The sequence below is a fragment of the Xenopus tropicalis genome, chromosome 4 (assembly GCF_000004195.4).
Source record: "Xenopus tropicalis strain Nigerian chromosome 4, UCB_Xtro_10.0, whole genome shotgun sequence".
Classification (NCBI taxonomy): Eukaryota; Metazoa; Chordata; class Amphibia; order Anura; family Pipidae; genus Xenopus; species Xenopus tropicalis.
The window spans coordinates 108,478,079-108,717,124 of record NC_030680.2 but is presented as its reverse complement, the minus strand read 5'-3'; the positions used below and the strand labels follow the sequence as shown (position 1 = coordinate 108,717,124).

General features: G+C 38.8%; 6 protein-coding genes across 12 annotated transcripts; all 6 read right to left on the bottom strand.

The window, feature by feature from the left end:
• Positions 1-7,775: 7,775 nt before the first annotated feature.
• Positions 7,776-25,292, bottom strand: slc35a3.1 (solute carrier family 35 (UDP-N-acetylglucosamine (UDP-GlcNAc) transporter), member A3, gene 1). The gene is made up of 8 exons (XM_002934160.4): positions 24,781-25,292; positions 22,131-22,335; positions 21,059-21,213; positions 18,523-18,645; positions 16,019-16,190; positions 15,541-15,659; positions 8,887-9,020; positions 7,776-8,337 (listed from the first exon to the last, which is right to left on the bottom strand). Exons 1-8 carry the CDS (start codon positions 24,862-24,864, stop codon positions 8,247-8,249), a joined length of 1,083 nt encoding a protein of 360 aa, XP_002934206.1. The 5' UTR covers positions 24,865-25,292; the 3' UTR covers positions 7,776-8,246.
• Positions 25,293-34,776: 9,484 nt separating this feature from the next.
• On the bottom strand, positions 34,777-57,658 carry LOC100491943 (putative ferric-chelate reductase 1). 2 transcript variants are annotated; one of them, XM_031901019.1, is made up of 17 exons: positions 57,558-57,658; positions 57,379-57,449; positions 50,720-50,915; positions 47,498-47,634; positions 47,140-47,231; positions 44,989-45,049; positions 43,104-43,394; positions 42,781-42,882; positions 41,904-42,057; positions 41,425-41,544; positions 40,363-40,475; positions 38,207-38,293; positions 37,429-37,526; positions 37,271-37,329; positions 36,831-36,965; positions 35,798-35,847; positions 34,777-35,114 (listed from the first exon to the last, which is right to left on the bottom strand). In XM_031901019.1, the coding sequence occupies exons 3-17, from the start codon at positions 50,913-50,915 to the stop codon at positions 35,025-35,027; spliced, it is 1,785 nt and encodes a 594-aa protein (XP_031756879.1). In that variant the 5' UTR covers positions 57,379-57,449; positions 57,558-57,658; the 3' UTR covers positions 34,777-35,024. The 2 variants fall into 2 exon arrangements, with proteins under 2 accessions (XP_031756879.1, XP_031756880.1); XM_031901020.1 differs by having other exon boundaries at positions 35,798-35,844.
• Positions 57,659-80,539: 22,881 nt separating this feature from the next.
• Positions 80,540-113,117, bottom strand: LOC116410437 (putative ferric-chelate reductase 1). Its single transcript, XM_031901018.1, has 16 exons — positions 113,001-113,117; positions 106,682-106,877; positions 102,926-103,062; positions 99,154-99,245; positions 94,358-94,421; positions 93,143-93,328; positions 92,551-92,652; positions 91,151-91,298; positions 89,954-90,070; positions 88,296-88,408; positions 85,200-85,286; positions 84,541-84,638; positions 84,156-84,214; positions 82,447-82,584; positions 81,537-81,562; positions 80,540-81,018 (listed from the first exon to the last, which is right to left on the bottom strand). Exons 2-16 carry the CDS (start codon positions 106,869-106,871, stop codon positions 80,926-80,928), a joined length of 1,650 nt encoding a protein of 549 aa, XP_031756878.1. The 5' UTR covers positions 106,872-106,877; positions 113,001-113,117; the 3' UTR covers positions 80,540-80,925.
• A 15,061-nt stretch (positions 113,118-128,178) lies between these two features.
• On the bottom strand, positions 128,179-134,766 carry LOC116410218 (putative ferric-chelate reductase 1). Its single transcript, XM_031900300.1, has 5 exons — positions 134,571-134,766; positions 130,547-130,683; positions 129,587-129,678; positions 129,311-129,491; positions 128,179-128,609 (listed from the first exon to the last, which is right to left on the bottom strand). Exons 1-5 carry the CDS (start codon positions 134,665-134,667, stop codon positions 128,544-128,546), a joined length of 573 nt encoding a protein of 190 aa, XP_031756160.1. The 5' UTR covers positions 134,668-134,766; the 3' UTR covers positions 128,179-128,543.
• Positions 134,767-146,176: 11,410 nt separating this feature from the next.
• On the bottom strand, positions 146,177-158,983 carry LOC105947222 (putative ferric-chelate reductase 1). 2 transcript variants are annotated; one of them, XM_012962204.3, is made up of 6 exons: positions 158,897-158,983; positions 157,062-157,257; positions 155,295-155,434; positions 154,664-154,752; positions 152,483-152,567; positions 146,177-148,682 (listed from the first exon to the last, which is right to left on the bottom strand). In XM_012962204.3, the coding sequence occupies exons 2-6, from the start codon at positions 157,255-157,257 to the stop codon at positions 148,617-148,619; spliced, it is 576 nt and encodes a 191-aa protein (XP_012817658.1). In that variant the 5' UTR covers positions 158,897-158,983; the 3' UTR covers positions 146,177-148,616. The 2 variants fall into 2 exon arrangements, with proteins under 2 accessions (XP_012817658.1, XP_012817659.1); XM_012962205.3 differs by having other exon boundaries at positions 147,580-148,682; positions 157,062-157,239; positions 158,897-158,915.
• An 18,664-nt stretch (positions 158,984-177,647) lies between these two features.
• Positions 177,648-231,032, bottom strand: agl (amylo-alpha-1, 6-glucosidase, 4-alpha-glucanotransferase). 5 transcript variants are annotated; one of them, XM_031901015.1, is made up of 34 exons: positions 230,586-231,032; positions 219,000-219,149; positions 213,672-213,882; positions 211,832-211,998; positions 211,345-211,548; positions 207,341-207,522; positions 205,868-205,979; positions 205,608-205,731; positions 204,793-204,895; positions 204,521-204,618; positions 204,245-204,384; positions 201,780-201,967; positions 197,864-197,987; positions 197,023-197,186; positions 196,503-196,604; positions 195,902-196,057; positions 195,031-195,181; positions 194,085-194,209; positions 193,885-193,997; positions 193,114-193,248; positions 192,564-192,694; positions 191,786-191,922; positions 189,236-189,369; positions 188,753-188,928; positions 187,230-187,332; positions 186,186-186,411; positions 185,808-185,919; positions 185,166-185,301; positions 183,919-184,031; positions 182,995-183,206; positions 181,313-181,410; positions 179,152-179,239; positions 178,936-179,069; positions 177,648-178,566 (listed from the first exon to the last, which is right to left on the bottom strand). In XM_031901015.1, the coding sequence occupies exons 2-34, from the start codon at positions 219,079-219,081 to the stop codon at positions 178,449-178,451; spliced, it is 4,599 nt and encodes a 1,532-aa protein (XP_031756875.1). In that variant the 5' UTR covers positions 219,082-219,149; positions 230,586-231,032; the 3' UTR covers positions 177,648-178,448. The 5 variants fall into 5 exon arrangements, with proteins under 5 accessions (XP_031756875.1, XP_031756876.1, XP_031756877.1 ...); XM_031901016.1 differs by having other exon boundaries at positions 230,350-230,589; XM_031901017.1 differs by lacking the exons at positions 197,864-197,987; positions 230,586-231,032 and adding exons at positions 198,343-198,466; positions 219,391-219,495.
• Between the last annotated feature and the right edge of the window lie 8,014 nt (positions 231,033-239,046).

The window sequence follows — 239,046 nt, the reverse complement described above, 5'->3', positions numbered from 1 at the left end:
TTTATCAAATTTAGCAATATGTGAGGTTAGAGCTCACCACAAAAAAAATCACCTATTCGTATTTTCCAGTGGGTGAAAGAGTTCACGATTCGATAACTACACTTCTAAAAACCCCATGGGGCAGATTCACTGTAACTCAAAGGGAATTACTGTAGGATTCCTAGTAGTTTTTTTTCATATGGACAAGTATGGGATCCATTATCCAGAAAGCTGTTACCCAGAAAGCTCAGAATTATGGGAAGGCCATCTCCCATAAACTCAATAGACAGCAAATAATTCAAATTTTTTTCTCTGTAGTAATAAAACAGTACCTTGTAGACTTAAGGTATGGACACATTTGTCGTCAAAGAAGATGAAGGTGTCAGTTTCTCAAAATGTGTTAAACTCTTTTGTGTACTTAAAAACTATGCTGTGCTATGGGGTGTCAGAACGCTGAAGCTGTGCTGAACTCTAATGCCCCGAATGACTCATTAATCCAGACTGCAAACTGTAAGGGAGAAATAGGATTAGGGAATCCCTTGTATAATCTGTATTTTTTCGTTACTGATTGGTAAAAATTACAGATGCTTTTGTAAATCATGACCTTTTGCTTGATGCTGTTAAACCAGGCCTTAAACCGAAAGTGCACCTTTAATGTGGCATAGTGACACTATTCTAATACAACTGGTTATTGTTTGTTAGATTTATTTATTATTTAACTTTTTCTTTACTTTCTCCCTTTCTACATTTTGAGTAACTCAAGGTTATGTTCTTTGCTTTTTTTATGCTTTCTACACCAGTTCTCTTGGAAAACTAATTAATTATGAGTTACAAAGCAACCTGTATGTTGCTTATACAGTTGCATGTCAATATCTCACTTCATTTTTGTCCCACATCTTTATTGGCATTCTGGTTTTCATTAATGTTTCAACTGACCCAAGTATTCAAACCAAAGACTGGGAAAATAAGAATAGGTATAATAACAATTGGCAGGGACCTGTCACCTTAAAGGGGACATATTGGATAAATGGTAAAAACCCTAATTCTGTAGGCAATTATGAATAATATATGGTGCTGGTTTCACTTTGTGCTAAAAATTAATCCTATCTGTAAAAATGGCCCCTTTATTGGAGCTCCCTATAGATCCTATCAGTTCTCTGTCCGAGTTTGAAATGGAGAGTGGGCGTGTCCTAACGGTCCCTGCCAGAAGCACAGTAGGAGGGGGAGAGCCAATCACAGCCCTGCACTCCCACAAGCAAAGACAGGCTTCAGTTCCCTATCAGGTCAGCCAAGCTGCTGATTGGTTCCTATCTTATAGTGCAGGGTACTGAGGGCCGCCGGCTCCCCAGCTCATCCAGAGAATTCAGCTAGCAGGAAGTGGAACAGATGGGCGGGACTAGTGGAGTTTTGGTAGAATTTCCCAATAAATCAGTCTGAAATACAACTTTTTTAAGTACATTCCATCTATATCTAGAGGAGTATAATTCTCTGGTACATTCTTAAAGGAGACATATCCTATAAAAATTAAGAATGTACCAGTGAATTATACTCTTCTAGATATAGAAGGATTGTGCTTAAAAAGTTGTATTTCAGTCTGATTTATTGAGAAATTCCACAAAAACCCCACTAGCCCCGCCCATCTGTTCCACTTCCTGCTGGCTGAATTCTCTGTATGAGCTGGGGAGCGGGCGGCCCTCCGTACACTGCACTGTAGGATAGGAACCAATCAGCAGCTAGGCTAACCTTATAGGGAACTGAAGCCTGTCTGTGCTTGTGTGAGTGCAGGGCTGTGATTGGCTCTCCCCCTCCTACTGTGCTTCTGGCAGGGCCTGTTAGGACATGCCCACTTTCCATTTCAAACTCAGACAGAGAAGTGATAGGATCTATAGGGTGCTCCAATAAAGGGGCCATTTTTACAGATAGGATTAATGTTTAGCCCAAAGGGAAACCAGCACCATATATTATTCATAATTGCCTACAGAATTACGTTTTTTTCCATTTATCCAATATGTCTCCTTTAATTTTTATAGGATATGTCTCCTTTGAGAAATAATTCCAAATCCATTTCGGTCCTGTTAGTTGAGCAAAATAAACTTTACTTACACTACATACATTTTTTACATGTTGTTTCCTTTAGTTTTGAAATTCAGTTTTGAAATTGTTTTGAAAATCAGCAAGCAGGCAGGCGCTATTTTGTACACACCCCAAAATCGTGTGTATGTGCCAGCATGGGGGACCTGATGGCCATGCACAGGCTACACAGATATGGACCATGGGGGGAATTTAAGGAGTGCAGTGGCTCAGGGCATAAAGGCGGGCAGGCAATATATGATTTACAGCTCAGATTTTTAAACAAGAATTTGTGTTTCATGTTTTATTTGCAATTATTTTAATTACGTTGGGTTGAAAACCCCAATATACTGTTCTTCGACTTTGGCTTATTCTTCCGCTTTTTCTTTTTCTTCATTTTCTTAGCGCCCCCCATTTTCTAAACACTACTCCTTCTACAGTTTTAGGGGTACAACACCCAAACTCTCCACACTTCTTCGCCCTACAGCGGAGCAGGTTGCTTGTGCTTTTCTAAGCGATTGCGCCCCCCGTCTTTTTGTGGCGCCCCTCCGAACACCCCAATTTTCCCATTGACTTTGACAGGGAAGATTTTCAAACTGCTGCCACACTTACAGCTTAGAAGCTACACCCCTCAAACTTGAAAAAACACAATCATGGGGTCACCCTGAATGAAACAGCAAAATTTGTTGGATGACCTCAAAGTGGGAGGGGCCAACAACAGCCAATCAAATTTTACCCATTGACTTTTATGGGGAGATTGAAGCTGCTGCCAATCTTACAGCTTTGAGGCTACACTCCCCAAACTTGAATCACATAGTCATGGGGTCAGTCTGAATGAAAATATTATGATTGTTGCATGCCCCAAAAGTGGGCGGAGCTGTGACCAGCCAATCAGATTTTAACTATTGACTTGGCAGAAATCCAACCTGCTGCACTTTTCACAGTAATAACGCCGGGGTCCCCAAACTTTTCAGAGTTAGGCACCAGGTAACTGCAGTTCAAGGTTAGAAAAAGTAGGCGGAGCCACCACCAGCCAATCAGATTTTACCTATTGACTTTCAATGGGGAAATTCATCCTGTTTCCATTCTCACAGTATTAACACCAGGGTAAGTAGGGGACTGCATTTTTAGGTTTGAAAAAGTGGGCAGAGCCACCAACAGCCAATCAGATTTCACCTATTGAATTTTATTGGTTTGATGCCAGAGTTCCCAAACTTTGCACAGTCAGTAACTGGATGACTACGTACTCAAGGTTAGAAAAAGTGGGCAGGGCAACCAAAAGCCAATCATATTTCTTTCATTGTTTTCAGTGGGGAAATTTTAACTGCTGCCATTCTCACATGTTTAATGTCAGGGTCCCCAAATTTTGCACAGTTTGTCACTGGGTGACTATGTTCAAAGTTTAGAAGTGGGCAGGGCCAAAATAGCCAATCAGATTTCACCTATAGACTGTTGATTTTATTTTTTGGTTTAAATTTAAAATGCTGCCTTTCTCACACTATTTATTCAGTCACTGGCTGACTACATATTCGGGGTTAGAACAAGGGCAGAGCCACCAACAGCCAATCCATTTCCACCCATTAAATTTAATTGGTTTATATTTAAACTGATGCCATTATTTAAGTATTAATTCCAGGGTTGTTAAACTTTCCAGAGTTAGAAAATCACATTTCACCTATTTACTTTCAATGGTGTAGTGTAAAATGCTGTCAGACAGTCCTCTAACACTGCAAACTTGGTCACTGCAGGACTGCAGTTCAAAAATAGGAAAAATGGGTTGGGCCACTAACAGCCAATCAAATTTCATCCATTGAATTTTATTGGTTTAAATTTAAGTTGCTTCCGTTCTTTAACTATTAATCCAAGGGTCTCTAAACTTTGCAGAGTTAGTCACTGGGTAACTGCAGTTCCAGGTTAGAAAAAGGGGGCAGAGCCACCAACCGCCAATCAGATATCACTCGTTGACTTTCAGTGGGGAAATTTAAATTGCTGCCATTCAGACAATATTAAAACCTGGGTCCCCAAACTGTGCACAGTGGATTTTACTATATAACTGTGGTCCAAGGCTAGAAAAGTGGGAAGAGCCAACAATAGGTCATGTTTTATTCAGTGACTTCACGGTTTTCAACCCAACGTGAAGTTTGTTCTCAAACTTCCCTTTCTGGGTTCAGTTTGTTTTACAACTTTTATTGTGTGGGTGATAGGTCCCTTTTAATTGCACAGTGCTGTAGAAAATGTCAGCTCCTCATCAATAGATTCAGTCATTTTTAGCTCTTTAATAATACATTAGAATTATATCCTTCTTTAATGGGCAAGCTTCTGTCACAATTCCAACAGCAACACAGGAGTATCCATTTACACTTAACATATACTTTTACAGCAGGCTTTCAGTAACCCCAGGGAAAAGGCTGCAGCTGACATGAACTTTTATTACCTTCAATGCTAACAGTTTCTACTGCATCAGCATTACTTAATTGCTAATACTTTTTTGCGGAAAAAACTTGAGCACAAGCTAGATTTACATTGTTCTATGCATTTTCAATAAGGCTCTCAAAATTATCAAAATAAGTCTTTCCCCAAACCATTTAAGGCAAATATAACAAGTCAGCCTGCAATCTGACAGTATGTATGTATATATTTTATTTTTGTAGCGCAACTCATGTACGCAGCACTGTACAATCAACAACAGAGTCCAAAAACAAAAGTTTTCACAGGTATATACTGCTTTACTTAGTTTAACCTTTCTGTGTAACTAAGTTTTAGTCTTGTGAGATATGAGTTTATTACAAGAACAGTAATGCAGAAATTGTAAGTGACTGGGTGGTTCAATTGTGATCAAGATGTGTAGCAAAGCATTTGGATTTTCATGCACTTGGCAAAGGAATACTGAGTATTATGGGTACAGAAGTAGAGGAAACTGTTTTCATATCACTGTTTGGGCCTGCTGGAAGGTGTGATGATGAAATGATGCCAATGTAATAAATCAAAATTTTTATAGCAGGAAAAAGACCCTTTTAATTATAAAAGAAGCCCAAGAAACAAGGCTTTCTGGCTCAACCTAATTCTGTTTCTCAGCCATCACATACAGGAACAATACAGAGAATACTCTGATCAGAAATCCTTTGTGCCAATATTTCAGCCTGCACTAATTGCCACCCTGTTCCTAGGACACGTTTGTGCTTGAATGAAGAGAGCAGATATTGCTTGCATTGCTGACTATAAGTGATGTTATCATAATAATGTTGCCATCTAGGTTATACTCACAACAGAAAACTTCAGCACAACATTTTCAGTGTGCAAGGGAGCATCCTCACTAAAATGTTTTCATGGTGCACTCTTACTTAGTGCAGAATGGTGAGACTTTGTGGTCAGTTCTTTGACCCCTTTCTTGAGCATTCTTATAATGCATTTTTGTTAGACAATCAAGGTCGAATTTTAAGCATGCAGTAATGGCCTTTTGCACCCACTCTGGGGCATAATCTATATACAAGCCCTACGTTTTAAAGACCTCCAAATTAGTTGTTTTTTTGTTTTTTAAAATAATCCTAAAATTCTTTTTCTCACCAGACAGGATCCAAATTCCTCCTTATCCACTATAGGGATTCCTCTGAGCCTGAGCGCCCACTTGCAGTCCTGCTATGTGGTAGACACCTCTATTAGAACAGATGGCATACCGATGATAGTCTTCTGAGCTGGATGTTTTAATAGGTTGGAATTATGTTTTGAAGAACTTTAGCAAATAGCAAATTTACAGCAGAAATATCCTGCACCACCCCGAAGGTCTCTACATTTGGGCCAGATTGTTGTGCATTTTAATGAGAAATGTGCCCTAGGCAGAATAACTGACTAAACCAGCACTCATCTCAAAAATATTATTGATTCATGGACATTCAATGACCACAAGTTTTAGTTTTTCTGCAAACTTATACATTCAAAAACATTTTTCTACCCAAAAGATAATGATACAAAAGCTAACTCATGTCAAGGTTATTACCAAATATTGGTCTTTATATACTTCTGTTTATATTTTTCATGGTACCTATATGTCTGCCTGCTTTTTCTTGAAAATAATTGTCTCCTTACCAGTGCGCTGACACTTTCCTCATTTATATTTCACAATATGAAAGTATCTTCCTGTTAATTGCAATGTGTCTTGTCAATCCAACAATACAAATAATTTGTGAATCTGCAGTCTTCAAAAGACAAAAATGAAAAGCCTAAGGGGGTGCCCAAACACAGGCAGATAAGCTGCCAAATTGTTCTGAAAGACCCGAATCAGCAGCTGAAATCTGTCCTTGTATAGCCACCCCCGACAGGCCTTAAATCTCCAGATCTTGATCGGGCAGGTTTGATTTTCCATTGGATTAGGGACCACATTGGCTCATTGATGCCCGCTACTGTAATTTGATAATTTGGCCCTAGAGTACATGTAAAATGAGGCAGACCCCACAGCCTGTGCCCCCTGTGGCCGGGGAGTCTGCTTCCTCTATTGTTACACCACTTTAGTGGTATTTTCTGGGCTGTACTTTGTACTGCTGAAGGCAGGCTGCAATGGGTTACATTGAGTTGTTATAATAAATTATTAACTAAGCTATTGTGAATGTCTGAAAAAATCTGATCTGATTTGAAAAAATCTGATATGATCATATTTAATGAATAATCAGTCGTGCTTGTAATGTGTAGACTATTTTAGTTTCAAAAGCTATATGAAGAAATCACCTATTGGTTTAGAGAGCCTAGAGCTGAGATTGTCCAAAAGACAACCAGGGGGTTAATACAAAACTAATAGGGATGGCATAGCTAGATAAACAAAGAAAAAGAACAGGGGAGTGGAGGAGAAAGACACTGGGGAGAAACAATGTATACAACAGAAAGGTAAGTTGAGGGCATAAAAGAGAAGTACCCAACTGTCTTTTGGCCCATCATAATCCCACCATCAATCTATCTGGCCCCTTTCTCTTACTGGGCCTCATACTCCCACTCTCACTCTGCCTGCCCCCACCATTCTCACTCTGCCCCTCATACTCCCACCTCCAGTCTCTGACCCCCACTCGTTTTTGCCACTATGCCTTCATGCAACAGTCACTGCCACTTCCAGAGTCTCTCCTTTCCAGGAGCCCTTCTCTGCACCGACCATTCTTTTCAAGTTCCAGGAAGTCACTCGGTTCCCAGCAGTCTTTCTCAGTCACACTTTACAGTAATCTGTCATCCCTGATTCCTAGCACCCCTGTGTCTCTGACTGTGCCTGATCTCTTGACACTACTTACCAACCCCCACACTGACATTAGCCATGACCCCTGTCTCCTGCACAAATGTGACTAAGCATTCGTTTAACAAGTTACAATGTTTACCATGCCTTTTTGGTTTCTTGTAATTCTTGCTGGTGCCAAGCACCTTCTGGGATTGCACTACTTTGTACAAGTGGAAAAGGGGGTGTTGGGTGTCACCAGGGAGTGGCACTATGGTCTTCTCTAGGTCAAACATTTTGCAAGTATGGCTTGCACTTTAAGAACAAGAGCAAGGCAAGTTTGTTTCCTGGTCACACCTTTAGGGAAATATGGAATTACCAGCTATAAAGTTGGTTCTATTGACTCTGCTTAGCATCCAACAACTACATTTTAATGTCCATATCTTCAGAGACACGGATATGGAGACCCCATGTATCTATATACAGTATCTTACCTAAATGCAGGTGGAAAAAAAGAGAAAACTGAAGGACCACAATATTGGTAAAAAAAAATGTTTATTTTCCCAAATAACAATCCCACAAGGGCAGTAAGGTGCTTTATCTCTCATATCATATAAACACATACGAAAGATTTCCTGAATTTGTGCAAAAAGACAAAGTTCTTAATATCATTTCCAGCTGCCCTTAAAAATATCCAAAATCAGATGCAGGTGGGTATCCCAGGCCTGAGCACCATAAAAAAAATAAATAGATTTTAAAGATGAAATAAAAAATGACCTAATACAAAAAGTTGTGCAGCCATCATTAAAACCCAATGCATTCATGTTCAAGTATTTAAAAAAAAAAATGTTAGCGTCCATCTCGTGAAAGGGCAGCTGCTTCACATCCTTGGGTCTTTACTCAGTGTGCAGCACAGCAAGCTTTCTGTGTCCTGCTTACCAGGCGCACTCCTGCCAGAACACACAGCAGCTGGGCAGAGTAATGCCATTGTTATGCCACTTGCTAATCCTCAGGCTTTGATAGGGTTTGCTGATGCTTTTGGAACATAGCCGTAAAGAAATGTAGCTGCAATCACTAACAATGCTCCAACAAAAAATACACTATGGAAAAGAAAAGACAATTTTAGTTTTGACTATATTTCTGTATAAATCAGCAGTAGGTAATTTTTATGGGTGATGGCACACCCCACGGGCGACAAAGAATCTTTATATTGTGTAATAGAAATCCACACTGAAAACATTTGAATTGTGTAACCACGGGAAAATGCCTTTGCGTTTTTGTGTAATTCCGCTTGGTGAAGGATAAAAACTTATTTTTGGATGCTTTGTCCATCTGTGTGGAGTGCCATTTCCTGACAGTTTATCTGCCCATATATATGTGGTACTGTGACGGGCCTACACAACTGACATCTGGCCGAAAATCAGCCAGATATCAATTGAGCAGGTTTAAAAATCTCATCGGGGCAAGGACCACAACAGGTTATTAATGTGGTGTCTGCCAATGTTGTGATTGGCCCTATGGCCAACCAATCGCATCAGCCTGATTTTGTGGATCTGTCAATCATTTGGTGACCTGGCCAAACGAGCAGATCTTTCAATGTATAGCCAGCTTTACATTTCAAACTTGTAAGAGTGATCAAGTAACTGTACCTTGTGGGGACAAAATCCTTCAACCAGAAGTAGGAGATCAGTGTGGACAAAATGATCGAGATAGATGCTGCAAAGCTTTTTAAAATGTTATCAGCATATTTAATAACAGTGGCGACCACCAATCCACCCAGAGCCTGCAGAAATTTAAAGGAAAAAATTACAAAGTCAAAATTCAGGCTGACATTTCATAGAAGTTTTAAAATTATGCTATACAACAGTCTGTAGGCAGCAAAACTATTGGGATGAATGGCACTTGAGGCAACAGTACTTTCTTTACTTAAAAGCAGAATGTCAAAAATGGCAATTCAACTCTTAAAGTTGCCAGGGGAAGCTTTTTGTTGCTCTTGCTTTGTTCAAAATCTCCTATCAGCATCATCCCTCGAGTTGGCCAACTTTGTTTTACATAATGAAGTTATAACAGTAATAAAAGTATGTAATGTAAGGTAAACATGTACTGGGGATTCCAGTCCTGTCAATGGAAATAAAGGTGGACTATCAGTGGGGCTTAATGGGTTTCCTCCACCCGGCTTTTTTGTAGCTTGTAGAGAAAAGGGGGGTTATTAGGGGGTTGATAAATACCTATTGTTATAATAAATAAAAAAGCACTAGCTATAATGTTTTATTTTGCAAGGAAATCTATTATTTTCACAACAATAAAAGGAGCATGTAACAGGTATTGCTAAATCTAACTAAAAGCGACCTCCTACCATGGCATTCATCTCCCGTTCAGTTGAAACAGAACTTACTGTGCTTTAGTACAGCTTAATACAGAACTATGTTAGTGCTTTTCCCAGAATGTTACTCATTTACAGTCAGTTAGAAACTCTACCAATCCATCTTGCTTAATTTATACAACAGAATATCCTTCCTGCTATATAGACTTGTATCTCTTTCCATTAATGCCTAACAGTCTTTACCACCATCCCCTAGAGATTTTATACTTAGCAACAGCATATGCCATTATACTGTATGTGTTCCTAATCAGTTCCTAATTTGACAATGCGCCTTGTACTTGGCAATGAGATGCATCAGAAGAATCTTTATGCTGCATCTCTATTTAAACATATTTAACCTAAACTAAAAATTTTAAATGTAAATTTGAAAGTTGCAATTTCTTTCATAATGCAAAAACAGATTTTGGGTGGACTGCCTTTAAATGTTGTTTTCTGATTCCCCACTAGAGGGTAGCAGTTTGTTCTGTCTCAGCCACAGCTCCATTCTGCAATGAAGAACAGAACTGCTGCACTGTGCTGCGAATTATGTAGGCCAGTGCTGTCCAACTTCTGTGGTACCGAGGGCCGGAATTTTTCCGACCTACGTGGTAGAGGGCCGATAATGGAAGCCAGTTTTGACCACTCCCCTTTTTAAACTGCACCCACTTGAAACCACACCCATGTTATCACATGACCATACCCATATTAATGGTTGTAGTACAGCAAATACCTGCCATACTCTGCCTTCCCTACCCTGCCTATGTGTGCCATACTCTGCCTTCCCTACCCTGCCTGTGTATGCCATACTTTGCCTTCCCTACCCTGCCTGTGTGTGCCATACTCTGCCTGCCCTACCCTGCCTGCGTGTGCCATACTCTGCCTGCCCTACCCTGCCTGCGTGTGCCATACTCTGCCTTCCCTACCCTGCCTGTGTGTGCCATACTCTGCCTTCCCTACCCTGCCTGCGTGTGCCATACTCTGCCTGCCCTACCCTGCCTGCGTGTGCCATACTCTGCCTTCCCTACCCTGCCTGTGTGTGCCATACTCTGCCTTCCCTACCCTGCCTGCGTGTGCCATACTCTGCCTGCCCTACCCTGCCTGTGTGTGCCATACATACTCTGCCTTCCCTACCCTGCCTGCGTGTGCCATACTCTGCTTTCCCTACCCTGCCTGTGTGTGCCATACTCTGCCTTCCCTACCCTGCCTGTGTGTGCCATACTCTGCCTTCCCTACCCTGCCTGTGTGTGCCATACTCTGCCTTCTCTGCCTGTGTGTGCCATACTCTCTCTGCCCTGTATGGCACACACAGGCAGCATACAGTGACACAATGTTGGCACTGCTCCTACAGTCTGCACAATAACTATATATTAAAAAAAAAAAAACTTTTTAATTGCAGTACCACCTCAGTATATGGGGGTGGATTTCATTTTTAAACAATACAGAGGGTTTACAGCCTGAATCTGAGGTGTGAGCCATGCAGGGGGCCAGTTAATCACAGTACTGATACCATTTAAAGCTTACACAAGAGTAAGCCATCAAAGCAGCCAGACTGGTGGAGGGCCACACAGAGGGGGGTCATGCGGCCAGTTGGACAGCACTGATGTAGGCAGTCACATGAGTAACAGATAAATACAACATTATCAGAACGATATATATATTTCCCCCTATAACTATGCTATCTTTCACAGCATTACATATAATCCTGAGATATACAGTTTTTCTGCAGGCTGATACTTCATTAAGTGTCCAAGGCATGCTGCAAATCAGTTTTTTTTTTAATGTGTTCTTTTTATATACATTCATATAACAGAAATAATACAAGGTGAAAGTAGAAGGGAAAAGAGTACAGAGCATAAAAGAGTACAGACAGCAGTGTAGGGAAAGGAGAAAAATATTGGAGATAAGGGGAGGAATAAAAGAAAGTAAGAAGTGCTCACTGCCAGTCCCCAAAGGACTGATTACTTATACAGAAGTGCTTCAGGCAAACATAAACCTATATTAGATACTCAGAGTAGAATAACCCCATGTTAATTAACACCATGTCAGGTCTAGATTGGGAGAAGTATAGGCAGCATATTTACATATTTGAATAGGTTTTCCAGATAGTTCATTTAACACAGAAGAGTGGAAGGCATTGTGGGAACTACTCTGGAAGAAACCTAGTTTCAGTGGTATATGTAGTCAGAACAGGGAATAAAACTGCACACAGATACTACTTTTCATAACTAAAATTTTGTATATATGTATATATATATATATATATATGTGTGTATTGGAAAGCTACTTAGAATTATTTTTGCTTATATATATTTTCACAGCGTTGGCATGTGTGCAGACAAATGGACTGGATTTTTGACTCAAAAAATCAGAAGTATGCTTTTTCCAAACTAAAAATCCTTTCCATGTAGATGATGGTGTGCCTGTCACTGCAGATACATAAAGCAGGGGTTGAGAACAGATCATTTTTTTTCTCCCCGCCTTAGCAGAGGCATATTTATATGTGCCTAGGCCAACAGCTTTTTGCGGGATGGCCCTAGGGGCTGCCTATAAAATAGATTTGGTTTTTTAAAAAAAATCCCCCCAGCCACTGTTGGTGAGTTCCTGTGAAAACCTGGAAATTTAGCTGGGGGATGAGGGTACGTGGGTTTGGTGTGTGGAAGTTACATAGTTGGATTGAAAATAAAAGTTCAACCCTTCCAAATGAACCTCAGTGCACACACATAGACCCATACCGACCAGTCTATACACTCACATAAACTATATATACCAATATCCATACTAATTGTAGATTACACAATAGCCTTGGATATTAAGCTTGTTCAATAAATCTTCCAAGCCCCTCTTAAAGACATTAACAGAATTTACCATCACAACATAACTTTGCACTTTTCAGCATTGAACCTCATTTTCTATTTTTCTGCCCAGTTTTCAAATTTTGTTAAATTGCTCTGAAAAGTGGCAGCATCCTACATCGATCTTATAGTTTTGCACAATTTAGTATCTTCAGCAAAAATAGAAACAGTACTTTCTATGCCCACCTCCAGGTCATTAATAAACAAGTCAAAAAGCTAAGGACCAAGGACTGACCCCTGTGGTACTGAGGCACAATAAAAGTGGAGATAGATTTGTCGGATTTTCCACCTAATTCACAAACCTCTATCTCCACTTTTGTGAATTTGTCTTTTAAACAGACAGTTTTCAGATTTTGTCATTTTCCAAACATTTTTTTTTATGAATTTGCATTTAGCATCTGTTGGTGCCATCAAACCCAGTCCCACATCTACATGAACCTTGGAATAAGGATTTTACCTGCAGGATTTTGCATTTCATTTGCCATTTGTCATTTCACTTTGGGGGCATTCCCTGAGGGGTAATTTTAGTTTGCCCAGAGAAAGTATACATCATTTTTTTCAGGACAATCTGGGCTATTTAATGTTTTCTATATTTCTGTGTAATTCCACTTCTGTAATGAGATTTAAGGGTCTAAATACCTTCTTCTCTAGCCCCTACTCATTACTGGTCAGCAGCAATCCGGCCCACACACCAACATGCCCGGTGTATAGAGCTCCAACAGGACTAGGGCACACTGGGTCTTTATCCAGTGCCCTGTTGGGCCAGTCCGACCCTGTACCCCAATATCCCAGTTTGGGTGCCAGTGTGTATGTGCTGTTTGCTGATCACCAAGATGGCTGGTGGGAACAGGTGGGGGATCAATGCTGTCAGGCAGCTCTGTAGTTCTGGGCAGGCTATGGGGGCACAGCTAAGTTGGGGCAAATGTCAGTGAAGTGATTAAAGAGGGGGCACTGCTGCTAAAACTAAAAATTTGCCTGGGAGGCTTTACTTTTTCTTTTAATTAAAATGTTTACAATATATTCACACAAAATGTTATTATTGCCTCATTGATTAAGCTAAAACTAGCATAATCATGCAAATGTGAGGTAAAAACTTTTTATACATAAGATATAAATTAAACTTTTTTTAATCAGTGTTTTACTTGTTTATAAAATGTTAATGAGGCTTTTTGCACCTATTGTTCTAGGGTTAGACAAAAACTTGTCCCCTAACAATAGGCTGCTAATCCCATTAATATGTTAACCATCCCCCAATGGGGCTCCTACCTTAGGTGTGAAATGGAGACTGGGTGAAACAAAACAAAACAGAAGATCTTAGAATTGGTCTGACAGTTACACTGAGCTTTACTCCATTTTGAAAATGTCGTTAAAACGTCGTATAAATGTCGTTTAAACGACAAATTCACAAAAGTGTCTGTAAACTGTCTTTCTTTCACCAAAAATGGAAAAGTGGCGGTTGAGTCGGAATTTAGGCGGATTTCTGTTTGTGAATCTGGAGAAAGTGTTTTTAACCAGTTTTTCCACCAATTTTACTCTAAAAAAGGGCTATCTCCACTTTTGTGAATTCCCCCCCATAGTATTGTGATTTGCAATATATTCAAGTATCCCATTCTTCATTACACCTTCCAGAAGCTTTGCTACCACCAATGTCAGACTAACAGGCCTATAGTTTTTGAATAGCAATTCGCCAGTCTCTCGGCACCATGCCAGACCTCAAGGAATCCTGAAAAATTAAGTGAAGAGGTTTGGCAATCACAAAGCTAAGCTCATTTAATACCCTGGAATGAATACTATCTGGTCTCAGACCTTTGTTTACCTTTACATGTTCAAGTCTCTTGAATTTCCTCCTGAGTGACCCACGCGTCAGTAGTTATATTACTAGAATTGGAAGCTTTCATAGGCTGGATCCTCGGTTGCGTAGACAGATGAAAAATAACAGTTTCAAATTTCTGCTTTTTTTTAGCTGTTGAACCAGTTGAATCCCCTGTGATACAGGTGTCACCCCTTCTTGGTTCTTTTTTTTACTATTTACATATTTTAACAAACTTCTGCTGATTCACTGCACATGCTCTGTGCTGCTGTCAGTTACTGAGCCTAGGGACCGATGCACAATATACAGTATATACAGAATATAAATCTCACAATACAAGGTTGATTAGTGGTCAGTACAGATAATTGCTACATCGTCGCTCTGAAACCAGTGCAACTTGCATCAGAAATTAATTAGTAGCCCTGTAGCATCAGCTTATATGACAAATCAGCCTCATTTTCTGCTTGGTAATTTGTGATGATCCCTAAGTTTAGCCTCTCAACAGCTGCTCAGAGCACACTGATGTGCACTGTCCCGGACGTTTCTGGCAGAATCCAGGATGGGAAGCTCCTGTGACAATCATAAAGACCTATATCATTACTACTGTAGATATGCTGGAACTTTAATTCAGTGCGGTCAGTTAGTATATAAAACATGGCGTTAATAGCCATATTCATCATAAGGTTTAGTTCTCCTTTAAGCAACATTTTAAAGATATTCTGATGTTGCTTCCACCGGCTGGGGGCCACATTTATATTTAGTGCCTAGGGTGACATTTCTTCTACAGTAGGGATACCAAATTAGAGGCCTTAACAGTATCTAAAAAAAGATTCATGGCTGACAGTGGTGTAACTAAATGTCACTGGGCCCTCACAGCAAACGTAATTTAGGGCCATCAAAATATTGGTAAGTTGACCTATTCTACCAAGATATATTGAAATTGGTCATTAATTTCGCCCCCCCCCCCTATCCAGAACCACAGGGTCTGCCTCCTCTGTATTTGCAACATGCATTCCCCAAAAAACTTCTTTGGCATAATGGAAGAAAATGTAATTCTAAGATGCCCTTTACTATGATTACAAGAAAGATTATTTTGGAATGTGACAGCAATAATATCACATCACCTACATGGGATGGGTGTTCCAGTTTCAGCAGCAAGTTCTTCCAGTTCTGTATTGAAAGCATCTACCCTCCCTTATGCCATGCTTTACTATGGGGATAATTATGCAGCTGTTATCATGCTCTAAAACTGGTGGAAATGCTTCCTCTGGAAGGTTACCTGCAGAGCCACAACAATCCATGTCAGATTATTGTATCCTTGGAAGAATCCCCCCTTAGAGACACGCTGTCCATCATAAATTAAAACTCCCATTAGACCAAATAACCATCCAAAGAGCCCTGCAAAAAAGATAGGAATATCAGCATACCTAGTGAGAGCAAACACAGAAGTTTTAGGGTTACAGGAGAATGTTGTTTGATTTTACAAGATGTGAATTTGTATCAGTTCCATAAGAAGGCAACCAATCAGTAGTTAGCACAAATATAAACATACATATTATTTTAGTAATAGCACTAAGTCTAACGTGTCATGTTATTATACAAGCTAGACTGTTTTCAGTCTAGCATATTTTGTGGAAGAAGGACCTTTGCTTGCCCTCTTTGCCCCTTATTTCTAACTTGATTTAATACTACTGCACAGTGCTGTGCAATGTGCTGTTAAACATATACAAGATTTGGTAATTGCATTACTAACTTACCCAGCTGTATATTCCTTATCCACAGGGACTGCTTTGTTTCCTTTAGAATCTTTTCAAAGTAGACCCCAGCAAAGCCACTGGAAAAACAAGCAGTGATCACAGCCACGAGGCCCACAAAGCCAGAGCCCGTAGGTAGCGCTTTGTTAGGAGTTTTTGAAGAATCGGCAGGCCACTAAAAAGGGATCAGAATACATTATAATGAGCTCTGGAATAAAGGTAACTCAGCCCAAGTCACACGTATCAGATATAAGTTTGCTAAAGCAAAATATGCTGAAGATTTGCTAAAGCACCATAATATATGACCATAATTCCAGTTGCAAGACAGATGATGTCTGGCAGCAGTAACATCCCAATCATATTTATATTTTTTGCCAATAAAGTATTTGTCCAGTGCTTTTACATTACCTATCTCATGCCACATGTTCCTCTATGAGGGGGCTGCCAGGAGTCCGTTAGCATTAGAAGCTATAACTGGCAGAAGGCTGAGATGGGACAGTCAGGTTGGCAAAACAGGCAAGTGTAGGAACTTCAAGTAACATTTACTTATAAAAGCAGCCCTATAATTGAAACATGATCAACATGACCTATAGGGAACTTTTAATGCACATTTATATTTTGAAGAGACAAGAGTTAGTTGTCATTGGAACTGGGGAAAATGATCTTACATATACATAAACAAAAGCCCAGTCCTCCGATCAGGATTGCAGTTATTATTATTATATTTGTAAACTGCACTCTATAGTGCAGGGTTTAGGAAGAAATTCATCTATGCTAAAAAAAAAACCAAGGCATTTATAATTCCCTTGTCCATCTGTATGGTGATCTTTTATCTGGAACCAGTAATCCAGACAGCTCAGAATTATAGGAAGGCCATCTCCCATAGAGTTCATTCCAAGTGAAACATGCAATAAATATAAATGTACATAAAAATCTGTAAGTAAAATATCAGTAAAAGATTTTCTAAAAAAAATAAAAGTTGAAAAGACACTCTATTTTAGTAAAAGACTTTATTTGCATGTATATTTGAAAGGACAAACCAGCGTCCGTCCATAAGTAGGAAAAGATGAACACCATATATCATTATCTGATGATCAGATTTTTAATCATAGTAATAAAAAATAATATCAAACTCAGAATACCTAAGGGGGTTCAGTATTCAAATTAAAGATCCTAAAGGCCTCAAAAGTGTGTAAACGTTATATATACAGATATCGAACCCTTTATCCAGAAACCCATTATCCAGAAAGTTCTGAATTATGGAAAGCCCATCTCCCATAGACTCCATTTTAATCAAATAATTCACATTTTTAAAAATGGTTTCCTTTTTCTCAGTTATAATAAAACAGTACCTTTTACTTGATCCTAACTAAGATATAATTAACAGTCAATTGTTACAGTCAAAACAATACTGTTGGGTTTAAATACTGTTTAAATAATTTTCTTTAGTAGACTTAAGGTAGGAGATCCGAATTACGGAAAGACCCCTTATCCGGAAAACCCCAGGTCCCGAGCAATCTGGATAATGGGTCCCATACCTGTATACACATATAAAAAAGGTGATGTCTCTTTAAGAAAGTGTTCAGCTTTGTGGCAAGCCTTTTTTCAAACATCCTTCTAATTGTTTTTTATATATAAATAGCTTTTTCTTGTTGATCTCATTTGGCCTATAATTAAATGCCCTTGGATCACAAAACGCATAAGGTGATAGAGATGTTGTTTAAATAAAGTCATGTGTTTTTAACTTTTTTTTCATGGTGACCTTTGTGGTTTCTGGAGTTGCCTTTTTTACAATGTTTTGATTTTGATTTATATGGTTTTTCCACACCCCTAGCTGAGGCCCTGGTGCACCTTGACCACATTCTTCATTTTGTGAGTTGATATACAAGTTTTTCTGAGCTGGAAGTGGTTATGTTTGATTTGGGTTATAAATAATAAAACAGTACCTTGCACTTGTTCCTGCCTATGCTGCATGAATCCATATTGGTGGCAAACCAAAACTGTTGGGTTAATTGAATGTTTACATGATTTTCTGCAGACTTAGGATATGGTGATCCATATTACAGAAAAATCCCTTATCTGTAAACCCTAGGTCCTAAGCATTCCAGATACTAGTTCCTATACCTGTACTAACATCTATGGCAATTCCTGCCCTTCTGGCAAACCTGGTGAGAAAAATGCCACTACAGGTGGCAGAGCTGATAAAACAATATTAACTTTTTCATAAAGTTCCTCTCAGAAATTACAGGCTTCTCATTTTATTTAGGAAGAGGAGCTCCACCATAACTTCTACCAAAAGCAATACTTCCACATTTGAGAAAAATTAACCACATATTAGCATATTGGTTCTTACTATAGTGGTCAAATCGAACACCCAGAAGTACTACATGGGTGTTCTCTCACTCAAAGGTAGATATTAATTGGTAGTACTCTTGAAAAAATATAACTGTCCAATCCTAAGAAAGCATTTAATGAAAAGAAGGTTCTCTTGTATACCTGGGATTTACCTGAACTAATGCTACACCAGCCATCAGTATGAGCAATGAGACCCACTGATGTTTTGTTAGTTTCCTCTGAAGCATGGACACAGTGAACAAGGCTGTTGTGAGGATTTTTAGCTGATATGTCACCTGAAAAACAAAAATATTACTACTCAGATCACAAGTGACCTCTTAATGGCACTACTGTCATTCTTGAATATATATTAATTGAAAAATCATTTATTTGAGCTCAGTCTACAGAAATCAATCTGCAGAAGTTGTACTGCAAACTGAAAGTCCAAACTGTTCTTGAAATAATCAAAGAAAGCCCTGTATCTTGCCGTAGATTCAGGGCCAGGTTTAAAGTCTTTGCACCCCTCGCTGCTCACCCACCACCATCACCACTGTGACCAGTTCAGGAGCAGTGTCTCCTCTTCTTTGAGGACCCGCCCCCCAAACCTGACCTGCACATTGTGCTATTAACAGAAAAAAAGGAGCTGTGTGAGCATAGGAGATTTGAAAGGTAGCAATGTTACCAGCAGCACTCTAGCAATATGGCAATCAGGATGCCTCGCCCCTAAAAATTTTCTGTCCTAGGCCTTCCTATAAATAAGGACTTGCCTAGATGTGCCATAAGGTAATGATTTCCAAGAAAACGCACATTGTTGCCCAGTGTCATAAAGGGATTTTATTTTCCCTTTAAATAGTTTGTATATTATGTGCCATGGCATATTTCATGAAAGGGGAAAGCCATAGGGCAGTGATCCCCAACCAGAAGATTGTGAGCAAAATGTTGCTCACCACCCCCTTTGATGTTGCTCCCAGTGGCCTCAAAGTAGACCTCAAATTTCTGGCTTTGAGGCAAGTTTTGGAAGCACAGAGCCTTCTGCAGGCCACAAGTGCTAGCTCACAAGTTAAAAGGGTTGGGGATCCCTGCCAATGAAACAGCACCCCAGACACAGATTTATCAAAGTATGAATTTGAAGTTCACCACAGAAAAATTCACCCACTCTATATTTATTCTGATGGAATTTTTAGAAGCATAATTTTGGTGTAAAAAATGGTGAAATCTAACTTTCACCCAGTAATAAATACACTTCTAAAAATCCCATAGAAATGAATAAAAAGTTGGTGAGTTTCAATGTGGTGAGCTCTAAACTCGTACTTTGATAAATCTGCCCCATAGAGTGCAGTTTTTTGTAGTTATTCAAGTGCATGTAGTAATGTAATAATAAACTATATTACCAGTGCACTGAAAAGCATTCTGTACACTGAGCTGCTTGCTTTTACAGTGGACAGGTAATTTGTTTTGATTATCTTATTAGAACTATATCTTTTATTTATTTATGTTTATTGTAATACTTTGTATTTATCTGTTATCTTAATAACCCCCTGTTAGTATTAATGTATTTTACTGTACAGCGCTGCGTACATAAGTAGCGCTCTTATAAATAAAGATAAACATACATACATACAAGAAGTTGAATGTCACTTTCCTTTCAGTTTCAGATTTTATCCTAGCCCAAGAGATGACAGAAAACTATATATATATCTTAAAATATATATCTTAAATAAAACAAGTGTATGTTCAGCACAAGCCTTATTAATTGAACCAGTGTTCACAAAAAGAGAGTATGCTGCTCCCTTAACAAAGCAAAGGCTTTAGCCTGGCAGAATGAATGAGCTGTTTCAGATGGATCCATGTTTGCACTGTGACCACAGCTAAACAGGAATAACTGGTAAAGCAGCTACGGACAGCATTTAAGCAAGAAGGCTCAAATAAACTGAACCAGGACTGAAAAATGATATACCTCTCTAGTCTATACTATACTGAATGCTGAAGATTCAAAAGATCAGAAGGCAACAGGCACTGCTTAATACTAGTAAAGCAAAAACAGGCATTAGTTCCCTATGACAGGGCTGTCCAACTTCTGTAGTACTGAGGGCTGGAATTTTTCTGGCTTACATGGTGGAGGGCTGATAATGGAAGCCAGTTTTGACCACAGCAACCCCCAGCACATAATTACACACCTAAGGGACCATATATTTCCAAATTCTAACAAACTCTGTGAACAAATGCCAGCTTCACCTCCCACAGGCTGCATAGAGGAGTCTGCCCTATGCTGCCCGTGTGTGCCATACTCTGCCTGCGCTATACTGCCTGTGCGTGCCATGCTCTGCCTGCCCTATGCTGACTGTGTGTGCCATACTCTGCCTGCCCTACCCTGCCTGTGTGTGCCATACTCTGCCTGCCCTACCCTGCCTGTGTGTGCCATACTCTGCATGCCCTATGCTGCCTGTGTGTGCCATACTCTGCCTGCCCTATGCTGCCTGTGTGTGCCATACTCTGCCTGACCTACCCTGCTTGTGTGTCTCATACTATGCCTGCCCTTATACTGCCTGTGTGTCATACTCTCCCTATCCTATACTGCCTGTGTGTGCCATACTCTCTCTGGGGTTGGGGTTTGGAGTGACAAGATTTTTACAGAATGATGTAAATCAATCTGAATATTCAGTCAGAGGTTACAGAAAGGTATAGTCGCAAACCCAAGGCCCCCAGTACCTGATATGTGGCTGCGTCAAGGTTGGACAGTGCAATGTAAAGAACATTATTCTGCAGGGTGTAAATCCCAGAAGGAATCGCTAGCTTCAGAGTGTCCTTCGGTTTGTTAATTATTTCATCATGCAACACTCTTTTTAGAGATCTGAGATTATATTCTAAAAAGCAATGGTGAAGCAACATAAAGAGCATGATTATTATTATTTGGTATTTATATAGCTACAACACATTTACCCAGTGCAGCCAGTGGAGCTTACTACATTCACACACAGTACAGTTAGTTTTATCATACTGCACCCTACAAACTATATACAGTATCTCCCAACCCAAGATCAGCTCGGATCGTAAATGATACATGGCATAACTGCTACATTTTGTCTCCCAAATGATTTCTCTCTTAACTAGAAATTGCCTCCCCCCATTCTGTGGCAATGCAAATCTAGGGACGTGGCTGTGACAGGCTCATATTGCCCAAAAACACAGGCATTAGTGTGTGATGCAACCTATCAAATGCAGGACCTAGCACATACCACTGACACAAAATGGTGGGGGGCAATTTCTTGTGTTTTGTCCCCATGGACAAAGCAGTACCCTTTATATTTTGTAATCTGGTGGATCTGACTTTTGAAACTTTTTTAACAAGTAATGGAAGCCAGCTGAAGTAATGTTGCTCTTACAGATTTTTATTTGCCACTTTTCACTGAGCACTGTTCCATCTATTATACCCACCAGTCATCATATCTTCCAAGTTTTTTAATGTTCTAGCATTCATTCCCTATGTGTTTGTATAGTGTAAATATATAGATATTTGTTTATTGCACCCAAACATCTGTGAAGGTATTTATTGGATCTGCCTCTTGTTTGAACAACTGCAGTCTTTTGAGTAGGCTGACCAGAAGTCCCAAAATCTATCTATTCCTAATGGAACAAGATAAGGTAATTGTATTACATTCTGAGCCAAAGGTATGTTGGGAAATGTTTTTTTCAGAGTAATATGTTTTCAATTTAATGTTTAAAAAAATAAATGGTGGTATATCTTTCCTTTAAACCCAAGAAAAATACATTTTATACTTACTGTTGTCTTTATAAACCAGCAGAATACAGGCCACAATCTTCAACACCTCTGCTGAAACCACAGCTGTGGATGATAGGTATCGTGGTCCTTCTTCCTGCTGCGTGCGGGAATAGCGCATCGTTAACACTAAACTGGTGGTCTGGAGTACCAACACCCCCAAAGATATATATTTTATGTGGGATGCCATGGTGGAAGTTAGCTCATTCTGAAAGCAAAAAAAAAGCAAAAAGATTTGAAAGCACTAAGACAAAAGAATATATAATATATGAATTAGAACAAAGAATATATAACATTTTAAAATAAGGGACTAAAGGTTAGTTACCCTTTGTTAGGCAGTCCCCTAGAGTTTTGGAAACATAAAGGGATTGTGTCATGTTTTTTATAGTATACTTTTTATTTCTAAATTACACTGTTTACATAGCAAATAATTCACTCCACCATATAACATTTATTCTTGAACAAACAAATGTATTTTTTTTAGCTGTAATATTGGTGTGTAGGCAGCCATCTCCGTGCATTGTGCCTGAGTCTGAGCTTTGAGAAGGAGCCAGCGCTACACATTAGAACTGCTTTCTGGTAGCCTGTTGTTTCTCCTACTCCAATGTAACTGGAGGAGTCATGAGATTTAAATGCAAGATGCTCCATTTTTTAGAAAAAAAGCATGTTTTCCCATGACCGCATTCCTTAAGTATAGATGGGAAGCTGTTTCCTTATCTAGAATTTTTCTGGCAGTTTAGTAACTGGCCTGTAGGGAGAGCAAAGAGTTTTGTGAAGCAGAGAGCACTCTATTTAACTATAGGCTTACAGAAACAAAGGTCACTGTATGTATATATTATCACATGAAAAAGCAAAAGGAAATATGTTTCATTGCAAAAATGACAATGCATGTGTACATCCTACACATTTACAGTGTTAAGTATCCAGTTCAGAGCCGAAGCTAGAGGTCCATGGGCCTTAGTGCAGATTTTGGACAAGACAATTCTGTTGCAGGTGTCCAGCTGACATGGCTAAATAAATGTATGCAGCTTTTGGCAGCAAGCCGGCAATTGTTTACCCGGCTTGCCACCTCCTTCTTTGCCTGATGTGCACACACACACACACAGGTGCTCTTTTGGAAGAACTAATAACGGGCTGGGCCCACCGGAAAATAGCTCTACATGAAGAAACTGGAGCTGCACCAGAACAGATTTTAAACCAGTCGCAGTCCTGGCGCAGCTCCCCATTTTTGTGGAAAGTGAGTAGCATGCTGCCCATGCCTTTGTGGCCTTTCCACAAATCCAAGCCTGCTTCTCATTACTTAATTTTGTGGTGACACCCTAATTGCACCGCCTAATGGTTTAACATTGTTTAGTGCTAAACACTTTCCCTTTTCACTTTGGCTACATTGTTGACAACACACTTAAAGACAGCCCTTTGCAAAAGTTGGAGTCTTATGTTTGTTAACCAGTGTGTGGCAAATATAATCAAAATGGGCAACATAGGATGTCATCATGTTTTGAAATGGAATAGGCAAATACAGTGGGGCAAAAGAATCCATAGCCATGTATTAACAGTAGCAAGTTACACACAATATCTCTGGGTACTTGTACACATACTAAGTAGCTCCAGGGCACACAGACTGGTTTTCACTTTTCTTTTCAGTTTTAACTTTTAAGAAACTAAGGGAAAGCAATTGGGTACCACCCCTAGTCCTCAGGAGAGTTATTGACTGCTTAGTAAATGATAGGAAACTCTTTGTATTTTGCCAAATGCTAAATCTTTCAGGAAAGATTACAGTTATGTCAAATAATTTGTTATGTCAAAAGAATCATGTGCTCATCACTACTGTTGAAAAAAAAAGTCCCAGTTAGCTTTCTCTTGCTTTAAAGTCACATCATAAAAGGTTTTGGTTCAGCTTGGGATACATAGAAATTCAGTCAAATAAGCTATAGGGAGCGAAGATGCTCATAAATGCTGCAGTGAATGTTTCCACAACAAACACTGTGTAGTTGCTGAGGAAATGCTGAGGGACCAGTCTTCATTCCACAGACCAGCACAAGCCATTGCCTATAGCAGTCATAGTATGTCACCATGCCAGCTCAGAAGTCATGATCCCAATCTCCTGAACATTCTTACACTGCAGCCTGCATCTCATCAGTATATTGTTCTATTAACTGTGATCACTTCAGCTATTTCACCAAAGCTGGAAATTAGCCTATAACCTAATTGTCTGTTATGATCATGATATACAGCATCTAGTATTGTCTAAAGCAGCTGGACGTGCTGAGTGTTAAGATGGTAATAAAATAAAACTGGCACAGGACAAGATCTTTTGCACTTAACCACCTAAAACAGAAAAACCAGGGTTGTTAATGCATGTGTATAATCTGTGATCAGTGATGTTATTTGGGGGTCCTGCCCCCCCCACAAAGAAAACTTTACATCCCTTTCCGAGGAAGTCACGGTTGCCCTGTAACATGTTAAAATCACTAGTCACCCATGATTTCTGCAGGTCACCAATTACCTTCTCCCCTTACGGTCCCACTTTTTCCCCAGTCCCGCACGGGATCTGCCCCCTCTATAGTGCCACTGTTCATAATACAATATACAAAATGACAAGTACTTTCTAACTGCTCTACAACAGAAAGAAAATAAATGGTTTTATACATACAGATTCTGTGTTTACAGGCTCATTGCTCGTAGCTTCTGCAGTCTCAGGCTCTTTTGCTTCACTCACTTTTTCCATGACAGACATTATAAGTATTTCACAGCTAAATGCAGTCCAAAATGTTTGCTGTATCTGGAGAAAGTCAGCTAATCCTTGGCTAATATTACTTTCTTTATATTGTTGCACAGTAAAATTGTCCACTAAATGCAGGTATAACAGAACACCGACAAATCAGACTCCTCTGAAGCAAATATATAGGTGTACTGTCCTGAATGGAAACAAAATCCTCAGCCAACAGTGAATCCATTCACAGGGCACATCACCCCCCAGCTCTGTGTCGAGAACTATGAATCTGAAGTTTCATGCAATTGAGGACACGCTGTTCCAGGATGCTTAAAGATTTATCCGTGTGTGCCAGTGAGGCCAGTGCAAACAGTGGCTTTCATTGTATGCAGTTGCACCAAGTCAACAGCAGAAGGGAAAGACTCCAAAGCATTGTGCGGGGAGAGTGTACCTTTACATACAGGGCTATTCAGAAATCACACCTTGTTCCGGATATTCTCATTTAAATACACTCCCATAAAGCAGGAGCAGGATTATTTTTATACATTATTCACAAAACCTGAAAGGGCACATGCTTGTCACAGGCGTGTGCTAGACATTGTAGGAGTGTTCTAATAGGTTAAAGTAGAACTAAACTAAATATGAATATATGTAGAAATTTCATATTTAATATACTGATCTTATTGCACCAGCCTAAAAGTTCAGCATTTCTACGGTAGTAATGATTCAGGCCTTTAAAGTTGACAATGGAGCTCCCCATCTTGGATTTTGTTAGAGTGTCAGTGGCACTTACATGCTCAGTGGGCTCCCAGGGCTGATACTAATTGCACTGGTTTCGGAGCTGCCATGTAATGTTAATCTGAATACATTACTAATCAGCTTTATATCATGACATTTATATTTTATATACTTTTTATTTTTATATGGTCCCTAAGCTTAGGTAAGTGACAGCAGCACAGAGCATGTGCAGGGAATCAGCAGAAAACAAAAAAATTGTTACTAGGACAGCCAAGCTCCAGTCATTTTGGAAAAAGCTTGCATCTCATGTTGCAGATCTTACATGCTTAAAGCAAATAAAGATTAAAGGAGCCATAAACAAAGCACAGGTCAACAAAAGAAGTGCAAATTTGTAAGAAATTGCTCATCTTGGGTGCCATTATTTGTGTTTTATACATATGTGTTTGTGTTTTTATACATATTTATGTGTTATACACACTGTATGGGGGAGTTTATTGATTACTAAAAATCAGTTGTTCAAGTCACACCCGAAGCCAAATCTCCATCTCAAAGGGTTTTTCTGTGAATGGTGGTGGGACAGTACGTCTACTTACAGGAGCCAAAAAAACTCTTTACTGTAGGCGAGAAGCCTTCTCAACAGTTACTGAACAAAGGCTAGGTGTGGTTTTTATCAACCCCATCTGATCAGTTGGTATGTGGGGCAGTGGCTGAAAAGGTGTATAAATGTGGACTGGACAGTAGTCAAGGAGGAGCACCTGGGGGAGCACCCGGAGGGAGCACCTGGGAGGAGCACCCAGGAAAAGCACCTGGGGGAGCACCGGGTATGAGCACCTGGGGGGAGCACCTGGGAGGAGCACCTGGGGGAGCACCCAGGGAGAGCACCTGGGGCAGCACCTGGGAGGAGCACCTGGGGGAGCACCTGGGAGGAGCAACTGGGGCAGCACCTGGGGAGAGAACCTGGGGGAGCACCTGGGAGGAGCACCCGGGGGAAGCACCTGGGAGGAGCAACCGGGGAGAGCACCTGGGAGGAGCGCCTGGGGGGAGCACCCGTGTAGAGCATCTGGGGGGATTACCTGGGAAGAGCATCTGGGAACTGCATCTGAAGTGAACGGGGAGCATGTGAAGGCTGTAGACCAGATGGAAGCCATGATCAGCTGGCTAGAGTAAAAGAACCAGACCACTATGTTTTATAATGATGAAGACTTTGTTATTAATCTGTAAATGTAAATATATTGTTTTGTTTTTAATTTTAAATAATCCTTTAATTGTAACTATCGACTGATTTGCTATTCAATATATTCATTTTAATATACACTTGGTGTGGATTATTTGTCTGCTTCTCAAAAGAACCGGAACCCTAGTAAGAGGGGTAATTCATATAATATTATTATTAATATCTATATATATCAAAATCTTACAAATTGCATGCTGCCTTGCACTTTGCACCATGGACATAGGTCTTTGAGCTCTAGAACTTTTCCCATGAACTCACCACTACTGACTTTTGGCAGTACAAAGGGGATGGGCTGTGGGAGGCATGTAGGTCCCCCCCATTCTCTAATTCCACAGACCAGCACAAGCCATTGCCTAGAGCAGCCATAGAATGTACCTTGAGGCTTTATGGCATCGTTATGCCATGCTAGCTCAGAAGTCATTCTTCCAATCTCCTCAACACCCCTACACTGCCTGCATCTCATCAGTATATTGTTCCATTAACTTTTGATATACAGTATCTAGTATTGCTAAGTCTAATGCAACTGGACTTGCTGAGTGTTAAGATGGTAATAAAATAAAATTGGCACAGGACAAGATCTTTTACAATTAACCACCTAAAACAGGAAATCCAGGGTTGTTAATGCATGTGTATAATTTGTGATCAGTGGGGTAATTTGGGGGTCCTGCCCCACAAAAAAAACTTTACATCCATTTCCCAGGAAGTCACGGTTGCCCTGTAACATGTGTAAATCACTAGTCACCCATGATTTCACGTGCACTGCAGGTCACCAATTACCTTCCCTTATAGTCCCACTTTTTCCCCAGCAGCTTTTTTCAGCCCATTCATACCCACCCTAAGGAATAACATTTTTGGCGGACATGTGAAACGACCCACGACAACTGAAAGAGCACACTGATTACTGAATGAAGATGAAAGGAATTGATTAATTTGAACAAATAATGTAACTACATTATGTTACCGATTTTTTTTAGAGCAATGCTGCACACAAAGAAGATACAGAAAAACAACCCACTAATACATTATAGGCTACCCGTTCTCTATTCATCACACTAGTTAGCCCCTCCAAAAAAAAATGTTACAGGCACTACCAAGCAAATCAAGTTTAATACAGTTAATCATATTCCCTGCCATATTGTTTCGCCGTCAGAAACTTTAAATACCAGGGCCTATTTTGAATCCCAGTCTAGACCTGCTTTGAACCCTGATAAACAGTTGAATAGTATAACTATATGTAATGAATAATGAACCCTATGTATTGAAAGGATAAAAGAAGTCCCTTAAGAATTCTGAGAAAGTAGGTGTGCAGTCAATGTAGGCGTCAAAGGGGGGATGTGGCATAAGTTGTCTAACTGCTTCATGAAATTATGATTATGAATTATTAAGATTATGCAGACACCAGGCCGCATCCCTGTTGTAGCTTGTAGTAAGAGGGCATGGAAGAGTCAAAAGAAGTTATGAATGGATAATGTTAAATATTGGGCATAGGGATTCAAAAGCAGGTAAAAGGGATTACTGGAGAGAATGACACTTGCAAAGTGAAAACGGTCAGAAGAGAATTGCACATGGGGAGGGAACCAGAGGGATCACCTTTAACAATTATAAGATAAAAGACGTCTATTTAAGAAACCATAACGAGAATAACTAGATAAAGCTGGTAACATCCTTTTCATTTAACCCAGAAGAAATGATCCAGTGTGTTTCTCTCCAATTTAGTGTTAGGGGCTGATTTACTAATCCACGAATCCGAATGAGAAAAATTCGGATTGGAAAACGAACATTTTGCAACTTTTTCGTATTTTTTGCGTTTTTTTCGTCGCCGTTACGACTTTTTTGTAAATTGTTGCAACTTTTTCGTAACCGTTACGACTTGTGCAAATTGTCGCGACTTTTTCATAGCCATTACATATTTCGTGAATTGTCGCGACTTTTTCATAGCCATTACATATTTCGTGAATTGTCGCGACTTTTTCATAGCCATTACATATTTCGTGAATTGTCGCGACTTTTTCATAGCCATTACATATTTCGTGAATTGTCGTGATTTTTTCATAGCCATTATGTCTTTCGTGAATTGTTGCGACTTTTTCATAGCCATTATGACTTTCGTGAATTGTCGCGACGTTTGCATAGCCATTACGACTTTCGCGAATTGTCGCAACTTTTTCGTATTGAGCGCTCGAAAAATTTACGACAATTCGCGAAAAAGTCGCAAAATACCGATCATTACGAAAAAAGGCATTCGGATGCTTTTCGGACGTTCGTGGATTAGTAAATGTGCCCCTTAGTGTAAGATCATTCTTGATCAGATACTGATCCTACTCTTCTAGTCCCATGATGGTTATACTCTTTGCTTGGGGACTCAATTTTTTTTTTAATATTTTGACTTTTGTGCTAATGTGCTTTGCAAATCTAATTGTATCCGCAGTTTTTCCCAGCATGAGCATAAATTAAAAAAAAAACACATAATAACATTTAAACTGACACATAATTTTTATATTAACCTTTCTCTCTCTCTTTTGGATTTCCCATTTATATTGTTTCCCCTGCATCACACACGGCACATTAATTATTATTAATTATAAAATTATGTTTCTCACACCTCTAATTACATGTTATGTTTCTGATAAAATTAATTTTATTTTCTATGTATTTATATATATTTTCTATATTTTGATTTCTTTTTTTTTTTAACTCCAGCTGCCTTCACAATATGAGCCCCTAACCAGGGATCTGCTTTTAATATGTTCCAATGTTTGTTGTATATTTTTTGTATATGCTGTTGTCTGAGGTTATACAGTGTGATAAATGCCCCTTTGTTCTTCTTACCCTTTTTCTACCTTTTTTAAAGAGGCTGTTGTTATACTGCATTTAGGAATTTAGGTTTGAGAGCTATGATTTGTAGTTGATTGTGAAATGAAGGTAGCCAGTCATACGCATACCCATTACAATACAATTTTTCAGCTCCATGTAAGGTTTAATCAAGGTGATCAGGTTTCTTGAATCATTATGACTGAAACTTGTTCTCTCTCATTACAATTAAGGGATCAAAGTGTTTAGCAAAGATTTCTCTGTCTCATCCTGTATAAAAAGGAGGTCATGTATGTAACACCCATAGAGGACCAGGTTTTGCTCCAGTTCCCAAAGGAGCCACAATTATTGCCCCTCCCAACAACTCTTGAAAAGAAACTTGCCCTATGGCTGTAATAAATACCACACATTATAATGTATAAGTTCTTTTGTACTGTGGGTATATGTTTTTCTAGGTACAGGTAATTATCTAGAATGGGAAATTCCTTGTCATGTATATAGACATAAACCTTATATAATATGATTTCCTTTTTACATATTCTCATAATAAATGTTGGGATTCTTTGATGTGTACACATCACAAGATAAATTAAATACAGTACCAAGGAGGAAGAGGAGAGACAGGTTTAAGGCTCCTTTCATCAGAAATAGAAGAGGGGGGCAGTAGCACATCCTAATGCATTAGAAGAAGAGATTACAATTCTATTTAGATCAAGTGGATTGATTTTTAATAAAGATTTCCATATTCTTCCAAATCAAGGACATCATTTTACATTCATATATCAATCAAGGGTCTATAAAAAGTTGGAAAATAAATTCCTTTCTTTGGATGTTTTATCACCAGTGAAAAAATATTCAACTTGTCAGGAAATTTCCCCAAATGTATCATTCTTTCCTGGAATGAAAAGATGTGTAAAACATTTGAGTTAGGAGTTAGGAATTGCTAGTTTGTAAGGAGCCAATTGCTGAATAATCATTTGCAAATAGCTGAGGTTTAGAAACATTAATAGGGTGCACATTTGAGGCAGTCTCAATCTGGCCATTAAAGGAGAACTAAAACCTAACTAAAGAAGTAGGGCAGAATTGTTGTACATTATGTTTGGGCTTCTGTACCAGCCCAAGGCACCCACAGCCCTTTAGCAGGGAAGATCTGTGCCCCCAAAGATGCCCCAGTAGCTCCCCATCTTCTTTTCTGCTGATTCCCTGCACATGCTCTGTGCTGCTGTCACCTACTGAGCTTATGGACTGACACTTGCTTCTGTGACAAATTTGAAGTCCTGGATTATTGCTTCTAATGAGATGCTGGGGCTTAGTTCATCACCTTAGATTACAGCATCTACTCGTTATCACAGGATAATGGAGGGGCCACTCTTCAAATGCTGCTTATATTGTTTTAATAGAATAGGGATGTTTTTTATTTTTTTGTGTTGCCCTTCTGATTAAAATGTATGCACTGTTATTGTATTACTTTGGAGTGAAAGCTTTAAGTCTCAACTGTGTGGTATATAATCTTGATATTTGTGCGCTTTCAGGATTTCATGTAAAACGCAAAAAACCTCAGCATATGGAGCAGACAATAACCAAGCTCAAGATCAGGCAGAGGCAGGTCAAGCAGCAATCCTTGAGAACAGGCTGAAAGTCAGGGTGGGACGGAAACAAGCAGAGTCAAATATCAGGCCAAGGGTCAAACTGGGAAACCAGAATATGGAGAGCAAAGATGTGCCAGGAGCATGGCTTATTATAGGATTTAGAAGACAGGAACTGGAGCAAGAACACAAAACAGGACAATGCAATAAACTGAATGATCCTTCACAGATTACTGGCGGTTGCAGCCTTAAATAGTCCTTACATTTGCCTATTGCCTGCAGCATCCCTGTAGAGCAGGGGTCCCCAACCTTTTATACTCGTGAGCCACATTTAAATGGAAAAAGTGTTGGGGGCAACACAAGCGTAAAAAAGTTCCTGGGGGTGCCAATAATGCCTCACTCCTGCACAGACACCCAGACCAAGTGTACATGCTCAGTTAGTTAGACTATGGGGTCTATTCATCAAGGTACAAGGTTGAATCCCAAATTTGGAAAAATTCTGATTAAATACAATCATTTCTGATGATCGCAAATATCACGAAAATGCTTACGAAAAAATTGTATTAGTCATGATAATATCGTATTGGCGACCCGAAAGTCACAAAATTTTCGTATCCGAACGATCATAAACAGCAGAAAAACCTTTCCGACTTTAATCCATCTGTGCGTGATTTTAGAATATGGATGTGCCAGGAACAAGCCTTATTACAGGATTTAGAAGACAGGAACTGGAGCAAGAACACGAAACAGGACAATGCAATAAACTGAATGATCCAGCTCAGGTTACTGGCAGTTGCAGCCTTAAATAGCCCTTAGATTTGCCTACTGCCTGCAGCATCCCTGTAGAGCAGGGGTCCCCAACCTTTTATACTCGTGAGGCACATTTAAATGGAAAAAGTTTTGGGGGAAACACAAGCGTAAAAAAGTTCCTGGGGGTGCCAATTAGAGCTATAATTGGCTACCTAATAGCCCCTATGTGGACTGGCAGCCTAAAGAAGGCTCTGTTTGAAATTATACTTTTATGCAACTAAAGCTTGCCTGCTTGCCTCCTTGCCAGAAATTAAAAAAATAAGCACCTGCTTTGGGGCCATTGGGAGCAACATCCAAGGGGTTGGTGAGCAACATGTTGCTCCTGAGCCACTTGTTGGGGATCACTGCTGTAGAGATTGGGCTGCTGGTGATTAACCCAATATCCCTGAGATATTTGTGTGTCCTACAGGCCAGTCAATTTATGTAAAGGTTTGCTTTAGTTTGATAAAAGAGGTCAAGTATTTATAACAAATTAAATAATGGTTTAGGTTTTCTATTTCGATGTAATACATACAGCAAAGGGCCATTTTAGTGCACTGCAGAGGGGGAATTAGCCGTGGATCTCTGTCCTCCATTCCCAGAGGAGGCACTTTTACCTTGTGCTTGAAGATGTCTTTTGTTATTTCTACCAGTTTTTCCTGATAAGTTATTTCTGCTTTGCAGGCTCTTCTGTTCCAGCCTTCTTTCTGTGTCTAAGTGTGAAATTGCATAATGTACAGAAAACAGTGTAGTTTAAAGAAGAAAGCAAGATAAAAACTAAGTAAGCTTTATCAGAAAGGTCTATGTGAATTCAGCCATAAGCACTCACAGAAATGCTGCACTAAATTCCCTGTTAAAAGATTTCTTGTGTCTGTTTTCCTCTGCCAGCTCTCTGCTCTCTCCCCTCTCCTTCTCCCCTCCCTAAAGAATGCTAAGAACTCATTTCCCCCCCTTAGGAATGTAGATCTGAGCCAATCAGCAGGAAGCTGATTGGTAGCGGTCTATTTATTAAAGTACAACAGGTACGAATTACAAAAAATTCGTATTTGATCATACTATGCATATTTTCTGCGTCTTTTTCGAATTTTGTGCAACTTTTTCGTACTTTGCGACAAAATTTGTGTGACGATATCGTATTGGCGCGCCGAGTACGAAAGTTTCGGATTCATTCAAGGTTCGGTATCGTGACTTTCCTTGGGCCAGGTTGGAGCTGCAGAGTGCCATTGAGTCCTATGGGAGACTTTCCTTGGGCCAGGTTGGAGCTGCAGAGTGCCATTGAGCCCTATGGGAGACTTTCCTTGGGCCAGGTTGGAGCTGCAGAGTGCCATTGAGCCCTATGGGAGGCTTTCCTTGGGCCAGGTTGGAGCTGCAGAGTGCCATTGAGCCCTATGGGAGACTTTCCTTGGGCCAGGTTGGAGCTGCAGAGTGCCATTGAGTCCTATGGGAGACTTTCCTTGGGCCGGGTTGGAGCTGCAGAGTGCCATTGAGCCCTATGGGAGACTTTCCTTGGGCCAGGTTGGAGCTGCAGAGTGCCATTGAGCCCTATGGGAGACTTTCCTTGGGCCAGGTTGGAGCTGCAGAGTGCCATTGAGCCCTATGGGAGACTTTCCTTGGGCCGGGTTGGAGCTGCAGAGTGCCATTGAGCCCTATGGGAGACTTTCCTTGGGCCAGGTTGGAGCTGCAGAGTGCCATTGAGTCCTATGGGAGACTTTCCCATTTCTGAACGGGAGAAATATGGGGAGACTTAAGGGCACTATTGAGACCACTGAAGGTATGCCTGCAGCCTGAGATTAACTCTTTATTAGCCTTTCCTTCCCTGGAGGAGACTGAAGGGAACATAGTGTTACTTTATGTGAGTGATATGCACGTCTCAGTTTCTTGGCACCTGCCCCATCTGTTTCAGTGGTTCCCAGACTGTTTGGCTGCACCTGGAGCAGAGCCTGGGTGGCTAAGGCTAAAGACCAGGCAGGTGAGATGTGGGGAGATTGCCTAGATAAAAATGAATTTTGTTGAAATAAATATAATGTCCTAGATACAGTGTCAGACTAGGGAAGCAGGGCCCACTGGAAAGGACCCACCTCTTTGTCCTCACATCCACCACTCCCCATGAATACCTCCTAGTGCTCCACCATGAAGCCTACCAGTGTGCTTGGGCCGGTGGGACCCAACAGGTTTCTCCTGGTACACCAGCGGGCCAGTTCATCCCTGCCTAGATGTTAGTTTAACAATGGCCAAATGTCTGATGCAGCAATGTTTTCCTATGTTTGTAACCTTGTTATAAACCAGGGGTCCCCAAACTTTTTTTACTGTGAGCCACCTTCAAATGTAAAATAGTTGGGGGAGCAACACAAACATGAAAAATGTACCTGGGGGTACCAAATAAGGGCTGTGATTGGTTATTTGGTAGCCCCTTTGTGGACTGGAAACCTACAGGAGGCTCTGTTTGGCAGCACACCTGATTTTTATGGAACTAAAATGTGTCTCTAAGCCAGGGATTCAAAAATAAGCACCTGCTTTGAGGCCATAGGAAGCAAAACCCAAGGGGTTGGTGGGCAACATGTTGCTCCTGAGCCACTAGTTGGAGACCACTGTTATTAGCTAACATGGGCATTGACCAAAGGTTGAACAAGAAAGTTGGGATTCAACTGAAAATGTCTGACAAAAACTAATCTAAAGTAAAGTAACTCAGAAGGGTCTAAATTCTATCTACCAACATTGGCAAGTCAGTATTCTGTAGTCAGTTCATCATCACAGAAGAAAATTAAAGAACAGAATGGGTTAACTTCATATATAAATGTATAAATAAAATATATGTACTGAGAGAAATAAGTTGCATGACATACACAGTAGCTAATTTTAGCATACCTATCATAAAATATACTACAAACAGAAGAACAGTCTCTTGAGACTGACACAACAGGTGGATCCCGCTCCATATCTTCTATAAAATGTCTAGGAAGGATCCACACAAAGAAGACAGACAATATAAAGTATATTTGTTCTTTGAGGTCCATATTATTCTGTTTCTACGACCTGCCAATTGCTACAAGGAGCGTTATGAGGAATGCCAGATTCCCACAGAGGTAGATTAACAGCAGGAAAACATCAGTCTTTGCCTAAAATTAGAGAAGTAAAAATAAATAATCACATACAACTTCTGTCATAGTATCTGACACTTTTACATTTTTTTACTGATACAGTCCTTACTGATGCCAAAATATTATCATGTACATGGCAAACCAAAGGGAAAAAATAAAGTACAAAAGTGCCCACAAGATGTCGCTAAAGACATAAAATGGAACTGTGTGACTATACTGAGAATATGTAACTAAGCACTACAAGGTGAGAAAAATTGTGAACCTATACGTGCATGAAAAATTAAGTTATGAGTTGAAATAAGAGTGGCCCATTTATCTATCTTAGATTGTAAGCTTTACCCTTTGTGTCTCTTACCACTTATTTATATTTGTTTATTAAAATATTTGTCTTCTCTGTGTTATTTTCTATCATTTAAAATTGTAAAGTGCTACATGTCCGTATTGTTAAATAAATTAACTTAAATCTATCTATCTATATATCTATCTATCATCAGATTTATATCTATCTATCAAATATCTATCTATCTATCTATCTATCTATCAAATCTCTATCTATCTATCTATCTATCTATCAAATCTCTATCTATCATCTATCTATCTCTATCTGACAAATTCCTACTCTCCCTACATACACATTCACATAAACATACATATATATTCACTTTTGCATTACTAGAAGAGCTGCATTAATGCCTTCTTACCGGGCTTTTTGATTTGGGGTCGTCATTAACATCATAGCGGCCAGTTTCTGCTATTAAGAAAAGCAATAAATTAGTGTAAAACCATTTATCATCTTCTATTGCAAGCTTTTCAGAATATGAGCAATAACCCTAGATAGCCAGACACATGGGCCCATGGGCTGAGGAGACTGAGTATTGGCAGCCATCTCTATCTAGCTAACATACAGTGTCCTGGCTGATAAGGATGTGACAGTCTCCACTGATATCACATTTGCACAGGTCTAAAACTAAGTATATGCAGCTATAAAAGGCACTGGATTCCAGTCTGAGGACAAATTCAGAGGAGCCCCAAATTTTTTGTCTGACTTAACCCTTGATTACAGTATGTCACAGGCACAAGTATATTTATGGTGCACTGGGTTATTCATGATAATATTTGATATCATTTTGACTCATCTAGGTATATACTGATATATTTGCTAAATGGTAAATATAAAACATGCTAATTTAGTGGTTCCAAAATGTAAAGGCTGAAGGAGTGTAGATTTGAGGAGAATGCTTATTTGCTGTTCTAAATGCTGAAGTTCAGATTGAGTGGGATTGGGGAGTGAACCCGATTTGCTGTTCTGTGTATTGTAGAAAGTAGGCCTGAGTTACTGATTTCACCAAAGCTTCTAACACCAAGGGGGGACTGAACCAAAAATGTCTGACAACTATTATGCTATTGCTTACATTATATTGCAATATACAAAAGTCACATCCTTATTTTTTCTATGCAGAAAATAGGAGAAAGACCTGTACAAAGAGGTTAATCTGAACATTTCCATTGGTGAATGCAACATTATTAATTGCATTTGATGGGTAAATTGGTAAGGGCAAATTAGGGCTTAATAGTGATCCAATGACAAAAAATTACTGATAGTTGGTGTGCTTACTTGTCCTGGGGGCTTTACATTAACTTAGTATAGAGGCCACCCTCTAGTCTTTGGGCTAAAAGTGACATATCCCTGAGTAAAGGCAACCTTTGTGAATGACTTAGGCTTATGATAAATACCTTTCTCTGCCATCTGAGCATTTATTTCAAGTGATATAAAGGCGAGAGCTTCCCAGGCGAAAAATCCTCCCATTACTTCAGGCATCCAGGCATATGTGTGGGATACAACCTGCAGTCCAAGGAACAGGTTAGCGACTGCAAGAGATTTGGAGAGATAAAATCAGTTATTTGGCAACTAAGAAGTTTTACTCAACAAGAAAAGCTGCTTGAGATGTTTATTGTGTTCTAAACCAGGGCTTCCCAACCTTTTCAGCAGCACGGCCCGGTAGGAGGCAAATTTTTTTTCCCACGGACCGTAATACATGCGACGCGCTGGGGGGGGGGGGGGGTTTGCGCTGCGGCCCACTGCCCTGCTGTCCACGGCCCGGAACTGGTCCGCGGCCCGGCGGTTGGGGACCCCTGTTCTAAACCATGATTATTCAATATTAAGTCTCTTTTACCTGCTAGAACTTTAATAACCAGCGCATTGATAACATGAAACCAGTTGAAAATGAATCTCCTGTGAACAAAGACATAAATTAGGTGAAATACAGTAAGCTGATCAACATAAGCTATAATAATCCAGTACCCCCTGACCCCAGTACCCCAGGCCACTGACCTGCTGCTCTGTGGTGAGGGTCGAAACAAGGCAATCAGAGGTTGAAAAAAGGCCAGGCACATGACAATGCAGCCAATGATAGCATGTGTGCTTAGATTCTGAGTAGGATGACAACACTGTGTTATAGCCCATATAAAGCCCTTTATATAAAATAAGCTTGACAAGTAAACCTAAGTGTACCGATGATCAGTACCTGTTAATGTTTATAGCTATGGATTACTGGACTGGAGAAAATTTTGAAATATACTGCTGGAAGGCAGTATCCCACTGACACTGACAATGGAGCATTTATTTTTAACCCACTATTGCTGAGATAGTACAATTTGTGGTATGGAATCGTGTGTTGTAACTAGATTCTAGCTGCTTTTCTGCAAACAGAGAACCAGAAAGAACATAGATATTTCTCAATTAAAACAAAAGACAAAATGTATGTTCAGCAAAACCCCTATTCATTGAGTTCATGTTAAAAAGGGGATATACTGAAAGGGGATAAACATCCCTTGGAAAATGTTTGGAAGGAGATGACAGATTTGGCTGCTGTTGCTAGTTCTGCTGTCTTCTCAAGGATCACAGCCAAGAGCAGCCGTGTGGAAACTTGGATTATGTCAGAAAGCAAAAGAGTTTAAATAAATTTGATTGCCATGATGCCTTAGAAAATGTCAGTGATGCACTATATTTAATACTCCTGTATGATACATTACATAAACAGGACACCTCTTGAAAGTTACACAGAGGCAGATACCAGCATGTATCTATTACTGTATGATTCATAACTTACATAGTTCCACCCTTGCTCCTTCACAAAGGCCAACACAAAGGATGCTATTGTTGCACACACTGTCAGTGCCATGAGAAAAAAGTGAGCCTGAGTGAGACAGAAGCAAAGACCGTGATTACCTAATACATATGTTGCTTTCCCACCATGTATTTGTCCAATTATCCAATTTACTACAAGTCCCAAGAGCCTAAATATACTGTAATTTAATAGTCACTTTACTAGTTGTTGCTACATACATCAACATTAAGGCAGGCATTTACTAATGATTGTTTTGTTTTTGGTTCAGGTTTATCGCCTTCAAAAACTCAATTTTGTTGCAGAAAAAAATGCGAATTTGTCTCAATTTATACGACAAAACCACGATAGTTCCAAATGTAAAAGTACAGTAAGCCAGCAAAATCTGTCATAATCATGTAGAAGTCAATGGCAGATGTCCCTACTACAATTGGAAAATCATTCTTTGTTTTGTGGTTTTAAAGGTTTTTGGGGTTTTTACGAAAAAGTTGCAGTTGTAATGCGACAAGTCAAAAAAGTCACAGTTGTTGCATTTTCCTATGACTTTTTTCCAGCGGTGCTTTTTCAATTTGGAATTTATTTAGTAGATGAATGACATTCATGAAAATGTGTTTCCACACATAAAACCAAGGAAATCCGGATGTTAATTACCACCCCCTATTTTCAAAGATTTGAACCCCCCCTTAAGATATCTCTGTACTTGTAGATTCCATTATCACAAATAATATTTTTTATTATTTCTTACAGTTTTTCAGACATATATGGTGTGTTTCTTCAGCCAAACATGTTTCCTACTATAAACAATGTTAGAGCAGGTGAAATCAACTCAAGAAATGTTGTTTTCAGCCTAAAAAAATGTCTTGTTAAGAAACTTACAAATAAATCATTAAAAAAAAGTATATACTTTGTATATTTTTTTATATATTTTTTATATTTTTGTATATATTTGTTGAACAGATTTTTTTCAAACAATTATCAGAGTTTAGTGGACTTTAACTAGTGATCATTCCCTTTTAAATTATACTCATTGTGTACTCATGGAGTGCAAGGAGCTCAGGACCATTAATCAGTTGAAGGGCTGAATATAGCCCCTGGGCCTTTAGGTGCACAGTACTGACATACTATTTGCCAACAGTTTCTAATACAGGACAAACCAACTAGAGGAATGCATGTTGACTCATTTTTGTATGATATCATCAGTTTTTAGCAACACGTATAATCAGTTTAATACAATCCATTGCACAATTGCTGTTTTCTTTGAAAAAGTCAGATTGAACTGTTTTAATAAAATATAAAAAGATAAATGAAATGAAGCTTAATAAACATATTAGGTAATTTGAGTAAGTCTTGTGAGAACTGTGTTAGCATTATAAAGCCATTGACTTGAATGCTGGAAATGAAATGATGAAAGGCTGCTTTTCTTGACATTATTATGACCATTTTCTACTGCAAAATACTTGAGGTCCCTTGTTCTCCACAAGATGATATCCCTTAGTGTCTCTGGATGTCTACATGGACATTTCTGTAACCTATGGCTTTCTTAATGCTAACTACAGTAATTCCGCTGCTGCTCATCTGCAGTTTTATGTTTTTTTGTATGATATGTTGTAATTTGTGTTTCATCCTCCTAGTTCACATTCTCTACCAATAGCCAAAACTACATTTTATTTGCATTGTTTGTAGCAGGCAATGCAATTTGAAGCAGTTAAAGGCACTGAAATGGTTAAAAAAGTTTACAGCTGTAGAGCTATTTTGCTTATTGCTGCTCTCTCTGCTTTTTTTAAGACATGTTAAGCCAATCCTCCTTGTAAAACCAGAATATTATCTCTTATACTGCAGGCTGCAGCTTGTTTTTCCCTGCAGGGGTGCTGTGTTTGGCAACCTTCGCACCACACTCATCAGCTGCTTTTGTCTCATAGAGGGCTAGCCAAGTGCTCAGTAAACATAATTGAGAGAATTAGACAGAAGGTCAAGAGCATATCCCTTCTAAAACATTCATATTAATACACAGCGAATCCTACATCCCCAGTGCAATATGGCTATGTCACCCTAATATTCTTAGTGGGAGTGTAGGATGCATTTGATGATCTATAATGTGACTATAAATAATTATTAATTATATGAATGTATTTTGCTCTTACCTGGAACCAAACAGCTTTTCCCAGCACCAGCTGCTTGCCAGTTACCTTAAAGTATCGAGCAAGTATCATCCCCAAACTGCCTGTTGTCATCCAAGCAATGAGCATCAAAGAACCTGCAATTAAAGGATATTCTTAGAATGCAATTCAACTGTGCATTAGCTTAATATTATCATATAATGATAGCCTAAAAGTAATACTGGATCATCTCTGGTGAGGCAGAAATACACATTCTTAAACATCATCACATCAAAAGCATTGTGACCAATGTTATATAATAATATTTGACTGAATGCCGACAAGTAGTGTGTCTGTAGTGGTGCCAGTCATTGCTAATCTTTATAGCGCAAGTAAATTCCCAGCTTTTACATCCTTGCTTAATAATGGGTGCAAAGTTTAATAATGGGTGCACAGTTTTCTAGCGAGGCACAGAGTGACCAAAGGCAGCTCTGTTAATAAAAGGGGCTGAGGAACATTCAAAGTCTTAAAAGACTGCTAATAATCTACATACGGTGCAGAAGTACTAGAAGGTGACAGATCACCCATTCCAAATTGCTTGTTTAACCAGTGACTCTAGCAAAGTTCTCAGCCTCAAAGTGAACTTTTAGTTCGCCGACATACCATACACGCCTTAATACACAAACTTTAACAAAACTTCCAGGCAAATCTATTTCTACCTCATAGTGGCTGCATCTATATCCTTCCAAAAGTGTGGCTAGGTGGCAGATTGCAGTAGCAATAGTGATTGTGCGTCTGTGTGTGTGCTGTGTTTTAGCTTATCACAAAAGATTACAAGGCTTATATTACTGATATATCAACAGTTGGGTGGATATCAAGGTTACCTTTGATGACTTTTCTTTGGAACCTGATTGTATATAGCACTGGTTTAAGGAATGTGTGTGTGTGCCCAGAGCATTTAACCACGCATGTACTGTTAATTTTATGTGTTTGTCATCTTTGTAGTAAAAGAACCGTGCAGCAAATGAAAGGGGTCATAATGTTATATTTCAGGCTCTTCTTTAGGACTGGGAGAGTGCAGGATAGAAGTGGGAGTTGGACACTTACCATGAGCCTTAACTAGGGGGTCAAGTCCATATGGGCCACTTGTTACATTACTAGCTGCTAAAAGGTCAATTCTGGAATTACTAATAAATCTCCCCGAAGGGCCATGATACTGGACTTGTCCTGTAGGAAAATAAGAGGTCACAGATTAGATTAAGAGGGTTAGAGACTATAAATATTAGTGCCCAGGCATATGATACTTTTTTGTCCCTACAACCATCTCAGGGAAAGCAGCAGACTTCACAATGCATGTAACTACTGGCAACAAGGATCAGTTCTGCTGAAAGGGAATTGTGCTGTCTATGGCACACCATAACATGTCATGGAAACATGTCCCTCAGTACTTACTATGTTTTGCCAGATGAAGTGCAATTCCCATATGTTTCGGGTATATAGTCTCAATTCTATGATCATTGAAAATGTCTACACTGAACTGAATCAACAATTAGAATCCTACAGTGCAAGCTGCAGAAAGCACTTACCGTTGCTGGATGAACCGTATGCCAGAAATATATGGTACAAGCTATTGATGGACCTGGAGTTCTGAAGTGGGTTTAAGATTGAGATGCTTCTTGCAATGAAAGTACATTGTATAATGCCATTGTTGTAGGATGCCAGTATAACCTCAATATTACCCTGATAAGGAAATAAGGAAAAATAGACCACTTGTCAGTTGTACATAGTTTTGTCCCACTTAGGTGATTACAATTAAAGGAAAACTATACCCCCAGAATGAATAGTTAACCAACAGATAGTTTATATCATATTAATTGGCCAATTAAAGAATCCTGCCAAACTGGAATATTTATCAGTAAATATTGCCCTTTTATATCTTTTCCCTTGAGCCACCATTTAGTGATGGGCTGTGTGCTCCCTCAGAGATCACATGACCAGAAATAATGCAGCTCTACCTGTAACAGGAAGAAGTGTGGGAGTAAAAGACAGAACTCTGTCCATTAACTGGCTGATGTAAGCTAACATGTATGTGTGCCTTTGGTTTGTTTGTGTGTTCCATACATTAGTACTTGTTGTTGAATTTAAATAACAAAGTTAATATTTTAGTAAATCTGCCATTTAGTAAATTGGACCATTTAAGCAAATAATTCTAATTTTTTTTCCTTTTTCATTTGCAATACTAAAGCTGTGCCTTGTACTTGATCCTAACTATCTGGAATGCACAAAGTTGCATAAATCCAAATTGGTGACAAACAATCCTGATTGATTTATGTATTGATAAATGTATAAATGTTTTTCACAGACTTTTTTAGAGACGGTGAAAAAATGATGGGTATCTTTTATCTCATTAACATTTTATGGGAAAAAACAATATATGCAGAGTTGTAGGTTTTGTCTCGTTACCGGAGTAAGGACACGTGGTTGGGACTTTCCTTCAGAGTAGGCATGTTGAACCTCAATCACTCCAGCTGCATTCATCACACACAGGTACATATCATCATTTCCCTGAAGCAGAGGATATTTAACAGACAATAATTAGCCATAATTATTACTTTTGAGACTCCGTTTCACAGTCTTTATTTATAATGTAAAAAAATGTGGTTTAAGAAAATATTTAAAAAAGCCTTATCAGTGGCAGCTGAATGTAGACTGTAACATTTTAACCGTGTATCACTTATCACTGTATCAGTTATATATGACAGTAGCATGACTACTAAACTGCTTACCATTTGCATGTCATCTGAAAAACCAACAGACACATATCCAGTAGATGGACCACTGATGCCCAACAGGTAGCCTTGTCCACTGGTTTCGATAGGGGAAGAAGACATAAAGTAACAGTTGGTGCTCCTGGATGGGTCACAGTCTGTAGGGACACTGAAACAAACTTTGTCTGTGCCACAAGATTCTCTGGAAATAATGGTAGATCCAACTTTATTGGAAGGAAGGTTTGTGCTTAAGACATATACAGCTGGCACATTTGGCGTGGTTGGACGTTGGTTTGATGGAGTGATAAACTGAAACAAGAAGAACATATATATATATCATGGTACCCTGCATGTTATCTGTTACCCAGACACCAGTGACACAGTATATATATATATATATATATATATCTACATGCTACATTGTGGTTGTAAAATAATGTTAATTCCATTTATTACCATTTTTTTGTAATACAAATGAGTTGGCCGCTTCATAGTAAAACAAATCAAACGATTTTATACATATAAAAAGACAGAAAAATATAATCTGGCGGTGTTGGCAGGTGGGTCTGTCATGTCTCTCCAGAACTTGACTTCAAGTTTACTGCTGTACTTTTCCTTTGATAATGCTTGCTGGCACTGTTGTTTCATTGCAACCCTAACTGCTAGTACTGAGTGAATTTTTTCACCGAGCATGGATTTGCAGCAAAATTCCAAACTTTTTCACAAAACTGCAGCAAAAATGTACTAAAAAAATGAGAAAATAAAACAAAAACACCCATTTACTTCAATTAATTTGGAGTGAGAAGAAACTTGAGAAAAAAGACCCATTAACTTTAATGCATTTGGAGTGAGAGAAAAAGTTGTGTATCTGTGAAAAAACACCTGAGTTTTGCACATTTTTCGCTGTTTCGTGAACTTTTCAGCAGTTTTACGAATCTTTCAGCGAAACGAGACAGATTTGCTCATCACTACTAACTAGATCTAACATCAAGGGTATAATAGATAAACTCCCTACTTGGGCTTTTACCCCAGCTTTTTGTTTGATTTATCCTTTGGTGTCCAAATCCAAATACCAGTTCATTGCAGGCCAAGTCACAGGAGTGATTGGTGTAATGAAGAATTAAAATTATTCAAATCTCAAGTAGTTTACTGTATGATGTTTGTGATGAATAAGAAATAATTGTGTTTTAGTTACAGATCCCCATAGTCTGCTAATATTTCTACTGACTGCCAAAATAGGTAATGCAGATGTAAAATAAATAAATATGCTTTTTCAAAAATTACATTTTGACATATTGGGCCTTAAACATGGAGTTTGTTTATCAATTCCATGTTAAACAACTAGGTGAATCATGATCAGAATGATTTAAAAAAAAGATTAAAGAGGTAGTTCATCTTTAAAGTAACTATTAAGCATGATGGAGACATCCATATTCTAAGACTAAATGATTTAATTTTAGTTAGGCAGTTCTCCAGTTTGGAATTTAAGCAGCTATCTAGTTGCTAGAGTCCACTTTTCCCTAGCAACCAGGCAGTGGTATAAAAGAGAGAGAGGAATATGAACAGGTGAGGACCTGAATAGAAAGGGAAGTAATAAAAAGTAGCATTAACAATAACATTGTAGCCTCACAGAGCAATAGATTTTTGACTGCAGGGTTCAGTGACCCCCGTTTGAAAGCTGGAAAGAGGTAGAAGAAGATGACAAATAATTAGAAAACTATACAAAATAAAGAAATGAAGACAAATTTTAAATAGAACCATATAACATAATAAAAATTAACCTAAAGGTGAACAACCCCTTCAAGTTAATATGGAAGAAGCACTCGAAGGCAGAGAAAGAACGCATGTGGCAGTAATAAGCTGATAATCTGCAATGCCATTTGCTATAATAATCAATACTTACAGTTAGGAGGGGACTTTCAACTCCCACCCAAAATGTTTTGAAGTTCCGAACAAATGTGGCTCTAGATCAGAATGTAATAAAATCACTGTTAGGCATTGTGTTTGCATTGGCTATTTTAAGGGGTCCTCAAAAACCATTTTTCACAGCCAAAAAAAAGCAACTTTCCAACATGCATTAATTACAAATTTTCAGTGGTTTTAAGCAAATACTGTATGTGATTTTGCTTGGGTACCAGATAGTATACCTTTATGAGCCGTACCACTTCATTAAGAGACAGCATCACTATAGTCCACTCTCGCTGTGTGCTTTTTCTCTTTGGGTCTTCAGTAGGATGCTGACATTCTACCCTGACATCGGCTACCAGTCTTTGTGGAACCCTTGGCTGCTCACTGTATATACAACCTCACTTTTCTGCTACATTAGATTTCCTATGGGAAACTGACTTTTTACGTTTTGACGTACCCTGTAATAGATGACTCTGACATATACAGGAGATGTAAAGGTATTGTGTCAAAATTGTCAAATGTATTTCAGCGTGCTGCTTCAAAGACCGGTCCATTTGCAAATCTGAAGACAGATTTTTTATTTATATTTTTTATAGTTTTAGCAAAATAAAGATTGATACAAACAACATGTACAGGGATAAAGAAAAGAATAGTAAGAAGAAAGTTCTAAAAGAATTCTATGTTATTCAAGCTTAACTTGTAAGCATGGCAAGCTGTTTAACTTATACAAGAGAATTTATTTTATGCCTTTGTAAATCAAGAAGTAATCCCACAATTTCTAGGTTTTTGGAGAGATTTTTGTTAAGCTGTTAAACATTATTTCAAGTGATCCATTTTTATTTACTTAGGGGAACATTTACTAAGATACGTTTTTTTCTTGCCTTGAAACAGGATATGGTATAAATTCAAAGTAACCACAATAATTTCTGTAGTTCTAAAGTGTCTCGACAATGCTTTTATCGTTCGTACGAAAATATCGCAATTGTGTTCCGAAAGTCTCTAAATTTTAGGGCCAAAAAGTTCTTAAACGCCACGAAAACCTCAGGACTCAATGGCATTCGACAGATCAAACCTGGTGAAAATATAGTCCTAATGAAAGTGTAACCATAGCGTTAACGAATTCCGTAATGTTCATATTCTTTGCGCAAAATATGTTTTTTTGTGGAAATTTAACGAAAACCACAAAAAGTTGCGGAATTTTAACGAAATTTTAGCATACATTCCAACATTTTCTATAATTTAGAAAAAATATGAATTTATCTGAAAATTGTTTAGTAAATGGGCCCTTAAATGTTGGGAAGATGTTGTTTCCAATACCTTGCCAGTAATATTTACTTGCTAGAAGAATATGCATAGGAATAGTTTTTTGTTCCAAAGGCTTGTATTGGGGTAATAATCCACGTTACGCTAGTTTAGGTGTTTAGGGTATTGGAGATTTTAAGATATCTTCGATTGGAATATTTATGACCCATACGTTTCATGAGACTGGCATTCCCACCTGGAATCAAATTGAATTATGTGGCAGAAGGTTTTAACGTGATGTGCAAGTTAGGGAGCACTAGGGGGATCAGGGTACAATTGAGACTTGATTCTGTCACCTGCTTTGTGGCACCTGACTGTAGGAATTACAATCTGACGCAAAGTGTAATAAACAGAAACGCCCCAGTGCTTGGCAAATGAACACTAAGGGGAGCAGTTTTGCGGTCTCACACTTTCGGCTGAGATATTGTTACTGTAAATGACCCCCACCCTTTGTTTTCTGTACAAGCACTTAATCATAGGCTCCCATAATTTGATGAGTTTGCATTTATTTTTTGTGCCCTGTATTTTGTTGTAAACAAGCGTCTGTCTAGTTTTTTATTATTTGACTAAATTACAGTAAGTGGGGGTCATTTGATGGCTGCAAGCGCAGCACAAATTTAACTGAAGTCAGTTGGGCACAAAAGCCTAATCTATTACAGCTATTCATGATAACGCGTGCTCCCTGCACTTCTGTACCACAATTGTGTCCGGTGCAACTCCCCTGCAATGATGCTGGCATCCTGGGAAAAACCATGGCAGTGTAGGTAAAAAAGACGTCAATTGAGTCTGCACGTGTGCATGTGGTGAGTAAATGTAAAATGTGCTACCTGTAATGGAACCTCACCTGAAATGTACATTATCAGATAAGTCTGGTGCAGTCCACAATGCTGTTATATTGGACTTCTTGGATGTATTTATGTGACTCACTGCCAGTCCCTGCCAAACAATAAGTAAGAAAACTTAGAACAGCATCCTCAGTCAGGTAATTTGGGGTCTATCTTTCTTTATCATAGCCATCAATGACTCAGCAATAATCTCATAATAATCTCAGCAATGTATCCCCAAGTAACACACATACAAATTTATTTTCCCCTTCAAAATGTAATGGTTGTAATGTTATATAATCAACTTATTTACAGTTTATCAAAAAACAAAACAATCCTTTTGTTTAGCCTTATATGCAGTATTGAAAAGATGCTTACCATTACTCCCCCACAATCAAGGATTTGGGAATTCGAATTGAGCACCCTGAAATTTCCAACCAAGCGATTTCCTGTTACAGAACGAGCTTGCAAGAGGAATCCTTCAAAGGTAGTATTGAAGTTTGCCAGCAGAGTCACTGCAGTGGGCAGAGACAAATACAATGAATATACAGTGCTGAGCATAGTCTGACTTGGCTAATAGTGCTGCCCATATTCTGTCTGAAATTATTTTTATACAGTTGCTTTTTTGTTTTTCAAAATAAATATGCAGGAAAAATACAATTTTATTATCAGAAACGTCCAAATGTTTTGTTCTTTAATTTATGCATACCTGTTCCCAAAAGCTACAGTATGCTAACGCCTTGGTGATGGTTTTACTTTTGCCTTTTACAGAAAGTCCTAAACTAAGTTAACAATTTCTCTATAAGAATAGAAAATACAGTACCTATAACATACACTCGCTCTGTCACCCTACAGGGACTACCACATTGCACAGGTCAAATCTTAAGATATCCTGACCTCAGGGCTGATAGGATACATGTAAATAGGCAAATTCACTGATCTGATATAAAACTTGTACAGATGCAGTTTCAGGTCAGCAGATGACCCAATACATACACCATAACAGGTCACTGGTTGCTTTGCGTATTCCTGTTTGATTGGACATATGTTTGTCTCTACGCTACACTGATGCTTTGTTTTTTTTTCATATTTTCTAGCCAAGCAGTATCTTTTGTAAAACAGAAGAACGTTAGCAATAAATGACAACACTGCATGTTGTTTCATAATAACCATCCCCTTCCTGTATGGATATGTTTTTGTCTCTTCTCAGAAACAGCAGATTGACCCAACTTCTTTCCCAACACCCATCCTAAATTGATACAAGGTTTTTCTAAATCAGTATCAAATTCTTGGACACATGGTAATTGCCTTTTTTTATATAACTAATTATTTATGCAGTATAAATTGGATACTGCAACATTTTTAAACTAGTTGCCTTTAAAGGAGAACTAATACCTTAAAATGAGTATGGCTAGATATGCCATATTTATTGCATTAGCCTAAAGCATTAGTTAAGCATTTCTATAGCAGCAATGATCCAGGCCTTTAAAGTTGTCATAGGAGCTTCTCATCTTGGATTCTATTACAAGTGCCAGTGACACTCACATGCTCAGTGGGCTCTGGGCAGCTGTTGAGAAGCTAATCTTAGGGGTCATAACAAATTATCAAGCAGAAAATGAAAAGGGTTGCCTGTCATAGAACTGATGCTACAGGGCTGATTAAATTCTGATGCAAGTTGCACTGGTTTATGAACTGCCATGTAATGAGATTCTGCATTAATTACTAATCAGCCTTGTATTGTGAACTTTATAGTCTGTATATACAGTATATTGTGAGTGGGTCCCTAAGCTCAGTAAGTGACAGCAGCACAGAGCATGTGCAGGGAATCAGCAGAAAAGAAGATGGGGAGCTACTGGGGCATCTTTGGGGCACAGATCTTCCCTGCTAAAGGGCTGTGGGTCCCTTGGGCTGGTACAGAACCCCAAACACAATGTGCAGCATTTCTAGCCTACTTCTTTAGTTAAGCAATAAGATACTGTTACATAGTAACATAGTAAGTTAGGTTGAAAAAAAGACATACGTCCATCACGTTCAACCATAATGCCCCTAATGTAAGTGAGGAGGAGGAGGCATCAGTTGTTGCATCAGTGGTGCTGGGGCATAATCTCTTGGGTTCTGGCTATATATATATAGGATATATATTTCAGATGGACCTTATTTTATACATGTATTACTGTCTAGATATTTACTCCTGCATGCTGTATGCAGCCCTGAACAAAGATGAATGTCTCCATGGAAATAGTATCTACACAGATTTATGTCTTCTAAACCATAAAGTCTGCAATCTACATTTGGTGCCTTAGATTTAGTGACTGGATTAAGTACACATGGAGGTGACACAACAGTTGCCTCCAGAAACTGAACTGACAACAAGACAAAGCTCTGTGACAACAAAATGGAGCAAAGAACAATTCTTTGCAGGGTCTTGCTCTGCACCTTGCACCAGATAAACAATGAGACATGAGATGTATAGCACAGTATAGTGGGTGCAAGGCAGCCTTGTCCTTACCCCCTACCATAGGGCAGACATAATGAAAGGGTCCTGTTTCAGCCTGTGCCCACCCATGCTTCCTACCTTGCACATCTGAATGACACACACATTAGGGGATGGGTATGGTGTGGTAGGAGATGTCTATGTGCCTTACCACAATCTACACCTCATGAAATATTAGACACAGAGGAGACTGCATAACTGTACCAACTCCTGGATGCTTATGTAGCAGTTACTGGATACTTTTGATCAGCAAGGCAGACAGAAATTATGCTTGCAGAATGCTTAGGGGCACATTTACTAAATCTCGAATCTGAATCCCGAATGGGAAAAAAACGGATTGGAAACGAAAATTTAGCGTTTTTTTTGTCGCCGTCGCGATTGTTTCGTATTTTGCGTGCCTTTTTCATCACGGTCATGACTTTATCGTATTTTGTGCAATTTTTTCGTTGCCGTCGCGATTTTTTCGTATTGAGCAATTGTAAACGGCGGAAAAACCAATCCGAATTTTTCGCGACGGTGACAAAAAAGTCGCAGAAAATATACAATAAAGTCGTAACGGCGACGAAAAAGTCGCACAAAATATGAAACAATCGTGACGGCGACGGAAAAATCGCAAAAATACTGATCATTACGAAAAAAACGCATTCGGACGCATTCTGGCGTTCGTGGATTAGTAAATGTGCCCCTTAGTGTATTACTGTTAATGAAAAATGATCATGTTTCTGGAATGATGTTATGAGTCAAAAACCTTATAGTTACACAGAGACTCTTTTAACGGAAGCGTTGTAAATATAGGTAAAATCCCTTCAGGCTTTGTTGTTAATTTGATAGGAAAGATATAGACACAGACATATTTGTACTACACCTGCCAACTTAATTCAGTGGCAAAGGATGCCTATGTATGGCTACCCGTTAAAGCCTTACTTATTCCTATTAGGACAGATGGGAGGGGAAGTGAACAAATGGGACACAGCTAAAAATACTTCCCTGCACCAGCATAAAAACTGGTTCTAGCTCTTTAGGACTTCTCTCATGTCCTTTCTTCTCCAGTTTACAGTGAATCTCAGGAGTATTGTGATCTTGGCTGCCTTTTTTCATGTTCTCACCTGTAATTTCATCTCCAGGGCTGAATGAGTAACTTGAAGCAGCCACTCTGTACGGGGACATGGATTCCTGTGCGGCGTGTGTTCTGTGGTTAGGCATCATGGTATCACATGCTAAGCCAACATTTCCATTACCAAATGGCTGAACAGAGTTAATAAGGAGCCAGAAGACAAGGAGGCCAAACACTTTATATCTCATCTAAGAAAAGAAAGACGATGAGTTATAATTCAAATATGCTTAAATGTAAATGTACAAGGAAAGCAGTCTCATAATTGCCTTAGCTCTAATTCTCCCTTAGCTAATGTAAACATCAGAGGGAGAAGTAATAATCTCCGCTGCATGCTGGCTAATGCGCGTAGCTTGTCGGGTAAATTAGGGGAGCTGCAAGCTATTGCATGTATTGAAAATTATGATTTAATTGGTATCACTGAGACCTGGTGGGATGATAAATGCGACTGGGCTGTGAATTTAAATGGGTATACACTTTTTAGGAGGGACAGAGAGATTAAAAAGGGTGGAGGGGTTTGTCTTTACGTAAAGTCAGACTTAAAGCCATGTAATAAAGACATTACCAATGAAAACGTCGAATCTCTTTGGGTAGAAATTTCAGTAGGGCTGAAGGTCACAAAGAAAATGATCATTGGTGTATGTTATAAACCACCCCGTATAGATGAGGGGGATGAGGCCCAGCTATTGTTGCAAATGGAGGAGGCTTCAAAACTGGGTCAAGTTGTTGTTATGGGGGACTTTAATTATCCGGACATTGACTGGAGTAATGGGGTGGCTAAGTCAGAAAAAGCTAGTAGGTTTGTAAATATGCTAAATGACAACTTTTTATTTCAGGCAGTTCAAGAACCCACTAGGAATGACGCTATTTTGGACCTGGTGATTTCTAATAATAATGAACTTATCTCTAACATTTGTGTGGGTGAGCATTTGGGGAACAGTGATCACAACATGGTCTCCTTTGAGATAATGCTGCAGAGACAGCGCTATAAGGGAGTAACTAAAACACTCAATTTTAGACGTGCAGACTTTGCCAGTATAAGGGCATCTCTGCAATGTGTCAACTGGGAAAGGCTTTTCATGGGGTTAGACACAGAAGGAAAATGGAACATCTTTAAAACATTGCTTTGTAGGTATACGCAACAGTATATCCCCCTAGTAAGCAAGGAGAGGCATCGCAAAGCAAAACCTTTATGGCTGAATAAAAGTGTTATTGTCGAGGTTGGTAAGAAAAAACGTGCTTTTAGGGCATTCAAGTTAGCTGGGACAGCAGAAACTTTCATCAGGTACAAGGAAGCAAATAAAGCATGCAAAAAAGCTATCAGGCAAGCTAAAATAGAAATGGAAAGGGATATTGCTGCTAGGAGTAAAAAGAATCCTAAATTATTTTTTAATTATGTGAATAGTAAAAAAATGAAGCAAGAAGGGGTGGGAACTTTATTATCACGGGGGGGTACGTTGGTTGATGAAAACGGGGAAAAAGCTGAAATTTTGAACTCTTATTTTTCATCTGTCTATACATCTGAGGAGCCAGATAATGAAGGCTTCCCTTGTAATATGCCCAGTGCTAGTAATTTAGCTACTGACGCATGGGTCACTCGGGAGGAAATTCAAAAGAGACTTGAACATGTAAAGGTAAACAAAGGTCCAGGGCCGGATGGGATTCATCCCAGGGTATTAAATGAGCTGAGCGCTGTGATTGCCAAACCTCTTCACTTAATTTTTCAGGATTCATTGAGGTCTGGCATGGTGCCAAGAGACTGGCGGATTGCTAATTTGGTGCCGTTATTTAAAAAGGGATCCCGTTCTCAGCCTGAAAACTATAGGCCTGTTAGTCTGACATCAGTAGTAGGAAAACTTTTGGAAGGGGTAATAAGGGATAGGGTACTTGAATACATTGCAGTTCACAATACTATTAGTTTGTGCCAGCATGGTTTTATGCGTAACAGATCTTGCCAGACTAATTTAGTTGCCTTTTATGAGGAGGTGAGTAGGAACCTTGATGCTGGAATGGCAGTTGATGTCATCTACTTGGACTTTGCTAAAGCGTTTGATACAGTACCTCACAGAAGGTTAATGATCAAATTAAGGAATATTGGCCTAGAACATAATATTTGTAATTGGATAGAGAACTGGCTGAAGGATAGAGTACAAAGAGTGGTTGTAAATGGAACATTTTCTAATTGGACCAGTGTGGTTAGTGGAGTACCGCAGGGGTCAGTCCTTGGGCCTTTGCTGTTTAACTTGTTTATTAATGACCTGGAGGTGGGCATAGACAGTATTGTTTCTATTTTTGCTGATGACACTAAATTGTGCAAAACTATAAGTTCCATGCAGGATGCTGCCGCTTTGCAGAGCGATTTGACAAAATTAGATAACTGGGCAGCAAACTGGAAAATGAGGTTCAATGTTGATAAGTGCAAAGTTATGCACTTTGGTAGAAATAATATAAACGCAAACTATCTACTGAATGGTAGTGTGTTGGGGGTATCCTTAATGGAGAAGGATCTAGGGGTTTTTGTTGATAACAAGTTGTCTAATTCCAGGCAGTGTCATTCTGTGGCTACTAAAGCAAATAAAGTGCTGTCTTGTATAAAAAAGGGCATTGACTCAAGGGATGAGAACATAATTTTGCCCCTTTATAGGTCCCTGGTAAGGCCTCACCTTGAGTATGCAGTGCAGTTTTGGGCTCCAGTCCTTAAGAAGGATATTAATGAGCTGGAGAGAGTGCAGAGACGTGCAACTAAACTGGTTAAGGGGATGGAAGATTTAAACTATGAGGTGAGACTGTCGAGGTTGGGGTTGTTTTCTCTGGAAAAGAGGCGCTTGCGAGGGGACATGATTACTCTGTACAAGTACATTAGAGGGGATTATAGGAAGTTGGGGGATGTTCTTTTTTCCCATAAAAACAATCAACGCACCAGAGGTCACCCCTTTAGATTAGAGGAACGGAGCTTCCATTTGAAGCAGCGTAGGTGGTTTTTCACGGTGAGGGCAGTGAGGTTATGGAATGCCCTTCCTAGTGATGTGGTAATGGCAGATTCTGTTAATGCCTTTAAGAGGGGCCTGGATGAGTTCTTGATCAATCAGAATATCCAAGGCTATTGTGATACTAATATCTACAGTTAGTACTAGTGGTTGTATTTATAGTTTATGTATGTGAGTATAGATTGGTAGGTGTGGGTTAGGTGTGCTGGGTTTACTTGGATGGGTTGAACTTGATGGACACAGGTCTTTTTTCAACCCTATGTAACTATGTAACTATGTAACTATATGTAAGGTACTCTGATGATTTAGGTGATCATTTGTTGACATTTAAAATGGAGGGTTACAGTGAATAGCAAATACAATCAACAGATTTCATCTAGAAAGACTATTCTAAAAAATGAGAATCTAAATAGTCTGTAAATGTTGGTAAGTAGGCAGTTTCTTAAAGGAGAAAGAAAGGTAAAAACTAAGTAAGCTTTATCAGAAAGGTCTATGTAAATACAGCCATAAGCACTCACAGAAATGCTGCACTGACTTCTCTGCCAAAAGTACAGGATTTCTTGTCTTTTTGTTTTGCTGTGCCAGAGACACGCAGCTCTCTCCCCTCTCCTGCTCCCCCCTCCCTCGAGAATGCTAAGAACTCCCTCCCCCCCTTAAGAATGTGGATCTAAGCCAATCAGCAGGAAGCTTCCTCATAGTGTTACTAACTGAGCATGTGCACTGGTCCTGGTCTTGGTGTAGGAGCGAGGCATTATGGGAACTTTCTTTACACAGCTCAGCGTTTTTTCTTCCTGTTTGGCTTCTGATCATCTGAACAGGTGAAGTATAGGGAGACTTATGGGCACTATTGAGACAACTGAAGGTATGCCTGCAGCTTGAGGTTAACTCTTTATTAGCCATTCCTTCTCCTTTCATGCTGGAAGTTCTCCAATACTGTATGTTCCGGCAATACACATGCATCTTAAATGACCTCCAGAGTATCCAGGCAAGGGTATACATTTTTGTAGTACATGACATAAATTATGCAGGGTTGAAAATCATGTAATATTCCACTTTAAATGTGACTAATATTTTGCAGCAAATGTTAATATGTGCTATTAGTGTGCAAACTACACAGCCAGATCTCCAACAACTGCAGTAGTCCTCCTTTCCACCACCCACCCCCACCAATCACAATATAGGACACATCTGTTTTTTTTCACTTTGACATTATTGAATATTTTGGGTAGCTCAGTAACATAAAATCTATTTGTAATTCATGCTGTAAAACAAGAAAACTCCAATGAGCTGAACACGTTAGCAAAGTACTGTTATGTGATGTTCACATGTGAATCTACAGTTTGCAGACACCACAAATAAAAAAGGGCTTGGGTTTCAGGTGAGGAAGATTTTGAAGTGAATCTGCTTAATAGCAGGTTGCTCAGCATTGCTGCTTCACAAGGAAACATTTATTTATTGAGGGAGGGGGATGTAGAAACTGCTATAAAATATATGAGAGGATTTTTTTTAAGTAAAACAGCTAAGATGTGAAACAAATGTAAGTTACATTTAATAGTATATTTGAGTGCCTTTGATTAAAGTTGTGCTGAGATATGAATCCCATACAAGACATTGTGTCTTTGTGTAATCCTGCAATTTTGTTTTATTGCATATGAGTGTGCAGAAGACCGTTTATGAAAATTTAGTTCAATTTTAATATGTAATTGGTGAGTTGCATAACTACTTTGCCCCGGGCCTCTCGGAAGATTTATTTGTGGGCGGGCCCAGCGCAGAGTAGCTAAACCTTTGCAGCCCTCTTCTAGGAAAATAGAAAATAATATAGGAATGGACGCCCCCCTCTTCCCAGGGCCCCTGCACGACCATGGGGTCTGCTTCCTCTATTGCTCTACCACTTTAATTGGTGCTTACTTGGAATAATTGCAGATTTTGCCAAAACTGGAAAGGGAGCGCTTCATTTAAAAAGAGTTCATAAAAGTGAACAAAGTAAAAAACAAATATAAGCCGAGGTACCTAATTTTACCTAAGAAAACTGGAAACACTTATTGACTTGAGTATAAGCCTAGGGTGGGAAATGCAGCAGCTACTGCTAAGTTTCAATAATCAAAATAAATACCAATAAAATTACATTCATTGTGGCATCAGTGGGATATATGTTTTTAAATATTTATTTCAAAGAAAACAGTAAATTAGCTCTGTAAGTGGAGAAGAAGGTCAGCAAAAAACAATATGGTATCAGCAATGATACCTTAAGAGTACTACCCCCCTTAGCTCAATCAGCAACCAAACTAAACCACTAAGAGTTAAAATCCCTCAAAACTATATATAGTTTATATAGAATATAAAGTGCAGTGTCTAGGGCAGAATGGGACAAGTGAGGATGGTAGACGAAGATGAATTTGGAAGCGGGCACTGGAGGGTCTTGTCGCGGTTGGCCTAATTTGCACACAAAGGACAGAGGGTGCTAGTCTTGAGGGACCCATGGCACCCGACTCAAGTATAAGCCGAGGGTGACTTATTCAGCACATTTTGGGTGCTGAAAAACTAAACTTATACTCGATTATATACAGTAAGTGGTTTATTGTTGCAACCTTTCAGTCACATAATGCAGCCTTCCTAAGAGAAAAGCTGCTCCTCTCTCAGAGGAAGGCCACATGTGACTGAAATGTTGTAATAATAAATAAACCACTTATTGCCATGCAGCATATTGATTATTTCATGTATATATTTTCTGCTTGATCATAGCAGGTCTGTTTTGAGTAATTTCATACAGTTCCCCTTTAGAGGGCTAATGTAATAATAAGTAAAGGTGCACAATGTTGTCTCCAGGTTAAGTAGCTATTTGCAGCAAATTAAAAGTTAGAATTTACTGATTGTCTTAATCTTCTGCAATGAACGTTTTATAGTCACTTAGTACAACACTTGTTTTTCTTTATTTTGTTTTGTTTTTGAAAAACTATATGTAAATCCTTTTATAGGTTTGCAGGTACCAAAACAAATTACTTACCAGGCCACTGTACATGGAAATTGTCAGTAGAAAACTATAAAGTTAATTCTAAAAAATCACTTGTATATTTCTTTTTGTCTCAGTTGGAGCACTTATTTACAGTATATTGCTATTTTCTTCTGAATATTTGCATGGAACAGCAGCATTATATAAAAAATCATGTAAAGTTAATGCACAGGACCACAGAAGGTGGCAAATGTTAGATTTTGCAACAGTGGAGCTTTTGCTCAAAAGAAGATTTGGGGGGGCATATACTAATGGTTGATTTTTTTTTTCACAATTTGTAGTTTTTGCACCAAAATAAAATATGTGCTTTTTCAATTCAGATCTTTTATTAAACAACTAGACATGAATTTGGCACAACCTTTTATCCACTAAATAATAGCTAAACCTAAAGCCTTTTGAGAAATCATTCAATGTATAACCCTTCAGGAAAACTGTAGAGATTGGTAAAATATCTGTAGTAAGTGGAGAATGGCCAAGTACAAAGGCAGTTCAGTTATCAGATGCACTATAATGTGCGCTTCTAAGCACACCATTCTGTAGAAATATGTCCCTGTATAACACTATGAGGGAAATTGGTTCTTTCCATAATACAAAAGAGGTATCAGAGTTCAGTTAATTAGTGTTTAGCTGTTTTTTCTATATGGAGATATTACTTACCTTGCTAGTTTTTGTGTATAAGTGGAGCTTGCAGGAGTCACAGTGCCTTCTCCCAGATGGAAGTTACAGTCCTGGCAACACAAGTGAATCACAAAATGAAACTTCTTACAGTTAAGTAGAGAAACCGACGTTGGGCAATGTCTGAGCAGGCAGACGTGCAGAGAGATGAATTAACAAACCTCTATAAAGTTTTCTTAACTGGCCTTGCCTTGGTGCAATTCTTGTAGTAATAAGCTTCTTTCCTCCTACAGTTATCCCTTTTATGAAGAAGGCAGACTGGAAAAATTAAAATTCACCACACCCCAGGGTTCAGCAATTAGATCCTGATGCACCTTACAACGAACTCAAATGCAAATTATTTGAAATTGCCACAGATATAGTCCATGTGGGTTTGTGTAGCACCCAATTACAGGGTTTAGAGAGTGCCAATAAGGGCAGGGCCGGATTTCTATCCTGGGCGCCCCGAGGCCGCCCCTGTGGGTGTCCCCCCGTGCGCATGCGCGAACATGCCCCCCAGTGCGCATGCGCGAACGCGCCCCCCAGTGCGCATGCGCAACGCGCCATCTCCCCATTGTGCATGCGCGAACGCTCCTTTAAACTCCCATACGGAGCAGTGGGGAGAGGTCCCGACTGCTCCGTATGGGAGCCAAATTTAAAAATGTTGTTGCGGCGGGGCGGCATGCTGCCCCTAAACTTCTGCCGCCCTAGGCCCGGGCCTTTGTGGCCTCTCCACAAATCCGGGCCTGAATAAGGGGAAAAAATCAGAAATACAAACCTTTAGAACCAATTTTTAATTAATCATGGAAATATTTATGGGTCATGTCCTATGGTGTCTTGTTTGAACAAACTTTTTTAATTAGACTGTACCTTGGACTTGATGTTAACTAAGCTAGCATAACTTCATGATGCTCAGTCCTGCCAAAACAATCTGTGGGCATTTAAATGTTTATTTAGTTGCCATGACACATGAGGAAGTTGTGCATATTTTGTCAAGGAAGTATTTTCCCACTTGGCGAGTAGGCAACCAATGGCTCCAGATTGGCATGTGGCCCATGTGACTTACTTGTACCAATGCATATGCTCGTGGGTCAGGCAGTAATCATTTAAAAAGAATGAGCAATGCATTTTCAAGTGATAATGCAAGTGCACCTGTGGGTAATTTAAGTCAACATCATGGGCCTGAAAGCCTGTGAAATCTACCTGTGTACGCTAATGCAGCATATTTTTAATAGACCACTGTGTGGGGAACCCCAGGTCCCAAGCACTCTGCATAACACAACTATATATGTATAGTTGGAAATATGTAACTGCTTTTAAAAAATAAAATCATTATTTAAGAGATGTGCTCTGGTGTCCTTTTTCAACAATGTGCTAGCAGGCCCAGATTTGTGGCGAGTTCACAAAGGCCCGGGCCTAGGGCGGCATGCTGCCCTGGCGCAACAACATTTTTCCATTTTGCGCCCATACGGAGCAATGGGGACTTCTCCCCACTCCTCCGTATGGGAGTTTAAATGTTGCGCATGTGCGCTTGCATCAGCACAGGGGTTTTTTTTGCAGAGGGGGTGGGGCAATTTGGGGGGGGGCAGCCTTGGGGCACCTGGATTTAAAAACCGGCGCTGTGTGCTAGTAAATAGTTCTCCCATAATATAGTCCTATAGTCTCCCATATAATATAGTCCTGCTGTTGCTTAGTTCATGTAGTAATGTGCAAGTTGATAAATTCAACCCACACTCAACCCTAACCCCCTGCTTTGTACCTGACCCTAACCCACTGAGCCTCTGTATATATAGTCCTGCGCCCACAGACAGAAATCTATAAATACCAAGCTCTGGAGGCGGTGCATTGAAAGGTCACCACCTCCAGAAGTTGCGTGGATGCCGGCCTGAACGCGCCTGACCTGCTGGTTAGATGGTAAGGCCAGTGATATGGGGGTAGAGAGATGCAGACTGAAGCCAATAGGTACAATGTTGTATCTGATTGAACTTGATAGTGTCCATGTAGATAACAAAATATTCCCTAAGAAGCTTTATTGTATTTTTATTTATACAATGTGCCTAAAGGACAAACAAAGCCACAAATGGACCCCATCCCTGTCCTAGTTTTTTCTCTAGTTCGCTAATATTCTTTTAAAAAAATAAGTCTTCTGGCTGTAGCTTTCCTTTGGTTTGTTTGGTAGACAAGTTTCCAACTCTGAAGGGGCCGAGTCGGCAGCTTAAACCTGCATGTGTAAGGCCATCTTAAGTACTCATCAGTGTCATATCATTCTACCTGTATATGCTTGTTACGTGACAGTACTTCTCTTTCTAGTTTTACCAGGCATGTATAAATAGTATAAATAATTATTGTTTATGAATCCATTAATTCAATGTACAGGTTAAACAAAACCATGAAATGAATTAATTAGCATTTATTTATAATTTTTAATTATAAGGTCCAGGGTTTATGTATTATGATAAAATAGGTTTTTATAAAAAAACGTTTTATGTTTTTTATTTTATTTAATTTTATCACTAAAATAGCCAATATACATATAAGAAGCTAAATACTACTTGAAACAGGGTGTTAGCAGCACCACCGGTCAGGCGGCAAAACTTTCTATTGAAACCTCTTCTTTCCCGATAAAGCCTGTTTCAGTGGGATTTTCTGGTTTTGACATTTGCCTGTTTTCCTGACCACTGTTCTTGCAGCCAGCCATTTACCTTAGCCTGTTTTTGATTATGTTCTTGTTTGATCCTTGCCTATATCTCATATTTGGTAGTCTGAACTCTGAAGTTAGTAGGTTCCCATCTAGAACCACAGCAGAAAGCCATGGGACTCCAAAAGGGCATCGGTGAAGACTGGGACTAGCATGGTTTCCCTGCTCACTAGTACATTACACAGGGTCAGTTATGATAGGGTATAAAGTGACCTTAACACAATTTTGACAAAGTGTCCCAAATAAAGCTGATCTAGACCTTAGTCTCATGTCCCAAAATAAAGCACATCAAATTCAAACTGTTTTTATCAACATACATGCTAAAGCACAAAACAGCCTTAGTCTGAATGGAGCCATGGACCTTAGAATTGAATATTGCACCCCTGAGCTCTAACCCCTATATCAGCATGCCAGAAGATATTGCAGAACATAATAATAATGTCTGCATTTTTTTCAAACCAAAACAAAATCCATGGTAAAAATTTGGTGCAAATTTGAAAGAAAATGCACCACTGCAAAATAATGGGTTTCACTGTGAATATATATTATGCTGGTGGCCCATGGAAGGCCTGACTGATACCTATGCGATAATTATAATTCCTTGTTTAATGCTTGCATTTATATTGATATTAAAGTGGAGATATGCAGAATTAGGAGAAAATCATATGAGGGATTTTTTTTGTGCACAAATTCTTTTGTAAATTAGGAAGTATTGTATGATGTATAACAATTATTTTTTTTACATTGTCTTATGTAATTTAATGAATCAAACTGTGATTCATAGGTATTTACACAAGAATCGCTGGATGGTGCTGTTAGGTAGGGGATTTCCCTGAGGAGGTTTTAGAGGTGGCACTTGAAGGGGATTAACCTAGAGAAGCTATATAGGCTTAGGCTCCAGCGAGGAGTAAGGAAGGGCCGTAACCCAGCAGTACCTCTCCAGATAGGGACCCGGTGAAAAGGGGACTTAGTACTAGATAGGCCTTATGTCCCTGAATGCAAGGCTGACCCATGTAGCTGTAGTCTGTACAGTATGGAACCTTGGCCTGAAGAAGAGAAACAGAAGTGTAGGCATCAGGCAGGCCCAGTGGTTTTAGAACCCTTTTTCTATTTGTTGGTATTTGCTTGGGGATTTCTGTAACTGTAATTATTAAAGAAGATGTACTGATAGCTGTAAATAAAGCTGTTCATGTGTTTGTCTGCAAGTCCATGTGGAACTACAGTTTATTTTCCCCTAAGCAAGTAACTACAAGTCTCCTTTGTGTTGTGACATTGGTGTGTACCCTAAAGGGTTAATACAGCCAGTGATTGCTAAAAGATATTGGGCATTGTGTTACATGGTTGCCATGGGTTTCTTGTAACTGTTCAGTCTAAGAGACATACCTTCAAAAGGAGAACAGAGAAGAGTTCTGATGTTGATCTACTCAGGAAAGAGATGAAAAAGGGCATGTGAGGCTTCTGATCTTTTTACTGAGCGAGCAGAGCAACATCAGAACAGTTTGCTGTTTTCCTTCTGAAGGTAAATCTCTTTAACTGTATAGCTACATGAACTGACTAGCAGGTGGCATTGTAGTTACAAAATGTATTATATTGGCAGTTAATAAAAACTTACATAGTTCTAAACCTGGAAAAAAACATTTATAAATAATGAATGTAAATTGCAAAAGTGCTTAGCAAAACACCCTGAGCAATGTACATTACATTTTATTACATTTTATTTAAGGTTAACTTATCCTTTAAACCTTGTATACAAAATGTAAAGCACTGCCAGAAGATGGCAGTCTAATTATTTTGTATTAAGTAGAAAATACAGTATATCTAGTTTTAATTCAGGGTTTAGTTTTTAACTGGTCTCCTTCAACCAACAGGGGAGTAAGAGTGCAAACCTATGAATACATTGTGTTTCTGCATAATATAGTATCAAGTTGCAATAATATTTGTCTCAGGCATTTACAATGTACTTAAACAGAGCCATCTATTTTATGGTTACCAGATCATTTGAAATTGCAGGGATGCTTCTACTTAATGCATGTTCTAGGCAGCTCTGATTTGCTTTTAAATTAAAGGACTACTGTAATGGGAAAAACACATCAGTTAATAGAGCTTTTTCAGCAGAATCCTGAATTGAAGTCCATTTTTCAAAAACACAAAAAGATTTATTTAATTTCAAAATTCCACATTGAGCTAGCCATATTCTTTATTTCCCAGGGTGCCACTGCCATGTGACCTGTGCTCTGATAAACTTCAGCTGCAAGTTAGAGTGATATCACCCTCCTCCCTTTCCCTCCCAGCAGCCGATCAGCAGAACAATGGGTAAAATAGTAAAGGTGGCCATACAAGTTACAATTAAGATCTTTCCTATGACCATTGGTCACTCATACCCTCCACTAACATTCAGGGCTGAATCTTCAGATATGGAGGTAGAAATAATAGGGATTCTACCCCTATCTGATTCAGCCCTAAACACTTGCCTTTGCTTGGGCGCCTTCAACAGCACCCAATCAAAATTTTCTCTCGATTAGATCGATGATATCTAAGACTTTTGTGATATCGGTCACAACGTCAATCCACCATACACCCACTGAATATCATACGAGATCTCATTTTATACAATAATATGGGTGCCTGTATGGCCAGTTTAAAAAACCCAGGTCCTGCTTGGGACTCCTTCAGTTACAAGAGAGTAGGAGACAATAGGTTACCTGAAAGCAGTTCTGATGTGTAGTGCTGACTCAGGCACAATGCACTGAGATGGCGCCTACACACCAATATTACAGCTAAACAAATACATTTGTTGGTTTAAGAATAAAACTGGAAGGGTAAATTATTTGCTATGTAAACAGTGTAATTTAGAAATAAAAAGTATACCATAAAAATCATGACAGTATCCCTTTAAATTGCAGTTACATTTATTGCAGCACTTTTAACTGGATGTTCCAGATGTGTTCCTAATTCTGTATGCTCACTGTACTCACTGTAAATGTAAGTGAGTTGTTGTTGGGAGTTACAGAATTACTGGCACGTACTTTCTGCACAAGACATTTGGATTTAGGAAACATTTGGATTCAAGAAAAATGCCCAAAGGGAGCACAGTGATAAACATAAGATTTAAAATGGGTTCTCTTATAAATGTTTTACCAGGCCTAGAAACCATGGCAACCTATAAGATCTTTGCTTTCAAAAATCAGTACATGCTGCAAGCTAACTGGTTGCTATAGGTTACTGCTATAGGTTACTAGACCTTTGGAAAGCTTTGAGACTTTTTGTGACAAAAAATAGGCTCAAACTCTTTTTTCTGCATTTTGCACACTTTTCAAGAGAGTAGGAACCAGGGTTGCACTGGCCTACTGGGATACTATGAAAACCTTCCACTTGCCTGCTTCATAGTGGAACACACGGCCATCTTTAATTTTTAACAGCAAAGTAAGTAGTGCAGTAGAGCAGAGTGGTGGATGCTGGGGGTTAATCACACATGTAGGGGCTGATTTACTTACCCACGAACGGGTCGAATGGAGTCCGATTGCGTTTTTTTCGTAATGATCGGTACTTTGCGATTTTACGCGAAAGTTTAAGTTAAGTTTTAACGCTACGAAAAATGCGCAACTTTTCGCGTAAGTTTTAACGCTACACAAAATGCGCAACTTTTTACGCAACTTTCGTAATGGATACGAAAAACTCGCGTTTTTACGCAAAAATCGTATTGGATCCGAAAAATTCGTACAGAATCCGAAAAAATCGCAAAACATACGAAAAAGTCGCAAAATATTCGTTTTCAAGTCGGAACTTTTCCAATTCGGGTCGGATTCGTGGGTTAGTAAATCAGCCCCGTAGCATAACAAACACAGAGATGTGAACTTGCTTGAAATGTTAACTGTTAGCACATATACAACTGTACAAGTTTTAATCTAGAAAAAGAACTTTTAATGATACCAATAAAAAAATGTTTTTTATTTTTATTTCCTCCTTTCTCTCTTTTGTTTTTGCTCACTGCTAAAATGGGATTCAGTTGCCATTATTCTTATACTGTTAATATGAGCTCAGCATCACCTGAGAAAAAAGTCATAGCTGATCACTGGCACTCTGTGTTGTATTCATGTATTAATATAGCACCACAAATATCCACAGTACTTTACAAGGCTTCAACACTAACAGGGGCGAAGATATTATAAATTAAACAGTGAAATTAAATATATAAGTGGTAGGAGTTTCAGCATAAAGTAGAATAATTTACCTTCCTAGAAGATCTCTATGATTTGTTTACCCAGACAACATAGACTGAAACCAGAAAATATAGAGTAGGTGATACCTTTTACTGGCTAACTTAGTAGATTATAAAATGTAAGCTTTCGAGGCTTCTTAAGTCTTGGACCTAAGCTTTCCTGGATGCCACTACCAAAAAAAGGGTAGTAACATATATTAATAAAAAACCTAGAGACAGATGTCCTTACTTCAGAAATATACAGTATAAGGGGGTATTCATATACAGCCAATACTATATTATATAATATCAAATTTGTTCAGACAAACATGACAGAAATGAACATCTAAAGAACTCAGTAGTGATTCAATCAAAGAGATACAACACCAGTACAACAGATCTGCATCAGTGAGAGCTGCACCTAGTGGACATACTTCAAAAGTCTTTCTTAAGTGCTACTTACTGATCTCTTCTGTTGTTCTACCTCCCACATATGATTGAGGGTGATTAGAGGAGCCTAGAAAAAGAGTTTTTAGTTCATGTATTTACAGAACAGATACTAAAGTTAAAAAGGTGTGTATTGCCTAACGCATAAAACTAGTACAGGTATGGGTGTGTTATCCGTGAACCCGTTTTCCAGAAAGCTGAAAATTATGGTAGGCCATCTCCAGGTCCAGACTGGGATTCAAGTACACAGAAGCCCAGATAGTCCCCCAGCAACCCAACAGATAGTGACGTCTATGGCATCTTACAGCAGCATTTGTGAATCCACAGATTGCTAGTTCAGGCCTGGCCATCTCATATTGACTCCATGTTAATCAGATAATCCAAATTTTTAAAAATGATTTTCAATTCTCTCTGTAATAATAAAACAGTACCTTGTACTTGACCCTAACTAAGATATAATGACTCCTTATATAAAAATTCGTTTTTAGAAGACTTATGGGGGAATATAATAAAAGTCGTAAATGAGAAAAAAATGCACCCAAATAAGACTTTTTCATTAAGAAGTTTTATTACATACACTGTGCACTGTTGCAATAAAAAAAAACGTTCTTCTTTCGAAGTGGTCACTAAACAGTTTCCAGGTTCGCAAAGCCCATATTAAATTCAGTCAAAGACAAATTTGTTCGCACAATGGGATACATTTTCAAATTGCTAATAATGTTCCTGTCACTGACGTTTATTACATTCCTCCCTTAAGGTATGGAGATCCAAATTTTGGAAAGAGCCCCTTATCCACACAACTCCAGATCCAAAGCATTTTGGATAGCAGGTCTTATACCTGTACACCGAAATAACTATCAGCAACTCACCACTGGCACATACACAGATACACACACATTATCTAAGGTTTAGCGGTCATATAAATCTGCATATACATACAGTGTACAACTTTAAGCTAGAAGCTTAAATCACTAGAATAAATCCCAAAATGTTGTGTTCATGGCAAAATTAAAACGCTACAGTGGGGCAGCTGTTATATGTTCTGTATAAAAGAGAATAAAAAATTAGAAAATGCATCCTCTCACCTTTAGTACAGATCAGCTAAAGCTTTTGGTTTCTGCTGCTTTTACTTTGCTCTTGATTACAGAGAGAATGCATTAAATGTCTAACCTTCATTTATAGCCCTCAAAGTCACAGAGATAAAGCTGAAGAATAGCTGTTGAACTTGCTATGTGGGTATTACTGGGCAGGCTCCCACTATCTCCATTCTCCAACAGTACCTGCAGGAATGTAGTGATTAGGAGCAAATGCTCTCTGAGTATTATGGCATGTGCAAACAAATGAATTGTACAAGAAAGAACAATGTACATATTTCAGCTTTCAGGAGAGGTAGCAATGACTAAAGCAATGCACTCAATAGGGCTCATTTATGATGGCAGCTATGCACTGACACTATTTATTAGCTGTAGACTATAGTGAAAAATGTAAAACTCTGTGTTTGTAATTTACGTCAGTGGGAGTTACTCCTCAGTAACTTATCTTTATAAATTACAGTAGGGGGATACTTTATCCACTTTATATTTATGGGTGGATCATAAAAATAGAATTATTTCCTAACAAGAACACTTTCAAAGAAATGCAGTATAATTCTTTTGTGCCTTCTAATTTTACGTTAAAGATGACAATATGGATGAATGGAGGGCATACAATTAAAAAAACAACAAAAAATAGAATTAGGTGCAATAAAGCCACAAAATACCCCTATACAAGGTAAATCAGAATATACTTACATCAAAAGATGGGTTTGCACTCAAAGAAAGCAATTCAAACAGGTGGTATTATAAAAAATATATGTATTTATAAAAAGTGTTTAAAAGTATCACAGTACAGCACAATATTACAGACACATTACAAAACATTTTTACGGGGTTAAGGATGAACCAATACTTTCAATACCCAGGCTCTAAAGGGTTATGCTAATTTAGTTAAAATATGAAATACTTTGAAAGGATTACCAAAGTATCATGCAACAGGTGTTAGGCTGGTTAGAGTTGCATGAATGGATGGACAGATGTTCTAACATCTGTACCCCGGCAGTTTCAGAACTCTTCACACATCCATTCATGCAACTCTAACAAGTAACACCTGTTTCGATGAGTTGGTTGCATGATACTTTGGTAATCATTTCAAAGTAACTCCACAGCATTCACACCTCTGTGGGTTTCAGATGTCGCCTCTCTTGAGAGATACAAAGTGCCATTGTGATTGGATTAGTGGAAGAGTATATATGCTGAGGACTTCCCATACCAGTCAATTGAACTGAAGAGGCTGCTCGGATGAGTAGTGAAACGTCTTCAATGATTACTTAACAAGTCCAGTTGCTTTAGATTTATTTATACTAGATATACCATGACCTGGATGAATGAACATCTTCATAATCACGTTGCATACAATTCATAATTTTTTGCTGGAGAGCTAAATATCCAATTGTTTAAGGAAATTAAAGGTATGAAATTAAAAAACGTCTTGGCATTTTTTAAGTATGCAAAAAAAACGTTATTAATAAAATAATGGTTATTTTACAGGTTAAATTTAGGTTAAAGGTTTTCCACAAAAGGCAATAATAATGCTACAGATAAAATGTTTTGTTTGTGCTGTTCTATAGGGATCTATGTCTAGAATAAAGATGGCTCTATGCAGCTAGATACGCAAGGTCGCTAAGCAACCTTTAATGGATTTGGCCACCTATGCGGTGGGCTACATGGGAGGGATTGGGGGCAAGACTGGGGGGTCCGGGACCAACAAACGGATCATATAAGGGTACTAGGTAGGTCAATCAGGCGATCAGTGCCCTGATGTGGTCAATGCCCAACTGGATTTTTTAAACCTGACTAATATCTGGCCAATTTTGTTATCAGAGCTGTCGACTCCCGCAATTTTGTTATGCGTTACCTGATTTTTTACTCCTGTCCCAGATTTCCCATTAGTATATCTAATTCCCCCAGTTTTACAGATTCCCACATGACTACATTATGGCACATGCATTATAACAAGTGTTTTTTTTTTGTCTGAAAATGTGGGCTTTGCCAGCTAGGGAGAATGGATCACAAATAAAAAAGGCAATACATTCCATGCCTGACCATGCCACAGTCTGTGCCACATTCACAATACACAGCCTCATAAATAATTCTTTTTTTCTGTACCGCAGCCTGGGGATCAAATGATGATGCATGGTGTATTTAATCACTGTTTTTTGCATGGATACCTGGATTTCACTTTTAAAATTGCTAAACTATATAATTTAAAAAGAACATGCAAAGCAATCTAGCTAGGGTTGTTGCTGCTGAATGGCAACTATGCCAAACTAAGGTGAAATATTGAGCACACATATCTGTAAGTGCATAAACTTAATGCCCTATAGAGAAAATACCTAAAGTTAATTGAAACTTACTGACAGGATAGTGTACTTTACATTTACTGTTTGTATATGGAGTGCCATGCTTAAAACGAAGATTGGAGCAACAAATGTCAAGCTATGTATAGGTCAGGTTATTGATAGCCAGTTAATAATTACATTCTACATTGTGTAATAGAAAGTGTCAAATCATTATTAGATCTGTGCACAAACCACTCCTCACTTTGTAATGCTTTCCCTCTAAATGTCAGTATTGTTATACTACTGTACAGATGTCATTTCTGTTCTTTATCTCAGGAAAGAGAAATCCCTGCCTTGCCTTGTCAGTGGCTGCTAGTTTTATCATACATGTTCTGGACCTTATAATGAAGCATAATGGCTGACTGTGAATTTGTGCCGAAGTGTGACTGCAGCATGCATCAATGTGCTACTTATCCCCATGGACTATTTAAAGATACCAACTTATAGGAATCTGCTAGGTTGTTGAATCTGCTCTGAGATGCCCAGCATACTACTTGCCTCCCACTCTGTTATCTGTTGTGACTGGGGCCTTTTTCTTATCTGAAAGGTTACAGAATAGAAACAAGTACTTTTACATGTAAAAAAATAAAATACAAGGTGACAAAATCAAGGACACATCTGAAATATATTTTAAAATAAAGAGGCCTCATTTGTTGCAATTTAGGTTAAATGAGAATGCAAGTCAGAATGTAAAAATCATACTGCCCAATAGCCCTCCTATTGTTTAGTAAAAACACCACACTTTTGGCTCACCTAATCAAATATTTACTCAGTCACACTTACTTCACATTTTCTAAAACAGGCAGCCATCTCTAAAAAGGTATTCTCCCTTCCTTTCCCTCCTTGCTTCATACTGCACATGTGTATCATTCCCCCCCCCCCCTCTGCCAGATCCGCTTCTGATTGGCTGGTGGGCATGTGTAGCTCAGAACAGCAGACAGGATCAAGTTACACACATGCTCAGAGAATAGGAAGTCTGCCGCTGGCACCTACAGGAAGGGGAGAGAGATTTCAGTGATGTCACTGTAGGCTTCATACTGCTGTAGGCTGCCAGCACCATATCTCAGGGCAGGGATCTGGGAATTTAGATATGCAGTAAGTACTTAAAAAGAATGCCTTTAGACTTACTTTCATTGTCCTTTAAAGGACCAATAATAATATCAAAAAGTCAAAATATTTGGGACAGTACACTCCATTATTCAAAATGAGTGCAAGGAATAGGGTTTGTTCTGAACATACTTTTTGCCTAATTGTTTCAATCATGAAAATTCTATGGTTTTGTTATTTCTTGAACTAAACAGGGCGAAACTGAAACCATTCCATATTTAGTCCTTGTGAAGCAGATGTTTAGATTACCCATGTACAGGTTTACAGGAGTCCATTATGGGGGGTATTATTTGTGCATGGGTAATTTATTTTTTTAATCTATTTTTTTCCCTGCAAATGGAGTAATTTCAGTCTTCCCGTTTGCCCTGTTTAGTCCAAGAAAATTGATTTTTTTCCAACTGAAACAGCAGACAAAACGTATGTTCAGAACAAGCCCTATTTATTGCATTCATGCTGAACAAGGGGCATAATCCAGTATGTCCAAACAAAATATTTATTGGAAATAAATGTTCTGTTTTATATGAGAAAATGGCATTTGCCTCCTGTTTATCTTCCTGTGTTAGGCTAAAGCCACACGGGGCAGATTCTTAGTCTGCGGATAAAAGCAGGCCTAGAATCTGCCCCTATGCTTTAAAAATCTTATTGTTCTGCCTGTACCCAGAGCCATTGCGTTGGCCCAGGTGCAGGCACAATAAGCGGAATTCGGTGCAAAAGGGCATATATTTACCCATAGGCTGAGAATGCCCTTTGTGGCTTTAGCCTACAAACTAATCCCATTGTATCCAACAAGTTATGTGTAATCTGCTGTGTTCAAAATAAGTTATAAAATCAGATGTTAATGAAGCACATGTGATCTCTTATAATATGTTTGCCATTCCTGAGAAAGTAATTAGGACATGCTCTAGTAAAACATTAACTCTTGGCCTTTAGCATGGACATCCTTTTCTTTGATCTTTTTGCCTTTTGAGAAAAGTGCCCCATAATTATTCTGCTGAGCAGCTGGTGCAAGTACATTAAATGTAAGTTTACATTTAAATTAAATGTAAGTAAGTTTTCACTGTTATTCTGTGGTTTCATAGAAATACCCCGTGTTACTTTGCTCCTGAAAGTATCTTCATCCCGTGAGCCTCTGTCCTGAGCAGAAAGCCAGAAATAGCCCATTTTTTAAAAGTATTGAGATATCTGCGGATAAATATTTTTATTACTGGCTATTTAAACAGAAATTGCCAAATTTCAGTAGAAATGCTAGATTACAGGCAGACAAACAGAATGTCACGTGTGACCATATGTGTGAATATATGTGTGATGTGGTATATACAATACCCAGTTCTCAGCGCTCTTGATGTGATAATGTTCCGTGAAGTGTGAAATCAAGGTATTAAACCGTGTGCTTGTACTCTTGCAGCTCTTCCTCAGATCAACCCCTTTGACTGGGTCCCAAAAGCTTATAGAGATAGATAGCAGGAGCACATATATATGGAGATAAAACAAAAACAACTCATAGTGCAAATCGTTTGGAAATTGTAATTCCTAAGTGATTACAATTTCCAAATGACCATATGTGTGAGACTGGCAAGTAGGAGCCAGTGTTGGGTGCTTAGAGAGGAACCAGGAATATGTAACTGTGCTCACTACTTGGGTTAAAGGGATACTGTCATGATTTTTATGGTGTACTTTTTATTTCTAAATTAAACTGTTTACATAGCAAATAATTGACTCTACCATTTGAATTGTACAGGTATAGGACCCGTTATCCAGAATGTTCGGGACCAAGGGTATGCCAGATATTACTTTCCATAATTTGGATCTCCATACCTTAAGTCTACTAAAAAATCAATAAAACATTAATTAAACCCGATAGTATTGTTTTGCGTCCAATAAGGATGATTTATATCTTAGTTGGGATCAATTACAAGGTACTGTTTTATTTCTACAGAGAAAAAGGAAATCAGTTTATCTCTATGGGAGATGGGCTTTCCGTAATTTGGAGCTTTCTGGATAACGGGTTTCCGGAGAAGGGATCTCATACCTGTATATGGAAAAATGAACTACAGTCACTTATTAGTAAGCTGTATGATGTTACAGTAGAGAAACCTCCTTTTCTGAACAAGGTAACATCATCCTTGCCTCTGGAGAATATAACGAAACACACACCCTTAAAGTAACCAAAAAATAAGAGTGATTAGAATATAATGTACTGTTAACCTGCACTGGTAAAAGTTGTGTGTTTGCTTCAGGAACACTACTATAGTTTATATAAATAAAGCTGCTGTGTAGTCATGGGGGCAGTCATTCAAGCTGGAACAAAAGGAGAAAAGGCACAGGTTACATAGCAGACAACAGATAAAACACCATTGTATTCTATAGAGTTTATCTGTTATCTGCTATGTAACCTGTGCCTTTTCTCCTCTTGAATAGCTGCCCCCATGGCTACACAGCAGGGTATTTATATAAACTATAGTAGTCTTTCTGAAGCAAACACAAAACTTTTACCAATGCAGGGCAACAGTATATTATAGTTTAATTACTTTTATACATTTTATTTTTTATTGTTGCTGTTCCTTTAAGTAACCTGAAGTTGCTTCTCCAAAAGCCTGCTTGTTGGGTATACTGGACAACTTAGTACTTCTCATTGAGGCAAATAATTCCTAAGGAACCACTTTATTTCATGCAATTTCATTACCATGAAACTGATCCACAAAACCACACATTCCAAGTCTTAAATCTCTGGTTTAAAGTCATAGAGAAGAAACTGCAAATTTCAAAATTTATATATAAATCTAGAAAGCATTCTCCAAAGTTGAGGAATATAGTAATTCCTAGAATTGTCATTTCTTCTTCTGATTCAGTCAGACAAATTAACTCCCTTACACTAACTAGTATTACAGGGTGGTACTTACTCATGTAATTATCTCCTATTAACTATGATAGGTATTTTAAATCTCCAGACCCTCTTTTTTACCTTTTACATTTTTACCTATTGCATTAAAAACAAAAAGCAAAAACAAAAATTCCAGAAATGCATCCAGATAAGCCTGTGTTTAACTGTGCCACCCTATCTAATGAGTGAACAAATCTGAAGGGTGTAATGGGGCTCGCAGAATTTAATTAACAACACATAACTTATACTTATACTTATAATAATATGGACTTACAGTGTTATTTATTCAAGTCTGTGTTTCCCCTAGAGTGACACAGGTGCCAGTTTGCAGCGAAATGCTCATTTTTAATACAGTAATTTTCTGCAAGTATTGGCGTGTATGGCTAACATGGCATGCGTTCATTTGCGCGACTATTTATATTTGGCTACAAGTGATGAAATGTTTCGCCAGGCATGGATTCGCAGCAAATTTTTGGACGTGCGTTGAATTTTTTTGCGGCGGATTTTTTCATGCGTTTCGCAAAACAATCCGCCAATGGCAAAACGCATGAAAAAATTTGCCACGCAAAAATTCACCGCACATACAAAAATTTATACAAGCGTCAAAAAATAATAGTCACAGCAACAATTTTTTTGCCCGCACAACATTTTTGCCGTTTCGTGGATCTTTCGAAAGATTTGCTAATTTTTCACTAAAGAAACCAGAACACATTTGCTCATCACTAGTGGCTACTATTTATAAGCATCTACTATTTATATGATACCATTTATATGCTACCATTCATATGCATCTACTATTTATATGATACTATTTATATGCTACCATTCATATACGGTGACTATTCGCGGGCGTAATTTAGCACAGGTACCAGCAAATACCGCATTGAAATAGTCTTCGCGAGTTAAACAACGCATGCAATATCGCGCGTAAAAAAGCGCGAGTATGCTTATAGCGAATCGTACGAAAAATCGCCAAAATTAAGCCGCGGTAAAAATTTTAGCGCACAATAAAAATAGCGCACGTTTTATCGCCCTTTAGTGAATCAGGCCCATTATGTTTGACCAGACGCAATAACCTAAAGTAATAAAAAAAGTGACCAGTAAATGGTACCTGATTGGTTGCTATAGGTGACTATACCAGTAGCAATGTATGTACATTGTATCACATAATTACACTAGAATTCCAATGAAGTTATATTTTACCCTATGTTTTTTTCCTTATATGTTACTTACAGATATTATACAGGCTTTTTTTCTGGGCACTGGTAATGTAATTTCCTACTGGGAGAAAAAACATGGAGCAGCTGCTGTTTCCCTGTTGGCCCTGTTTAGCTAAAGAAATAGAAAAACATAGAAAAAACATAGATTTTTTATAACAATAGGCAAAAAACCCTATTGCTGAACTCATGGTGAAAATGGGATATACTGTCTTTTTAATGTATCAAGTGACAGGTACAGAATTCTTTAAAGATAACAATTCTAATATTGCTTTGTTCCTGGCTCAATGTTTTTGTAATAATTGTCACAGCAAACTTAAATGAAGCAGTTTCATGGCAGTCCACAATATAGATCCCTAGCTGCTAAAACTGAGCATTATAATGAAACAAGATTTAACTAATTCGTATGGGCCACCCCACATATGTAGGTGTGTTCAGCACAAGCCCAATTCATTTAACTAATGTTGAACAAGGTGGTATACTGCCCCTTTAAATAGCAAAGATGCTGGCTGTCGTGACTCCTGTTTCACCAACCTCATCTAAGGCTTATGCCACACACGGCATTTTTTTAAAACCCTTGGAGTAATTACGCCAAAGCATAAACACAAGCTGTTTCAAGCTGATTTTAGGCAGGCAAATTTTTTTAATACACTGCAATAAATGTATGACATCTTCAGTACTGTATATACGTGAGTATAAGCTGAGACTGCATTTTTGAGCACATTTTTTGGTGCTGAAAAACTCGGCTTATACTCGAGTATATACGGTATGTGTAATTAAACAATTAAGTAAATGTAATGATTGTAATAATTATGCCCCCCCTCAGGGCTTTGAGAGAACAGAGGGATAGTGGGTCTTCATAAAATCTCAGCCTTTAGACCCCTTTGAGCCTTGGGGCCTACTCCCCTATTATAATGCCACTGCCCTGTTTGACTGTTTGACTATAGGCTCTTTGGAACAGGGATATCTACCTCATATTTTCTTATATTCATATTTTTCTTTTTTTTATCTGTGTGTTTCAATGATTTTTTGAAAAAAATATTCTTTTCTTAAGCATTTTCAAATGGATGGGGGGGGGGTGTTCAGAAGGCAAAAAGGGAGGGGGGTTGCATTGTCCATGGTATTCTAACATACAACATTGGTCCAAGTCTAGACAACAAGTTATTACCTGTCACCAGTGTTTATTGCTTTTAAACAGTCATTCAGTATTTCAATGATTTACCTTGTACAATATTACTGTCACTATGTACCTGCTGTGCACCTAATGGATATAAGTAGCCATATACATAATTAATGTATAAATAAACACTGTTTGTGCATAGCTGAGCACGTCTTTGTGACGCAGGGTCAATAAAACTCAGGTTAGAGCTTTTCAAATCTCCTGGCCCTTTGTTATATTATAGTGGCACTTTCTAAATACACAGAAGTGCTATAATATTTGCTTTTTTAGCTTACTTTCATGATATCAGTCCTATAATCAAACATTAATTCACTATTAGCTACCTTGTGGAACTGTCCGAATCCAAGCTAATAAAACTAGTATTATTGGCCTTATCATAGATCTCTAACTTGATATTTATTTTTCTAATCAAAAGAACTGTATAATAATAAGGAGCTTTTACAGCTAATTAAAGTGATGGTGATAATGTGAATTCCATTTCTTGAAGGTACTTTGTTCTTGTAACCAGTGAATTGCAGTACCACTTCTCTTCAGTACTAGTTGCTACACTATTCAGAGGGACCCAGTGCACACAGCCATGCCTACCCAGGCCCGCAGGTAGAGGGGTATTTCTATACTATATAGAGGAAGCAGACCCCACAAACAAAGATGTCTGAAATGGTATGACTCTTGAATAAAGCATCTCCCAGAAATGGCAAACTCATTTTTTCACACAACATCAGAAGATCACAGAGTATTTCAAAGGAAAGTACACACAGGAAAAATGATATTAAAATAAATAAATATAAGTATAAATATAAATATACAGATATTTTACTCCTGTGATAGGTGTAAGGAAGGAAGGTAGTCCCTGCCTTGTAGAACCTACATCCCATTATTCTAGATGGGTCCTTACCATTTACAATGGTATGCAAATAAAAAAATGGCCTGGCTAAAACAGAACTAAACCCTCTAAGCCCCTGAGGGTGTATTCCATCATGCCCTGGGCTTGTGTTCACATTAAAGGAGAACTAAAGCTTAACTAAAGAAATAGGGTAGAAATGGTGTATGTTTTGGGCTTCTGTACCAACCCAAGGCAACCACAGCCCCACACAGCAGGGAAGATCTGTGCCCCCAAAGATGCCCCAGTAGCTCCCCATCTTCTTTTCTGCTGATTCCCTGCACATGCTCTGTGCTGCTGTCACCTACTGAGCTTAGGGGCCGACTCACAATATACTGTATATATAGAATATAAATGTAACTGTATAAGGCTGATTAGTAATTCATTTGGATTTACATAACATGGCAGCTCTGAATTTGGCATCAGAAGTAAATATGTAGATTGTAAGCTCTTTTGGGCAGGGCCCTCTTCACCTCTTGTATCGGTTACTGATTGCTTTATATGTTACTCTGTATGTCAAATGTATGTAACCCACATATTGTACAGCGCTGCGGAATATGTTGGCGCTTTATAAATAAATGTTAATGTAATGTAAATAATCAGACCTTTACATCAGCTTATATGACAGGCCAACCTCATTTTCTGCTTCATATTTTGCAATAACCAGTGTCGGACTGGCCCACCAGGATACCAGGAAAAGTCCCGGTAGGCCCAGGTGTCAGTGGGCCCTCTTACTTCTAACTAATTGCTGGAGTTGAACTGGTCCATCGGGATACTAGTAAAACTCCTAGTGACCTGCTTCATGGTCACTCCCTATTCCTGTAGAAGAACAAAGAGGAACTAAGAGACTAGGATAATAAAGAGATTAAATGAGCAAATGTGGAATAAAAGTTTAGCGAGTGGGCCCCTGGCATCTCAGTCTGACACTGGCTATAACCCCTAAGTTTAGCTTCTCAGCAGCTGCTCAGAGCCCACTGAGCATGTAACAGAATCCAAAATAGGGAGCTCCTGTGACAGTTGTAGCAGAGCTGGTCCTGTAACACTAACTCCTCTATTGTGTACATTGAGGAAAAAATTTTGGGGGATTGGTCTTTGCAAGTAAAGCAATGTGTCCATCTTAGGGCTTCAACAAATGCATTTTTTTGGATTTGGCTGAACACTGAGCCCTCTACAATTGAATAGGCCAAAATTAGCTAAACCACAATAGAAAATCATCTTCTGTTGCCCATCTGTATAAATTCACGTGATTTAAAGAGTTTGGATCCTGGCAAAAAAAAAATTTCCCTGGCAATTTTAGGCCAGTAAATTGGACATCTATGGTGGGCAAGTTATTTGAAGATTTGTTAAGGGATCAAATCCTCCCAACAGCAGCCCAGAGCAAACTGAGCACGTGCAAAAGCCAAATCTTATAAAAGATGGTCTAACAGTAGAAGAAGTACTAACAAACATGGCGGCCCCCTTTGGACAAATTTGAAAGCATAAATCATTACTTTAATTAGGCTTCTCAATCACTGGTCTCGTGCAGTAAGTTTATAATGTTTATATCTATGTTCAGTATACAAAATGCAGCATTTCTAATGATTTTCAATTTCAGACTTTAGTTCTCCTTTAAGGCTATCAGCTAAAAATACAGAAATGCATGTGTGCATGTATGCATACATGTATTTATAAAGCGCTACAAGAATAAGCAGTGCTGGACTAGACAAAATCATTAAATAATTCTCTAGTGCTCCAGAATGTAGAATCTGAGTTTTTTCTTAAAGAGACTGAGGTATCATTCCTTACGGAGGAATTCAGGGATGGTTGTCATTAAAATATTTTATATTAATATATATATTTTAAATTATATTAAATAATTCCAAATTGTTTTCCATTGTGTTTGTCAAGCAAAATAAATGTCACGTACACTGTAGAAATTATTTTAATCTTATTTTCTTCAGCCTTGGAATTCACAATTGCAGCAAGCAGGCAGGCAGGCTCCATTTTGCGGACACTGTTATTAAGGCAAGCTGTGTATCCTGCCAAAATCTTGTTTCTGTGCCAGTATGGGGGGACCCTGATACACATATCCATGCACTGGTTACAAAATTAGATGGTGAGGAGGGAGGGGCAATGTGAGGAGTGCAGCAACATCTAATAAGTTCTGAATTGAACGTGAAAGTAACTGTCTGCCCCACCTCTATGCCTAAGGCATAGAGGCGGGTTAAGAAATATATGATTGACAGCTGGGATTTTTAAATGCTTTTATAATGGGTATGGATGTGTTAATGAAAAAATGGCTTTTGGTTTCATATTTAATTTATAAGGGGCTTTTATTATACAGCTTTTTATGCCTGGGTGACATGTCCACGTTAAGAAAGAAAGGACCTACCTAGTCAAGAACCAGGAACTTTGTGTTTATGGGTTGCTGTTTGTCCTGGTTGTGCCACGTGAAGCAGCGTGGAGTCAGGCTGTAACTAATAGTGATGACTGTCCCATTCCTTCCTGGGATCACTCATGCAGGTCATTTCCCAATTAAGGGGCTTGTTGAACCTGCCTGTTCCTTGCTTGTTTGCCACCTGCCTTATGCCTGTCTATGGACAGTGACATAACTATAGAGAAAGCAGACCCCTACTTTCTCTATAGCTGTAAAAGTCCCTCTCCCAAGCTGCTTTCTCACCTGCTGGGCACGAGCGGGGGAGCAGGTGCAGAGAGGGTCAGGAAGGTGCACATTGGGCCCCTGAAGTTCTTTTGCAGAGGGCCTGGTGCGCCATTGTTACACCACTGTCTATGGACTTGCCTTTGATCCCACCATGTTGCTGATCATTTTTGTCATTATTTTTTATAATTTCTTATTAAAGGATTCACTGCATTGTTACTTCATTCTTTGTTTTTTTTAAGCACTTGACATGCTTTTAGAGGGGACAAATGCTTTTATACTAGAACATCTAGTGGGCAGTTCTGAAACTACCAGGAAATTTACTTAACCTGGGAAAAGGAAATGGTGTACAACACAGCATTTAGGACCAAAGAAAACTACCTGAGTAATAAGCACTGAATTTTCGGGGTTGCTACTGAAAGTAACTAAGACACAAAATTTTAGGCATGCTAACTTTTACAGTATAGGAGCATCTCTGTAATATATTAACTGGGAAAGACTTTTCACAGGAAACCCAGAAGGAAAATATAATGTCTTTAAAATACTGCCTAATACATATATGTCAATATATTCCCCTTGTAAGCAAGGAAAGATGTTATAACTAGGGATGCACCAAACCCACCTTTTTGGGTTTGGCCGAAAGCCCAAATCCATCGTAAGGGATTCTGGTTAATACCGAACCGAATCTGAATCCTAATTAGCATATGCTAAGGGTTAAATGTAGCGTGCGGCGACATTTAACCCTTCCAAATCCTAATCCTAAAAAACATACATTTAAGGTATTCAAAATAGCTGGAAGAGCAGAAACTTTTATAGGTACAAAGAGGGGCAAAGGGGGCTATAAAGCCAACAAAACTGCTATCAAACAAGATAAAACAGAGAATGAAAAGGGCACTGCAATGAGGAATACAATGAATCCAAAATTATTTTTTAATATGTAAATAGTAAAAAAAAAATTAATTAAGAAAGCCCCAGTTATAATAATATAACTATTGATAAGGGAATTCAGGGGGTAATAAGGGATAGGGTACTTGAATACATTGCAATCACAGTACAGTGAGTTTGTGCCAGCATGGCTTTATGTGCAACAGATTGTGCCAGGCTAATCAAGTTGCCTTCTGTCTAGAGAAAAGCAAGAACATCTGGGATGGCAGTGGATATGATCTACCTAGATTTTTCTAAAGCATTTGAAACAGTACCCTACAGAAGGTCACTAATTAAGAAGTAATATTGGCCTAGAACATAATATTTGTAATTGGATAGAGAACTGGCTGAAGGATAGATTACAAAGAGTGGTGGAACATTTTCTAATGGACCAGTGTTGTTGTTGGAGTACCGCAGGGGTCAGTCCTTGGTCCTTTTTAACTTGTTACTTAATGACCTTGAGGTAGGTATTGTAATTACTGTTTATATTTTGTTTATTTTTTGCTGATGATACTAAATTATACAAAACTAAGTTCCATGTAGAATGCTGCCAGTTTTACAGAGCAATTTAACTAAATTGGAGAACTGGGCAGCAAACTGAACAATGAGGTTCTTTTGTAGAAATTAGGGATGCCCCAAATCCAGGATTCAGTTTGAGATTCGGCCGAATCCACGCTCTTGGCTGAACTGAATTAGAATCCTTAAAATCATGTGACCTTTTGTCACATAAACACACAGGGTCGGACTGGGGTGTGCAGGGCCCACCAGGGCTGCCGCCCCAGGGGCCCCGCACCCCCCAAGGTGCCTCCTCCTGCCGAGCCCCCCGCACGGGCCCCCGCCGCGCACCCCTAAACCCCCCCCACAGGGGCCCCTGTCCAATGTCCTCCCCTGTCTGATGTCCTCCCCTGAACGCATATGTGAAATGCGTCAGGGGAGGACATCGGAGGCCAGAGGAAGCAGCAATAGGGTTGGGTCTGGGCTGCTGGGGCCGGGGCCCACCGGGTATTTTCGCGGTGTCCCAGTGGCCCAGTCCGACCCTGTAAACACAGAAGTTGAACATATTTTACCGCATGCTGAATGCGAGGATCTCTTTAGCCCCTTTTTTATATGCAAATTAGGATTTAGTTCGGTATTTGGGTGAATCTTTTACGAAGGATTTGGGGTTCAGCCGTGTGCATCTCTAGTAGAAATAACATAAATGAGACTTATATACTAGATGATAACACTAATTTGCCTCCTGTGGAAGGGGGATTTATTATAGCTATAAAGGGAGGAGACCCTGCGGTCTGGATTCCCCTGTCCCCTGGGCCCCCCGGGCCTGCTTCCTTTAGTTATACCACTGATTCCATACCTGTACAGTATGTACATTTGTACATGGAAAACACAAGCACTAGCACTACATATATACTGTATATCTAAAACCAGCAGTAGTCTCACTAAAATGGGGAAAATCTCATGCAGTTGTTCTATCATCTTCGTCATACACCCAGATAAAGGAAAATAACTAAATATTTGCACAGTAAAAGAAAATTTGCTGCTCAATAAATACACAATAATGTTTAAACCCAATATAAAAAGATTTTTTTAATTGTCTGTTGTGTTAAACAGTACATCAAAAAGTTAAAAAAACAAATAAAAAACAGTCTGTAAATTTCTCTGAGGGTCAAAGTAATTCCCAGCTGAAGCAAAGCCTGGTAACAATATAGTGGCACACTTTAAGTCAAATTATATTATGCTTTCAGCATTCAAGAAGCATGGTTTCTGCTGTGCATTCATCACATGGCCATAGAGGCATTCCTTGGAAGCGCATTTCATGCAGTGGAAACCTGTATGGTACATCCGTGTGCAAAGCAGGAATTCAGAAACATGCAGCCCCTATGCTCATCTTCTATTTAGCAAAGGCCCCTTGCTGGCAGAGAGCGTGTTCTGTGGCATGGAGGGTAGCTAGACTGATTGTCCGATGCCTACCAGCAAGGATATGAGAAAAGCCAAATTTCCGAAGATGAAGATCCCTAGTATAACTGACTCATGATGAACCTGAAATGGAATTTTGAAAAAAAAAAAGATTTTTGTAATTTATTTTTCTAAGCTGGAAACGATTACATTTCTGTACATCATTCCTGGGCCTAGATTTTCTATATGCATGTTCAAGCAAATCCTATGTGCCTGCAGCACTTAGGGGCAGATTTATCAAAATGTGAGTTTAACATTAAATACATAAAAACTCACCCACATTCTATTCATTCCATACTCACCATATGTTGAATATGTTTCTGAAAATCCCATAGGAATGAATAGAATGAGGGTGAGTTTTAAGCTCTAAATGCACATTTTGAGAAATCTGCCCCATAATGTCCTGTAATCTTATGTATAAGTAAATGTCGTCAGCTTCTGGCCTCTGTTAATGAAAAAAATGCAAAATACTTAACAGAGACATTTGTTCACATACTGTGTTTCAATACAAACGTATGCTACTGCAACCAGTATGTTATATTGAACGATAATTGCTAAATATTGCAAAATATGCATTACATGTAATACATTGCATATTTTACCTTTTTTTCTGGGTCCTCGTAGGATTCTGCAAAAAGAGAAAACATCTTGATTCACACAACCTATTTTAAATTCTGTTGAAGAAATTAAGCAAATGAATCCAACAACATTTCTGTAGTGAGGTGCCGGGAAGAGGGGCAAATGAGAGAAAGTAAGAGTTTATGCCACTAAACTCCTGTTCCAGTCCCTTGGCAACCTCTCCTAATATCCTTATCCCTGTGCCTCCAAAGTGAGGTTTAATACATATTGGAATGGAACATTGCTGTTGTTCACCACCTTCATATTGATATATTTTGCTCCATGGGGTCCTTCTGATCACAGATGTTACTGGGCAGCAGCCAGAGCCTCCAAGTGTGTGTCCTGACAGGTATCCAGTCCCAGTGGGGGAAGCAGTAAGTCTAAATGGTTCATATTCATGGATTGCAACGTAGAGGGCAGTGTATGGGTGCCAGTAGGGGGTGTTTATGGCCATAATGGTGCATGGCCAGTGCAAAGCTAGACTATTACGATTTTTTTAATTGGGGCTCCACATATTTCACAGGGCACATCCCTGCACCATGTGGTGCTAAATAAGTATTTTACCTCCTTCTAGAGGAATAAGGATAACCTGTCCAATAGTGATGAGAAAATGTAAGGCATAGATTTGCAGTATAATTCTGCATTTTGCCATCAGTGAACTTTTTGGTGAAACTGGCAAAAATTTGCCAAAAGATGCGAGAAAAATGCTGAAAAAAAATGGAAACACCCATTCACTTCAATGTGTTTTGCATAAAAAAGTCATTCGGTAGCCTTCAATGCCGGACAGATTTGCTCATCACTACTGTTCAACAACATTTTTTTTATAAACAACTCAAAAACCATAGTCTGTTGAAATGAGTTTATCAGTTAGGCTTAAAAACAGAGATCACTTACCATTACTTTTCGAACGTGCATTGATTTCAAGAATAATGTAGAATAAAACCTCCCATCCATAAAATCCACCCATCACTTTTGGCATCCACTGAGAAGGGGAAATGTCAACCAACTGCAGGCCAAGGAAGATAGCAGCCACTGAAAAGATAAGTAAAATGGTGGCAACTGCACAAATCAATGTGTCAAGAGCAGGCTTATCACTTTGCAGGTCTATACCTGTCTCTAGCTCTCTTTGTTCAGTGATTAAGTTGCAGTAATGTTCCAGGTTGCACATAGAAGCTGCAATAATATAAGGCTTGACTGTGTTCCCAGATAAGATATTGCATTACCCTAAAGCACTAAAACATGTGGCAGTAATACTTTTCTCCATATTGCCAAAATCTCAAATGATCTAACCTTTTCTGAATTAATAAGAAACGTTCTTACAAGTTTAGGCACCTGTTGTTTTCAGCAAGCAGTAAGCTGTATATAAAAGGAGAATAAATCCTAAAAATGAATACTGTATTTTATATACAACCTTATAACAAAAAAGGTCAGGCCTGTTGTCTAAGCAACTCCTGTTTTTGATTTAGTTGGCTATCTTTTGTGTGCCCCTGACGCTGCACATGCTCAGTGTGCTCAGGGAGGCTGTTGAGAAACTGAGCTTAGAGGTAATTGGAAATCCTCAAGCAGAAAATTAGATTTGTTTGTCGTGCTACAGGACTGACTAGGTAAGTATTGAGTGGGGGGGGGGGTGTTAAAATCTGTGAAAGTGGTGGACCTGGGGTTACTCCCACAGTACAGGAACTGTAAGCCATTGCTGTCCATGATGAGTGTGGAGTGCATCTAGTGAAAATAGGAGAGCGTATGCGTAGGGCCTTAAAACTATAAATAGTCAAAATGTCACAGCCTCCCAAACTAATTTAAAGTTTTTCTGTGTAGTAAAAATAATGGCCCTCCTCAACTACAAATTTGGACAGCTCTGTATTAGACCAGCTTTACAGTAATTGCAAGGTAGAGGGCTTGAAGTCAACAGACACCATCATATAATATAACTGTGCAGCCAGAGACACGCTGATCTTTAAAGGACATGTAAAGCCTACATTTGCCTACAATATATATCAGTTGGGCACGTCTCCCCCACCCAAATGGCATCATTTGTACTGCATATATCCCCTCCGCTTGCCAGCACCATCACATTTTCCTAAAGCAAATAGCAGCTTTCACTCAGTGGCCATTTTTCCTCTGATACATAATCAGTTACATTTAAATCTACAATCTGCACACACACACACAGACCCTTATTCAGCATACATTTCATCAAGAATACAGGCTCACACAGGCACAACTGTCTCTGATAAAAGTTCTGCTTTGTTTGAGCAGAGCTCAGGAGAGGAGGGTAGGAGAAAAAAACTGAAGCAGCCAGCTAGAGCTGAGTTTCTATGGGAACCAGCAATGCCAGCTCTTTACTGGCTGCTAGACTGGGGGCGTGTTTAGTAATCTGAGCATAGCACAACTGAGCATGCCCACAAGCCAGAAGTCAAAGCAAATTCCTGAGGGAGGGGGCTGAGTGGGTTACAGGAGGAGAAGCAAATCTAAGTGATAAAGGTGATGTTGCAGCCTTACTATTAACCTCTGGACAAACAGTGTGGCAGGTATTGAAAGATTTCACCTGATTAAATTTTTGTGTGTGGGGTTTACATGTCCTTTAAGGCTACACAAAATCTTACCTGCTAATACCTTGATCAAAAGTGCATTCAGGCCATGTACCCAGTTGAAGATGAAACGCCTGTAAATGTAGTTGCAGTAGGTAAGTTGCATGTTTTACTCTATATGAGTACTAACAAAATGGCAGCAGAACTTCTCCACCTTGAATCTCAATTGTCATTGCTGTTCCCAAAGTATAAAATCAGTTCAGCATATTATTTAAATTTGAAATATATCAGGAATGCCTTTGCCACAGAAGAATTCAATGATAAATATATGTATCAAATAATTAAAGCTCCAGTGTTATAAAAGCGAGCATTCCCCATAGCCGATCATCAGTAGATTTAATGAGGACAGTGCAAGATGTCAAGTATTATGGGCACAATTTAAAGCCGTGAATTTCTGTACCTTTTATGATTGGGGTCTGGACGTAGCAAAGCTCCAAATGGTTGAAGAAATGAGAGAATCATCACAATACAGCCAAGAACAGGATGGGCCCCAGTATCCTGTGCAGCAGTAGAAGTTTAATTAGATTTATTAGAACACCAGCATCCTCATATACTGTATATACTTATATCCATTGTCTACAACCATCCTATGCTGTTGAGCAATCGTTTTAGAACAAACGCATAACTTATTAACATATTCACATTTCTATATGTAAGTTCAAAGACAGTACCCCAGCTGGTGCACCAGCAGGTTATCAACTAGAGTTACTGGGGTTGCCAACAATTTGGTACCCCCCCCCCCCCCCCCCAGTGATTATTTATTTTAACCTTTCCTCTCCTTTGGTTGCAAAAAACTATGTGTACTACCAAACAGAGCCTCTTGTAGGCTACCAGTCCACATAGGGGCTACCAATTGACCAATCACAGCCCATATTTGGCACACCATGTACTTTTTTTTAATGTTAATGTAATGCTTGTGTTGCTCCCCAGCTCTTTTGACAATTGAATGTTGCTCACAAATATAAAAGGTTGAGGATCCCTGGTATAAGAGATCCCATTCTTGTACTAATTTAAATCAGAATGATTTTTGTATGAATATCAAAAAGTACAGATACTCACAGCACTCCAGCCAGCAACGTTAGCAAAAACCATGATAAATGCAATGATTGTAAAAATGACAGTCAGGCACATTAGGCAAACATGAATCTGAAAGAAAAAAAGTTAAATTTCTACTAAATGGAAAAGCATAGAATCTTTCCGAAAATGCAAGCACAGTGCATCTGTTTAGAAGAACAAAAGAATAGAGAGCATCTGTTTAGAGGAACACAAAAGTAGAGAGCATCTGTTAAGAACACAAGAGTAGAGAGCATCTGTTTAGAACACACGAGTAGAGAGCATCTGTTTAGAAGAACACAAAAGTAGAGAGCATCTGTTTAGAAGAACACAAAAGTAGAGAGCATCTGTTTAGAAGAACACAAAAGTAGAGAGCATCTGTTTAGAAGAACACAAAAGTAGAGAGCATCTGTTTAGAACACAAGAGTAGAGAGCATCTGTTTAGAACACAAGAGTAGAGAGCATCTGTTTAGAACACAAGAGTAGAGAGCATCTGTTTAGAACACAAGAGTAGAGAGCATCTGTTTAGAACACAAGAGTAGAGAGCATCTGTTTAGAACACAAGAATAGAGAGCATCTGTTTAGAACACAAGAGTAGAGAGCATCTGTTTAGAAGAACACCAAGAGTAGAGAGCATCTGTTTAGAACACAAGAGTAGAGAGCATCTGTTTAGAACACATGAGTAGAGAGCATCTGTTTAGAAGAACACCAAGAGTAGAGAGCATCTGTTTAGAACACAAGAGTAGAGAGCATCTGTTTAGAACACACGAGTAGAGAGCATCTGTTTAGAAGAACACCAAGAGTAGAGAGCATCTGTTTAGAACACAAGAGTAGAGAGCATCTGTTTAGAACACACGAGTAGAGAGCATCTGTTTAGAACACAAGAATAGAGAGCATCTGTTTAGAACACAAGAATAGAGAGCATCTGTTTAGAAGAACACCAAGAGTAGAGAGCATCTGTTTAGAACACAAGAGTAGAGAGCATCTGTTTAGAACACAAGAGTAGAGAGCATCTGTTTAGAACACAAGAATAGAGAGCATCTGTTTAGAACACAAGAGTAGAGAGCATCTGTTTAGAAGAACACCAAGAGTAGAGAGCATCTGTTTAGAAGAACACCAAGAGTAGAGAGCATCTGTTTAGAACACACGAGTAGAGAGCATCTGTTTATAAGAACACAAAAGTAGAGAGCATCTGTTTAGAAGAACACAAAAGTAGAGAGCATCTGTTTAGAAGAACACAAGAGTAGAGAGCATCTGTTTAGAACACAAGAGTAGAGAGCATCTGTTTAGAACACAAGAGTAGAGAGCATCTGTTTAGAACACAAGAATAGAGAGCATCTGTTTAGAACACAAGAGTAGAGAGCATCTGTTTAGAAGAACACCAAGAGTAGAGAGCATCTGTTTAGAACACAAGAGTAGAGAGCATCTGTTTCGAAGAACACCAAGGGGCTGATTTACTAATCCACAAATCCAAATCCCTAATGGGAAAAAATCGGATTGGAAACAAACATTTTGCGACTTTTTCGTATTTTTTGCGATTTTTTTGTCACCGTCGCGACTTTTTCGTAGCCGTTACGACTTGCGCGAATTGTCGCAACTTTTTCATAGCCATTATGACTTTCGTGAATTGTCGAAAAAGTCGTAAAATACCGATCATTACGAAAAAAACGCATTCGGACGCTTTTCGGACATTCATGGATTAGTAAATGTGCCCCCAAGAGTAGAGAGCATCTGTTTAGAACACAAGAGTAGAGAGCATCTGTTTAGAACACAAGAGTAGAGAGCATCTGTTTAGAGGAACACCAAGAGTAGAAAGCATCTGTTTAGAGGAACACCAAGAGTAGAGAGCATCTGTTTAGAGGAACACCAAGAGTAGAGAGCATCTGTTTAGAGGAACACCAAGAGTAGAGAGCATCTGTTTAGAACACAAGAGTAGAGAGCATCTGTTTAGAACACAAGAGTAGAGAGCATCTGTTTAGAACACAAGAGTAGAGAGCATCTGTTTAGAACACAAGAGTAGAGAGCATCTGTTTAGAACACAAGAGTAGAGAGCATCTGTTTAGAGGAACACCAAGAGTAGAAAGCATCTGTTTAGAGGAACACCAAGAGTAGAGAGCATCTGTTTAGAGGAACACCAAGAGTAGAGAGCATCTGTTTAGAACACAAGAGTAGAGAGCATCTGTTTAGAACACAAGAGTAGAGAGCATCTGTTTAGAACACAAGAGTAGAGAGCATCTGTTTAGAGGAACACCAAGAGTAGAAAGCATCTGTTTAGAGGAACACCAAGAGTAGAGAGCATCTGTTTAGAGGAACACCAAGAGTAGAGAGCATCTGTTTAGAGGAACACCAAGAGTAGAGAGCATCTGTTTAGAACACAAGAGTAGAGAGCATCTGTTTAGAACACAAGAGTAGAGAGCATCTGTTTAGAACACAAGAGTAGAGAGCATCTGTTTAGAGGAACACCAAGAGTAGAGAGCATCTGTTTAGAGGAACACCAAGAATAGAGAGCATCTGTTTAGAGAAACACCAAGAGTAGAGAGCATCTGTTTAGAGGAACACCAAGAGTAGAGAGCATCTGTTTAGAGGAACACCAAGAGTAGAGAGCATCTGTTTAGAGGAACACCAAGAGTAGAGAGCATCTGTTTAGAGGAACACCAAGAGTAGAGAGCATCTGTTTAGAGGAACACCAAGAGTAGAGAGCATCTGTTTAGAGGAACACCAAGAGTAGAGAGCATCTGTTTAGAGGAACACCAAGAGTAGAGAGCATATGTTAAAAGGAACACAAGTTGGGTACATCTGTTTGGACAAACATCATAATACAGTATATTGTTTGTAAGCACACCAAAGTGCAGTACTAGTACTCTATATCTACCTAGAAGCACATCAGACCATAATTCAGTACATCTCTTTGGAAATACACAAGATGACAGTATATCTGTCTGCAATTTGGAGATTTTAATTGCTCAGTTGAAACATGCATTGGATAGGGGAGTGTGGAAAAAAAACTTTTTAACAGAGAATCTGTGCACCTCCCACTATGGAAAGCAAATGGGGCTTTAATTCCCAGAATCTATCACTTCACAATAGAACAATAGGACTCACCAAAAACCAAAGGGCTTTTCCAATGAATAGCTTATTAGCTGCATGTTTCATATAACGAGCTGTGAGCATTCCAACAGTCCCTGTAGTCATCCAGGCAATAAGCATCAGTGCACCTGTAACAGATTAGTCTCTTCATAGCTATAGTATGACTATTTTGACACACATTCAATAAATTATAACTCATAGCAACCAATCAGCAGGACACATTTATTAGTCATGTATTAAAAACAAGCATCTTATTGGTTACTAGGGGTTACTGTTCCTGGGGAAACAGTGCCTTGTATTGCATATAGGGAATTGATATACTGTATTTTTTCACAGAAAGGGCCTTATTTATTCTTCATTTGTATTAATTTGTGGCCATCACATATTTTTACTGGAAAAGTAAATAGCAGCACCACCTGTGGGCAGTGCAATTATTTTGCAGAAAAATTAAAATTTTCAATATCTCTAACTGGCTAGTGTAATGCCCCTTAAGCATCATTCCATAACTTAGTGAATAATGAATAAAACAGATATTATACAAGGCTAATAAAACACCTCGATAATAAGTAGAGTAGATGTTTGAGGTAAGACTAAAAATATTATTACAGTATCACACTCTAACAAGCTGAAATCATTTTGTTTTAAATAATAGAGCAACATTGTCTCATCTGAACAGATTCCCCTTGTGCATCAAGATCTGCAGGATTAGCGCAATAAATGTCTGCTACCGCAGGCGACTGATCTCTCTGAAATGCCTTTCCAACGGCAACAATAATTTACTGGTGGAGAGAGCTATACATCGCTGCGTCTTTCCAAACTCACTAAGTTGCCTGCAAAGGAAATTTTGTGTGACTTTGGAAAACCGAAGCAATGCGCAGGGAGTTTTATCGCGGCCGAATCTCTCCGTGGGACATTAGCTTTAGGAACTGGATGTGCTAAAGAACAATGGGCCAGATTCAATTGAGAGGAAAAGTTTATCTCCTATTTCAATTCCAGATTTTCCCTTCTGTAAAGTCAGAGCAGGGCTGGAACTAGAAGTAGGCAGAAGAGGCAGCTGCCTAGGGCGCAACGATTAGGGGGCGCCAGGCAGAAGCCTCTCCTGCCTACCCCTAGTACGCGTTCAGTTTTGCGTTGCACCGGTTTGCATCGCACGGCGCCCCGCCGCGCACGAACTGCGCATGCGCGTCAAAACACACAGGGGGTGCACGATGTAGGTGCAGGGGCGAGGTAGCCGACCTGGTTGCCTAGGGTGCCCGGTCGGCTCGGCCCGCCCATGAGTCAGAGACACACAAGGTAGTTGCCGCTACTTTTTAAAAAGCCGAAATTATTCTCCACAATCACAGTCACAGTGATTAATTGCCTTGTGTGTTTTCGCCCATAGCCAGATGAAATTCAATAAGAAAAACGTATCTCACTGTTTATCACAAAGCAACTCTTTTAAAGTCTGTAAGAAAAACAACTGGACCTAAATTAAAAGAAAAGTTTTGTTTTGTAAATCTCGTCTATAAGTTTTCACATGATTATTCCTAAAATAATGTTTTCTTATGGAATGAAATCTAGCCCAAAGTGTTTATTATGATATTCTTAAGACATTAAGCAGTCCTAAAAATTAGATTTAAAATAATAAAAGTGTGGATTGGTGCGCAGTGAGATACTGCTCTGTCTTTACTCACCGTGGCCAAGAATAACAGGAGGCGTCCCAATCTGTGTACTTGTACTTGCAGCAAAACTGGAGAGATCAATTCTACTGGCTGATATGATCGGCTTGGCGGTGTGCTTGAGAATCTGACCTGCATTTAAAAGGATAGATAATGGATCCCATACCTGTACTGTGAATTTAGACAACCCCCTCAATTAATATGTTTGGAAGTCCAGTAAAATGGGCCCATCACCTTGGGGGTGTTTTCTTTGGCAAAACTTCAACGCACCAATTATGTTGGCAGGTTTATTGGCTAAAGAATAAAGTTTTGATGAAGGTGGGGAAACGGTGTTTATATAATATTAAGCAGTTTTTTGTGATATTCATTCATTGCCAATTCCTGAGATTTAAAGGCAGTGATCCCCACTGATTTTTCTCTCAGTGCCCCAAAACCAGGTAGTTATTTTTGAATTCCTGACTTGGTGGCAAGTTTTGTTTTGGATAAAAACAATATTTACTCCCAAATAAAGCCTCCTATAAGCTGATAGTGTGCATAGAGGCCCCTAATAGCCAATCTTAGCCCTTATGAACTCCATGAACCTCCATGAACTTTTATGATGCTTGTGTTGCTCTCCAAGGCTTTTTCCATATATCTGTGGCTCACGAGTAAGAAAGGTTGGGGACCCTGGTTTAAAGAGATAAGATCCCTTGACTGCAAGGCATTTATCTTATGAAGTTGAAGAGAAGATATTTTCAAGTTCTTGGATTATATTAATGAGGTTTATTAAGGAAGTTAATAAGTTGGTCAAAGTGAGGAGCATATTATTTTTGTGTGTTTTACCTATTCTTACTCTTTGCAAATGCTGATAGATAGAGGGTTGGGTTATAGCTTTCACAATCTGATGGGTCACTACCCAGTTTTAGACAACTGTGATTTGCAATTCCAGGTAGAAGACTCTTTTGTAGTATTTAATTGTGAATCCATCCAGATCATTATATATTACTTATTTTTCTCTGCTAACCAAAGTACATTAGGAATGCATGTTACTATGATGTTGAAATGTATCTAAGACTAGTGAGATACAGGTCTTGTTTTCTTGCATATAGTACAGCACATTGAAAATAAAATGTATTCACTTTGAGTGTAAAGATATTTTAGGACATAATAGCTTCACAAGCCACATGTATGGTTTCCCACCAAATATTGAATGCTCTACTTTGCCTTACTTACCATTTGCTTGGGACGGGCCTCCAACAAGGAAAATGTAGTAGCTGGAGGCTGTGCTGGCTCGAGCCTGGGTGGAGATGTTCGTCTGGCTAATGAAGGAGCATTTTAACACACCACCTATGTAAGATGCAACTATAGATCCTGTCGTACTCTAGGGAGAAGAAAACACTTTCTGTGAAGTAGCAATGGCAACATCAATGGGGATCAAAGATCTTTAGTAGAATATTATTTACCTGACTTTTTATCATACACAAGTTTGATTGAAGCTATAATAATTAGGAAAAAGCCCTTAAATTATTAGAATCGCCTCCAAATAATTATAACACAAACACAACATTTTAGAATGTTGTATTTCATTACGCTGATATTTGAAATACAAAATATGCACAGGGCAGCACCAGCATCAAGCTCTTACTTTCAACACAACAATGAATATTTGCAATGCATAAATTAAGCCACTAAAGACCAGATTCAAGTCCATGAAAAAATTTTTATTGTATGGTTATGGGTGAGATTTTATTTGAGAAGAAAATCCCATTACAGCTCTATTGGTAAATCTGGAAATGATTAAGAGATAAGTGTTTCTCGTCAAGTTGAATCCAGCCCATTGTTAAGTTACAGTTTACAAATGACACAAATCTGTGTAGACTAATAAAGTCCACAATAGAGATATCATCTTTGTAGTGCAGAGGAAGTGCAGGAATACACATAGGTTTATTTTAAAAAATGAGCAATCAGAGAGCAATAAGGAGCAATCAGAGATTTGCTTCATTTATTCTAATTATTAATTGGATGCCTTTGTTACTGCTGGGATAAGTTATCCATACAAGTAAATGAGCTCCGGTGAGTTTTTCATTTTTCAGGTCATTGAAGCAATAAGACTTGCAGGGGACTGGAAACTGCATGATTTAATATATGTTTATTGCAGAAGTGGAACATTTCTAGTTCTATGTGTTGGCTCAGTTTACAATGGCAGACAAGCTATATATATAAGGGATATACACGAAAAATAATATCAAGAAATGTCTTGTTTTGACATCATTTCATAAAAGCAAAAAAAAATAAAAATTCCACTCAGAGTTAGAAATGAAATTTTCTTTCACTATTGAGCAAGCTGGAGACTTCTGCTTGGGGTTTTATGATTGGATTTGTTCCACAGAGCCAAAGCATGGGAGAGGACAAAGAATTGAATACGCTCATACAACTTAACTTTTTCAAACATGAATATCAATTTTATATTGAATGCCTGTGTGAGAACTTTAAAGAATTGTCACTAACTATAGGAAAAAAATGACTATTAGGGATGATTTTTCTCAGTTAAATAATAGTTAAGTTAAAGGTAATTGAGATAAAACCAAGCAGAATGTGGCCAAGTATCTTCAATTGAAATTCAATGGACTCACCATGTTCCTAGCTTGGGGAGTGACATGTCCAGTAGAAAAGGCTCGTTGGACCAGGATGTTTCCGCTTGAATTTCTGGTACATATGTAAATATCATCATTTCCCTGCAAATTAGAGAGGTTTTGGTTATATATCCCAATATGTGTTCTGTGATTATACCAGCAAAGCAAAGATAAATGATAACAAGAGTCCCAAAGTGGTTTTAAGGTTTAGAGTTTTCAATGTACTAAAAAGGGCAAACCAATTTAACATACCATAAAGTATGTTGAAATGTGAAGTTATCTAAAATGTTCTATATTTGGTGGTTAGAATCAACAGCAGATTAAAGGAGAAGAAAAGGTACAATCACTGGGGGGTGCCAAATGTTAGGCAGAGGATTGCTCACTTGCAGGTACCCTGGGCCGGTGCAATTCTCTGCTAACAGGAGCATCAACCCGGGGTATCAGGTAAAGCACATCAGAAAAATACTAAAAATCACAAACAGAGATTTGCAACAGACTGAACTTGAGGTATTACACTTTTGAAGAAAATTTACTTCTCTAGCAACTTACAGAAAAGCATTCATTTGATATCAAATATCTGCATTGCTCTTACCATCAGCTGATCATCAGAAAATGCAATGGCTAGATATCCTGTGGTTGAGCCACTCATTTCAAACACAAATCCATTACTGGATGGTACGGAAGACATAAAGAGACAGCTGCCATTGTCTGGACTGCAGTTTGCTGGGTTGCTTAAGCAAAACTTCTGCGTACCACATGTGGTATTAGAAATCTGTAACTAGAACAAGAAGATTGATAAGATTACAGGAGGACAGTAACTATAAAGGGGATAAAGTGTTTAAAATGCCTCAACAAAACCATGCACCCAGCCTGTCTAACTACTTTTAGTTCTATCCTTACTGGCTCCTTCTTGTGTTTTATGTTTGCTCCCTCGCTTGCCTCTGTGGGAGTTGTTTGATTCTCATGCGGTAAGACCTGGCAGCACCAGAAGAGCTGAGGGTGAGTCCCAAAGCCAAAGGTGGCTGATATAAGCAGCAGACCACATCTAGAGCAAAACCCTGTTACATTTACCCAAGGCACACCAGAACAAAAGATAATTCCCCTGCTATAACTTTTGACTTCCCCAGAAACTCCAGACCCATCAATTTAATCATCTTGAAGAGTAGGGATGTAGCGAACATCGCCAAAAATGTTCGCGGACCCGTTCGCGGACTTTCGGCAAAACTCGCGAATATTCGCGAACTTTGCGAACCCCATAGACTTCAATGGGAAGGCGAACTTTAAAACCTAGATAAGCCATTTCTGGCCAGAAAACTGATTTTAAAGTTGTTTAAAGGGTGCCACGACCTGGACAGTGGCATGCAGGAGGGGGATCAAGCAAAAATTTCTCTGAAAAATACTTTGTAAAAAAAACGCCAAAAAAACGCCAAAAAATAACGAAAGAAAAAAAAACGCCAAAAAATAACGCCACAAAAAACCGCGGCGAACCCAAAATGGCGAACATGGCGATCATGACCTGGATGAATGAGAATCTTCATAGACATATCTTCTTCTTGTTTGTTTTCTAGCAATGAGCTCAAGATGAGGAGATCTCTGGGCTGCTTTCCTTTCGCTGATGTAGGAAAATTAGTTGGCTATTTAAATCTAGTAGTGTTTAAACACCTACACTATACAAATATTTTTTATAAAATTGCGTTTTTTTTTATACTAAGATTGTGAAGAATATGGTTTTCCCTCTATCAAAATAAAAAAGAGCATGGGGGTGATAATTGTGACAGAAAATAAAAGAGAACAAATGCAGTCTTACTGCCATAAGTGGTTCGCTCTCCACTCTGCTCCAAAATATGCTGTAACTTTGCAGAACGGTTGCTCTGAAACAAGATAGTAAATGGTTAGTGAATCTCTGCAACATTTAAAAAACGTATAAAGAAAAAATAATTGTATACCCTGGTGCCAAAGTATAGTTTCACTAAAATCTGATTAAATTCAGTTATCTCCCTAATTTTACCCCCTTAAGGTGGTCATACACACGAGATCGCCAAGAGAGCAGATCTTCTCCCGATATCCCCACCTACGGGTGGGCGATATCAGGCTAACGACAGGAGCTGATGCGGTTCCTGATCCGACTAATTTTCAAACCTGCCCAATCGAGATCTGCCCAATTTCAGGCCAGACGTTGGTTGGGCAGGCCCTTCGTTAGTGCCCATACACGGGCCGATAAGCTGCCAAATCTGTCTAAGGGATTGATATCGTCAGCTAGAATCGGCCCGTGTATGGCCACCTTTAGAGTGTACATTGGTTGTACACTGGTATATCTTATTTGGTGAGGTTGGCAAATGAGTGTCTCTCTTTCAAAAGACTGTCTGTCTATTCAGAGTGGTCCTCTGAGCACTAACCTCTGAGATATAAGCATTGTTGTATATTATGTAATAGAATTAAGTCTAAAACATCTGGACTTTTCTGAGTTTTCTTGAAAACATTTTGCCTCTCATCCGAGTGGCTTCTTCAGTTCAACTGAGTGGTAGGAAATCCCCTGACATTTGAGGGCATATTTATTATGCTGTGTAAAAAACGGCGAGAAAATTCACCACATATTGGCAGGCTTCGCCGTGTAAAAACGGCGTAAAATTGGTGTAAGTTTTTTACGTGTTTTTTCTTCCACCGGAACTTATGGAAAATAACGGCGTAATATCCAGCTTTCAGACGGTGATCTTTTCCATTTATTTTACACAGCTTTTTACTCTGTTTTTTCGGTAAATTAGTTTTACACAGCATAATAAAAACGCCCCTTAATGTGTTAAGGCTAGCACAGTCCCAGACATCCGATCACAAGGCTATTGTGATACTAAAATCTACAGTTAGTATTGATGTTGGTATATATAGTTTATGTATGTGAGTGAATAAGTAGGTCAGTATAGGTTTGTGTGTGCTGGGTTTACTTGGAAGGGTTGAACTTGATGGACTTTTTTCAACCCTATGTAACTATGTAAACTATGTAAATATGTAACAATGGTTCCATTGAACTTATTCAGTTAGGTGTTGGCTCGAGCTCCCAGGTGTGAGATAGTATGATCCAGTCACAATGGTACCATGATTCTTATTGAGGCAAGTGTTAATCTTTCAAAGTACATGACTGGAAGTGTGAATTGTTGTGAAACCGTGAGGGTACGGATGTCAAAGAAGCACTGTAAGTTACTGACAAGTGGTATCGCAGGCCCCCTCCTCTGTTCAGAGATGGTTTTTTAAGTCTGAAACATTTTCAAGGAAACTCTGAAAATTCCAGTTGTTTTAGACTTAATTCTACTAGAAACTGTATATCATGACATGGATGAATGAGAATCTTCACAGACACAGTTGTATACTGCTAGGCAGGATTCAGCTCAACAGCTTTCTTTGAAGGCCCAGAGTGTTAGCGACCCTAACTGTCTAAGCATTTTCTATGCACTTGCTGGATTCAGTTGACCCTTGGGTTGCTGGCTTTCAATTGAGCTAAAAGCCTGCTATTAGCATTCTAAAAAAATAAATATCTCAGAAACCACTAAAAATAGAAAATAAATGTGAATTGCAAAAGTGCTCAGAGGAGCACCCCAAGTAATTTTGCATTAATTCCCTTTTTGGGTTCAAATTCATTTAAACAATTGTACAAAGCTGCTGAACCAATAAATGTATATAGAGAGCTAGCAATGTCAGCTTTGGTTGCTAGATAGATATATTACAAACACAAAAGGTATATTAACAAAGAGACAGGATCAAACAGCACTCCCTGTGAAAGCTGTTGCATTCAATCCATTTGGCTTATATTTCCTTTGCTCTTCAGCCAGTATTTATTAAATGGAGCACAAGAGCTTCCGGTCAAAACCTGTGCCCTCATAGTTGCAAGAATACTTTCCTTTAATGTGGTTGAATGTCCCTTCTTATCCTGTACATTGCCAGCTTGTGCTATTACACAGGCTTAATTGTGGATTTACACTGTACCAGTTTGAAACAATGCTATGCTGTAAGTCAACAAACTGGCAGGGCTCAACTGAAAAAATCCAGGCCCCAAGAATGTTATAATGATGGAGTTTGCTGCCTTTGAAAAGCTTAAACACCCTCTTCCCATATTTATTTTTAAGATCATAAATATCTTTCTTGTCTGGTAACGACTTTCAAAGCATTTTTGAAAAAAGCCTTGCACATCAACCATTACAACTAAGATATATATGAAGAAGTATTTATAAAATATTGACATATTCTGCAGTGCTGTACAATAGAATAAAAAGGCAATTTATGGCAGGCATTTAACTTTCTAAACATGATAAATGAATTAGCCGCATAGGTGAATTTGTCTTCTATAAATAAAGAGTTACTGTTTTTTAAAGGGGAACAGTGTTAAAACTTTAGACCCCCTCCAGAGGCCTTCCTCTAGGACCACACCACTGGAGATACTCATAACTGCACTATTTGCCTGTTAACAAAACCAAGAGAAGTACAGTGGGATTTGCTGCTACATTCTTGTGCTGCTTGATGTCCTTTCCCTGTGATTGCTGACCAGGAGCATAATTACAGTAGGGCAGTATGTCAGGGCTGGATCAGCTTCAACTGTGCATGCTCCTTCCATGAAGGAGTTAGGGAAATTACATTAAGCTGGGGGCTGTCAACCCCACCAACTCATGGCAACCAATCAGATGATCGCTTTCAGTGTTCAGTCTGCAGCTGGCTGAAAAAAGCTAACCACTGATTGGTTGCTATGGGTTGCTGCCCAGGTGCAAATTTTCCCAGTATTTATAAATGAGCCCCCAGGTCTTTACATAGACACCTTTTCCTGGAAAGCAGGAAATGCAGACCTGTATGAGGTTTATGGCCCTTCCCTGTCACTAAGCTTTCTAATCTATCCAGTTATTGCACTTGTACTGCTTATACCTATTTGTACAGCAATGTTTTCTTTACGTCTAACTCCTTTGTTTATTTAATGTTATTAGTTCCAAATAGTATTGACTGAGAAAGATAAGCTAGGATAGATAAGCTAGGAAAAGTCTGCTTCTTTCATAAACTGACCCCTGCTAAGGGTTTTTTCTGCACCTATTTTTGCGGTCACGGTAATATCACATAGCCACGATACTGGATGTCAACTTTCAGTGAGAAAAAGAAATTCCTGAAGAGGAATTAAACAAATTCAAAACAAAAACTATTTTCTACCTAGTGATAAATTATACAAAAAAAAGGGGAAGAAATACAAGGAGACACCCAAACAGGTGGTCCCTGTCTAGACTTCAGAATTGCTGCACCGTTAACCCCAAAAAAGAAAGAGAAAAAAGGTGAAAATTATAATAGGCAATTCACTTGATCAAGTGTCGTGGGACATTAAAACTTAACCTTTATTGGTAAAAATTAAAAAAGTAAAGTATATCTAGAAATAATCCCCATTAAAAATCGCCTGGGGTGATATTCAATTAAAGTACAAACTATGAGTTCAAGGACAAAGCTCCTCGTGAAGGGGTGAAACGCGCGTCGGGCTTGGAAGGGGGGTGGAGCGGGTGTTGATGCGGGGCTCTGGGTTTGGAAGGGTGGGCTGATTTGTCTGCACGACTGATGTGCATTTTAAAAAGCAGGGGTGCCTCAATGTTAAAAAAAACGGGAGGTTAAGCTGCAATTTTGAACTACCTGCACTCATTTCATGGTGGGGTGGGGGGCACAGAAAACGGCCGAATTTGTAGCCTGTAGCTGAAAGAGTTCTGTACTTTAACACAGCTACCACGAGGTCTGAATCCCCTACCCCGTTTCAGCAGTTAACATAGTTCATAAGGAAACGGGACTCGAGCTCTCCTTATTTGGCAACAATTTTGCAACAATTGTTGCAGGTGTTTTTGCAATCTCTCCTTGGCTGCCTCTACGGGGCTTTTGAATTGTGGAGAGTGTTTGATACAATAGTTATTTTTTAAGCTGATACATTTAATGAATTGAATGAGGCAGGTTAACTCTGAGCAGCCTTATAATACCTCATAGTTTGTACTTTAATTTAATCACCCCAGGCGATTTTTAATGGGGATTATTTCTAGATATACTTTACTTTTTTAATTTTTACCAATAAAGGTTAAGTTTTAATGTCCCACGACACTTGATCAAGTGAATTGCCTATTATAATTTTCACCTTTTTTCTCTTTCTTTTTTGGGGTTAACGGTGCAGCAATTCTGAAGTCTAGACAGGGACCACCTGTTTGGGTGTCTCCTTGTATTTCTTCCCCTTTTTTTTGTACAATTTTACTTCAGTTGCACGTTACCTCAGTGTTCTTACTCCATTTCATACAATCTCAAGATAGGAGTGTAGACAGCTACAAGTTGAAAGTGCATAGTTAGTGAGGACGGTGCTAGCTTTTTCCATTTCTATACTAGTGATAAATTAGGTGGATGACCAAACACGTAAAGGCTCAAGTACTAAAGGAGTTTTTTTTTTTTCTTAAATACATGCAAAATGTCCAAAAGGATTGTTTCTCAAACCTACCCAAGAAAATCCCTGGTCAGTATCTCTGGTACTAAACTGCATGTCAGCAAGACCAATCAGCTGTTTACACCATAATCTAAGCATAATGATTAATTACCCAGTCTTGTGTAACCCAGATGTACCTGAAGTATATGGGCCCTGTTCCAGCTGGGGCAGTCCAAGAAGTGGTAATAGAAAACTTTATAGCGTTACTTGTGTGGCTGACTGCTGACCCCTGCATTGAAAGAAAAAAGACTTGGTTAACCTTGCAATGGACTTCATTTGGGCTCTTCCTTTGCAGCAGAAAACTCTAGGGCTTATTAACAAATGCAGTGTTTCTATGTATTTAAATATGTTTGGACTATTATATACTATATAGTAGCGGCACAATGGAGTAGGTATATAGTGCAAGTGACATTTGTAGATAAAACAAAAACTTAAAGCCATATTGCGGCGTCCCCTACCATGAATATAATATCATCCAAGAGAAAAAATTACTTATTGGCAGAACATTCGTTTTTTTAACATAAGCCAATAAAGTTTTCAAATGTTTTTTACCTAAACCTGGAGTTGCCCTTTGGACTTTTTGTCCTAGTGTCCTAGTGCACTGTTTGCCTTAACTGAGACTAGCAAATTCAGTGGGGCAGGTTTTGCAGCCCCAAAATGTTTTTTTTTAGCAGAAATGCATGATTTTGTGAGGAAAGAAAAGCAAAATATTAATGTGATTCAGATTGAGTTTTAACCCTTAAATATGAAATTACATGTACAAAATAAGTCTGGTTGACTCCATGGAGATCACTGGGTGTGCCTGGCTGAATCAGCAAATCCTTTAAATGATATGAAGATCACTGCCCCAATTAGAAGGTCGCATTAACATTAGTATATTGTAGGATAAACTTAAAATAGGATAAATAAACTAAGTTGCTATACAAGTAGTCTTAGGGCAATGACACATGGAGCTAGGTATAAAATAGATATAACTGAACTGTCTCTTCATGTGTTTTAGCAGAGACAATGCTCAGTAATATCTATGGCAGGGTATTTTCTGGCATTTCTTAGCCACAACCAGCAAGTAGCTGCATGTGTCATAGCCTTTAGTTTGTGTGCTTCTTCAGTTCTTTGTATTCTTATGCTACCCATCTCAATGCTATCAGCTGGATTAGGTCAGTGAGTCCAACAACCAGTATATAGGCTGATTGTAAAGCTAGATTTTTATTGTTATTATTTTTAGCTACTAATCTTTCTATTGTGCACTTATCTTTGTATTCAGGTCCAAAGGGTCAGTGACCCTAGCAACCATATTGATAGCAACATAGTTCACTTTTAATTATAAAGTCAATTCACGTTAACTTCCACTTAACGCTGGAAGGGAACATGAGGTGGGGCTGAGATTTAAAAAAAAAATAAATTTGGCGCATATAGCCAGACCACAGTTTTATTCAGTACTAATTAAATATTAACTGAGATTTGCAAAATGGTTCAAACATCTCAGATAGTTCTATATCCAGTTCATATCTCTGATACAGGAGTCAGATATTGAACCGTGTAACCTTTTCTAACAATGAATAGGAAAGAATTGTATCTAGGGAGGCTGCCTTCTTACTGAAAGGCTTACCAGCTGCTGCTGAAATACTACTCCCAGCATCTGCTACTCTTTTGACTTCCATTGCTTTCTAAAGGGTGCAAGAACATTTTAGAATCTACAAGTTTGATCTGTACTACCTAAAATTCATTGACTTTTTTCTTTGAATTCCAGCATCATTGCAGGCAATGTGTCAAAATGAACACAAGCATTTTTAGAGCAGGTTTAGTGTCATTTTTGGAGCTTGTGTTTAAAAAAAATAGAATGAGTGTAACATTCTTTGGATGTAAGTCTGGTGCACCTATTGATGCAACCTGCTGTGGGAACCCTGGAGCTACCACTAGGGTGGGGGTAGATCCAGGGTTCCCCAATGTCAGTAGGTACATTTGTGCATGGTTGGATATATTGGCTCTCAATGCAACTATGCAGAAGTGCAAGCAGTGTGAATAGTGCCAACAGGTGTTCAAATTTGATCAGTTGTCCTTTATGGAGAGAGTGGAGTGATGCCTGTATACTGATGCCCATTTTCTGGTTGCTGCACCAAATTATAGGACTCCTGCACCACCTGACTTTTTTTTCAAAAAAATTCTGAGAACTAGGTAAGTGGCAAAACCCTTAACCCCATGTAATAAAAGCCACTAAGTTTGCCCAGAAGCAGTAACTCATAGCAACTAGCGATGAGCAATATTTTTTGCCAGGTTTCACTGAGACAACATGGCCATTGACTCCAATGGCTGTAGAAAAAATGTTGCGCAGTAAAAAAATTCTCACCTGTTGACTTTAATGCATTTTGTAAATTTTCGCTTTTTTGTGGCAAAGAGAAACAGGACAGATTCGCCCATTACTAATAGCAAACAATAAGATGTTTGCTTTTAAATAGGTGACCAGTAAATTCTACCTTCTGATTGGTTGCTATGGATTACTGCTCATGGGCAAACGTAGCGCCTTTTATTACACAACCCCCCTAATGTTTAATAAGTCTATTTTCTATTTCAAACCAATATAAACACGGGTGCCAATGTTACCACTGAAGACTGAGCAATAAATGCTGATTTGAATAGGTTATAAGGGTTTTAGAACGTAAGAGAAATATACTTGGTGTAAAAATGCACTCAGAATGGCATATTGTAATAAAGGGCCCTACCAAAATAGAAAGGACCATATATTGTGCATGATCAACCAATGCAGATGCAACCTTACATCCATTTTGGTAAATCATGTTGAAGCTGCATTTAAAGGAATACTGTCCAGGGAAAACAATCTGCACTGAAAGACATTTTTTAAAAGAGCAAACAGATTTTTTTATATTTAATTTTGAAAGTTCACATGTGGCTAGACATATTTGTAGTTTCCCAGGTGCCCTCAAGTCAGTTCAGCAGAGGAACAGCTCCTAACTCCTCTGCTGAAGGATTCAGTGGCCGGAGCTCCATGGGCTTATTGCACTGCTGGTACTGTCCTGGCTTTTAGTGAGTAGGTAAACAGACAATACTGCCTATACTGCCTCCTAATAATTTAGGCAGTTTAGGCATTTCTCTGCCAGTTAAAATACACTGTGGGAAAAATATACATGTAGTATGCACTTGTAAATAATGGTTCATTGACTTCTATGAACAATAACCTAAATATATTATACAGTGAGGGATGGTGGTAACCAAAATGCATTACTTACGGTGTGAGACAAATGGTAATGGCACCCCAAATACATTACATACAATGAGAGGCAATCATTTCTGACACCTCAAACTCCCTTATCCTTCCACAAAGCAGGCTCTCTGAAAGCTAGAGAAGATTTCAGCATTGTAGTGACCAAAACGAATTCCGAAAATATTTTCATTGCTAAATGAGCTCCCATGCCCCTTGTGGTAGACATGAGAATATCACTCATGAAGAAGAAACCCTGCTCTGCTATTATGCAACTTGGGAGTAGGAGAAACAATAGTTTATCTGAAAACAATTCTAATGTGTAGCGCTGGCTCATTCTGAAAGCTCAGACTCAGGCACAATGCACTGAGATGGCTGCCTACACACCAATATTACAACTATAAAAATGCATTTGTTGGTTCAAGAATAAAAGTTTAAATGGTAGAGTCAGTTATTTGCTATGTAAACAGTGTCATTTAGAAATAAAAAGTGCACCATAAAAATCATGACAGAATCCCTTTAATGATCTCATTAGCAAAGTAACAAGTGTTTTGGCAAGGCACAAGTATAGAAGAGTGTATAGCGAGGCAAATACCTTTGTGAATGGTGTAACAGTGCACTCAAAATATTGAGCAAATTTGCATTTTTTAATAATATGCCTATGGTGTTTGGATATGATTAATAAAACTTACTGCTCCTGCACTGCAAGAAAGAGCCTGAGTGTTCACATCTGTGATGGTGAAAGCCCCAATAGTCCTTTGTCCTCCGACAGTTTGTGCCTCTAGCAGGAATCCTTTGAAACTAGATCCTGAACTAGACTGTAACGTCACTGGAATGAAAGAGGTATATAGCATTAATTAGTTGTATAATAACTAGCCTGATAAAGGTGGCATATCACCTAAAAAGTAAATGACTAAAGTATAACTTATCAGTAGATAATACATGTTCCTTATTAATGTAGCATTTTTGCCAACTGTGAAACCATACCCTGGTTTTGATAGGTAAGATTAATTTCCCATATATTACTATAAGTCATGCAAGCCTTGTTTATTTATTAATCTGGGACCTCAGTATAATGGTAGGGTGTAGCCTAGGAAAATATCTAGTTTTTAATTTATAGCTGTATTTCTCTTTATTTTTTCTATAAATACATAGCAACATATGCTTTATGATTTATTGTCTAAATTTTCTTTATTCAAACGAGTAGCCACTGTTATATTGTTTTCCATTCCCTGGACTCCACCTGTCTTAAATGTATACTGTTTGGGGTATATCCCAGATTTGGTGTCTTTGACTTGTGAACAAGGTTGGGTTGGTTTTTGTTTCTATCAGCTACAGTCTTTTTGTCAGGGATGGCCTGCACCCCAGTGATGATAGGTTGGAGATGTATTTGGGGATCTCATATACTGTATGGCAGGGTGGACCAGAATTTACATATACAAAATATAACAACTGGTACTGGTATTAAATGTATGTTTACATGTTTACTTATGCTAGAACCTTGACTGACAATATGGGCCAGCTGAAGTTAATGGCATTAGATAAAAAATATTATGCTGTTGACATTGCTGAAACATGGCTGAATGTGTCACATGACTGAACAGTAACTATTAATAAATGTAGAGGGATGTTCCTTGTTTACGAGGGATAGGGAAAATAGATAAGGAGGAGGGGTATGTATGTATGCCTGTAAGAAAGTTGTAGAGGAGAATGAGAGGGCTGTTTATTACACTAATGGGCTTATTTATCAATTTCAAGTTTGTGAATGTGAGAATTCTTCTCTAATTCGAATAAACTCTTATTTTAAAAAAACTTGAATCCTTGCTTATTTATTAATATGGAAAACTCGTTTGAATAAAAAACTCAAATACCTTGACTTTTCGAGTTTACAAACTCAAAAAAAAAACTCGAAAAACTTCCTTTTATTTTGTATGTTACCAATAGACTGCAAGACAGATCATGTAATTCTAGTACTTAAAAAGGGATTATAGCCTCAACCTAGCAATTATAGGCATGTAAGTCTGACATCTGTAGTAGGCAAGCTATTTGTTAAGTATTTATTTATATAGCACCACAACTGTATGCAGGGGTATAGCTATATTAAGTTATACAGTACCAATAGATACATCTGTGCTTAAAGGAACAGTAACACAAAAATATTTAAATACCTTATAAGTCACAAAACATCTCTAACATTACGTCTAGCCTTTCCCCCCCTTGCCTTTTTAAAATGCTTCATGTAGAATTTTAGTGACAAACTGCTCCATAGCAACACGTCGAAAAGGCAACGGGGTGCTGGAATTCCTGTGTGCACTGACCCGGAAGTTGTCTTTGTGTCGGAGGACCTTCGGCACTTAAGCTTTTTATCAGCGTATGCAGTTTAAATTTATGTTTCTATTTCTTCAGACAGTTTGGGGGGTAATGTTAAGTGCTTAAGTGCAGAAGGTCCTCCAACGTGAAGGCAACTTCCGGGTCAGTGCACCTTTGTTAGAGCAATTGCAGTAGAGTGACCTTCACGGAAACTGGACTGAAAAGGGTAGAGAAGATGGTTGTTATGCAGAAAGTTCAGCAACCAGTTCAGTTTAAGGAGCTTGGAGGGAAAAAGGCAGGAGTGAAATTGGCCATCAAGGGTGGTTGGTTCAGATATTTGTTCAGATAAGCCAGTGCATGAGTGAAGCAGGCTGGGAATAGAAGCTTGTTGTCAGTGTGGAAAAAGAGAAGCATAGAGATCCAGGGAGGAAGTCAGAGCAAGGATGTGTTTATGAACAAGACAGTCAGGGTCAGAGAAAGTGTGCAAGGAGAGTGAAAGATTGAGTGTTGATACCAGGGATGGGAGTATAGCGGGGTGCAGTTTTCTGGCCAGGAGACATGTAATGAAATTCACGATCACTATCCAAAGAACTGCATTTTAAGTTATAATCAGCATGGTTTTATGAAGGACAGATCTTGTTAAACATATTTAATTAGCTTTGAGGTATGAACTTCATAGTGGGGCTGCACAGATGCGATCTGCTTGGATTTTGCCAAGTTTATCATACAATGCTACATAAACAGTTGCTTTTTAAGCTAAGTTCTTTTGGACTGCTTGCACGTGGATAGAAAACTAGCTACAGTATTGTGCACAGAAGGTGGATATCACATTCTCTAAGGTCCTTAGTGGTGTGCTTCAGGGTTCTGTGTTGGATACATATTTATTTTATTTGTTCATTAATGACTTGGGAGTGGGCATTGTAAGCAATGTATCTGTGTTTCCCAATGACACAAAACTATGATGGCCAATGAATTCTATCAGGATATGGGCTTTTGCTCACAGTGTTTGAAGAACAGAGCACATCCTGAAAGTGCAGATCTGTGCTGATGCTCGACAGCATCAGTAGAATTTCATAAATATTTAACTTGAAATTTCACAGCTGATAAATATAAATGGCACTAATACATATAATAAATTTACCAATTCCTAGGATAAAAGTGAAGTGATATGAATTTTTCCCCTCCTCCAAGATTTGGAGCTCAAATATATACTTTATCCCTTGGGAGCTAACACTTCATTATCAGTCAGGCTTGTGCTATGAAATCAGCTGTTTCCTTTAACAAGATGTTCTCTTTCTATAATCTTGGTAAGCCTGTCCAGTTCACTTGGGATAACTGACAGTGAACAAAACCACAGAACAAGTTAATTCCTTTCTTACTATAAAGGGAAATATCTTGTCACAGGATATTTCTTAAGTTTGACCATATATGCTATAGTGCAGTGCTGTCCAACTTCTGTGGTACAGAGGGCTGGCATTTTTCTGGCCTACATGGTGGAGGGCCGATAATGGACCACTCCACTTTTTTAAACAGCACCCATTTCAAACTATACCCATGTTATTACAAGAGCTTTTAAAACCATACCCACATTAATGATGGTAGCACAGCAAAAACCCAAATGGTTGGTGCTCACTGTAGAGATATCACCCTTCATTCATCTGTGAAAGAACTAATTATGTCATATTAAACCATACCCTTAAATCCATATTCCTTCTCCTGTCCAGCACAAAAACACCATATAATAACTATTTCAAATGTGTGGTCTGGACCCCCCTTTGCCTAGACTCCCTAGAGTAGTGTTCTAACATTTCTTTTGTTACCACTACAGTGCTGATTTTCTGATTAGCCTATAATTTTGCCTTTATGTCCATACTAAAATCAGGATTATCTACTCTTTTATTGTCCATTTCAGCAGACAAGTAGATATACTGTATGTTTTTGGGAAGATCAAAAGTTTGGATGCACAACTGGAGCACAAGAAGGGTCCATGCAGTGTCATTAACATGGAACCTAATCCAACACAAGTACAATCTCTGGCTGGGAGGGTTTGCCACCCTGAATGATCCCCAAACATTGGCACTTTATACCCTAAAATATTAATTTAACCCAATGGTATTTTTACCAAACGTATACAATACCTGTTATAATATCTCCAGCGCTGAATGTATTTTTGGATACAGTGATGAAGTAAGGTGATGGTGCTATCTGGGAGACACTGTTCCCATGTACTGGAAGCATCGTATCACAGGAAGCGCTTATTAGTCCTGATGGATAACCAGAGACTTTTGCAAAATATATACTGAAGAGAATTAAAAATGTAGCTTCCATTGCCACCTAGAGAAAAACACAAAAACAGAAACCTTTGAAAATCTTGTCAGATTGACCTCATGGACACTGAGATGCAGTCGTCTTCCATGCTGAATTATCTGTTTTGACATCTGAACATGCTATGTAAATCTTAAGCTGGCTATCCGCTGCCAGACCCACTAATTAGACATGGTTACCAAACAAGTGGATCTGGGCACGATTTGGCCACCCATGCACAAGGCCATTCTGACTAAACCAATACACTCCTCCTCCAATGAGAATGTCAAACCCACAGGAAGTTAGGCCCATCGGTGGGCCCCATACACAGGTCAATATGCTGCTGACTCAGTTTGGAGGGATGAGTTGGCAGCTATTATTACCTAGTCTACTTTTCAGTCATTTGTGTGATTGATTTCAGCCTACAATATATGAATATTGGACAAGAAAAAGTAATATATTTAGTTTCCAAAGAATAGGCAATATAAACAGAAATGTTCTCAAAATGTAAATTTCTACTCAGTTTAAGATTGCCCTAATATTTTGTGGCTTTAACACCAGACTGATTTCAAGTTACATATCTACTGCACATTGCATCATGAAACCAATGGAGTATAACTTTGGACCCATAACCATTTGAACCCTAGACCCTTAAGCATTAAGCGCCAGGTTATTTGTCACGATTTGCTTATCCTATGAATACAGTGAAGTTCCTGGCCAGGTTACTGAAGGTATCTGTCTGTCACTGGAGGTCAGGTGAAGCTTTGATCTAAATGATGATACTAATATTTGGCCCATAATGTATGTAAGCAATTTGCTTTGGTTAAGGGCAAAATGAGTACTGGAATTCAAACTTCAAATATGAAGTTGAAGAACTAACAGACAGGTATGCCTACGAGTAAGTCCCATTATGGAAAGAAATGCCACAGGAGGAGTAAACACAGAGGGGAATTTTTAAGTAAGTCTTGTGACCCATAACAACCAATCAGATATTTTCTTTCAAATAACTGGCAAGTACCTGTTGACCCAAACTTTGGAACGATTATTTTATTAATGTCAACAAAAATTTTAAACTCATTTCTGTCCTGCAGACTGATAGCCATATATTAGAAACTTACAAAAAATCAGTATATTTTACATGCTGGAACAAATATATCTAGAAATAACTTTAAATAATGGATTAATATATATGTAGCAAAGGCAACAACCTAGCCAGTCATAACTGTGATAGCCATACCCATGTGTTATGTATAACTTTATTTGTTCTACATGCAGCGTAGTACAATTTTATAACATAGAAAAGTACACGCAGGAAGGACAGACTTTATAATAAATATATAAATTAGTATAAATATACAGATATTAAATGCTATGTGGTAAGAGACACAGTAGGAATGAAGTCCTTGCCCCATAGATCTTATTATCAAAGTACATGGCAAGAACCTTCAGATGGCACAGGTAGATGGCAATATGGACAAATGGCATTTAGTTGAAATGAAAGTGCCATTCTGCTCATCCCAAGAAATGGCAACTTCAACTAAATGAGGTTTCTCTTCCAGCTTGACTCTGTGCTGACATTAATACAAATGCACGGGGAATCCTAGACACAAAGTATGACTATGATTGGCCAATATCTCTTCTATCTATGTTTTTTAGATATCAGAATAGCACTCAATAGTTAGAAATCCAAGTCCGACTTTGGACACATCGGGTTACATGGGAGTAGGAGAAAAAATAGGTTACCTGAAAGCAGTTCTAATGTGTAGCGCTGGCTCCTTTTGAAAGCTCAGACTCAGGCACAATGCACTGAGATGGCGCCTACACACCAATATTACAGCTAAAAAAAAATACATTTGTTGGTTCAAGAATAAAATATTAAATGGTAGAGTGAATTATTTGCTATGTAAACAGTGTAATTTAGAAATAAAAAGTATACCATAAAAATCAAGACAGTGTCCCTTTAATGTATGACTGACCCACAACAGCCATAGAGTCTATTTATTAAAATTTGAGTTTGCTTTTTCTTACAATTTGAGAAAAACGCAAAAAAAACCCCGAAAAAAAAACTCAGCAAGTAAAAGCTGGCAAAGTTCAATAGAAGTCAATGGGAATTGTCTCTAATAACTGTATTTGTTTTCCCATTTCATTAAACTATTTGAGTTTTTTAAGTCTCATTGAAAATGAATGGACTAATGTGATTCTCGCCAGCATGCTGGTTTTCTTAAATAAGCTGGCATTCCAGAAAAAAACATTGCACAAGTTTTGTCACTTTTTTTCAAAGTTCAATATTCTATCTGGAAAAAATGTCCTATAAAGCTGAGACTCAATAAAAACCAGCAACAATTTAAATATGTTTCTTGGCCAGAAATGTGAGCGTTGATATAGGCATCCAAATACTTCCAAACCTTCTGACACTAATTTGAAGAGGGCATAAAAGATACTTTTTTTAGATCAGTACCATACGCGGAACATGCCCCCTAGAAAGAAATAATGTGAATTTGTTTTAATTTTTATATTGTATGTTATGAACAAAGTGGCTCTATATAGCAGGCAATGTGAAGAGCTCTGTTACCAAAAAGTGATACTGTGTAGGTAGCTAGTATTATACATTGGATTTTTATGAAAAGCAGTGTGTTTAATAGGGAAGACAGGAGGGCAAACAAAATAGTGAAATCTACTTTTTTTTACCATTTGACGCATTAGTACATACTGCTAACAGAGCAAATTACAAAACAAACACAGTCCTGTTTAATATGTAACTCTAATTCAATTCAGTGTTTCTCTTTTCATTCATTACACAGTTGCTGGTCATCCTTTGGAGATAACATACAATTTAATGAAATGTCCATTGACACCACAAAAAGAATATTAAGTTATTGATTTGACTTACTAGTGAGTTTTGTGTTTATAGTTATTTCATTTGCTGTGATCATTATGTATTACACTTGTGACTGGCTCTGCAGAAAGCCTCATGCAGCCAGGGGTATATTTATTATATAGTAACATAGTAAGTTAGGTTGAAAAAAGACGTACGTCCATCACGTTCAACCATAATGCCTATTTAACCTGTCTAACTGCTAGTTGATCCAGAGGAAGGCAAAAAACCCCATCTGAAGCCTCTCTAATTTGCCACAGAGGGAAAAAAAATCCTTCCTGACTCCAAGATGGCAATCGGACCAGTCCCTGGATCAACTAGTACTAAGAGCTATCTCCCATAACCCTGTATTCCCTCACTTGTACTGAGAGCTATCTCCCATACCCCGGTATTCCCTCACTTGTACTGAGAGCTATCTCCCATAACCCTGTATTCCCTCACTTGTACTGAGAGCTATCTCCCCTACCCCTGTATTCCCTCACTTGTACTGAGAGCTATCTCCCATAACCCTGTATTCCCTCACTTGTACTGAGAGCTATCTCCCATAACCCTGTATTCCCTCACTTGTACTGAGAGCTATCTCTCATAACCCTGTATTCCCTCACTTGTACTAAGAGCTATCTCCCATAACCCTGTATTCCCTCACTTGTACTGAGAGCTATCTCCCCTACCCCTGTATTCCCTCACTTGTACTGAGAGCTATCTCTCATAACCCTGTATTCCCTCACTTGTACTGAGAGCTATCTCCCATACCCCTGTATTCCCTCACTTGTACTGAGAGCTATCTCTCATAACCCTGTAATCCCTCACTTGTACTAAGAGCTATCTCCCATAACCCTGTATTCCCTCACTTGTACTGAGAGCTATCTCCCCTACCCCTGTATTCCCTCACTTGTACTGAGAGCTATCTCCCATAACCCTGTATTCCCTCACTTGTACTGAGAGCTATCTCCCATAACCCTGTATTCCCTCACTTGTACTAAGAGCTATCTCCCATAACCCTGTATTCCCTCACTTGTACTGAGAGCTATCTCCCCTACCCCTGTATTCCCTCACTTGTACTGAGAGCTATCTCCCATAACCCTGTATTCCCTCACTTGTACTGAGAGCTATCTCTCATAACCCTGTATTCCCTCACTTGTACTAAGAGCTATCTCACATAACCCTGTATTCCCTCACTTGTACTGAGAGCTATCTCCCCTACCCCTGTATTCCCTCACTTGTACTGAGAGCTATCTCTCATAACCCTGTATTCCCTCACTTGTACTGAGAGCTATCTCCCATACCCCTGTATTCCCTCACTTGTACTGAGAGCTATCTCTCATAACCCTGTAATCCCTCACTTGTACTAAGAGCTATCTCCCATAACCCTGTATTCCCTCACTTGTACTGAGAGCTATCTCCCCTACCCCTGTATTCCCTCACTTGTACTGAGAGCTATCTCCCATACCCCTGTATTCCCTCACTTGTACTGAGAGCTATCTCTCATAACCCTGTAATCCCTCACTTGTACTAAGAGCTATCTCCCATACCCCTGTATTCCCTCACTTGTACTAAGAGCTATCTCCCATAACCCTGTATTCCCTCACTTGTACTGAGAGCTATCTCCCATAACCCTGTATTCCCTCACTTGCTAAAAAGCCATCCAACCCCTTCTTAAAGCTATATAATGTATCAGCCAGCACAACTGATTCAGGGAGGGAATTCCACAACGTCACAGCTCTCACAGTAAAAAATCCTTTCCAAATATTTAAACGGAACCTCCCTTGCAGCTGCTGCCTGGCATTGCTTGCTACAGCCAAGTTTATTATCTACAAGGACTCCAAGGTCCTTCTCCATTATGGATTTGCCTAGTGCAATCCCATTAAGGGTATACGGGGCTTGTGTATTTTTACATCCCAGGTTCCATTATCCACATTAAATCTCATCTGCCACTTAGCTGCCCAGATTGCCAGTTGGTCAAGATCCTGCTGCAGGGATGTCACATCCTGGATAGAATTGACTGGTCTGCAGAGTTTTGTGTCATCTGGAAACACTGATACATTTCTTATAATACCCTCCCCTAAGTCATTTATGAACAAGTTGAACAAAAGTGGACCCAGTACAGAACCCTGAGGGACCCCACTGAGGACACCTTATTCCAAGTAGAGAATGTGCCATTAACAACCACCCTCTGTACCCGATCCTGTAGCCAGTTTTCTATCCATGTGCAAACGACTTCACTAAGACCAATAGACCTTAGTTTAGAAAGCAGTCGTTTGTGGGGATCGGTATCAAATGCTTTGGCAAAATCCAAATAGATTATATCTACTGCATCCCCACTGTCCAGCTTCTTACTTACCTCATCATAAAAAGCAATTAAATTGGTCTGACATGACCCGTCCTTCATAAAGCCATGCTGATTACTGCTCATAATGGCATTCTCCACTACATAATTTTGTATGTAAATTTAGAAGAAATATTTAGAAGAAATGTTACAATGTACATGTACGGGACCTGTTATCCAGAATGCTTGAGGCTTGAGCTTTTCTGAATAAGGGGTCTTTCCGTTATTTGGATCTCTGTACCTTAAGTGTACTAAAAATTCATATAAACGTTCATTAAGTCCAATAGGATTGTTTTGCCCCCAATAAGGATTCATTATATCTTATTTGGGATCAAGTACAAGATACTGTTATTACTCTATTCGCTGTTATTATTACAGAGAGAAAAGGAAATCATTTTCAAAAATTCTAATTATTTTATCAGAATAGAGTCTATGGGAGATGGCCTTCCCATAATTCAGAACTTTCTGGATAACAGGTGTCTGGATAACTGATCCCATACCTGTATATAATAATGGAGAACAAGCACCATTTGCTTCTTTTCTACTATCAAAGTCTTCCATTCACAGCTGGAGTGATTACCTTTAAAATACATGTAGAAGTTGCATAGTGGACCATTTAACCCTTTGCTGTACCAAAAGTTCAAATGCAAGATATATATGACATTGCTGTGATTTTCATATAAAATCATCTACCAAAAAGGACATTTGTAAAGAAAAATATTGCAATATAGGGGGACTGGAGTCCAGTGGTAACCAGGCATGCTGCTGTAAGAGTAAAGCTTTCTGAGGAGAAACAGGTAAAGGGGTACTGGGAAACAGTAATCAATTAAACATTCACCTTCAGCACACACCTTTCATACATTCATATAGAGAACTGACTGTCTCTACATCTGTTAGATTCTGAATAAATCTGAAACGAATAGTTAGTTGGTTTGTGCAATGCACGTCATACCTGTAATGCTGACTTGTTCTTCAGAGATGGGGATACAGCTCAGTGGTGCGATGAGAACAGGAGAGAGCTGGGCAGGCTGTATTCAGGAGCAGTGGAACTGGAATGTGCCCAGTGTATATCAACACCTGCAGCATATGGCGTGGAGAGGTGGGGTAAATGAGCCGCTACCTCCCTTATCTTCAAGTTCCCTGGAGCCACTTTTATTCACTCTAAGTACAATTCCTGAAGACAAAAAAAGTAAAATTATTATTTTGAATACAATATCTTTAGCTATATGCTAGAAAATCATAGTGGCTAAAAATCCAGCATTTAAATAAATAGATTTTAAGCCTTAGTCCAAATGTTATTGCACCTAAATGTTCTATTAAATGCATTTCTTGTGCAGTTCTCCCAATGAGCTAATGCTTTTATTTGCATCCCATTTTAAACGCCTCATTCCTATAAGAATAGTCTAAATGGTCCTCTCTAAGTAAATTGTAAGAGCAGGACTTGTAGGTGATTAATGCCATGATAGAAGGGACCTCAGAGTCCAGAAAGCTTGCCATGTAACATTTCTATATAATTGTCCATTATATATGCCACTCTTTTTTTATTTATTTATTTATTTATTGTGTATCTTTTTTTTCCTTTTATGTTTTTTCTCCTCAGGATCAACAATTTAATGTATTTCTTTGAAACAATAATGAGCAATAAAGTGAGCCACCCTGTTTAGACTGGGTGACAGAAAATCTGTGCTCAAACAGATTTATTTGCTGTAGGTGTGCAGCCAACAATTTTATGGTGAACTTATTAAATGAAATACTACTGATTAAAACCACTAAAACTATGGGGCACATTTACTAACCCACGAACGGGCCGAATGCGTCCGATTGCGTTTTTTTCGTAATGATCGGTAATTTTGCGATTTTTTTTTTTGTATCTTTTGCAATTTTTTCGGCGTCTTTACAATTTTTGCGTAAAAACGCGAGTTTTTCGTAGCCATTACGAAAGTTGCGCAAAGTCGCGATTTTTTCGTAGCGTTAAAACTTGCGCGAAACGTCGCGCCTTTTAAGTTTTAACGCTACGAAAAAAGGCGCGACTTTGCGCGCAAGTGTTAACGCTACGAAAAAATCGCGACTTTGCGCAACTTTTGTAATGGCTACGAAAAACTCGCGTTTTTACGCAAAAATCGTAAAGACGCCGAACAAATCGCAAACAATACGAAAAAATCGCATAATTACCGAAAAAGTCGCAAAATGTTCGTTTCCAATCGGAATTTTTCCAATTCGGATTCGAAATCGTGTCTTAGTAAATCAGCCCCTAAGTGTATAATAAAACTGTAATATCAGTGTTTAGATGCTGAACATAATTTACAGTTTCTGTCATTTGTGCTTTCCCCCAAGTGACCACAAGTACAGGAAACAGGGATTTTACTAATCTGAACAGCTCATTAGGAGCCTTCTCCCTTGTTCAGAGGTGCCCCTGGAGTAAATGTACCACTGGAAACTACACTCTACCTGGAGATCTGTTGTGTGAAATGTGAGCCTGTCCATGAATAATTATACCTCCTGCCCCCAATAGTGGCAAATAGAATACAGAATGCAATTATACACTGGTAATTTATGAAATACAATCATCAAAAAGCAGGACAGGTACATACAGTGTGCGCTATACAATGTACTGTGTATCTTATAGAAAGGTCCGTTTGTTTAATTTGGAATTAAAATATCCAACCTGTTAATCTCTACCTGTTGGTGATCTACAACTTTCAGCACCCTCAGTCAATATTCAGATTAACATTGTGAGCAGATGAGCACAATTGGACAAAGTTACTATGCCGAAATGGATTGTCAATCATCTGCCAAATCAAAGGTATTAATATAAAGGTTGTCCCCCCTTTGTTGCTATTGTTATAGCAGTAAATGTAGGACCAGATTCAACCTTTACTCTTTTGGGAAGGCTTTCCATTAGATGTTGGAACACTGATGCTGGCATTTGCTTCTTTTCAGCAATAAGAGTATTGGTGAGGTTATAGTACTGATGCTGGGGATCAGTCAGTGTTCCAGTTCTTCCTATAGGTGCTTATTTGGATTATGAACAGGTCAGTTAAGATCACTTGTGTTTTTGGGCTGAACAATTTCAGTATTGGTGCTGTCTAGCCTTTTCCTTTTCCTCTAACAATAGATACAGTCTGTTTACTTTTAATTCTTTAGACCAAAGCCTACACAAATTAATAAACAGATATCCAAAAGAACAGTTATGGCAAATTCCACATTTCCCCTAAAAATGTACTTTCATTAAACTAGTATTTAATGTTACAGTTAAAATATATATACTGTATATATATATACAATTTTTCAACAAAAGAGAGAATATTCTCAACAGTGAAAATCATCAAATGTTAATGATAATTGAATAAAGATAAAATAGTGTATAATCAGAGATGTTTTAACCCATTGGATTCTGAACTACTGCTTCTCTAGGTGTAACAGGTAAAATTTTAGCTCCCAGCTTCCCTTGACAACCAAAGATTGGGATTAGTAGCACAGCAACAGCAAGGAGCCCAGATAACACAATTCACTCCTTTGTACCTGGCTGTACTCGCCCTTTTTGTGACATACGTCACTGTACATATACATTAGCATTAAATCATGTAAAATAATGACAGACTGATAGGTACACTGGAAAAAGTTGTTTTAAAATACCATGTCAGGACCTCACAGGGCCTGTCTATAGGCTAGTATTGCTGTATTATCTTCCAGATCAAAATAAAAAGAAATACCGATGCATGTCTGCTGTGTTCCCACATACACCCCAAAGAAATTTGTGATAGCACTTCCTCAGGCAGCAGGCAATGGTCTGTGCTTGCCAAATTAGTCATGAGTTCTAGGTGCACTGCCATGCCCAACATCCCAAAAATTTTTCCAAAAGAAAGTTAAAGAAAAAAAAGAAATGAAAGGGAAATGCCTTTTCTATTTGATTAAAATGAGGGGTTTGTCACTGTCAAATAGTAGGCCCCTCTGTTTTGGTGGTCCCTGGACAAAACCCCTCTTGCCCATGTATTAAAATCACCCTGAGAACAGCTTTTTCCCTCTACGACCCCATTGGGGTCCAGATCAGAGTGTTAGATAGTAGTTTTGCTGGCTGAAAGTAGTTCCTTTCCACTGGCTGTCAGTATAGTTTCAAAGTGCTGAGTGACAGAGCAATGGGTATTCAGACTGTTGGAGAAGCCTCCTGCATATTCAGTTAAAGGTTCATATAAAGGTAGTATAAAGGGTACTTGTGGACCAGAGCCTTGTGAGTATATACAAAACTTAATTTAAGGAAGAAAGGAAAGAAGAAAAAGCCCACAGAAAAAGCCCACAAGGTGGGAATTCTAGTTTTAAATGTTACATTTTAGGAAGGATTTAGGAAGTCAACTTGAAGTTGTACTCACTTAGCCTGCAGTCTTGTGTTTTCACCAAACTCCTGTGTGGTGTCCTATATCCTTGTATATATATATATATATATATATATACAGGTATGGGATCCCTTATCCAGAAACCCATTATCCAGAAAGTTCAGAATTACGGAAAGCCCATCTTCCATAGACTAATTCCAATTTTTAAAATAATTTCCTTTTTCTCTGTAATAATAAACAGTACCTTGTACTTGATCCCAGCTAAGATATAATTCATCCTTAATGAAGGCAAAACAAGCCTATTGGGTTTATTCAATATTTAACTTATTTTTAGCAGACTTAATTTATGAAGATCCAAATTACGGAAAAGATCCCTTATCCGGAAAACCCCAGGTCCCGAGCATTCTGGATAACATGTCCCATAACTGTATATATATATACTGCCAATAAGATCCGTCTGCTCCTTCACTATGTGCCTTTGGCTTTAGAGTCCATGTTGCCTTAAAACATATGTCCCAGTGTATGTGAGTTTGGTGAGATGGATGATATAGAAATAGTAGAGATTAGAGCTTTAGGGCATGAAATAATAAAATCTAGTTTTTTGCTGAGTAAAGGTGGCCATACACATACAAGGTCACCAAGCAAGCACATCTTCTCTCGATATGTCCACCTGAGCCGTATCGGGCTAATTCGATCTTTTGGCCTTAGGGCAGGAATATGTGCCATCGGTTCGGGGACCGCATCAATTAGCTGATACGGTCCCCGATCCGATGGAAAATCAAACCGAGATCTGCCCAATTTCAGGCCCATACATGGGCAGACAAGCTGCCAAATCAGTCTAAAGGACTGATATTGGCAGCTGAAATCGGCAGTGTATGGCCACCTTAAAACTAGTAACGAGTAAAACTAGAGTTCTAGACCGACCTCGTCCCAGAACATTGTATTCGTATTGTATTTTATACAAAAGAAGGCACAGCCAAAATGTATAGTCCATTGAATTTATGCAAAATACATACAGGGTACAAAGTTTGTATTTATTCCAAGTATTTTTTCCCCGAGTTTTGTTTAACTGTTTCTGTAACTGGGAGAATGAGTGGCAGCAACATTGAAGGTCTGACACAGTGCACAGCCTGCCACATGTATGCGGTGGTGGAAAAAAAGTTTCATAGTGCATACCTCTGTTGTACTGTAGATGTGAGCGAATTGCCACTTTATAGGCTTGCGTTAGAGCCCTAGAGGAACAAGTTGGAACGCTGCGTTCGATTGACAATCTTGAGAGGAGTCTCTTACTCACTGACCAAGAGCTAGCGGGGTCAGATAGTTTGGGGGGAGGGGAGCAGAAAAAGGATGATAAGGCAGTAAGCTGGATGACAGTTAGATAATCTAGTGTGGGGAAAAGGAAGAGGGAGGCTGCGCCAGGGTTTGCGCATCCCAACAGATTTGCCAGATTGTGTGAAGAAGATGGGAGCATGAACTCTGGACTGGCGGTTCTAGATGAGGCTGATCTCTCTAACAGCCGGGAGACCAGTTCTCTAGTAGTGGTGGGGAGGAGACCAGAGCTAGGCCTAAACAGATGTTGGTTATAGGGGATTCAATCATTAGGAAAGTGGTCAGGGTATCCTGTCAGTGAATAATCCTCATGTATATAAAATGCCTGCATTCAAAGCATATAGTTTATTCACCTAGTCCTGCTCAGGAAGCTTATCATATGAATAAACATAAATATGCTGATAAATAAGTCACTAAAATGACCCCCATATGTTTACCAAGCATTCATATAATATAAAAGTAAGTGTAAACTTTAAATAGTGTATAGTTTTCCTGTAATAGGACCTGCTTAGTTTCAATGCTAATATAATTCACTTATCATTATCATAGATGTATATGATAAACCTGTCTGCTTTGGAAAATGTCTAGTGTGCAGCAGTCGGGCAAATTCAGAAGGCGTGGGTGCTAGACCTTTGTGATCATATTGGTAACACTAGTGCCCCCTTTTTCTGCTCTGAGGGTAGAACATGGACTAAACTAAACTCATTTATCAAAATGTGCAGTTTACAGAGTTTCTGTAAGGGAACAGATTAAGGGGCAGATTTATCAAAATGTGAGTTTAGAGCTTAATACATAAAAACTCACCCGCATTCTATTCATTCCTATGGGATATTAAGAAGCATATTTATCAACGAATAATGAATTGAATATGGTTGTGTTTTTATGTATTAAAGGAGAAGGAAAGGCTAAGTCACTTGGGGGTGCCAAAATGTTAAGCACCCCCAAGTGACTTAGATCACTTACCTTGTACCCCGGGCTGGTGCCCCTGTTAGGAGAAAACAGCACCAGCCCGGGGTACCTGTAGCGAGCGCTTCCTCCTTCCTCTCTCTTCTCCGGGCGAATCCGTCGGCCGGCGCATGCGCAGTAGAGTAAAAAGCCGTCTTTGTTTTTTAAGTTTGGCTTTTCACTCTACTGCGCATGCGAGCGCGGCGCTCCAGGAAGGAGGAAGCGCTGCAGCTACCCTGGGCTGGTGCTGTTCTCTCCGTACAGGGGCACCAGCCTGGGGTATGAGGTGAGCGATCTAAGTCACTTGGGGGTGCCTAACATTTTGGCACCCCCAAGTGACTTAGCCTTTCCTTCTCCTTTAAGCTCTAAACTCACATTTTGATAAATCTGCCTCGTAATCTGTTCCCTTACAGAAAACTCAAGAAATGGCACACAGTTTATTAACACAATAAATGCTGGATATTAAAAGTTTCCCAGTCACAGTGGTAATGACTTCTCTATCTAGGGTTTTGACCCGGACAGCCCGGTTTTCGTTTTACTTTTTTCACAATGCAAAAGCAACATGAACTCATACTAGTAAAAGTCCCGCATTCATGTAACAAATGCCTTTATATTATTATTTATTAGGCAGTACAGAGAAGGAGAAGGTGATTATCATATGAAACCTCTCCTTGCCCTAAGGATAAAGAGTGGTGCTAAAGTTTTCCCTTTAAAGGAGAAGGAAAGATAAAAACTAAGTAAGCTTTATCAGAAAGGTCTATGTAAATACAGCCATAAGCACTCACAGGATTGCTGCACTGAGTCCTCTGTCAAAAGAAACAGGATTTCTTGTCTGTTTGTTTTTTCTGTGCCAGAGACACGCAGCTCTCTGCTCTCTCCCCTCTCCTGCTCCCCCCTCCCTCAAGAATGCTAAGAACTCACTCCCCCCCTTAGGAATGTGGATCTGAGCCAATCAGCAGGAAGCTTCCTCATAGTCTTACAAACTGTACACCAGTCTTTGTGCAGGAGCGAGGCATTATGGGAACTTTCTTTACAGAGCTCAGTGTTTTTTTTCCTATGAGGCTTCTGATCATCATCAACGGGAGAAATATGGGGAGACTTAAGGGCACTATTGAGAGAACTGAAGGTATGCCTGCAGCTTGAGATTAACTCTTTATTAGCCTTAGGGTACTTTATGAAAATTTTCACTTTTACTGATCATGCAATAAAAATGTATTTATTATTACTTTCAAATCTTGTGCTTGCTGGCTTTATCTCTTTGGATATATAGCTATATATACACACACATACACACATGCATAGGATCACATATTGAATGAGGCCATTTCATAAATGAGCATAATGTCATTGTACAGAAGGTCACAAGATAAAATCACCGCACAGTCATCCGACTGTAAATAAACTCTTATGCCACAATAATTCAAACAATAAATACAGTGCTTTCTGGTGACCCACCCCCAGGTGCAGTGTTTGATTTTGGACTAGATACAGAAACCATAGTGACTCATGTCTATTTGTAGTAATGAGACAGTGTCTGTACACAGTTACATAATATTAAACATAAGATCATAGTATCTCACCAGCAGAAGGTAGTAGTTATGAAAGCTCAGCAGCATTAGAGAGGAACAAAGTGTGCACTGACTTGACTGCATTTTTATACATTACACAATTTTATACATTGATTGCATACAGTGACTCACAAAGGGTAAGTAAAGCAGCAACCACGAACGCAAACAGCAACAAGAAAAAAAACAAAAAAAGGAATGACTTCACTTTTGAAGACTAATTAAAAAAATTAAAGTATCAGCTATAAAAAGCTGCAGATTGATAGTAAATGGCTCCAATCCCTGTTCAATAATATAACATGAAGGAAGCAATTAACACAACTGTGATTAATTCCTTTATCTAATCTCCTGGTGGTCTACAAGCTACCATCATTCACTGATTCAGCACTAAATGCAAAAAATGAAGTTGCTCACAGATCTGTTAATTCAGCAGCTGCCAAGCATATTGCACATGTCCTGGCAGGTAAAGTCACAAATTGTTATGTTGTGTTATGTTGTCTGGCAGTTCACTCTGGCCATCTAGCTGTTTCTTTAAAGCCCCTAAGGAATAAGTTTAGGGAATTGTATAATCCAATCATAACAAGATCATTCTCAGACAGCAGACACGTGACAACCACGTGTCTGCTGTTTGGATCCTTCCTGCAACTACCAGCACTGCTGCCATGGTCCTGCTGCAAAGACTCTTCCATTGCCAGCTGCCATTCTGTTTATTTGTAGGTAAAAGAATACATAATTACACAGATATCACACCCACATTCACTTTTTTTAGCTATTTTTTTATATTGCTCATCAACATTTTTTTTACTTTTCCACACATTTAAGGCTGATGCCAGACGTGGCATTTTTATGCTGCATATTTTGTAATTCTCTCGGCGACTGAAAAACGCACAATATCATCATCCATAGAAATAACTTAAACAGTCTCGATGGAAAACACACTATGGGCCTGATTCACTAAAGTGCGATAAAACGTGCGCTATTTTTATTGTGCGCTAAAATTTTTAACGCGGCTTAATTTTGCCGATTTTTCGCACGATTCACTATAAGCATACTTGCACTTTTTTACGTGCGATATTGCAATTGTTATTTAACTTGTGAAAGACTATTTCAATGCGGTATTTGCCGGTACATGCGCTAAATGACGCGAATAATCGCCGCATATGAATGGTGTATATAAATATTAGCCACATATAAATGGTAGCATATAAATGGTATCATATAAATAGTAGATGCTTATAAATAGTAGCCACTAGTGATGAGCAAATGTGTTCTGGTTATCTTTAGTGAAAAATTAGCAAATCTTTCGAACGATCCACGAAACGGCAAAAATGTTGTGCGGGCAAAAAAATTGTTGCCCGTGACTTATTTTTTGACGCTTGTATCAATTTTTGGATGTGCGGTGAAGTTTTGCGTGGCGAATTTTTTCATGCGTTTTGCCATTGGCGGATTGTTTTGCAAAACGCATGAAAAAATCCGCTGCGAAAAAATTCAACGCACGTCCAAAAATTCGCTGCAAATCCATGCCTGGCGAAACATTTCATCACTTGTAGCCAAATATAAATAGTCGCGCAAATGAACGCACGCCATGTTAGCCATACACGCCAATACTTGCGGAAAATTACTGTATTAAAAATGAACATTTCGCTGCAAACTGGCGGCTGCGTCACTCTGGGGGAAACACAGACTTGAATAAATAACACTGTAAGTCCATATTTTATTGCAAAAAATCATTTACTGTACTTTTGTAAAATTTTTCGCCTGCCTGTAGTAGGTGTTAATTTTCGCATAGCCGAATGCGATATTTAGCGCGCAAAAGTTATAGTGAATCATGCGATCGTATTCTTTTCAGCGCGGAAATTAACGCATGCGGTAAAACTAAGGCGAGAAATAACCCATGCGAAAATGGCGATTTTTCGCACGCGATAATACTATGGTGAATCGCGTGCAAATTATTTTGCATTTTTTAACGCAAAACAGCATGCGATAATTTTTATCGCACTTTAGTGAATCAGGCCCTATGCGTGTATACGCTAGAAAACGTGTTACCACGGACTTTTCATGCGTTTGCCGAAATACGCCGTTATTTGCACAGCAACCTATTCCTATGTATACACAAAGGCAGCTGCCAGACCTAGCGGAAATATGCGGTGTTTTTACTATTTCGCACTATTAGCACCATGGGAAACGGGATTTGCTACGTCACCAGTACTAGGCTGAAAAACGCCATAGTCAGGTGCTGTGTGGCTTGTGCGGCGTTTTTAGGCAGAGAAAATACGCAGCGTAAAAACGCCACGTCTGGCATCAGCCAAAGTCTCCCCATATTTCACCTGTTCAGATGATCAGAAGCCAAACAGGAAGAAAAAACGCTGAGCTGTGTAAAGAAAGTTCCCATAATGCCTCGCTCCTGCACAGACACCCAGACCAAGTGAACATGCTCAGTTAGTTAGACTATGAGTCAGATTCCTGCTGATTGGCTCAGATCCACATTCCTAAGGGGGGGGGAGTGAGTTCTTAGCATTCTTAGGGAGGGGGAGCAAGAGAGAGCTGAGAACAGAGAGCTGCGTGTCTGTGGCACAGGAATTACAGACACAAGAAATCTTTTTACAGAGAAGTCAGTGCAGCGTTTCTGTGAGTGCTTATGGCTGTATTTACATAGACCTTTCTGATAAAGCTTACTTAGTTTTTACCTTTCCTTCTCCTTTAAACACTCATTTTCATTTTCTCTCTTGACCCCATCACACAAGATCCTCATGTACTGTTGTTTCTGTACTTATTAAATCATATATTATATATCATATTCAACTCATCCCTTTAAACTGGAATATTTATATTTATCTTCCTCAATACCCTTGTCCCATTTAAGAAACCTTTCTGTGATCCTACTTCCCTCAGTAACTACAGGCAAAGTTCACTCCTGCCCTTCCCCTCCAAGTCTCTAATGGTTTGCAGAGCTTCCTGTACACCAAACATCTTCTTCACCTCTTCAAAGGTTTTAAATTAACTTTTACTATGTTATAGAATGGCCAGTTCTAAGCAACTATTTAATTGGTCTACATTATTTATTTTGTATAGTTTTTGAATTATGTGCCTTTTTCTTCTGACTATTTCTTACTTTCAAATGGGGGTCATTGACCTCAGCAGCCAAGAAAACTATTGATCTGTGAGGCTACAGTATCATTGTTATCGTTTCTTTTGATTACTTTTCTTTCTGTTTAGGTCCCCTTCTATAAACATATCAGTCTCTCAGTCAAACCACTCCCTGGCTGCTAAGGTGATTTGAACCCTAGCCACCAGATAACTGCTGAAATCCCAAACTGCAGAAGAAAAAGTGAAATAATTAAAAAAAAACACAAATAATAATAAATGAAAACCATCAGTGTAACAGTTTCTCTATTTACATTCTTTCTCTTGGTGACCACTTCTCATCTGCAGGCTTATCACCTTCATACTGATGGCACACAGATCTTCCTTTCCTGCTTTGATCTCAACCCTGCTACGCAGACAAAAGTCACTCAATGCCTCACTGCCATAACTTCTTAGATGGTTACTTACCACCTTAAGCTTAATATGTCCTACAGTGAACTGCCCATATTGCTCTGCTCCTCTCTATATATCTGCTTTAACCTCCTCATACACGGCATTGACTATTGCCCATCCACATCACCACAAGACCTGAGTCAACTAAAAAAACACTCTCCTGAATCGTCCTATCTCTAAAATACCTTCCATCTTGCATTAGTAAGGGTCCACACCAACTCTATTCTGCTTTAAGAATCACTTTCTATAGAAAGCAACAAAAAAACCTCTTGACATATGCACTTGTTGCCCTCACCATTTAGTTTCTGTTTGTCTCCTCTTCTAAATAAATTGAAAGCTTTTTGGGGCAGGGACCTCATTTCAACTGTGTATTGAAACTTATAGCACTTACTTATGTATTATGGGACCCTAGCAGGTCTGGGCTGGGAGTCCACAGAAGCCCAAATAGCTCCCAACCAGCCCAATAAATAGTGACAGCCTATGGCATCTTACAGGAGCCCCTCTGGCATTTGCCAGAATCCACAGATTGCGAGTCTGAGCCTGGGCCCCAGTCCAACACATGACAAATAAGCAAATACAGTGCTGGTATATTCTTACTGAGAACATGAATATAAACTACTTACATGACTGATAGATTAGGACAAATGGAAACCTTCTGTTTGGTTTTCATTAGCGACTTCAGTGGAAAGTAACCAAGGTGCTTTGGATTCATGAGAACATGCTTTGTAAATTTAATGCTTTCTAGAATTACATGCATGACTACTATTTCAAAATTGATGCCAATGTATTTAGAGATATAAAAACACATGAAGTTGAGATTTGTATTAGTGGGATTCTATTTTGGGTATTATAAAAAAAAAAAATGACTGAAGGTGCTACCGTGTTGCACACTGCTGTTCCTAGGGTGCTCATTATATTGCAGCAGAGCATAAACCATTTAGAAAGGCTAATGTTAGTATGTTTAATATTGCTTTATAAAGAATAAACTGGCACCATATCAGCTCAAACAGCAACATTTTATTAAAAAAGTAAATGAATAACTCTGCAAATATAACAAAGTAGAGCGACTATGATTCATGCTCTCCTCGAAAACACAATGTGGCCCTTGGAACTTGGCTCAGATACAACACCCACTATCAGGGGCCTTTAAAATTTTGGAAAGTGGAGCTAGATCATCAACAGCTGTTCAAATGAAAGCTGCTGTGGAAACATAGTTACATGCATTAAGCTGGACTTATTTACCCTGAATAGAAGCACATCCATATTATTCAAATGTTCATTCCTATTGGTGAAAGACTAAGAGGCTGACTTACTAACAAAGGAGGCAACTACCCCAATACAATTAGCCTTAGCAACCAATCAAATCTTGGCTTTCATATAATAACTGCAATAGTTCAACACCTACGCCCAAGAGTCTTTTGATCACATACCAGCTCTTCCAAGAGCTTTACAGAGAATTGGTAGAATTGTTCTCCTCTTCCATTGACCATTACCTGTACTTATGGACTAAGACAAGAATTGGAAACAGGCTTGCACTTTATGTAAGAACAGGCCTGCATTTTAGATCAGGGCTGTGGAAATAGAGGTGATGGTTCAGATGTGCCAGTCCCTTCTAGGGTTCCATATACTTTTTTAAGAATGCCTGACTCTCAGAAATTAAAGAAATGAACTGCCTACTACCTGTAAAAATGTTAATAGCACGGTTCCAGGCTGGTTTTGGACTGTTTGTGACACAAAGAAGCTTTCTTCTCGCTTTAATACATTAACATGTTCACTGTTTTTGCCTTGTATTTATCAGTACAAGGTATTTAAAAAGAAAGAGCTTGTGCTGGATTCTTACATTTAAAAAGATTAACTTAATAGATCAAATAATTCAGTTTGCATTTTACATGACTAAGCAGGTAATTCATTTATACAATGCAATAAATTAAAGTGACTATTTATAGAAGGTAGAAGAATACCATAAAAGAGATTAAAGTTGACTTTATATACAGGTGTTGGACCCCTTATCTGGAAACCCATTACCCAGAAAGTTCCGAATTATGGTCCCATAGACTCCATTTTAATCAAATAATTCAAATTTTAAAAATGATTTCCTTTTTCTCTATAATAATAAAACAGTACCTTGTACTTGATCCCAACTAAGATATAATTAATCCTTATTGAGGGCAAAACAATCCTATTGGATTTAATTACAGTTTTAATAATTATCTTATCAGACTTAAATCCGAATTGTAGAAAGACCCCTTATCTGGAAAACCCCAGACCCCGAGCATTCTGGATAACAGGTCCAATACCTGTATAAATAATTGTTAATAATATGAAGTCGCTGTTCAGCGAGGTTTTAAGGTATCACAATTCCAGGTAGTTTTCATGGATCAGTGGACTGGGTCGGACTGGGTTGTGTGAGGCCCACAGAGGCTGCTATCCCAGGGGCCTCCGCAGTCCCCTTTGGGGCCCTCCCCTACCCCCTCCCCCCCAATGCAAGCACTTCACACTTACTTTTGCTGCAATCGGTGGAGGGAGAGCAGTGAGGAAGTGATGGGTTAGGGCAGGTGGGGATCGGGTCTGGGTCGGCAGGGCCCACAAGGGCTGGGGTGGGGTCCAACTCTTTCAGTAAGGCTCACAGTAACACATCCATAAAAAGGCAACACTGAGGCATACTTGCCTGGTACATCTAATCAAACATCTTTGTAGGCTTGATTATATACGTCAAACAAGCAGACCCACTGGTATCAGAATGAATAAGCACTGCAAAAGTAAATAAGGCTGACATGGAATGTAGAGTGTACCCTAAATAATGATAATCGTTCTTGTACATGTATTGTTCTCATGATTATACTAATTTCTTGTGGGGGAATGTAATAAAATTCTTAAATGGAATGACAATTTGCATTTGCACAATGTAATATTGTCCATTAGACAATTGAGAATTTTAATTGCGCTTTGCAAACTTTTAAAGGCATGCTTGAAGGTGGCGGAATCTTTTGGAGCAAACTTAACAACTTTTTCATTAAGAAGTTTTATTACATACACTGAGCAAACAATAAAATTCGTAAACTTTCTTCTGCTGTCAGAAGTGGTCGCTAAACAGTTTCTGCATTCGCGAAGCCCATATTAAAGGCATACATATTCACATTGCAAATAACATTCCTATCAATGGTCTTTATTACATTCCCCCCTTGGTGTTTTATGGACTTATTTATGTAAGAACCTTTATATTGTTTACAATGGAAATGCTTTATTGTGTTGTGCAAATTCACGGTATTTTATTCCAATAGTGACAAAAAAAAATTCTGATCTAAAAGTTAATGTATTAGCTAATGGCACTCACAGTTACCTCAAGCACTTTCATCCCTTGGATAATACTTTAGCTTTTTAGTTGTAGTGTTCACAACACCTCAGAGGTAGTACTGACTACTGTGCTGACACAATCCACAGCGCTAGGCAAAGCTCAAAGTGGTCCCTTGCTCCAGGAATCTCCTATCCCTGAGCTTATCCTTTTACTCCTATAGTTAGCTATTACAAAACTTCTAACATTATTTATACCTCCTGGGCCTAACACTGCCCCAAACCCTCTCAGTACACTACCTCCTGCAGTAAATGGGGGGTCAAAAGAGACAGAATATGTGATGACGTCCCTTTTTATAAACTAGGGAACCCTGACACCTTCTGGCCAGTTACTGGACTGCCAGGGAAGTGCTTTAACCCAGGATAGGGAAACATCCTTCTCAAATCAAGCTCAACTTTTAGCTGCCCATAACCCTCCTGGCGAATAGCATGAAATAAAGGTTACCAAACTTATATCCCCCGGAGTATTGGAGACAAACATTACCAGTGATGTTGCCCATAGCAACCAACCAGCAATTAAATTTGAACAGTCACTGACCAGTTAGAAAACAAAAGCAAAGATCTGGTGATGTTTGTCTCCAATGTTAATAAGTATACCACATAGTAAACAAGTTATTCACACTACTATCTGAAAAATTATTGTTGGAAGTTGGGGTTCCTGTGCATAGTAACATAGTAAGTTAGGTTGGAAAAAGACACATCCATCAAGTTCAATCTTAATGGCTATATATATCCTGCCTAACTGCTAGTTGATCCGGAGGAAGGTAAAAACCCCATCTGAAGCCTCTCCAATTTGCCACAGAGGGTAAAAAATTCCTTCCTGACTCCAAGATGGCAATAATGCAGAATAATGTGGGCACTTCTGGTGGGATGTGGTGCAAAAAACAGAGCATAGCACTTTACACCCTGTCTCCATTTACAAATGTAATATGCTAAAAACATGTTCCACAAAAATGCACATACTTCTGAATTTATACTATACCCCTTTCCTCCTCATACACACACACGCATACAAATACACACACAGACTTTACAAAAGCACTCGGTTAATCATGAGTAAAAGCCATTAAAATATAGTATATTTACAATAACCTTTACTGGAAGAAATACAAATACATGCATTTATCTGTATGTGTACCCTGTTGAACTTTGGTTATTGTCTTATTGTCAGGAAGGCCCATCTCATGTGATTGCTCTGAAGCTAGGCAGTTACATTCATATTTAGTGGTCAAAAGGCCAGTGACACAGAGGTGTCAGTATTTTGTTTGTAATCATTTCCTTGGGTAAAAGCAAAAATAAACACCCAGAATTCATGTAGGCTGCTTCGAGCTACAGTCAATGGGAAAAAGTAACATTGCTTAAATAAGAATGCCTTTTTACATTGCATTGTACATCGCATCTTGTTTTTCTAAAGGTTTCAAATATTTGGTTTGATCTTCAGATTCCAAGGAGAAAAGCGATCACAGTCAGAACACCCAACATAAGCCCAAAGGTAAAGGAAGCCTAGAAAAAAACATCAGCTGTTAATGGTTCTTCTTTATACTGAAGATCAGAAAAATATGCCCTGTAACCATAGAATAGAATAATGTATAGGAAAGTTTAGCCATGGAACAGGGTAGTATGTAACAGAGGACATCAATGGCACTCAAGTCTTGCATATAAACTCAGGAACAGACTTTATTCATAAGTCAGTGATGTAGTTTGTCATTCAGTCTTTCATTAGATACACTTTTTCACCTGCTCACCTCCCTGACCCCTCTTGGCTCACGTAGATAGATGTCTGGCCCAGGTAGAAGCACAAATCAAAGGACCCCAGCCTAGCAGAACAAGGGCCTATGGAGTCCAACGATCCTGAAACAGTGGCGGCAATTCACAATTGCTGCCAGAGTACCAACCCCTTCCTTTTTTTCAGTGGAGCCTCAGCTTCTCAGCTAGTTGGCATAGTCCTAGCTCTCAACAACTATGGTGAGCTCCACACAAGCTTCCCTAACAATATCTGGCCTATGTAAAAGATCTATTAAAAGTTGTAAACAGAAAAAGAAATTGCATAAATTACACTGCAATTTTTTTTTTAAATTTTGCGCATAGCACATCTTTAAGTCCTGCATACAGATGGCAGGTGGAAAATGACTTTTCAGTAAATTACCCCACCAGGTGCCAGAATGGGTCACCATTGGAATATAAACAGCAATAAAACCACTTACGGACAGTCTGAACCCACTGTTAGAAGAACCATGTGATGTTGTGGCTGTATGCCCATTTAAGGCTGTGACTGTATGTCCATTTAAGGCTGTGGTTGTAGTGTTTGAGACTTTATTATTATAGATAAGTGCTGTGCTGACAACATTTGTCCAGAATGTCTTTTTACTTTTCACAACAGTGGCCCTTGAAAACAAGAAAAGATTAAACAATACAATGAAAAACATGATCAAAGTGTCACAGTATATAATTTTCCCCAAATCTCTAGTATGTGTATTTACCTAAACATTACATTTCCAGTGAGTACGTCAGGGGCTGTCCACGTCACTTGTATATTTGATTTTAAGTTGGAGTCGGTGTGACTGACTGCATCCTGGAAGAAACAGAATTGTGTATATTATGGCCAGTTTGAAATACTATATAAAATGCATGTAATGTACCACCACAAGATAAAATTAATATGCAGACCCAGGTGCAAAAAGGTAAAATATAACATCAAGCAATGAAGTTACATTGAATACCTTTGGAGGTAAATAAGCTAAAGCCATAATATGTTGTTATTTATAGGAATGGAAACTAGACTCCCTCTACCAGTTTCATTCATTTTAGCTTTTACAGTGCATTATAAGCTGCTTTGTGATATCCTTCTTTCCCCTGGAATAAAAGGTACAGCACACTTTTGGATCCATACCTCTTTAATTGCTCTTTCTTGGTCTCTTTCCTGGATGAAACCTCCTCACCACTTGAACTTGCCCTCGGACCACTACTCTTCTTGGACAGTTCATCAACCCCTTTGACTTCCAGTAGCATCTATGTGCTGATGACTCTCAAATCTCTCATATCTCTCTTATTTCTTAAGTATCCAACTGCCTCTCTGTCCTATATAATTTTGGGGCTGCTGTCTGGGGCATGCAAATAATAATTCCCAAATTTTCCAAAGTTTTTGAGGAATAAGGGGGTCTAAAAAGATTTTGTTCTATATCCAGTAGGTTCTAACTATGCCAGTAACTATGGCAGTAGTTGTCAAAATTTGAATTCTTACACATTTGAAGAGCCAACCTTTGGTCAGGGCAAATATTCCAAATGTCACCCTAACTGACTTGCAAGCAAGGCTTTTAAGTGTATCCAGGAGAGCAAATGACCATTCAGCCTAGTGGTTTGGGAACCCTGGCCCTTTGTCCCTGATCTTTTTCTAGCTAACACTAAAATGGATTTGAACTAGTTAACAAATTAATACTCACTGCAGGGCTTTTACAGGTCAGAGTCTGTGCATCTGCATTGCTGACCTCAAAGGAACCAACTAGAATATCACCATTTGCTTTCCGAGCCTGAATCATGAAACCTTTTATCAGGGCAGTATCTGTAGTTGTGAGACTGACTGCAAGAGGAAACAGAGAATTAGCTCAAGAAAACACACCATATAATCCATACTTTGAGTTTCTTTCTCTGCATTAGAAGTAAATGTTGTTAGTCTTTGTTTTGGAGTTTTCACCAAATCCTTTAGCGACAGAGATATTGGCGTTGTTTTAAGAGGAAAATTGATTGATAACACATACATGGAGAAGTATTCACAGAGGGATACTTCTAACCTAACTCTTTTGGGAATGGGGTTTATACCCTTTTCATGGTGTGACATACAGAAAGGGGCCCCTACCGACAACACTGGCATGACATGGCTAAGGACCCTCACAGCCTACAAGTAAAACCTTGAGAGGCAGAGCCCTATATGCTTGGGCAGGATTTACGCATCCATTTATAATAACCCAGGGATTCACAATCTTTTACAAGGTCAGTTGCAGAACTTATAACATAACATATAAGTTGTATTTTAGTTATTAAAGACACAGTAAAGTTATATATCCAATGGATTTATATATGCAATATGTGACCAGGCAAATAAGATTATTCTGGAAATTCCACTACATCTTTCTTAGTGTGTATGAACATAATTTTATCTCAAATATAATTTGGTCAATGTCATTTGAACCTTAAAGTCAGGGTCAGACTGGGGGGTGAAAGGCCCACCGGGGCTCACGCCCCAGGGGCCCTGCAGGTGCCCGCACCGCCCCACCCCCCAGGGGCCCCCCTAACCCCCCTCGCAGGGCCCCCCACCCGACGTCCTCCCCTGAGCGCGTAAATTTAACGTGTCAGGGGAGGAGCGGTCGGGCAGGGGGAGCGCAGGTAAGGGACGGGTCTGGGCCGCTGGGGCCCACTAGAGCCGGGGCCCACCGGGATTTTTCCCGGTGTCCCGGCGGCCCAGTCCGACCCTGCTTAGAGGATTGTCTTTAGGTAAAACTACATTGATCCAGCAGCAAAATAGCTCCCACAGAGATGCTTTCAATACATTCTCCTTTTGTATAGTAAGGGTTTTTACAAGAAATAGTTAACTTGTGACTTATGACTAGGCACCCTGTCCCCCAGGCCCATATATTGTACATATATTGCTTCTTATAAAAGAGGACTCTAGGGTAATTCTTTAGTGAGTACATGGCACCAAAACCTAATTAAATGAAATAGTTGCAGGGTGATTAGGTGCCCAAGAGTACTTTTTTGGGTTGGAGTAATGCTACACAGTTAATCCAGATGCTGTGAACCCCCTGGAGCATATTGTATATATGACTGGAGGGTGAGCATTGTCTTCTATTTAAAGAAAATATTTGTTTTGCATTTTAGTGGACATATATATGGCTTCCTATGCCATACCTTTTATAATATAGGCACATACATACATGGACAGTGCTCCTGTCCATTTCTTTGATTGGGTATTTATGTACCTGTTAGGAGATCTGTCATACAGAGTGCAAAGTGTGTTTTTGTGCACAACGTAATGTTATTGAGCATTGTTAAGCATTGGGCAATGTGTCACTATAAATAAAGCATAAAAATAATACAAGGATTGCTCCAAAAAGTTTATGGTAACCGAAGTAAAAAAAAAAGTAATATGAAATACTCTATTGCAGGATCTTTCCGGTGTCGCTATATTTGAGCCAGCTGGTACCTTCAATATTGGGAAAGCTGTAAGTCACTGACAGTTTAATATTATGGGCAAGTCTCTATGGTTAAGTTACCCTAGGGAACCAACAGGTAGTGTAATTATGCCGGCTGTCACAGGAGAGTGCAAATGAATTCCATACAGTAATTACACAGGGTTGCAGCATTTATAATGGAGCACCGATAATAAACTAGCCAGCGAGCCTTTTCTTTGTGAAAATAATATGAAGTTACTACGGAAAAATAAATATTGCATGTGCTTTCCCCTTCAAAACTATTGCCGTCATTTGCTGTAGACTCACCAAAACATCTGTTAAAGGGGTACTTCACCTTTAAATTAACTTTTAATATATTGTAGACATTGATATTCAATCATATTCAATAAGACAATTAGCAATTGGTTTTCATTTTTTATTTTTGATGGTTTTTCAGTTATTTTGCTTTTTGATCAGCAGCTCTCAATTTGGTATTTTAGCAGCTATCTGGTTGCTAGGGTCCTAGTAACCAGGCAGTGGTTTAAACGAGAGCTGGGAATATGAATAGTAGAGGGTCTGCACAGAAGGATAAGTAGTAAAAACTTACAAAAACAATAAAACTGTAGCCTCACAGAGCAATAGTTATTTGGCTGCTGGGGTCAGTCACCCCCATTTGAAAGCTGGAAAGTGGGATAAGAAAAAGGCAAATCATTCAAAAACTATAAAAAATAAATAATGAAAACCAACTGCAAAGTTGCTAGGAATATTCAATTTTCTATAATATACTTAAAGTTTATGTAGAGGTGACCACCCCTTTAATGGAGAAGAGAACAGCAAAATACATACAAATGCTGCTTTCATTAGCAAGTACATTTCCAAATAACTATAATCACTACAACATTGTTATGAATGTATATATAGGAAAGTTGCTTAGAAATAAATTCTTTTCAATTATGTAAAACAAATTTGGGGGGACAGAGACCAGTAACAGCATCAAGTTTTTATCTTTAAAACCTACAAATTAACTTTTCCTTAGCTACAAATGTTCTGGTTTATATTAGAAAAGTTTCACTTTATAGTTATGTAGAGAGCCATGAATAACATTAATACCTTGTTTATCTCTCAGGTTAACTACGAAAACCAATGTATTCTACACAGCATATCTGTTATTTGCTCTATTGGGTTTATGTAATAATTTTGTCCAGGGGCAGTAACCCATAGCAATCTATCAGCAGGAAGCATTTACTAGTCACATGTTTTAAAAACAAACATCTTATTGGTTGCTAAGGGTTACTGCTCAGGGGCATACTTACTACCTTTGATTGCATATGGGAGCAGGTGTCCTATTGTCAGTGCTCACACAGGGCAGATATTGGCCCAAGAAATGCATTTCAGTGCTTTGAATTGTAGTTTTTTCCACCTGCTTTTTTCCATAGCATATAATCAAACCTCAAAGTAAACATGCATTTTTTTACAGTGAAGGGTAAGATTTTTTGAGCTATCAGTCAATCATAAAGGAAACCCACAAGAAAGGTCACCAATTTCCATAAATTTTGCCAAACAGCCTTTTGTTATGAAGAAAAGCTTCAGAAAAGCTTCTAGGAACTAAATGGAACTGCTGTTATACTGAAATTATGTGCAAATGGAAAAGTGCAAAATAGTAATGTCTGTGCAGTTGTAACTACAGGGACACTGGGGGGTAGGTACAACTGTAACTGCAGGCTTATGGTGGGTATATGCAAATGTAACTGCAGGGATATTGAGGGTATACCACCATGACTGTAGGCATTTTGGGAACAAAGCATATGTAACCACATAGTTACCGGGTATGTGCCAATGCTTTAGGGCAGGTCTGGCACCCTGGGGCCAGATGTGGCTCTCCAAAGAATTTGCATAGCCCCCAGTCTACTCAGAGGTTCCATATACTTCTTTATATGAAATCATCATTTTAATTTAATCTGACCTATCAACAATATTTATGAGATATATTTGGCCCACAGCATGTAATAAGTAGGACAGCACTGCTTTAGGGTATATGTGCAGAAGCTAACCAACTGCAAGGTTGCTGGAGGAATGTGCAACTGTAACTTACTAAAACCCACCAATAAAATGAAGTTATATAGTGTATTAGATATATACAGTAAGTATAAATACACTTTATATATCTGATTAAATAGTCAATGTATGTTTTTATATTTTGGGATGTTATTGAGATAACAGACAAAGATTCAATTTCCAACAACATGAAGGTATTATTTTGCTCACAAATACAAAGATCTTGCAATCACACAGTATTTACCTGTGATTTTTTCTCCATTACTGTAGGTGTCTTTTGATGAGACCAAAATATAGGGAGGGTTGCTGTTTTGAGGCAATGCATCATGCAAAGGAAACATTGAGGCACAAGCGCTTGTAACCAGCCCACTCGAATAAGCATCAGTGTATTTGGGTAGAAGGGTACATAACAGGATCAGAACATTTCGTATTGGTCGGGCCATCTCCTGAGGAAATATTCCAGGTTTAGTGTAAGCAATGGTGCAGGTGTGCTAGACTCTGACATAGGCCAGTGGTAACAAAAATAATATTTTAACCCAGAAAGTATCCTTTTAATAGCCAGGAGGGGGAAACTAAAAGTTGTAGTTCAACAGCTACTATGTAACAAGTTGGACATTCCTAAAATTCTTGTATTTTTGCCTTAGGTTGTTACATGCAGTGCCTTCAACCCAACAAAACTGAGCAAATTCATAACATTTTAGTTTATTTTGGAAATCTCTCCCCACTTTTTTAGATCACAGTTAAGATGGATAATGTAGATGTGAATACACTGATGTGCAGGGTGTTGAACTTTTGTATAGACTGAATTAGATTCAATTGATGAGGAGTACTTATCCCATAATCTACTTCATGAAACCTCAGTTAAAGTCTGTGATGGAATATAATACTTGTTCTTATAGCTCATGGGGTTTTCTCAGTAAAGAATTCTTCCTTAATATGGAACACTGTAAATTTTACTAAAAAATATATCTATATTATTTATATGGATATTTATCAGTTGATGACTAGAACATTTTCAGATAAAAGGTATTTCTGTAATATGGATCACAATCCCTTAAGGCTACAGCTGTGCAGTGCTGTGTACATAAGTAGCGCTATAAAAATAAAAATATACATACATACATACTTAAACACATTTAGACATAAAAAACCCAAGCTTAGTTCCTATCAAGGTATTGTTGTATCATTACAGAGATAAGGGGAATCCATCAAAAAATAAAATTTGTTTGCATAAATAGAAATCTATGGGAAATAGTATGCATATTTTTTGGAGCTTTCTGCATAATTGGCTTTCAGATAATCAGTCCCATACCTGTATGAGATGAGAAATCTTCCCTTGAGTGAATCAATAAGCCTTGGTGTTTGCCACAAAGGTATAGTTATTGCAAGTGCTGCAAGTGTAAAAGAATCCCAGGAGGCTTCTAGGCAGTGTTTGATTTGTCAGAGGATTTCCAGCCTTCTGCCTTCCCTAAACACGAAGAGGAAAATGTAATAGATAGCACTGGGAGGGGACAGACCATTCATTATTCTTCCAGACTAGCACAACATGCACATGTAGGAACTACAGGACACGTTAAACAGCTTCCCATCATTGCTTATCTGCTATCAGTCTTCTTAAGAATACAGGACAACCCTATTTTATCTTTTTCAGGGGTTCAGAAAAAAATGGAGAAAAATCCAGGAAAATGTAGAATCGGGGAAATGCATTATGCACTTAAAATCAAGGGATGTAACATTGAGGTTTCACTGTACACACATATGTAAAAAAAATCTAATTGGCTTTACACTTCACCCCTTCACCATCAAACTGGCTTTTTGCTGCATTTGCCCTTCACCCCTTCACTATATTCTTTGCCTGTGGGCTGTGCTGGGAAAGATAAAGATAAGCAAAAGCATTCTATGTTTTTATGAAGCAGGGCTCTCCAAACAAATGCATAAACCCTCAGTGTACAGAACTATGATCATTCCAGCATTTAAATACAGAATGCTATCTTACCAATTCTACATAATGGCCATCATACAAAAAATACAGAAAATGTAATAATAAATAATTATTTAAATAAATCATTTCTTATATTTGTCAGTACAGAGATACTAAAGATGGGGGGGATATATTAATCAGTGAGACCTGGTGGAATCCTGATTTGATCAGGGTTTAACACTACAGTATCCTGGCCATGGAACACTTTGCATTCATACTGTTAGTAATACTTTAGGCTGCCTAGCTGTGTTCAGCTGTAAATGAGCCTTTGTTGGTTGCAGATTTCAAGTAGTACAAAAGGAAATGTAAACCAAGTAGCTGGAGGGCCTGTATAAACTGTATTATAGTTATGTAGGGACCCTGGGTTCCCATTTAGACAGGCATGCCAGTGAGTGGCCTTTGTTGGGATGTGGACACCTAAGGGTGGTCCTAATAGTGTGTGTACTATGAATATTCTTTCCAGGTTAAAAGAGAGTTTCCCCTGCAGTTCAGCAGGGACCACTAGGTGGGGGTGTTATACAATATAAAAGGGGATGCCTCACATGTCCATGAGGTCTTCTTCCACCTCACTAAGAGGAAGCTACAGGAGCCAGTTTAGTTAATTCAGTTAGATATTTTATAGTCACTCTAGAAATGAAAGGACAGATAATGGTATTTAGTTGGGCAGTTTAAAGCCCCTCCGAGGAGATCAGTAAGGTTATCACCTCTCATTACTTGCCGTAGTTCAGGTAAATTCAGTGGCTAGCTCAGGTCACAGCATATTCCCAAAGAGGGGAGATTATCTGGAGAGCGAAGCTCCTGGTTTGGATATGAGGGAGAGATACCTGAGTCCACATACAGTCATGGCCCAAATTGTTGGCACCCCAGAAAATTTTCAAGTCTTTCTCACAAAAAAGTATTGCAGTAACACTGCTATACATAATAAGCTTCTTACACCTCTCACTGGGAATTTTGGACCACTCTTCCTTTGCAAACTGCTCCAGGTCTCTCTTATTGGAAGGGTGCCTTTTCCCAACAGCAATTTTAAGATCTCTCCACAGATGTTCAATGGGATTTAGATCTGGACTCATTGCTGGCCAATTCAGAACTCTCCAGCGCTTTGTTGTCATCCATTTCTGGGTGCTTTTTGACGTATGTTTGGGGTCATTGTCCTGCTGGAAGACCCAAGATCTCGGAAGCAAACCCAGCTTTCTGACACTGGGCTCTACAGTGCGACCCAAAATCCTTTGGTAATCCTCAGATTTCATGATGCCTTGCACACATTCAAGGCACCCAGTGCCAGAGGCAGCAAAACAACCCCAAAACATCATTGAACCTCCACCATATTTCACTGTAGGTACTGTGTTCTTTTCTTTGTAGGCCTCATTCCGTTTTCGGTAAACAGTAGAATGATGTGCTTTACCAAAAAGCTCTATCTTGGTCTCATCTGTCCACAAGACGTTTTCCCAGAAGGATTGTGGCTTACTCAAGTACATTTTGGCAAACTGTAGTCTTGCTTTTTTATGTCTCTGTGTCAGCAGTGGGGTCCTCCTGGGTCTCCTGCCATAGCGTTTCATTTAATTTAAATGTTGATGGATAGTTTGCGCTGACAATGATGCTCCCTGAGCCTGCAGGACAGCTTGAATTTCATTGGAACTTGTCTGGGGCTGCTTATCCACCATCCGGACTATCCTGCGTTGCAACCTTTCATCAATTTTTCTCTTCCGTCTATGCGCAGGAAGATTAGCTACAGTGCCATGGGTTGCAAACTTCTTGATGATGTTGCGCACTGTGGAACTGTTTGAAACAATGTTATTCCACAATTTTGAAAGGGTGCCAATAATTTTGTCCAGCCATTTTTGGAGTTTTGTGTGACATTATGTCCAATTTGCTTTTTTTCCTTCCTTTTTTTTTTTGTTTTGTTTCAATACACACAAAGGGAATAAACATGTATATAGCAAAACATGTGTTACTGCAATACTTTTCTGTGAGAAATACTTGATTTTCTGGAAAAAAAGAATGTCTTTGCATTTTACTAAGGAACAATATATGGATATATGGAATATATACCCATGCTTTAAATTGAGTATTTTTATAAAAGTATCTTGTGAAAACTTTATCAGCAAACTCATTATTCTTATAATGATGGGGTTCCTCTGAAACGGGAAATACTGGGTTTCATTCTCTGCTGTTTCTGAACAATAATTATGTTATAGCACCTGTAATCCTTTCTTATCAGAAATATATTTTGATATCCTGAACTAGTGCTAACCTCAATAAGCTTTAACCTGCTGTCCAAAAAGCCAATGTGTTTGCTCTAGTGTTATAGCCCTGATCTTTAGCCAGGTGTATGCAGGGGCGATTCTGAACATATTGCCGCCTGAGGCGGCTCCTGGATGCCGCCCCCCCCGCTCCCCAGCACTTACCTTCTGAGCGCAGGAGGGGGTCCGGGGGTGGTGAGATCGCTAGTGCGCTCTCTGCACTAGAAGAGCCGAATTTCCGGTTTAAAAAACGGAAATTCGGCTCTTAAAGTTACCAAGAGCGGCTTTTTGCCGCCCCTGGTAACTGGGGCGCTTCTGCCGCAGAAGCGCCCCTGGGTGTATGCTGCCTCTCTGCTGATTCCGCATAGGAGTTCATGGCCTTAGAAAATCATAAATTAGACTCCAGGCAGTAGGGGTTCCCAACTGCACCTCTTCCTCCCAAATATCCCCAATCACACAGGCTCTTTAGGGCTTTATGATCTTTCCCATATTAATTTGCAACTCAACATGTTTTGAGCACAGAAGTTGATTATTAAATTCGTAATAAATACACAATTTGCTTGCTTATGCTGTTACACCTAAGGTGGGGGTGCTACCTTAGTAGACTGACTTGGTTTAAAGCAATTGAGTCTGCAACAATCAAAAAAAGTTAAAATTAGACATCTTTATTATAATCCATTAAAACAAACCCCATGTACAAAGCCTGACGCGTTTCATGCTAATGGTCTTTTTGCAAGTCCACTGTTGCCATGTTGTTCCCCTAAAAAATCTTCTTGAGCCTTTTCCATTCTTTTAACCTGTGAAGAAACAGGAGAAGAACCAGCAAAAGAGCCTTCCGAAAAGTCATTACAATCCATACTAGAGAAACTCACTTTCTTAGGGGTAATTGTATTTTTAAGATAGGCCTGTGGGTATATCTCTGACTCTTTCTACTTTCTCTTTTCTCCTGTGCCCAATTATATAATTGTCCTTTATTGTAATCAATAGTGTCCTGAACAAATGTTCTCTTTTTATTTTCCATGACTTCTATTTCCACCTTTTTTACTCTTGTGCAGATTCTCTAAATGTGTCAATTTACTTTTCCACCCTTTTAAGTTCAACCTTTAATTGTTCATGTGTCTTACGTTTAAACTCTATCATCAATTCCATTAACTTAAAAGAGCAGTCAGAAAGTATTCTGTTCCAACTTGTAATAAAAACGTCATCACTTTCTATGAATGACGGAAACTTTTTTATTCTTAAACCCCGGGGAATCATTTGAGTCTCTACATATTTCCCCATAGAAGCTATATCCCACCAGGTATATAATTCTTTAGTTAACATACGTTCATATTCTTTGAAAGATTTATTCATTGAAAAATTATCTTGTGATATATCCAAGTTGGAATATACTTGACTAGCTTTACTTAATCTTTTATTGTTATCATAAAATTTTTTCATTTTCAATGTGAAAGTAACCTCACAGTATTAAACCAACAATAGTGAAAAAAATAATAAAAAAGAAAGAAATGTTTTTTTAATTTTTTTTTTTAAACTTAAAATCACTAAGATTAGTGCTGAGTCAGTTCTTTATTTGTAACTTGAATTTTATTGAATTTTTCAGTGTTGATTATGCAACTAATGAACATATATGTTGCATCAGCATGAGTATAGCAGTGAAGTAACACCTTTCAACAATAATAAAGTTTCATAACAAAAAAAAGTAAACAATGAGATATAGGTTAAGGAGGTACACTTGAGGGTTTTAATGAAGTTTCAGTGTTCATTAGCAAGTAATTCCCAGGGCGCCCAGATTTTAAGAAAGTTGGGAGTTCTGTTGGTTAACCTAGCGATTCCAGCCTCAAATACTTTGTTTGAATCCACTCTCTTTTTGATTTCAGTCAGTGTAGGAGGAGAAGGGGTTTGCGCTGATACACTTGCAGTGGATATGAAGGATCGCTTTAGAGAAAGAGGATATAGAGAAGCTGATGAAGAACGTGAATATATGAGAGCGAGTAAAACTCATAGGGAATCATTACTGAGCCTAAAACCGAAAAGAGAGGATAAGAGCTGGGAGAATAAAATATACTTCATTACAAGATACAGTAGGCAGTATAATAAAATAGTGCAGATAGTTAAAAGATTTTTGTCAATACTATATGCTGACCGCAATTTCTTTGAGACTTTGGGGCAGGGTATCAGCAGCATAGCGAGGAGAGCCCACACCCTAAGGGACAGACTATCTCTTAGTTTCTTTAGTAATACAGGTGGAGTTAAAAAACACTTTTTGGATGTCAAAGGGTGTTTTAAATGTGGCAATAGATGCTGTGTCACCTGTGAACACCAAGTCTCAAAGGGATGTCTAATTTTAACTTTTTTTGCTTGTTGCGGACTCAACTGCTTTAAATTGTATTGTTTCACTCTTTTGGTCACTAGAGGGCTGAGTTGGCATGTCTTGTTTATAGTTTTTTTGACTTTATATCCTTTTTTGGCTATTTTGTTAAACAGGTATAGGACGCATTATCCAGAATGCTCGGGACCAAGGCTATTCTGGATAAGGGGTCTTTCCGTAATTTGGGTCTCCATACCTTAAGTCTACTAAAAAATCAATAAAACATTTGTTCTGTTTTATTACTACAGAGAAAAAGCAAATCAGTTTTAAAATTCTGAACCATTTGATTAAAATGGAGTCTATGGGAGACGGGCTTTCCGTAATTCGGAGCTTTCTGGATAACGGGTTTCCGGATAACGGGTTTCCGGATAACGGATCCCATACCTGTATATGATTTTAATTGGTGCCCCAGTGGCAGTCACCTTTGGGATTTGATCCCCTTGCCCCTCCCTTTGGTGATCAGTATTGAGGCTATTTGCTAAAAAATGAGTTATAGCATCTACAAGGGAACCCTAACATGTAGGAAAGTAATGTGCGGTTTAAACAACAACAAAAAAATACCCACAGTAAAGCATTTTTCCCTAATTCCAGATGGGCTGCTGTAACATTGTATTTTTGTATTATATACTAATTGAATATTAGGTAGTGCTCATACAGGATATAAGGAGATCACGTACACTTGATTGTTAGCTTGATAAAGAGCCAATTAGGCTCGAAACATTGCTGCTGCGCATTGTGAAAAAAACAGCATTTTAATGAAAATGATGGAGTGCTGCCTATGATCGTTTGGATTCAAGTTTACAGGGGGGGGAGGGATTAATAGGGTCTGTTAATTTCAGGGGCAGGCCAAGCCGAATGGACGCCCTAGGCAACCCGGTCTACCACCTCGCCCCTGCACCTTTCCCTCATTGCGCCCACCACGTAATGACAACCAGTGGGGGCAAGAGAAGGGAGCGCAGCTAGGGGTAGGCAGGAGAGGTTCCTGCCTGGCACCCCCCAATCAATGTGCCCTAGGCAGGTGCCTCTTCTGCCTACTCCTAGTTCCGGCCCTGGTTAATTTTATAGCTAAGTGAGTGATACCTATTTGGTTAGGGTTGTTGTAAGATGCCAAAGACAGTTTCTTTTTATTGGGTCCATGAGGGCTGTTTGGGCCTCTTTGTACCTAAAAAACCAGGGCCTATTTTGTACCTCAGTCCAGATCTGTTGCCAGATACAGAAAGTGCAGAGATTTTTACAATATTGAGCATGTGTCTATGATTTAAGTAGTGTGATATGTGCTTATCCTTTATTTGCCTGTGATTGTACTGGGGTGCACAGGTGCAAAGAGTACAGAGAACCTTGTACTTACTGCCTTGCCTAGTCACATATAAGGTACATATATAAGGTGACAAACATTTCAGGTTACATCCTTACCAGCATTAATTTAAATCACCAACAATAAAACATATGCATTGTGTAATTAGGGTTGCCATCTAGCCAGTTAATGATCAGCTAGGGCCAGTGCCAGTGTTGCAGTGTGTACCATACACACAGGCAGCATAGGGCAGGCACACACAGGCAGCATAGGGCAGGCAGAGTATGGCACATACAGGCAGGGTAGGGCAGACAGAGTATGGCACACACAGGCAGGGTAGGGCAGGCAGAGTATGGCAAACACAGGCAGGGTAGGGCAGGCAGAGTATGGCACACAGGCAGCATAGGGCAGGTAGAGTATGGCACACACAGGCAGGTTAGGGCAGACAGAGTATGGCAAACACAGGCAGGGTAGGGCAGGCAGAGTATGGCAAACACAGGCAGGGTAGGGCAGGCAGAGTATGGCCCACAGGCAGCATAGGGCAGGCAGAGTATGGCACATACAGGCAGGGTAGGGCAGACAGAGTATGGCACACACAGGCAGGGTAGGGCAGGCAGAGGATGGCACACACAGGCAGCATAGGGCAGGTAGAGTAAGGCACACACAGGCAGGGTAGGGCAGACAGAGTGTGGAAAACACAGGCAGGGTAGGGCAGGCAGAGTATGGCACACAGGCAGCATAGGGCAGGCAGAGTAAGGCACACACAGGCAGGGTAGGGCAGACAGAATATGGCAAACACAGGCAGGGTAGGGCAGGCAGAGTATGGCACACAGGCAGCATAGGGCAGGCAGAGTATGGCACACACAGGCAGGGTAGGGAAGGCAGAGTATGGCAGGTTTTTGCTGCGCTACCACCATTGATATGGCTATGGTCATGCGATAACATTGGTGTGGTTTAAAAAAGAGAGTGGTCAAAACTGGCTTCCATTATCGGCCTTCCACCATGTAGGCCGGAAAAATTCCATCCCTTGGTACCACAGAAGTTGGACAGCACTGCTCTAGCTCAAGGCTTGACATACAGTTGCCTAGAAAGCTGTGGAATAATCCTGTCTTCCCCTCAACAATTCTTCATGTACCTCACCAACAGGACAATGCAAGGAACCTGCTTTATTTCTTATATATCACTTCCAGCAAACTTAATCTTATATTTAGCATGCTTCCAACCAGAGCTAGAAAAAAGGAAGAGGCAATGGGGATCCATATCAGATCTGGTGGGATTTTCCAACAATAAACCAATTCTGGTCCTCTCTTGATAATAATATCTGCAAAACTGCTGGGGTAACAGCAAAATGGACTATGATTATACACCAACTTATAGATGCCAAAAGGACTTTAATATATTGTATAGGAAATACAAATCACCAGACCCATCGACTTTGCAATTTAATTAAGAGGTTAAAGAGGTAAATCTATCCTATGTTTATAAAATGGCAGCTACAAAATTATCAACACAACCCATACCCTACTTCCACCACCATAATAGCAGATAATAGAGATTTTTTACCACTTTGAGTAATGGACCACTTGGAATATTTATACCCCTAATTGTGAGGTTGTTTTCTATCTAGTTGAAACAGTAATTAACCACCAAAGTATATTACTTAAAGTTATGTATTGTTGATGAGTAGAATGTCTTGTTATGAATAACCTTCATAATCATTAGTTGACTTTCCTCAAGTTTCACTAACAGGTTTTGATGTTGTCATTACCATTTCCTGATGCGCTTTCCAGTTGGCTCCTCTGCCACTTGGGACATGTTGGGTTGCGCTAATCTCATGCACAAATCCAAAGCTCTCATGGATTCTTCAGACTCAACTCATTTACTGATGTTTTGGCACACATCAAAGCTACATAGGCTAATGTATGCATGTAAAGTGGCTATACATAACATTGATTGATTGTGGCAAGCAGGTTGTGCAAATTTACACTTGCAAAAGATTAATTTGTATAATTAATATAATTAGTACTAAAATGGGTGGATAGAACCCACACTACCAAACTTTTAAACATTTAACAGGCAATGTGACTATATTCTGGTTTTGTTTGACACCATCTCTACCTTCACAGTACCAAATTCTAAGAAATTACTTTTTTTTATTCTTTTTCCTAGTATTTACAGTGCTACTGTTAAAATATCCACAAAAGAAATGACTGCACCAATTAATGATTGTTTTGCCCCCAATAAAGATACATTTCTCTCTGTTATCTTTGTTGGGATCAAGTACAAGACACAGTTTTATTATTACTGAGAAAAGTTAAATCATTCTTAAAAATTTGAATTATTTCATTAAAATAGGATCTATGGAAAATGGGCTTTCCATAATTCAGAACTTTCTGGATAATGGGTTTCCAGATAATGGAACCCATGCCTGCATATAAAAAACGTTGTTTCCCAATAATGACTGTGCCGTTTTATACTGTGGGAATTATTTACTATCAATAGTAGTAGTGCAATAGTAGTGCTACAGGCTGTAGTAGATTAGTGATAATATTTAATTGATCTTTTACACACAGAATAATACACACAAATCTGATTGGTTGATGTTGGTAACCGCACTGGCTTCATTTGCTTGTGAAATAGCATTTTGCTTGTGTTTCTAAATTAGCCTTAGGGGCTGATTTACTAAGACACGATTTCGAATCCGAATTGGAAAAATTCCGATTGGAAACTAACATTTTGCGACTTTTTCGTATTTTTTGCGATTTTTCCGGCGTCTTTATGATTTTTGCGTAAAAACGCGAGTTTTTCGGCGTCTTTACGATTTTTGCGTAAAAACGCGAGTTTTTCGGCGTCTTTAAGATTTTTGCGTAAAAACGCAAGTTTTTCGTAGCCATTACGAAAGTTGCGCAAAGTCGCGATTTTTTCGTAGCGTTAAAACTTGCGCGAAACGTCGCGCCTTTTAAGTTTTAACGCTATGAAACAGGCGCGACTTTGCGCGCAAGTGTTAACGCTACGAAAAAATCGCGACTTTGCGCAACTTTCGTAATGGCTACGAAAAACTCGCGTTTTTACGCAAAAATCGTAAAGACGCCGAAAAAATCGCAAAATTACCGATCATTACGAAAAAAACGCAATTGGATGCATTCGGCCCGTTCGTGGGTTAGTAAATGTGCCCCTTAGTGTTTGTACAAAAAAAATGTTTGTGTGCTTAAGAAATTTTGGGGCTGCAACACTGAATCTCTTCTTTCTTCTAAGAAACCGCGGGCTTGGGCTAGTCACTGGCAGCGCAGGTGGGACACCAACTGGTGAATATATAAATTACTGAGGAAAAGTCATACTTATCCTCTCTTTATGCCCCTGTGGCCAGATATTTGGCCAGAAATGTTAGTTTAGTAGCACAAATATAGAATTAAATTCAGAGCCATAAATCCAAACTTGTAGACAACATGTTCTTTTTAGTTTAATCAGAGCAATAGGATGAAACATGGCTAATGAGATGCAAAGTAACTAACACCAAATGGAAGTATTGGCATTGGCCCCTTAATAGTAGACACATAATTGTGCTGGTTTTAATGTGTTGGATGAACACAACTGCGGTGACCACAATGATGTGCTTGGCCACAATGATGCTGGAATTGTGTGGAAAAAACCACGGTGATTTGCATCCAAATCATCTTACTTTCCCCACGGCACTCGCAGTTGTAAATGATTTATTGAATCTCTTGTGAATTCATTACTGTTGTCCTTTGTTCTCACTCTTATTCTTCCAGGACTTATGGCAGAATGCTCAGGGCATTTTTGATAAAGGGTCTAAACTAGAGGCTTTCCCTGCCTCTCTGTCCCTCCCAAGGGCACCTGCTAAAGTTCTTTCAGCTAAAGGCCACCTAATGTGATTATGTAATTTAGGTTTGTAATTGTAATTTGTACATACCCATAAATGCCTTCAACTTTTCCACAATGACACTTTTACTTCATGAAAATATTTTTATTATAAAGGTTCTACAAAGTTGCAGTGTTGTGCAATAGGGAACAAGGGTAATTAAGCTTGTTACAGTATAAATACAATATACAAACACAGCCAAGTCTGAGGCCCCGCTTGAGAGCTTGCAGCCTAGAGTTACTGGAAATAATAAGGATCTTCTATAAGTATTCAGAAATTCATTCTGTACTTCTTCCCTCACCTGAGGCTGATGCTGTAACATAATTCCCAGATCATTGTTATTGGAACTAAGCTCTGTTGTGGGGTGAAAATAAGGGATTATACATTTCCCAGGCGCTTTCCATGAAAAGCTGTAAGACTGGATTTGTTTAACCCATATTAAGAATCAGGTTACCTTAACATTTTTTTCTTTTACCAATAAAAGCCACTATTCCTGAAAACACTGGTTTTAAATTCCCCTGTAGACGTTTTTTATCCAGAATTATCCAGAATGCTCGGGACCAAGGGTATTCCAGATAAGGGGTCTTTCTGTAATTTGGATCTCCATACCTTAAGTCTACTAAAAAAATCAATAAAACTTAATTAAACCCAATAGGATTGTTTTGCATTCATTAAGGATTATTTATATCTTAATTGGGATCAGTTACAAGGTACTGTTTTATTATTACAGAGAAAAAGAATAAAATGATAAAATAAATTTATTATTAATTATTAATAAAAAATAAAAAATATATTTTAAAATGTATTATTTGATTAAAATGGAGTCTATGGGAGACAGGCTTTCCGTAATTCGGAGCTTTCTGGATAACGGTTTTCCGGATAAGGCATAAAATCTTACACAGATGTTTCTTGGTAGTTTAGTGTTTTGCTCAGACCTGTAATAATAGTAAACAGGTATGGGACCTGCTATCTGTAAACCCATAATGTCCAAATTGCGGGAAGGCCATCTCCTATATTTTAATTATATAATTCACATTTTTAAAAATGATTTCCTGTTTCCAGGTAATAATAAAACAGTACCTTGTATTTGATCCCAACTACGATATAATTAATCTTTATTGTAAGATAAATAATCCTATTAGTTTAAATTAATATTAAAAGGATTTTTAGTAGACTTGGGGGCACATTTACAAAAGCACGAACGCTCCGAGCGTATTTTCGACTATTTTTTCGGGCGTCCGCACGACTTTTTCGTACGCCGCACGACTTTTTCGGACGTTTGCACAAAAAATCGGAAAGGTTTTACCACTGTTTACAATTGTTCGGTACGAAAATTTCGTGACTTTCGGATCGCCAATACAATATTATCGTGACTAATACGATTTTTTCGTAAGCATTTTCGTGATATTTGCGATCTTGCAAAATTTTTGTTTCCAATGCGATTTTTTCCCATTCGTGATTCGGATTCGTGGATTAGTAAATGTGCCCCTTAGGGTACAGAGATCCAAATTATGGCAAGATCAGTTATCCAGAAAACCCCAGGGTCCTATACCTGTAATTCTAAGGAAACACAGCAGATTCAGCAGTCAGGAGCTTTCCACATGAAATAGAATTCCCATTCATCTCTGCTGAAACAAAAAATTACAAGCAAATAGATTTTCACTTAAATTTGATTTGGATTTGATTTTGATGTTGAAAATTATCTCTTCAGAGTTCCAATTATGTTGTTAAAAAATCACATTCAGCTCTGTTATATCAAGGTGCATGTGAATGTCTGTTGGAAAATTAGGGAAGGAGGCCAAATGCTAATATTCCCTGGTCCCAGCTCCCTTGGAAATAACATTTGAATGGTAAAACTCTAAGGATTTAGTGACTGTCTGCACTCAAATATCACTGTAAAATCAAATGGTTATTTGTGGAAATATCACACAGCATTACTAGCTTTACATACAGTAGCAACTGTTTAGTAACACATAAACATACAGTACTGTCACATTTATTACACTGACTCTGCCATTACAATAAAAATGTACATCATTAAAATGAAACCCCACCTGATCCAGCATTGTTGGAAAGTGTAGTTTCATGTTAATGTGTTGTATTGTGCACATAGGCCGACAGAACCAGTCCAGCAAAACATGAGTAATGATATCACTGAAATGGATCCCCTCGCTGTTTAGGGAAGGTCTCCATTATCCTCCTAAATAAGAATAACGTGAATAAGAGGTTCTACACCAGGTTTTGGGCCACGAATCTGATTCTGCAACTTAATTTGGGTTTCCTGAGAAAAAAGTAAGAAACACTGGTGTAAATTCTACTTCAGGCTTTTACATAGACAGCCCTTTAGAGGGTGTGCGAGGTATGCATTTTATATACATTTATGCAATTCAACAGTAACAACTGCCTTTTCCCTGGGTATCACTGCTATATGCCTGACAATGTTTCTCTGTAAGGACACACAACCTATTGATAAAGTGTGACAATCATCTTGGCATTGTTTCCAGTTTGTGTCAGACCGTAGCCATCAGACAGTGAGCAGCGCCAACAGCAGTACAGAGGTACCGAGGAGTAGCTGGCTGAGTGCAGGGGCCTGTAGGGGGAAAAAAAACCCATTTGGATGAGAACAAAAAGAATCCAATAGATTAAGAGCCTTTTACTTTAATTTAACATACACAATCTCATGTCTGGTTAGAGTCTAGTCTAGGAATACATTTTCATTTTATTAATAAAAGGACAGGAGGCCAAGAGTATGCCTAATACATTTTACACCTATCATCAGTCACCAAGCCTTGGTACTAATGATGGCCTGCTCGGAGTGAGATCTTTTGTTTACAGGGCAGCTGCATGGATCACTTTATGATCATTCTTGAAGCTGTATGGGCAGTGTCAGACTGGGGCAACAAGGGCCCTCCTGAGAGCTTGGTATCAAGGGCCCAGTAGCCGGAGTCCAAAAAGAAATTCTTCTTGCTGAGAAATTCAGAGAAAAAACCTGTTGGAGCACTCACATAACACCAGACCTAGTTCCTACAGCACTTAATATCTTGTCATTTGTTACTGTAAAGGTGCCCATACACCTTCAGATCCTGGTGGGCGATATTAGGAGAATCCAGGCTAATTCCAGGGCCAAATGATCGAATAATAACAACGGGTATAGGCCCGTCGGTAGTGCCCATACACGGGCCAATTAGCTGCCGAATCGATCTAAGGGGCCAATATCGGCAGCTAGAATCGGCCCGTGTATGGGGGACCTTAAGTTACCAACACAGTTAGATTGTAAGCTCTACAGCACAGGGACCTCCTTTCTCTTACATCTATGACACTTAGCTCTTAATCTTTAATGTAACTGTATTTTGTATTTATTATTGTATTGACCCTTGTTTGTTGTGTTAATTTACTATTGTGCTATACAGTGCTACATAAGTAGCACTATATAAAAATATATATACATACATCCAAATGTTTCTGTTAGCAAAACTGTTATTTTTCATAGCTAATGAAGGTTTTCAATTTAGTAATATAACTACTGACGCATGGGTCACTCAGGAGGAAATAAAAAGAGACTTGAACATGTAAAGGTAAACAAAGGTCCGAGACCAGATAGTATTCATCCCAGGGTATTAAATGAGCTTAGCTTTGTGATTGCCAAACCTCTTTGGTTAATTTTTCATTATTCATTAAGGTCTGGCATGGTGCTGAGAGACTGGTGCCGTTATTGAAAAAGGAATTCTGTTCTAAGCCTGAAAACTACAGGCCTGTTAGTCTGACATCAGTGGTAGGAAAGCTTTTGGAAGGGCTAATAAAGGATAGAATACTTGAATACATTACAAATGACAATACTGTGAGTTTGTGTCAACATGGTTCTATGTGGAACAGATCGTGCCAGATTAATGTAACTGCCCTTTATGAGGAGGGAACCAGGAACATCGGCTCTGGGATGACAGTGGATGTCATCTACTTGGACTTAAAAAACTGAGTAATATTGGCCAGGGTAGAGAACTGTCTCGAGGATAGATTACAAAGAGTGGTGGTAAATTAATCATTTTCTAATTGGGTGTTGTTAGTGGAGTAACGCAGGGGTCAGTCCTTGGTCCTTTGCTTTTTAACTTGTTTATTATTGACCAAGAGGAGGGCATAGAGAGTACTGTTTCTTTATTTTTGATGATACTTTAAGTTCCATGCAGGATTCTGCCACTTTGCAGAGCGATTTGACAAAATTGGAAAACTGGGCAGCAAACTGGAAAATGAGGTTAAATATTGATAAATGCAAAGTTATGCACTTTGGTAGAAATAATATAAATGCAAGTTAAACACTACATGATAGTATGTTGGGGGAATCCTTAACTGGGAAGGATCTGGGGATTTTTGTAGATAAATTGTCTTATTCCAGGCAGAATCATTTTGTGGCTCCTAAAGCAAACCATGTGCTGTTTGCATAAAAAAGGCCATTGACTCAAGAGATGAAAACATAATTTGGTCCCTGGTAAGGCCTCACCTTGAGTATACAGTGCAGTTTTGGGCTCCAGTCCTTAAGAAGGATATTAATGAGCTGGAGAGAGTGCAGAGACTACAACTAAACTGGTAAAGGGGATGGAAGATTTAAACTATGAGGTGAGACTGTCAAAGCTGAGGTTATTATTGCTAGTACAAGATGTAAGACCTAGGGTTGCCACCTGCCCGTTTTTTGCTGTCCTAGCCAATGAAACAGCTGACACGGTCAGGGCCAGTATTACAAATTTACTGGCAATGTAGTTCATGGTAAATTTGTAAGACCCTAAAGTTCAGCCCCTGGCCCAGCCACTTAATCCCCCAATCTACATGAAACATAATTTTTTTTTCTCCTTTTCTCTTCCTTTTGTTTTTCCCAACCCATCCTTGAGCTGGCTGTGAATCATTGCTCCACCTACTTTCACCCCTTTCCCCACCTCCTTGTGCTCCACCCTTTTTTAATTATGGACCTCCCCCTTTTGTTTCCCCCCCCCCCCCTCTGCTGGCCGACATTACTTTTTAAAAAGGTGGAAACCCCAGTAAGACCAGAGGACAATGCCGTGGATACAGACAGACTGTAGTGGACAGCACAGACAGTGTGCAGGTCGAACGTATCTATTCCCTGATGGCTTTGGGTAATCTATTCTCCTCTCTTCTTCCTGCTATTAGCAAATTCTAGCTAGGAAACCCACCCTGCCAGACCTATATAAATAACAGTCTCTGTGGATGCTCTTCTGATCTGTGGCAATAAATTGGCTTATGTCTTTTCCCTGATCCCGGTATTAACTCTTTTCTGTTTTTCTCACTGCTGGGATTAAATGAAACACAAGCAAAACACAGAAAATGTAGAAAAGTGTTAATGCTCTTTACTCAAAAAAGGGCAAAAGGGCCCACCAGGAAAAATCCTGGTACTCAATCGGCCAGACACTGTGCTAACTTTGAGTCTTTAGGGATTTCAGGGTTTCTGGTGATTTTTCATTAGCAGAAGTGAGGTGTAATTCTAATATTGTCTTTACAAAGCTCATGCCATTTATATATTACCACAGTACTGTCCAACTGGCGGCCCGCGGGCCGCGTGCGGCCCGCAACCCCCCCTCTGTGTGGCCCCCCACCTGTCTGGCTGCTTTGATGGTTTACCTTTGTGGAAGCTTTATATGGTATCAGTACTGGCCCCCTGCATGGTTAACACCTCAGTTTCAGGCTGTAAACCCTCTGTATTGTTTTAAAATGTAATCCCCTGTGTTGTTCACACCTTTTAATCCCTACATTGTTTTCCCCTGCAGTGTTCACACCTCAGGCTCAGGCTGTAATCACCCATATTGTTCCCCTGTTCACACCTCAGACAGACTGTAGGGGCAGTAGAAACCCACAAATAATCCCTGCACACTACAGAAAGAACATATACTGAGGTGGTACTGCAATTAAAAAGTTTTTTAATATATAGTTATTGTGCAGACTGAAGGAGCAGTGCCAGCATTGTGTCACTGTATGCTGCCTGTGTGTGCCATACACATAGGCAGCATAGGGTAAGCAGAGTATGGTACACACAGGCCAAGTATGGCACAAACCAGCCAAGAATGGCACACACAGTGAAAATATGGCACACGCAGGGCAGGGTAGGGAAGGCAGAGTATGGCACACACAGGCAGGGTAGAGAAGGCAGAGTATGGCACACAGGCAGGGTAGGGAAGGCAGAGTATGGCAGGTTTTTGCTGTACTACAACCATTAATATGGGTATGGTCATGGTTTCAAGTGGGTGCGGTTTCAAAAAGGGGAGTGGTCAAAACTGGCTTCCATTATCGGCCCTCCACCACGTAGGTGGGAAAAATTCCGGCCCTTGGTACCACAGAAGTTGGACAGCACTGTATTACCACAATAATGGCAAAACCCAAGTTCTTACTTACCAAAAGCCTGACTCCTCCAGAATATGAAAGTTTTGGACTTTGGACAGAGACCCAATAAACCTTTGCACTCTGTACAACTGTGGCTCTGAAAGCAAAGAATGCATGTATAGATGTGAATATAGATGTATGTATTCACCACTCTTGGTACAACCTTTGCCCCTCATTGTTTCCAAAGGCAGAGAGAAACCGAAGAGCAGCCCTGTGTCCATTGACCTTAAAATTGACCAGATAAATGTCAGATGACTCTTCTTGGCTCACTAATTTTACTTTATTTTCTGAACAGGGCACTTTAATAACTTAATATTCCTGCCAACTTTGGCCAGTCAGCCAAACTGAATGTTCGGTGGCACTGTTGTTTAATATTCATTATATTAGCAGTGTAAAAATGTCTAATATCTTGAAAACATGAAAAAGAGCACTTTGAGTAATTTTAATTTGTTTTGCGGTATTATATTTCCTTTAATAGAAGACCATATTTTGTGGTTAAATGTGGTTTATTGTAAATTCTTATTGTAGTGTAGGACAGTGAATCCCCCTAGTGTACAAGGTTCTAGCTTGATGTATTACCACATTGTCAACCAATGTGAGGGTCTTTGCCCTGGGAAGATTATATAAAAGAATGAAAAGTGGATCCTGATCTGTTTGACTGAAACTATGCAGCCCAATTAAGTCCATCCTGGATGTGGCTTCCTTGAAGCAGGATCTGGACTAGTAATCATTAAGGTGAGACGTAATGATGATAAATGTAAGATTATACGCATGGGATGTAAAAATATGCGAGCCATTTATACCCTTAATGGGCCTGCACGATGCACAACCATAATGGAGAAGGACCTTGGAGTCCTTGCAGATAATAAACCTGGCTGTAGTAAGCAATGCCAGATTTGTGAGAGTAGGGGGTTATTCTTCCCCTTTACAGAGCGCTGGTAAGGGCCCATCTAGAATATGCCATGCAGTTTTGGTCTCCAGTGCTTACAGGGGATATTACTGAACAGAGGAGACAGTCCAGAGAAGGTCAACTAAGATGGTAAAAGGTATGGAAAGTCTCACTTAAAAACTTCAAAAAACTGGTCAAATTGGGGTTGTTTATGCAGGAGAGGAGGCACTTAATACATGATACACACAATAGCTATAAATATATAAGGGGACCATATAGCTTCTAATGCTAACGGCCTCCTGCTACACAAATTTGGAAGCCCCCTCATAGAGAAACATGGGGGATCAGACAGGTAATGTAACAGCATTGGGCAAATCATTTTAAGCCAAAGTTATAAATAGCATGCAAAGGAGATGTTATGATAGATGTGAAAAAAGGTGTCAGTATCTCTTTTACATCCGCAAATGCAGTGAGCAAAGTGCAATTTCAAGTGCAATCCATGTGCGCCTATCACAAAATGGAAACAACTGTGCATCGCCACAAATCGGGCCCAATTGCACCGACTATTTTTCAAATTTGTCTGAAATCATTTACTGTGTTTGCTGGCATAATTTTTTGTATTCCGTGTACAAATGGTGATTGATTTAGAAAGGGTTTTCAACAGCTGTAAAGCTGTGGTTCCCCTTGGTTGGTGAGCTAAGTTCCCCTTAGTTGGTGAGAGTTAAAAACAGGCCACCTAGCTGAGCAGTTTGGGCTCCACCAATGAGCTATGTGGGGTCAGCACCCTTGCAGGAACTTCTCCCAGTACACATCCACAGTGACAATGTCCTTGGCAGGACAACTCATCATGGGTGGCAACATTAGGCCAGAAGGACAACCTGTAAAAGGACAGTTCCAGGAGTGTCAGTTACCGTGAATATGTATTGTGATTCTGTGTAAGATAAGAAAACATGAGGCCTATGGCACACAGGGCAATTCCCGGCTGAAATGACCCCACTTGACTGAAAGTACAAGTGATTGTTGCTTAGAGTCATGGGCTGATACAGCTTTTTACTGGAGCAAAACAAAGACATTTTGATATCTATTGCAACCCAACATGGATGTCAGTGTATAATCTAAAGTGTAGGATCTGCTTGGCTACAGGCTAGTATCTGTGTGGAATGGGAAAAATTCCTTCCCTCAGGGAACATACATTCTCATAGTAAAAGGTTAGAAGTTTTCTTTCATACAAAATTAGTAGTAAATATTCTCTCTTATGATAATGACAGAATTTTCAGCCGTGCCAGCTACAGTAACTCTATTACCTGATCTCAATGGTTTCCTTGGTCTTTGGTCCCAGCCATGTGACCTGAATATGTGTTTTATTAGCATCAGAGGTGTGGCTCACTGCACTCTGTTGGCACATAAAGGCAATACAATTACTGCACAGTATAATTATCAGGCAAACATATAAAATCTTGATGTGGGGAATCAAGATGGACTGGACACATTTATCAATGCAGACACATCTATTGTTTCTTCGGAATGTATTTAAACTGCTTAAATCAGTCCTCCTGTTGGCTTCTAGTAACCGTCACTACAATTCACAACAAAATGTAGTTGTGCTGCCAATTATATTATCATAACTGATGCATTTTTAGATATTAATGTGGATACCTGTGGTTTGTTCATTACCAAAGGTGCTGGCTTGTGATGCATTTCATAAATCTGTTATTGGTTCTTTTAATGTATTGTTGTCCTCTTGGTTTGTGAGCTTACTGTTTTTAAGCTTCTTACTTTTTTCACATTATATACTCTATTTTTAGTATAATGCTTACTCTTAAATGACCGTATTTATCTACCAATACATGGATATTAAAGGCTAAAAGTATGCATCTAAAAGGGTCATCCAGCATTTATCACCAGGGATTTTCCTGTAGAAGAGGGCCAACTCACATTTGCAGTGTTGCAAGTCAGAGTCTGGGCAGCTGAATCGCTGACTTGGAAGGTTCCCAGGGGTTTGTGACCCCCAACGGCACGAGCCTGTATCAAGAAGCCTTCAAAAGGAATTCCCTGCGATGTGTTATTGAGTGTGACTGTTGAAAGAAGCAGATTTAGAATATATGATCTGATATTGCAATGAAAAAGTGATAAAGAAATAAGTGGGCTTCTTAAATGCCAATAATGAAATCACCCTAAATTAAATTGGTCATAATACTCTACATACAATAAACCCTGCAAAACTGACACCATTTAGCTTGTGTTTGTTGATAGGTCAATGGTGAGTTCTAAGCAAATTTGGTCTTTATTATTTTTTTTTATAGTTATTTAAATGATTTGCCTTCTTCTCCTGGCTCTTTCCATCTTTTAAATGGGGGTCACTGACCCCAGCAGAAAAAAAAATTGCTAAAATAATAATAAGGCTAAAATTTAAATGTATTGTTACTTTTTTACTACTTAATTTTCTATTCAGGTCCTTTCCTATTAAAGGAAAGTAACACAAAATTTTTTTAAGTAAAAAATCTATTCTACCCTTCCCCAATAATTGCCCTATCCTGGAAACCATTTATTATTTTGAATGTTGTAGTACAAAATACCTGTTAAAAGTTGGCTTCCGGTCATTTGAAGAAAGGCGATATAGCGATACTTATGTATAGGAAGGAGTCAGGCTAGTCTCGATCAATCGATCGGCGCATAGTGGATGCATCCCCTGATACTTCCCCTGCATCGCCTTATCGCCTTTCTTCAAGTGACCGGAAGCCAACTTTTGACAGGTATTTTGTACTACAGCATTCAAAATAATAAATAGTTTTCAGGATAGGCAATTATTGGGGAAGGGTAGAATAGATTTTTTACTTAAAAATTTTTTGTGTTACTTTACCTTTAATATTCCAGTTTGTTGAATTCTGATTCAAACAACTCCCTGGTTGATATGGTAATGGCAAACTGGAGATTTGCTGAACAAAAAGTGAAATCATTAAAAAAACACACATAATAAAAAATGAAGATCAACTGCAAATTGTCTTAGAATATCACTCTCTACATCATACTAAAAGTTAACGCAAAGGTGAACAACCCCTTTAATAGTATTGTTTTTTTATTTTGTAATATTTTTATTAACAGGGTTGTATTAGTTTCCACAAGATCCTGGAGAGCACACCCCCCACTCCCACTCCAATTTACCCCACCCCCACTCCAGCCTCTGGAAACTATGGACCCTGGGCAACCACCTGAATTGACCTTATGGTAATCAGCCAATACTTATTTTGCATATATGCACCTTGTTTTGTATTTGTGGCAGTATAATGGCAGAGAAAAGAAGTGAGTATGATTGGCATGAGGGTGGCAGTCAACTGAGAACTGAGTGCCAACTTCAGTGCTTTAGTTACAGCCTGCTTATCTGCATTATTTGTGGGAGTGTTCATCTTCAGCGATCAATGCATTTTTGCATGTGCTTTAAAAAACAGCATAATTGTTCAGTCCAACTTTATACAAATCCACCTTTCCCTTGATCAACAAGCAAGTAGACATGTTTCATTTAGGGAAAAGTTTGATGGTGCCTTTTTTTTAACTAAATGACTATTAGACAGCACTGTTACCATTAAAGGAGCAGAAAGAAACTGGTTAGAAACAGCTGAGAACACCTTCCAGTTTCCAGGAGTAAAAAATAACTGTGCCAGGTCCCTCTAAAATACTGTGCTGAACTGCACAGACTTGCCATACCTGTTATGCTTTGTCCATTCCCGTAGGTAGTATTAGACACAACCAGAGAATAAGGAGCTGCAGATGTTTGGGGTGAAGCTCCATGGTTTGGCTCCATCGTACCGCAGGCGACCTCTACTTTCCCATTGGGATAGGCAGCAACATGAAGGGAGCAGATGCTCAGTAATATAATTGTAGTCTGTAATGCAGAATCCATCTGTTGAATAAGTGGGGAAGTTATACACAAATTACATAAGAAAAGAGACATGTAATTACAGAACATGCATTTAACAGAATCATCGTTACCTTGTTAATGCCTTACGCCCCTCTGCCCACCTAGTAAAGACCATAAAAGTGATTTTTTTTCATTCTAAAATAATAATATTTGCTTAAGACATAAATCAGATAAAAATCTGATCTTTGGAATCCTAAAGGATTCTCAGCTGTTGGAATTTTATCAATTTACTAGTAATTTCCTGCTTCAAGAAGGTGAATGCAAGAACAGTCATTGAAGAAGCACAACAAACAGCATTGTGTTTTAGCACTATACAGGTCTAAGAACAAGCTTTTGATTTATAATACATATTTGCTGTACTACTTCCTTTCAAAAAAGGGTAGAAAAGCCTTTAAATTTAAAGCTACCCTTTTTTTTCCGAGTGGTATCTATTATTAGATTGATACATGGTTTATCTCACAGTGAGATCAAGTGCTTGTGTAAGGTGCAGCTGCCATGGAATTGTATAAACTGATACAGGTATGGGACTTGTTATACAGAATGCTCAGGAACTGGGGTTCAATAATCTTACAACAACTACTCACAAGCCCAATAATCACTGTGTTGCTTCAAGAATTTTATTATGTTGTGCCAAAACCAGAAATCAGTGATACTTATATAGTTACATACAGTAGTTACATAGTTACATAGGGTTGAAAAAAGACCAGAGTCCATCAAGTTCAACCCATCCAAGTAAACCCAGCACACACACTTAAACTTACCTACCTATACACTCACATACATAAACTATATATACAACCACTAATACTAACTGTAGATATTAGTATCACAATAGCGTCGGATATTCTACTTGTTCAAAAACTCATCCAAGCCCCAAAGAACACCCCCTATCTGCCTATAATCCCCTCTAATGTACTTGTACAGAGTAATCATGTCCCCTCGCAAGCGCCTCTTTTCCAGAGAAAACAACCCCAACCTCGACAGTCTAACCTCATAGCTGTATACTTTCAGATGTATCATTAGAGAGAACAAAGCAAGAACAATGTATTAATATATAGTCCCTCTTAAAATGTACTTAGTACAAATACTCAGGGGAAAATAAAACATGCTAGCTCTTTGTTGGTGTACTGTGAGTTTAAAGAACACTGTGCTCTAATTTAAAGAACCATACTGAGGTTCCCATATCAACCTAAAAAAATTTTTGTAAACACTAAATTAAATATTTGCTCATCACAAGTAAATTACCCACTTCTGTTCTAAATACTAGCCTGCTAATGTGCAATCAAAGAATACAGTATATGCCCACTCCTGTTTTCTTTTTTGACACCACTGATATCAATGTAAAATGAGCATTAATGTTAAACTTTCATCTTGTTTCTCCAGTTTCTGTTCATTATACAAGTCTTATAATCTGCAAATATTCCATTCCTATAGAGAATTGTTTAAATTCTTGCCTAATTCACTATTCCTCTTAAACAAAACAGTTATCATCAGTGATGATGTTAATGTGGTGATGAAAAAATGTGTCTAGAAGATAATCATTCACAGAAAACAGATAGCTTGCTATATATAAATACTGTGCCTGTGGTGCATCTGGCAGACAGGATATGCACTTCCTTACCTCGATTCACGCAGACCACACTGATATGATGTTCCTCAAGCTCTGATCCCAGCACAATACCAGGTTCAAATTATCATCCAGCTTTGGGTGGAGCCTGTCAAGTAGCCTGGAGCCTTGCTAGTTTCTTTCATCCACAGACTTGATTTTTTGTACAATGTAATTACCTATCCAGAAACTGTGGGCTGGAAAGGTTTGGAAATTTTGAATCAGAATAAACATGAATTGGATTTAAGTACTGATGTTATTTTTCATGACTCATTTTATGGATGCAAACTTTGGTACTAGTTTAGGATTAGTTAATGTAATTAGGTCAGAACGAGAGAAAGTATACCTGTATTGCAAAGATAGGATCACACAGAAGTTAAGATATCACAGTTTAATTACCCACAGTAAATATTTTTAGATTCCAATATTTTTCTGTTTTCGTTTTCTTGCATTAAAGAAAAGTACACAAATTAGAGTGATGGAGGGCACCCCGGGCTAAGTTATACTTGCCCTTTAAAACAAATTCATTAAATTGAAAACAAAAATAGGTGCCAAGGTTTCAAAATCCCCCAATAGAGGATTATATATATATATATATACAATAGAAACCCACACATAAACCCTGCACACTATGAAAAGAACATACTGTATACTAAGGTGGTACTGCAATTAAAACATTTTTTTTAGATACTCTGGATGAGTTCTCTTGATAAAGGAATTTGAGCTGAAACACTGGGGTATTCTCTCCTCCAGAGTATCTTCCTTCATCTTTTTTCTGTCTATTGCTGGGCGGTATGTACCTTTTTGCTCACTGATGGATTATGAATGTATACCTTTTTGAATACAATGTTGTTATTACACAATAACTAAATATTAAAAAAATATAATTGCAGTACCACCTCAGTATATGTTCTTTTCATAGTGTGCAGGGTTCAGGTTATTACAAAAGAAAAGCCCTGATCAATGTTTTTGCATATTCCTAATCCCCATTTAGATGCTGAGTGGCAAAGTGTGGGACTGCCCAGGTCCATACCTGTAAGGTCAATTTTTTGAAACTAGAAAAAAAATGGACAGGGTCCCTAGAAACCCATATAAAGCAGTTGGGGTGTCATGCATTGTAATTTATGTATCAGGTGCATTGTATGCATTGTAATTTATGTATCAGGTTCACATGTAATCCTTTTGCATAACCATTGTAGTGTTTGGGATATGATCATTTGTAAAAGGAACATGAGTGGTAGTGGTGGTGGTGGTTTTGGGGGGGAGGGGGAAAGGGTAGGAATCGTCTCCAATGCCATTACCCCAGACACACCAAGAAAAGGCATCAGCATAGAGAATTATGTGAAAGGGCGGACCTCAGCAACCTGATGGAATTAAAGAACAGTCCATACTGCCACTCAAGGTGACAAACAGTATGATCAGACAGTAAGCTTGAAATCAGCCAATCTGTTCCCCACATATCAATGCACATACACACAGCTTCAAACTGCTGAGCTGCAGAACAACCAAACCACTGTATTCATGAATGTCATGATAAAAGCAAGAGTTATAAGTCCAATATTCAACTGTTGGTGACCGAGAGCAGGGGTGGGCCTAAGAAGCATCTACAGGTATGCTACTATGTTTGATAGATAAAATCTGATAAAGCAGGATGAACAAGCGATACTGTGATAGTTATTTTGTTATGTGTCCCCCCTTTTTAAGTTTAATACTGAAGGGTTTATAATGAGCTTCATTGGTACCAAAATATGTGGTTAGGATGCACTGTATGAGTAGTAGTCAGTTCATTGATATCAGAGGAAATATGTTATGGGAGACCTTAAAACACAAGAGTCTCCTGGTACCACAAAATGGCACCATGTATATACAGTTACATAATGCTGTATATAGGTATCCCACTAAGTAACCACTTCCATGCTCCAGTAATACCCCACAAAGGTCTCACTCAATTCCACTGGCCTCTAGAATTCTGCTCAAACACTCAACTTTCTCTTCTGCAAAGTTTTCACCACTGCCAACTTCTCTAGTAATTCCTAACCACTTCCTGTTTGTCTCATGGAGTAATGCAACTTCATGCTTCTGTCTAAATCCTAAAGTAAAACGTCCTGTGTAGCTTAGAAACAGCCTCAATATCAATATCCTGATTAATTAACCCAATATAGGTAGGAGGTAGAAGAATTATTCAGCCACTTAAAAAGTAAATCATTTCCAGTGATACAGCTGCCTATTTATTCAGATCCAAGACACATAGGCATTTTAGAAACCAATGCACCTGGGTTTAGTCACTTTTGGGATGTCATATATCTTGCAGTGTCAGGTGTGATGGTACAATCCAAGCCTTGAGTCACAATCTGTGTTTCAGGTTATACATACGAAGCAGTGTGGCTGGAATGAGGATGAAATTGCCCATCTTTCAGTGATCTCTCATTTCAAATGCTGGTAGGATGTTGCTGCCAGGTATCGTGGGTGTACCTCTCGGGTTTTCTGTGCTGATGCCATAAGCTTTCATGATCCATTAACAGAGATTCTTGAACCAAAGGGTAGGGTGCCCAACATGTCTGGTACAAGTGGCAAGTTGGACATAAAGGACTCCTTTGGGTAAACAGCCATTCTCCATGAATCACACTACCACTGATAATTACACCACTGTTGATGCTGCTGTTGATGTAATAGGGACCAGAACTAGATCCATCAAAAACAACAGTGCCCTTCTTGTCCTAAGGGAAAGAGAATGGCCATACTCCGCCGCTTAATAGGACAACTATCCTTCTAACAGTTTGGAATTGCCCCTTTACTGAGTTAAAGGTCTTGGCCAGATCAATAAATGCCAAATAAGGCATCTGGCACACAGAGAATATAATGTTGGTGGTGGATCGGCCCTGGGACTCTAGTTGAGGCTGTGCAGTTAGTGTCTAGTCCAACAGAACCTGATCAAATATCTTTCCTACTGTTCTAATGAGCAGTGCCTTAGTAATTAGTGCAGTACAAATATTACTGAATGTCCATTATTTATTCCAATATTAGTACTGAGCCTGCAAATTGGAGAGGCATGGGAGGATCATTAAAATCCCTGTAGCCCATTACAAATACAAACTAGCCAAAAAGGATGTATATCATTCATCACTAACCAATTCAATCACTTTCTGAGCTATTGGGCAACCCTTATTCTTCCTCTCACAATAAAGTATTAGGAGATGCATGATCTACATGGTATCCATCTGTAGCTGAGTGAAGCCCATCCCTAATCCAGAGAGCCTGCCCAAGTCACTGAGTACAGATGAAGGGACATCTTTCATGGGTGCAAAGTGCAAGACTTGTAGGCGGCGCACTGTACATTACAGGACCAGATTTCAGATAACTTTAGATTCAGAGAGGGTAAAGGGAAAGGGCTAAGAATAACAGACCATTGAGAGTAGGGGAGTTGACAGTTTGGGCACACAGTAAGTAAAATATAATAGTACTGACAATAATAAACGATAGATGGAACAAAGAGAAAAAGGAATCACATGTCATTGTATTACAATTGAATCTCAGCAGATAACAGAAAGGACAGCTCACCTAGATCTGGATTTAATTGTTCCTAACCTATATATCTTTTTGTTTACAATTGTAATTAAAGAATGCCAGAAAGATCCCTAATCCTGCTTGCTATGCAACGGTGAAATTAAAGCCCAGGTGAAACAGCCCTAACAGTACTGCAGGCAAAACTTCACCAGAATCTAAAAACAACTTAAAATTCTTAGTATAGCTATTGCTCAGCTGTATGTTTAGCTACTCAAACACATGTGCCATAGTAAACATGGCTACCATGGAAAGGGGTTGCTTTAACTACTCTGAAGATGCTGACTATTTGGACAGTCACTGGAAGAAAACTAATTTCTACACTGTGCAGCTGATTTGCTAAAGATTCCATGTTTTTCATGTACAGAATTTATTTAAACTGCTGGTTTTTGCTTTTCTATTTTTGAAAAGTCAGACTTTTTATTTGCAACTATACTTTTGTTTAATTTGGTGTCAAGCATTTTTAAATTCTTTCGCATTATATTACACCCAAAAATATTTGCCTGGTGGTGTAAACCTGTGCCAGCACTTTAGCAGGTTTTCCAGCATTCTTCATAGATAATGGCCATCTATGAGTCACTGTACTTCAGTTTGGGGGTATCACTCACTATGGGGGTTATGTAATAAAAGGCACTACACTTGCCCAGGTGCAGTAACCCATAGCAGGTAGAATTTACTTGTTTAAAAGCAAACATCTTATTGATTGCTATGGGTTACTACTACAGGGCAAAGTTAGTACCTTTTATTACATATAAGGGTATGTCCATATTCTTAGCTGTGGCTGCCCTTTTAACATGATATTCTGCACCTTGTGGTAGAACAGGCAAATGAGAAAAAACATGCAACCCATTGAAATGGGTTGTTCAATTTTGAGTTAAGTATGAACTAGAGCAGTGCTGTCCAACTGGCGGCCCGCATTCGGCCCGCGACCCCCCTCTGTGTGCCCCCCCACCTGTCTGGCTGCTTTGATAGCTTACCTTTGTGTAAGCTTTAAATGGTATCAGTACTGGCCCCCTGCATGGTTAACACCTCAGATTCATGCTGAAATCAGGCTGTATTGTTTAAAAATATAATCCCCTGTGTTATTCACACTTTTTAATCCCTGCATTGTTCTACCCCTGCAGTGTTCACACCTCAGGCTCAGGCTGTAAAGGTGGCCATACACGAGCAGATCGCCAAGCGAGCGGATCTTCCCCCGATATCCCCACCTACGGGTGGGCGATATCGGGGAGCATTTAGGTAAAAAAAAATAATCCGATCGTTTGGCCCTGGGGTTTATGTGGATTATGTAGGCGGCAATGGGGCAGTCGGATCGGGGACCGCATCAACGAGCCGATGCGGTCCCCGATCCAACCGGATTTTCTAACCTGGCCGATCGAGATCTGGCCAATTTCAGGCCAGATATCGTGTGTGCCATACACACAGGCAGCATAGGGCAGGCAGAGTATGGCATACACAGGCAGGGTAGGGAAGGCAGAGTATGGCACACACAGGCAGGGTAGGGAAGGCAGAGTATGGCAGGTTTTTGCTGTACTACCACCATTAATATGGCTATGGTCATGCGAAAACATGGGTGTGGTTTAAAGTGGGTGTGGTTTTAAAAAGGGGAGTGGTCAAAACTAGCTTCCATTATCGGCCCTCCACCACGGAGGCTGGAAAAATTCCGGCCCTCGGTGCCACAGAAGTTGGACAGCACTGAACTAGAGAATAATATTCTAAAACAATTTGCTATTGGCCTTCATTAATTATTATTTGTGTTTTTTTTTAATTATTTTACTTTTTGTTCAGCAACTTTCCAGTTTGGAATTTGGATAGTTATCTGGTTGTTAGGGTATTACTTATTACAAAGTACCTTAGTAACCAGGGGGTGGTTTGAGACAGAAATGTTAATAGAATTTTGGCTCCTGGGGTCCCTGAGAGTCTCTGTTGTTACTCTCTTAAATATTTTGCTGTCTGATAACCTATAGCATTTCTTCCCTGTATGTGGTGCTGTGAATTTATTTTTTCAAGCTCAAGCTTTTTTCAAGTGGTTAAATATGTAACTGTGTGTAACTATGGGACAGTCTCAACACAATTAACTATACCTGTAGTCCAGTAGGGCCCTCAGGATTTAGAGCTGCTGCTGTTTACAGTATCTGTGCTGAGTCATTTGGTGCAATACAATCTGTACTTGCATCATTTAGGGTGTAACGCTGCCTGCCTTAGCCTTTTAAGGTGTTTATAGAAGAAGAACATTATTTTGTTCCATCTATAAACTTCTTTAAACTCAGTAGTGCTTCATTTTTCACAACTGTTACCATGACTACTCAAAACAAAATGAATGGATGCCTGGTGCACCCAAGTCTCTAGAGGTCCTTTTGCCAACAGGGTTTATGTAATGAATATTGGGTATTTAATAATATCTAACTGCTGCTACTGCTTCCATCTGGTAGATACACTGACAATTGTCTGAGAAAAAATGCAGTGTGCAAAGATCAAATGCATCCCGTGAATAGCAGCAGGCAGCACATAGCAAGATTGTGCTTTTGTTTAAGCAGATGGAAGCAGTAGCTACAGTTAGATATTATTGAATAACCAATATTCATTACATAAACCCTATTAGCAAAAAAGGACCTCTAGAGACTTTGGTGCACCAGGCATCCATTAATTTTGTTACTTTGTAAACATTCAGTAAATAAATATAGAAAGGATGGCACATCATTCTACACATGGAGCCTTGTGTTTTTATATGAGTAGGAACAGCCACAGTTGCTCTGATGAGGAAACAGGAAAATAACTGTATAATATAATAAAGCAGCATCCTCCTGAGGGGAATTTGTAGTGACTAGAAAATGCACTGATTTTAAAAAAAATAATATTTGAATACTTGGTATAGTAATATTAGATGTCACATCTCATGACTAAGACATGGCCAGAAACCCGACTCCAGCGGTACTAATGCCGTCATTTGATCTGGAGGTTGCTCAGTCTCATCCTGCCTTTGGTGTGTAGAAGGGAGAAACCACAATATTTTCTATAGTTGGATTTGTTGCTCTAAATATAGAGTATACAACTGAGCTTTGTGTATGTTGATCTAAAATAGATATTTTATTTAAAGGATCCACAGCAGGTTTCCTGGCATTGTGAAGTCTTTGTATCCTTGGGTCTCTTTGTTTCTATCTCCCATAAAGCAGTTAGGGCCAGTCTTCCACATATTGCTATTCTCTTTGAAGGTGCCACAGCTATAAGAGAGCAGGAGTAGTCACAGGGCCACAGCCACTTAAACTTTAAACTGCACAGTAGAAAATAGGAACAATGTTCTTAAAGTATGGATAAAACTCCCACACATATGTAATAGTGACAACATCTGAAATTGCACTTTGATAAGAAAACTTGTTTGTATAAGGTCTTTAATGGGACAATATACCCATTTTCAACAAGAATGCAATAAATAAAACTTGGGCTGTGCATACTTTTTACCTAGTATTTTAATTAAAAACAATCTATTTCAAAATCATTTTTAATGTATTGTGCTGAACAGGAAAAAAAACAGGGAAACCAGCGGAGAATTAGATTCCCAGTGCACAGATTATCCCCTGCATCAGGAATCCCCAACCTTTTATACCCGTGAGCCACATTTAAATAGAAAAAGTGTTGGAGAGCAACACAAGCATGAAAAAGATTCCTGGGGGTGCCAATAAGAGCTATAGTTGGCTACATAATAGCCCCTATGTGGACTGGCAGCTTACATAAGGCTCTGTTTGGCATTATACTTGTTTTTTTGCAACCAAATCTTGCCTGCTTAGCAAAATTCAAAAATAAGCCCCTGCTTTGGGGCCATTGGGAGCAACATCCAAGGGGTTGGTGAGCAACATGTTGCTCCTGAGCCACTGCTTGGGGAACACTGCCCTTCATAATGGACATCTTCTTAATGATGCAATTGTAATAGTATTATTTACCTCATAAGGACCAAACATGGAGTTGCTTCAATTTCCCTGTCTGCCCTGTTTAGCTCAAGAAATAATAAAAACCATAGCTATTTTGTGATAAAAATAGAGGCAAAAAGTACAAGCCCTTTTCTTTCTGATGTCATTATTCAAATAAAAAAGTTTGAATAGAAAAACAGAGGCAAAAAGTACAAGCCCATTGCGCTTATGTTAAACATTGGATTATATTTCACTGTTTAAAAAGTTTTGCCAGATCTAAACTGCTTAGAAGGGCATATAGAACTCACGAGCCACTTGCCTACTTGCTCTTATCTGCACTAGCTCCAGGTGCCAATTAGCAGGTTGTGAGAACTTTTATGAATAAATTGAAGGTGAGATCCTGCAGCACAGGACATACAAGAAGTGCAATGTGTTGTGTCTCACTGGATCCTTTAATATGCCTTGTGCATGATACACAGTGTACAGCATGTTTCAGTGAAAGGAAGCCAAGTACCCAATGTCTGCCCTGAAAAGGCAGTAAGTACAGTGCTCCCTTTGTGTGTTCGATGTTGTGCCATTTGAATCACATACAAATAAAGGGCGTGTAAATGCATGCCCAAATCCCTATGTACAATTTACTTACTGGTGGAAATTTGTGTGCCTCTGGTAGTATGAGAGCCTTGTAGTCTCTACTTAAGCCCATGTAGCATCTCCCTGAGCTGCTATTTTAAAGTCCACAATCTGCACTTTAGCAGCCATAGCCCCCCAGTTGTGTTACTGTGTATTGTAATGGGACAGTTTGCACATGGGTGCATCACAATCTCTTTAACTTAAATGAAAAAAACAAATAAATGCAAAACTGCTGTAAAAATATTAAGTTTACTACTCTGTACTAGTTTAAAACTACTTTGCTAATGTACACTGGTACTATAACCTATATATATTGTAAAATGTTATTCAAAATGGTTTAATGTGTTTCCTGCACAGGAGAAAACTGCAAAGGTAGAGAAAAAGAAACTGGAATGTATTGTAGATTAATGAATGTGATTTTTTTTTTTTTTAATAAAGTATATGTTGTAACACCTAAAACACCTAAACCTATAATCAGTGGCACCATCCAGCAGATAGTGTATAATTACCTCAAACCTGGCTATTAAATATCACAGAAGGCACAACAGTAATACTAAAAATGTAAGGAAGCATAATGAGGTCAATATGTAGGTGTGTGTATATCCATATTCAAACACATGCATGCAGTAGATTCTATCTATCTATCATCTATCTATCTATCTATCTGTCATCTATCTATCTATCTATCTATCTATCTATCATCTATCTATCTATCTATCTATCTATCTATCTATCTATCTATCTATCTATCATCTATCTATGTGGAATAATAGGACCCCTACTCTAAAATGTATGAGTATTAGAGATCAAAGAGGTATTCAATGATCATATGACAACATTTGGGTAGTGGGAGCGCAGTTTTCCAGAATAGCGGGAGGGGTCAAATTTGTTGAAGCAGATTGATCAGAAATGAACATAAACAGATATTGCCCATCGCTCTAGGCAGATATATGGTATTGAGATTCAACCCTTGTCATTAATTATAAAGGTAATAAAAGTCAAAATAAAGGCCCCGTACAGGACACGAGACACTGTAATATTATTCTGATAATATTCTTATAAAAGTATGGGATACAATATTCTTTAAATGAGAAAGAAAGGCTAATAAAGAGTTAATCTCAAGCTGCAGGCATACCTTCAGTTCTCTCAATAGTGCCCTTAAGTCTCCCCATATTTCACCTGTTCAGATGATCAGAAGCCAAACAGCAAGAAAAAACACTGCATGTCATGTCACTGCATGTCACTGCATGGCAGAGAGACAACAAATCTTTTTACAGAGAAGTCAGTGCAGCGTTTCTGTGAGTGCTTATGGCTGTATTTACATAGACCTTTCTGATAAAGCTTAGACCCCTGTACTAAAGGGTATAGTCAGCTGGTCTTATAAATACAGCGCACCCCTTTTCTACACACAAGATTGTCCAAAAACCCTATGCATAAAAACGATCAAGAAAGGACAGTAGGTTGCACTGTAGAAGGTGACAGGGCCAGCAGGATATTGGATTTTCCATACAAACTGATGTGATCTGCTCTGACTACAGTACCTCTATCCAGCTGTAAAAGTCTAGGGGGCAGATTTATTAAGACACTAACGCTCGGAGTGTTCAATCGAACGCTCCGAGCGTATTTTCGCTGAATTTTTTGTCACTTGCGCGACTTTTTCGTACACTTGTGCGAAAAAATTGGAAAGGTTTTCCAGCTGCTTACAAGCGTTCAGTATGAAAATTTTGTGACTTTCGGATCGCCAATACGATTTTTTTCGTAAGCATTTTCGTGATATTTGCGATCTTCAGAAATTTTCGTATCCAATCCGAATTTATCCCATTCGGGATTCGAACTCGTGATTTCATGAATCTGCCCCTAGGTGTATGAGCTGGAAAACATTTCCAAAATCAAACCTTGAGCTTTTCTTTGGCATCCTATATCCCTGCCTACCCTAAACAAGCTTCCCCTTTATACAGAGATCTTTATGGAAACCTCGCTGTGCATAGCTGCACTAATATCTCAAAGATTATTATTGCTTAAAGGTGGCTGAATTGCCACACTACTTCAAATGCTGAGACTTCCCTACCCTAGCTAGAATACATAAGCAACATGTTTTTATATAACACAGAATTGTATTTGGCCCAGCCCACATATTTAGGTAACAAATGTAAATAAATGTTTTCCCTGTTGCAACAAGATTTTGACTGTGGGATTGCATAATTTAAAAGAATACACCAGTAAACAGGTCCTTAATTAAGTCCAATTAAATTCAATTATATTTTGTAAGAATCCTTTAATTGTGACCAGGACTTTTATTTAATTCTATAATGATGGATGCCTAGGTTAGATCCTCACGGGGCAAAAAAACACATTAGCTGAAAAAAAAAACAATGTCTAGCACAGATATTCCCATATACAAACCAAAATTATCAAGAAAGTTTTTGGCTTATGTTCAACATAGCCAGTAGCTTTCAGTAGTCTTGTTTTAAAGGCTTGTCACATTGGTTCCAAAAATGTCTAGCAAGGCAAATTCACTCCAAATTTCGCCCGAAATAGCTTTCAGAAAGGAGTACTGGGAACATGTAGGATAATGGCCTTCTGACTGAGCCCCCTCTATCAAGTACTTTTTATTTTTGTAACTTTAAGTTTTTATTGAAAAGGCATTTCAATGGTTTGCAAACATAAAGAAAAGGGAGAAAGTAAGAAAAAAGAAAAGGAGAGCAGATAGGTAAAAGATCAGTACAACATTCATGTTGCTTTTAAGTTTCAGTTTCCATGACATCTTTAATATGTTGACGTCAGTAGCCATGGAGACTCAGGGAGTTGAAGCTAACATTTCCCAGGGGGACCATATTTGTAGGAAGTGTGGAGTCTTATTTTGCAGCCGGGCAATACTTGATTCAAACATTTTATTACTTTCCACTCTGCGTTTGATTTCCGTTAATGTTGGTGGGGTAGAGGATTTCCATTTCGCTGCAATAGCGAGACATGTGGCCTTAAGAATATGATTGATCAGAGTTTGGGTAGATCTGTGCGTCTGTGAGAGTGGTTTGCCTAGGAGAAAAGTACTTAAGTCCATTGGTATTGTGGTTTGAAATGTTTTGTTGAGCAGGTCTGACACTTCTGACAAAAGTGGGGTTATGATTGAGCATGTCCAAAAGATATGAAGCAGAGCATCTCTCCGCAGTTTCTCCAGCATAAAGGAGGATGGTTTGGAAATAATTTGTGCAGTTTGGCGTGGGTATGGTACCAAGACATTAATATTTTGTAAATATGTTCCCTTTTTCTCGAGCAGGTTACCATCCGTCTTGCATTTTCCCAGATTGCAGTCCAATCCTGGTCTGAGAGGGGTTGAGGCAGAACCGATCTCCTTGAGGTTTGGATAATAGTTGGTATATTTTGGATATTAAGCCTTTTTGGGGGAGGCCGGGTTTTGCGAGTAATTCAAAAGTTGTAGATAGGAGTTCCTTTACTCTGTCGCTATAGGGTCTCACAAAATGTCTTAGTTGTAGGTATTCGAAGAACTGTAGGTTCCTTTGGGGGGGTTGTTTGCATGATATCGTTAAAGGGCGTTATCTCTTTGGTTCTTGAGTTCAGCAAATCACCTATGGTCTGCAGGTTAGTGGCAGTCCATTTGGTGATGTAGTGGGGTTGAGTTCCTGGTTGAAAGCCCAGGTTGTAGAGAAATAGTGTGTTGAGGGATTTGAGATTGAGTAATTTGCGTTTCCACCTTAGAGCATACCATATGGTTAGTGTGTGGCGTGTAGTCTATCAAGTACTTTGACCCATATTTGGTCCAGCTTCCTGTATATGCCATCCTGCACATGATTTTATGCTATATGAGTGTGCAATGTTGCAGTTAGCAGAGGATGATTATTTAAAAACGTAAATTAAAAAAAAAAAAATATATATATATATATATATGGAATAAGGTTCATCTTGCAGGCCAGTCAGCAATTTTTCTCACAGATAAATACAGCATACACTGCTCCCAATAACAAAAGCTCAGTGAAATGTAGCACAACTATTTAATCTTTAGGTGTACAGGCTCCTTCAGAGCTTTATGTTTGCAAAGAGAACGTTAGTCAATATTTAGTTTAGGGCTAGGTTCAGACATGTAGTTACATAGTTAAGGCATTTAAATTAGTCTATCAAGATCTGTTACACATAAAACCAAAATGGCACAAACTTACAGTATTATGGTTTTTAATGTATTCAAGTATCCCATCCCTTATTACCCCCTCCAAAAGCTGTCCTAGCATTGATGTCAGACTAACAGGCCTATAGTTTTCAGGCTGAGAACAGCATCCCTTTTTCAATAACAGCACCAGTCCCTTAGCACCATGCCAGACCTCAATGAATCCTGAAAAATTAAGTGAAGAGGTTTGGCAATCACAGCGCTCAGCTCATTTAATACCCTGGGATGAATACCATCTGGTCCCAGACCTTTGTTTACCTTTACATGATCAAGTCTCTTGAATTTCCTCCTGAGTGACCCATGCATCAGTAGTTACATTACTAGAACTTGGTCTATTAAAAAGGAAGCCTTCTTTAGCTGGCTCCTTAGTAGTTTAGACAAATGAAAAATAAGAGTTCAGATTTTCCCTGTTCTCATCAATCAACTGACCCCCCTGTGATAATAAGAGCCCCACACCTTCTTGATCTTTTTTTTACTACAAACTACTTTTACTTTACTAGACCCATGAGAAGTTGATAAAAAAAATGTAATCCAGTCTTTTATTGCAGTCACCATAGACACTGGCAGGTGGATGCTGTAGGCAGCATTTCACATGTCATACTTACGCAATAAATACAAACTGACATACAGTGACAGTAATACATGGAGTACTAGGAGTGTAATGAGGCCCCTGCCCTGAATTGCTAACAAAAGATGAGGAGACAAAAGCAGAATCGGGAAGTGCAAATGTCAGGGGGGTGCTGAAGCATAGGAAGACTAGAATAGGACAGCTTCCTCTAGAAAGTGATTCCTTATCTGGTTTAAGTACATGGATAAAGTGAAAGCTTGACTAAGGAAAATGGAAGGGAATTCCAAAGGTTAAAATGTTTTTGTAGTGAATTGTATAGACAATAGATTGTCCCAACCTAAGAGTAAGGACCGAGAGGGGGTGTATGGAAAGGTTAGAGCAGATATATAGGGAGGAGCTGAGGAATATAGAAAACAGAATGGGAATTATGAATTTTATGCAATACTTGAAAGGGTGCCAGTAAAGAGACTTAAGTAGTGAAGAGGAGGAGAATTATTTTGATGCAGGTGAGATAATGCGGGCAGCAGCATTAATGGAATGCAGTGGGTGCAGAAGATGATCTGTGAGATTACTGGAGTCTATCCTGAAGAGGCTAAAGGCTTGTTTCAAGGTTTTAAAGTAGTTGGGATGTATTTCTGTTATGTTCCTGATAAATGGCATTTCCAGGCACAGATCCAGTGTGGGCTCAGAAGGTGAGAAAGTAGTCTATTATGACACCTAGACACCTGCCTTGGGAGACTGGATGTTTACAGTAATTTTGAAAGTTAAATAAAGGGAGGGGTCCAGGTTTCGGGGGGAATATGAGAGGTTTGTTTTTTGACATATTGAGTTTCAGGTGCTAAGCAGCCATCCAGTATGCTTTAAGCATTGTGTTACTTTAGCCTTTGGGCTTTTTGTTGTGTCTGATATACTGCTTCACACTGTAAGTAGCCTGCATTGTGCAGGGGCTTTATTTTATATATTAAACGATTTTATACTATTTTCGATTCCTCTTCATTCCATATACTCTGAGGACTAAGGATACACTGCAATCAATAGCCGAATTGACTTCTCTACATGCTCTTATTTTAATCAAATCTGGTGAGCATTTACTTTGGATACATTGTGTGGGTGTGATACACTGCATTGGGCTGATATATAAGCACTTTTGATTGTTCGATTCACTAAATATATTTGCACATTTTGCACCAAATTAAAATGCTAACAATCTTTTAGCGTTTTAGTCACAAAGAAAGTTTTGTATGTATTGCACTAGTTTTGCTTTTGTTTTTCTCTAATTCCATGCGCTTCCATCAACACGATTACACACATCTGAGACCCATCTAAAAAGGGAGGGTTGTTCTTATGAGGAGGCAGCACACGATTACACAGTTTCTACTATATTGAAGATTTGGTTTCAAAGAACTCCACCAAGAAGCGCTGAGTATTTGGGGGACCACCCTATTAACTTACTTACTTTAGCCTGAATGGTATTATGGTTTAGATCTGGACAGAGGAGGTGGATCTATGTGATGTCAGCATAACAGTTGTAAGAAAAGGATTTGATGAGGTCGCAAAGTGAGCTACAAATGAATACAAGAATAGAGACAAGAATAGAGACCATACGACAGACCCTTGGGTAACACTGAAATAGAGTTCAATAGGCTAGAAAGACCTGAAAAAAGTGATACTGAAGTGAGGCTTTTAGAGACAGGAAGAAAACCAGGGTAAACACAGTCAAGCATTTGTAGGTTATTTAATAAGAGAGAGTAATAACTGCATCAAATGCTGCTGAAAGATCAAGGAGCTTGAGGATGGTTTAGTGTTACTGCTCCTTAGCAGCATGGATGTCATTGATGCCTGGGGCATATTCTTCATTTCCCAGGGTGCCACAGCCATGTGGCCTGTGCTCTGATAAACTTCAGCTACAAGTTGAAGTGATATAACCCTCCCTTTTCCCCTCCCAGCAGCCGATCAGCAGAATAATGGGAAGAGAGCAAAAAAAAACAAAACAGCTCCCAGTATATATAAGAATAGCACTCAATAGTGAAGGTGGCCATACACTGTAAGATTCACTTATTTTGCGAGGTCACCAAGCGAGCACATCTTCTTCCAGTATACCCACCTATGGGTGGGCGATATCGGACCAATTCAATAGTTTGGCACTAGTGCAAATGATCGAATTAAAACCGCTGGCATTGGCGCCACTGGATCGGGGACCATATCAGGCCAGATGTCAATTGGGGAGGCCTGTCGGTGGTACCCCTACACTGGCATATAAGCTGCTGAATCGGTCTAAAGGACCCATATTGGCAGCTGAAATTAGCCCCTGTATTGCCACCTTAGGAAATCCAAGTACAGCTTGGGACTCCTCCAGTTACATGAGAGTAGGAGAAACAATAGGTTACCTGAAAGCAGTTCTATTGTGTAGTGCTGGCTCCTGAAAGCTTGGACTCAGGCACAATGCACTGAGATGGCGCCTACACACCAATATTACAGCTAAAAAAAATACATTTATTAGTTCAAGAATATAATGTTAAATGGTAGAGTGAATTATTTGCTATTAAAACAGTGTAATTTAGAAATAAAAAGTATAAAAAAACTAATGACAGTATCCCTTTAAGTACTGGTATAAGTAGAACATGCTTGAAGGCATATGAAAATATTCCATTTAATGGAAAATTAGATTTAGATTCAGGAAACAACCAGTGTTGGACTGGGTCTTCTAGGTTCAACCAGAGAACCTGGCACCACTCCATTAGATATAGATAGAATAGGGTTTTATATAGGTTCATAGTAGAAATAAGGATACACTGATGGGAATTCTTCTAGCAGTATAAAAATTCAAATATTTTTCCTACTGATCTTTAACAAACGCTATGTGCTGCAACGTTCGAATTTGCGTCTACTATCAGCAATAATATAGCAAGAAAATGTTTAGAACCGGAAGGATTATACTGCTCATATCATTTATTCATGTGTTGCAACACATGTAGGACACAACTGCCCTTTATATAGAAATGCTCCTAGATTGGTGGCCCAATAGAAATCTTTTGGTTCTATATCAGGCCAGTCATACCCTGAGAATAATTATGCATGTGCTGTTTAAGGGGCCATGGAAGAAGAGAACAGCTTTGATTCTTTATCTATGGGGGCAGGAAGAAAGGTAAGTTCTCTGGGAGGGGAGTGGCATAGGGTCTACCACCTTATGTGGCAGAGCCCACAGTATCACCAAAAGTGAGGAGCATACACAGGTAGCCACAAACGTTATCAGCCTTTCCACCAGCTCCACTTTTAAGCTAGACCCCTCTTAACAGAGAACTTTCTGCTTAGTTGCTGTGTTTCACCCATTTAGTTGCGTGGGCTTGGATCCCACTTTTGTATAGTATGGTATTGCCAACTATCTTTTTATATCTCGATACTAGTATGCTGGTGTTGAACTACACATATCATCAGTGCATGTTTGAATGGAGCTGGAGCCATGATATATTTGGTAATTGGATTCAAAAGGCTGTTGAATGCATTAGGGTTGTTAATGCTTTTAAAAAACAATAAATATGGGTACATTTCTTTTGACAAATAAGACTGACTGCAGTTTATACAAGTAGAGCACTTAGGGAGTAGGTATCTTAAACCTGATACACCTTGTGTGTCTATCTAATCCACGCCTTTCACTGTTGTAGCCAAACAATAGGATCCAGTCCAACCCCCGATGCAGAATCTTCTCCATAAACAGATCAATGAATTACAGCAAAATAAACAAAAAACTGCTATAAACTAGAGACGAAAACATAAAATACATACTACTTATATACAATGTTTTGCAATATTTACAGAAAAGGGAGTGTGCATTAGGGAGGTATACATGTTTATACACAGCAATGTCCTCTTTGCACAAAAAAATGTCTAATTTACAGCCTGTACATTCCCCTTCTTTGATATCAGCAGTTATTTCCCAAACATTTCTCTATGGTATGTTGGTAATCTTACACTGTAATGCTCTTTGCGCAAAAAGGAAAACAAAAGAAAAAAACACCCCAGCAAAACTGTTGTCTTATTCACACAGAATGACCATGCAGTTTCAGCCCCATACATATTCTGAAATGAATACGACCATGTTCTTAGACAGCTAAGGTTTCAGAGCTCACACCTAACATAACAAAGGTATAGGATGACATAGGGTCCAGTGACATACTCATTTAAATGGGGCTTTTAATGGCCCCCACCACCTTCACCCCTCCCCTCCGCAAGGGGCCCCCAACACCCACCCAATCCCCTCCCCCGAGCGCGCCTAAATTAAACTTACCTGTGGCGCGTCGGGGGAGGGAGAGCAGCAGGTTAGTGGAGCGCCTTGCAGGGAGGTATCGGGTCTGTGCTGCCGGGGCCCACCAGATTTTTTTCCAGTGCCCTGGCGGCCCAGTTCGAAGCTGGTTTCCTATCAGGTCAGCTTATTAGGTCAACTTTTTTAAGTACAATCCTTCTATATTTAGAGGAGTGTCATGTGCTGGTAAATTCTTAGTTTTAGCATATGTCTCCTTTAACCCATTAATAAATACACCTATAAAAATCCCAGAATACAAAGTGAGTGCATTTTTTGTGATCTTCCCCTTATTGTCTCATGAAGTACATAGGAGCCAATGTAGCACTAGGAATAGTATTTCTGGCATTATATTATCCAGCCATATTTTTATGCCCTTTTTCAACCCTTTAGATGTACTTGGTCAATTCACCATATAGTGAAACTATGATAAAATTATATCAAGCCACAGTATAAATAAGTATAGAATAAATCTGATGCATGAATGTGTAGCTCTTTGCAAGCTGCCAACCATATAGGGCTAAGCTGAAATCTGTGTGGCACAGGATTCCATTTCATCTCTGCAATCTGATGCCAGCCTGTTTAGAAGCCAATGCAGCACTGTATTAGGGTTCCATTACCACAACCATAACTGTATACATATCAGTGCAGTCTGCAGCACACATCTAAATTAACTGCTAATTACTCATGCAGAATGTGAATGTTATATTAATCTGGTTTTAAAGGGATCATTTGGCAACATTACTTTGTGCATATATTGTAGCACTCCCTTATTTGCAATATGTATTGTGCAGGGGACAATGTTGAAATATATATAACCTCACATTAGGCAAATTTCCTGTTTTCTTTCACTTAGCTGGTAAAACCATATTGATGCAAACAGAATGTTTTTCTTCTCAAGTTCTGGGCCCACAGGTAGCTGTGGATTAGGAGGGGTGGAAGTTGTAAAATATTTTCAAAAATTAAATATTGGTCTTCAAGGGGAAGTCAAATTTCTAACTCATGCAGGAATCAGCCACTGATAGCAGCTGAAATCTGTTGGTGAGTGATAATCACTGCAGCCTTTTAAAAATATTATTTACATGTTGGTGAATACAACTTTATAATCTGTGACCGGTTCAGTTAAAATGATGAGGACAGCTGCACTGTGATTTTAGGACAATAAATTCTTGGTCTGTAGATAAACGCAGGCCGAGAATCTGCCCCTATGCTCCAAAAAGCCATTGCATCAGCCTGAGCAGATTTCAGTGCAAAACTGCTCATGTACTGTATGCAGGTCCAAAATCTGCTGTGGATGCAGGCACATCAACAAGCTTTTTGAAGTGTAGAATTCTGGGCCTGCATTTATCCACAGGCCAAGAATCTGCCCCATGTGGCAGTGCCCTAAAAGATACAGTAACCCAATATTTACTTTACATTGGGGCTAATTCTTTTTAGAGAGGGATCATGCATTTGAGGGATTTTAAATGCAGAAAGCCCTAAACTGTACAGACCTTTAAACAAGATAATGGCTAGAGGGTTTGTATGTCATGCTGAATGGCAAGCACCTGAGAGAATAGCAAGGGAACTGTAAAGTCTTGGTCCATGGTAGAAAGTGAAAAAAAGTGTGTTCTTGCAAAAACATAGACAGTGTGTATGATACACTTTATTTATATATTGCACATACAATAGACAATGTTAAACAGTAGTTCTCTAGCACAATTGCACATCAATGAATCACGCAGTGGAGCAATGCACACATAAGCATCTGACTCTTCATGTTCTATCTAACGTGATAAGGCTATAGGAAGACAGTATGATATATTTTATATTAACAGATTTTGTGTCACAGCACTTACAATCCTTTAAGTCTGCGAAAGCCTTTGCCATGACTTGCTGCATTTTTAGTATTGCACCTTTCCTTATACATTCTTCTCACAGGGAACACAGTGCTCTTGTTTTGCAGAAAAAAACTTCCTATAACACCTGACACTGTAGCATCTCAGGAATTACAGACCAGAAGCATGAAGCCTTGTCTAGGGGCAGCATTTTTAGCACCACTGTGTGTCTGCCATGTACAGGCAGCACCCTTGAGAACTTGGCCAGCTCGTGAGATTATTAGTATCTCTAGAAATGTATTTACATTTATTAAGAACAGCATCATTTATTAATAAAACGTAACCCTAAATCTGTTGAAAAGAGCTGCAAGAGCATACCTACAGTTCTACTAATGAACAAAATGTGCTATATGCAGAGCAAATCAAGCAGTGGAAGGAGGGCATCTGTTTCACTACCTAGGCATTAACGGTGATAAACAAATCATTGCAGGAATGTTTACCACATTACATTGATAAGCTATGAAACCTGCTTATCATTTGCTTCTTTATACCATGGAGATGGAGCATTTTCACCTCAGTTAAACAGGATGATTTCAAGATGATAGTTCTCTACAAGTCATACAGGACCTCCAAAATTACGGAGATTGACCAGGCCTGAGTTTCACAGCTGAAGGGGCAATACTGACCATTCTCATTGGTTAGTTCTGGGAGGCCTTTCCAGGAAGATCTGCAAGACAAAAACCATAAAGCAATGAAAGAAGCTCCATAATGCATGTGTTGTGAGATCTAGTGAACCAGTACTTTCAATATAATAAATATAAGAAACATATATATCCTGGATATTTAAAATATAAGAATATTAGAAACTAAGATCAGGAACTGTAATATATGTGGTGTGATGAAATGTAGGTTTCATGCCTGTCCTGCAGAAAAGGGTTTCCAATTACTGGCAAAAAAGTGAATCATGCAGAATAGTATTTATCCTGTGCTGAGAGATTTTTGTTCTTGGTATGAGTGATGCTTACGGATGAAAGGTTTTTTGACTATATAGATGTACAGATGTCATGTAACAGCATGGAGTCTTCTGTGTGCTTACCTTTCTAAGTGTGTATAATGGCGAGAGAGGACATTCTTCACCAAAACCACAGTTTTCTGGTATGATTCTCGATCCATCAGTTTTGCAAAATGTAACTTGGCACGCAGGAAATATCCTATGGGCCACATCCATTCCTAGGAGGAGAAACCAGTGCTTGCTGTAAACTTAAGCCCTATTGATATATTTCATTGAGATATAAAAGAATATATTTTTTACCGGTCCTTGATGATAATTAAATCCCTTTGACAAGTTGTAATTGTCATTGTCCAAAGCATTGTCGTACACTCCACAATAAACCATGTCACTATAAAACAAAAATACATTGGCTTTACACACAGAAATCATCATTGCAGGCCCAAACAATGAGCAAAGTGTTTTGATTTAAAAGTATTTCTTTAGAAATAAGTTCTACTTTTTCAGTACTGTATCTTAATGGTGGATACAAATTACAGAATAGGGAAGCATTCATTGTTTATACAAACTTTATTTCAGTTTTGAAATGCTTCTGCCTTTTACACAACAAATAAATGCAACTCCTTATTTCCAAGAAGCACATTATATGGCTAATAACTTCCTTATTCCCTTCTAGAAATGCATGTCAACTGGGGGGCGGGGTAAAGGTAGTTGCCTAAGGACTGGACTGAATTTATTAATCAGACTTCTCTATCTGGCAGTCTGTCAAACAAGTCTGGCTTTGGTGGTGCCAACTGTTATGTTTGGTCTGGGGCTAATTTTTTATCATTTCAGTTAATGCCCCTTATTCCAGTGAAAGCAAACAAGACTTACTTTTACAGTGGCTTGGCTGATCTGCCCTGACCTTAAAGTGATACTGACACAAAAAAACGACTTTTCAAAATAATAATGTGCATCAAATGTTAGCTATAGGTTATGCTGACCATTTTTTGTTTAAACTTTTGCTTTTGCCAGTAAATGTTACCTTGAAGATTGAACCCGACTGTTTTACAGCCCGACTGCCACTTCTTTCCCTGTCTGTTATCTATCTCTTCACTGACATCATGTGACAAAGGCGGGCCCTGCTCTTTTTTTTTCCTTACTTCTAGGCAGTCCGTGCATTGCCTAAACAAGTGACCTGTTCCTCCTCACATCTGAACTGTGAGTTTGCTGTCTATTAATCATGCTGTTTATTATCTGCTCGTGCCTGCATGACCTGCGTTGTCTCCCCTCTCCACATACTTTGATGCCGGACACAGCCCAGCCCCACAGACAACAGTGTCCTGCACGCTGATCTGAGAACCCACAGCCTCTAACTCTTTGCTGCCGGAGGTCAATTTTGCGAGTCAGGCAAGCAGCAAGATTGTGATTAGCTGCACTTTTCAAACTGAATGCATAGGAGGTGCTTTTAAACACCAACTGACTATTGCAGCACAAACATGGCAGCGCCCTCAGGCAGTTAAATAGGGGATAGTACAGGAAATATAAGTGTAATAGCCAAGTAGTTTTACACTGAAATGAAAAAGCTAATACAATAATATAGCAATGAGAGGTTTAAAAAGCATTTTGATTTTTGGTGTCAGTATCCCTTTAACCCATCTAAATAACTATAGGATGAACTGAAATGCTAACAGCAAGCCAGGCCAATTACCCAACATCTGTGTTTAGTCTCACTTGTGCTTTGGTGGCTGAACAGAAATACATGATTCTAGCAATGCTTCTACAGCTAATGGGAAGCCTTCCCAGAAAAAAAGAGGTTGTTCTACAAGCAAAGGGAAGCCCAAGTTCATATTATACCCTGGGTTTTGGATATGTTAGCAAGTCGGGTGTCTAGAAGCATATGACCTTATAATGTATATTTTACCAGGTTTCATAAAGCACAGAAAAGAAAGCATTAATATTGTGGAAGGCAGAGCAGATAGATACAGTCCAATAAAGAAGTCGATTCAGGGGGCCTGAAGTTTGTTGTAAGATAATGAGCATTAAAGACAATATGTTGAAAACACAATGTAGTAAAAAAATTGTATAGGGAAATTAAGTAATTAAAAAAAGAGTGCAGAAATCATCATTACCCCCCTGTTTTATTTAAGCAGATGAAGTCTGACTGAAGTGACTGATGTAGGAACCATAGAACATTGTGACATTGGGTGACACATGTGATGCACCACTAAAACTGCTCCATCTGTAGGTATTAATTACTTCACTCTTTTGAATTGCACATTTGCTTTAAACCAAATATAAATATAAAAATAGAGAATTATGCATTAAAACAAGCTAAAAATTATTATTCAACCCCTGGACCCAATAAGTCTTTTGTTTTCATAACTGTGTCAGACTGACCAAAGAAAGTTGCTGATTGGTTGCTATGGATTACCAGACCTGAAAAAACTTTAGCCTATGATATTTTTTTCTTACAAATACATACTCTGGGTCCAGTGTCTTCATTCCCAACGGGCCCATTAGTTTTTTCTCTGTTATCTCGAGAGCTTTCCAAGCATTCTTTGGAGTGAACAGTTCTGGGGCCTGAAACACACACAAGAAATATATTAAATGGCATATTTATTATAATGTGTAAGCAAGCAACCAATCAGCAATTGGATTTGAATGGTCACGTAAAAGTTAGAAAACTGATTGCCAATGGCAACATCACCTGTAACGTTGGCTTACACACTATAATAAATATCCCCCCCAAAAAATGCTATTCTGCGACAATTTGCAATTGGTCTTCACTTTTTATATTTACGGTTTTTGAACTATTTAGCTTTTTGTTTAGCAGCTCTCCAGTTCCCAATTTTGGCCAATTTAACCTAGCAACCAGGCAGTGATTTGAAAAAGAGACAAACATATGAGTGGAGGATGGCCTAAATAGACAAATAAGTATAAAAAAAAAAAAGTAGTAATAACAATACAATTGTAAGATTACTACAGAACAATAGTTTTTGAGCTGGGGTCATTTTAAAGCTGGAAAGAGTCAGAACAAGAAAGGCATATAATTCAAAAACTATAATAAATAAAAAATGAAGATCAGTTAAAAAGTTGCTAAGAATAGGCCACTCTATAACAAACTAAAAGTTAACCCAAAGGTGAACCACCCCTTTAAGAACCACAACAGCATATTACTGTATATGTTGCAATAGGTTTTTTTTATATAACAACCCCTTGTTTTTAATAAGCATTTCAGGCAAAATGGAAACAGGAAACATAAGATACTCTGTGAGTTCAGACATGCATCTAATATAAATACAGGGCATCTAAGAGGGGACTTTGTTGATGAGGAAAAATTAATGTAATAATCCAGATTTAATCTAGTTCTTAAATGTTGCAGAAAGTGACATTTTCTGGGCTTTCTAATACTTGGCCAGTATCTTGGTTTGCCATGAGGCATGCATTATAAATGTAAGCTTCTCAGCCCAGCCTCCAACAATATTGCAAAACATCAAACAGTTCTTAAAGGAACAGTTCAGTATAAAAATGAAACTGGGTAAAATAGACAGACTGCACAAAATAAAAAAATATTTGTACTATAGTTAGTTAGGCAAAAATATAATCTATAAAGGCTGGAGTGAATAGATGTTTAACATAATAGCCAGAACACTGCTTCCTGATTTCAGCTCTTTGACCTCTCAGTCAGTGACTTTAGGTGAGACCACATAGGAAATAACTGTTTAGTTTGTTTGTGAGCACGCAGGTAATTTAGGTCAAAGATCAGGCTTTCTCTTGCCTTTTCTCAAGATTGGTTACTGACTGCTAACAGCTTAGAGAGTTGTAAAGCAGGAAGTAGAGTTCTGGCCATTATGTTAGACATCTGTTAACTCCAGCCTTTATAGATTACATTATTGCCAAACTAACTATATTGAAAACATTTTTTATTTTGCACAGTCTATCTATTTTACATAGTTTCATTTTTACACTGAACTGTTCCTGTAAATGAGATGAGCAGCAGCATTCTTTTCACATACCTAATCCAGCCAAATGTGTATGCAGAAATACATTTATGTAAAACAAATGGATATAAAAGCAGTTTCTATAAATTGGCAAATAATTGTCTTCTTATGCCCACACTTCAGCATTTTACCTTATACCCGTGACAGTGTTATAGAGACTCACCACAACCATGGCCACAGGGAAGTTGGGTCGGAGCTGGTAATCACACCAGGGGCTGGAAGCTCCAAAGCTGTCCTTGTAGATACCACGCTTATGGACAAGGTCTGGGCGCTGCTCATTGGGATCAGAAATATTTTCAGATACAAAGAACTTCTTCTCAAAATTATCTTGGATGCGCTGGTTCCACTCAGAGAAAGTCAATGTCACTTCTCTACCTAAAGAGGAAAAGTATTACATGATAAAAAAAAAAAAAAACTAATTATACATCAAAAAATACTGATTAAGTGATGTTGTGGCTAAGTACAACTATAACTGATGTTCCTTCAATTAAGCAGAGGGCACATGTTGGTCCACAAGTGTATTGAGCAGATGTTTTATTTCCACAATGCAGCATTTTTCCCAGCAACTGAACTGCAACGATTAATGAAGGGCACTGCGGAAATCCTGTCGCTACCACCTGTTTCGGAGGCACAGCAGTGCTCAGTTCGCAATGGAAGGCTGAAAGGACAGTGGTCCAGAATGCAACAATTCAGAAGTGCAATAAAAGCATTTGATGCAAGTACCTTAATGAAAGTGATTTTACATGCAACTGACTGTAGGGAAAGATTTGCAGACATACATGAGACCTCAAGGTTTAGTTTGAAGTGTACCTCACTTATCAGTGACCAATTTGCTGCATGTATTTGTGAGTATATGGTGAATATTGTGACTGCTTCTTGAAAGATACGTAATACTTATTTTGCATGTCTTTTGATTTATTTTTTTCTTAAACATTTGTTTTGTTTAAATATAACAGTGCTTTATTTATATTTGTAGAACATAAAGATATTATAAAAAGAGGTTAACCACTCCCATCATCCCACACAATTTGCAGCTCTGCATAGTTTTTATCCTGTTGTTTTGCATATACCTTTTCCAGATACTTACCATCCCTTAGCACAGTCACTCCTTTGTATGGATACAGCTTCTTTTCACTCAGATCCTGAAGCCAACGCACAGTGGATTTACAAAGGCCAACAATTTCCACAGCAGAGCCATCTCTAGTATAGAAAATGTCAATAAAATTCAGTAAGTCAATGTTCCCTGGTATAAGTGAGAAGTAAGGCAGAGCAGCAAATGGACAAACTTTAGTAAGGCAGTGCCTCCTGCTGTACACAAACTGGAAAAGGAGATAACAGATATTGGATCATGGCTGTGGGTCACCAGGCATACAAATTGAAATAAATATCTACTATATGTAGATGCCTTAAAGATATTTAGCGCTACATTCATATTTAAGTCATTAAATAAGTATGAAGGGGAAGGAAAATACAATTCACAATATTAAACCAATATGAAACCATCTTATTCCTAAGAACAGATAGGGAACAGATATACAATTGGAGAATAGTATGAAAACAAGTTGAGTAGTTAAGAGTCTTAGATACTGTTGAGTTTGATGCATTATTTTTGTCAGCACCCAGCCTGTGCCCGATACTGGTGAGTGCCGATTCTTTACAAGACTGTATATAAATGTTTGATATATATTGCTATAGTAGGTTGTGTGCCCCCTCCTCAGCACACTTGCAATCATAATACTTTGGTGCCATGTTTTTCTATAGAGGAAAGCCCAGTTTCTTTATATGCCAACAGTAGTTTGTTTACCTGAATGAATGCTCTGTTAGCGGATACATATTACATGTAAGTGAAGCAAGTATTTGTTTTGGGAAAATTCAAATATTTAAGAATCAAACAGCTCCAAGCAGTAATTAGCAAACTGCAAGTGTTTTTCTAAGCAATGTAAGCATGCTACCTGTTTCAGGAAAAGCCCTTTATTCAAGTGTACACTTGCTATGAAAATACACTGCTAAGAAAAACACTTGCAGTTTGATAATTACTGCTTAAAGCTGTTTGATTCTTCTGTCTTTGAATTTGCTTATTATACTTTGGAGCAGTCCACACATCTGGAATCTACAGCCTTATGAACTTTGATTACATTAAACAATCTTATTCTTATTTAATTTTGCAAGTAGCTACATTATTATTATTAAAATAACATATTTATAAAGTGCCCCCATATTCTGTAGCACTGTACAATAGTTGTATGTACTGAACATACAGATCATATACAAATATTGACCAATACAAAAAGTAAGGAGGGTCCTGCTCAACAGAGCTTACAGTCTTACAATTACCTTGGAGTTGCTGGGATTCCTTTACTTCGAGCTCTCTCGCTTTCCCCCATTTTGTCCATCCATGTCCCACAATTTAATCTGTTTCCTCCAAATACAAAACCAGTTTCCAGATCTACTCCAGCAACGATATTAAAGCCTAAAACAAAATAATCAGGAGCTAGTAATAGCCAGGCAAACTTCCACAATTAGGACTTTGTATTAACCAGAATATATGCCTCTCAACTGAACAGGCATAAAACTGACATACATATTCAAGGATTCTTATATGATCGTCATAACTTTTGGGAGCAGATTTATTAAAATGTGAGATTAGAGTTCACCACAGAAGTGTATTTATCAATGTGTGAAAGTTACCATTCGATTAATATGCTTCTAAAAATCCCATTGGAATGAATAAAAAGTGGGTACATTTTTCTGTGGTGAGTTCTAATCTCACATTTTGATAAATTTGTCCCTGGTGTAAATGTGAAAATAATGATAAATACACATCTACCACAGATAAAACAAATGTATTTGTACATGCAGTACTTGTTATTACACAGTGCACAGAACTGTGCTTGTTGAAAAGGTAAGGGGGTGAGGTTATGTACTTTCCAGCAGCATGTAAATCAGAGTAAAAAAACACTGTAATACCACACTCACCTTCATCTCTCATGTTTCTGTCTATCTGAGGGCCAGCGTTCCTCTCCCGGAAGTTGATGCCCAGAGCATGGCGCTGCAAAGCCTCCTGTATAACTTCATACAATGGCTGATCCTATAGAAAGACATGTTATTACAACTTTCACCTTAACCCAAATTGACAGCTGCATAACAATTTATGACATGGACACCTCTGGTAAGTATGCGTGGGAAATGTATTTCATGATAGATGCATTATAAAACAAATAAAAAAACAAACAGATGTAAACTTTACAGCCCTGGTATTAATCACCAGAGCACTAGAGGAACAAATGACATATTTTACTATATATTTTACAGAATTATCCAACCAAGGCTATCCCTGTGAAAGCAGTTGCTTACCACTTGTCCTGCTGGTTGTGTGGGGGAATCATCTGTTGGGTACATCCTGGAGACAGGGCACTGTAAGATTGCAGAACCATTTGGAACAGTGATACAGTAATCCTGTATACATTGCAACCACCACCACACAGCATCACGACAGTTGTATCTAGCATATGTCCCCTGACCCAAAAGGTTAGGGATTAGCCCATGTCTCAGAGTTCCAGCAAATGCCAGGATAATGTTCCTGAAAATAAACAAAATAAAAAATTAGTACGAAAAGCAAACAAATCTAATTTTAAATGAAACAGGAGGGCATAGCTTGTTGTTACTTTTTTGAAAATTTCAAGCCTGTCTACTGCTAAAAACTGCAACCATATTCTAATTTATGTTTATAGTATTATAACCAATTAAAATATTGGTAAAAGGTACAATACAGTCAGGATATCACTTTGTGCTACCAAGGCTAAAGCTGGCCGTACACAGTCATATTTTAGTTGTCCAACGAACGTTCAGATATTGATTGTAGGTTTAAATGCAACAATCTAAAACTTAACATTCAGACTGAAATTGTAGGATAAATACCTAAAAATAGCAAATAGGAGGATGTTCTAAACATAAATAATTGGCAGACACCAATCATATGTAACCTGTCCGATCTAAACGACCGATCGGCACTGTATGAATATTAGTAGGACGATAATTCTGAGCCCGCACACAGTCCGAAAATGATTATACTGGTGCGTGTATGCCAAGCTTGATATTAATATAATGCTTTATCTAAAATAATGTTTCATAAAAATTCTGCTCTAAAGGGAAGTGTTTTAAACACAAGAACAATCATTACAAGCATGAGGCTGAAGGCAGAGTGCTTTTATACAGGTCATAGAACTCCGAGGTGAGTACTAATATCCTCATATTTTTAAACATGATAATTTGTCACGACTCACTGAAATTTGTGTATTATAATAAATAAGGTTCCCCCTGTTGTAAAATAAAATATAAGGATATTAGAAGTCACCTAGGAGAAATATTTTAAAGCACCAAAAAAATTGTTAGTCTTACCTGGCTTCAAGGTAGCTTCCAGTGATTAACAACAATCCTCTCAGGGATATGAATGTATCCCTTCCCCAGCATCGGAAAATTCCAGAAGAGAAATGAGGAAGACCTGAGTAAAACAATTCAGATTTAGGTAGGTCTAGGCATTTAGAAATCTAAGCAAGCATTTAAGAATACAGTGCATAAAAGACCAAAAGGCTAAGACTGCCAAATGGATTTTGTTATATGGTGGGGGAGGTGATTAGAAGTGGCTTAAAGTTTTTTATATGGATCAGAATGTTGACAAGACCCCAGTGAGGGTTAAAATGTGCTCTTTTTCTTTTTGGTGAAATAAAATGCAATTATAATACACTAATTTTTGTTTGAACCACAAGACCCTTAGTGCTGGTTGTGTTTGATTTGGTATATACATATATATATATAGAAAATGATCATCTGTGGCCAGCACACCCTTCAATGTTTCATCAAAAAATTTTTTATTGCAGATATATTGTTAAAACCAACGTTTCGGTCCTTGTTAGGACCTTTCTCAAGGAAATATGCAATAAAATTTTTTTTGATGAAACATTGAAGGGTGTGCTGGCCACAGATGATCATTTTCTATGCATACATAATTTTGGCTAAGCACCCCGCAGAATATTGAGCCTTGGAGTGCGGACACCATTTGGATTGACATATATATATATATATATATATTGACATATATATATATATATATATATATATATATACCAAATCAAACACAACCAGCACCAAGGGTCTTGTGGTTCAAACAAATATTAGTGTATTATAATTGCATGTACAACCGACGTTTCGGTCCCTTTTGGGACCTTTTTCAAGGTATATATATATATATTATATACATACATATATATATATTGCAAAGATAAGCCGGCACTCTCGTTAAATAAGAGTCAATAGTGCCTGGGTGCAGTATATATAAAGTATGTACAGAAAAAATGAGAGATGCCGCACTCACAGGTCTTAGTGAAAAATCAAGAAAATTTTTTTATTCAGGCAGACTAACGTTTCGGCTGATTCCCCAGCCTTTCTCAAAGTGAACACACATTACAGCAACCCCCTCATAAACCGAAAATGGCGCCAAAATTCCACTGGTGACGTCACTACCAGTGTAATACGTGATTGCCCAACACCAATGCATTTTCTATACATTGGTGTTGGGCAATCACGTATTACACTGGTAGTGACGTCACCAGTGGAATTTTGGCGCCATTTTCGGTTTATGAGTGGGTTGCTGTAATGTGTGTTCACTTTGAGAAAGGCTGGGGAATCAGCCGAAACGTTAGTCTGCCTGAATAAAAAAATTTTCTTGATTTTTCACTAAGACCTGTGAGTGCGGCATCTCTCATTTTTTCTGTACATATATATACATATATATTTATATATAAAAAATTGTTATATCAATATTTCCCCCTTCCTCTGATTCTTTCTAATGCTTATTTACACACCCTTCTTTAAAGAATCAAGACCAACATTTTATCTGGATATAAGGCACAGTTCATTATTACCAGCAGCTAAAGAGGGACAGCACTGCTCCTTTTCCTGTGTAATGCTGTTAAGGCGGTATGGGACATCTTGCAGAGAGGGTGATAGCACAGGTAAGGCAGGGAACCTTCCCACTCCACACATCTGCACAGATCCAAGGGCCAAGTGTTTAATGAGGGTGGATCCATTCTGAACAAAGCTGTGAAAGAATAAATAGAAAATGTATTAATACTTTAGTGTATACTTCGATTTCATCTATTTTAGGTTGTGCCTTTGTGAAACAGCTTTATAATGTGTCTTATTAAAGAATAACTACCAAATAATCAACTTTTTGAAAACATTTTTAGCTCTCTCTTGCAGAAAGGGCTATCGAAATGTAAGTCAAAAGACTCCAAAGGTCTTTCTTTAATTAAAACGTATACAGAGAAAATATATAGCCTTTGAATGCATCTGTAACCTAACATTGCAGGTGATATTGCAGGGTAGTGAATAAAGCAAATAAGTACCTGGACATCTGTTTCCATGCAGCATCTAGGAGGGTTGTGTATGCCCCCACCAGGATGGCATCAAAATAACATGGAATGAGATAACGTGGGATCTGCTTCAAATAGGAGAACATAGCCTGAAACCATTTACCCACCTGCAAAAAAAGGAAGTTTAAAAATTAATATCTATTAAAATCCTCAAATCACAATTAGCAGAGTATCATACATTAATGGCCTACTGACATTCCCTTACTGCAGCATTTGATCTTTGACAGAAAAATGCTATTGCCTGTATCTTGTTTTTTAATACAATTCTATTTGAAAGTGTTCCTTTAGTGTGCCAAGGCACAGAGACATTAATGGTTGTCGTCTATAAGTTAACGCTATTAGGAAATATACACCTTTTGTCAACCTAAACGTAGCCATATACGTTAAAAATCCGCTTGTTTGGTGGATCTTCTCTCGATATGCCGAGCGGGGGATATCGGGCTAATTCTGTCTGAATTACAACATATTGTATAGGAACTATTAGACCAAGGACCGCATCAATGAGCCGATGAGGTCCCTGTTTCGATGGGAAAAATCAAACCTGCCCGACTGACACCTGGACGATTTTTGGCCAGATTTTGATTGGGTGGCCCATCGGACAAAAGGGCTCGAATTGGCAGAATAAATCTGTCCATGTATGGCCACCTTAAGACTTAGTGCCTATGTTTTACTCTGGAAACAAGTAAGGCTTTTCTATTATAACAAGCTATTTGAACAAACATGTTTTTACACATTCACTCATTTATTATTTGCCATATGATTTACTTTTGTGGTCTGAAACTGCTAATCAGAACTAAGCACAGATCACAGCCTGTGCAAAAGAAGATCTCCCACTCCTACTAACACAAAGGCCGCCATCAGCAACTATGGGGCCTAAATCAAATTATTTATCTGCACCTCCCACCTGAACACAAACACATTATTCCAACTTTTTTGGCCAGGTAGGACAAAAGGTTAAATTTGATAAATGCCACAGTAACCACAGATACTATGGTACAAACCACCAAATCATATTACTGAACACCAGGGGTGTAACTATAGAGTAAACAGACCCTGCAACCACCTTAGGGCCCTACAAACAACAGGGGGCCTCTGTGGGAACAGCAGCTGTAATATATGTTTATGGAAAATACCTTATTCTGAAAGTTTTTACAGGTTCAGCGATCTTGCTGTGAGGCCTAGTCTTTCAATTGCTTTTATGTTCATGTAGGAGACACTCTTAACATCCAGTAAATTAATCCCAATATAAACAGCTGATGTTACACTATAATAAGTAGTTCATATAAATAGTTCTATTTATAAAATGTGCTAACGAGTCAGTCAGTTGACTGGGGGAAGTGGAATTTGCCCTAAGTTTAAACCTACCCACCTACCTGCCCGTTACACTTTTCTACGAACATAATTTATGTAAGTTTAGGGGCTCATATATTTTGCTATGGGGCCCAATAACTAGTCACTCCATTGCTGGAAAGTTCATTTAGGAGATGCTCATATCATTCAGGAAATAGGTTCCAATATAAACAGCTGATGTTACCCTATATAAAGTAGCCCATATAAATAGTTACAAATGAATGTACCAACAAGTTAGTTAAATCATTGGGGGGCATGGAATATACATAACGTCTTTTAATTAACTAGGGGGTCAGTGAAGTTTGTCATAATTTTAAATCCTACTCTTCTGTCTACCCCTGTCACACTGCTCTGGTGACACATAAGCTAAGTAATTTACTAGGCAAGTCACTTAATGTTTTTTGAGAGTATTATCATAAGCATTTACATAAGTTATGCAATTTGCGTAAATTTCACTGTGCAGCTGGGCCTCCCTTCCGACAAGAACTTGACTGGGACAACAGTAACCGATGGCAGCCCTAAGTGACACAGCATAGAGCAGAAAGCACGATTTCTATGAAAAAGTAGCAGATATGTGGGGAATTTTAACCATTATTTTATATGTTAATAATCCAAAAAAAAAGAATTGATGGTTAAAATTATAAGCTCCATTGAGAAAGGCCAAGCTCACCTTCTGTAACAATTATTTGATATACTCTTTTATTGCACAGCTCTGCAGAATATGTGGGTGCTTTATAGATATACAATACCCAAAAGCCATGAATATCCTATACAATATAACCTTATAAACGATGCTTAGTGATGTCATTAGTTATTATTGGTACTTAGTGATGTAATTTCTGTCACAAGACTCACTGAAACTTGTGTATTATAATAAATACATAATAAATAAAAGTACCCCTGCTGAAAAATATAAGGATATTAGACATTACCCTGGAGTTCCAGGACCTGTATAAAAGCATAGCTATTGAACTCCTCAGTGACTTATAACATCCTTATATTTTACAGGATGGTACTTTATTCACTATATAATAATACTAATAATAATAATGTGTCAGCACCACTTTTAGCCACATGTTAATTGACTAGGAAATATCTAAGTATCTAAATGTCCAATAATTGGTATTCCCTCATTTGTGTGGAAGGAGGGCTGCATCCTTGGTGCTTACTCACTTCTGCGCATGGCCCTCCACGTGCAATCAGACGGTTACTGACATAATCAATCATCCAATCCCCACACCTCAGATTGTCGCAGAAGGGATGCCCAAGATCATTCTTTGGTCTGATGTCCACCATCACAGATATTAAACCTGGAAGTGGAAGAAATGGTATAATATGAAGGCTATCAGGGACTTGCAAAGACCCGTGGGTTTCTGAAATGTATTTTGCGATGTCCCGCTGAGACCTGTAGCAAAATTTGCACACCTGCTGTAAAAAGGTTTCGCAATAACAAAACTGATGCTGATGGGGCCCAGATGCAGACGGTGCAGCTGTGCCCATGTCCCCCGAGGGGTTGCAGGCCCAGGTGCGATTGCTCCCCTCACCCCCGGTAGTTCTGCCACTGCCGTCTTGTCTTTCCTACAACCAGCAGAAATTTTACTCCAGGATCCACCTGCATTTCAGGATTATCTGTCCAAACAGTCACCTGACTTGCCATACATGCCCAGATGGTTGGGCAGTATGGTCTAAATCAACCAAACTGCAGCACAAATCTGACCATGCAAGCTTTAGTCAAAACAGACTGCATCAAACCCCTATTGTCACCCTGGCAGGTACAGAGAGCACTGTATTAGTAACAGCAATTGAAATATCTGCAAAAAGTGAAGAGATAACTTATGAATTTTGAAAAAAAAGGCCCATATCATTCTGAGTGTTTCAATGAAGAAACTCTTCAGGACTTCTTCAATGCTCTATTAAATTAAAACAATAAAATGCACTAAGCACTGTGTACCTTGTAGACCAGCATACTTTAGTGGGGTCCAGTTTGGGATATTGTAGCAGCCACCCCCATCTTCCTGTTCCTCCGAATCACAGCGGTACAGTACTTGATTAAGATCAGCTAGAGACAGTTTTGCAGCAATACTGTGGGGAAAAGAGGATATGGTGCTAATAAGGCACACCGTAATACAAAAGGGCCAGATCAGTGGATACTTCATTTTCAACATTGGGAGTCCCCATCAATCTGTTGCATTTAGCTTATTAAGTTGATAATGGTGCAATGCAATTAACATGTAAGTTCACTTTATTTGCTTGAATATAACTGGTAGTTGGTTGTACATGTGAATGTCACTGCTTTGCATGTGGTAATGTATCATATATTATGTATACAATTGTTGATTCAGAATGCCAATTTGTTGTGCAAACATAAATGTTACTGCAGTTTCTGTTCTGTAAGCAAGTAACTTACTGGACAACACACTGATGCTATTTGATGCAATGCTAGAGAAGTCAAAATTAATTCCAATGAGAGACTTTCATCTTAGCCACAATTCAGTACTTACGATGCAAAAGGCACCTTCAGGATAGGATGAGCCTGGTCATCTGGCAAACTTCCAGAGGTGAAGTGTGGTGTAAACTGGATCAGGTGACTACGCAGGATGCCTACTGATTCTTGGGCTTTAGGGTCCAAACTTACCCTATAAATAACACAGTGATATGATAATTAATATGTTTATTCTCAGATTGGGAATATATTTACCATTCAGTTTACATTCAGTTTACGTCTGCTGAAAAGCAAATAAATCCATTAGGATTGTTTTGCTGCCAATATGGATTCATGTAGTTTAGTTACCATCAAGTACAAGCTACTGCTTTATTACTACAGAGATAAAGGAAATCATTTTTAACAAATTAAATTGTTTACAATGGACTTTATGGGAAAGAGCCTTTCCGTAATTCAGAATTTTCTGGATAATGGGTCTCTGGATAAAGGAACCCATACCTTTCTATCTACTGTTACGAAATAAATACATAAATATATAACAAACAAACGAAATATATATATTATAGGCCAAGTAGCACACAAGTAGCCAGGGTGCTCAAAAATATTTTGTAAGACATGTTTGGCAAAACTCAGGACTTGTTAAATTCATCAGTTTTATTGATAATCAGTAGTCTGTATGCACTGACCATGTTGTTTATAGAGTTTTGGATACATAAATACATATGAAATATGAAAAATACACAAATAGTGTGCATCTTGCAGCTTGTGGGTTTAAACACATTTTGCAATCAAAGATAACCAACTTTAATATAAAACAGGGACTCGGTACCTGAAAATAATCACACTTCCAGGGGTCAGATTCTCGAAGTCTATTTCCTGAACAAATTCATTTGGTCCTTTGGTTGTGATGCCAGCTTGTTTTACAATCTTGCTTTCTTTCAGCTGTAAGGAAAAGCCATCCATTCCTCAGTGAAAGGATCCTTGTGCAGTTTAACATATACAAGATGCAATGAACTGCTGAGAAACTACCTGGATGTGCTCCCTGATCTCCACTGTATATTGGGGCAGGCCATTAATGAATTTCTCATCTTGTGAATATGGCTCAGCTTTCCGCTCAACTGTTCTTGCTTCTAGAATCACTTCCTCTATTTTTCCTGAAAAAAGGGAAAAATCCTGCAATTTACCCATCACAATAAAACAGAAATACAATGTCTTTTTGTCTCGGCTTTATTTACTGCATTACATACAGCTAAATGTTAAATGCATATATCCCTATTACATTCTTTTCTCCTTCTCCCTTCATTCCACTTTCCTCAAATTGTGTATGTAAAGTGTATGTAACCTTTTGTCCAGCTTCTGCACCTTTAACCTCTACTGTCTTTATCCAGCTTCTCTACCTTAACTTACCTACCCTTATCAATCTTCAGCACCCTAAGACCCCCCCCCCCCCCATCCAGCTACCGTAAACCCATTTTTCTGTCCAGCTTTTCAACCATATCTCCTTGTCTCTATTCAACATCTTTACCCTTAACCCCTTTGTCTTAAATCAACTTCTACACCCTAACCCCCTTAACCAAACCAGCTTCTCTACCCTAACACCCTCTTGTCCCTATTTAGCTTCTTTATCCTACTGCCCTTGCTGCATCTTTTCAACCTTAACCACTATTCTGTGCCTTACTACCTTCTGTAACCCCCATCTCTGTCCTTTTCCAGCTTCTACTACTTGATAATTCTGTACCTTTTTTAGCAGTTGCAAAGAATATTGGAAAAATATTTGTTTCATGATCACTGATCTCTAATGGTAGCTAAATATGTGTGATAAAGCACTAGCGGATAGTATTCATTTATTTCATTTAGAGACAATATTACTTGATAGAAATACAAACCAAATACTGTTCATGACAACAAACAACTGACAGCAATAAAGAATTGTCTGGAGATACCATAGTGACATGAAGGAGCTTAAAAGCAGTACCTGGAATACACATCTGTGGTACTTCCTTGCTATAGAAAGAGTTTTTAGGGTCTCTAAAGGCTGTTCTGGACACCGCCACCACAGACTGGTGTGTATGTGGACAATGACGTGTCACTGCAACTATATCCTCATCCACCTGATCCACATACACCTAGAAGAGGGCAAAGAGAAGGAAAAGTAAAAGAGGATAGCTCAGGAAAGGGGGAGAGAAAAAAACAGACTGAAGGAGGAAAAGAGAAAATGGACTGGAGTGAGAATATTATGCAGTTAGAAATGAAAAGGGAGAAAGATAAACAGAAAACAACCTCCAGACAGAAAACAACCTCCTCCCAAACAGCTAGGAAACTGAAGGTTCAATAAAGACACTGGGTACCCCTCTAATTTTTAATGTATTGTCTTACAAATATTTAGTAAGGGTTAGCATTAAATCTCAGTTTGCATGATGTGCCCAAAAGAAAATCACTTTTGATCCAATATTAATTACTTTAGACAATCCTAATTCACTACCAAGAATGAGAGAAGAAAATATGGGCTCTTTGCCACAACTTTGCTGCATTAGCTTACACATTGTTTTGTCAAAGCACTAAAAAACACTGGCACATGGTGATACAAGGTTATGCATGTTATTTGGCAGTGATCAGACAATTCCTCTGCAAGCCTTTCAGCTTTAGGCTGATGCTACATAGGGCTGATTCTCGGCCTGTAACCCATCTCACTTAGGTTCTGAAAAAGCTTTTGTAACAAACCATCAGTATCATCTTGAATGTAAAAATAAACAAGATTCAAGGATACACACAGAAAAAAAAGAGAGATATAGAAATATACAGACAGAGTATATGAATAGGAAGCAGAGTGCAAGCAGAGAGCATACCTGCAGGAATCCACGAGCTGCTAACTCCTGGTGAAGTTTGTTTAGAGCTCTCTTTCCAGCAATGATCCCACTTTGCCCATTCACATCTCTTGGGATAGGAGCAGCCATCTTTGGGTTCCATTTTGTATAAAACCTCTCTTCAGATACCACAGAGATCTGCCATAGGGAATTCATGTACATTCTCACAAACATTTCTAACTATATTTGTGCCTGTCTAAAATATAGTGCAACACTGAATTTATCAATATGTTTATACAGTGAATTTGATATGGATCAGAATAGTGCTTGTCAGCTCAAAGCAGCTAAATACATACTAACTGACACAAGTATAAGTTTTAATAAATATGTTTTGTTAAAAACTTTCCTGGCTAATTGTAATGTTCCTGATTTTGATAAACAGAAGATTATCAAACGGCTTGAATCCCCAGTTCAGCGTTTGATACATTAGTCTGTATTTACCAATTTATTTCACTTCATTTCAATTCTATTTCTATCTTGAACAACTGTCTATAACATGAACCATACAGTATTCTTTTCAGTATCCAGTTTTTAATATATTGCGAATATCAGAAAATAAACAAGATAGAAAGTTATATCAGACCTGATGTGGTACCAATTCATCATAACCACGGGTGCTTCCTGTAGCACAGCAAGCCATGGAAACAATGGCAGAACTGGGCAGTGAATCATAGGCAGATCGATGCTGAGTGGAAAGAATTATAATTGTCAGTGTAAGGAAATCCATATAGAACACTTTTATTACAGTTAGCCCCATGCAAATTCAATATCTACATACATTTCAACATATATAAGAGTGCCTGGTAGAGAGCTGCTACATTTTTCAATGGTAAATGTAGTCTGCTTTTGACAGCAAATACATTTACAGATAACTTTAAAATCAGAGTAAATGTTTACTTAAGGTATACTCAAAATTTTATTGAAATTATGTTCTCTTTCATTAGGCTTTTTTTATTTAATTTTTTTTTATTTATTTTTAATTTTTATATTTGTTATGATTTGCTTGTACCATTGTCCTTAAAAATGGAATCTTTCTGGTTAAGCAGTAAACTGTATGTAACCTTGTTCATAAAGCAGCAGTTAAGAGACTCAAAATGACTTACTGTAATAGGACTTTCATTGTCATGCGTGACATCCATGAAAAGTGCATGAGCGATACTTGGAACCAGCGGTCTAAGAGAGGGCTGGACAAACGATCCTACAGGCTCCCCACCAAAGCGATACACCAGTCGGCCTTCTTCATGGCTGTTATACGCACTCATGGCCTCTGTGATAAACAAGACATTACAGCTGGGACAAATGGGTTACAGCAAGATTTTATGATACACATTAACTTAACAAGATAGGGAATGATGTACAGCACAGTATCACATCTCATACTGCAGTGTTTACCTTTAAAGGATGTAAATTATTTATCATATAATAATTATATAGTTAAACTCTGAATCTCATTGGTCCCATGTTTTTTGTGTTGCGTTCTATGTGTAAGTTATTTTAACTACTATATCTGTATATTATACCAAAAACATTTCTTGTATAGTTAAATACCATTTAATGCAAAGTAGTGCATACCTTTGTTTCAATTGTGCAGTATCATGAATAACGTCAGAACATACAGTATATGGTGTTTCTATTATATTTGTAGATTGTAAGCTCTTTTGGGCAGGGCCCTCTTCACTTCTTGTATCGGTTACTGATTGCTTTATATGTTACTCTGTATGTCCAATGTATGTAACCCACTTATTGTACAGCGCTGCGGAATATGTTGGCGCTTTATAAATAAATGTTAATGTAATGTAAATGTAATATTTAATGATGACGTTGTGAGACATTTGTGAAAGACGTGTTATGTGTCAGACAGGAGTGACAAATACAGAGCAAACATGCGGTTAGAAAAGCCAGGGTTTGTGCTGGTTTATGACATGCAAAAACAAAGCGGCCTACCTCGTATGAGTGAGTTAATGCCCAGTCTAGTGACAAACACATTGTCCAGCTCTTCACTTCCAGTGAATAGTTCAGCCACTACATACAAATCCGGGCGGACTTTTCTAGCAACATCCAGCAAGTACTGCAAAAAGCACAGCCAGGGGTAAAAGGAATGTGGGAGGACAGATGGGGGCAGTAATAGGGAAGACAGTTGGAGGAGAGTATTTTGTGGAGGCAGGAAAGAGAGGGAGGTAAGGAGAAAGAGAAGCAAGGTGAAGAGTAGAGGTAATACAGCACTAGGCGCAGGCAGGACAGGGGGAGATTGGAGACCATGCAAGGGATGTGGAGAAGAAGGTGACATGGCAATCCAGAAACAAGGAAATGTTACCAGGAAGGAATAGAGAGATAAGAAGGGGAGTAGAAAAGAAACAGAGCAACATTTAGTGTTTGATTCCAGCAGTCATGTAAATACAGCAGCAGTTTCACATTGCTGATACCTCGAATGAGGCTTGTAATTCCCAGGCGGTTGACAAACACATTGTCGATGTATTCGCTGCCAGTGAAGAGCTCAGCAATCACATAAAGATTTGGTCTGACAGACCTGGCTGCAGCCAGCATCTCCTACAGACATAAAGTGCTGTGTGTAATACACCTCCATGTAAAGACTCACACAGCTCCTATGTACAGACACAACATGAGTCATTTACCTAACGCTCCTCCAAGCTCCCATATTAGTTTATGTATCGCATGAAAACAAGGGAATCCTACATGTGCATATATAAATACAATTGCTTTATCATAAATTACATTCACTATTACAAAAAGTGAAATGCATATATATTTCTGGTTCAAATTTTTCTAATACCACTTTTGATTGATCCTCAAATTTGCCTCCTTAAAGAAAATGTAAACCCTTAAAACAAATTAATGTTTTTTTTCTAGTTTTAAAGATATGAGCAGTTATTATGTTGCACATATAATTAATTTGAAAGAGCCTGCTATTTACTTTGGCTGAATGGACACAGTCAGCAGAAAATTAATTAGTGGGAAGAGGAACATCTTGTGATGTTGCTCTACTTAGAAATTACCAGAGAATTGTCAGTTTACCCCTCTCTGTTCCCTAACCTAATTTTCTGAGCAGAGCAACATCACAAGACTTAGGGGCAGATTTATCAAAATGTGAATTTAGAGCTTATTACATAAAAACTCACCCACGTTCTATTCGTTCCTATGGGATTTTTAGAAGTGTATTTATCAAATGGTGAGTTCTAACTTTCACCCATTGATAAATAAGCTTCTGAAAATCCCATAGGAATGAATAAAACGTGGATGAGTTTTTATGTATTAAGCTCTAAACTCATATTTTGATAAATCTGCCCCTTAGCTAAGCATTAATTTAGCTTCCTCTCAACTGTGCACAATTACCCAAAATAAACAGCAGGTAGTTGCCGAACTGATCCAGACTGTAATTAACATATTAAAATGCAAGTGAAATCCCTCCAAAACTGCATTATCTAAAAGAAAAATGTGTCACCTTCAGTCATCCATTGCTTTAAGGCCACGTGACATTAAGTTCAAATTTGGTTTGGCCAAGCATTCAGGATTTAACCGAATATGAATCATGCAAAAATCGCTGGCATTTCATTGAACTAAATTTTGATTGTATTTGAATGTCTTCAGATTTCAAAACTGATAGAATGATATCAAATACATTGTTGCACAAGAGAAATGTATAGCCGCAGGTTCCCTATATATCTTCTGTAAATAAACTCCAAAAACTACATTTCTAATGAGCACAAAAGTGTAGAAACCATAACCCTACACACCATTTAGGAGTGCCACAGGCACAACATCAGGAACAGTGTTTAAACACTATGCAATTAATTGTTTAAGAGATTCCAGCACCAAAATAACAGAAAAGCATCAATCTTTTCAGAACGCCTATAGGTTAGACAGCATATCCGCAAATAAATGAATAGAAGAGGAGAGCACTCAAAAGCAGAATTACTGCTGCAAAACGCTTCATTGCTGACCACCAAAAACACTTAAGAAAGGGCATGTAATGCCCGAAACATGTTGTGTTTTTGGTAGTGAGCAATAAAGGATTTTGAAGCAGTAATTCTGCTTTTGAGTGCTCTCCTCTTCTATTCATTTATTTCTGGATACACTATGCAATTAAATCAGGAGTGCAGTTTCTGGTTTGATATAAGTAGATTTAACTTATAAGATTCATATCATTTGCGTATCAAAATGAAATCGATGAACAAATGAAGATTGCTGGACCATTAGAAGGTTATATATGGTCAGGTATTTACACATAAGGTGTCTTAAAATTTTGTGCTGCTTTTAACGAAATACTGGAAAATAGTGTAAAAAAAAGTGTGGTAGTTTATAAATAAAAGGTTGTACAGGTATTGGACCCCTTATCTGGATCTCCCATAGACTCCATTTTAATCAAAAAAATCACAGTTTTAAAAATGGTTTCCCTTTTCTATGTAATAATAAAACAGTACCTTGTACTTGATCCCAACTAAGATATAATTTATCCTTATTGGAGGAAAAACAATCCTATTGGGTCTAATTACTGTTTAAGTATTTTTTTGTAGACTTAAAGAATAAGTAAACCTTTTTTTTTTTCTATCTATCAGTAAAATTACTCTAAACAGCCTCCAGAATTATGTATCTTTGTCCCAGCATTCTCTCTGACCTGGTTCCTCAGTCAGAAGGTGATCCTTTTTCTTTGCTTCCTTGTGCAGAGTGAAGCCCCGCCTCCACTTCCTGTTCAGTTCTCTCTTCAATTCAGTCAACCTGGAGAGCCTTCTGGGCATGCCTGGAGGCAGCAGGAGCCAGTCTGTGAATTAGCAGGTTTTTTTTTTTTTGATGAGAGACCAGAACAGGAAGTGGGGGCGGGGCTTCACTCTGCACAAGGAAGCAAAGAAAAATGATCACCTTCTGACTGAGAGAATGCTGGGACAAAGGTAGGTAATTCTGGAGGATGTTTAGAGTAATTTTACTGATAGAAAAAAAAGGTTTACTTATTCTTTAGTAGGAGATCTGAATTACCCGGAAAAACCCAGTTCCCAAGCATTCTGGATAATGGGTCCCCATACCTGTATTAACTTTAACCTCCATTTCAGTATCTAACAATTCATGTGTATGAAACAGTACTTGAATGTTTTCTGCAAGTAAGAATGCACAACGTATGAAATTTGCATATGCACTAAATCTCTAATTTTTTTATTTGACTGCATGCAGAATCATCCACAAAAAATTATCTTTGCTTTGCCTCCAATAAGGATTTATTACAACTTAGTTGGGATCAAATACAAGGTTCTGTTTTATTATTACAGATAAAAAGGAAATAATTTTAAAAAATGTTAATTATACGATTATTTAATTATTTGGTTAAAGTAGAGTCTATAGGATATGGGCTTTTCATAATTCAGAGATTTCTGGATAACAGGTTTCCAGATAACAGATTCCATATCTGTACCAGTTTTGGACAGGTTTTAGTACTAGACAGGCTCCTTCTCAGCAGCTCTCTCTGAAGGCCAAGTGTCAGTAACTGTCTAAGCATTTTGCATGCACTTGTTAACCCTTGGCTTGCAGATTTTCAGTTGAACAAAAAGCCTTCTATAAGAAGTATTAAAAAAATGCAAATACAGCAGAAACCACTATAAACAGGATATTATTGTGAAATGCAAAAATGCGAAACATTACAACTAAAAACAACTCAGAGGGTCCCTTGAAGGATTTTGATTTGGTTCTACTAAACAGAGATCTGAATGTTGCAAAAAGGCAGGGAATCAAGCTAATACAGAACAGAATGTGAATCCCCCCTCCCTATCAATTAATAAGAACTTCTTTTTAACTACAGTGTCAGCATGAATTGCAAACCCCTGAAAAATAACACCCCCTGTGTAGAGTTTCCTACCTCTGCCACATGGATGGGGGTGGAGTGACAGTTGTCCAGACGTACTCCGTGGAAATGTTTGGCTGTAATTTCTGTGTACTTCTTCATATGTTCCCAGAGATATGGACAGTCAGATGGTTTGTCACCATATCTTAGTTTAACACTGTCTCCCCAGCAGATTAACTCTCTTCGAACGTAAACATTGGAATCTGGAATAAGGAAAAAATATTCTCTGTTATTGTCCACAATAATTCATAATTACAAAATTAGTTCAACCAAAACCTTTGAGACAAAGAGAAAAAGGTGCCAAAAGCTTTTGGACAATAAAGTAATTGTCAGGGCCACAGAGGATGTAATTTTAATGTAGCAAGGGGGCACACAGATATTAAATGGGGTGGATCAACTTCAAATAAACTTTTAATATGTTATAGAATGACCTATCCTTAGTAACCTTTCAATTGGTCTTCATTATTTATTTTCATATTTTCGTCTTTTGTCTCTTTCAAATGTTTAAATTGAGGTCACTGACCCTGGCAGACAAAATACCATTGCTTTGTGAGGCCACAATTTTATTGTTATTTTTACTTATTATTCCACATTTTTCTATTTAGTCTCTTGCCTACTAATAGTCCAGCCTCTCATTCAAGCCACTGCCTGGTTGCTAGAGAAAAATGGACCCTTGCAACCAGATAGCTCCTTAAATACCAAATTGGAGAGCTGCTAAACAAAATGCTAATTAACTGAAAAACTGCAAAAAATAAAGACAAGTTGCATATTACCTCAGAATATCAATGTCTGCATCATACTTAATTTAAAGTTGAGAAACCCCTTTAATATTTTAACAAGCTGCCTTTCTTGAGATCAATAAATATGGCAACTAATTTAATATGGACTCTCCAAAGGACTATTAATTTATCTTAGATGTAATTAAGAGTTTAACACACTAACAAATGTTGATGTACCACTAGGGTAGGCGTAAGGAATGCTGATGCATGCTGTGCACCATGCCACTCCCTACATTAATAAAGGTACTTCCCAATCTTGTGTAATACTGTTACAAAACTTAAGGTGGTGCTCAAATCTGTAAACTCTGTTGCCCTGAAGCCCAATGCCTTGTAATATACATTCAACAGCAACATATGGCATTCAAATCCAGCAATTGTGCTAAATAACTATCTTGATTATTGAGAACTCTGCACAAAGCATTCATCAGGTGCTCTTACCAACTTATTTCTAAGTAGTCATTACCTCACTCATGCAACAAGAAAAGGGATGTAGAGATTCTGAGGGACAATCTCTTAGCCCAGTGCTGTCCAACTTCTGTGGTACCGAGGGCCGGAATTTTTCTGGCCTACATAGTGGAGGGCCGATAATGGAAGCCAGTTTTGACCACTCCCCTTTCTTTAAACCACACCCATGTTATTGCATGGCCATACCCATATTAATGGTGGTAGTACAGCAAAAACCTGCCATACTCTGCCTTCCCTACCCTGCCTGTGTGTGCCATATTCTGCCTGCCCTACCCTGCCTATGTGTGCCATACTCTGCCTGCCCTATGCTGCCTGTGTGTATGGCACACACAGGCAGCATAGAGCAGGCAGATTATGGCACACACACACAACATACAGTGACACAATGCTGGCTCTGCTCCTACAGTCTGCACAATAACTATATATTAAACTTTTTAATTGCAGCACCACCTCAGTATATGTTCTTTTTATAGTGTGCATGGTTTATTTGTGGGTTTCTACTGCTGTCTGAAGTGAACAGGTGAACAATGTGGGTGATTACAGTCTGAGCCTGAGGTGTGAACAATGCAGAGGGTGAACAATGTAGGGATTAAAAGGAGTGAACAACACAGGGGATTACACTTTTTAACAATACAGGTGGCCAGTTAATCTCAGTACTGATACCATTTAAATCTTACACAAAGGTAAACTATCAAAGCAGCCAGACAGGTAGGGGGCCACACAGAGGGGGGGTCGCGGACGGGGCCGCCAGTTGGACAGCACTTAGCCTTATATAAAAATCTATAGACAGATGTACTTCACCTTCCAGCTATTATAGAACTATCCCACATAACTACCCACTATAATCAGCCACTTCAGCTTCATTGACACCAAGGAAAAACAGAATTCCACTGCGTGTGATAAGAGCATCGATGTAAAATCTTGTGTTTATGTCAACATGTAATAAAAGCCAGAAATGGGTCTGTAACTTTACGCATTTATTTGTGAACTTCCACTAAGAAGGCTTTGCAACATATATCTGTATGGTTAACCATTAAAAGCATCACTTTAATTCACTGTAAATTCACTGAACTGACTCTGGTAGTCAATTACCACACACACATATATTCTTGACACTGATTAGGCAAGTCAATTGTAACCTCCTAATATTCACTTACAAACCTAAGAAACTGCATATATAGTCTTCCAGACCTGTTCCACTAGATATACTTTATCTCCCCAAAGTAACTTAATTACCTGGTCCAGCAAAGTTCCGCAGTGGGTCATCACCCATTACCCAGCCGTTGTGAGCCAAAAAGTAACAAGCTTTATCAGGCTGGTGCATCATAGACTCTTCTTCAGACAGAGACATATCTTTGAATGGAAAGGTAAAATATCTGCAAACAGAGGATAGAAACTAAGAAGGTTTCATGTGCTCTTTTATAAAGCATCTATCAAAGCCTTAAAGAACAGTGTACGGTCCACAAATTCACAGCTGATACTTGGAAAGCACAAATGATCCTTGGAAAGTACCTGGTCACTATGGGGTCTTTCTTCGTGATGGGGCCAAGCTTTGGACCCTGACCAGCCAATCGTTCATAAGTCATGGTACCCAAAATGCAGTTTACTGCCTAAAAAAAAGCAAACCAAACACACATAGTAACCACAATGAGCAGAAGTTGGGAAAAAGTGATAGATAACACAGCAGCCACCAAAATAAATAAAACATTTGGAAGGGGAAAACACATATAAACTATCTATAGGAAATATGTTTAAATAGGTCTATATAGTGTCAGGCTGTTCACCTGTTCATGGTGAAAGTTCATTTGTCTATGTTTCTCTGCGTTCAGCTCCTCCAGTCTCTTGCGGAACCAGGTGCAGCATTCCTCAATTGCAGAGGGTCCATTACTGCAAGAAAAAGTTATAGGCACCAACTTAAGATATTACAATGAAAATTCTTACCTACAGGAGTCATTGTTTTTAGAACTACAAAAATAATTGACAGCGTTAAAACTGTTGGTTAATGCTGAAATCAATGGGAACAGTTTAATACAGTTCTCAGTTTGAGCATTTTAAGGTTAAAAACCTCCTTATACTTGTGTTGTCAGGTAATTCCCAGTGAAGTCAATAAGAGGCAGATATGGTTTCAGGCTGAAACACATGGGTGAAGAAAAAGCCCTGAACACCTTTAGCCACACACTTAGGATGAAAGTAACTGTTCCTCAAAAAAAGCTACACGGTACTAATTGTGAAAGACTCAATAACAATACTGTCTGTGAAAAATATAATGGGGCATAGCTGGGGCAAAAGAAACAGATGCAGTGATTTATAAATATGCACCGGTGTACAAAAAAATAGATAGTAAATTGGATAAATAGTAAGTTAAATAGTATTTAGTTGTTCCCTTTTTATAAAAAAAAATAATATAATAAGAAATAAATTTAATACCATAGTTTTAGGGTTATACCCTGCTTATCTTTCTGATATTTAAATAAAGTGTAGAATTCTAATAGCCAGGGGATGGTGTTGGACTGTAACATACATATCATGTGGGGGTACAGGCAATGGAATTATTATTTTATATTCAGTTTACACACAGCTGTCCTCTTGCAGTACTAACCTGTGTGGTATAAATGTGTTGAGAGCTGTGTCCATATCAACAGAGCACCCAAATCGCTTGTATTCAGGATCCTGAATGATCATCAAGTGCTTAGGATCAGACTTGTTACCTTTCTTCTGTGCACCTTTAAACAAAGCTTCATATTAACCAATTTGCAGAATAAAGTTCTCCCCTGAGTTTAATAAAATAAGAAATGCGAGATACAAAACATAAGTTCCAGTGTGGTTAGTAGAATGCATTAATTTGCATTAGTTACTTACCTGAGGTGAGCAGAGCTCGAAACTGTTTCACTGCTTTATCAACTTCAACCTGGTAAAACTCCCATAGCTTGATTCTGGGATAGATTTCTTCCCACACAATACCCCGGATACTCTACAGAGAAGATAAATGAACTGCTTGCAGTATACGCAAATACTAGGAGCTATTTTTATCTAGTAATATAAAAATTAGGGATGCACCGAATCCCGGATTCGGGCCGAATCCAGCCTTCTTTTGATGGATTCGGTTTCGGCTGAATCCACGGCCCGGCTGAACTGAATCCGAATTAGCATATGCTAAATAGCATTCGGAAAGGGTTAAAATTTAGGGGGGGGGATTTTTAGCTGTGTGCTGCGCGTGGCAATTTTTAACCCTTCCTGATCCTAATTAGCATATGCTAAATAGGATTCGGCAGCATCCATCAGGGTTGGTTCGGGGGTTCGGTAGAACCCAAAAAAGTGTGTTTGGTGCATCCCTAATAAAGATATTTCATAGTGTTAACCAATTCTATCATACGTGCCACCCCCTCCATGCCTCCCATATACATTAAAAATAAACTGCAAGCCTTATATCAATCTATCCTGAAATTTGAAATTCTTCACATCTCCATTCTTGAACCATAACTCCACAATTTTTTCAGTACAATTAAAAAAAATAAACACAAATAATGGGTTGGGACTGATATCTGAGAAACACAAACTATATCTATATATGTATAAGGCTGATAAATTGGTCTTACACGTCAATGCTCCAGAACAAATTGGTACTTATAGTATTTGCCGACAGCCTACCCATCTTATATCTAGTAGAAGATTGGCAAAATAGCCTTGGGCAGGTTTAAAAATTCTACCGACTATTAATGTGCTGCTCTCCCAGTAGTTTGAATAGGTGCCTATTATGATATAGTCTCTGGCTCAGGAGCAAATGATTAGATTAGCCTAGTCCATCTGTCTCAAGTACCAAACACTAATATGCACTAAAATGAATAAGCATGCTAAGCATATTTATGTACCTGTTTAGGGGAAGCAATTTAAATATGCCTGCTGCCGAGTTACATGCTTGCCCTCTCTGTAAGTGTGCATGTACACTGTTATTTAAAAAACATATAGCAATAATTGTAAATATAGTGTTGACATGTTACATTAAAATAATAATAAAACATATGTGGAACAATGCAATAACTGAATATACATAAATACAGCTAACATATCTATAAATGTGCAGAGTCAATTTTTTTTTAAAAAAGCTAATAAACTACCACTTCATATTGTATGTTTAAGACCACACAGAAGAATTCTCTTTATTGTTGTTTATCTATAATGCTCATTATTCCCTGGGAGTGTTCATCAGTACTTGGGGTTTATAAGCTTAGCATCCCCATTCCATGTACTATGTCAGCAATGATTTGTTGTTTCTTCTACAGGAAGATTACATAACGTCACTTTTGCTTAGAGGGTAAAGTTTAATTTACGCACATTGAGTTGCTGGTCAGTTTTAATCAGTGCCGGAAGCCCTTTTGCTGCATACTTTCCCTCAGCCGCATCACAAGTCAGGTGCCACAGGGCCCGATCAAGAAGCCATGCTGGCTTAAGGTGAGGAGAATTCACAAGGTTGTATCCACATTCAGGGTGCTGTTGAATCCACTTGCTGTTGGCAGCTATACAAGACAAGAATGTGACAATGTGAAACAAAACAAAACAAAAAAAACAAACAGCTAAGATCTTAAGATGCAGAATTGATCTGAACTGCTAAATATAAAATGCAAAAGAGTTTAAGGCAAGCTTTGTATCATCCCAAAATCTTGTGTATGTGCCAGAATGGGGGACCTGATGCCCTTGCCCATGCACTGGCTACACAATTAGATGGTGAGAAGGTAGGGGGAATGTGAGTGCTGAATGGAAAGTTTATGTAACTGTCTGCCCCGCCTCTATGCCTGAGGCATAGAGGCGGGGCAGGCAGTATTTGATTGACAGCTGGGATTTTTAAATGCATTTATAATGGGTTCGAATGTGTTAATAGAAAAATGGATTTTGGTTTAATATTTCCTTTGAAAAGGACTTTTATTATACAGCTTTTTATGTCTAGGTGACAGGTCCACTTTAATAACAGTGCCCACAAAATGGCAGCTGCCTGCTGGCTGTGATTGTATATTTCCAAGAATGAAGGAAACAAGATTTATATCATTTATATAGTATGTGAAGTTAATTTTGCTTAACAAACACAATAAAAAAGAAATTGGAATTATTTCTTAGGGAGACAGGTCCCCTTTAACAAGATTTGTTTGGAAGGGGGGGGGGGATGGTTCATTTTCTTAACCATCTTATTATAGCTTTCATTCCCAAACATCAATTTTAACCAAAACCCTTTGGCTAATGGCACATCAGGCTGTTTCTCCACCTGTGAAGAACCCCAGGTAAAAAAAAATTTGATCCAAGGATCCTCTCCTGCTCCTTGCTGCAAGCGCACTGAAAAACACAGTGTCAGCACACATGAAGTAGATTTCAACACTTTAAGGGGCATTTACTAAAGTGCAACAAATTTGAGTTGTTGTTTTTGATGATGAAAATTTGTTGTGAAAAAAAAAGTGCAACTTTTCTGGGATTTATTATGCAACAAAACCGTGACAATTCCGAATCCAAATATACTCCAGCTAAAACCTGTCAAGGTCATGTAAAAGTCAATGGCAAATGTCCCTTTTTACAAGTAGATCTTTCTTTGCTTCGTGATTTTCTAGGTTTTTGGGTGTTTTGATGCTGGTTTTTATGCAACAATATAAAAATGTTGCGGTATTGTGCAACAAGTTACAAAAGTTGGGGTTTTAGCAACTTTTTCCTGCCAGTGCTTTTTCAGTTTGGATCTTTTGAAAAATGACTGACTCCTGTGGAAACAAGATTAGTCATTGCTTTTTAAAAATAGTATTTGCCTAGAATTTAAAATGTTGCTGTATGATATAGAAGTTACAGATGAAACAAAAACAGAGGTCCGACATTTATTAAAGTTGTTTTTGCAGATATCCACCAACAGAAGTTTCTCCATAAAAAAGTAAGACAGACTCTTTATCAAAGTCATGGTATGGTTAATAGGAGGTACAGCACAAAGTAATAAAAGGAAGTAGAGACTTAGCTAACAAAAGTCAGTTGGTTTCTACTGTTTATAGTATAACACATTTTGTGGTTTGCTAAATCTGGATCTGTTAGAGCGTACTGCTGTACGGCTGTACTCATTTATCGCTAAACAATACTTTATTTGAAGGGTCTGAATTAAAAATAAAATAAAACTTTGTTTATGATAATGAAATGTGTATGCCTGCTAGCTGCAATGCAATTGGTATTACCTGCCAATTTCTTAAGGCTATGTGCACAATGGCTCTTTATTTAAGTCAGATTTATTTAATCATTATTATACTTTATTTATATAATGCTGCCACAGTTACACTGCTCTGTCCAGAGATTATTCATTATTCACATTAATATTTTCCTCAGTGAAGTTGACAGTATTAAGTGCAGGGTCATTTTAATCAGCAGCCAATAAGCCTGTCGTATGCTTGGAACTTATGCTTGTAATGTGCTTAGGCTTAGGGGCACATTTATAAAAATATGCATGTTTCCATGCATTTCCATCAAACTTAATCATGAACAGGGGTGGGGGGGGGGGGGGAGAACAGTTGTAATTTTACTATGAAACATGGTGAAAACCGCTTGTGTTCAATCTATACTAAGGAATAGTTCACTTCACTAAAATACTGAAAAAAATTACAATGCCCTTTCTACTTGCATTGCAAAGCGTTTTCAGTTGGGTAAGTCTCTTCATTTCTCTCACAAAGCAGCAATTCTTCTATGCTATGACTGCAAGTTTAGTGCTCTTTAGGGTGAGGGTACACAGGCCTTTTATAAACCAGCATACTTTAATCAGTGAAGTATACCAAACAGCCTTCATCATCTAATGTTCACCTAAATTGGAAGTGCCTGACAGCTCTGTTCTATCTATTAGACCAGTGCTGTCCAACTTCTGTTGTACCGAGGGCCGGAATTTTTCCGAACTACGTGGTGGAGGGCCGATAATGGAAGCCAGTTTTGACCACTCCCCTTTTTGAAACCGCACCCACTTGAAACCACACCCATGTTATCACATGACCATACCCATATTAATGGTTGTAGTACAGCAAAAACCTTCCATACTCTGCCTGCCCTACCCTGCCTGTGTGTGCCATACTCTGCCTTCCCTACCCTGCCTGTGTGTGCCAAACTCTGCCTTCCCTACCCTGCCTGTGTGTGCCATACTCTGCCTTCCCTACCCTGCCTGTGTGCCATACTTGGCTGATTTGTGCCATACTTGGCCTGTGTGTGCCATACTCTGCCTTCCCTACCCTGCCTGAGTGTGCCATACTTTCACTGTGTTTGCCATTCTTGGCTGGTTTGTGCCATACTTGACCTGTGTGTGCCATACTCTGCCTGTGTGTGCCATACTCTGCCTGTGTGTGCCATACTCTGCCTGTGTGTGCCATACTCTGCCTGTGTGTGCCATACTCTGCCTTCCCTATCCTGCCTGTGTGTGCCATACTCTCCCTGCCCTATGATGCCTGTGTGTATGGCACACACAGGCAGCCTACAGTGACACAATACTGGCACTGCTCCTACAGTCTGCACAATAACTATATATTAAAAAACTTTTTAATTGCAGTACAACCTCAGTATATGTTCTTTTTGTAGTGTGCAGGGATTATTTGTGGGTTTCTACTGCTCTTGAGGTGTGAACAGGGGAACAATATGGGTGATTACAGCCTGAGCCTGAGGTGTGAACACTGCAGGGGGTGAACAATGCAGAGATTAAAAGGTGTGAACAACACAGGGAATTACATATTTAAACAATACAGCCTGATTACAGCCTGAATCTGAGGTGAGAACCATGCAGGGGGGGCAGTTAATCACAGTACTGATACCATTTAAAGCTTACACAAGAGTAAGCCATCAAAGCAGCCAGACAGGTGGGGGGCCACACAGAGGGGGGTCGCGGGCCGCCAGTTGGACAGCACTGTATTAGACTATTCAAGTGAAAGGAAGGCAGCAGGGTGCTTTACTGGCATTGGCTATCAAGATCCTATCTAAAACACTGTTTAGATGAATGCAGGGTTTTTGATAAAAGGATTAATAAGCAGAGTGACTAACTAAAGATAACTGCCATACTATGACAAATCAAGCAGCCATCTTGGCCCCTCCAGACCAACTCAACAGCTTATTTCTGTGTATAGGGTGCTTGGGATGGCCTTTCAAGACAGAAATCTGGCAGAAAATTGCTCATATATCTACAGGACAAGTTTAAAAACATTTAATTGGGCAACGACCATATTAGTGTATTGATACAGTGCTGCCAGTTTAAAATATGTAATTGTATAAAAAAAATGGAAAACTTAACAAACATAAAAAAATATCTAGTTTATAATTAACAGTGCCACTAGATAAGCCTGGCATATTTTCCTCACCTGTGTGATTATAAACCACATCTGTGATACTTAGCATATTCCACTCTTTTCTCATCTTCTCCACCAGTTTTCCAACATCATCCCAACCATATACTTTCCCAGGCCGGGAGAAGTCAGGATTTAGCTGCAGCTGGTCAGCAAGAGAATAACAGGAACGAGATTCTCCAAGTGTCTGTAGCGGTGTGAAATGTATCATGTTGTAACCTTTAAAATATAAAATAAATAAATGTAAAACCAAGACACATGTAAATGACTACTTGAAAGTAACAACAAAAAAAAGACTTTTGGCAACAAAACAAAGACATAAAATAATCTTCTTATGCTAGATGAGATTAAACATATTGCCACAAATAAATGGCTGCATTTGTCATAGAATTTCTATCAAAGTCTTCTGTATATTGTATTAGTGATAAAGTATCATATTTTGTTATACAAGCAAGCTGTTCTATTATTCAAAAGTAAAATGCTTTTCATGTTCTGAATTTACCTGCCTCCTTGGCCACCTTCAGTCTGTCCTCCCATTCATCCAATGGCCCCAAGCACTTGGACAGGTAAGTCTGAAGGGTGATGCAGTCAAGAGGGAGCGCTCGATTATCAGCTCCAACCCGGAGCACTGGATCTACTACAATGTATCCCTCCCCATTCTTCTGATCACTGCAAGAGTAAAAGCCAAATTTGTGTTGAACCAGTAATTTGGAAATCTATGCAGTACATGTTTTAGCAGCTTCAGTAGCAAGATAGGATAAAGGTTCTAAGGAAAATCAGGCGTGAAGGCCAGAATTACATTATATCGGAATAACAGGCTGCCAGCACAAGTGTTAGTGCTAAATATTTAGGATTAAGGACTGTAGAGAACATTTTATTTACTGGTGTGTTTGCATATTATTCATAATTCATGTATCAAGACTCTTCTGTTTATTTATTATGCTTCACCCCTACTTTGACATCTACATATTAGACCAGTTGTTCAATATTTCAATTGTAACTGGGGATATCGATTCTATTTAGTGCAGATGAATACAGGTATAATGCAGATTTTTCTACCTATCCACTAAAGTCACATTGTTCTGATGAAAACAATTTATAAACATAATAAATCCTGTATGTAGCAATATAAAATATACACAGTAAATACACTGCAAGTAGCCAGATACCTTTGAGGCCATATTTAAGTGTTTTGTTTTTCTACCTGTCCCTGCCACTTGTACCCTTTCTGCTGTAATTAGGCAAAAAGGTTGGTGGACTCTGGTTATGAGAAATACTTGAAATATTTTTTAAAAGTAAGCAAAATGTATGCACTCCTCCTCAATTCCTGCTGCTTCCATCCTTTCGGCAATCAGCCCAAATGAACATAAAAATATAAAAGTAAAGTTATTCACTAGACGTTTGGTTAAAAAAAAGAAACATGATTAGAGTTCCTAACTCACTTTTAAATTAAGGCACAAGAATCATACTGCACAGCTACTAATATGCACACTGCAAACTTTACTAGAACCTATGCTGCCATGTAGAATGCATTCCATTAAATCTTTGTCCCAAAATGCTAAAAAGCCGGATCAAAAAATTATTTAATAATGAACTTTACCTGCTATGATCTCAAGATCTTTTACATACAGGGTAAGCTTCTGGCTGCCATATTCTCTACCCTTGCATCACTTCCCTTCTCCTTTGATACAAAATTTGCATGTACCAAAAAAACTGAACTGGGCCTGAGCAACTGGGTCAGTATGGTAATGAAACACGATTGTATCTATTGATGGCAAAAATGTAGAAGGAGGTGCAGTAAAGGTCAGTGATAACGTTAATAAAACATTATTCTCATTCTAAAGGCATATTTTGTAAGCACTTAAAGGGCAGAGTTATTCCAGTGTCCCTGGTGTCATGTAGTAGGAAACGCATCACAGGAGTCAAGTGACACCATTTGAATCTCACGGTTTTTGCAGATGGCTGCCATGGGAAGTCTTTAAAAGTTTTGATTTAGGAAGCTGATGTGTAGGAGTTGGGTACTGTGTGCGTTGGCACTGCCCTTACTACCTCTGAGCCTGTCCTACCTCTTAATTATTATCTTGCTTGTTTCATTAACACCAACATTTATGAAAGATTCAATTAAAGTGTTTTACTTGATGAATACAGTTCTGCAAAATGAGGCTGTGACTTCTACTTAAATGCCTAGAAAGAGGCGTGTTATTTTTGAATGCAAACACAACATCTGAATGAAATGTTTTACTGTGGAAGCATTAGCAGAAGCCATATTGGCATGCTATGCTATGTTTGAACAAAGATGCATTACTGTGGTAGGGATGTACAGTTAAGACACTGACACTTACCCCTGCAGGAAATGGTACTGGAATGAACCAGCAATTTTGAGGTCCAGTTTACAGAACTTATCAGAATCTTCCTCTCGACCTGTTGGATTGTGCCACTGCAGGGGGTGGAAGGTCTGACGATCATAAACAGCACCAGGGGGTGGGTAGTTTGAGTATACGGTGACATCTTTTCCTTGCAGAGTGGGGCCAAGCCTGAACTGAAGCTCAAACCCTGGCAGAAGTAAAGGCATAAGAATTGGATTACAAAATAAAACACTTTCTCAAGCCTGTACTGAAATGCAAGATAAATCAGCACTGGCTCCTGATCTGCTTTATACCTATTAAGGGCTACACTACAGTTATACAGAAATAATAAATACATACCTAGGGATGTGTGGCCTATGCCCCCTCAGATCTAGGTGAGTTAAAATTCCCAGCATGCCCTGATAGCCTTTACCCATGGCTTGGAATGCTATTTTTTTTATAGTTATAGGGGTGCAGGTTTATAATGCTTTTCCATACCTTGGTAAAATGTATAATATTGCACAGTGCTAACCCTTCCTCTAAGAAAATAAAGCTTGGCACTGTGGTCGAGCGAGTAAAACGCTGGGCAATTTGGAAAATGTAGGTCTAGGTCTACCCAATTACCCAAACTAATAGATCGGGAAGGAATACCATTCACCCATTTAACTAATAACTGTGCAAACATACCAATAACATTACTGGTCAGATAGATCTTCCAATTTATCCTATTGGAACCTGCATGATTCTGTGAGGATTCCAGCTGAAATTGGTCTTGTTAAGATGTAAGCTAGTTTGTCGGAATACTGGGCTTACATCGTTTACTTGTGTGTATCTAGGTTTTCACTCTGGTGGACTGTGGTGACAGGCGAGCTGTAATTACTCTTGGATGAACTTGCCCCATAAAGTATAACAAAAAAATGTATTTTGTCAAATCTAATGATGGAGAAAACCACACATTCTAGTTATGCTATTTTTCCAAAAATGACTGCTTTTAATTATTTTCTACAGTAAGTAAATGTAAAGTGTAAACACAAATACATAATGAATGGACTGCTCTGAGCATGTTTTTAAGGAATAGTGACTATTGAAAGTCTTTTTCAGTGCCTCTAGAATGCAGATTATGTAGGTCAGACCAACTTCAGCCGCAGCTGGTTATTACATGAAAGAAGTACAAGATACTCAAAGGTCACCTCCAGGCCCCATTCCAGTCTGTTCACTGCAGTGACCGCTAATATTAGCCTGTACTGCTAGACTATATGCCACTGGTGTACTGTTTCTAAGGGCAATGACACCAGAAATATTTGTCTTAAATTAACTCTGCCAAAAGGTGCCCAGTACTCTGTATCTCATCATAAGGTCAGCAATGCATAATTTATGTGCACATGTCTGCTTTCACACTCACAGGAGGAGCCTGCTACAGGCACACAATGGCAAAATGTATTAAAACTCTTTTGATTTGTGTGTGTAAAATGCATGTTACCATACTGTTCAAATGTCCGTAGTATTCAGCACTGGCTAAATTAGCCTTACAATTACTAAAGGAACTACTGGAAATAAGAATGTCATGTTTCTATTTTAAATAGATAAAACTACAATACAGTGCTACAAATGCAGCCCCATACTTCAGAGCAGCAAGAAAGCTGCTCTATGATAAACTACCCTTTCTCATTAATGTCTATGGCACCCCTCTCTTTACTGAATTAAGGCACCCTTTATTTGGTGGGTTACCTAGGCCCATATCAGTACTTAAACAATCATTTCTTGTTAATTTGATAAAAATTAATCTTTTCTTTAAAAAATTTTGCTGTGGCCATTTTACACAAAATGACAGTCTTTTTTCAATAATGATTATGAGAGATTAATCATTGAGGCCATGCAAATAGTAGAAACAGCATGTTTATGTTTAACTGCCCCAGATGACCCAAAGGGCAAATGATTACAACTTCAATGTGACCCAGAGTGGCACGTGGAGTGAGGGAAGATGCTGCTCATGGGGGTAAGCCAGGAAAAAGCACAGTGAGATAGAGAAGGATGGTAAGGCCTGTTCAAAGAACCAGAACAGCTGAATGGGGTAGGTCAACGTTTATATTGAAAGAACAAAAGGTGGTTACCATGAATGACTTAAAGGAGAAGGAAAGGCTAAGTCACTTGGGGGTGCCAAAATGTTAGGCACCCCCAAGTGACTTTAATTGCTTACCATGTACCCCGGGCTGGTGCCCCTGTTAGGAGAAAACAGCACCAACCTGGGGTACCTGTAGCGAGCGCTTCCTTCTTCCTCTTCTGCCGGCAAAATCCCTGTGCCGGCGCATGCGCAGTAGAGTGAAACAAAACAGGAAGAAAGAAGCACTCGCAGCTACTCGGGCTGGTGCTGTTCTCTCCTAACAGGGGCACCAGCCCGGGGTACAAGGTAAGCGATTTAAGTCACTTGGGGGTGCCTAACATTTTGGCACCCTCAAGTGACTTAGCCTTTCCTTCTCCTTTAATGTTTTTTTTTTTTAGCCTAAAGCTACTGAATAACACTGTATTATCTGATGACTTGGGTATAGGGAGACCCGCATCTGGCTAGGGAACACTAGGCCCTAAAAGTAAAAATGATCAGTATAACCGAATAAGTTGCTGCATGTTGCATACCAACAACAGGCAATTTTAAGCACTATAAGTAGAGCACTCACAACTGTTGTCAGCAAATGATGGAATGATAATCATTAATAATCACTGTGTATGTCAAAGCAACACTACTTCCCATTGTAATCCTTATTACTTGTAGTAATCAAAACAACTAGTGTGCCACACCCCATATTTTCTAAGTAACTGGGCAAATACAGGTATGGCATCTGTTAACAGAAACCCATTATTCAGAAAGCTCTAAATTACTGGAAGGCCATAGACTCAATTTTAATCAAATAATCTGCATTTTTAAAAATGATTTCCTTTTGCTCTCTAATAAACAAAAACAATACCTTGAACTTGATCCCAACTAAGATATAATTTATCAATAATGGAGACAAAACAATCCTTTTGGGTTAAATTAATATTTAAATGATTATTTAGTAGACTTAAAGGACAAGGAAAGGCTAAGTATAATAAGGAGTTCAGGTAAAAAAGCATACCTCATTAGAGGTTGTCAGTGTAGTAATTTCACTTAAGCGTATGCGCACATTGTTATTATTGTGAGCACGCTTTCATCCTCTTCAGCCGGCTCTATCTCTGGAACATGCAAAGGAAAGTTTGCATATGCGCAGATGAAAGTGAAGGATGCGCATGGTGATGCAATCATGGTAAAGATGGCAAACGCAACCTTCTAATAGAGTGAATATATACACGGAGTGATTATTCCCTTTACAGGCAGTTTTTCTGAAAAAAAAAAAAAGGTAGCGATCTGGGAGAAGGGAATAAGGCTATTTAAATGAGCCACTTTGTAAAAGCAGGCTTTCCTTGTCCTTTAAGGTATGGGGATCAAAATTACGCATACCCTTTATCCAGAAAACACCAGGTCCTGACCATTCTGAATAACAGGTCCCATACCTGTACTGACTTTGCAGGAACTCAGAGTAACCAATCAGGAATTGTACCTTCATTATTCTACCTGTAGTAGACTAAGGGGCTGATTTACTAACCCACGAATCCGACCCGAATTGGAAAAGTTCCGACTTGAAAACGAACATTTTGCGACTTTTTCGTATGTTTTGCGATTTTTTCGGATTCTGTACGAATTTTTCGTTACCAATACGATTTTTGCGTAAAAACGCGAGTTTTTCGTATCCATTACGAAAGTTGCGTAAAAAGTTGCGCATTTTGCGTAGCGTTAAAACTTACGCGAAAAGTTGCGCATTTTTCGCGTAAGTTTTAACGCTACGAAAAATGCGCAACTTTTTACGCAACTTTCGTAATGGATAGGAAAACTCGCGTTTTTACGCAAAAATCGTATTGGTAACGAAAAATTCGTAAAGAATCCGAAAAAATCGCAAAACATACGAAAAAATCGCAAAGTACCGATCATTACGAAAAAAACGCAATCGGACTCCATTCGACCCGTTCGTGGGTAAGTAAATCAGCCCCTAAGTATAGCAATCAGTTAGCAATTCCCTGTGGTTTAATGCACTTTGGCAAATTGACTGTTATTAAATGAGCACCTATACCTTTAACAGACCTGTCCTGGAAAATGGTTAGTCCAATTAAGATGCATAACCAAATATGGAAGAGCTCTTCTTAAGGCTAAGGCCACACCAGGAGACAGGTTCAGCAATAACTCCCAAATGGGAAAACACAGACTGCATAAAGTGTGCCATATCTGCACAAAAATTTGAGCAGGAAGTTCTGAGGTTACAGTTCTACAGGAGAGACATACCAGAGGAAATTTTATTTATCCATCGTATAGACTAAGGATTGCTATACACTACCCGAACTTCCAAATATTTGATTTTTTGCCAGTGGTATATTGTACAAGAGACCATACATAACAATGGCCAAATACAAATGCTTCTGTTTATTCAGGCTGACAGCCCAAATACAGTTTAAAAGTGAAGTAAAGAGCTGCTCCTCCACTCCGCTTAGTTTGGCCAGATAAGTTATGACCTGTTTGCCGAATGTTCTATTGAAGATAAACAAAAATTGGCCATACTGACCAACAAAATCTGGGCTTGTATGGCCAAATGGTCACTGACGTGTTGCCCTGAAAGCTGAAAACACATAGCAAGGTGTGACATTACCCAAAACTACATTGTTCTTATGAAAATGGATTGAACTACGTTATGTATTGTCCTCTAAACACAAGTGTAGAAAAAACATTTAGGCAGACCATGATATTCAATGGCATCGTTTGCATAGGAAAATTTACATAACTGGGGATGCAGTAATTCTGCCTCAGATCATACATTAACTACATCATAAAATGTTGCTGCATTTGATTTTTAAAAATGTGTATTAAAATGATGTATCAAGTATGCTTACCCCAACCTTCAGTTCTAAATATTCACATTCTTATAAATGCACATATGTACTGCTGATTTTGCAGACAAGTATAATTTTTTTTTTCAATCTGTATACATGCCAATAAGCATTTTGACTAAAGTTGCCCAGTGTTTTTCTCCCCTCAAACCTGAACTGTTCACACAGAGACAAAGTACAGTATTCTAACCTAAACAGCAATATGGTGAAAGTTCTGTTGATCTTCTTCCAAAATCCTTTCTGCAATGAATTGTCATGGTGCACTGTGCTGGCAGTACATTCATTAAAATAATTCTGTGTTATTATATCTATGCAATACACAACAGGTAGCTGAAGGCTCTCTGCTGTTTACCATACCCAAAAAACTAAGCTCCTTACCTTGTTCAAGTCTGAAAAGTCTCTTGTCTAACTTCTCCATATCATTAAGCTGCAGAACCCGGACCTGCTTACTGTGCTCCATTGTGGTTTCTTGCTGCAACCTTCCTCTTCAGAGCACAGGGAGTTGGCAAATAAAAACACAAGCACCCCCTGAAGCATAAATATCAGAATTAAGCACAGAACGATTAAAGTTTTACCCAAGTCTTAATCTATAACTTACATCTTTTAAGCTTTTGATATTCTGCAAAATGTATCAGCTGTTTAGGAAAGAACGATACTAGGGTTTCCTCTAATTATAACAGTATCCCTAGCTGGATAGCGTAAATGCTGCTTGTCAGAGGCAAACAACTCTTATTACACAGCAATCCATCTAAATATATATTCAGCTCACCTCCTCTTCTGTACACCTCCTACAAAGACCCTCCAAATGTCCCTGAGAAACCCACAGAATGCAGGACGTGCAGAGTTATAGAGTCAGGACAGGACAAAGAGCAGGGACCTCCCACTAGAAATAGCACATCTCAGCCCTCCCTCTGCAATGCATAGTGCTAAATACACACTCACTGCTTGGATTCCTTAAAGGGGAACTGTACTTGAACAGTAGTGGATGATTAATAATTATTTTTCACAAACAGGCTTTTACTATGTTTTTTCTTAGAGTATGAGATTACATTTTACTTTAACTGTAACCACACAAATGCCCTGTTTGCTGTAGTGAACAGGAAATTACTGACTCATGCTGGAATCCTCCTCTAGAATAAGCTGATCTCAAGGTGGCCATACATGGTAAGATTTGCTCATTTGATTGGTCACCAAACGAGCAAATCTATCCCCTGAGATGCCCACCTTGGGCGAGCGATATCATGCTAATACAATTGCATTGCAATGAGGGGGATATGAAAAGTCGAAGCGAGGACTGCATCAACGAGCCAATGTGGGTCTCAATCCCACAGAAAAATCAAGCCTGCCCAATCGATATCTGCCCAATTATTGGACCTGAATCAGCAGCTCAAATTTGTTGCAAATTTTGTTATCCGAATTTGGTAGTTTATTGGCCTATGTATGTGTCTAAATATTGGCCCACCATCTGAATGGACAAATTGAGCAATGATTTGTTGATTTGACAACCTAGCAAAATGAACAGCTCTTTTCAATTATGCCCACCTTTAAATCAAGCCAAATGTGAGTATTTTTTTGCAATTAGAAAAAAAAGTAGATTGAGGAACTTAGAAGTAAGGAGCACTTAGGGTTGCAAGTTGTAGAGAGCCCTATACCTGCTATCTGCTAACAGCAGGGTTAAAGTACAGGGATTCTGAGCTCCTGCCAGCACTGTGCTCTGCACCTTGTGCCAGATTTTTATTCATACACAGGAAGCAGTGTGCAGTAGGGCTGCTAAGAGATGCCGGAACCCTTATCGCTCTTAACCCTTCACAAATAAGGGCTTATATGTCAAATAGATTTATTAAATGTTTTTTTTTTAAATTTAAAAAAGATTCCCCTTTTCTTTGTAATAATAAAACAGTACCTTGTACTTGATCTTAAGATATAAGTAATCCTTATTGGTGGCAAAACAATCCTATTGGGTTTATTTAATGTTTAAACAATTTTTAGCAGACAAAGTATGGCGATCCAAATTATGGAAAGATCCCTTATCAGGAATACCCCCAGGTCCAAGCATTAATATAACCCAGCTCCATAAACCAGTATTAAGGCAGGTCAAAGGGTATTGGGTCTAAGCCACAACATCCGAAGGGGAGCCCTGGGGGGAAAAAATACTGACAAATGATCAAATGACATATTGTTTATCAGTTGTCTGATATTTCTGGCATTTACACCATTTATTCTTCTCAATACACATGCATTAATAATCTTTCATATGAAACATTACCACTACTAGTCCACAGCATCTCTCTCTTCCTATATGCAAGCATTACTAATCCTCCATATGAAACATCAACACTACTAGTCCACTGCCTATTTCTCTCACAACCTGTTACATTTTTTATATATTGATTTCCCTTCCATGCACCTCACTTTTCACATGTATGGCTGTTATGCTTCAGTGCTCAACTCTCCTTTTCCATAGTTTACAATAATATATAATTGGATTTATAAAAACATTTATTGGCACACCTCAGCCTATGTCAAATGCCCAGACTATCGTACTCTAAAACATCTCTGTATGAGTCCTAAAGAGAGCTGGGGATGTGTGCCCCTCAAGCTTTATAAAGAACTACTTAAAGGAATAAAAGTTATGAAAGTGGATAGGGAACAGCCGAATACTGCCCCCTTATTTTCTAACTTAGGGAATTTCCGCTATTCCAGATCAACGCCAATTGAAGTTGAAAATACTGAGTTTAGGTTAAAAGCATTCCAAAATGTATTAATTATACACAATTATAAATAGATGGCCTTACACATTTCATGCCCCACAGGGCACTTAATCATCGGCTAAATTCAAACACAAAAACACACACTATTTAAAAGGGTAACAGCTAATCATATTCGTGAAAGGTTTAGCCAATCAGAAGTAAGATAAGTTCAACTCATTGGAAAGTTTCTATTGGTTACAAGTTCAAGTTTATAATTGTGCAAATACAAGGTTATTTACTATAGATACATTTGGCACTGAAATTACACATAACATGAGACATCTTATTCAAAGTTTAATCCATCAGGTTGTCTTGTACCTAAGTAAAATATAAATCTAGTTTCTCTTTTAATAAGATCATTCACCTCCTCTCTGGCTCAGAATCTGTCTATACCCATAACTGTTAAGTAGGATAAAGACCCATTTGTACATTCACAAAAATGTCTGGCAACTGTTATATTACACTTAATATCAGTGATATTTAAGATATGTTCTCTAATTCTTTCTTTTAATTTCCTGCTGGTTTGACCTATATATTGTATTTTACACTTTTCACATGTTAAGTAAATAACATATTTCGTGTTGCAGTTAATATAATATTTTATTTCATATGTCTTGCCTGTAACTGTGGAGGTGAATGATTTGGTTTTATTAACATAGTTACAGGTGACAGTCTTGAGCCACACAAAAATATATAATTGGACACAATTTACTGACAAACGCAAAAGATTGTACAAAGCAGATCGTAGCAGGAATTTTGTACACAAATCCATCTTGAAAACAACAAAAGATAAAAAAATTAGTTTTTCAGGTACCAATTTTATTATGAAAGTACCAATAAATCAGATAGTGGTGGCTGCTCCTCCTCTCCTCTTTCTCCACAGGTTTTAAGAGAAACACATATAAAAGATGTATTTTCGGAGGAAGAGAATTGACCAAGGTCCTATTCCTCTACTAAAAAACATGAAAGGCAACTGGCAGAAATGGAGAAACAAAAAGCTAATCCGGCGAAGAAGAGGAGTCCTAAAGAGGAGTCCTGTCCATTAAAGAACTTTGATCTGTTCAATACAATTACTGACATAAATAGATTTGTACATAAATTGTTGCTAGAAAAACATTTTTTTGCAGAAAGTGATAATAAGGTTGAGAGGTTGAAAAGGACATCCCTATTTTCTTGCGATCCCATATTTCTAACTTTAATGATATGAACATGGTGTTATAATTGGAACAGTTGCAGAAGAATAAAGAACCAGATATCGAAAAAGTTGGTGCTTGTAAGGTATGATTAAATTAAATTTATTTAACGGTAAATTTAAACCAAAATCTAACCTGCCGTTTCAGCCCTGAACGGTTAGTGGCAGATTGTATGATCTTTCGCACGAAAGGTCGCACGAAAGATCTAAAATCGCCACATGTGTGGCCACCTTAAGGCCCTAAAGAAAATGATAACATTGTAAAAAGAAAAGCAGACAAATGTGGTCAGGTAGTTGTACTTAATACAAATGATTAAAACAGATAGTTGTCCTTTAGGGCGCCCAATAATAACGGGCATCGGATATATAGGTGAAAACCTCTGCATATACAATGGTGTGAAAACTATTTGCCCCCTTCCTGATTTCTTATTCTTTTGCATGTTTGTCACACTTAAATGTTTCTGCTCATCAAAAACCATTAACTATTAGTCAAAGATAACATAATTGAACACAAAATGCAGTTTTTAAATGAGGGTTTACGTTATTAAGGGAGAAAAAAAAACTCCAAATCTACATGGCCCTGTGTGAAAAAGTGATTGCCCCCCTTGTTAAAAAATAACTTAACTGTGGTTTATCACACCTGAGTTCAATTTCTGTAGTCACCCCCAGGCCTGATTACTGCCACACCTGTTTCAATCAAGAAATCACTTAAATAGGAGCTACCTGACACAGAGAAGTAGACCAAAAGCACCTCAAAAGCTAGACATCATGCCAAGATCCAAAGAAATTCAGGAACAAATGAGAACAAAAGTAATTGAGATCTATCAGTCTGGTAAAGGTTATAAAGCCATTTCTAAAGCTTTGGGACTCCAGCGAACCACAGTGAGAGCCATTATCCACAAATGGCAAAAACATGGAACAGTGGTGAACCTTCCCAGGAGTGGCCGGCCGACCAAAATTACCCCAAGAGCGCAGAGACAACTCATCCGAGAGGCCACAAAAGACCCCAAGACAACATCTAAAGAACTGCAGGCCTCACTTGCCTCAATTAAGGTCAGTGTTCACGACTCCACCATAAGAAAGAGACTGGGCAAAAACGGCCTGCATGGCAGATTTCCAAGGCGCAAACCACTTTTAAGCAAAAAGAACATTAAGGCTCGTCTCAATTTTGCTAAAAAACATCTCAATGATTGCCAAGACTTTTGGGAAAATACCATGTGGACCGACGAGACAAAAGTTGAACTTTTTGGAAGGTGCGTGTCCCGTTACATCTGGCGTAAAAGTAACACAGCATTTCAGAAAAAGAACATCATACCAACAGTAAAATATGGTGGTGGTAGTGTGATGGTCTGGGGTTGTTTTGCTGCTTCAGGACCTGAAAGGCTTGCTGTGATAGATGGAACCATGAATTCTACTGTCTACCAAAAAATCCTGAAGGAGAATGTCCGGCCATCTGTTCGTCAACTCAAGCTGAAGCGATCTTGGGTGCTGCAGCAGGACAATGACCCAAAACACACCAGCAAATCCACCTCTGAATGGCTGAAGAAAAACAAAATGAAGACTTTGGAGTGGCCTAGTCAAAGTCCTGACCTGAATCCTATTGAGATGTTGTGGCATGACCTTAAAAAGGCGGTTCATGCTAGAAAACCCTCAAATAAAGCTGAATTACAACAATTCTGCAAAGATGAGTGGGCCAAAATTCCTTTCAGAGCGCTTTAAAAGACTCGTTGCAAGTTATCGCAAACGCTTGATTGCAGTTATTGCTGCTAAGGGTGGCCCAACCAGTTATTAGGGTCAGGGGGCAATTACTTTTTCACACAGGGCCATGTAGGTTTGGATTTTTTTTCTCCCTAAATAGAAAAAACCCTCATTTAAAAACTGCATTTTGTGTTTACTTGTGTTATCTTTGACTAATAGTTAAATGTGTTTGATGATCAGAAACATTTTGTGTGACAAACATGCAAAAGAATAAGAAATCAGGAAGGGGCAAATAGTTTTTCACACCACTGTACATTGACTTATTACAACCCTTGGTATTGAGACTACCCAGCTATTTGAGAGACAGTAGTCATGCCTTGAGTAGATTTCAGTGGGAAGAAAACTTTAGGTGGGGATATATTGATGTGGTTTCTTTGTACTCTTGCATACCCCATGAACTGGGACTAAAAGCCACTGAATTTCATTTGAGACACTACAATAATTATGACACAAATTTAATTTCCTTTTTATTATAAACAATTCAAGTTCTTTTGATACATATTTTTTTCTTGTTTGATGGACAATATTATTTACAATGCTGTGGCACTGCAATGGGTGCAAAATTTGCCCCCTCCTATGCAAATCTTTTCCTAGGATGGTGGGAGGAGAAACACGTTTTTGGTAACAAAAATCCTTTTTTAGAACATATTTAGTATTATGGTCAGTTTATTGATGATATTATACTAATATGGTCTGATACTGTTGGTCAGTTTCAAGATTTTATCACATACATCAACACAAACACATATAATCTCAAGTTCATATATGATATTAATTCTAAGTCTTTAAATTATCTTGATATAACTTTGTTGATTGAAAATGACACCATAGTCACTACTATTTTTCGAAAAGACTGCTCAGCTAACAGTATTTTAAATGCTAGATCGTGTCACCCAAAGCACCTTATACGTAATATACCCTACAGTCAGTTTTGGTCTAAGACGTATTTGCTCAAAAGAGGAAGATTTTATTCTAAAATCCAAAGATTTGCATAATAGACATAATAGAGAGAGAGGGGATATGCTCAGGAAAATCTGGAAAGTTTTATCTTGCCTACTCACTTTCAGTCCATAATTTAAACAAAATTAAGAAAATGATTAATAATAATTTAACTATTTTAAAAACCGATCCTAGGAAAAATTTTAAATAATAGTCATAGGTACGTAACCAGAAAAGCTAAAACTTTAGGTAATATATTGTCTCCTAGCCTCACTGAATCTAAAAAGACAAATAAGACTTGATTATCAACAGTAGGGACGTATAAATGTGGCTCGAGACAGTGTATCACCTGTAATTAAGTTAATAAAACCAAATCATTCACCTCCACAGTTAGAGGCAAGACATATTAAAAAAAATATTGTATTGATTTCAACACAAAATATGTTATTTACTTATCACATTAACATGTGAAAAGTGTAAAATACAATATATAGGTCAAATCAGCAGGAAATTAAAGAGAGAATTAGAGAACATATCTTAAATATCACAGATATTAAGTGCAGTTGCCAAACATTTTCGTGAATGTACAAATGGGTCTTTATCCAACTTAACAGTTATGGGTATAGACAGAGTGACATCGAGTCAGAGAGGAGGTGATATGGTGAATGATCTTATTAAAAGAGAAATTAGATAAATATTTTACTTAGGAACAAGACAACCTTATGGATTAAACTTTGAATACAATGTCTCTTGTTATATGTTATCTTGTATTTGCACAATTATTGCCAAATGTATTTATAGTAAATAACCTTGTATTTACACAATTATAACTCTTGTAACCAATAGGAACTTTGGTTCCAAACCTACCAATCAGTTGAACTTATCTTACTTCTGATTGGCTGAGCCTTTCAAGAATATGATTAGCTGTTCCCTTTTAAATAGTGTGTGTTTTTGTGTTTGAATTTAGCCTATGATTAAGTTCCCTGTGGGGCACAAAATGGGTAAGGCCATCTATGTATAATTGTGGCGATGATCTGGAATAGTGCCAGCCGTTTTTCCCTAAATTAAGCCGAAAATCCCTAAGTTAGCTCCCAATGCTGAAGGTCTGGGGCTTGAGCACCTGGACCCACCATACTACAGGGTCAGCTGCTAAGAGATGTTCATACAAAACGTGTTGTAAATAAAATTTGCCCTTATTTTCTAAGTTTAGATACTGATTCTCACAACAACAGAACAAAAAGTATGAAGAAACTGGTTTGGGGAATCACATAATAACAATGACAGTTATATAGCTCTAGTGATTATCTTGTAATTTTGTGATTATACTCATAATAAAAGTACATTATAAGTAACAATTTATAATACACAAGCACCATAAACTGTAAAATATATCCTTATAAATGGTGATCACTTGTGTAATGGCTTAATGAATTTGTATATTGTTGGCCGCTTTCTATGAGGATTAAATGGTCAAACGTGCAAGAAAGTTACATAGCTGTCATATTGTATCATTGGATGATGAAGCCTGCTGAGCTGTTATACCTGTATCCTATGTTGGCAATCACAATACAAAACATGATAAGACTGGTTTGCACAGTTGCACAATTAAAAATGTTTGCAATACAAAGGAATTTTCTGCATTTTGTCCCCTGTGCGGGAGCAATGTCAACATCAAAACTCCCCCTCTGCCAACTTCTAGCAGCAGCACCCAGTTTTTTGGAATTTTTCATTTTTTGATTTTACTTAAAAAAAATAAAAATAACACAGCTAAGCTTAGATCTGTATTTTATACAGACATCCAATACTTATACTTAATGAATCTGTGACTGTAAATATTGGACTATAATATTATGAAACTGTGTTCTGGGCTGCCATCAGGGAGGGCAGGCAGGAGTCTGGTCAGGGGCCTGGTTCCACTGGGGGACTGCCACAAAAGGATTAGGATTCTTAAAAAGTGGATTGGTGGAGGTACAGTGCCCAGTAACAGTCATATGGAAAGATGAAGGACTGCAGGTTGGGCAACAAAGCTCAGGAAGCACACTATGGGGCACATTTACTAATCCACGAACGTCCGAAAAGCGCCCCAATGCGGTTTTTTTTCGTAATGATCGGTATTTTGCAAATTTTTCGTAAATTGACGCGACTTTTCCGTAGCCGTTATGACTTTTTTGTGGCGTTACTACTTGCGCAAATTGTCGCGACTTTTTCATGGCCATCGCGCAGAGTACGAAAGTTTTGGATTCATTCAAGCTTCAGTATCGTGACTTTCCTTGGGCCAGTTTGGAGCTGCAGAGTGTCCTTGAGTCCTATGGGAGGCTTCAAAATCATGCAAAGTCTGAAAGGTTTGCCCGCCGTTTACGAGGGCTCAATACGAAAAAGTTGCGACAATATACGAGCAAATCGTAACGGCTACGAAAAAGTCGCGACAATTCACGCAAATCGTAACGGCTACGAAAAAGTCGCAACAATTTACGAAAAAGTCGCAAAATGTTCGTTTCCAATTCCAATTTTTCCCATTCGGATTCGTGGATTAGTAAATCAGCCCCTATATGTATTTATGCTCATTTGAGGTCCCAATAGCTGTGCTATGTACAATATGGAGAGGGAACCTGTGTAATCTCTGCACTAGTGGGGGACGACTAGGCTGCATCAACTCCCAAGCCCAAGCAGCAAAAAAAATCCAGATACTCATCAAAGGCTATAGGAGGTGTCTAAAGGCTGTTACATTTGCAAATGAGGCTCAACTAAGTATTGATTTCAATCAATTGGGGTGCCCAAATTTATGTGATCAAGTACAAGGTAGTGTTTCATTATTATAGAGAAAAAGCAAATAACTTCCAAAAACCCGAATTATTTAATTAAAATGAAGTCTATTGGAAAAAGCCTTCCCAGAATTCGGAGTATTCTGGATAATGGGTTTCCAGATAACAGATCCCATACCTAATATATATATATGTGAGTAACTTGCATTTATCCAAGCATCCCCACTAGTATCTTCAATAGTAGCTCAAGAGTAAAAAACAATAAACACATAGAATGAATCCAATGGGCATTATTTTGACCTTATTACATGTTACCATTTTGAGACAAGGGGAATTAGATTTAAGGTGCTGATATATATTGTACTGTCTTAGAAGGGTATATATTTGGTATATTATTTTTACACCACAACTTTGGTGCTATAATTAGCTTCATCTCACCTAATTACAAAGTCAGAATAATGTATTAATGCTGGTGCTAAATTGCACCAGTGATATAACCCATGACAACCAATCAGATCTTGCTTTCATTTTGTACCTTATAGTAGAGTGATCAACGCTAATTCTAATTATGCACCTAGTTAGAAAACTGGCATTTAAAAGCAAGTCACTTGATTGCTGTGTGCCTGTAAACAAGTACATCTGATTATATTTGCAAGAATAAAGAAGTGGAGCTTATGGCAACTAGACATTTGTCACTACTTCAGTTCCCACCCACAATACTTCTACTCCTGCCCCTCTGTAATGTCCTACCTTCATATTAACACCCAGAAGGGGAGTTTTTTACTGCACAGATATGTGCTTCTTGAAATATTGGCAAAAAATGTTGCAACTGGTAGTAGGAATGTGCAGCAATGAGAAGTGATGTTTGTGATTTCTTGGAGTATTCTTCTGAGCACATTTGCAATTTTTAGTTAGGTTTTTTTCCTAGCTTTTAAGATAACACACATTTTTAACTGCCAAAATCACGAGTTTAAAACAGCAGTGCCACCTGCTGGTAATTTCATCCATTCAGGCTAAGCAGAAAATGAAAAGGGGTGTACAGCAAAAATGAACACTTGTTTTTATAAAGTATCTAGCCCACTGACTTTTGTCATAAACTTTTTCACCAATAAACATAATTTATAAGATGAGAGCTTACTGAATTCTGCTTGTCAGAATTCTGCTCTTTCCCCACTGTGTCATGACAGAACAGGAAAGTAGAAGCAGAGCTTCATTTTACCAACAATACAGGTCAGATATCTATGTAGTTATGTCACACACCAACTCTTTTCTATTGGTTACATGATTTCTAACTCCATGATTTGCTGTTACTTCATGCTTTGACCTAAGCATTTTGCACAGATTGGTTACCTACTTGGCTCCCAAGTACAGGTATAGGACCCGTTATCCAGAATGCTTGGGACCAAGGGTATTCCCGATAAAAGGTCTTTCCGTAATTTGGATCTCCATACCTTATATACTAAAAAAATAATAAAACATTAATTAAACCCAATAGGATTGTTTTGCCTCCAATAAGGATTAATTATATCTTAGTTGGGATCAATTACAAGGTACGGTTTTATTATTACAGAGAAAAAGGAAATCAGTTTTAATATTCTGAATTATTTAATTAAAATGGAGTCTATGGGAGACGGGTTTTCCTTAATTCGGAGCTTTCTGGATATCGGGTTTCTGCATAAGGGATCCCATACCTGTATTTGTTTACTGTGTGATTTGAGGCTCTCTACAATATTCAGAATTCTTGCAAATGCTATAGAAAGCTGGAATGCCAATAGCATAACATCACACAGCTGACACATGTCCACAGGTTCCAAAAGGTGACTTCGCTGACATCATCCAGGGGGTTAAGGGGGGGGGGTCCTTATTGAGTCTACAAACCTTTTTAGTATTAACTAGAAGGACATCTCTGGAGTAGACAGCTCTACTAATTCATTTCTGTTAATAATGTAACCTATATTACAAATAAACATGTGAAATTTGTATACTTGTAAAAAGGTGAACATCCCCTTCAATTTAGTGAGAATGACTACAATCTCATGTAATAAAGCATGTATGCATTCCCATCCCACTACTCTAGAAATAGCACGGAGAGCTAATAACAGAATTAAGCAGGTGAAAGTGAGGAACAAGGCCACTTGGTACAAAAATGGCAACTGTAAGAAAACCAAGATCTTTTACTAAATGAAATGGAGGAGGGCAAAGGGCTATGAGAGCATTAATGAACAAAGGTGCTGATGGCATTCCCATTTCCCATAAACAACAGGCTGACAAAAGCTGATGGGGAATGGGGGGGAATGGGGGTAAAAGGATAAAGAGGAGAGACTCACCCACTTTCTAAGGCGCAATCGAATAACTGATTTTAACAATGACCAAAGCAATCAGGTAAATGTACTAATATGTACTAGTAGGGCTTGAATTCGCCTGCAGTAGTACAGAGCGATTCTATCTAAACACGGCCAGATTATCTCATAGAAATGGCAGCAGGCTTAAATCACACCGGCAGCTGTCACACACGGCACAACAGAAACAACAACATAAATAAAGACTACATTCTTCTTCTCACCTTCCTGTAACCTCAGCACTCCCACAATCCCCCTCTCCACCCTGTCAATTGTGCGCGAACAATAAAGTTTTTTTTCCCAACCTTTTTTTCCCCTTCAATTTGACGTAACTTTATTTATAACGAGTGGATGTTGCTGGTCGATTAACTAGGATTGTTTCAATGGAACTTATAGAAGCTCTAAAAGTCTTTTGATTTGTGATTTATAACGCACTGACATGGAGAACTTAGCGTATCCCGATATTTCCGGATAGTGGGCACTTATTATAGGATTATTACAGGCTGGCCGTGGTGCTGGGAAATCCCTCTTGGCTGGGGGTGAGTGGGCGGTGCTGTGCCACAGGGAGCTTGCGTGGGATTGCTGCAGTTGGCATGCCGGCGGGGCACTGGCACTTTCTCTGCGTTGCTATACCATAACCCGCAACTGATTACAGAAATGGACCTATCCCTGACAGCAGAATGCGCTAGCTCATGCAGCTTCTGCTCCTAATGCTGCGGCGACAGGCCCTCTTATAAAGTTGCGCCCGTACGTATTGACGTCACACGCACGCATTGGGCGCAACCTTATAAAAGGGCCTGTCGCCGCCGCTTTAGGAACAGAAGCCGCATGAGCTAGCACATATCGCTGTCAGTGATAGTTCCATTGCTGTCAGTGATAGTTCTGTGTATGGGGGGGGCAAAACTGGTACATAGTTATAACTCACTTATAACTGACTGCCTTCTCTCTATATTTGTATTTTATATGTAGGAGTTGCTATATTGTTTTCCTTAGGTAGTACAGTATGAGGGTATAGCACATTTGCATCTGATGCCACCATTTCAACTGTATAAAAGGAGTATTTTTTGAAAAAAAAAAAGGGGGTGTGGTAGTTGGAGCGTGGCCACAAAAGCAGGCGTGGTGCTTGTAATTTTTTCTATTGTTTTTTTTTAAAAAACATTATTCCCTATTAGACTATGGTTAGGCTACAGGCAGGTGTAAACTTCAATTTTTAGTTATCCTAAAGACCAGCAGGGTCAGCATTCTCCATAATAATTTGTATCTACTGTATATTTTTTTTGTAAGGATGGCTGAGACCTAACTTCAAGCCTGTGAAACCACCTTGTTTATATACTGTTATTTATATAGTGCCAACGCATTTCCCTGCCCCAGCGGAGCTTACCATCTAAGGTCCCTATCACATTCACGCACACTGTGGTCAATTAAGGAGCCGTTAAGCTGCCTGTATGTTTTTGGTGTGTGGGAGGAATCAGGCGTACCTGAAAAAACCACACAGACATGGGGAGAACATACAAACTTTCCTGCACATTGTCCCTACTCCAGTGAAGCTTACAAACGAAGTAGCCACACAATGGTTCATTTTAAATTTCATCAGGCTCCAATTAACCTTCCTGTATCTTCATGGAGTTTTGGAGTACCAGAGTACCTGAAGAAAACATAGGCAAACTTTATATTTATGAAGCAGCCACTGATTTTTTTATGTATTAAACACCTTTATCTGACTTATACCTTTAATGTAAAAGTAAAACCACCAACTCGCACCTCAATCAGCCATGTTCCTTTGCAGTTTGGCAGGGCCCCCTCTCCTAATATTGCTCTCCAAAAGTCAAGCTGGGGTTTTTCTCTCCTTTGTGGTAATACTGATTTGCAGCATGCCGAGGATGCACATATGCATGTTATCAGCATGGTCCTGGAGTGTTTGGTGCATGTGTGCTGCTAGGCTTGCCACCTAGCTGGTATTTTAGTGGCCTTGTGGTAAAAAGGGTGATTATGCTAATGTTATTAATAAGGGAAAAAACTAAAATATAGCAAGGCTTGCATTTTTCCCAGAAAAGGTGTTGACCCTATGGGCAACCAATTTTGCACTTACTCCGCATTATGATATGGCCGATCAGGGTGTGTGGATTGGAGGGTAGTGCACAGTGCTTACTTTCTGCTGATTTATTTCCATTAATAATAGTGATAGCTTGCTGCATTCCTCTTTTTAGAGAAAAAAAAACAACGTTGGCTCAATGTGGAACACCAGGCAGGGATTCGCACACTATATTTACATCACTGGGGTAACCATAGAAGCATGCAGACCCTGCAATCACCGGAACAGGGGGGCTGGGAATGTGAGGTCTGCTTTCTGTAAAACAATAGAAATTTCCCCTCCTCAGCTGCTTTCCTACCTGCAGGTGGGCGGGGATGCTGGTGGGGAGTGGGCATATGAAGAGCTCCGGGTAGTAATTGCTGTGCACTGGTCCCCTCCGAAAACTTTTTGTGGGGGGGGGTCCCAGCACTGTCACATTACCTCTAAGTACAACTTCACCTCTTATTCCTTGTAGCAGAGGAGTGCTCCAAGTGCAATTTTAATAAAAACAGTTTATTAAAGTATAAAACACACAATGTGTTTGAAATTCGCAATCCTACTGACCCGTATTTAACTGTAGAAACCTTAACCATTTAGGTACCCTTTAGTAAAAAGTTAAGTACATACTAGTTTAATAATCACATAAGAATAAAACATATATTGTTTAAAATGCCATAAATTACAATAGTCATTAAATTTAGAACTTGATTTCTTTAAAAAAAAAAAAAGCCAATTCAATTTCCACGTTAAAACCTTGAGGGAACTTGGTTCTAGACTCAAAAATTCTTTGTTTTTTCTGGAAAATTGTAATCTCTTTATTGATGTATTTTGTACAAACTCAATACCATAAAACATAAGCTGGGATCGCAACCATGTTTTTTTAAAAAAATGCTGTTCTAGTTGCGTTAAATGTTTATTTTCCTTAATCTTCTTAGGGGCATTTAAAACACCATTTATATGCTCTAAAATCCAACAAATCCTCTGAAAATGACCCTCCCATATAGATTGTAAGCTCTACTGGGCAGGGACCTCCATCCTCTTGTGTTTTTGACTCTTTGCAACTGTATCTTTTATTTATTTGTGTTTATTGTAATACTTTGTATTTATCTATTATCTTAATAACCCCCGTTTGTATTAATGTATTCTACTGTACAGCGCTGCGTACATAAGTAGCGCTTTATAAATAAAGATATACATACAAAATGACAATTGGTCTTCCCAATATACTGAAGATTAAAGGTACAGGTGGCCATATATATGAACTCCTTGGTTGTACACAAAATTAAATCCTTTATCTTATAAGACTTTTCTGTTTGAAAGGCTGTAAAACCTTAAACTTCCAATAAAAAAACACGTGCTTTACATTTCCCACACTTATGATTCCCAATGGATACTGTTGCTCCATTCCATGGATCTTTCCATTTAAGACTAGGAGCTAACCTGTTCTTGATGCTTCTTCCCCTTGTTAAATAATGTCTGGTTTTAATAGTAGAATCTTATTTAAAGTGGGTCAGCTGCTAACACACCCCAATGCCTGTTCAGGTTTTTTTTATTAAACCTGATACCACCGAAAAATTAGTAACAAAAAAAGGAAATCTTTCCTTTTTACTTTGCCTTATAGACCTTAATAATGTGACCCTGGGTTTCAACCTGGCCTTGGACAGGGCTGCCTTATCCATTTCAGAATTCTAATTCTTCGCTGTAAACCTTGAAGAAACCTTGCAGAAACATTTTTTCCGTTGAGTCTCAAAAACTGCATACTTTCAACTTGTAAATAAGAGTTGACACTAAAATGTGTGTGTGCCCATATTTAAAGTACCATTCACAACAAATAACTCCAGATGTAAAAGGACCAAAAAAAAAGTTCTGTGAGTCAGATTCCTTTTTTTGCAACTTCTGAATTGTATTAACAGGGGATGGGGGTATATATCATGGCATTACCTTTCCTTTAAAGGGGTTGCTCAAACGCAAGAACTGTTTTCTGCATAATCAAAGAAAATACAATCAACTTTGCAATACAGATGAATTAATGAATATATAATTTCCATTGAAAGCAGTATCTGATTGATTAGATTCTATGCACTCGTGGCTCTGACTCTTGAAGCAATGTAGCAGAAGCCACCTGGACCCTTAATCTAAATAACCATTTAATTTTTTTTTTAAATATTATACATTGGAAAATTCTTAGAATTACATTTTCAACTGTTAAAACACAGTTTTGGGATGAAGGTCCCCTTTAAGTGACACAGATTACATTCCCTTATTCTTTAAATGCATTAACTGTTACACTTACTGTACACACACATACACATACATATATACTTTCACACTCTGCACACTCATATAGTCACACATTTTGGGGTGCCATATAGCATATTAGGCATCAAACTACTCAGAAGACCCCTGGTATTCATAGTCATGTTATAATGATGGCATAAGATCCAGTATCTTGTTCAGAAGTTTAAAATATACTAAGTAAAGGATTGCTTTGACATTCCTCTTACTTGAACTTGAGGGATGGTAAGAAAAATTGCAAGCAGTGTGTAAATTGGTGTTTTTGTGAATGTTTAGCGCAAACGAAAAATTTCAAACGCAAACCTACTGTCACAAGACATGCAAAGGGTTCACAAATGGTATTTTTTGGGGACATAAATGCAAAATTTGCTGCAAAGTGAAAAATTGTGACCTTTTTTCCCATTAGCGATATATATTACATTCCCCCATAACAGTTTAAAAGACATTTTATTGGGCTATGTACTGATTTCCTCAGTTCAGTTTTTGTGCTCATTATGGTATTATAGGTGCCAACTTGCCCAAGTACAGTTGTCAGTAGCACCAATCTGTTCTATGCTGCCATTTTCTAATTTAAAGTAGGAGTTACTAATTGGTAGCTCATATTTTCGCAAATCAAAATGCCTGGTTATATTGATTATTCTTAGTTTACTGCAAGCTATATTTTTATTTTATTGATTATTCTTAGTTTACTGTAAGCAATATTTAAATTTTATTGATTTTCATTACCTTCACATTAATGATTATGCATGCAATACCACTCATTGACACAAGAGGGCGAATCTCCATCTAAATTTTCTCCATAAATCATATGAAGCCACTTGAACGCTCCTGTTTTCTAAGGGAATATCACTGGCTTTTGTTGCATATTTAACATGGAGAATAATTGCATTCTGATTTTGTAAATTATATATTTTAAAGAAATAATATAGGTGCTTCAGAAATGCAAATTGATCTTAGGGTGATAGCTCATGTTTTGTGGCTTTTTCTCTCCAACAAAACTGAATTTACACGAGATGTTGCCCAAGAGATCTGTTGTTTCCTACACACTTTCTAAGAGCCTGCTACCCAGAGCAAATGGAAAAATTGGGTAGCACTGTGGCACAGTAGGGAGCATTACAGTTTTGGGGTCCTAGGTTTTATTTCAGTCAGGACACTTTTTGTAAGGATTTTGTATGGTCTCCATGTGTGGGCTTCCTCCAGTGCTTCAACAATATACAGTTGAGTCATCGGCTCCTGACAAAATTGACCATAGTGTATATGTGTGGGAACTTAAGCTGGCAATACAATGGCCAATAAAAGCTGCTGATTCTGCCCTCCAGACTTACAGGGTAATTAATCAATGCTCCTATTTTTTTTTCCACAATTCAAGTTTTTTTGCACAAATTTGTATATTGGTTAAAAACCCCCACAAATGATGCTGTTTATTAAAGGAGAACTTTACCCCTTTACTAGTACTGCCTTGACCCCCCTCACCTCTTCCTTATCGCATAGTTTCTAACTTTAAAAACTGCCCCTATCGCTAACCCCAACCTAAAAGAGCAGAGTGGTGTAGCTGCGTACCTGGCCGACATCTTCCCTGCAACTGAACAGACTTCGAGTCTCTTCCCGATACGAACCCTGCTTGCGCATGCGCAGTTGGAGGTAGCAGGTAGTTGGAAGCATAGCGATACACTAATTGAGGACCAACAGATTTTCTTCCAAATCACAAAAGCCATTACCATTATCTATTTCTAAAGATTTTTTTTTAGAAAGGTTTTTTTTTTTTTTTAGAATACTTTTCATTAACCCATCCTAAAAGCCAAGGGGGTACAGGTATGGGACCTGTTTTCCAGAATGCTTGGAGCCTGAGATTTTCTGAATAAGGGGTCTTTCTGTAACTTGAATTTCCATACTTAAGTCTATTAAACTATTTACAGACTACATGTACCGACCAAAAATGGGAGAACCTTACAATTCTCACTAACAAATCTTCCACATTCTGCAAAATTCAAGAACTTAACTATAATGTATACTCTCATTGGTACAGTCTCCATAGTATTCAACAAATTTTATCCCATGCTGTCAGGCCTCTGTTCCAGAAGCTGTCAAGAACGTAGAACTATGTCATATATATTTTGGAGCTGCCATAACCTCAGACCCTTCTGGGGCAAGATAATAGCCCCACTTTGAAAATGTTTTCTTTTACATTAGTATCAACTGCATTTTAGCAGCTAAAATGCTAATTCCTTGCATCACCAGAAGGGCAACTCCTCATAAGGTAAGGTACTCCTGTTCAGCAGAACTGACTGGGGACCCTGATCTCAGTTATCTGTTTAAACCTTTTACTGCCTGTCAATGTCAGCGCCCCCACCCCACCATAACGGATAACAGATCTATCCTCTCATTACTTCCTTATACTTGGAAGGAGCTGATGGAGGTCTTTTAAAATGTCCGGGTGCATTTCCTGCAGTTGGCCACATTGTGTGTGGAGGTTTCTTAGCCCTGCGCTTACCACCAGAAGTGAGAAACCAGCGCTGCGGGTGCACTTGAGGTCTGGGCAGAGCGGTGCCTCTGAGAGAGAAACCTGAAAAGATACTGAAACCATTGTAGAAATACATTTTTCAAAAAATGTAAAACGCAGTTCACTAAGAAGAACAGTGGAGGCTCTGCCCAGCCCTGCCCCCCCCCTTCAGTTTTGGAGCTCCCCCCTGCCCTGCAGTCCCTGCCACAGTTTGGGCACAGTTCCCACATTTGGCCACAGGGGGGTGCAGGCCCCAGGAGCACCCAGGGTGGCTGAACTGGCCCTGGCCCGGCGCTCCCAGTCCTGGGGCTCCCTCCAAGGCATTTGACACTGTTTAGGTACAGTTCCCTCATCTGGCCACAGGGGGACACGGGCCCCAGTGATGCCCCCAGAAGTTAACCTTGCCGTGGACCCCTAGTCCTGGGGCTCACCCTGCAGACCTTGCCACTGTTGGGAGCAGTTCCGCTGTTTGGCCACAGGGAGGAAGGCCACAGTAGTGCCTTGGGTGGTTGGCCTTGACCCCGGATCCCCATTCCTGGGGCTTCTCTTGATTGCCCTGCATCCTCTACCATTGTTGGGGCGTGGTTCCCCTAGGGATCGCCCCACAGCCCCTGCCTTTATTTAGACACCATTCCCCTATTCGACCACAAGAGGGCAGCGGCTGGTTAACCTGGCTCCCAAACTGCTGGCCATGAGGCGGCTTGAGGAAAGGACCTTTGCACCTGGCAGTCCAACAGATTGCCAAGTCCAGAAGGCTAGATGATGGCAAACTCGCTTTTTTCGTGGCCAGCCCATAGTTTCATGAGCCTGGGGAAAGAAGCCAGCAGCCGGGGTTTCTAAACTACCACACAGTGTGGCCTAAGACATCCTTTAGGCAGGTTTCAGCATGATAGCAGTCCCTTGGCAGTGTGGAAGATAAGATAACACCCAAATGGGACACTTTGGTTGGTGGACCTGGCCCCTGAACCCCAAGGCAACTAAAAGAGGGGATGTTTCTGCCCGGACTCGAGGGCCTGCTCGGGAAGCTTATTTGGCCCAGTCTGGGGCAGTGGGGACAGGACACTTAGGAAAAATGAGTGTGTTGATCTCTCTGGAAAAGAGAGATCCTGGAAAAACAGGAGCCAGTACCATGCAAGGAGGACATAGAGCCATACCCACCCGCGAACTGTTTTAGGGATGGCAGGTGACAGTACAGATGGCCCTCGCCGGAAGTTGTGATGAGAACTAACTTGCCTTGCCCAGTGGCAGTTCCAGAGCTTTAGAGAGATGAGGCAGGCCATTCCCCCCCCCCCCCACATGGCACTCCCATGCTATGTCTTTAAGGCTCATGTGGGCAGAAGAACAGGACCTGAATCCCTCTCAGAGCCATCCTTCCCCCTCCTCAAGCCACCTCCTGGCCAGGGAAGGTTGAAAGGACAGGTCAGCCTCCTGGGGCACTCCAAGGGCTCCTTCAGCAGCAGCGTCCCCCCTGTAGACAAACAGGAGAACTGTGCCCAAACAGTGGCAGGGGCTGCTGGGCTAGCAATGGGAATCCTGGGGCCTGCCCCCCCCCCCCCCTTGCTGCCAAATGGGGGAACTGTGCCCAGACAGTAGCAAGGGCTGTGGGGCAGCATGGAGCCTCAGAACTGGGAGGCCAGGTCAGGTCCAGAGCACTTCTGGGGCCCGCTCCCCCCTCGTGGTCAAATGGGGGAACTGCACCCAAACAGTGGCAGGGGTCTTGGGGCAAGCAGGGGAAACCTCAGGGCTGGGCCTGCAGCGCCCCTAGTGGATTATTTTTTTTTTTAAATTTCTATTTTAATATGTTATTATTTACCAATGG

What these genes read in the sequence shown, in the direction of transcription:
- LOC105947222 (XM_012962204.3), bottom strand. Translation starts at nt 157,257, where the DNA reads ATGGATTCTGCATTACAGACTACAATTATATTACTGAGCATCTGCTCC. An exon ending in TGACTTGCAACACTGCAAAT is followed by an intron (nt 154,753 to 155,294) that starts GTGAGTTGGCCC and finishes ATGTGCCAACAG; the next exon opens with AGTGCAGTGAGCCACACCTC. An exon ending in CTGGAGGAGTCAGGCTTTTG is followed by an intron (nt 148,683 to 152,482) that starts GTAAGTAAGAAC and finishes TTCCCCCTACAG; the next exon opens with GCCCCTGCACTCAGCCAGCT.
- slc35a3.1 (XM_002934160.4), bottom strand. Translation starts at nt 24,864, where the DNA reads ATGTCTGTCATGGAAAAAGTGAGTGAAGCAAAAGAGCCTGAGACTGCA. An exon ending in AGCCTGTAAACACAGAATCT is followed by an intron (nt 22,336 to 24,780) that starts GTATGTATAAAA and finishes TTTTGCTTTCAG; the next exon opens with AATGAGCTAACTTCCACCAT. An exon ending in CTGGTGTAGCATTAGTTCAG is followed by an intron (nt 16,191 to 18,522) that starts GTAAATCCCAGG and finishes ATCCCTTTTTAG; the next exon opens with TGGCCTGCCGATTCTTCAAA.
- LOC116410218 (XM_031900300.1), bottom strand. Translation starts at nt 134,667, where the DNA reads ATGTTTCCTTTGCATGATGCATTGCCTCAAAACAGCAACCCTCCCTAT. An exon ending in TGACCTGTAAAAGCCCTGCA is followed by an intron (nt 129,679 to 130,546) that starts GTGAGTATTAAT and finishes TGTTTCTTCCAG; the next exon opens with GATGCAGTCAGTCACACCGA. An exon ending in ACTGGAAATGTAATGTTTAG is followed by an intron (nt 129,492 to 129,586) that starts GTAAATACACAT and finishes CTTGTTTTCAAG; the next exon opens with GGCCACTGTTGTGAAAAGTA.
- LOC116410437 (XM_031901018.1), bottom strand. Translation starts at nt 106,871, where the DNA reads ATGGAAGCTACATTTTTAATTCTCTTCAGTATATATTTTGCAAAAGTC. An exon ending in AGAGCGAACCACTTATGGCA is followed by an intron (nt 93,329 to 94,357) that starts GTAAGACTGCAT and finishes TTCTTGTTCTAG; the next exon opens with TTACAGATTTCTAATACCAC. An exon ending in TCCTGTTATTCTTGGCCACG is followed by an intron (nt 88,409 to 89,953) that starts GTGAGTAAAGAC and finishes AATCTGTTACAG; the next exon opens with GTGCACTGATGCTTATTGCC.
- LOC100491943 (XM_031901019.1), bottom strand. Translation starts at nt 50,915, where the DNA reads ATGAGATATAAAGTGTTTGGCCTCCTTGTCTTCTGGCTCCTTATTAAC. An exon ending in ATACGGTTCATCCAGCAACG is followed by an intron (nt 41,545 to 41,903) that starts GTAAGTGCTTTC and finishes ATTTTCCTACAG; the next exon opens with GACAAGTCCAGTATCATGGC. An exon ending in CCCTCACCACAGAGCAGCAG is followed by an intron (nt 37,330 to 37,428) that starts GTCAGTGGCCTG and finishes CTTTGTTCACAG; the next exon opens with GAGATTCATTTTCAACTGGT.
- agl (XM_031901015.1), bottom strand. Translation starts at nt 219,081, where the DNA reads ATGGAGCACAGTAAGCAGGTCCGGGTTCTGCAGCTTAATGATATGGAG. An exon ending in GGAAGTGTGATTATTTTCAG is followed by an intron (nt 193,249 to 193,884) that starts GTACCGAGTCCC and finishes TGTTATTTATAG; the next exon opens with GGTAAGTTTGGACCCTAAAG. An exon ending in TTAATTATCATCAAGGACCG is followed by an intron (nt 179,070 to 179,151) that starts GTAAAAAATATA and finishes TTCTCCTCCTAG; the next exon opens with GAATGGATGTGGCCCATAGG.